General features: G+C 36.1%; 9 protein-coding genes and 3 long non-coding RNA genes across 37 annotated transcripts; 6 read left to right on the top strand and 6 right to left on the bottom strand.

Moving 5' to 3' along the window:
- Nucleotides 1–6643: 6643 nt before the first annotated feature.
- LOC127844059 (uncharacterized) lies at nt 6644–7108 on the bottom strand. The gene has a single exon (XM_052374056.1). The coding sequence runs from the start codon at nt 7106–7108 to the stop codon at nt 6644–6646; it is 465 nt and encodes a 154-aa protein (XP_052230016.1).
- A 9410-nt stretch (nt 7109–16518) lies between these two features.
- Nucleotides 16519–38707, bottom strand: LOC127843872 (uncharacterized). Of its 2 annotated transcripts, none has more exons than XM_052373760.1 (9): nt 38664–38707; nt 37666–37893; nt 37175–37373; nt 36472–36666; nt 34182–34313; nt 24593–24796; nt 22736–22877; nt 20737–20894; nt 16519–18787 (listed from the first exon to the last, which is right to left on the bottom strand). In XM_052373760.1, the coding sequence occupies exons 2-9, from the start codon at nt 37888–37890 to the stop codon at nt 18678–18680; spliced, it is 1365 nt and encodes a 454-aa protein (XP_052229720.1). In that variant the 5' UTR covers nt 37891–37893; nt 38664–38707; the 3' UTR covers nt 16519–18677. The 2 variants fall into 2 exon arrangements, with proteins under 2 accessions (XP_052229720.1, XP_052229724.1); XM_052373764.1 differs by having other exon boundaries at nt 34182–34289.
- Nucleotides 38686–59703, top strand: LOC127843908 (transcriptional adapter 3-B-like). 21 transcript variants are annotated; one of them, XR_008032480.1, is made up of 12 exons: nt 38686–38821; nt 39214–39364; nt 43693–43880; nt 44500–44622; nt 46974–47229; nt 50787–50877; nt 51826–51941; nt 53707–53817; nt 57375–57568; nt 57944–58850; nt 59229–59270; nt 59565–59703. XR_008032480.1 is itself a non-coding variant. In XM_052373802.1 (10 exons), the coding sequence occupies exons 2-10, from the start codon at nt 39262–39264 to the stop codon at nt 58070–58072; spliced, it is 1311 nt and encodes a 436-aa protein (XP_052229762.1). In that variant the 5' UTR covers nt 38686–38821; nt 39214–39261; the 3' UTR covers nt 58073–59703. The 21 variants fall into 21 exon arrangements, 1 of the variants encoding a protein (XP_052229762.1); XR_008032474.1 differs by having other exon boundaries at nt 59355–59703; XR_008032450.1 differs by adding an exon at nt 58893–58934 and having other exon boundaries at nt 59019–59703.
- LOC127844180 (uncharacterized) lies at nt 47937–50616 on the top strand. Its single transcript, XR_008032596.1, has 2 exons — nt 47937–50220; nt 50383–50616. It is a non-coding gene; the product is annotated as an uncharacterized LOC127844180 (long non-coding RNA).
- A 7811-nt stretch (nt 59704–67514) lies between the features above and the next one.
- Nucleotides 67515–87246, bottom strand: LOC127843984 (choline/ethanolamine kinase-like). The gene is made up of 9 exons (XM_052373934.1): nt 86833–87246; nt 83923–84145; nt 79649–79782; nt 75726–75836; nt 73726–73784; nt 72891–72963; nt 72164–72272; nt 70286–70453; nt 67515–69939 (listed from the first exon to the last, which is right to left on the bottom strand). Exons 1-9 carry the CDS (start codon nt 87114–87116, stop codon nt 69829–69831), a joined length of 1272 nt encoding a protein of 423 aa, XP_052229894.1. The 5' UTR covers nt 87117–87246; the 3' UTR covers nt 67515–69828.
- On the bottom strand, nt 85228–86818 carry LOC127844206 (uncharacterized). The gene is made up of 2 exons (XR_008032608.1): nt 85541–86818; nt 85228–85401 (listed from the first exon to the last, which is right to left on the bottom strand). It is a non-coding gene; the product is annotated as an uncharacterized LOC127844206 (long non-coding RNA).
- Nucleotides 87247–116070: 28824 nt separating the features above from the next.
- LOC127843980 (uncharacterized) lies at nt 116071–119042 on the top strand. Its single transcript, XM_052373963.1, has 3 exons — nt 116071–116233; nt 116766–118373; nt 118653–119042. Exons 1-3 carry the CDS (start codon nt 116072–116074, stop codon nt 119040–119042), a joined length of 2160 nt encoding a protein of 719 aa, XP_052229923.1. The 5' UTR covers nt 116071.
- A 1352-nt stretch (nt 119043–120394) lies between these two features.
- On the bottom strand, nt 120395–177738 carry LOC127843731 (X-ray repair cross-complementing protein 5-like). Of its 3 annotated transcripts, none has more exons than XM_052373481.1 (20): nt 177606–177738; nt 163324–163403; nt 161454–161567; nt 158137–158211; nt 157706–157753; nt 157154–157208; nt 155271–155364; nt 154907–154985; nt 154219–154326; nt 150878–150954; nt 149185–149268; nt 142755–142851; nt 141999–142113; nt 138067–138155; nt 136147–136275; nt 135638–135749; nt 134975–135136; nt 127161–127261; nt 125767–125862; nt 120395–122635 (listed from the first exon to the last, which is right to left on the bottom strand). In XM_052373481.1, the coding sequence occupies exons 2-20, from the start codon at nt 163387–163389 to the stop codon at nt 122513–122515; spliced, it is 1824 nt and encodes a 607-aa protein (XP_052229441.1). In that variant the 5' UTR covers nt 163390–163403; nt 177606–177738; the 3' UTR covers nt 120395–122512. The 3 variants fall into 3 exon arrangements, with proteins under 3 accessions (XP_052229441.1, XP_052229447.1, XP_052229437.1); XM_052373487.1 differs by lacking the exon at nt 177606–177738 and adding an exon at nt 177441–177569; XM_052373477.1 differs by lacking the exon at nt 177606–177738 and adding an exon at nt 168291–168333.
- Nucleotides 171377–173611, top strand: LOC127844168 (uncharacterized). 2 transcript variants are annotated; one of them, XR_008032593.1, is made up of 4 exons: nt 171377–171810; nt 172083–172285; nt 172584–172746; nt 173255–173611. It is a non-coding gene; the product is annotated as an uncharacterized LOC127844168 (long non-coding RNA). The 2 variants fall into 2 exon arrangements; XR_008032592.1 differs by having other exon boundaries at nt 172584–172750.
- Nucleotides 177739–183556: 5818 nt separating the features above from the next.
- LOC127844149 (succinate dehydrogenase assembly factor 2, mitochondrial-like) lies at nt 183557–201676 on the top strand. Its single transcript, XM_052374165.1, has 4 exons — nt 183557–183662; nt 195816–196000; nt 196832–196941; nt 198205–201676. Exons 1-4 carry the CDS (start codon nt 183594–183596, stop codon nt 198312–198314), a joined length of 474 nt encoding a protein of 157 aa, XP_052230125.1. The 5' UTR covers nt 183557–183593; the 3' UTR covers nt 198315–201676.
- Nucleotides 201677–234151, bottom strand: LOC127843991 (lysosomal aspartic protease-like). 2 transcript variants are annotated; one of them, XM_052373954.1, is made up of 9 exons: nt 233906–234145; nt 230884–231022; nt 229189–229312; nt 226364–226482; nt 225512–225711; nt 221043–221165; nt 216107–216248; nt 211855–211953; nt 201677–201908 (listed from the first exon to the last, which is right to left on the bottom strand). In XM_052373954.1, exons 1-9 carry the CDS (start codon nt 233965–233967, stop codon nt 201726–201728), a joined length of 1191 nt encoding a protein of 396 aa, XP_052229914.1. In that variant the 5' UTR covers nt 233968–234145; the 3' UTR covers nt 201677–201725. The 2 variants fall into 2 exon arrangements, with proteins under 2 accessions (XP_052229914.1, XP_052229906.1); XM_052373946.1 differs by lacking the exon at nt 201677–201908 and adding an exon at nt 203311–207575 and having other exon boundaries at nt 233906–234151.
- Nucleotides 234152–241890: 7739 nt separating this feature from the next.
- LOC127843706 (sec1 family domain-containing protein 1-like) lies at nt 241891–244271 on the top strand. Its single transcript, XM_052373446.1, is given in 2 exon segments — nt 241891–242827; nt 242829–244271. Coding segments are annotated over 2 exon segments (1896 nt in total). The 5' UTR covers nt 241891–241930; the 3' UTR covers nt 243828–244271.
- Nucleotides 244272–256182: the final 11911 nt, after the last annotated feature.

Here is a 256182-nt window from a genome sequence, read left to right as displayed (position 1 = left end):
GCGTTAACGTCAATACGAGGTATTGTACGTTAAACAAAACGTCTTAATCGGGCAAACGTGAGTTAGGCTCGGTGAATGTGTTTATAAATCACGACATCGGGCGACCAATTTATTATATATACCTACGGATTGTTGTAAAATATTGGAAAATCACGGTTTGTAAATAAAACATTTTGGTTCGAACGCGGTTTTTAAATTTTCATATTAAAATTAATAAACGAATTCGACAAAGTTAACATTCACGTTTGTTTAATGTTAAATTCGTTAGTGTACATGAAATTTAACAATATTTGCTTCGTCAATGTGTTTAATATCAGAAACATACGATGCAGTTTGACAAAATTAGGCTGTTAACTTCTTTATTTTTTCATGTTATAGCTTAGTTACTTTAAACTCGATCCGCTTTTAGCATAAAGATTACCTTTTAATAATAATTATAGATAAACATATCAAACTAACAACCGCTTATACAATTAAATGTGCACATAAAGCAGGAATTGTCTCATTACGAAGTCTTCATACGTCAACTGTGCTTGTCAAAAAACAGACGCAAATTTCCTGGGGCCATCTACGGGGTTTTGGTTTGTAGCTCACGGCCACGTTTTACATTGCGTTAATATTAGAAGATGCTACCGTTGTCTTCCTTCTGACGTTAAACTGACAGCGCGACGCTCCGTCAAGCGTGGAAAACGTTCAGTAACGTATCGTAGCGGTGCGCTGATAGCGTATACTTTATCGTCTGGGAAGACGTTACAGATGTATTATGTTTGAACATTCATTCTTTTCTTTATAACAAAATAACCCATCAGAGAGTTTTGCTGAAGACTTAATGTTTACAGATTGAAAGTAAATACTTTCTTTGTAATTGCTTTGTACGAAATGTTCTATTTTAATTCTGGCAAAACGTATTGGCTCAATGACAAAATTGCTGACGGCGAATTCAAAATGGCGATCGTGTGACGTGAGATGGGGCGTTGGCGTGAAAGCCATGTGCTGGCCGTGAAAACATCTGGTTACATATATGAGGACGTTTGGACGTTAGCTCGGTGCCAACATGATGCGTTAAACACCTCGAAGGAATTAAGGAAACTTCACCATCTGGTTACTCAAATTGAAGGCTTCACTTTTGGATAATATAGCGTTTTATCTCATTGAGCACCTAGTGCGATGATTAAAATATAAGGTTCGTTAAGAAAATTGGACCCGGACAGCAGTTAACTATCGCCTTTTGTCTGACCATGATCGCGGGTATTGGGGAAACACACTTTATTCTTAAACTGGTGGATTTCCCAAGATCCGTGATCTTTGTCAGTACACATCGTCGTTGAATGGAACACGTGAAATCCACGTGGCATCACACAAAATGGACTGGAACACATGGATTTGAAGAACCAGAAAGTAAATCAGCGTTACATTGTTTCTCCACGAGCAGTCATTACTGTATGGACAAATAATTAACGTGCGCACAACGATGATTACCGGCACGTCATTATTCACGTACTGACTATGGCATAAGGAGACAGTGGATTAAAGGAATCGATATTCAGATTTAAGATGGGATATGCGGAAATAGTAACATATGTGAACGTTTATAAAAATAAAAATAAATATGTTTGTTTACGAAAATAAAATTACATATCTGGTTGAGACTGCTACACAACAAAGATAAAATGAATACATGATTTATTAATCACTGTATTATTAGTATAGTGATCCCTAAACAATCCGAACTGTTTATTTCCTTGTATTTATTTCATTTTGTGTGTGGAAAAACAATCCATTTTCAATTTTAATATTGATGTACTTACGCTTTTACCAGCAAGTGCATTTCAAATTTCATAAATTGTAATACACCTTTATATGGCAAGCCGAAAAATGCTTAATCTTCTGTGGATACCAAAGGACATAAGACTACTTGTTCTCACTTGTATAAGATGAAAAATTTGTTAATTTTATAAATACTCAAGTGATGACTTTGCATTTGACTTTTATTTTTTTCCATGAAGATTAACAATCTTTTTCAAAATTTCACAGTAATTCAGTCAAAGGCACAAAATAGACATTACCACGTGGCATCTACAATATGTAAATACACACCTAAGATGGTAAAATCAATCATAAAAATGGGATGATTCCATTTAACTACGGGATCTAAAAAGCCCCAGATGTGTTGCGCTTGTTTTATAAGAACGCAGTCATGCTATGCTTTGCGATTTATTGATCGCAATCACTGGCGAATAAATCGTAAGCACAGCACGAATCCATTCATGTATGATACATTAATATCGTTTTATACCCCGAAAAGATATTTTTCAAATGTTGACACATTCTTTAACAACGAATATGACGGCACACACAAAAAATTGATACTATTATTCAATTATTTCTTATCATAAACCATTGCAATCTTTTGATCTTAATGTATCTTGCCTTTTCGCATGCATGATCATGTGCGCTGTACATGACCGTCCCTTGACGGGACGTGTTGTGGAACCACCTTTGGCGGACGGATTGGCGATTGGGTGGGCGGTACATTAATTGTGTCCGTTCTCTTATTCGAACAGTTTGCATCGATTCCGTACCTAACTTTCTATACATGTATTTTGACATAACATGACGGTTCGATAAATAGCTAATGTGCACATAATTATTCTCAAATGGTTTGAGTTTTTATGAGTACATATATATGCATAATTCAACGACCAGGATGGTCAGTAGCAATCTCCGTGCAGAGATTTGACTGGAACCAGCATAGCTGGATAAAACCACTGCCTTCGTTGTTATTTTTCCTTTCTTAATTTAGGTCATTTATTTGTTTTAACGAGCCTAAAGCTTTACATTATTTTCAAAATATAAAATATCATTATACTTCTTTCCATGATGACATACTTAAACGAGAAGTAAAATCTGGTAGGAATGTTTGTGATGGCAGATGTTGCCTGTGTGTGCAATGCACGACAACTCTGCGTGGAGATTGGGCCAGTAGCTGGGAGTTGGAACATTGGAACTAGTTCACACTTAGCCCTTCAGAGTTATCGCCCTTTATTGACTAAAGTTGCCGTTGTTTGTTCTTACAAAATTTTAAACTATGTGAACAATATAATTCCAATAATCTATGCTGTTATTAAAGCTACTGCTGCTACTATTGCTTTTAATACATATCATTAATTAAATTAGTAAAGCTGATTATATGCGACAAACCATATGCGCTTTACGTTCAATCAAATGTGTGTGGTTTGAATTTGTCATGAAAGACGTTAAGATACAATATATGCTTATGTTGCTTCTTCTGCTACTACTTATGCTTTTTATACCATTTTTTTCTAACAATACAGTTAATTGTCTGAAACAAACCATTTTCTCTTTAAGCCTAATTAAATGTGATTGATTATTGTAGTTGTCAGGAAACAATTCCGAAAACATAACCATCAATTAAAATAAATGAGAACAGACAGCTGAATTAGTTAAAGCGACAATTCCCAATAAACGTTTGTTTAAAGCGAGCAAACTTAAAAGAATGTAAATATGTTTTTGAATTTAGCAAAAGGTCCCAAACATCAACAAAATAAAAAAATGACAAGTTGTTTGCGATATATTGTTATAAATAAAACAAGGGCTATCTGACAGACAAAACTTCAGTCCTATATCGCGTTTATTGTGTCGGAGAGAAAACAGTCCCTGTATCGAATGATTCACATTTGGACGGAAGGTAGGGCATTGTTTCACGAAGACACTGAACTAGCAAGCATTTCCACACATGACCCTGTACCCACATACCAACCAGTTTAAGACCATTTTGGGTTATCTCAGGATTCAGAGTTTTTGAGAGTTTTCACTTATTTGTGCTAGCAAGATTTTGGTCTGAAGAAAAAAAAGAAATAACATGCAAAATTAACATATGACCACCTATCCATGCTTGTGAAGGAATGTGCAAATTTCCCGTATGACCCTCTATCCATATACCAAGTTTCATTATCATAGCTTAAGTACTTTTTTACTTTCGCAAGATGCAGATTTGAGCGGATAGACAAACAGATCGGCACACACACTGACGGACGGATCGTTTATACTATTAAAATAAAAATAGCGTGCGTATTAGTTGTTATGCTTCCCTTAATCCCGTATGTATGTCTGACAAGGAAATGTTTCCTTAATAGGAAAAACATAATAAGATACTATGTGACCGCAACGTAGAAAATTTGGGAAACAAAACAACAAATCAACCTATAACAAATTTTCATTAATCTTATTATATACAAACAATAATCAAATGGTTCTCTAACGTCATTGTCGTCTTGATACCAGGATTTATTGAAACCGCTTATTCATGGAAAACACATATTTCTTTTTGCACATGTAATTCTTGCGTACTGAAATACAAACTGAATTTATTAAAATTGTATGGCGTACGAAGCGGCTATTTGCACACGTTTTTTTCAGCGAATATTTTTTACCAGAAATGCGCACATTAATTGCACCAGACCTTTTGCAGGTACACATAAAATAATGAACACGAGCAAATTCAGACCACGAGTTTTTCCCCCCAAGTTGTCAAGACGACAAGTGTGCACAACATGATTTATGATCGTGCGGGAGCTCGACAGTGTTTGGACAACATTCGCGCATAAGATTGGCTGTGTTCTGCATAAATTTGGCTGTGTTCGAGCACACACTGCCTTTCATACCAAACAACGAGATGTTGATCGATTAAATTTGTCTACATATTTTGTTGTTTTTCTTACGTCCTCTTAAATTTGTGGACATTGTGTGATAGGTCCGCACATCTGCACGTGGTTTATTTGCAGGGTGTATTGATTAAAGACACTTAACAAAATTTAAAATATGAATAATTTCTGACACTTCCCAATTGATTGTAGTATGCATTGTACTATTTCTTAATCTGAAAATGTAACACAAATACATGTAGTAAACACGCCTTACATAATTATACTTATAATTTTTTTACTGCGACCAGTTCCAATTGATTTATGGCGTTTTTCTTTTTGTCCACTGTAGAATATTATAGTGTTTTGTTGAGTCATCAGTATCCGTGACACTTTTTTTTAGTTTATAATGTGTAAAATATGTGGTTGAAGTCTACATAAACCTCATTAACTTCTGTAGATATTCAACTTAAGAAAAACTTAAGAAAAAATGGGTTCATTTTATCAGTTGACTAGCAGAACATGTACATTCTATTGTTAAAAAAGGAGAATAGACAAGACTAGGTCACGGGGTCATTTAGTGTGTTTTAAACCGAAAGTTTGTCCGGACCATAACTATGTCATCTATCGTTAGATTTTAAAATACATGTAACTTGGTACATTTGTTCACCATCATGGGACCGTGTGTCATGTGAAAAAAAAGTACGTCGATATCTGCAAGGTCAAGGTCACACTTCGAGTTCAAAGGTCAAATGCTTGTCCGGGCCATAACTTTATCATTTATTGTGATATTTAAAAATCATTTGGCAAATCTGTTCACCACCATTGGACGGTATGTCGCGCGAAAGAATTACGTCGCTATCTCCAAGGTCAAGGTCACACTTTGAGTTCAACGATCAAAATGGCCATACATGAGCTTGTCCGTGCAATAACTATGTCGTTCATTGTGAGATTTTAAAATCATTTGACACATTTGTTTACCATCTTTGGCCGGTGTGTTGCGCGAAAGAATTACGTCGATATCTCATAGGTCAAGGTCACACTTTAAGTTCAAAGGTCAAAAATGGCCATAAATGAGCCTGGCCATGCCATAACTATGTTGTTCATTGTGAGATTTTAAAATCATTTGGCACATGTGTTCACCATCTTTGGCCGGAGTGTCGCGCTAACGAATTACGTCGATATCTCCAAGGTCAAGGTCACACTTCGAGTTCGAAGGTCAAAAAAGGCCATAAATGAGCTTTTCTGGGCAATAACAATGTCATTAATTGTGAGATTTTAAAATCATTTGGCACATTTGTTCACCATCTTTGGCCGGTGTGTCGCGCGAAAGAATTACGTCGATATCTCCAAGGTCAAGGTCACACTGTGAGTTCAAAGGTCAAAAATGGCCATAAATAATCTTGTCCGGGCCATAACTCTATCATTCATTGTGAGGTTTTAAAATAACTTGGTACATTTGTTCACAATCATTGGACAATGTGTCATTGCGAAAGAATAACGTCGATATCTCCAAGGTCTAGGTCACACTTAGAGTTTAAAAATGAAAAATGGCCATAAATGAGCTTGTCCGGGCCATAACTATGTCATTCATTGTGAGATTTTAAAATGACTTTGTACATTAATTTTGTTCACAGTCATTGGACGGCGTGTCATGCGAAAGAATTCAAGAGTTCAAAGGTCAAAATGGCCATTAATAATAATGGCATAAGAATTCTTAAAAATCGCCATTAATTAGATTCTCTTCTTTTGTGACGACAGCATGCAAAATAGTCTGTGCCAATGCGGCACGTGGGGGTATACGTCATGTCTGTGACAAAGCTCTAGTTTTACGGTCTCGAAAGAAACTCATCAGGAATGTTGTTGGAAATTATTTAACAGTTTCTATGTACATTCCAAGAAATTTTTCACATACCGTGACAGTTTCGATCCACCATTGGTGAATCTTCATCAGACTGTGACTTTGCGGGAAATGCACGTCACAGGGCAGGTTTACTGCCGGAATGGTTCCCAGCAGTAAACAAAGGCCTGTAGATGGGACTCAGTTGGTAGCCCCCATCGTCCCTGTTCATTACTCGTCTTTCCTTAGCTATCGCAACCGATTCCCTAAGTTTTCTGAGTGCGGTGTTGTTTTCCCTATCAATCACTTTCACCCCCTTCCAGTCAATGACATGGTTGTGCCTAGCTATATGGTTGGTAACTGCACTAGAGTGTTCTGTTGCTTCTGATTCTCTCCTTCCTGACCGCGTGAAAACTTGTGGGCTGTTTTTGGCATCTTTTTTGTGCTCATTCATCCGAGTACCAAGTTTGCGACCTGTTTCTCCTATGTACACAGTTTCACAATTCTTGCACGGGATCTTGTATACACAGCCACACATCTCTTCTTTCAGCGTCTTGTCCTTAGGATGTACGAGAAAGCGTCTGAGAGTACTGTGTGGTCGCATTGCTACATATATGTTGTGCTTTCTGTCGACTCGCGCAGCGCCTCAGAGACATTTTTCACATAGGGAATGACTACCATACCCTTCGACTTATTCTTGGTTTTATCACTTTCTTTCCTCCTTTTACCTTTTAGGGACATTTTCAGCAGTGGGAGTATAACTCATCGTATTGATCTTTATTCAACTTGTTTTCACTTTTCAATCTTTGTATTATTGAAACTAATTTGCGTTTGTACATTGCTGTCGGGTCCTTTGGTAATTTTTCATAAGTCCGGTCATCACTGAGCATTTCCAACACTTTCTTTTCATAGTCATTGTTATCAAGAACGACTGTGGCCCGGCCCTTGTCTGCAGGTAGAATCAAAATGTCTTTATCCTTACTTAAGTCTTTAAGGGCTCTAGTTTTACATAAAATAGTATGCTTATCGAAGAAAAAATATGTCGAGTCACTACGGTTGGTACAAGATTTAAGTTAAACAAGGTGTGTTTGTGAAACACTATGTCCCCCATTATATTTGACCTTTGGCCTTGAAGGATGACCTTGACCTTTCACCAATCAAAATGTGCAGCTCCATGAGATACACATGCATGCCAAATATGAAGTTGCTATCTTCAATATTGCAAAAGTTATGGCAAATGTTAAAGTTTTACGCAAACAAACCAACAAACAGACAGGGCAAAAACAATATGTCCCCCATTATAGACTGTGGGACATAAAAATGTCAAAAGCCGTTCTCACCGTACATTTATTATATGGCCAAAACAAGGGACTTGACCTCATGCAAAAGACATTCTCTGCAATCCGAATGACTTAATAGATGTTATGCACTGGACTAGTATATGATTATGTACATGTATGTATTTAAAATTGATCTGTACATGTTGTGTACGTTTATATCTTATATCGTAATGCTTGCATAATCCAAGCGCCTTATTACATACTTTTGTACAAATTGGAAAGCGAAATTACATTGAATATGAGTTGCTATTTAATGTTTAACTGTTCACCTAATATTCTGTTCCAATGAAAGGCAATATTATTGCGGATTTTTTATATTTCAAACATGCTGACGATTTGCTAATTGTCCTTTTCCCGTTCACTTGTGAAGTATTCTGTCTGCATTGGTTAAGAATTGTTAATGATCTAGTTAACATATACCTTGCCCGAGGCGCAGTCATAAACCATCAGTGGTCTCATTGTTCTATACGAGGCTCCATATGGGGGGAAATACCAGGTAAAACGGGACTTAAAAAGAGAGCATATATCTTATGAAAAAATACATTTGCTCACATAGTATGTAAAAAGAGTGTTAGCTTTTTCGGTAGCATAAATATTTATATCCTTGACAAATTATTCGCAATTATGCTCATAAAATAAAATTAACATTTTAAATCATTTTTTAAGCATTGACAGGACGGTGATAAAAGTCGGAACTAAAAAAGAATTGTGTAGCAGGTGATTTGTAGTAAATCAGCATCTTTAAGAGTGTGCATATGTGGCGTATAGTGTTCACAAGCTGATTCTTAAATTTTACCTGGTGACCTTGTTTCCGAACAATATGATTGGAACAAATGTTCCTACTTAGTTTCACAAATATTTGGAGAGTTCATGTGATTACAATTGTTTTCTTTAATGCGACATAGTGGCCTTGTTTTTGTCCCCATGTTGCCCAGTTTTGAACGAAGCCGATATGTCATTGAGAGGCATTTTAATTAAGTTTCATTGGGCATCAAATTTGACCTCTACTGTTCCAAATATTTTCTCTTTTATTTGACTTAGTGACCTAGATTTTGAACCCACGTAACCCAAATTGAAACTCGGCTGAGATATGATTGGGATATGCATATATGTTCTTACCATTGTCCTATAAATGTGGCCTCTGGAGGTCAACATTTTTTTTCAAATGATATACTTTATGACTCCAACTGACCCTTTTTTAAACTAAGACTAAACCTGATTGGGGCAAATGTTCTCACCAAGCTTGATAAAGATTGGGCAACAAATGCTGCTTCTTACATGCTGCTTCTTAAATTTGACCTAATGATCTTTATTTTGACACCATTCTACATAGTAAATAAATAAGGCATGACGAGCGTTCGCAATTTTTTTCATCAAATCTTAACATCAATAATTGCCCTAGTCTTTGTTACCTCACGTGAGCCCGTTTGGCACTCGACCGATACATTATTGGACAAATGATTTCACTAAATTTCATAAAGATTGGGAAATAAACGTGGCCTTAAGAGCTTTTCAAATTTTGTCTTAAATTTGACAAGTGATATTGTGCTTGATGAAAAATGATCCAGTTTAAACTCGACAGAGACAACATTGGGGAAACATTTTTTACCTCGTTTCATGTTGACTGCGCAAAAATGTGGCCCCTGAACTGTTTGAAAGGCAAACGTTGACGACGTACAACACACAACGGACAACAGGCAATTACAAATGCTCACAATGGGCCCGTTGTGCTCTGGTGAGCGAATAATTAACGCCATTTTGTACTTGACAAGGTGATAAAGCACACAAGACATAATTGTATATGTTCGTGTTCACGTTCATATAGGCGATGTATCATGGAAGTGATCGCAAATGTCACTCATATCATACATCATTCACTAACAGAAAAAAATGTCAAAGTAATTTTCCCATTCATTATATACTTGTTATTTCGTTCCCATTAAAACTTCAGATGTGTATTCCTGTATCGCTATGATACCATATTTGGCATTATGTTTAATACATACATATCAGATTCGTAGTCTTTTGAGTTGCTTATGTTCAGAACAGATATGTGATATGCATGTCGAGATTGCAGTGTCATAAGTCAGTCCGGTGAGCACAGCGTTTGGTATAAGCGCTTCTCACCTAGGCAACCCGGGTTCAATCCCCGTTCCCGGCAGCACATGAGTTTGGTTGGTGGTCAACATACGGATCAGGTTTGTTTCCTCCGACTTCCTGCACAACACAAGACCACATTAAACTTTAAAAAGATATATTCAAATGTCATCCAAACATGAGTGAATGTTGCTCTAGGTCCTTAAATAATGCAGCCTCAGGCGCAAAAAGTTCTGAGCGGGATCACAACATTACAGCCTCAGCTTAAAACAAGAGTACCTGAAAGGCCCAAAGTCGCTCACCTGATATACACAAGGGCTGACCAGTTCTGTGCAGCGCAAGATAGCATTAGAACAAATGTTCTGAACAAGTTTCATGAAGAGTTAACTATACATGTAACTTTTAGAGTGCAAACAAGTGTTTTACCATAGCCATATAAGGATAAATTCCCCGCCCATGGTGGCATTTTTTTTTAACAGACGGGAACTATTTTCAAACTCGTCCAAGATATCATTAAAAAATGTTTTGACCAAGTTTAATGAAGATTGGCCAATAAATGTGACTTTCAGATGCCCCATCCCTTGGCAGCCATTTTTTCACACAAACGGAACCATTTTCGTACTCGTCCAAGATATAATTAGGACAAATCCTCTGACCACGTTTCATGATTATCGGACAATAAATATAGCCTCCAAAGTGTTCACAACGTTTCACTATAGCCATATGTGGAAAGAAGCCCCCCCCCCCCCCCTGTCAGCCATGTTTTTAACCAACCTTAACCATTTTCGAACTCGTCCAAGATTTAATTGGCCCCCCCCCCCCCCCCCCCTGCTAATGAATGTCAAAGTTCTTGTCTGGATAGCTGCATCATGACCATATTTGACCTGTAATTGTGTGACATTGCTATGTGAGCCAAGTAATTGACTTGTCGGACATAAGAGGCACTTTATTTTAAAATTGCAGGAGAGGATGAGCTGTTTTAATCAAATTGTGTCTTTTTATCGAGCTAATTAAAATCAGGCATGAAAAAGATGGTCATCATTTATTTTTTATTCTAAATACCACAAAAATTTATGTCTGTACAGCCAGAGATCAAACTTACACTTCGTTATTATATTCAGAGACGTAGCTAACATGTTATATACGTCTTTGTTATATACGTCTTTGTTATCTACGTCTCTGTTATATTGATTACAGCGGTCTTGTCATTCATATTCTATGGTGGAGAAAAATCTTCAATGAAAAACCAACACATATAAAGACTGGACAATTTATTTTTTAAATAAGTTGGCAAAGCAGAATTTCCTTAAAGAACCATTCATATTTATGTCAATGGCAGATAATCAAATCAATAAGTAAAACAATAACACATGTCTATGAATACTGATTCTAACACATACACATGTTGTATATATCAGATGCATGCTTGACAAAATTATTAATAAGGATAATCGTTTTCATAAATGAAAATGAGTTGTTTATTGTTGCAGTTTTATGCACATACATTTGATCATTATAGATACAACAACTTAACAGCATTTGATAAGGTTTGCAGTTAAATATAAAAAAATGTAACATTTTAATGAACAAGACAACAGTCTTTTGAACTTATTAAATGAAGACTAAAAGATTTTCCTTTTTAAAATATAAGCATAAAAAAATTATTTAAATTCTGCCCGAGTACTTTTACTTCAAAAGTTTCTTGAAAACATGTATCTATTACATTTGAATTTTTGAACTTTCATAAACAGTTTAGTTATTTCAAGATACTAGATCCATCATGAATTATACAACCATTAACCAAGCAACTTAAACGTTTTAACTATATATCAACAGATTAATTACTTCTGTTAAACATTAATTAATGCAAAATGTGTCAGATTACATACATGTGACTTAAAATACAAGAGCAATTAAGACTAAGGTCATACATAAATCAAACCATAATGAATCGACCAAATAATAAAGATAAATTATTCAATTTGGAAACATTAATACTGGTTCCTTGTATCCCAGCAAACAAAAGATGTCTTTAGACGCCTTTTTATGGTTGTTAAGACGTCTTTTGTTTGCTGGGATGTTGTTTGTGACAAATGAAGTCCATGGTTTCCAAATGGTAACATGAATGAGACCACATTAGAATGAATGTAACACAAACAGGCAAATTCGTTAAATTGATATCTCCAGCCAAATAAAGTTTGTATATGGATGGGTGCAAATCCCTTGCTAAATGGTATAATCATAAAACAAGAGGGTCAAGATGGCCCTAGTTCACTCACCTGAGAGGAGTCGGTTCATTCAATCTTTACCAAATGTCAAACTTTACCTAGATATTGCCCAGACAAACATCCGGGTCAAGTTTTGTCATTATTGAACCAAAACTCTGGCGCATGGAGTGTTTTTGTAAGATTTGACCTGGTTACCTTTATTTGACCCCCCTACCAAACATCAAACTTTGCTTACAAAAATAAATATTATGACCAAGATTCATAAAATCTGAAACAAAATTGTGACCTCTAGAGTGTTTACAAGGATTTTGTATAATATAATTAAAATTTGGACAATCTAAGGGCAATAATTTTGGCATTAATTATGTGATTTTGCTCATTATCAAAATTGACTGAGATCTTTCAGCAACTTTCATAAAGAATGCTTGAGAAATGTGAATGCTAGAGTGTTTACAAACCAAATGTGGACGGATGGACGGACGGCAGACAAAGACCAATCCTTAAACCTCACCTGAGCAATCAGGTGAGCTAAAAAGTGTGTTTCACCGATCTGAGCCATTTTCCAACTTGTCCGAGAAATCAATAAAACCAATGTATTGACTAAGTTTCACGATGATAAGGCAAAAAATGTGACTTCTATAGTGTTTGATCACAAGGTTTCTGTCTAGTCACATAAGGTAAACTGCCCCACCCCCCTGGCGGCCATGTTTTTTTACCGATCGGGACCAATTGCAAACTCATCTGAGATATATATAAAACCAATCTTTTCACCAAGTTTCATGATGATTGGGCAAATAATATGACTTCTAGAGTGTTCACAAGCTTTTTTTATTATATAAATATAAGAAAACTGCCCCCCCGCAACTGACCGGAACCATTTTCATGCTCAACTCTCGTATCAAGGAAACAAATGTTCTGTCTAAATTTCATGAAAATTGGGCCAAAAATGTGCCTTCTAGAGTGTTTACATGTTTTCACTATATACATATAGAGATAAATGACCCGCACACTGGCGGCAATGTTTTTTCACCGATCTGGACGATTTTCGAACTCATCCGAGATATCAATAAAACCAATATTTTGACCAACTATCATGATGATTGGGCAAAAATTGTGACTTCTAGAGTGTTTACAAGGTTTCTCTATAGTCAAATAAGGAAAACTGCCCCGCCCACTGGTGGTCCATGTTATTCAATCGACCGGAACCACTTTTGAACTCAACCAACATATCATTAAGGCTAACATTTTGACCAAATTTTATGCAAAATTGGGCCAAAAATGTGACTTCTAGAGTGTTCACATGTTTTCACTTTATACATATAGAGAAAAATGCATGCCCACTGGCGGCCATGTTTTTTCACCGATCTGGACCATTTTCGAACTCATCCGAGATATCAATAAAACCGATGTTTTAACCAACTTTCATGATGATTGGCCAAACATCGTGACTTCTAGAGTTTTTACAAGGTTTCTCTAAAGGCAAATAAGGAAAACTGCCCCGCCCACTGGCGGCCATGTTTTTCAACAGACCAGAACCACTTTTAAACTAAATCAACATCTCATAAAGGCAAACATTTTGACAAAGTTACATTAAGATTGGGCATGAAATGTGACTTCTACAGTGTTTACAAGTTTTTTTGTTATTTTTTGACCTAGTGACCCAGTTTTTGACACAGCATGACCCAGTTTGGAACTCGATCGAGATATCATTGGGACAAATCTTCTGACCAAGTTTCATAAAGATCAGACAATAAATGTGGCCTCTAGAGTGTTTACGAACAAATGTGGACGGACGGACGACGGACAAAGACCGGTCACAAAAGCTCACCTAAGCAATCAGGTGAGCTAACAAGTGCTGTCAGAGGACAGCACGCTCGATTATACAAGTGCTTGACAGTATAATATAAGCCATCATGGGGAAATTGTTCATATTCAATAATTTATTAGACGATCTTTCAAAAAAAAAGAAACAAAAAATATTTTTTTTGGAGGGGGGGGGGGGGGGGGGTTGAGAGGGGGTATAATGTGGGGTGGGGTCATTTATTAGACAATCTTTCAAAAATAAAAAAAGGAAAAAAAAAAATTTGGGGGTGGGTGGGTAGGGGGAGGGGTGAGAGGGGGGGTATAATGTGGGGTGTGGTTATTTATTAGATGTTTAAAAAAAAAATTGGGGGGGTAGGGGGTGAGGGTAGGGGCATGGGGTATTGTTTGGGTGCAATCCATTGTGGTATTCTGGTAAGTGTTGTTTTGTCAAAGTAATAATAAAATGTGATCATAAATAAAGAAGTTATGGCAATTTAAGCAAAATGTTCAATTATCTTAGTGTAAAAGGGGCCATAATTATGTCAAAATGCTTGATACAGTGGTCTGCTCTTGTTTATAGGTTGGGGTCATGTTGGTAAACAAGTATGCAACATATAAAAGCAATATGTCAAAGGATATAGGAAATATATGGGGTAGTACGCAATTTTAACATAGATTTATCAATGATATGCATATTCTAAGTATAAAAGGGGCAATAATTATGGCAAAATGCTTGATAGAGTTGTCTGCTCTTGTTTATAGGTTGGGGTGATGTTGGTAAACAAGTATGCAAAATATGAAAGCAATATGTCAAGGGAAAATGAAAATGCATGGAGTAGTACGCAAACTTTAACATTTGCTGCATATTCTAAGTGGAAAAGGGGCCATAATTATGACAAAATGCTTGATAAAGTTGTCTGCTCTTGTTTATAGGTTGGGGTCATGATGGTTAATAAGTATGCAAAATATGAAAGCAATATGTCAAGGGACATTGAAAATAGTTGGGGTAGTACGCAAACTTTAACATTTGCTGCATATTCTAAGTGGTAAAGGGGCCATAATTATGACAAAATGCTTGATAGAGTTGTCTGCTCTTGTTTATAGGTTGGAGTCATGTTGGTAAACAAGTATGCAAAATATGAAAGCAATATGTCAAGGGACAAAGAAAATATTTGGGGTAGTGCGAAAACATTTGCACGCTAACGCAGACGCTAACGGCAATGCCGACGCCGGGGTGAGTAGGATAGCTCCACTATGTATATTTCATATATAATAGTCCAGCTAAAAATAATTAAGGTCGGGGTAATTGTTTTTATGCATTTCAATTCTCCTCATTGATATCTATACACCCTTTAAGTTTCATGTTGAAATCTTGTAGCGTATCTGGGATATAGCCTTGAAAAGTTACATCATACAAAAACAACAAAGGGCAATAACTCTTAGTTTCATGTTGAAATGTTGCATAGTATCTGAGATAACGCATCTGATGGAAAAATAAAGGGCAATAACTCTAAGTTGAACAAATTTAGGGTTCTCATGGTTCTTCTGCATGGCACTTCTTCCCATTGATTTCTACACATCCATGGAGTTTTATGTTGAAATCTTCCATCATACAAAAACAATAAAGGGTAATAACTTTTATTTAAGAAAGTGAAGGGTTATGGTTCTTCAGCATGGCACTTCTCATTAATATCAATACGCCTTTGATGCTTCATGCGGAGATTGACGGACAGACACCTTATCTATATCCCTCCACCTTTGGCGGGTGATTAAAAGATTGCAAATGTGATCTACACAAATCATACAGATAATGAAAAATATCATGATATCATTCATCCAAATAATTATCATTATCATCAGCATGCTGCTTATGTTCAGCAATTCAGAATCAATTTATTTGCAGATGTTTCTGTTAGTTGTGCAAGAAATGGAAACAATGATGACATTTTAACATTTCACATCGCTACTGAGACTGTTCAGACAGGTGTATAATTAGCTTCATTAAACAGCTTGTTGTTAATAATTTACATAACTTGCATAATTCTAAATGTCAGATAAAACTGAGGTTCAATTTCCCTAAAATAAAATGAAAATTGCATCAAGATTTATTTAAAACATTTGAGTTGTTAACAGAAAAGATCCCAAAATGATAAATAAATACTTTTTTCCAATATAAAATGTATATAAAGTTTAAGTTAAAGAAATAAATTATATGAAAGAGTTAATTAAATGATAGCCATTAAAATAAACAAGAGCACCGCATAACGGTTGCCACAGTTGGCTGCGAAAGCTTTTCAGATTTTTTTATTTTTTTTAGAGGTCACAGTGACCTTGACCTTTGACCCAAAAATGGGTGTGGTGTGTAGAACTCATCAAGGTGCATCTACATATGAAGTTTCAAAGTTGTAGGTGGAAGCCCTTTGATTGTAGAGCAAAATGTCAAGGTTTTAGCACGACGCCGGCTGACGACACGACACGACAACGACGAGCTGGCTATAACAATACCTCTGGTTTTCTCCGAAAACAGCCGAGCTAAAAATTAAATATTTCATTCAAAAAATATATATAATTACATAAATACACTTTTAACAAGATAACAATTATAACAATAATTGCAACATAAGTAAATATATGCAATTGAAATAAGATAATAACAATACTAATAAAACAATAATAACTCATTTCCCCTAACATAAGATATAAGCAATAATAATAACAAAATAGTAACATATATCCTGTTCATAAAACACAACGCGAGAGATCAGCTGTGTTCCACTCATTGATTACGGAACACAGCCTCATTAATGCATGTGTTTACAATTATGTTGCCAATGACAAGAGAGATACTGTTTTAGTAGTCATGTTTCTGTGTTTCTTTTTGCACGGCATTTGATATGATGCTGAAAAACACAAACTTCGTATTAAAATTTAATACAAATTATTAAAAATATGCTTAAAAAAAATATTGAATAAAAATATACCACATTATTTCAATAATAGTAAGAATGTATTTCCCTCAAAAGGAAGCCAAATAAAAACAGACAAAACACTTTAAAGACATTCCTTTTAAATTGGTATTTACTCTAAAATTGCAAATCAATAACTGTGGAGTTGATTGTTCCAATATAGAAATGAATGGTCTCCCTTTTGTTTCTTTTCACATGTTTTTGAATTGGCAACCAACACAAATATTATCAACATATGTTTATTAAATGGTCAGTTAAATCAATTGATATGTATGAAGAAAAACAAAACTAAAACAAACAAGAAACCGTCGGAGATGGGTGATGCTCCCCAAAAGTTTTTTTTGTCACAATATTGCACTATATATTCAGATAAAAGGAAACGTCTTGAGGGCACAGTAGTTGGGGGGACAAGTATTTTTTTATAGAAAATTTCAAAGGGCCATAACTCTGTGAAAAATCATCCGACGAGAACCCGCTGATAATATGCATGTCTCCTCTTAGTAGTGAAGCTTCCCATAAAGTTTCATTGAATTCCGGTAATTAGTTGCTGAGAAATAGCCCGGACAAGAATTGCACTTTATGTACAGTTAATGGAAAATTTCAAAAATTTCAAAGGTCCATAACTCTGTGAAAAATCATCCGACCAGAACCCGCTGATAATATGCAAATCTCCTCTTGGTAGTGAAGCTTCCCATAAAGTTTCATTGAATTCTGGTCATTAGTTGCTGAGAAATAGCCCGGACAAGAATTGCACTATATGTTCAGTTAATGGAAAATTTCAAAAGGCCATAACTCTGTGAAAAATTATCCGAAAATTACCACTTCTTGGTAGTGAAGCTTCCCATAAAGTTTCATTGAATTCCGGTCATTAGTTGCTGAGAAATAGCCCGGACAAAAATTGTGCACGGACGGACAAACAGGCGGACAGACAGACGAAGCAGCGACTATATGCTCCCCCCAAAATAAATTTTGGGGGAGCATAAAAATCCTTATTGACATGGCAACCCTAAAAAGAAAAAAATATGATAAATAATAGACAAGAGATGTGTTTGTCAGAAACACAATGCCCCTACTGCGCCGCTTTGAAGCCATTTATTTGACCTTTGACCTTGAAGGATGACTTTGACCTTTACCTTTCACCCTCAAAATGTGCAGCTCCATGAGATACACATTCATGCCAATTATCAAGTTGCTATCTTTAACATTAAAAAAGTTATGGCTAATGTTAAAGCTTTCAGACGGACAGACATTCGCCATATATTTGACATTTGACCTTGAAGGATGACCTTGACCTTCACCTTTCACCACTCAAAATGTTCAGCTCCATGAGATACACATGCATGCCAAATATCAAGTTGCTATCTTCAATATTGAAAAAGGTATGACCAATGTTAAAGTTTTCAGACGGACAGACAGACGCCATATATTTGACATTTGACCTTGACCTTTCACCACTCAAAATGTGCAGCTCTATGCGATGCACGTGCATGCCAAATATCAAGTTGCTATGTTCAAAATTGAAAAAGTTATGGCCATTGAAGTTTTCGGATGGACAGACGGACAGACTGACTTACTGACTGACTGATGGACAGTTCAACTGCTATATGCCACCCTACTAGGGGCACAGAAAAGAAATCTGGATTGCATTAAGCTGCCTTCTTTGTAAGGGCATTAACACAATCAGACTAAATCTTTTTGTCTCGAGTGAAACGGAGATCACTCTAGACAACAACCCCCTGTCAGCTGGATCCCATGCCAGCAGTGCAGCCGTAGCAATGGTTGTCGACGGTGATATTGTTACCATGGAGATCATCACATGACCTGATGTCAAACACCGTCCTCTCCTTTCCTAGATGCAATAACCAAAGCGGACATTCACAGAACAGTTGCTACACTACACACTTTTATACTGATATGATTTATTATGAAAAAGCATGGGATCTTGCTAGCATATTACTAACTTGTGAACAATTTATACTTTTAGAAATGAATGCTATAAAACTATTTAGTTGTTGTTTGATAAGGAGGAAGATAAAATGTTACATTATTTTTATACATATATTGATAAAGCCATTTGTTCATCCTAATGTAAGAAAAAATATTTATTTAATTTTATGATTTAATATAGAATATTGTAAATGTTTGTAATGGTATTAGGTATCTTAGAATATGAGGCAATTTCTTACCATGTTTGATTAATCATTTTAAAGCCTTACAGTGATGGAAAAATGTGATAGGACATTGACACATTTTGCCATCACTTATATAATCCTAATAAATAAGGCATAAGAAAATATTTGAATTTAAAAGAACTTGTCACAACTTGTCACAAAATATGCCTGTTCCAAAGCATGCGTTAAATTAATCTTGTTGTACAAATGATGGAATAATAATTTATGGAGACCATAAGGCATAAGTTACATGTCGCATACCAAAACAAAAACATCATCTTATAATGTCCATCCTGACACAAGTTTTGGGGAAACAGTATTTGTATTTACAGTATGAGTGACCTTGACCTTCATCCCAAAAGACCCAAAAGGATGTCTCAACTTAGGTCTCCATATAAGCACATAATTCCAGTACAATTCTCCCAATAAAACTACGGTTATAATGTATTAACGAATTTAACGTTATTTTACTTATAGTTACAGTGACCTTGATCCCAATTTCCTGAAAAATGGACACCTAAGCTAGGTATACATATAAGCTAGCTACATACAACCCTTCAGCATAACATCTCAAGTTATTAAAAGGAAATGACTTTCCTTTTAGAGACCTTTTTCTGCCTGGCCCAAGCTTGGTTTAATGCAAGCTACCTATAAACAACCTTCCCGATCAATACCTAGTTCCAAACTCAAGTGATTGAGTGGAAACTGTTTCTTTGAAAGTGTTCCCGTGCTTTATCTAACTAGCCCAAAATGAAATAACAGCTAGGTCTTCAGGTTCTGTACTTCATACACATACAATTCTCCTTTTATACCTTCTTCCAAATTAAAAATATTGAGCAAAAACTTTTTTGTTTATTATAAAGTAACAGTGACCTTGATCTTCACCTGACTAGGTGCAAACACAATCGAAAGCTAACTTCATATTCAAGTTATGTATATCCAGTATAAGCAAACGTGATGCAATCTAAAGTATGGAAATTCACTGGAAACCACTTTTTAGAGAGCAGACATAATTGTAGAAATTGTGGATAATTCAAGGGCAAAAGTTCAAAAGTGCTCCAAGCCATCTGGTTGGTTATCCAACTTGCTCAAGATATTATCAATATTGTCAAGTTTGATGATGATACAATCAATCTAAAATATAAATTGGCCAGTATGCGTTAGGGTTTTGATCAAATGAAACACTGTACCGGTATAACATATTGTATTTCAATGACATGCGTATCAAACTTATGTATTTTCGTACGTTTATCTGATAATATTGATGAGTAATTGGCTTGTGGAGTGGGATGCCCTTTACCCAAACACACCTATTCACGAGAATGATACAATATATTGAACGTGGAAAATACGTAAATAATATTATGCCCACACAAATTATTTAGTTAAAAGACAATCCAATTAAATTATTTTGAAATATTAAGCAACAATTCTTCTCCTTTCTTGGACTTCTTGCTGCCCTCCTCAGAAATTCTAGTAATACAATCAAACAGTAGCAAAATGATGAACGTTCAGAAAACTGTCTTGGAAATAAGTGCTTTTTGTTTTTACTGAAAATCCTATTTTTCAGACCCTTTCCTATGTACTCAAGTCATGTTCACAAACACCATAGTGTTTTGTCAATTACCTGCAGAGGTTACAGGCATAACCAGTTGTTGATTGAAGTCACAGTCATACAGTCTGCCACTCCAGTCAATGCTGAGCATACTGCGACACATAACTTTCTCCATGGTGTCCACATTGTAGTTGCGGACAAGAAGGTTCATGTAGTCTTCTAGCTCACCCCTGGAATGAGGGGTCCAAGGGTCATGTTCATAATGATTCTTATAAAACTTTAAACGTCTAATATGGTGTACTGATAATTGTACGGAATACCATTAGGGCCATCGTTGTTACACATTAAAATCCAGAGGGCAACAATGCCATAGTGCCATAATACGATAGCCACAATGCGATAGTACGATGACGACAGTGCCACAATAAAATGGCAACAGTGCGATAGAACGATGGCGACAATGCGATAATATGGTGACGACAGTACGACAACGCGATAGCACAATGCTGACAATGTGATGATGACAGTGCAACAATACCATGGCGACAGTTCGATAGTACGATGGCAACAATAATACCATGATGACACTGGACAATACGAACTCGACAGTGCAATAGTACGATGGCAACAATGTGACAATGCGATAGTATGATGGCGACAATGCGATAATACAATGACGGCAGTGCAACGATACGATGGTGACAGTGTGACAGTACGATGGTGACAATGTGATAATACGATAATCACAGATTGATAACACGATAGTGCGATGGCGACAATGTGATGGTACGATGGCGACAGTACGAATATGACTATCGCAATGTCGCCATCGTACTATCGCACTGTCGCCATTGTATTGTCGCACTGTCGCATTGTCATCATTGTACTATCGCATTGTTGCATTGTCACCTTCGTATTATTGCATTGTCGCCATCCTACTATCTTACTATCGCATTGTTGCCCTCTTGATTTTAATGTGTACCCAACAATGGCCCTAACCGTATTCCATATAATTGGTAGCAATGGTAATATTATAAATAAAACTTGAAATAAAATTTTAAAAATCTTAAAAGTTGTCAAGGGGTTTTGTCAAGGGGTTAAGTTCATTATACCACAATGGAAATTATTATAGTATAATGGGTTTTTGATCATGAGAAAGTGTGTCAGAAAGCTGTATTATTCCCAAATATGATCTTTGACCACTAAGGGTAACCTTGACATTTGAGCCAGGTAGACGCTTATTACTAGTGATACACGGTGACCGCTAATTTGTGGTAAACCATTTTCATATTGCATTATTAAGATGCAATCCAGAACAAGAGATGTGTTTGTCAGAAACACACTGCCCTCTACTGCACTGCTTTGAAGCCATATATTTGACCTTTGACCTTGAAGGATGACCTTGACCTTTCACCACTCAAAATGTGCAGCTCCATGAGATACACACACATGCCAAATATTAAGTTGCTATCTTCAATATTGCAAAGGTTAATGGCAATGTTAACGTTTTCGGACGAATGAACAGACTGACTGACAGACGGACGGACTGACGGACAGTTCAACTGCTATATGCCACTTTACCAGGGGCATAAAAACTGTATTATAATTTTGTTTAGACCATACACCTCTGATGGTGACTTTGACAAAAAGCACTTATGCATGCACACACAAACACTTAACCGTTGTGATTTTAGCAAGCATCTGGAACACGAGAAAATCACTTATTGTTTTTTTCATTAATATTTTCTTGAGAACAAATGTCTAAATCAGTTAAATCATTATAACTGACATCCCAAGCTAAAATTCTAATAAATAAATTAATGCTTAAAAAGTTCATTTGTTTTCCTTTTGGAACAAACAATATTGTTATTTTAGGTCTTTGATAGCAAGCGGATGTGCTAAGGTACATGTATGCAGTGTAAACGCCATCTGCCATTTTGAAGTGCCAGGTTCAGGCAACATCCACGAGATCTTTCAAACGACACCATACACAGGTACTTCTCAGGAATCTGACTCAAAGACTTCAAAACAAACAAGCTATAATAAATAAGTTCAAACTAAAGTAGTGTACCTTCTATAAAGGAAATCTGCAAAGCGTTTTATTGGCATGTTTGTTACTGTGAAGAGCTCATTGAACACGATGCCAAAGACATCCCACAATTCCTCTCTGTACTTTGCCTCAAGATCTGATTGCTTGGGAGGCAAAAATGCTCCTAAAATGTTTTGAAAGTAGAGCTTTGTCCCAAACATGACTAATAACACAAATATCACTTTGTAAGCAATGTTCAAAGGCAAATAACTCGGCAATGTGTGGGTCACTGGGGTTGAAAAGTGTGTTGAACATTTACACTTCACCTTGCCAATACTTGAAAAGTTTCAATTTAATTGTTACATCGACACTTTATGTGAATCAACACTTGATGGTAGTAACATATTTGAAGTTTCAATTATATTTTTTTAAGAAATGTGTAGTTGTTTGCTACGAAAACTTTAAGCATATTATGCTGACTGACCCTCCGTTAAACTGACAAAAAAACTCCAATATACCCCTCCCAAGTTCATTTGCTCACCATATAAAATTCTGAGCCAATGCAAAAGTGGTGTAACATTTGAACTTATTTAAAATATGATTACAAGTTTATACAATATTAATTCTTTCTAAAAAAACTGATGAAAATTGTTTTCAGCAAGTCTTCAGAATACAATGGGACCTTCAACGCAACTGTAGTTTGAAAATTGTGAAGTTGGCATAGTTAAACATTAATATGCTCATGCTTGCAACACATTATTGTGAAAAAGAAGACACTTGTAACAAATTATTATTTAAATAAATATTACAAATAACATATTTTACATCAGTACCAAAAATGTATTTTATTAGTTATTGGTACACAAAAACCAAACAAGACATGTGGCTACTGTCCATTTGATTTAGCAAAAATGCCCACACATTCCACGTTTGTCTCAAAACTCTACTATTTTAAATAACAAGCTCTTACCAGGCATGTTTAATGGTTCTATTTGAGTTTTTATTTACCTTGTTTACCTCTTATTTGCCTCAAGTATCATCTTGACATTTGAGGTAACAGAAACATGTGATGTTGGGACATTCCACCTCATCAAAGTGGTCATTAGAGAAAAGTTATGTTAAAATTGCTAAATGAACGACAAACAAAAAGTCTGGACAAGGTGATATTTGCCTTAATTCGATCTTCAACAGCAAAGAATGACCTTGACTTTTGAGATACAGAGACAAGGGTTACTTGTGATACATAATTTTATAATAGTTTAAATTGTGTTAAGTTATCTTAAAATTCCATCACAAATAAAGAAGATATGGCAGACAGGAATATTAAACTATTTTATGGCCATATTAAACATAAAGCAAGGAAAACAATTTTCAAGCTGCATTGTGGCAAAAATTAGTTTTTGTTATCTTTAAGTGGGACTGTTACTTTAAGGTAGAGGACAGGTATTACACATGACACATAATCTTATAATGGTTTGCATTTGTGCACACTTATTTTAAAATCCATACATGATTTTAATTTAGGGCCGAGACAGGAATTTCTAAGCTGTTATTGTTTATGCCAAAATTTGACCTATGACCATTAAGCTTGACTTTGACCTTTATGTAGATAGACAGGTGCTATACACAATAAGTCGTTCCACACTCTTTACAAAAATCATCAATACATGGCAAAGTTACAGCTGAGACATGAATTTCGGCAAAGATTTTTTGACATTCGCAAAAAAGGACAGATTGACAGTGCGACTACTTTATGCAGGGTGACAAAAAAATATTTGATGTGGAGTAGGTGCCTTTTAACTGTATACTAGTATACAAAGAATAGAGTGATTGCACCTGGTAAAAGGCATGCTGAGGCTTAGTCTTAAGACATAATTAGTTACAAAACACAAACATTACCAAGTGGATTGTACACGAGATCCAGCTTGAGTCCAGACTCTGGCTTGCCGTAGCCGAGCTCATTGAGCGTGAGTAGAGCCTGGATGCTCTTGTCAAACACTCCCTTGCCGCGCTGGAGATTCACGTTCTTAGCACTATAGCACGGTAGCGATGCTACTACATTCAGACCGAGAGAAGCGAAGAATTGTGCCATGTCTTCTTGGCCTGTGATGAAGATTTGAATGTTAACAGAGTTTACTGGAACAATCACATTTTGTTGTATTCTAAAGTAACAACTTCTTTTGATTAATTTGGGAAACAAGAGCTGTCAGAGGACAGCGCGCTCGACTATTCGAGTGCTTGACAGTACAACGTAAGTCATCATGGGGAAATTGTTTATATTCAATAATTTATTAGACGATCTTTCAAAAATAAAAAAAGGAAAAACAAAATATTATTTAATTTATTTTTTTTTTGGGGGGGGGGGGGGGGTAGGGGGGGAGTTGAGAGGGGGGTATAATGTGGGGTGTGGTCATTTATTTCATGATGTTTCAAAAATAAAAAAAGGAAAAATAAAAAATTGGTTGGGGTAGGAGGGGTTGAGAGGGGGGTATAATGTGGGGGGTGGTCATTTATTAGATGATCTTTCAAAAATAAAAAAGGAAAAAAAAATTGGGGGGGGGGGGTGGGAGGGTGGGGGGGGCAGGGAATCTTGGGTGGGGCGTGGGGTATTGTTTGGGTGGAATCCATTGTGGTATTCAGGTAAGTGTTGTTTTGTCAAAGTATTAATAAAATCTGATCATAAATAAAGAAGTTATGGCAATTTACGCAAAATGTTCAATTATCTAAGTATAAAAGGGGCCATAATTCTGTCAAAATACTTGATATAGTTGTCTGCTCTTGTTGATAGATTGGGGTGATGTTGGTAAAGAAGTATGCAAAATATAAAAGAAATATGTCAAAGGACATTTAAAATATTTGGGGTGGTACGCAAACTTTAACATTTGCACGCCAACGCTAACACCGACGCCGGAGTGAGTAGGATAGCTCCACTATATATATTTCATATATAATAGTCGAGCTAAAAATGTTCCAAAATCTCATAAATTTGTCCTAGAATATCAGACCAACTAAGGAGTTTATCAAATATACAAACTAATTTTGTGTGGCATTAAAGTATGATATGCAATGCAGATCTTTCAGATGAAACAGAATTTACATGTTTAAGGCAGAGATTTAAATTGTTGCAGATATATCAAATATTTTTTTAATTTAAAACTTTTTATTAGCTTCAAAGAAAAGCTTGTAGTTAATCAACAATCAGTGCTAAGTGAGTCTTGAGGAAAATCTAATTGAGTTGTTTTCCTGTGTAGAACCAGTGTTTGTTGCATGTTTAGGAAGATCATTTAAATGCTCCATGAGTGAGAAAGAATTAACTCATGGCCACCTGATCTGGAAGGGGACATCATACACATTATTGCATAAAAAACTTTCAAACACCGAATACAATAACACACAAGCACTGAACTATCAAGAAAAAACTTGTAGTCACAGGGGAGTAAGTGTGAAAATCCTATATTAAATATTAATAGCAGTTGCCTCACATTTAACATAAGCCTACTGTTATTTATTAATACAGTGGTTTACTTATTCTAAGATTTTACTTAGTGACCTACTTTTTTTACCCATGTGACCAAGATTTTAACTAGACAAACTTATTATAAAAAACAACATTCTGACCAAGTTTCTTTTGTTCATAAATGTGGCTTTAGAGGGGTAACAAGATTCCACTAGACCTAGTTATTGGAAGCATGTGACCCATACTTCAAGTCAGCCTAGATATAGTACCGGTAAAGATAAACATTCAATTTATGGCCAAGTAATAGCAAGATTGAGTCATAAATGAGGCCTCAAGATTGGTAACAACGTTTTACCTGGTTACTAAGGTTTTGGATGTTCTTGACTCAGATTTGAACTCAGGCAAATTATTGTCTCTAAAAAAATATGTCAAAGATTCAGCAACTGTTACATTGAACAAGAGGGCCTGACAGGCCTAAAGTCGCTCTCATGAGATACATAGGAACTAACCTATTCTGTGCAGCCCAAGATATCATTAGAACAAATTTTCTAACCAAGTTTCATAAAGACTGAACTATAAATGTAACTTTTAAAGTGCCAACAAGGTTTTATTAAAGCCATATTAGGATAATTTCCGTGCCCCCTGTCAGCAATACATTTCAACAGACATGAACTATTTTCAAAGTCATCCAAGATATCATTACCGTAAAACAAATGTTCTGACCAAGTTTCATGATGATTAGACAATAAATGTGACTTTTAGAGTGTTAACAAGTTTTTACTATAGCCATATAATGAAAAATGACCTGCCCTCTGGCAGCCATGTTTTTCGACTAGCCTGAACCATTTTTAAATTTTTCAAAAATATCATTGAGAGAAATCTTCTGAATAAGTTTCATGAAAATCGAACATTAAATGTGGACTCTAGAGTTTTAACAAGGTTTTACTATCAAGGTGCCTGTACCACGTGACTTTTTCGGCTATGTGTGGGACAATCGGATGTCAACAAAACGTCGCTTCAGGTAACGTTTTTGATAATTTCTTCATTAATTCAAAACCAATTACAAAAAAACAAAGACGAGTGCCAGGTCATTGTAACAAGAGGGCCATGATGGCCCTGAATCGCTCACCTGACTCATTAAGATCAGATGAAAACTATGACCTCTATTGTCTACACAATGTTTTTCTATGATTTGATCTAGTGACCTAGTTCCTGACTCTAGATGACCCAAATACAATCCCAATCCAGATTTCATCAAGATATACATTCTGACCACAGTTCATAAATATTGGATGAAAACTGTGACCTCTATTGTCAACACAAGGTTTTTCTATTTATTTGACCTAGATTTTTACCCCAGATGACCCAAATACAATCCCACCAAGATTTCATCACGAATTCTGACCAAATTTCATAAAGGTTGGATGAAAACTGTGATCTCTAATGTCTACACAAGGTTTTTCTATTATTTGACCTAGTGACCTAGTTTTTGACCCCAGATGACCCAAATAAAATCCCAACCCAGATTTCATCAAGATAAACATTCTGACCAAATTTCATAAAGATTGGATGAAAACTGTGACCTCTATTGTCTACAGAAGGTTGTTCTATTATTTGACCTAGTGACCTTGTTTTTGACCCCAGATGACCCAAATACAATCCCAAACCGGATTTCATCAAGATAAACATTTTGACCAAATTTCATCAAGATTGGATGCAAACTGTGACCTCTTCTGTCTACACAAACAAATTGTTGACGGACGGACGCACGGACAAACGCAGGCACGCACAACGGACGCCGGACATCACACGATCACATAAGCTCACCGTGTCACTTCATGACAGGTGACCTAAAAATATGTGTCGGAGATAAACATGAACAGTTGTGGTTAAAATCCCATAGAAACAAGGGCTGTTTGTAAAACATGCATGCCCCCCTATATGGGCTATAAGTTGTAGTAGCAGCCATTGTGTGAATACGTTTTTGTCACTGTGAATGGTGGTGGTGGTGGTGGTGGTGTAGTAGTAGTAGTAGTAGTAGTAGTAGTAGTAGTAGTAGTAGTTGTAGTAGTAGTAGTAGTAGTAGTAGTAGTAGTAGTAGTAGTAGTAGTAGTAGTAGTAGTAGTAGTAGAGTAGTAGTAGTAGTAGTAGTAGTAGTAGTAGTAGTAGTAGTAGTAGTAGTAGTAGTAGTAGTAGCAGTAGCAGTAGCAGAAGCAGTAGCAGCATTACAAGACCAATACTTAAGAATGATCAAATGGGAAAAGGTAACCTAGCACTGGCAGTAAATATGGGGCTCATTTACAGGTCAGATTTGGAATCTCTGCTGTAAAATGAGATTTTGAATGAATTAAAGGGAGGCAAATCTGTAATAAAAAGAACATGCATAAACCGTAGTTGTTTCCCTTGTTTGAACCATGCTAAATCCTTACAAGTTTGGAAAGAATTGGATGAAAAATTTGGACTTTATTGCATAAACACCATTTTCTCAATTCAAGGGGAGGTAATTCTGTACTTCATGGACCAAAAATGCTCATTTTTGTAGGGTTCGTGTCCTCATTGATATAAAGACACTGTGCAAATTTGGAAAGGATCGGACAAAAAATGTGGAAGATTTTCGAAAGTTTTCACAAAATAGGCAAAAACGAATAAACATGCAAAGTTCAACGAGCTCCTGCGGCCATGTTTTTTGACGAATCAAATTTCTTTGAACAACTTTTTCAGGGGAGCCTTCAAAGGTCATCCCTGTGAAATTTTTTGAAAATCTGATGAGCGGTTTCTGACAAGAAGATTTTTTAAGGTTTTTACCATATATGGTCATGGTGGCCATCTTGGTTATGTGATCAAATTTTTTTTAACAATTCTTTTGTCCCATGACCTAGGGATGCTCCACATGAAATTTAGTTGAAATTGGCTCAATGGTTTAGTAGAAGAAGATGTTTACAAATTGTTTACAGACAGACGGACGGACGGACGGACCGATGCCGGACGCTGAGTGATCACAATAGCTCACCTCGAGCTATCGCTCAGGTGAGCTAAAAATACACAACTTTGTTAAGTTTGCACACAAATAATTAAGTATTTTTTTCAAAAAGTGCAACCGCGTGTTTGAAAACACACGAAGTGAAATGCTATGTGTGGTATATTTTTTATTCGATCAACAAAAACGTTAAAAATAATGTTGTCAAAGGTTTAAAAAATATGGCGGACATTGTAATTCTTCATAGAGAAGCTTAATTCATACATTGTATGTTTGCTAAAATACATCTGATTCGGAGTGTGTGTATGAAAATGTAATAATGCTATGTGTGGGACACATTTTTTTAAATGCTATGTGTGGTATACAAACTAAACTAGAGAATCGAAAGATTGACATTAACATCAATAATATTTTAAGTCTGTCTAAGTAACAAAAGTTGGTCAATAAAACATTGTTGGCAGTGTTTTGCGCGCTTAAATATGATAATCACGGCGTTCATGTTACTCAAAATTATCATGATTGTCGATAATTTATATTCATAATTTGTTTACTTGTAGAATGCCAGTTGTTTGCGAACAGTGTGGTAGAGATGTCAAAACACAGTCGAGATCTCCAAACACAAAGCCACCCACGCACGGACAGGAAAATATTTCTGTTGCGGAAAACCTTTTTTGTTTGTTTCTATAAAATTGATTGTTACAAAATGTTGAATTTTCAGTGAATTGTTACTGCCAACTAATGCACTTGTTTGATACACACAATCGTAAGGATTGTTTGTGCAAGATGTCATGTGAATATTATTGTAACAAAACTACAAAAAGTGTTATTGAAAGTGATATTATGGGCATCTAACAGTGTATAGGTGTCTATCGCAACCCTTGTTTATTTTTGGTGTTTTCACTTCATATACACTTATATTTGTTAATAAAGCATCAACATACTAAGCAATATCCCGTAAAGAGAAAAATAATGCAATCAAATATCATCAGAACTTTCGTTTTGACAACTGACGACAGAAATTATTTGATTTACGATGTGAATCTTAATAAAAGCGATATTATGGGCATTTTTCACTGTTGTATTGAGCTGAAATGAAATAAGAGTTAGTTAACATGTGGTTGCTGATCTATTATTTGCAACTAATCTTGCTATCAGTTGTGCATAAAAATATATTTTATATTCGATATTTTACATGACCCACCCAGTCCTCTAAGCCTAAATGATCCGTAAAACAAAATAGTGTCTTTGTGTCGTATGAACGAATCTGCAATAAAACTAAATTTAGGTTCACATCGTACATGCATGATCAGTTGTCAAACGAAAGTACGGTTGATATTCAAATGCATTGTTTTTCTCTTTAAGGGATATTGTTTTAGTATGTTGATGCTGCACTAACAAATATAAGTGTATATAAAGTGTTTTTATAAACAACTGGTAGCAAGATGAGTTGCATAATTGGTCAGTTACCACATGTTAACTAACTCTTTTGACCTGTTAATTATTTTCAGCTCGATTCAACAGTGAAAAATGCCCATAATATCGCTTCAACTTCTGGTTGTGTTTTTCAGCAGGAATGTACACGTCAGCATTTTTTACCGTAACGCGTAACGATAGTTATTAAATAAGCATTTTTTAAACCAAAAAGACAATAGGATCAAAAACTTTTTTTTCTCTAGAAAATCATGTTTTCGTATCAAAATCCTATCTTATATATCACGCATGACAATATTATTTTTTAAGTTTTACAGTTTATTTCATTTGTATTTTGTTCTTTTCAGGGAGATTAAAGTATTTTTGGAAGCACCTTCAAGAGACGTACTGATATCTTGATCAATGAAAAGTTGTCATATATATAATAAATGTTCAGAAGTTTAAAAGACTGTTTGTTTTATTAACAGATGGTGCAAGTATTGCAGTGAAAGAAAACAATCAAAGTAAGCATTATATACAAAGTTGACATTTCAACAAATTGAACAACAATTAATGTTTATTACTTGGTGCAGTGGTAACAAGATCTTGCAGCCCCATTTCATGACCGGGGCGAATGAGTATTTTCATTAACTGTGTTCAGTTATTCAGATTAAATTTCAATTTGAGTTAATGAAAAATTAATGCAATTCAATATGTTTGTTGGTATAAAAAAGCCCGCATGTCAAGACGTTTCGGCGATGATCATTTGTTACGACTTAATTGGAGCATTTGTATAGCAAGATTTGCAAATTCATAACTTGACTGATTACAATTACTGTGTGAATACTGATGTACTTCTTTATGTATCTGGTGCTTTAATTTCTATTGTAACATGTGCATGCTAGTTATAAAGTAATGTTATTATTAATGAAGTGTTTATTTTGATATACTTAAGATATTCATATGGAGATGATATTGGAATAGACCACAAACAAGCATCATTGGATTTATATTGTTATTTGTTATGAAACACCTGTTTTATTAACATACATAATCAGATTTTATATTCATCTAATCAATTTCAGTAACAACATGGATACAAAACCTATAAATATACACACATATCAATACATACACTTTGTTTTGATTATGCAAAAATACATGTTAATGGCATGTTTGCATATAGTTAGTTGAAATAGCTTTCCATAAACATCACAGAATGAAGCTGGGTCCCTGTCTCTGTCACTGAGGTTTTGGTAATTAACTTGCCGCATAACAACTTCTGTGTGGTTTTATGGTGTTCATGTAATTCTTACACAGCTTCGCACCTTAAAAGCGTTACAAATCCTTCGACTAATCCTTGTGAAGTCTGAAAAACAACAGAAGTAAAACCCATTTTAAAGCAAGTGCTTTTACTTTCTTAGTCATTTATTAAAAAAAAGGACCGAATTCAATAATCAGGCAGAAATATCAATCATGATATTTATTTAAAGACAATAAGTAAAAAAAATAAATATTATATTTCAACATAACATGTTTGTTAAAAAAGACAATTGATTGGATAAAAATTATACAGTGTGTTTTATTTAAGAATTATGTTCACTTAAAGTTAAACATAAATTGTTTAAACATTACACAATTACTGCAGTATTCCATTATGTAACATTTGGTTAATTTGATATATTTTCAATACATACTGAAGTATATGTTCTAGATTCTTACAAAACTGTGTTCAGATTAAATTCAGAGCTGACGGGCAAATTCTTGTATACCACACATAGCATTTAAAAAATGTGTCCCACACATAGCATTATTACATTTTTATACACACACACTCCGAATTAGATGTATTTGCGCAAATAAACAATGTAAGTAGCTTCTCTATGAAGAATTACAATGTCCGTTCTATTTTTTAAACCTTCGACAATATTATAATAAACGTTTTTGTTGATTGAATAAAAAATATAGCACACATAGCATTTCACTTCATGTGTTTTCAAATACGCGGTCGCACTTTTTGAAAAAATACTTAATTATTTTTGCGCAAACTTAACAAAGTTGTGTATTTTGACAATGACCAGGCACTCGTCTTTGTTTTTTTGTAAATGGTTTTGAATTAATGAAGAAATTATCAAAAACGTTACCTGAAGCGACGTTTTGTTGACATCCTGATTGTCCCACGCGTAGCCGAAAGTCACGTGGTACAGGCACCTTGACTATAGCCATATAAGAAATGCCCCATCCCCTGGCGGCCATGTTGTTCAAGCAACTGAATCCATTTTTCCAACTTGTCAAAGATATCATTGGGACAAATCTTCTGACCAAGTTTCATAATGATCGACTATAAATGTGGCCTCTAGAGTGTTAACAAGGTTTTACTATCACCATATATAGCCATATAAGAAACATGCCCCGTCCCCCTGGTGCCATGTTTTTTAAGCAACTGAAACCATTTTCAAACCCTTCCAAGATATCATTGGGAAAAATCTTCTGACCAAGTTTCATGATGATTGGAGAATAAATGTGACTTCTAGAGTGTAAACAAGGTTTTACTAAAGACAAACAAGGAAAAATGACCCGCCCCGTGGCGGCCATGTTTTTCAAAAGACCAGAACCATGTTTGAACTAATCCATGTGTAAGTAAATTCACTTCAAGTGGAACACATCATGGAGACATGTGTCTTTCTACCGATTTATTTCTCACACATACGATGACGAATACAATGCTTAGACGTAGACATAGACGATTCTCTAAATATAAATAAATTCAAATTATAGCAATATAATATTAAGCAATGTAAAATAATGATAATTATTATTCTAACAACTCATTTAAGATACATTTACTTAAAACATGCACACGTAAATAAATACATAGCAATTAATTTATGAATAAATTATAATAAATAAATAAATAAAATAATAATACCGATTGTGATGTTGTCCACAAATGTTGTTCAAATATTGTTTTTATCAATGACTGTTATGACGTCTATAATATGACGTAAAACGTGTAAATGCATGTGACGTCGTGGCGCTTAACATAAGAGCGTAGGTTCTTATACCATGATATCATAGGAACAAAATTAGTGTTCTGACCAAGTTTCATGAAGATTGGACTTAAAATGTTACATTAAAGAGTGTTTACAAGTTTTTACTAAAGCCATATAAGGAAAAATGCCCCCCCCCCCTCCCGGCGGCCATGTTTTTCAACCAACCAAACCCATTTTCAAACTCATCCAAGATATTATTGCGATAAATATTTTGACCAAGTTTCATGAAGATCAGACAATAAATGTGGCCTCTAGAGTGTAAACAAGACAAATGTTGACGCCGCACAACGCACAACAGACAAAAGGCGATCACAAAAGCTCACCATGAGTGCATTGTGCTCAGGTGAGCTAAAAATGTAGCCTCTTCAGTGAAAAACAAGTTAAACACTATTAAGGAACATCGCACAATGCCAGACATTGAGTGCCCACAAAAGCTCACCTTAACACTTTGTTCTCAGGTGAGTTCAAAATTAAAGTGCTTTCTGAAAATTTCATTTGAGAAAGAAATAGTGGCTTTGTACAGAAGTTGCTATGCAGAAAAGGTTATAATATCTAGAACTTAAAACAAAACGTCATGAAACTACAAACTACCAGGCTCCAGAAGTGAAGTGAGGTTTGTGCGAACAATGACGTCTCTTGCTAGGGCCCTCCCTTCTGTTGCCAGGTAACGGAATTCACTGCACAATTCTGGGGCACCACCTAGAATTATAACAAGAGCACCGCCTTGCCGGTGCAGACCGCTCATCTATTTTCTTTTTAAAGGTGAAGGGACTCTCATTTTCAATCACAAAGGAGGGAGGGGTGGAGTGAAGAGCAGTGCATTGTGTGGGTGTGTGGACATTAATTACATTATCTTCCAAAAAAGCGAAAGAAAGGAAAAAAAAATCGGGGGGGGGGGGGGGGGGGGTGGGGTGGGGTGGGGGGGATTCTTGGGTGCGATGGTTGGACGGTATTTCAAACATAAAATAATAAAAATAATTTTCAAAAAAAAAATTGGGGGGGGGGGGTGAGGTGGAGGGGCGAGTATAGTGTGAGGGTGTGGTGGTAATTTGTGAGTTGATCTTAAAAAAAAAAAAAAAAAAAAAAAATTAGGGGGGGGGGGGGATTCGGGTGGGGGGAGGGGGGATGGGCGGGATTCTTGGGTGCGATGGTTGGACGGTATTTAAAACATAAAATAATCAAAATAAATAGTTTTGTTTTTTAACCGTTTAAAAAAAAAAATTGGGGAGGGGGTGGGGTGGGGGGGGGGTATAGTGTGAGATGATCTTAAAAAAAAAAAAAAAAAATAGGGGGGGGGGGGTTCGGGGGGGGGGGGCACGGGCGATGGTTTGGGTGGAGTCTATTGTGGTATGTCAGGTAAGAGTAGTTTTGTCAAAGTATCAATCAAATCTAATCATAAATAAAGAAGTTATGGCAATTTTAGCAAAATTTAATAATTTGACCTTGAGAGTCAAGGTCATTCAAAGGTCAAGGTAAAATTCAATTTGCCAGGTACAGTAACCTCATGATAGCATGAAAGTATTTGAAGTTTGAAAGCAATAGCCTTGATACTTAAGAAGTAAAGTGGATCGAAACACAAAATTTAACCATATATTCAAAGTTACTAAGTCAAAAAAGGGCCATAATTCCGTAAAAATGACATCCAGAGTTATGCAACTTGTCCTTTTACTGTACCCTTATGATAGTTTGCGAGTGTTCCAAGTATGAAAGCAATATCTATGATACTTTAGGGGCAAAGTGGACCAAAACACAAAACTTAACCAAACTTTCAATTTTCTAAGTATAAAGGGCCCATAATTCCGTCCAAATGCCAGTCAGAGTTACATAACTTTGCCTGCACAGTCCCCTTACGATAGTTAATAAGTGTTGCAAGTATGAAAGCAATAGCTTTGATACTGTAGGAATAAAGTGGACCTAAACACAAAACATAACCAAATTTTCAATTTTCTAAGTATAAAAAGGGCACATAATTCTGTCAAAATGCCAGTCAGAGTTACATTACTTTGACTGCACAGTCCCTTATGATAGTTAGTAAGTGTTGCAAGTATGAAAGCAATAGCTTTGATACTGTAGGAATAAAGTGGACCTAAACACAAAACATAACCAAATTTTCAATTTTGTAAGTATAAAAAGGGCACATAATACTGTCAAAATGCACCCCAGAGTTATTTAACTTTGCCTGCCCAGTCCCCTAATGATAGTAAGTAAGTGTACCAAGTTTGAATGCAATAGCATTGATACTTTATGAGAAAAGTGGACCTAAACGCAAAACTTAACCGGACGCCGACGCCGACGCCGACGCCAAGGTGATGACAATAGCTCTTTTTTTTTTCAAAAAATAGATGAGCTAAAAATGTCAGATTGAAAACAACACTTATAAAGTGAGTTTAAACGAATAAGACAAAAGTCCTCAAAACAGAGTTCTTGATAAGTAGTCAATAGCCATATAATGCAAAATGCCAAGCCTTGCACTGGTGGCAATATATTTTACAAGAAATTTGCTTAAGAAACATTTATGCATTATGATTTTCAAATCCAGCCTACTGTTTTGTCTAAGAATACATTTTACATTTTAATTATATTATTAAATGAAGCTAAATGAACAAAGAACTGCTCTTAACCCTGGCAAGCATGTATAATCCAACAAAAATAGTTAAAAGAAATCTAGAAATGAAATATCCTTAAAACAGCTGTATGATATTGTTTAAATTTTGTTTCTGTCAATAAGATTATATAATATGAATTATATATTCTTAATATTTATCTTATTCGGATTGCTTACTGAAAACTTCACTGTAAGTGACTGAGCGGAGTATTGAAAATAAAATAATGATACAGTACATTTAAAGATATTTCTAAATAAAACAAAGGCCTGACATACCTGTCAAATCCAGAAGAGTAACATGTGGACTGTTGGCTAGAAGACGAATGCATTGCTTGGCAACCTTTTGACTCATCATCTCCTGTCGTTTTGGCGATGATTCCACATGGCAGTGGTTACATGCCTGATTGCAGTATAGCCCAACATTCACTTGCAGTGTGGTGATTTCAGTCTTACAAAAAGTGTCTGTTGGGCCTAAAACAATTATAGCTAACATGAAAACACTCTCAATAGTTTGGAACATAGACCTTAAATCAAGAGAACTTCAAATACCATCTCAAGCCCTAAAGATTAAAGTGCTCAATACTTGTGTGTTAGATTTTGCTTCCAAAGGACCTGAGTTTGAACTCATTGAGTAATGATTAACTTACTTTTTCTTTGTGTCATCATTATTTTTAGACTATTCCTTGTATTCTAATTTTGTAAGTTAATTGATTTAATTACATTTTTTGAAAAAAATATAGAAAAATATGTTAAGAAGACCCTTTAAAATTAAAGAAAAAGTTCTTTTCTAATGTATTGTTATGCATAAAAAGAGAAAATTGTGGTTGAAATTATGTGAGCATTCAAAGCTTGGCATAAATGGTGTCTTAAACTTATTCAGCCAAGAAAAAGACTTTAGAGTAAAAACCATGAATTTTTCTATCAATGCATGCAATTTATATGAAATCAATTTTGTTTCTTTAAAGCACAAAAAAGTTACTTTTTAATTGTTTCTCAGCTACTTTAATTCTCCAATATTCTAGAAAATCAGGAACTCCTATGTTGTCAAGCGCTCTCTGACGTTTTTTTCTATCATCTCGAGTCAGCTTTGCATGACCCATCTCTTGTAACTCTTTTGCAGTGATTTGGAATCCCTCTGACTCCTCCATTTCCTTTAATGTCACTGGGATCAAGGAATCCTGATGACACAATAGCAATGTATATATATTTATACAAATCATTTGAGAAAGTAATTTATGAAAAAAACTAAAATATTTAAGCAGGAAGCAAAAAGGGATATTATATAAATAATTCAACAATGCTGTAAAAATATAATGATATTAATTACAACTAATTTATTTTGATAATTAAACATGAAACTATTACCTAGTAGCATACTGACAATACTGTTGCATACCAACAACATCCAGTATAGTTGTAATATTTATTCCAGAAGACAGGTTGTAGTATCGCAAAGGGTTGCAATTATACCTTTGTCCTTTCTTTGAGTCCATGCAGCCCATCCCACCGTTTGGTCGCCTTTTGCTGACTAGACTTAGCCACTGGCCTGCTCAGCTTGTGTTCATGGACATCAACACTAGTTTTGTAATCTGGCAGGTCTGGTGAGGGTCCGGGCACTTTGGAAGACCATTTCCGACAGGACCTCAGTATCTGTAAATGCCATTTTTGTGCTAAAAAGGGACTCAGCCGAAGCATTTTCTGAAACAAAATAAAATATAGTGGCATGTCTATCCGTAGTAACGGAACTCTTAATGAATACATACAGATTTTTGAAGTAAACAAATACAAAAACACACATGTGTTATAAGGCATGTATAGTTTAATGTGTATTCTTGAAAAGTGTATTCTTGGACATAAAAACGAAATCTGCATTTAAATTGGCATGGTTTTCACAAAATACTTGCTTAATTTAACTCCCTGTAGTATATTGTATCATGTACAATGATTCTCATATCGGCCCTTCTGATTGGTTGCGGATATTTGTTTCTATGCCTATGTGCTTCTTCTAAAAATAGTATCTGCTAGAAACATTAACTTTCCAGCACTTATTGTTGTTTTTTTGTGTGTTTCAGTCACGATACTATGAGACGGGTCGATACTACACTGAGAATAAGATGTAAAATGTGTTTCTAATACTTTCAGAAATTGTTTATTTATATAGATCATAGCTATTAAACACAAAGAATCATATTGCTAGGAGTTGCAATGTTGCAGATCACACTGACTGCTGTCATGTTCTACATAATTTCATTTTTTAAGACGAAAGTTACCTTTTTTTGCAAAAGAAATTGTATGTGGTGTGTAACCTGTAAACAGCTAAACGTAACCTATTTCAAATCTATCTGAAACTAATAAAAAGCTGAATAACAAAGAAAAAATAAGTAAACATAAAAATAAAGTCACAATGAACATTATCATTTAACAAACATTGTTTAAATTACATAATAATTTTATGTATCTAGATTTACATTATTTGAAATGATTCCGTTTCGGGTGTTTGCGAGTCGTTCCCCTTGTCACAACTTCCGGTTAAAATCAAAACAAGTTACAAAGTATTTTAGTTAATTAAGTTTTTCTTATTATCACTCTGTCACAATTCGTGATTATAATGTTTTTTTATTTCAATGTAAGTTTATTATTTTAGTTACTTATCATGTAATATTCATTCGTGTTTTTTATACACATATAATGTATTGATACATATGATCTATATATTCGGATGTGATTGTTCGGATACTACTTAGAACACAGTATTCTGATGATTATTGCTGATGCATTTACGTTTAAACAAAGGTCTTAGTAATATACGTATATAACAAATTAAAGGTTATAAACCATTTAAAATATGAATTTAAGTTTAATTTTGAAGGTGGCTGATATTGTATGATGATTTCAAAATGAAATTATGCATAGCATATTATTGTTTCCAAAAAGAACATTGAAATTTGATTTATAAAAACAGGCTCTGTATCTCGTTAAATTCCTTCAGATGTAAGACCATTTTATTTTATTTTTCAGAATGTTATATTTTGCTGTATGTGAATAGAGCAGATTGAATAAGTCATTATGAAGGGGAGGGGAAAAAGTCTACAAGACAAAGAATGTCCACTCATGTACCCGGAGCTGGAATCAGTAGACCATGTAAAGCAGTGTCCTAGATTTACATCAGGTAAATTACATGTGTCAGCAGTGATCAAGCTAGACTCCAATTTTTGGGAGAAGTCACTTCTCCCTCAGCTCTGGAGAGGGAGAAGTGAGGCAGTTTTAGGGAGAAGTGGATCTTTTGCAATCAACAATGGACAATTGTGAACCATGACCCAGGGGTTTCACTGGCCCAAAAATAGTTGCTGCCACTTTTTTGCAGTGTGAAAACTGTCTGTTATTCCAACCTTATTAATATGAACAATCATTTAGGACAATTATTAAAAGAAACCTTACTACATTACATTAATGTCATTGACTGTATTATCACTTGAAAAAGTATGGTAATACATAAAAAACTATAAGTACCTTCATAAGTCATACCTTCATAAGTCTAAATAAGCTTTATTTGTATATAAATAACTTTTTTTATCTTGATAAACAACACAGATAACCAAAATAATATAATAATGTTAACATCAATGTAACAGTATGCTACATAAATGTTTCAAAATTAACTATTTAACTTTAAACATTGAATCACACCAATTTACATCATTTGAAAGGGAAAAAGAAAACATCAGAAAATAAAGCATCTCACTTCATATTGTTAAACAGTTATATTTGGTCATTTGGACATGATATACATCAGCTTTGACAGCTTCTGTTGTTAAAACGTTTTTTGTAAGTGGTGGATGATTTCTAGGCTGAAATAAATGAATGTTTTTCACGCATATTTCTTGACAGAAAGGCCCAGATAATTGCCACCATCCATTCTAGTTGCCTGAAATATCATAAACATTGTTTTACAACAACAAACCAACACATAAATGTCCGTATCTTTAAATGTCCGATTTTTTTACATATCCAAAATATAGTACAACGAATGAATGGTATACTTTTTATTTCCGAAATTTTTGGTTTCTTTATCAAACTTTACCTTTCCCAAAATATTATAATAATGAAACTATTAAACAGAAATGCTCATAAATTCCTGTTGAAACAAGATTTCATGTGTTTTTGTGGAGACATTGTTTTTGTTAAATGCTTTTGCCAGGCCCGTGGTATTGACAGTCACTATTGATTAAATGGTAAAGAAATAGCGGCCCTTATAATCGTTATAAATTTTTATTGTGGTGAGAGTTTGTCAGTGTTACTTTATTTATTGCTCACTATCATAAAGGCGCTGTTCATCCGATAATAACCCCCATAAAGCTTGACAATAGCAGTACAAACACCGTTTGTAACACTTACACGCTTCAGTGATTTCTCTCTGCTTGGTCAAGAGATTCCTGCCAAATACCCGAATGACAAGGGCAGTGAATGGTTGCTTATCAATTTTCAATAGGTAATTTACTACGCAAGGGGGCAGAGTTTTGTCGATTCGGTCAGTTGATTGACTTTGGCATGTATTCGGCAATAAACAGAAGCCACTTAGATAGCGCTGCGGATATGATAATTGCCAGATTTTAGGGGGAAGTGATATCGCCGGTGCTTTTAATCCGGGCGATTAAAGGGAAGCCACGGCGATATAATCGCCCAAATCGCCCAGTTGCTTGATCCCTGAGTGTGACTGAATCATTCTCATTATACAAAGCACTGATTACCGGCGCTTTCATTTATATTGGACATACAGACATAATTAAACAAATACTGCTGTATGCTGATAAACTAATCATCTGACCTTTTCACTTGTCTAATTTTATTCTCAGGCTTTGCAGACGTCTTGATTTTGAGAAAAAAAATCTATTAACCTGTAAATTCACAAATGCAATAGTAATTAAATTAAAATGTGCACAACAAAAAACCCCACATCTTTTTAAATTGGAATAATTACACACATGTTTGCCTAGTTTGTATTTCAATGTTGTTTATTTTATTTTTAAAATGAAGCTGAACACTAAGTACTGCTGGTGTGGTAAAGTCAGGTCAGGGTCATTTATTTCTGAAAATTATCACACTTTTTATCCTGGATTATGACAAATTTTAACATTAATAATGACACGTTCAGATTTCATGATGTTATGAGAAATTTTAACATGAATTCTTTGCAGACTGTATTTATAAAAATAAGTTCAGATCATCAGTGGATAGGGTATTTAGCAATGTGCAGGTTAGTAAAATGTTGTTTTGATATTGTCATTTATTTTTGTGACCTTACAAAACTGTTAACAGTTTGGTGTGAATTAAAGGTGTCTTAATAGTTTTTTAACATCATGTGTATTTCCTTCAAAAAAACAATTTTAATGCTGAGTTTTAATGATAAAAATGCAGTTAATGCCATATTATCAAAGACAACTATGTATTGTTGATATCTCTCTAGATTTTGTCATAAATGCATGTATGATTGATAAAAATGACTGAACTTAAGCATTTTTATGCTCCCGGTAGGGTCGCATATAGCAGTTGAACTGTCCGTCAGTCCGTCCGTCCGTCCGAAAAGTTTAAAATCGATCATAACTTTTGCAATATTGAAGATAGCAACTTGATATTTGGCATGCATGTGTATCTCATGAAGCTGCACATTTTGAGTGGTGAAAGGGCAAGGTCAAAGTAATCCTTCAAGGTCAAAAGTAAAAACACAATCCAAGGGAAGAAATAAGCTTTAAAAGGGAGATAATTTCTAAACCTGCCAAATTATATATTGAAATTTTATTTCAAAGCGGCGCAATAGGGGGCATTGTGTTTCTGACAAACACAACACTTGTTGAAGAAGTACATTTATATGTGACAACCTTGTTTAGACAGAAGAGCACATGTAGGTGCTTGTCTTTTAGTATAACTAATTCAGTAATTGATTTAATCAAGAAATAATAACTTAATAACAGGACCTACAAGTTATGAGCAGATAATTTGTTGTTGAAATATGTATACTAATTATAACTAACATGAAAAATAGCATTTTTGTCATAAAAGAGCTCATGATGGATAGAAACCATGCATGAATAAAACTTGACTAAAAATATATCATCGATTCATTGAAAACACGAACATTAAACATATGAAAAAGAAATATTCTAAATTAAGTCGTGCAATATTGTAAAAACTTCAAAATGTTGAAGCAAAACTTCCAAAACCAATACTCAAGAAGTTTAGACTTTCAGCTTTACAAAGGGACCTTTTCACATTTTGATAAATTGACAAAAAAAGTAAAATGTTTCAGATTTGCATTATTTTTATGTCCCCCACTATAGTAGTGGGGGACATATTGTTTTTGCCCTGTCTGTCTGTCTGTCTGTTGGTCTGTCTGTTGGTCTGTTGGTCTGTTTGCGCCAACTTTAACATTTTGCAATAACTTTTGCTATATTGAAGATAGCAACTTCATATTTGGCATGCATGTGTATCTCATGAAGCTGCACATTTTGATTGGTGAAAGGTCAAGGTCATCCTTAAAGGTCAGAGGTCAAATATATATGGCCAAAATCGCTCTTTTTATGAATACTTTTGTAATATTGAAGATGGCAACTTGATATTTGGCATGCATGTGTATCTCATGGAGCTGCACATTTTGAGTGGTGAAAGGTCAAGGTCATCCTTCAAGGTCAGAGGTCAAATATATGTGGCCCAAATCGCTTATTTTATAAATACTTCTGCAATATTGAAGATAACAACTTGATATTTGGCATGCATGTGCATCTCATGGAGCTGCACATTTTGAGTGGTGAAAGGTCAAGGTCAAGGTCATCCTTCAAGGTCAGAGGTCAAATATATGTGTCCCAAATCGCTTATTTTATGAATACTTTTGCAATATTGAATATAGCAACTTGATATTTGGCATGCATGTGTATGTCATGGAGCTGCACATTTTGAGTGGTGAAAGGTCAAGGTCATCCTTCACAAGGTCAAGGTCATCCTTCAAAGTCAAACGTCATATAGGGGGACATTGTGTTTCACAAACGCATCTTGTTTTTGTTATGATATTTGCTAGGATACAGTAACACTGAACATCTACCATGCTCTAAAATATCAAAGACCTGAAAATTATCAAGCGTTACACACATGAGAAGTCTGTTGTTTAAATTCGTTATATTTTGTGATATTAATACGAGGATTGTTTATATACATTATTAAATATACCCCATTCTCTGTATGAGCACGGATGGCCCAGACTTTTACTTACATTGGTCAGTGGTTGGAGCCCAGTTGAGAATTACTTTTTCTTTTTTTTCATTAATTTTATTCTTTTTTTACTGGAGCTACATGTATTTAGTTCCAATGTTTAAATGTATTACTTTTAAGCATTAAATGACAAACTTCTGTAGATGCCAAAATCTGTGAAAATGTCAGTTATTTAAATGTTGAGTTATCTTTAAAGTAAATAAAATGGTCAAATGTAATCGAACATTTTTTTTTCAGTTCTTTCTCGAAGTGAGGCTGAAACAGTAGTGTTAGAAGAACTTGATGGAATACAGGTTGACTTAGAGACTCTTCTTAACTCAGCTGGTAAACGATTAAAAGTGCTGGAAAATGAAATACAAATCCTGCAGAACTGGCAAGAAAGGACTGGTGAAGTCAAACCTGTATCCAAAGGGAAAGGAGGAAAGGTGGACATTCTTTGTTTCAAATTAAAAAAATTAATCTTTTGTATAATATGCATGTTTTGTGTCAACTCTGCATAAACAAATACTCACATGGTGTGCCTTAAACATTTGACCAATTATTTTAGTAAAATTCTATAGACAATGAAGATTTAATTAATGGACAAGGTATTTAACAAGACAGCTTCCATTGCAAAAGATCATCTCAACTTATGTACATTTTACCCTTTTCACTTAAATACGTATTTTCACACATTTGTAGTCCATAAGAAAATTATATTAAAGACCTTTCTTACTAGATTCAAGTTTTTAAGGCTTCATCTCCAAGCCTTAGATACTGATGAGCAGCAAACAGCATAAAACCTAAACAGACTGCGAGTTACTCGCAGACTCTTCTAGTTTCATGCTGTTTGCATATTTTCACTTTGATTGTAAGACAGTGGGAAAGGGTTATACATGTATTCCAAAAAGTATAATTTTTACAAATTATTTATTGCACAATTTTCAGGAATCCAAGGACTTTCCTTTTGGCATGTAAAAAACAAAGTTATCATTGCTCTTAGTTTCCTTGTGTTATTGTACCTAATAGGCATACCTATAAACATTCTAATAAATATTTGTGTAGCAACCTGAGACTCCCAGTAAGCGTGGCAAGGCAACTGAGGATAAGCCCAGCAAGAAGTTCAAGGATGCTGTAGGGAGACCAGTTATTCCTGTTGCTTCCAAGCTGAAGAGCAAAATGGGACAGGTATATGCTGTACAGTTATCAAGCTGAGCAATGGGACAGGTATATGCTGTACAGTTATCAAGCTGAGCACTTTGACCAAGCAAGCCAATTCTTATATTTTTACTTGAGACTAAGAAAATGTTTAATGTTCACTCCGATGAAAACAATTATCTTTGCAAGCAAATTAGTAAGAATACCAGTGCAGGCCTTACAGGCTGACAACTGGGTAAATATATTGTACACATATATAAACTGTTGTTACATTAAATCATAATTTGATTTTATTATTATTCCCTTCATAAAAATTGGTACATGTTTAAATTTTCAATTAAATCAATAGATTCAATTTTAGACAATAATCTATAATCCTCTTACAAAAAGATTTTCCAGAGCAAAATATCTTTGCCTTCAGCTTATTTTCGGGTAGGCTTTGTTGTTGTTGCATTAGCACTTCCTTCCATCTAGCATAGCAATATTGTAATCAGTAATATAACTGACACATCTGATATTAAGACATCTTTTTATGCCCCCGAAGGTATTGGAGGCATATAGTGATCGTACTGTCCGTCTGTCTTTCACACTTTTTTGAAAAATGCTCATTACTGTCGCTTCAGATGTAGCCTTTATATTTGGTATGCATGTGTATATGGACAAGGCCTTTCCATACGCTCACAAATTTGGACCCCTTTGACCTTGACCTTGAACTTAGGGTCTGCATTAAGGTTTCGAAATCTGCGTTTAGATTTTTGAAAATTGCTCATAACTTCTATGTCGCGCTGCATATAACCTTCATATTTGGTATGCATGTGTATATGGACAAGGCCTTTCCATACGCTCACAAATTTGGTCCCCTTTGACCTTGAACTTAGCGCCTGCGTTTAGGTTTCGAAATCTGCGTTTAGGTTTCGAAAAATGCTCATAACTTCTATGACGCTTCACATGTAACCTTCATATTTGGTATGCATGTGTATATGGACAAGGCCTTTCCATATGCCCACAAATTTTGACCCCTTTGACCTTGACCTTGAACTTAGTGTCCGCGTTTAGGTTTCAAAATCTGCGTTTAGGTTTCAAAAAATGCTCTTAACTTCTATGTCACTTCACATTTAACCTTCATATTTGGTATGCATGTGTATATGGACAAGGCCTTTCTATACGCACACAAATTTTTATCCCTTTGACCTTGAAATTAGGGTCCGCATTTAGGTTTTGAAATCTGCGTTTAGGTTTCGAAAAATGCTCATAACTTGAACTTCTATGTCACTTCACATGTAATCTTCATATTTGCTATGCATGTGTATATGGACAAGGCCTTTCCATACACACACAAATCTTTACCCCTGTGACCTTGACCTTGAACTTAGGTTTCGCGTTTAGGTTTGGAAATGTGCGTTTAGGTTTGGAAAAATGCTCATAACTTCTACGTGGCTTCAGATGTAGCCTTCATATTTGGTATGCATGTGTATATGGACAAGGCCTTTCCATACGCATACAAATTTGTATCCCTTTAACCTTGACCTTTAACTTACAAATTTGTATCCCTTTAACCTTGACCTTTAACTTAGGGTTCGCGTTTAGGTTTCGAAATCTGCTTTTAGGTTTCGAAAAATGCTCATAACTTCTATGTCGCTTCAAATGTATCTATCATATTTGGTATGCATGTGTATATGGACAAGGCCTTTCCATTTGCACACAAATTTTGACCCCCTTGACCTTGAACTTAGGGCCCGTGTTTAGGTTTGGAAATGTGCGTTAAGGTTTCAAAAAATGCTCATAACTTCTATGTCCCTTCTGATGGAACCTTCATATTTGGTATGCACGTGTATATGGACAAGGCCATTCCATACACACACAAATTAACCTTCAAGTTAGGGTCGGCATTGAGGTATCAAAAAAAAATTCTGTTATTTAGCTGTCTTACATAACTATCAAAGCGTTTTTCGGGGTCATATGTCATCCTATGGAGACACCTGTTGTTTCCATTTCATATGCTCATTTTAAAATCCTTACAGGAACTTGTGCAAACAAAACCTTAATGTCATTTTTCTTTTGTTAGAATGATACCTCAGCTTCTGTTAAACGTCCACATGCATTTTTTGTGTGAACAAATTATAAACATGAATTTCAAGTGTAAATTTCCCCTTGAACATCACACATTGTCCCTTTAAAATCAAGAAGATTTCAGCAGCGGATGTCCAAAGAAGCAAGATTTGCACAAACGTTTGAAAACTGGAAGTCTGAAGATCCTGGCCTCCAGTCTCACAAAGATTTGGTAGTTTTTACTCAATTTCTCCTTATGAAACCCCTGTTAAGAGTGCTGATAGCTTTTTCTTGCACACACGGGTAGATTACCTCAATAATTTCCACCACAGATCAAGGCACCAGAGTTTGACAGAGTGGACTCGCCACCTCTCGAATTGGCCAAGCTTCCGAAGAACAATGCTGTGAACAAATTCTGGGCATCAGTAGAGCCGTACTGCGCGGACATCACACCAGACAACATGCAGTTCCTGGAAGATCTGATGCGCTCACATGAGGACGACGTGGAATACCTCAAAGTGCCGCCTCTAGGTATGCACTACACTGAGAAGTGGGCGGAGGAGGATCTGCTGGAGGAACAAAGACAAGGTAGCGGTGTAAAAGCCTAGTGTGTATAGTGTCCTATGTTAGATACACATTCTGCAACTGTTTTCAAGACCTTTTTATAGAGTAACAAAGCAAGGTAATGCTACATAGGCATAGTGGTTATGGTGTTTGCTAAGCAATATATTTTTAGGAGGTGTTCGAGCGCCACTTTGGCAGTATTTTCAATATCTTTTCCAAAAACACCTTGTACCAGTTCTACCCAGAAAAGGAAAATTGGAGAATGGCTCAGTGATTATTAGACTCAAGAAGCAATGTTTATCAAAACAAATTGCCTTAAACTAAATATTAAACAAGGTACATACATAGTTCACTTAAAATATTAATATTCTTAGATAATATTATGCCCCCCCAAAGAAGGAGGCATATAGAATGGGCTTTGTCCGTCTGTCAGTCTGTATGTCTGTCACAAAATGTTTCATGTCTATATCTCAGAAACTATATAAGATATCAAAATGAAACTTAATGGTTGTGTATATATATATATATATATATATATATATATATATATATATATATATATATATACAAAGGGGAATAACTCTTAGTTAATAAAGTGTAGGGTTATATATTATATATCTCTCAATGAGGGCACGTGCCATGGGCACGAACCATAACCCTACACTTTCTTAAATAAGAGTTATTCCCCTTTGTTTTTTTGTGGGATGTAACTTTTCAGGTATCTCAGATACCATACAGGACTTCAACATGAAACTTCATTGGTGTATTGATGTCAATAAGAGAAGTGTCATGCACAAAAACAATAACCCTTCATTTTCTTAAATAAGAGTTATTGCCCTTTGTTGTGTTTGTGTTGTGTAACTTTTCAAGACTATAATCAGATTCGCTAAAAGATTTCAATATAAAACTGCATGTGTATAGATAACAATGAGAAGAATCGCATTGCATAAAAACAATTAGCCTACACTTATTTTTTTAGGATTATATCAAATATAAAGTATTTGCACACATCCATTAACAAACTTTATTTGGCGGGGGATATCATTTCAACAAATGTGCTTGTTTTTATGGTTTTCAGTTGTTGTTTTAATTATTAACATTTATAAATGTTATCATTATTTATTATCTTTACCTTCATCATTTAGTTATTTGCAAATTTTTAACTAGAGATGTGCCGTTCTTCATTTAGCTATTTGCAAATATAGACCCATAGATTTGAAACAAGGCAAATGCTTGGTACTTACAAATATCTCTATAAGTACTTATGCAGATTCTTTTTAGCTACTTTGAGCACAACATGCTTGTTGTTAGTGTTTTTGATAGCTTTTTGGATTTTGTTTGTTGACTGTCTTGCATCATCAACATTTGCCTTGTTAGTACTATAGTCTATAGTCAAAATATATTTCCAAATTTTATATCGGCCAAGTTCATAACTGGGTCACATGTGGTCAAAAACTAGGTCAGTAGGTTAAATTAAAGAAATGATTAAAGAACACTCGAAATGCTACATTTATTTCCCAAATGCAATAAAACTTACTACATTTGTATGTCACAATGTCAAATTAAAAGAAAAGCTTAGAAACACTCTAGAAGTCACATTGTGATATAGTCATGCTCCTAATTTTTTGTTTGAAAAAGTCTGTGAATAAGAAGAACAACAACTACATGAGATAGATTACGGCCAATATTTTCAGTGAAACCTTGCTATTGAGACCACCTGTGGGATGTTTGAAAAGTGGTCCTAATAGCGAGATGGTCTTAATGCTGAGTTTTCATGACTTTCATGACTTTTGATAGAAAGATAACACAACTAGTCAATAGTCAAACTGTAAAAATGTTGCATGCTATATAACAGTAATTTATAAAAATCATTGTACAAAGAAAGTATTTCAAGCTTTTCAAACAAAAAGTGAAACATAATTTCATCATGATACTTTCCTTTACTTAACGTTTTGGAAGGATGGAAAAGTTTAAACATTAACACACCTTCTTCTTTCATGTGCAGAATAAACTGGCCAACTGCCTTAAGATTTCCCATTGGTCGCATTGTTTTAATCAATCTTTTATTTTGAATACAGATAAGACATACAGGTAGTTTTTTTTAATCTGCCATAAACAAGACCATCTCACTCATTTATCTTAATAGCCAAAAACAGTTGCGTTAAACGTTCATTGAGTGGCAATGGCTTTGTACACAAACCCGATTGAACCACAACACCTAATCAAGTAAGGTGTGAAAATTACTGGTTATTTGGTGGGTGTCAATTTAGAGCAATTTAGTTGATTGGTACTGATTAAAGTGGTTGTAATAGCGGATTAACGGGTTGGTCGTATTTATGAGTGTAACAACCATTGAAATATGCAAGGAAAATTGCAGGACTGAAACATGCTGATCTTCTTAGCAAGTTTGTCATTATTACGAGGTTGTCATTAAGCGAGGTTTTACTGTATCTAATTAATTAACTTGGATGTTTCCTATATGCACCCCCTTATTTTATTTAATGGTCAATCACCGGTGCATTAATTGGTATTTTCATGGCTAGCAGATATAATTGCTTCTTGTTTATTTTCCTGTTGACGATGTGTTAACTGACATAAAGTTATTAAAATAGTCCAAATTTAGATGTCTCTTCCTGTTTAATTAGCCATATACATACATTGTCTGTATAAACGTGAGAGAATGCAATTTCATAATGGATCTGGCTCCATTAGGTATCTTGCTGCTAGCGGGTATGATTGAATGACCTGTCTTGAATTACATGTGGGGCGCTTTTTAACCAGGTTTTCCGAAGGAAAAAACTGGTTATTAGATTGGCGAATGCGGGCGGGCTGGCTGGCTGGCTGGCTGGCTGGGCTGGCGGGCTGGCGGAATAAGCTTGTCCGGGCCATAACTATGTCGTTCATTGTCAGATTTTAAAATCATTTGGCACATTTGTTCACCATCATTGGACGGTGTGTCGCGCGAAATAATTACGTCGATATCTCCAAGGTCAAGGTCACACTTTGAGTTCAAAGGTCAAAAATGGCCATAAATGAGCTTGTCCGAGCCATAACTATGTCGTTCATCGTCAGATTTTAAAATCATTTGGCACATTTGTTCACCATCATTGGACGGTGTGTCGCGCGAAATAATTACGTCGATATCTCCAAGGTCAAGGTCACACTTTGAGTTCAAAGGTCAAAAATGGCCATAAATGAGCTTGTCCTGGCCATAACTATGTCATTCATTGTGAGATTTTAAAATCATTTGGCACATTTGTTCACCATCATGGGACGGTGTGTCCCACGAAAGAATCACGTCAATATCTCCAATGTCAAGGTCGCCACGACTAAAAATAGATTAAAAAAAAAAAAAAACTTACAAAGGGGGTTAATTTTTTTTGGTCATTTCAAAAGTTCAGTTTGAGTTTTCTCCCTTTATCAGATTTTTTTTTCACAATGAAAACCTGGTTTTGTGACAATTTTGTCCCTTGTTTAGCCATATAAAGTGGACAGGTGTAAACACATACATACATAAGTAAGTTTCTCCTAGATTTTATTATTTGTTCTTACTCCAATTAAGATGTTTTTATGCCTTGAAGGATCTAAAATCTCTGACAAGCGTCATGGAAGCAATGGTCTGACCTTAGAAACAAACGGTGCCTCTGGACTCCTGAAATCAACTGAATCCAGGTTTGTGGTACATGTCCACAATAAGTTAGTAACACGGCTGGGTTTGTCATTCTAAAATGAAAGGAGCTTTTCTACTAGCCTTAGCATCAGCATGTTAGCTAGTTTAAAGTTTTCAGTAAATTCAATTTGTCAGAAAGTTAATATTATTTATATATCTACTGTTAGTGGTTTGGACATCTGGTTTTTTGGGACTCCTGTCTATAGTAGCTAAGCCTATTGCAATTTAACAGGAAAATCCAACGATTTTTAAAGATTGTTTTATGATGAATTTAATTGGCTATTACAGGGATCTCGCTGTTGATTGCCAATGGCGACAAAAAACAAATTCTGGCAAAATATTCTGAAGATTGAAAATGGGACAGCTTACTTTTAAACAGTGATATTTTATAATAAAATCTCATTTTTAGCTCGGCTGTTTTTGGAGAAAACCCAAACTATTGTCATAGCCAGGTCGTCGTCCGCGTCGTGCTAAAACCTTAATATTTTGTTAAGGTTTTAAACATTGGCTCTAAAATCAAAGTGCTTCAACCTTCAACTTATGAAACTTCATATGTGGCTACTCCTTGATGACTTATACATGCCACAACCAGTTTTGAGTCACTAGGTCAAAGGTCAAGGTCACTGTGACCTCTAAAAAATTAAAAATAATCTGACAAGCTTTCATTTATTCAAAACTGCAACCGCAGCCGAGCGTGGCACCCGTTATGCGGTGCTCTTGTTATAATTTTATAACAACCTTTTTTGTGTATGTTGGTGCAGCTTTCATGAACCACTGTTGCCTGAACAAGATTTTCTTTTCTTTTTCATTTTCCAAATCCATGATATAGCACTTTTAATGAGCCCCTGAATCTGATGACATATTGCCAATAATTACTTGTCTTGTTTGATATTTGCCTAATCCATGACGAGCACCTGAATCAAAAGTTTCATAGCCAAGTGTGGTTGCAGTCTCAATGAGGAATCTCCTTTTGGTCCGCTGACCCAGAGGCTGGTTTCTGCCCTGATAGAGGACAACATCATGGCCCCCATGGATGATGAGATGGAGGGGGACTACAATGATAGCGGTAACACACTGCAGGCTTATAATAGTGTGTAGATAGTACTGGGTTAATATTGAACAGAGAGCAGTCTATCAACATAGCCTAGAATTAGAAGCTGTTTTGTGCTGTTTTTATGTGGAGATTATATTTAGTTTTGCCACAAGCAGAAATTTTGGGAGAAATGCAAATATTATTAAATCAAATCTGCTGAACCTATTCTGTTTTTTAGCGTACCTTATCACAACATGCTCATGGTGAGCTTTTGTAATTGCCTTTTTAACCAGGTTTTTAACCAGGTTTTCCGAAGGAAAAAACTGGTTATTAGATTGGCGAATGCGGGCGGGCTGGCTGGCTGGCTGGCTGGCTGGCTGGCTGGCTGGCTGGCTGGCTGGCTGGCTGGCTGGCGGGCTGGCGGGCGGGCGGAAGAAGCTTGTCCGGGCCATAACTATGTTGTTCATTGTCAGATTTTAAAATCATTTGGCACATTTGTTCACCATCATTGGACGGTGTGTCGCGGGAAATAATTATGTCGATATCTCCAAGGTCAAGGTCACACTTTGAGTTCAAAGGTCAAAAATGGCCATAAATGAGCTTGTCCTGGCCATAACTATGTCATTCATTGTGAGATTTTAAAATCATTTGGCACATTTGTTCACCATCATGGGACGGTGTGTCGCACGAAAGAATCACGTCAATATCTCCAATGTCAAGGTCGCCATGACTAAAAATAGATTTTTAAAAAAAAAAAAATTACAAAGAGGGTTAATTTTGTTTGTTCATTTCAAAAGTTCAGTTTGAGTTTTCTCCCTTTATTAGATTTTTTTTTCACAATGAAAACCTGGTTTTGTGACAATTTTGTCCCTTGTTTTGTCTTTCTTTGTCCTTAGGCAATTATGTTTCTTCAACAATTTCATTTTCAACACTCTAGGGCTAATTGTTTTCCCAATTATCAAGACGCTATCTTTAGGTAGCAAAAAGTTGTTTTCTGGGCGCAATTTGTGAACACACAAGAGACTAGATTAATTGCACAATATTACTAAAACTTGTCCTAACATTTCCGATGATACCTCAGCAGATTTTCAAAACTGGGTAATGTTGGGTCAAAAATTAAGTCACATTGTCAAATTCTATGTAAAAGCTTGTGATTAATCTAGGAGCCACAGTTATTTCACATCTTCCTGGAACTTTGTCAAAACAGCACAAGTCGGAATAAGATATTGGCTGAGTTCCCAAATGGGTCACATTGAGTCATGAACTTCGTCATTGAGTCGTTTTAAAGAAAAAGCTTGTGAGCTCTTTATAGACCACATATATTTGCCCAATCTTAATGAAAAATGGTTTTAACATTTATTCCAAATAAATCTGGCTAAATTTGAAACAAGATTACATGCTGTCAAAAACTTTCTCAGGAGGTCAAATCAAAGAAAAAGCTTGTGAAAACTCAAAAGGCATCATTGCCCAATCATTATCAAATTTGGTGGGAACATTTGTCCCCAATGATTTCGTGACTGTGTTTGAAACTGGTTCATATGCGGTAAAAAACAAAACGCTATGTCAAAGTAGAGAAAAGGCTTTTGAACTCTCAGGGGTCCACATGTATTGCACAATCCTCATGACTTTTGTTCAGAATATTTGTTGTTATTATTTCTTTGAAATACAATCAAAACTAAGGTAACATTTCCAAAAGTAGTAAACAAAGACATGTACATAAAGTTGTGTATACTTGTTCATTAAGTTATTATTTTGTTTGACGATCAATATATAGTTATCAAATACATGTGTTCTTCAGAAACTCTGAACGAGTCTGCAGCTATCTCTCCTAAGGAACTTGCCAAACAACTGAACCTTGGAAACCCTGCACACTTGGAGAAGCGCATCAAGAGAGAACTAGAAGAACAAGGTATATTTAGTATTAACATTTGGACATCCTGACACTGTATCATTTTCAATTGTCCTTCCTTTCCCCTTGACTGCAGCGCCAAGTATACAAGTTTATTTGGTTTTTGGACTCCACTGAAGATATAGATTCTAATATTATAATCAACAGTTGCTATTTTGTAAAATTCTGGGAAAGATTATTATATGGTGGTCTACTTTGTATTCAAAATCAATATTTTCACGGACTGTATGTATTATAAGTAACATTTTTATATTTAAAACTATGATCATGGGCTGCTTATGTCTAATGTGACGTTGGTTACAGACCTCTTATCTTGCTTTACCAAAATTGGCTATACTTCTCTAAAGTCATACATTTTATAAATAACACTCAATCAAAACTGATCGTTATGACCCAACCATACTTCATACTTCATATAATACCAGTATGCTGGTGTTAGTGTACTGCCTTGTTTGAGGTTTGTCCAGTATGCTGCTGTCAGGATACTACCATGTTTGAGGTTTGCCCAGTATGCTGGTGTTAGTGTACTGCTTTGTTTGAGGTTTGCCCAGTTTGCTGGTGTCAGTGTACTGCCTTGTTTGAGGTTTGTCAAGTATGCTGGTGTCAGTGTACTGCCTTGTTTGAGGTTTGTCCAGTATGCTGGTGTCAGTGTACTGCCTTGTTTGAGGTTTGTCCAGTATGCTGGTGTCACTGTACTGCCTTGTTTGAGGTTTGTCCAGTATGCTGGTGTTAGTGTACTGCTTTGTTTGAGGTTTGTCCAGTATGCTGGTGTCAGTGTACTGCCTTGTTTGAGGTTTGTCCAGTATGCTGCTGTCACGATACTACCATGTTTGAGGTTTGCCCAGTTTGCTGGTGTTAGTGTACTGCTTTGTTTGAGGTTTGCCCAGTTTGCTGGTGTCAGTGTACTGCCTTGTTTGAGGTTTGTCTTGTATGCTGGTGTCAGTGTTATGCCTTTTGAGGTTTGTCCAGTATGCTGGTGTCAGTGTACTGCCTTGTTTGAGGTTGTTCCAGTATGCTGGTGTTAGTGTACTTCTTTGTTTGAGGTTTGTCCAGTATGCTGGTGTCAGTGTAATGCCTTGTTTGAGGTTTGTCTTGTATGCTTGTGTCAGTGTTATGCCTTATTTGAGGTTTGTCCAGTATGCTGGTGTCAGTGTTATGCCTTATTTGAGGTTTGTCCAGTATGCTGGTGTCAGTGTACTGCCTTGTTTGAGGTTGTTCCAGTATGCTGGTGTCAGGGTACTAACTTGTTTGAGGTGTGTCCAGTATGCTGGTGTCAGTGTACTGCCTTGTTTGAGGTTTTTCAAGTATGCTGATGTCAGTTAAGGCTTTGTTTGAGGATTGTCCAGTATGCTGATGTCAGTGTACTGCCTTGTTCGAGGTTTGCCCAGTATGCTTATATCAGTGTACTGCCTTGTTGGAGGTTTGCCCAGTATGCTGATATCAGAGTATTGCCTTGTTTGAGGTTTGTCCTGTATGCTGATATCAGTGTTATGCCTTGTTTGAGGTTTGCCCAGTATGCTGGTGTCATTGTATTGCCTTGTTTGAGGTTTTTCCAGTATGCTGGTGTCAGGGTACTAACTTGTTTGAGGTGTGTCCAGTATGCTGGTGTAAGTGTACTGCTTTGTTTGAGGTTTGTCCAGTATGCTGATGTAAGTGTACTGCCTTGTTTGAGGTTTGCCCAGTATGCTGATGTAAGTGTACTGCCTTGTTTGAGGTTTGTCCTGTATGCTGGTGTCAGTGTTATGCCTTGTTTGAGGATTTTCATGTATGCTGATGTCAGTGTATTGCCTTGTTTGAGGTTTGACCTGTATGCTGGTGTCAGTGTACTGCCTTGTTTGAGGATTGTCATGTATGCTGATGTCAGTGTATTGCCTTGTTCGAGGTTTGACCTGTATGCTGGTGTCAGTGTACTGCCTTGTTTGTCCAGTATGCTGGTGTCAGTGTTCTGCCTTGTTTGTCCCATATGCTGGTGTCAAGTGTTCTGCCTTGTTTGAGTTTGGTCTACAACAAGTCCCCCATATGTTCAGGGTCATCCTGGGAGGTCACTTAACAAGGCTTATAACTCATACCTTCAATTTTCAAGGAATTATCCCCCATTTGTAATTAGAAAAGCAAGTTAAATTTTGCATGCAAACAACTTCATATCTCTATATCTACTTAAGATATTCAAATAACACTTAATACATGTATTTAGGATTATTATATGGACACTGCTCATGGACCATAATGCCTACATGTACCTGCATTGTTGTACTTAAATGTGTAACTGATTGTAATGACAGTAATTTTGACTGCAATTATTTGTTTACAGAATGAAAGCTGTTCTTGTTTTCACAGTTTAAGCTTGATGTTTTTTCAAATCCTCTTTTACTACTAAATGGATCTTGCTGTAACTTTCACTGTTGCACGACTTTAATGTGTGAATGATCTAAATGATAGGAAATATGGTTTGGACAAGGTTTGGCATAAAAATAGTCCTTTTCTCTTTTTCTTAAACTTCTCTTTAACTACCAGGTAGATCTTGCTCAAACTTTCACAGTGGAATTACCATTACATGCAGTTAATTATTTTCTTTTTTTTTACTGTGACCAGTTTCAGTTGATTAATGGCGTTTTCTGTTTTTCCTCTGTAGAATATATAGTGGATTTGTCTATGTCACACTTTTTATGCCCCCGGATGGAAAGATCGGGGGTATATTGTTTTTGGCCTGTCTGTCTGTCTAGCTGTCTGTCTGTCATTCATTCATTCATTGTGTGCGTCCCAAAACTTTAACCTTGGTAAAAGTTTTATAACTTTTGCATTATTGAAGATAGCAACTTCATATTAGGCATGCATGTGTATCTCATGGAGCTGCACATTTTGAGTGGTGAAAAGTCAAGGTCAAGGTCATCCTTGAAGGTCAAAGGTCACATATCATTGTATTTTTCTTTCCTAAAACTTTAACCTTTGTTAAAGTTTGGTCATAACTTTTTGAATATTGAAGATAGCAACTTGATATTTGGCATGCGTGTGTATCTCAACGAGCTGCACATTTTGAGTGGTGAAAGGTCAAGGTCATCCTTCAAGGTCAAAGGTCAAATTTATTGCTTCAAAGTTGCGCAATAGGGGGCATTGTGTTTCTGACAAACACATCTCTTGTTTAATATTGAAGATAGCAACTTGATATTTGGCTCGCATGTGTATCTCATGGAGCTTCATGTTTCGAGTGGTGAAAGGTCAAGGTCATTCTTCAAGGTCAAATTTATGGCTTCAAGGCGATGCAATAGGGGGCATTGTGTTTCTGACAAACACATCTCTTGTTCAGTTTATAATGTGTTAAATATCTGGTTGAAGTCTACATAAACCTCCTTTATTTCTGTTGATATTCAACTTAAGGAAAAAAATTGGTTCATTCTATCAGGTGACTAGCAGAACATGTACAGAACAGAACTTATTGTTAAATAAGATGAATAGCCAAGAATAGTCCTGGGACATGTCTTTTTATTCTAACAAAATTAGTACTTTGCCTGAACACACACAGAAATGTAATTTGTTTTAGCATGTCCCTAATTTCACAGGCATTCTTGAATTTGATGATGAAGACGAAGACGATGAAAATGATGAGATTCTGAGAGAGCTGCGCGCCAAGCAGGCTGAGCTGAAAGAGATCTGTGCCCTCAACACCATGGCAACCAAGCAGCTGTACAAACTGGCCAAGGACAGGATGGAGCAGCAGGAGCTGAAGAGAAAACTGGCCACATCAGACTCAGAGGTACCCTGGAGGCAATAGCAGAAATGACATATATGTCCATCATTTTGTATTTAAAAAAATGCAAGTTTATGATTAAACTAAGTGAAGAATGATTAATAATGTAGAGCTAAATTTAAGTAAGTGAACCATCAGACAAAGTCACACAGACGAGATCACTAGTGTTAGGTCTTTACATTTTGTAAGAATAATATTATTTTAGTATTCATTTAGACAAACTTCTTATAATATGTAATTAAGTATTCAATGGCTTATCTTTGATAAGCTTTGCATAAGACAATGCTAAGAGAAATGAGTAAATTCCAAAAAATTTGTCTTCAAATGATAACATATTTATTGATATCCTATTATTTGAGATTACTGTACTTTTTGTGTCAGGTCATGGAAGCCTACAGAAAAATCCAGCTGTCAAAGCAGAAAAAGAAGACGCCAACAAAGAAAGAGAGAGAGACAGTTCTGAAAGTGTTGAAAGACCGCGAACAGATTGTGAAGGCCCTTGATATTTGACATGCTTTTACAGATGACTTTTAGCAATATAAGCTTGCATTTATCAAGCATTGCTCTATAAACATGTGTATTAATTTTAATTATTGGCAGCTTAGGAAAGGAAAGAGTTTGTGTGCTTGTAAATGCAGCTTACAGGTGCCAATTTTTATAGACCCCAGTGTTTTTCTATGTACAATTGTGTAGTTTTGGTGCAATTGTAGGATTCATGTTTAGGTGCATTGGATAGGGATATGTGCAGTACTTCCATCATTAAGTGGGCATGATATGGAAGTGTTTATGTTCTAACAAAGACTTTGAAGACCTCAGGTTGCCCATCTATTGATATTGAGATACAAAGCACAAAGACAAGACACTTATGGATTAAGAAACATTTGTGTCAGTCCATATGTTATTGGTCAAAAAATGGGTTAAGTACAGCATAATCAGAAACATGTGTATGCAGATTGTGATGGTGTACATTATCATCAGGAATGTGTGCATGTAGATTGTGATGGTGTACATTATCATCAGGAACATGTGTATGCAGATTGTTATGGTGTACATTATCATCAGGAATATGTGCATGTAGATTGTGATGGCGTACATTATCATCAGGAACATGTGCATGTAGATTGTGATGGCATACATTATCACCAGGAACATGTGCATGTAGATTGTGATGGCGTACATTATCATCAGGAATATGTGCATGTAGATTGTGATGGCGTACATTATCATCAGGAATATGTGCATGTAGATTGTGATGGCGTACATTATCATCAGGAATATGTGCATGTAGGTTGTGATGGCGTACATTATCATCAGGAATATGTGCATGTAGATTGTGATGGCATACATTATCACCAGGAACATGTGCATGTAGGTTGTGATGGCGTACAATATCATCTTGAACATGTGCATGCAGATTGTGATGGTGTTCATTATCATCAGGAACATGTGCATGCAGATTGTGATGGCGTACATTATCATCAGGAATATGTGCATGTAGATTGTGATGGCGTACATTATCACCAGGAACATGTGCATGTAAGTTGTGATGGCGTACAATATCATCTTGAACATGTGCATGCAGATTGTGATGGTGTTCATTATCATCAGGAATATGTGCATGTAGATTGTTATGGTGTACATTATCATCAGGAATATGTGCATGTAGATTGTGATGGCGTACATTATCACCAGGAACATGTGCATGTAGGTTGTGATGGCGTACAATATCATATTGAACATGTGCATGCAAATTGTGATGGTGTTCATTATCATCAGGAATATGTGCATGTAGATTGTGATGGTGTACATTATCATCAGGAATATGTGCATGTAGATTGTTATGGTGTACATTATCATCAGGAATATGTGCATGTAGATTGTTATGGTGTACATTATCATCAGGAATATGTGCATGTAGATTGTTATGGTTTACATCATCATCAGGAACATGTGCATGTAGATTGTTATGGTGTACATTATCATCAAGAACGTGTGCATGCAGGTTGTGATGGTTTATGTTGTGTAGTGATTGTCTTGATGAGAACTGTGTGAAAAGAAGATTTTTTTTTGCTGTATTGAAATAATACTAAAGACCATGCAAGTGGATAAACTTCCTTCAAAAATAAACACAAAAAAAGTAAGCAGACACTGTTTGCGTTTCTTGTAAATTTGATCACATTTTATGTTGTTGTAGACATGTTTTTACTTGATCAACATGTTAATGTGTATAATCTTTTATAATAACATGATCTTAACTCAATATGTCTGTATAATAGTCATCAAAAACAATAAATAACCAATATTCTATATCATGGACAGGTACATAGATTGTACCAGACCTATTTAGCACCATGGTGTGGTATCCCCTAAACCAACTAGCAAATTAGCATACAGCCTATACATATGCAGGAGATTTACAGTGTATCATATTACGCTTATTTAAGTTTACCATAAATTTAAAAACCGCCATGTACCAATAAGTAGTCTTGATACTTAAATCACATCCAAGTACACATGGGAATGTTTTAATTATGATGTCCATGCAATATACAGCATAACATTTCTTGCAAATAATCTGTTCATCTTGGCCTTTTTTATCTTCTGGTTACCATATCTTGGAAATCTTCAGTGAATTATATCCTGGGAATCTTAAGTAAACCATGTACTGGAATTTCTCAGTAAACCATATCTTTCAAAATCTTTAGTATACCAGTAACCATACAGTATATTGGAAATCTTCAGTCAGCCATATCTTTTGAAATCTTCAGTAAACCATACATTGGAAATCTTCAGTAAACCATATATTAGAAATATTCAGTAAACCATATATTGGAAATCTTCAGTAAACCATATATTGAAAATCTTCAGTTAACCATATACTGGAAATCTTCAGTTAACCATATCTTTCAAAATCTTCAGTATACCATATATTGGAATTTTTCAGTAAATCACGTCTTTCAAAATCATCAGAAAACCATATATTGAAATTGTTCAGTAAACCATATCTTTCAAAATCTTAAGTTAACCACATATTGGAAATCTTCAGTAAACCACATATTGGAAATCTTCAGTGTACCATATCTTGGAAGTCTACAGTATTCATGTAAAGCTTTCCCTGCGTGCACTTCTGTATTTTCACCATAAACAGTCGCAAGAATGTTTTTGAGACAGGTTTCTACCACGTGGGATCATATGGCCCCAAGCAAGTTCATACTTGTTCGAAAAAGAACAACAACGTCAGAACAATTTGTTTCAGCCAACTACTTTGTCAAATTGTGGCGCATCAAGTACCACTTCAACAGCCTTTCAATTCAATGGTTGGTAAAACGTTACAATGGTGGGAAGGTTGTTTTCAAACAGTCTAATGTTGACAGAATGTACACTTTTCCCTAGAGTATACATTATCATGTGCAACAACTTGACTCACAACTATGCAGGGTCCTAGCCTACCTGATGAAATATATTGATGCACATTATACACCGATTCGTTGTTGCCTGCTTGAAGCAGAAAGAGTACTCCCGCAAAACATATGGATCCGATTGTCATAATCCATGTTATAAAGGAACTTTTACCCTACCAGCAGCAATAAAAACACCTTTTGAAGCAATTGTTTTGGTGGTTGATAGTGTATTTTTCATATATTGACATGAACATTTTGATTTAACATTTAACCGCATAATGGAATCTTCATTTTGCCATATCATGGATTATATCCTAGAAATGTTGTTTACCACATAGGGAAATCTTTATCATAGAAACATATTCTGGAAAAATGATATATATGATAACGTTTTTTATATATTTTCTGAAAATCTGCATTTTGCAGTATTCTAGAAATCTTGTGTTAAAATAATCTGGAAAGGTTCATTTTAAAACATATTGTCGTGCCCGGGATTCAAACTCGGATCATCTGGTTGCAAAAGCCACGGCGCCACGCAGCCAGCATTTCAGGTTGAATTGTGAAACATAACCGCTATATTAATAGTAAGAGTATTTCCAAAATTATCGAGGAAAAGCGTTACAAAGGCTTTATTATTATGGTTCTGATTTCAAATAATGATTATCCCTTAATGAACCAATATTTTACACATGCTTCTTAGTCAATATCCTTAATTTACTTGTTTAATCATAACATACTACTCAAAATTTGCTAAGGATCACTTGTTATAGTATGTGTAATTTGAAGTTCAACCATAGATAGATTTAGCCATCGTCACGCATCAATGATAAATCAATACATAAATATAAAATCAACAAGGGACAAAATTGTCACAAAACCAGGTTTTCATTGTGAAAAAAAAAATCTGATAAAGGGAAAAAACTCAAACTGAACTTTTGAAATGAACAAACAAAATTAACCCCCTTTGTAAGTTTGTTTTTAAAAAAATCTATTTTTAGTCGTGGCGACCTTGACATTGGAGATATTGACGTGATTCTTTCGTGCGACACACCGTCCCATGATGGTGAACAAATGTGCCAAATGATTTTAAAATCTCACAATGAATGACATAGTTATGGCCAGGACAAGCTCATTTATGGCCATTTTTGACCTTTGAACTCAAAGTGTGACCTTGACCTTGGAGATATCGACGTAATTATTTCGCGCGACACACCGTCCAATGATGGTGAACAAATGTGCCAAATGATTTTAAAATCTGACAATGAACGACATAGTTATGGCCCGGACTAGCTTGTTCCGCCCGCCAGCCAGCCCGCCCGCATTCGCCAATCTAATAACCATTTTTTTCCTTCGGAAAACCTGGTTAAAAACACACATTCTAATATCAAAACCTGCAAAATAACAATTTAAATTAAATTGAAGATAATGTGAAAATAAAAAGTGATCCTTAGTAAATTTTGAGTAGTATACATACATTATTTTGAATCTATGACAATTATTTTGAAAATCGTCATTGGACCAAACTGCGAACATAAAACATCACTGCAAACTTGTTTATTAAAATAGATCAATTTCAAAGCTTAAACGGCAGCCACAGCAGACAGTAATACTTAGTTTGCCTTCCTCTCCAATTCTTTTTGAGTTGTCGCAGGATCCAGATTTTAGTTTTCACTTATTTATGTTACCATAGCCACCATCCTTTTATAGAATGAAAACAGTTGTTTTTCTTATACATTATTAAAATTAAATACTGTACGAAAATGTCTCGTTTGTTTAGTTATCAAAGAGAAGACCGCTTAATTTGATATGTATCCATTAGATAGTATTAAGGATTTTTGGGGGGGTACGGTTCTAATGTTTCGGTTTCCTTAATTAAATTGATTGACATTGAACTTTGTGTATCAACTTAACTCTTCCCCACTTAGAAGCAAAGTGAAAATGTCTATGTGCAATCATCATGAAACCAGAACAGCCTGCGAGTGACTCACCGTTTGTTCTGGTTTGATGCTGTTTGCTGCTCTTCAGTATCTAATCGGAAATGAAGCCTTTAAAACTTTAATCAGGTAAAAAAATATTTAATTAAATTTAACTTTCTAAGGAACTGCAAATGCGTCAAAATACGTATCTAGGTGGTAAAGGGTTTAGTTAAGGGTTAATAGTGTCAGGTACGCAAGATTTATGTCACGTAGGCACCTATAATTAAAAACATATTCTGTTACTTGAGCGCCTGTCTTTGTACACATAATCTGTAACGAGGACACATTGTGAAAGAAAACAGATTATGGCACATGGGCTCGTGTGATTGTACGTAGAGTCTGACACCATAGCGCGAACAATTGAACGCATATTTATTCACGTGGTCTCGAATGACTGAACACAAAGGTAACTTGGGCGCGAGTGATCGAAAACAGATTCTTACGCTTGTGATTGTACACATAGTCTGTCACGATAGCGCGAGTAATTGAACACAATCTATGCCAAGCTGTCGTGAAACATTGAACACAGATTCTGTAACACGGGGGCGAGTGATTTAAAACAGATGCCGTCACGTTGGTGCTTGAAATTAGAAACATATTATGCCATGGGCGCGAGTGGTTGTTAAATAGATTCTTTCACTTAAGGCGGGAATGGTTGGGTTGTTTTTTGCTTTTACGCCGTTTTAAAAGTAGTAGAATTTCAGTCATACCCCGACGGTCAGTGAGCCAACTCTAATTTTTCTGGTTAGATTCTTGCACTTGGACCAGTGTGATTTAACACAGATTCTGTCACAAGAGCGAAAGTGATTTGATTGGAAATAGAATATTCGCATAGGCGCGAATGCTTTAGAACATATTGTGTAACGTAGGTGCAAGTGATGAACACACATTATGTCGCGTGTGAGTCAGTGACTTAAAACGTTGTCAAGTGGGTGCGAATGTTTGCAACGGAGCGATTTATTATCCCACGCTTTTCAAAAAGCGTGGGGATATAGACCGTTCCATAATCGATAAATTGACCGCCGCCATATTGTCAGTCACGTGACTGTCCGCCATTACACTGCTGCTAACGTGTGCGAGTCTGCGATTCCAAAAGCCAAAGACATAGAGAATACCCGCTTCACCTTTGTCGGATAAATAAATTACTTAATGAATTAATGTGAGGCGATTATCACATTTGTGTTGTTTAAATGATTGTTTGAAGTTGAGATTGATTGTTACAAATAAAATGTTTAAAATGCTTTCGTGTATTTGTTTTTTATCTGTAATCAAGTGGTAATCATCGGCGAAAATTTGCCGGTTCAGTCGCTCATACTATGTCTTTGATTAGACTTGTTACTTTTAACGTTTCACAAACAATTCACGCATGTATTGTTGTGTTGATTTTAATAGCCGCAACATCAAGCAGATTATATTTTAATTAATACTTATAAAAGATTCTCGCGCAATTAATTACCGCTAATTGTTTGTAATTGATCTCATTTGGTAAAAATCTACATTCCAAAATCATTACATATTATATTAAGTATGACATTTTTGATACGCCTTCCATTATTTTTCTTGTTCTAACTGATATCAGAGATAAAAAATTGTGGTTTGGATATATATTTATTTTTTTAGATGGAATTTTGTCACGTAAAAAAAGACGCGTTTTTTATCATGAGAGAGTGATATTGATCTTGACGACCTTTTATGTGATTATTCGAAAGATGAAGAGAATGCGATCTATGTGATATATCTATATTTTCATCTTTGAATCATTTAACAGCTATAAAGCTAAAAATACTAAACATTGTATTTTATAGGTCTTTGAAGTAACGCAAAACATATGGATAACGACTCCAAATGTTTAGTCCATTAATCCACACAAAAAACTCAGATAAAAAACACCTAAATAATATTTCAAAAATATATTATTAAGCGCCAAACGAATTTATTAATACATTTATTTGCAACTTTTAAAACGCGACATAAGCATCAAATTAAAGATTATCTGAAGACTGAAAGGCCGACAATTTGACACAATAAAGAGCTCCATGCATAAGCCGTAATATTTTTTTTGCAGAAAAGCTTCAATACATCTAATTATAAAAATATAATTATCAATGGCATGAGGACGCTAGTGTGATAAATAAATGAGTGTTAGAAAGTGTAAGGAGTGCTTTGAAAATAAACATACTACAAAGCCATATTAAAAGCAAAGGACATGACAGTATTTACATGTAATTTTAATTTGATGGGTTTTGTACAAAGAATGACGCTATTGAGGAATATTAACATACAACTGAAAAAACACAACTTCATATGATGCAAATTGAACTGTGTACTCATGTATATTGAAAACTCGTTACTAGTGAGTATGAGTGACACATATCTAACATTTTAACACACATATATTTATATACATATATATTTTTTAAAATAGTTTTTACCTTTGTTTGGTGTCAAATGTAATTTATTGTTTTATGATATCGTTCGTGCATTGCCGTAACATCAAATGTTCATACGGAATGACGTAGTTTTATTTAACCGATACCCGCTAAATACGTTAAATGTTTTTTTTGTTTTTTTTTAAATACTTTATTTTTTTCATAAATTAAACGGGCTAGTATCTTTACGGTGTACAATTTCTGATATTCTATATTGGACATAACTTTTAATTTGTAAAATATGTAACATATCTTATTTACGCAACTGTCAAGTATGTCGGAGGTAAATTATCTTACCAAATGACTGCTTAAGACTACCAGGAAGATGAGACATGGTGGCATCATCAATTGTGTTTAATGACCAGATTGTCATCTGCCACCCAGTGTGGTTTATGACACCATGTGGTTAGTTAAGTCTGGACAATATCTGATCAAAACGAGATAATCGGATTATGCAGAACAAAGGGGCAATTAAACACTGGAATGCAAAGGCATACACGATTTAAAGATTGATGCAAATAATCAAATGAAAAATATTGCATTTAATTTAATTAAATGCTTTTTTTAATGTGTCAATGTGTTAGTTTTCCAAGACAACCAAGACCAGTGTAATGAAGGCCTTAGAATTTAGAAAAAAATTCATCCGTTGAATAATCGGTGCTCTCTTATATATGTTACCGATTGTTAAGCAGCAGTGTAATGGCGGACGCGGAGAGAATTCAGGGGAGATAATTATGTAATGACTAAATTATGGAACGGTCTATTGTGGTTATCTCCGCCGTCTGTCCGTCCGTCAGTCCGTCCTGGCCACTATCTCCTCCTACACTATAAGCACTAGAACATTGAATCTTACACACATGGTAGCTATGAGCATATGTGCGACCCTGCACTATTTGGAATTTTGATCTGACACCTGGATCAAAAGTTATGGGGGTAGGGGTGGGGCCGGGTCAGAGATTTTCACTCATGTTTATGCCCCCAGTATGGTGCATTGGCCATAACTTTTGCAATATTGAAGATAGCAACTTGATATTTGGCGTGCATGTGTATCCCATGGCGCTGCACATTTTCAGTCGTAAAAGGTCAAGGTCATCCTTCAAGGTAAAAAAAAAACAAATCCAAGGGAAGTAATAAGCTTTAAAGGGAGGTAAGTAATATACTGCCAAATGATATATTTTCTAATTAAATCAAAGCGGCGCATGAGGTGGCATTGTGTTTCTGACGAACACATCTCTTGATTTATGTTATTTTACATTAACTTCTCTTCATTTCTACACCGATTCACTTCCAATTGATACTGAACATCTCTTATGACAATACAGTCAATCTCAACTATGCATGACCCCATTACAAACCCTGGGGTGCCCCCCTGGGTCAAACATGCAAGCGTGGGGATACGCGTCGGCCTCTGCCGCGCCATTTCTAGTTTAAACGTGTATTATGTCATGTTGGTACGAGGTTTTTTTTTCAACAGATTATGTCACGTGTGGGTTCACGTGGATTGAAAACAGCGTCATGCTGCGGAGTTATTTAAAGCAGTTTCTGTCAGCACGACGAGAGTGACTGAAAGATTCTGTAACGTGAGGGCGAGTGATTTAATACATACACGTGAAAAGGAGTGGTTGAAAACAGATTCTTTCATGTTGTGCGACTATCTTTTTACAGACTTTTTTCCTTGGGCGGGAATGATAGTATAAATATTTTGTCTCGTAGGTAATTTTACCATAGCAACGAATCTCTGCTCGGATAATTTTTGCGTTGCTTACTTTCGGTTAAAGTACAACTCTTTGTATCTTTACATAATTGTGCGCTTCTCGTGTTTTGCATTTGCATACGTAAACTAGTTCGAAAATTATTAATGAAATTCTCTTTTTTGCCTCCCTCCCCCTACCCCTGATTTAAGTAGGTCAGTTGTCAGTTACTGACGTATGGTTACTAAGGACTGGTCAAGCAGATAACAAGGAGAGTGTGATTACGATATCTAAACATGAATGACACGAAATACTGTTGAAAAACGGCAATAACTGAAAAACAACATCAAAAGCAGGTTCTCGACAATCAAGGCATACCATATTTCTTTCAGTAAATGCTTACTGCAAACAGTAATTATACGTGTCAATATTTAAAATCAATGCTGAACATATCATACTGTACGTAATTTTATTGAATAAAATAGCATCGTTAAAACAAACATTTCATGCAGAATCGCAATTAATACGCATCAACAATGAGACAATAATATTGCTAGCAAAGAAACACAATACAAATAAAATTTGCTTTGGAATGACACATGTACCCATTTTGTGTATGTTCAAATCCATCTCAAGTGTCGTACCATAATATGAAAAATGAGTACCTAGTACAAAACAAATTCATTATTCAATACTCCGATTTAACATGTAACAGTTAACGTTTCCCTTACTGACTTCAAAATGAACAAACAATCTATACATAAAAAACGCAAAATAAGTCAATTGGAAGACTTGAAGTCAAAACATGTCTTGACAAAACTAGTTCATACACGACATCTAAAGCATGTTTTACCACTGCTCTGCTTACTGTTATTTACAACGAAAGATTAATGTGTTGATACGGACAGCTATGTCTTCCTGTGTCAAGTAAAAACATTATCTAACAGTGTTAGCTTAGACTGTCCATATACCAATGAAATTAATATCTAAGACGTTTGCTTATGTAGGTAAAACATGCACATACAAAACAGTATTGTAGTATGAAATAACGGATTTCATTTGTAACTAACTACATGTAAAAAAAAAAAGCGCGTTTATACACGGTCCATTGACATGCGAAACTCTATGATCGACATGGAATGCCAAAATGCGTTTGCAAAGAACTGCACTTAGAAAAGTATGTAAAATTGAAATTATTATGCCTTCTGCACGAATGTTTTCTTCTCACTTTAGACCAATATTAAAATACTATTTATTAAATCTATTAAGCGTGTAAAAAATGTTTTAATGGAAAGAGCAATATTGGAACCCCGTATATTTTAAAATGCTGATGCATTTCCAATTAAGTCAATTCTTCATTATTATGTAAAAAAGTACAGACCATGGTTGAAATTGTTACAAGAAGAAAACAGACTCCAAGAAACTATTGATTAAGCAAACGTAGGCACTAGATTGTAACAACAAATGGTTCCGATTTTCCATTATTACGACAATGCTTTTTTTATAGAAGCACTTTGCAGGATTTTATTCTGGATCTTACCATGTTGATAAGGATCACAAAATACGGGTACATATTTCGTATGAACACATATTTGATTGCAAAGTAATACTGACTATGCAAAATACATAAAATGAACGGATAAGTCATGGTGATATGCGTACTGAATAAGTCTTGGAAAACTGCATTGCACAAACATGTTAGTATCATATAGTATGTACAGTACATGTATTTTCAAGTAAATATTAACCTCTATATGATTAAAATCCTCATGAATAATGCTAAAGTTTTCATTTGTTTAAAGTCACAAGGCCAGCCAGATGATAAAATTAAAATGTAAAATCTAAATAAAAAACGCCTGCATTTTAATTTTAAAGAAAATATCTATTGATTAAAACATAAATACTTGTAGAAAAAGTCCAAATGTAAAAACAATCATGCCAGCATACACTTTGAATTAAAAAGTTTATTGGTTTGCACACGAGGAATATGTGTATAATAGCTTATAAATAATGATTATTCGCTATAAATAAACATTATTTCATCATCATAACAATTTAAACATATTACTGGTATGTCAGTTAAATGCGTTCGAATACAGCAGGACTAAATAAAATTAAGACTACCATGAAATGTACTGTCAATTTTAAAGACAAAATGTGAATGAAAGAGCTTGGTATTCAAATAATATACTTATACTTAGCGACCAGATGCAATTAAAGACAAGCTACATATCACATTTGTTTGAAATCTAAGCAGTTCACAAACAGCAATAGATTTTTATATACAACTCTTATATACAAACACTTTTGAAAATAAAAAAATACCCTAAGTTTCACTGGCACCTAGTGCACGTTCAGTCCATGTAATGGATGACGCTGTCAATTCACTCACGAATATTTAAGCTTAAAATTTCTGATTACAACAACATTATAACAAGATCCGCGTACCAATACTTGAAAACTACAAACATACAGCCATTGACTAGTGATTTCAAAAGAACCATGCCCGCTGTGAAAATAGATTCATAATTGGTTTCGTGTTTCTTTTACTGGTAACTCTTCTAGAATGTGATCAGGCTGAAATTTAATGTTGTTTTTTTTAAACTCTAAAGGTTTAAACATGTTAGTACGCAATTAGAAAAAATACTCTATCACATTGACACCAGTATTAGCGAGCGAGGTCAGGGCTTCTCCAGTTGTCATGACAGCAACCTTCGATGCGCATTTGTGTTGCTTATGCTGGCATTGTTACAGTGGTTGCTCATCACACTATACTGTGGAATGCTTCAACTGGCGATGTTGGTTCAAGCGTTCAACTATCTCAGACGGCAATCGGTCTTTAAACAAGAAATAGGCGTCCAAACGGCTCTCTGCGTATTCCTGCAGAAAATCATAAGAATCACATTAATTTGGCATCTGTATAACATAGTTTGATTGAAGTATGTTAAACTAGGAGTATGGTGCGAAGAAGTAACGCTTATGTCTACTTTGCAGAGAGCAACTAAAGCATCATTATAACAAACAAAGAAGTACCACTGTCCAAGCAGAGTTTTATCTCGCCGAGAAGTTATTCTCGGTTAAGCATGCTCATGGTCCATGAATTTGTGCGATTATTATTTGCATTTACTTTACCGGTGCAAGCAGTAGTGCTCCGTTTATATTCATTTTTGCTAGTGTTTGTTCCATGTTCGTGCACTTTTTTTGTATTAACGCGGAGTTTACATACGAGAAATCCAAACTCTATCGTGGACATGTTGTTTTGCAGGATGGACCACAGCCCCCAAAAGAAGTGCGAGGCCAGCACGAACGTATTTGCCTCCACGTACATTAGCTGTAGAAGATCATCAGTGATGTCACGGTCCAGCGTGCGCAGATACGCACGGAAGAATTCCTCCTAAAACAAGTCACTAGATGGCTTATATAAAACACCAGACCAGTTTGTGACTTGCCAATCACTGTCTGACGGTCTGTCTGTTATTACGTTATAATTGACAGCTTACCGCCTACCTTTTCAATGTAAGCTAAACCCTTTTAATATCAAACTGCAATAGGCATGCAGAACAAGAGCTGTCAGAGGACAGCGCGCTCGACTATTCGAGTGCCTGACAGTATAACGTAAGCCATCATGGAGAGGGGGGGGGGGTATAATGTGGGTGATCATTTAATAGATGATCTTTCAAAAATAAGAAAATAATAATAATATTTTTTTTTGAGGGGTTGGGGGGGGGAGAGGGGGGTATAATGTGGGTGTGTGATCATTTAATAGATGATCTTTCAAAAATAAGAAAAAAAAATCGGGGGGGAGGGAGGGTTGGTGGGGGGGGGGGGGTTCTGGGGGAAGGGGGGCGTGGGGGATGGTTTGAGTGGAATGCATTGTGGTATGTCAGGTAAGTGTTGTTTTGTCAAACTTTAACATAGATTTATCAATAATATGCATATTCTAAGTATAAAAGGGGCCATAATTCTGTCAAAATGCTTAATACAGTTGTCTGCTCTTGTTTATAGGTTGGGGTCATGTTGGTAAACAAGTATGCAAAATATGAAAGCAATATGTCAAGGGACACAGGAAATATTTGGGGTAGTACGCAAACTTTAACATAGATTTATCAATAATATGCATATTCTAAGTATAAAAGGGGCCATAATTCTGTCAAAATGCTTGATACAGCTGTCTGCTCTTGTTTATAGGTTGGGGTCATGATGGTTAACAAGTATTCAAAATATGAAAGCAATATGTCAAGGGACGTTGAAAATATTTGGGGTAGTACCAAACTTTAACATTTGCACGCAAACGGACAGGCAACGCCGACGCCGGGATGAGTAGGATAGCTCCACTACATATATTTCATATATAATAGTCGAGCTAAAAAGGCATATATTATGTTTTACAACTTTTCATTACACTTCTATATACTTCTATATACCAAAGGTAGTTTCCTTTAATTGAGTTCATTCTAAATGGTATGAGAGTTTAAAAATCTTCATAAATTTTTAAACATTATATAAGCAAATTTGCGGGGTTTTCCAAAATTTAACGCCTTCCGGTATGTGTCTTTTAATGGTTTATTATTCAGTGCTTAACAAACTTGCGTATATGCCCGTGTGTGTTTAAGCAAATAATCAAATGCATAACAGACGTGCAAATAAAAGCCAAAGCATTCCCGTTTTTTGCCTAAATGTAACAGCTTTGCACATAAAATTATACCGACGATAAAGCGAGAAACATATGTTTCAGTTACAATAATATTGAGCGGATACAATCGCGCGTGAAAACCTCAACACTTATTTTGGATGAATAAGCTCATTCAGTTTATTCTTCCGTATGTCGTAAGTTTATAAATTATTATGTAATTTTATGTTTATCTGGTGTAATTGTTTATCCTATGTTTGTTTTATGTACATTTATCTAGATATTATCTTTATATTACATTTAGGTTTAGCTGTTGCGGATTTAATTTCGTGAGTATTCTATTTATATAAATGATTTCAAATTAAGACTATTAAACACTTGAAATATTGAAAATTTTGACAAGGTATAGACGGACCGAAGTTGGTACCATGTAAAGATGGAACAAAGTTCGGACAAGATATAGATAGACCGTACCTGTTGCTGCCTGCTCGGATAATTGTCCAAGTTGACCTTGAACTTTGGATCTTCCTCCACTTGGTAATTATAGCACCACTCGATAAAATGGTTTCCAAAATCGTAGCCCCTGGAAGAAACAATGCGTTTGATATTTTGATCAGTTGTTATTTAATGACTTAAACTTAATCTGCGAGGCGTCCTCTGTGGATGTCTACAATAAAAGTGCACGTATACTTGCAAAACAAGAAATTATAATTGTTTATAGTTTTCACAAACAAAAATGTCATTCAATGAAGATATTGCTTATTAAAATGTCAAGCTCACCCACTGGCTGTATCTCTTACTTTTCAAGACACATGCGGCATCAGAAGCTTATTTCTATTAAAATACTTTTGGCATATGTAGGTACCTGTGCACATAATATCATTTTATAACCGAAAAATTAATAATACATAGTGAATGAACCTTTATAAGCAAAATGCTCTTAAATGTCATACTAGCAAATATAATTCACATGGAATTGTCCACTTTGCATGCAGCAATGATTCAAATTTAAATACAAAAGTACATTCGGTAGAGTGAATTCTATTTTTACAGAAAATCCATTCCGGATCTCTATAAAAATGTTGATGCAAAAGCGGACCAGAGATTATAAATGTATTTGATTGGAATTATATTTGCAGTTTAAAGGAAATACAATATATCAAATATCCTGAGTCATTTAATGTCTTTAATATATACTCACCTATAGTTATAACTGCAATATTCCCAGTCAATTACTGTCATGGCATTCTCTTCTTTAGTGTAGAGAATATTGCCTGAAAAACACATGATGACAATGTTTCAGGACAAAGCATGACCATTTTTCAGTATGAAGTTCTCAGTACTGATAGTGAAAAATATTTAAAGGAAACGTAATATAATACTGAAGTTAACTTTATTGAATTTATATAAGCAGAAAGTTTTTTTTACACCTGCAAGAAAGTATTTCATAGCTTCAAAGTATAACAAGACTATTGTCAAGCAATACAAGTCCCCTACCGGCTCCACCATTGTCAGAAATTCCACCATTTTCAGATTTTTTTTTAAATATATTTGTTGCCATAGCAACTTGAATTTTTGACGTAGGAACAAAATGAAATGACGTGCATAATGTCCATATTGCCATCTATCCATGTTTCAAGTTTCATGAACAAATATTAAGAACTTAAAAAGTTGTCGCAGGATCCAGAAAACCACCATTTCAGCAGTATTTCTAGTCTATTTTTGACGTAGGAACGAAATGAAATGACGTGCATAATGTCCATATTGACATCTATCCATGTTCCAAGTTTCATGAAAAAATATTAAGAACTTTAAAAGTTATCGAAGGATCCAGAAAAGTGTGACAGACAGACAGAGTGACTGACAGACTGACAGACAGACGGAGCGCAAACCATAAGTTCCCTCCGGTGAAACCGGTAGGGGACTAATAATGCACGCCCCAAAAGCCTCATATTCGCCCTCTGGGCATTATATCTTTCGAGAAAGGTCGCACATGCATTGTTTTTTTCGTGCATTCTGTAAGAGTGTTGGCATACCTTCTTGGAGATCGTTATGCGAGAAAACAACGGGTGAATCCACTAATGACAGTATTAATCTGAAACAAAAAAGAATGGCTTAAAATAACGCAACATTTTTGCCGCACAGTGAAGATTCATGGCTTCCAGCATGGACAAAATTCTTATCTTAATCTTAACTTAACCATTGCTTGAGCTTCGGCGCGGTACGAGTACCAGCAATGATTGAATTGTGTATGTGATACTTGTATGCGCGGTACGAGTACCAGCAATGATTGAATTGTGTATGTGATACTTGTATGCGCGGTACGAGTACCAGCAATGATTGAATTGTGTATGTGATACTTGTATGCGCGGTACGAGTACCAGCAATGATTGGATTGTGTATGTGATACTTGTATGCGCGGTACGAGTACCAGCAATGATTGAATTGTGTATGTGATACTTGTATGCTGGGAATTCTTCTCAAGCTCAAGTTACTTCACAAAAGCACAGATAATTTCTTTCTTTGTGTATCTAAAATCCTTAAGTATAGTATTCAAGAGAATGAAAAACATTAACCTATTTACTAACATATGTACACACATTTAATGGAAAAAAACTTTGAACATGTGCACGATCAAAAGTCTCATCAAAAATATGTTAGAACGTTTTAAATTCGCCTTGAATTATGATTCATAATGGTAGACCTTATTGACTAAGTCGATATGTGTAATGCGTAAAATGAAATTGACGCGGACATAAATATACAATTGACTAAGACCTAGGCATTCCGGATGTTGACACTCAAATAATTGTTAACGAATCATGGTCACTGAAGTTAGAAAATTGAAACAGAACGCACATCAAGTTTAAGACTTGATGGCAACGTACTGGTATGCTGATGTGCGATTCACCAAATTAAGGTTTACGAATATCAATATTTTTGTTACTGGCAAAGAAAAATTATACAGCCAAACCTGTTATTACTATTGTTGATTAATCCCGGAGCATAAACATGACATGCTGTGCTTTGAAAAATCAGGAACAAAATACACGTGCTCTTCAGTGTACAATTAGTTTAAAAGATTAACACATGATACCTGGCCGCGCTTTATTAATCTAGTATAATGAATACTATGTAATTCTCTTGATATCGGTAAACAAATGACTTTCTAAACGATACCGTTATCATATGAAATACTTATAATACAAAATATCATGTTGCTAGAATCTTAAGTATTTAAACACGCTTAAAATTAATTTAATAGTTAAAGCGAGTATATGATAAAAAAATAAACATCAGCATCTATATATCTGTCTCTATAATGTTTTAAATTATACATGTATTTACTTACAAACTTTATTGACATTTTAATAAAAAAATGTCCACAATATTTTTCTTTGCAAACCATAAGCATACATTTTACGCAATAATTGTTTGTCATATTTACATTCGGCTTTGTTCGTGCAAGATTTTGAAAACATTACTTCGACCAGTCAAATATAGTCAGTGCTGTATGCTACTGATTAAAATCACTTCCAGTATGGACTGTATTTTTCGTAACGCTACTTTAATATGTAATATGATCAGTGTTGGGTTTATATTGGTACTATAGTGTTTTCTGTTACCGCCTTTTTCCGTCCTTTTGCTTAACTTTGATGTTGTATTACCAACGTGAATAAGAAGTATTTTGAATCGACTCAGAACAACATGCTCCACTTAATGATCACATGTTATTTAGAGTTCAGAATATGTGAGTCTGACTATAACGGAGATTGTTTTTTGGCTGACTGACATTCTCAATACTGAGATGAGCGATAACTGAAACCTAATTTGCAGTGTTTAGCTGAAGCATTGAGCAAGTTCTCGAGCATGTAGACCCTTGCACTATTAAGATGTATCCAATGTAAACACCGCCAAGCCGTCCAACTTCCAGTCCGCTGAACACGTATCACCAGTCCAACGAACAAAGTCCGAAGTCCAATAAAAGGTCCAAACGATGAAAAATACACACCATATATAGAACGCGCACACTTACTTCAATGTTTCTAATTCCTCTTCTAAATGATAGTTTCTAAACTTCTGCATGTACGTCTCTTCGTCCCTGCTGCAAGTTCGTCGTAACGTGTCCCGCACCTTTACGCTCCAGCTAAAATGTAAAAACAAACACATTATGACAAAATGCACAAATATTTGACATTTAGGAGTTAAGACGCAATACAATAATTCGCAAAATACTAACGGCAGTTTTTAAATACTATTATGAGAATATAAACAAAATGCTCGAGCAACGAAAACAAATTTATGTAACGCAACACGACATGCAAAAAGAGCACCCATTTTGCTATTCAAATTCTTACGCATTTCTTAAGACGTACGTTCATATTTAAATTTTTGAAAAAAATAAATAAATGTTTATTCATTTAGGCAGGTTTATAGTGTCTTTGAATATATTTAATGCACTAATAAACAGATTATTGCTTTTAACATGTTTTTTCATTAAGAGAAGATCCTTTGGAGAATTTCAATTAGTTAGTCTATGAATTGCGCATGTAGCTTAGTAAAACGGAGCCTCAGATCCAGTTAAAGATAATTTTGTATTTTTCGTTTAATTCCGACAAAAAGGATAAAACAAGAGCTGTCTCCATAGGATGATATATGCCCCGAAAAACGCTTTGATATAAGTCATGAGCATTTTTCGAAACCTAAACGCAGATTTCGAAACCTAAACGCGGACCCTAAGTTCAAGGTCAAATGGGTCAAAATGTGTGTGCGTATGGTGTGCGTTGTCTTGTACACATGCATGCCAAATATGAAGGTTACATCTGAAGCGACATAGAAGTTATGAGCATTTTTCGAAACCTAAACGCAAAGTGTGACGGACAGACGGACGGACGGACGGACAGTGCGATCACTATATGCCCTCCTTCGTGGGCATAAAAACTGTTACTTATTTACTTGCATTGCACATGTATACGAACAGGTAAACTATCAAATAATGATCGCACGATGCATGCCTGGGGTCAGGCCTCAATCATCAGACTCAATTGTTTTACACAATAAATGTTGCAGAGTTTCTCGTCCTCTTTTTATTTTGAAACCTGTTTACATTTTTAACATAAACGCCGGGCGGGCTTCGTGCAGCAACACTCGTGTAAGTATTATTCTTCGGCACGACAAATGATTGTAACATTTAAACACTCAACGAGATTATTATGTTTATTTAATGCTAATACACCTTTAATTTTCTATCAGTGTACAAATTGATAATAAATACCCACTTGTTTCAGATAAAATGCACGATTCAGATTACATTGGCAATGTCAATGATAAAAGCACACGAGCTTTGGGAAGTAACGCGGGATTGGTCTTACCGATAGCCATAACTGCGAATGATGACTGGAGAATGGGTCACCAAAATACTGAAGTGTCTAAGTAACAGAGTATCGTATGATCAAAATCAGTCGCGTTAAGGTCGCGTTTATCAAACTAAAAACTATCACGCTTGACCCGGTTGATTTTTAAAACAAGAGGGCCAAGATGGCCCTAGTTAGGGCCAAGATGGCCCTAGTTCGCTCACCTGAGAGGAGTCGGTTAATTCAATCATTACCAAACGTCAAACTTTACCTAGATATTGTCCAGACAAACATCCTGGTCAAGTTTCATCATTATTGAGCCAAAACTCTGGCGTATGGAGTGTTTACGAGGTTTTTGTAAGATTTGACCTGGTAACCTATGTTTTGACCCCTCATGACCAAACATTAAACTTTGCTTACAAAAATAAATATGATGACCAAGATTCATAAAATCTGAAACAAAATTGTGACCTCTAGAGTGTTTTCGGGGATTTTGTATAATAAAATAAAAAAATTGACAATCTAAGGGCAATAATTTTGTCATTTATTATGCGATTTTGCTCATTTAATATCAAACTTGACTGAGATCTAGTGGCCATATAGCTTCTCAGCAACTTTGATAAAGAATGCTTGAGAAATGTGAATGCTAGAGTGTTTACAAACCAAATGTGGACGGACAGACGGACAGCGGACAAAAACCAACCCTAAAACCTCACCTGAGCAATCAGGTGCGCTAAAAAGTGTGTTTGTTTCACCGATCTGAGCCATTTTCCAACTTATCCGAGATATTAATGAAACCAATGTATTGACTAAGGTTCACGATGATTAAGCAAAAATATGACTTCTAGAGTGTTCACAAGGTTTCTCTATAGTCATATAAGGAAAACTGCCCCCCCCCAGGCGGCCATGTTTTTGACCGATCGGGACAATTTTCAAACTCATATAAGATTTAAATAAAACAAATATTTTCACTAAGTTTCATGATGATTGGGCAAAAAATGTGATTTCTAGAGTGTTCACAAGCTTTTTTACTATAAAAATAAAAGAAAATGCGCCCCCCCCCCCTGGCAGCCATGTTTTTCAAGGTACCGAAACCATTTTCGAACTCAACTCTCGTATCTAGAAAACAAATGTTCTGACCAAATTTCATGAAAATTGGGCCAAAAATGTGCCTTCTAAAGTGTTCACATGTTTTCACTCTATACATATAGAGAAAACTGCCCCACCCACTGGCGTCCATGTTTTTTTACCGATCTGGACCATTTTCGAACTTGTCCGAGATATCAATAACCAATGTTTTGACCAAGTTTCATGACGATTGGGCAAAAAATGTGATTTCTTGACAGTTCACAAGCCTTTTTACTGTATAACTATAAATATAAGGAAAACTGCCCCGTCCCCCTGGCAGCCATGTTTTTCAACGGACCAGAACCATTTTCGAACTTAACTCACGAATCTAGGAAACAAATGTTCTGACCAAATTTTATGAAGATTGGACCAAAAATGTGACTTCTATAGAGTGTTGACATGTTTTCACTATATACATATAGCGAAAACTGCCTCGCCCTTAGGTGGCCATGTTTTTTCACCAATCTGGACCATTTTCGAACTCGTCTAAGATATCAATAAAACCAATGTTTTGACCAAGTTTCATGATGAATGGGTAAAAATTTTGACTTCTAGAGTGTAAACAAGGTTTCTCTATAGCCAAATAAGGAAAACTGCCCGCCCACTGGCGGCCATGTTTATCAATTGACCGGAACCACTTTTTAACTCAACCAACATATCATCAAGACAAACATTTTGACAAAGTTACATGAAGATTGGACATCAAATGTATCTTCTACAGTGTTTACAACGTTTTTCTTTTTTTTGACCTAGTGACCTAGTTTTTGACCCAGCATGACCCAGTTTCGAACTTGATCGAGATATCATTGGGACAAATCTTCTGACCAAGTTTCATGAAATCGCACAATAAATGTGGCCTCTAGAGTGTTTACAACCAAATGTGGACGGACGACGGACGGACGGACAAAGACAGATCCCTAAAGCTCACCTGAGCAATCAGGTAAGCTAAAAAGTCAGTTAGTGTACAAAAAGAAGATTAGCTTTTTGACATATAAAATTATACATGCTAAAAAAGGTATGATAGCATTTTATTTCAGTCATCATTTTGTCTCCCGCTATATTAATACTGGGACCTATACACACAAAGCGTTCGTCCTCGTCTACGCCGTCGACGACTTCGACTTGTTCCAGTGCAACCGCTTGGAATAGGTCCTTGGTTAATATCAATTATAAAATGCTCTTTCGTATAAGTAAGGTGTATGCCCAATATCTGTCAACTACATTTAATATTTAGATCGAATACGCAGATTTAAAAGTATTAACGGTTTCAATTTCCACGTATTCTGTTTTTATTGAAATATATCGATTTCGGCCTGGTGATGTGTTGTGTTTTGTTTTAATAAACACGAAGATTGATCGAAACCCCTCATTTTACGTGGAATTTTATCAACAAGTGTTTAAAAAACACACGTGATAACCTAAAGTTGCAGTACAAACAACAAGCAGTAACATAACATGCAGTATTTACAACCCTTACTCGTCCATTGTCTTGTTTAAGAACCTCGGTTCTTTGCACAGCGGCATGTCCAAGGAGTGGAACAGTGCCAACTTCTCCGCTATCTGTCGCGATATGGTCGAGTTGTGGAGGTCAACAGTTTGTAGACAATTTGCCTGTAAGGTATATCGACGTAATTTAATAAATATATCAGTTGGAAAATTGTATGGCTGATTTCAACTGCGATGACAGAAATATAGGGAAAGATCGCTAATCACAAGATGTAAAGGGTGCTGCCCAAATCGGGACAGGGTTGAAAGTCTGGCTAGTGTGGTAACATATTCTAATAATTTGCTATACCAAGGGGTTTCACCTTACATCGCACAGGCTGATTAAATCACTTTTACCAATGAAAAATTGTTGAAAAAATAATGCAGTTTTGGAATAAATACAACCTAAGACACAAGCTTTTTTATTTTAATTAGCTATTCAATCAATTATTCTTCCCAAAGTCAATAGGCTGGGGTCTCTACACAATAGAAGGTAAAACCCCGTCTACATCGATTGGATTCCTTATTCTAACAATTTGAATACATGTGTTAAGGATAATACTTTGATTAGACATGTAATATTTGCTAAAAAATCATCATTTTGAAAATATGCTTTTGCGATGACTAGTCCAAAGAGGCAGGAAGGGGTGTGGGAGCCGGCTATTTCGCCTTAAATGTCTTCAGTATATTGGAAAGATGTTTTCAACAATCTAAACTAACATTTTATAAAATTTCAATTCCTCAATTTCTTAAGCCATAAAAAACTAAAACTTGCGGATAAGTCTTCAACACTTGTTGTGTTGTTGTACATTTTTTCTCCTCGTTTATCGATAATTATAGTAGTTTGCGTAACTGTAATGCGGATAATCTTGCAACCCGCGCGTAATTGAGAGAAACAAACTCGTGTTACGTTAAATGAACCAATTTAAATGTCAATAAAGTGGCCCATAAAGTTTACAAAAGGCTACGATTTATTATTATAAGTGCACGTTTTTCATTTGCTATTTATTTCGCGCGTGTTTTTCATTTGCACTACAAATTTTGTGAGCAGGTTTTTCATGTGCACGGCAAGTATTTTGTTCATTTCTTTTATTTGCACTACATTGTGCAGTTGTTTCGTGCGCACGACAAGTTTTTTGTTCATTTCTTTTATTTGCACTACAAGTATTTTGTGCATATATTTCATTTAAACGACAAGTAATTCATGCATGTTTTTCCTTTGCACCACAAGTTTTTCATTTTCATAGTAAAAACACTCTTTTATTCTAATATTTCGCCCAAATGGGCTTAATCAAAGTTTACAAAAAGTTTGATAAAGCGCATTGAGGGCGAAATATTAGAATAAGAGTGTTTTTACTATGAAAATGTATATCTTTAGTTTTTCATCAGAAGTGGCTGCACTCAGTAAATCTTAATTCTAACAATACACGCGACTTGTTTTCTATAGACAAAGAAGGAAATCAGTAGTGGGTTATTCTGCAATAATTATGGGCGGAGCTTAATGTTTTGAAAATAGTTCCGAATAAATAAAGAAAATATTGCAGTAAAATGCACGTGCTAAAACCCGCTCTAAAAGAAATGTAATAAATGTAGCATGTATATAAATGTAATGAAACAACAAACTGTATATTTGGTGATAAGTTGCATAACCACGACTACAAAGAATGTTATTTGTTAGGAAACGTAATTAAAAAACATTTATAGCATGTCAGCTATTCAGTAGCATCAATACACGTGACGTCATTTAGTTTCTACGATTTATGTTCGTAATGAAAGTGACGTCATTTGCAAAATATTTATGAATGAAAACGACGTCATTTGTTTGTACAATTCAATGACGTAACTAAATAGTGAATTTTGTACTAAAAAGGGCGGAGTATTGAAAAATATAGTTCACGTCCAAAAGCTTGAACCAAATCAAACAGAAGGCTAGATTGAACTTTACCGGTACGCAGTTGTTTACCACTTTCGACAAATGGGGTTTGGGGGCGGTAGCCCCCGATACTAAGGAAATATATAGGATAAAAAGGATTATAAGGTGTTGCATTAGTTGTTATGTGTTAGGTGTTAAGGGTTAGGGGTAGGGTTAGGGTACGCTGTTTGATGTTAAGTGTTGCGTACCGGTAAAGTTCAATCATCCCAAACAGAATGCTGTTAGAATCGAAATAATATTTTTTTATGATGGTTTGTTGTCGAATAACCCACAGTTAGGAGTATAGATGTGTGTTATAAAATCACTCGTGCTTCGCACTCGTGATTTAATCCCTACGCATCTTTACTTATTACTGTGGGTTATGCGACAACAAACAACGATAAAAAATATAATTTCTTAAACATGCGATAACCAGTCGAAATTATGAGTATTTCGGTATTTTGAGCGTATTTCGGTGTATTTGGGTGTAATTAGGTAAATCGTGCTGCCGGCCGAATGTAACCTGGCAACGAGAATCGGGTACAGTGAAATAAAGATGGCTGCCAATACATCCATAACAAATGTGTTAAAGCTTTAAATAGAAAAATCTTTCGATTAAGCCACTTTTATGTGGTAAGTTGGTAACATTTACCAAAAATATGAAAAGTAGCATTATAAATTGATAGACATAGGTATTATTTTAATTGACTGACGAAGAAAGTTATGCCTTAAGAAACAAATGTCTGCCTTGCCAATAGGAAGTAAATATCAAGCAATTTTTTACAATGGAATAAACACACCAAAATGATTCTAGCCTGTATATGCAATTCTATTGACTGGCCGTTTTTAAAATTATTTAATTGGTCAGCAATAATTATTATGTGGCCAGGCTAGACTTTACGACAATTTAAGAGCAGAACAGTGAATAATGCAGCTAGAAATTAAGGAGCAGAACAGTGAATAATGCAGCTAGAAATTAAGGTAAGACACTAGACAAATTCATAAAAATAGCTTACCGGTACATCAATTAAGAAGACTGATTGACGCTTCAGTCCAATATTATTAGTAACAAATGACAATTCTTCTATGGCATTTATCGATGCTTTTTATGAAAATATTGACCCAACATAGTTTTAACTTGTTTCTCAATCTGGCAATAAGTAGCAATTGATAGAGGGAATTTTGGTAAGTTATGCATATAAAGGTGATACTGTACAATTCATACTTAAGAATGCTAGTGCTTATATGAGATTTATCAATCTTTATATAGAAAGAGTTACTTAACAAAACGTTGGGTAATTTTATAAAATAATTTCATGTTCTTTAACGGGGATTAAGGTAATCCTACACCACATTGAAGCTGCCACTCGCAATTGACAATATCATGTTTCGGCTTTAGCAATGGTATTCACTACCTCAAATGCATTCAACACCTCAAAAATAATCATTCTGGATACCGACTGTTACTGACTGTCTGAGTTTAATATACATAATTCTCATTGACCCCGTAATACCATTGTTAAATTTAAGTTTTTTTTCCGAAGAAAATTAACGAAACTCGTTAAAAAATTATGGGAACCTCAACATTAAGCTTGTCGATTATGAAAATGGCGAACAAACCGACAACAACCGGTTTCCGGATTTATCCTGCACTGATTGGTCAATATTTTTATTAGATTTTTATTGACATGCGTGCATGTCAATATGTTAATAAGGCCTAGTTAAGTGATCTTACAAAAGAGGCTAGCACAATGGTGGAAACAATCGCTTCTCACTAAGTTGACCCAGGTTCAATTCCTGTTCCCGGCAGCATTTGAATTTGGTTGTTGGTGACCACAACACAAGACAACACCAACATTTAAAAATCTTTCAGTAACAATAAAATGGCTGGATATTGCGGCTATAATTAACAAGAGCACCGCATAACGGGTGCCACGCTCGGCTACGGGTGCAGTTTTGAATAAATGAAAGCTTGTCAGAATTTTTTTTAAGGTCACAGTGACCATGAACTTTTACCTAATGACCCAAAAATGGGTGTGGCATGTAGAAGTCATCAAGGTGCATCTACATATGAAGTTTCAAAGTTGTAGGTGGAAGCAATTTGATTTTAGAAATGTTAAGGTTTAAGCACGACGCGGACGTCGGACGACACGACTAGCTGGCTATGACAATACCTCGGGTTTTCTCCGAAAACGCAAGCGAGCTAAAAATTATTCCTTACGTTCTTGAGTCTAGTGAGTTAATTAGGTATGCTGCTGAGGCACACTCAGGGTCCGCACATAATGCAGCCTCTGGCTCAGAAAAGACCTAACAAACTTTGAAAAACACACACTCTTAGAAGCAAGCCCGCTTACCGGAAGGAGTGCCTCTATTCGCGCCTTCGGGTTCATGCCATATAGCTTGGGTCCAAGCCCTTTTTCAGACATAAGGGCAAATATCACTGAGTTCTGAACGACGAAGCTGCTTGAGGTGGCGATGTCTCCGTACACTCGCAACAGCACGGAGCGGGGCTGATTGTCTGGTGCCTGCACTTCCGATGGGAGCGAGCAGACGTACAGGTAGTTGGTGAGACCGCCGCTGACAAGTAAGGACATATACGAAATACCAATAATTTTAAGACTGTGACAGCATTAATTATGAAAATCAAGCATGCAAATATAATATTCTAATTATTAATTTTAAACTTTTTGAATGTAGGTCTAAACCAGACCAGACTCAGGTGGCGCATACATCTCTTGAAAATGAAGCATATTATTATTTTCATATGGTATTCGACTTACATAAATGTGATCCTATATACGTTTTTTTCCACTTATCTAAAATATCTACAAGAATCTACAAGAAACATTCAAATAGTTCAACTTTATGATATGAATAAAAGCATCTATTCTTATTGTATTTTGCAGGCAGAGATTTGACCAGAGTTGCTTTGGTTAGAGTTCACTGAACCAGACAGTGTGTGTTGCTTAGAAGGTTCATATTCCAGAACACAGACAGTGGATGACCAGTAGATACTGTAACTTGTAAATCGTGTGTTGTTGAGTCAATTAGCATATTTTAAGCATTCAGTGCCCTATAAGCATGAATCGAGCATAAATGTGCACCATCAGCATACATAAGAGTACTGAGGTGACCGATCAGCATGCGCTCATCAATAATTTAAGAATAATAATAGAACGTTATCTCATGAAACCATGGCTTAGACAAACGGATTAATGCTAACTTAAAGAATTTAAAAAGAGACAAGTTAAAGATAATTTAATGCTTTCCAAATAAAGTAGATAAACAAGGGCTGTTTGTAAAACATGCATGCCCCCCATACGGGCTTTCCGTTGTAGTGGCAGCCATTGTGTGAATACGATTTTTGTCACTGTGACCTTGACCTTTGACCTAGTGACCTGAAAATCAATAGGGGTCATCTGCGGGTCACGATTAATGTACCTATGAAGTGTCATGATCCTAGGCAAAAGCGTTCTTGAGTTATCATCCGAAAATCATTTTACTATTTCGGGTGACCGTGACCTTGACCTTTGACCTTATGACCTCAAAATCAATAGGGGTCATCTGCAAGTCATGATCAATCTACCTATGAAGTTTCATGATCCTAGGCGTAAACGTTCTTGAGTTATCATCCAAAAACCATTTTACTATTTCGGGTCACCGTGACCTTGACCTTTGACCTAGTGACCTAAAAATCAATAGGGGTCATCTGCGAGTCATGATCAATCTACCCATGAAGTTTCATGATCCTAGGCGTATGCGTTCTTGAGTTATCATCCGGAAACCATTTTACTATTTCGGGTCACCGTGACCTTGACCTTTGACCTAGTGACCTCAAAATCAATAGGGGTCATCTGCAAGTCATGATCAATCTACCCATGAAGTTTCATGATCCTAGGCGTATGCGTTCTTGAGTTATCATTCAAAAACCATTTTACTATTTCTGGTCACCTTGACCTTTGACCTAGTGACCTCAAAATCAATAGGGGTCATCTGCGAGTCATGATCAATGTACCTATGAAGTTTCATGATCCTAGGCCCAAGGGTTCTCGAGTTATCGTCTGACAACCACCTGGTGGACGGACAGACCGACCGACAGACCGACCGACATGAGCAAAGCAATATACCCCCTCTTCTTCGAAGGGGGGCATAATACAATCTTTTAAAGTAAACTTGTATACGTTATATCAGTCTTCACTCTCGCCAAATTGTCCGATGTTTGGGGCAGTAAAAGTGTAATGTTGTTTATTTATGTTGAATGTATATAGTGGGGCTCGATTGGTCATTGTCGGCTCGGGTACTACTTTCATGTACCCCGGGTACCGGTAAGTATACTTTCATGTACCCCGGGTCAGTAAATATACTTAAACGTACCCGGTCGATATTAGACTGTACCCGAGTTGTATTCCCGCCAAAATCCGATGTTGTAAGATGCGCAACCAATTACCGTAAAACGAAATTGAATATCTTAAACAAACATCTCTTTGAAAAAAAACTGCATCAACATGAAATTTTAGTAAGAATTCCGATAATAAAGAGTCCATTTAACAGAACATTGCAATAATTGTGAACATAATTATTTAAAAAAAAATAGCCGACAGCAACCGATTTAGTGTTAAAATTCCCGGGTACGTTTGAGTATTTTTACCGTACCCGGGGTACATGTAAGTATACTTAAGAGTACCCGGGGTACATGTAAGTAGTACCCGAGCCGACAATGACCAATTGAGCTATAGTGGGGTATGTGGCATATGTTATAAGCTGATAATTTTGGTAATCTCTCAAATGTTAAAGTAAAGACTTAAAGATGACAATGTAAGTCAGCAATTTTTTTGCTTAATGGGGAAAAGTACCGTTACCAGCCCAATTGGGAAAATTTGAGTCGTGAAGTCTTCATATTGGGAAATTGGTGTATTTGATTTTTTGTTCCCAAATACATAAAAATTGATAACTAAATGGTGTTAAGTTGTCAATAATATATTAACTAAGGTTCAAGCCATAGAGCTGCATAGGGTAACTAACTAATGTTGTATTTTTTTATTGAAAAAAATGTAATTTTTTTTAGAAACCTTCAATTGGGATTTTTTTACAGCAATTGGGAAATTTGTAGTTTTTTCCTTATTGGGAAAGTGCCGTTGTCCGATACTGTATAAAGATGGGGGAAAAATCGCTGTAAGTACGAGTTATTTCAGCATTTTTTTATTTTGAGACGCACGCATATTTTACTTGGCCTCATAGTATATAGGCAAAACAACACTTCCTACCTCAGTGGAGTAATTTCAAATTGGTTTTCATCGATCTCCGCCCAAACTCCACCCAATGAATCCCTACACATGGTATATCCGAGTTGTCTCGCGTCCATAGGAACGGCTTTCTCCATTTTCCTGGTCTGAAACTTGTTTATATCAACGTGGAGTAGCCTTTGAAACATGTGCACTAAAATTGATAACAAATAAGGCGGCCACTGATAATGGGCATCCATCGCCATCGTTGTCTTGACCTTTGTTGATAAAATAGATATTATTCTCGACGCCTTTACTCTTATCATGGTAGCTTTAATATGTCACAAACACGTCGTTAACATTTGACACGTACTTTTCACGTCCAATATGACAGGATTTGTACAGTGGTATGGTGTGTTTCATCATGTAGGTCAGCTGATTTTGTTTATGAACATGACTGCTTCCCGGCTTTACGCTCATACCGTCATTAATGATCCGCATACTGCATTAGTTAGCCGAGTTACAAACCTGATCGATTCATTGTTTACAAAGTGATGCTGTGTGGTATGTTTAGAACACCAGCTATGTGTGTGTGTACACATTTGACGTGTTTGGGAAGAATGATCAGATTAAGATATACAGTAAGGGTTTACTGACAAGTACTTAACTTATTAAGTAGATCTAATTATTTGGAATTCATTTGGTTTGCCCTTGTTATCACATGATCGAATTAGGTTGATAAGAGCGTTGAGTGTTTAATCCAGCTTTTCACCTTAAATGACATTTTACATACCATCAGAAGACCCAAATGAACAGTTTGTACAGTTTATTTGATAATACATTAGACAATAATTAAGCCCATGCGTATACATGAAATGTCTATACAATATACATAAACAAAGTCACAGGTCATTCAAATTATAAAGATAAAAAATAAATCGGTATTGATCTACATATTGTCAAAAAATATTGGGTGTTTTAGAGAAGACAATATACAGCGAGAGGCGGTGCATAAATATATACCAAAAATCCTACCTTAAGTATTTCTTATTTCCCATGCTTTATAAATAAACATAGCTAAATATTTAACAATATTACTATTTTGAGAGGTCAATAAATATATGATCATATTTGGTCTTACGTAGTGACTTGGTTTTAAATAAGCTTTTCTTATATACATAAGGATATGTACAATCCATAACAAAGTGGTATTCATCTTCTTATACATTGCATAAAGGACATTTTCTTTCTTCATATTAAGGAATAGCTATTGGTTTGTGCCATCCATCTGTTTCAACTATAAGCCTATGTGCAGAGACTCTTAAAGGGGCCCTTTTCACAGATTTTGGCATTTTTTAAACTTATTCATTAAATGCTTTATATTGATAAATGTAAACATTGGATCGTAAAAGCTCCAGTAAAAAATCAAGAAAAAAATTTAAAAAAGGAAAAGAACATTGCCCGGAGCCGGTTTCGAACCAGTGACCCCTGGTGTCCTGACAGAGTCCTGAAGTAAAAACGCTTTAGCCTACTGAGCTATTCCGCCGAGTACACATTCTTGACATATTTTATACAATATATAAGCAATCTTCGTAGTTTCACAAAATTTAACGACAAAAACAGAACTCTCCAAATTATTCAATCGTTTCGCGTTGCAACGCTTTATATTTTTTAGGTTTTAAAATCGTCAAAAGATGCATATAATGGCTATATTAGAGCATGGTTAATGTTCAGTATTACTGTTTCCTCACAAATATCATAACTAAAACGAAAACTTACGAATCTGAAACAAATTTTTTCAATTTTGTCAATTTACCAAAGCGTGAAAAGATCCCTTTAATCTAGAGAGGGCCATTCTGTACATTGGAATGTTGACATCACTTAAATAGGATAGAAATTCAAAATCAGATATTAATATGTATCTAGTTGATTTACTCAATTTTGTATAAACATATCTGTAACTCTTACTCTAAACATTTTCAAAAATATGTGTACATCCCCTGCCCCTTGATTCAGCCACACATCGTTAAGACCACAATTACCTAACTTTTTATCATGTAGACCACAGATCTGTTAATGGAGACAATGATTCGCCCTGACGTACCGCTAAGAAGCATGTAAAACTATTGCTAACCTCACTATCATATTTTACCCTTGACTAAACAATACTATACATTGAACGGATTATGTTTAATATTTTCCCTCTTATACCTAATTTCATCAGTTTATACCACAGAATATCTCTAACTATGTAATCAAATGCTTTTGTAAAATCTATAAATGCTACGCACAGTTGCTTTTTTTATGTAATAAATTATTTATTACATTATGCAGTACAAACATATTATATATTGTGCCCATGTTTTGTCTAAATCCTGCCTGAGCCTCAATGTAAACAATATACTTTTCCGCCCAAATCGTTAGCCGGTCATTTAAAACTTTCGTAAATAATTTGCCCAATGTACTCAGAAATACCCCTGTAGTTATTCGCATTATCAATATCATCTTTCTTATGCTATGGGACCACATAACCCTCTGGCCATGTTTCTGGGAAGTAACTCAAATCAATTAAAAAAAAAACTTGCAAAGTGCTTTCTCACATCCATACTTTAACAATTCATTGAGGAAATTATCTGGCCCACCCGATTTACCATTGTTAAGTTGTTGACAACATTTTATTTCATGTGTGGTTATTATATATAATTCAATTCTTCAAACATGATGTTTAATTCTCCCCCCTAGATATCTCTCATTAAAATATAAAATGTCTTCATCTGGTTGAAAAAACAACAAAACAGAATCGGGATCATTTATCGATTCAAAATAATTTAATCATCTGATGCCAGAGAACTAGAATTGCACACAACAGATCCTTTTATTATTTTTCAGTATAACTTGGCATTATTGTTTCTAGCTAATTACAGTTTATATGTTTGCAGTTTATCGTTATCCTAGTTTTTCTTTCTAACGATTTTTATGCTCCCCAAAAATTTATTTTGGGGGGAGCATATAGTCGCCACTTCGTCTGTCCGTCCGTCCGTGTGTCCGTCCGTCCGCGCAAAATTTTTGTCAGGGCTATTTCTCAGCAACTAATGACCGGAATTCAAAGAAACTTTATGGGAAGCTTCACTACCAATAGGAGATGTGCATATTATCAGCGGGTTCTGATCTGATGATTTTTCACAGAGTTATGGCCCTTTGAAATTTTCCATTAACTGTACATATAGTGCAATTCTTGTCCGGGCTATTTCTCAGCAACTAATGACCGGAATTCAATGAAACTTTATGGGAAGCTTCACGAGGAGGTGTGCATATTATCAGCGGGTTCTGGTCGGATGATTTTTCACAGAGTTATGGCCCTTTGAAATTTTCTATAAAAAATTATTGTCCCCCCAACTACTGTGCCCTCAAGACGTTTCCTTTTATCTGAATATATAGTGCAATATTGTGACAAAAAACCTTTGGGGAGCATCACCCATCTCCGACGGTTTCTTGTTTTTTAATTTTATAATGAATATACTTCATTTATTCCATTGGCTGATTTGAGCACAACCACCCAGAACATTGTCAACATCACCGTGTCTTTGAAGTATAGGATGCAACACCGTGAAGTGACTGTGTATGGAGATGCGAACACATTTAGGCCCAGTTACAATTATTCATTACTGGTAAATTCCATTTCCAAGACTTTCAGGGTCAAAGCTGGGTCAGTTATAATCGTCAATAAACGCCTTATGTTGATAAAAAATAATTGAGTTCAGTATATCAAATAACAAGAATTTAAGTGACAGAAATGAATTAAAACCTATTGGTAAATGTCATGTGTCTTGTATTGTGAGCCAAAACTACCGAAATAGTATAATGTTGATGGAAGGGAAATCGTTTAATCATCTAGCCATTCATGTGAGGCGTATGAACGCCAGAATAGGTGACCATCATTTGCCAATTTGCTATGAATAACACATTGTGACTTCAATTTTCTATCGCAAAAATCGTGGTTTGATGTTCCATTTACATGACGCAATGAGATTTTTAAAGACCCGCGTCATGCGCAAATGGGTCTAATGCAATATGCTGCCAGCATAGCTCGAGTCTAGCCTGCGCATCCGCACATTCATGTCAAATCAGCATACTGAATAGGCAACTGTGGAGATACCACGAAACCGTGCGTGTTTTTTTATAGCGGAAACCGTAGACCCCGACCAGACTGCCCAACTGCATATGCCATAAGACTATTTTTCGTATTAAGCGGATGCAACAGTGTTATTTGAATGTGTGGAAAGAAAACTGCGTCTTAATCAAATAACAACGTATCATATTTTTCGATGACGAAGAAATAAATTAATAATTAACCATGTGAGAAAGCATATGATAAGATCTCACGTAGTAACATTTGTATCTACGAAGACTATTACCGGTATGTGGTTTAATATATACGCGCACTTCATAGCAAACATTTCGTGCGATGTATATGCGACTATTAAGTGAAAAAAGAACACAACAATATTTAAACCTTTGTTTTAACATTAACAACTAAGAGACGACACTTTTCCTATCTTTATTTCAAAGTAGGAAAAAATATCATTATTAACGATATATCTTGTTACTCTCTATTTACAAAAAATATACTTAGGCCCGTACCCAGGCGTAGGGCCCTGAGCCCCCCCCCCCCCCCCCCCCCGCTGGCTTTCGAGTTCGGTTTTTTAGTAATGGGCCTACTGCAAATTTTTCTTTTACTTTCAAAAGGCTCAAAGTACACGTTTCCTCAATACAAAAGACAAGATGTGTTTAATTGTCCCTGGTAAACAAGGGGATTGGCGCTAATTCACTCTGCAGTGGGGATAAGCCACTTGGCAATGTTTTCTTATCGCCTTGTACATGCATCCCCGACCTGAATGCTTCCTCTATCGATGGTTGAAGTAACACGACATTTAATTCAACAAGGAAAGAGCAGCAGCGAATGGAAGCAACTGATACAGGAGCTCGTAGGTCTAAAAATTGCTGAAGTTAATAATCTTTAAAAAAAACAAATAATATTGGAAGCAATAGATCCTTTTCACACTAAGCCAAACTCGATAAGTGCTCAAAGTCACGTGACTCGCAGAATTCCAGAACGAAGCTGAACGTGTTACCATTTCAGCACACACACGCATCCAAAGTTCATGTCATGCTTGACCGAAACCAATCATACTGTGCGTCCGAAACAAGCTCCAAGTGCTGTGCACTCCTCTTCAATGGAACAGCACAACGGCACAGGAGCGCGCCACTCACGCGCAATACTTTTCGACATATTAGCTCAGAGCAAGTGCTTGTAACTAGCAACCCAGTTCGCAGCTAGAGCGCAATCGAGCAGCCCGACCCACACAACCAACAAGACACCTCACAACATGATCTCGACGCTGCACAAACAGCATAACAAGTCCGACATGATAAAAGGCATCGGCCTAGACGGCGATCTAGAAGGCCTTGAAGACTTTCTCATGAATGGCACGAGAATAACGTATACCCGTTAGATCATTTAAATTCATTTTAACATCTCAAAAAGACTTCAAAGTTGCTTAAATTGTAGTGGACAAAAGCAGGCTGAGAAAATCGAAGATACCATTCAGTTGGCCAGAAGGAATATCATGTCGCCAATGGATTCAGTGCGTCGCGTCTGACACGAAACACATCGAAGCAGGCCTAATACTTAATACTATGGACTTACGCCTACTGTCATAAAACGCTACTGGAATAATGACAGCCACCCTGTATTTACTGATAGAATTGAACACAAAAAGTATATCTATATGTGGCCTCTCAAAACGTTTGTCATTGACATCAACGCTAACATTTTAAACGGCATTTACAACGAGAGCGCCGATGGCGTTGAAAGCCTATTATTTGCAAGATACAGGGAAGTTGCTGTTGAAGTAAATGTTAAGGGATCGGACAGTTGACTGAATGAACGAGGGCGCCGATGGCGTTGAAAGTCTGAAGCTGATATGGGTGGTCTATTTCAAAAGGATGCATTTCATTTATTATAAGACATACATTTATAAAACCTATATTTTTCTTACTTGTCATTGATTGTAAATTATGATGGTAGTTTTAACATTTTGTGTTGGATTTTTACCTGATAATGTGTATTAAGTAATAACGCTTGTAAGAGAACAAGTAATGTTCAGTAACCTTTAGTTTCATTAAATTTTTAAAGCATTTTAATATTTATCAATTTATATTTTGTTACAATTTGTAGTTTCAAACATAAATATGTTTAAACTAAACACAAGATAACCATTTAAAATCTAACTATTAGCAAAGATTCCAATATCTGACCTGTATAACAGCCCTATATGTATTGCCATTGTCAGCATTCCAATTTCCAGCAAATGTTACTTTATATTTTATATCCATTTTGTTAGTGTAAAGAACCAAATCTAAAAATGTAGAAAATATACATTACTGGGGCTAATAAATTACACTAAGACACTCACTGACACTAAGACAATCTGGCAATTTTTTTTTATCTGTGGCAATATATAAGTCTAAATTCATAAATAATATCACACAAAATACATTTAATGAATAACATACATTCATATTAAACCATATCTCTATATATTATATATATGGTACATACAGTGTCAGATAGTGGTACATTAAGTGCCGGTACATGAACGGACTGGTACGTAAGGTGTGACATTCTACCTCTTCCCATTTTCTCATTCTTCAGTGTTGTTTTAATGGGCCATTTAACTTTGCAGAAGCATAGTTAAATAGCACAAGGTAATTAATCAATGCATCATCAATTAACAATTTCAAGAAGTTAATGGCTCTTGCCTATCCATTTCAACGTTCAACTTTGTACGACCTGTTAATGGGGGACTCCATTTTGTCCACCCATTCTCTACATCACATTGATTTAAATCGGTCAATTTCTGGCTCAAAGTTAATCATTTTAATTTCAATTAACACATCTCTATTACTTGCAAACTCTCCTTCATCAAACCCATAGGAAGGCAGGTCAGAATCCATGTCAGAATAATCAAACAAGAGGGCCTGAAAGTCCCAAAGTCGCTCACCTGAGATAACAAGATATGATTGGGACAAATCTTCTGAGCAAGTTTCATGAAGATCGGAAAATAAATGTGGCCTCTAGAGTGTTAACAAGGTTTTACTATAGCCATATAAGGAAAAATGCCCCGCCCCTTGCAGCCATGTTTTTCAACCAACCGGCATCATTTTTGAATTCATACAAGATATTATCGGGATGAATCTTCTGACCAAGTTTCATGAAGATATGACAGTAAATGTGGCCTCTAGAGTGTTAACACAATTTTACCATAGCCATATAAGGAAAAATGCCCCGCCCCTTGGAAGCCATGTTTTTCAAGCAAACATAATTATTTTCGAATTCATCCAAGATATCATTGAGACCAATCTTCTGACCAAATTTCATAAAGATTGGGCAATAAATGTGGCCTCTAGAGTGTTAACAAGGTTTTACTATAGCCATATATAGCCATATAAGGAAAAATGCCCCGCCCCTGGTGGCCATGTTTTTAAAGCAACCAAAACCATTTTCGAACTCATCAAAGATATCATTGGGACAAATCTTCTGACCAAGTTTCATGATGATCGGAAAATAAATGTGACCTCTAGAGTGTTAACAAGGTTTTACTATAGCCATATTAGGAAAAATGCCCCGCCCCCTGGCGGCCATGTTTTTCAAACAACCGGAATCATTTTCGAACTCGTCCAAGATATTAGGATGAATCTTCTGACCAAGTTTCATGAAGATCAGACAATAAATGTGGCCTTTAGAGAGTTAACAAGATTTTACTATAGCCATATAAGGAAAAATGCCCCGCCCCTTGGCAGCCATGTTTTTCAAGCACACGTAACCATTTTCGAACTCAACCAAGATATCATTGAGCGTTGTGCTAAGGTGAGCTAAAAACATTAATCGTACTCCGCAATTTTTCTGACACATTTTCAAGGAATGAAAGTGCTTTATGCCCCACTTCCTGATGAGCATATGTAAATTTCTATTTATAATTAACCAATGAAATTTTACATATCCATAAACCAGGGCCTAATGAATTCAGTTTTGTAAAGATTTGACCTGTCCCAGAAGTAAACAAAGGAAATTGAAAGTAGTTGTGAGGTCACTATCAACAAGAACAGAATTGTTTTACGAACAAAATTTGTTTTAGTTGCTATTTAAGAACCTTTTTTTTAACGTAAAACGGTCTTATAAAAATTCACTTAAAACGGTGTAAGCAATATTCTTGGAGGAAAAGGTTTAAAAAAAGTTTCTAAATGAAAAATTGTAAGAATTGCCAATTACTATATTAAATATATATTTCATCTGCCCAAAATCAGGTAAGACTTCAAAAGAGACAACCAATCCCCATGTGATTTCGAAATGTGGTATAACAAAAGCCTATTTGCGTTGCAAATAGGCTAAAAACTACCTTGAGTGAGAAGTTAGAGTATGGTAAGACAGGGAAAGAAGATACAAGGCAGAAAACGGAGCAAGAAAGTGAGGATGTTTGTTGGAAAGAAAGTAGTGTGAGATGAGAGAGTTGTAAGATCTGCAAAGCGGACTGAACTGCGTTTAGAGCACAGTTCATGGTTTCGGTGGGTTTGGTAAACTTTTTCTAAAGCATTTGGCTATATTTTTCAAATAAGTTTTGGTTTCTCAACAGAAATGTATAATTTTAATAAGGCAGCACGGCGAATTTACCAATTTATCACAATACTAATTTTCTGGATTATAATGTATGTTACATATACTGTACATGTGTATTCACGTGACATTTGTATTAAACTTGTTTGGCTGATTTTATCTGCTGCTTTTTACTCTTTTTTTATCTCGCAGAACGTTATGTTTCAGTTACTATAAATAATGATCATTCAGCGTTTAGATTGCTTTCGAAAGAACCAATTGATAGCAAAGATAAGGTGTGAAATGCACGGGTTAACAATATAATCGATCGACGATTGTCCTGGTCGACAAATTTACGAGGTGCCGATTTTCCGGGAATGCAAAAAGGCAGGGTGCCGATTGTCCGGCTGCCGTTTGTCCTACAATCGTTCTGTTCACGGTAACAAACTGATATACGCATGTGACTGTTTTTAATTGTTCGCAAAAAAACTAAGGTTAATAGTGGTGTTTTAAAAATCGGTATGCAGACCACTACCGTTCACCAAATCACTCAAAACTCGAGAGTTGAAGGCGGTCCGCGACGAGAAATAGTTCGCGGAGGTATACTTTACGTAATAAAAAGAAGTGCATTATACTGGTCACCTGGAGAAAGAATTCGCGGCGCGGAAGAGTATACTTTACAGAACATTTTTGCCTTAAAAATTTATGAGAAAAGCCCACTGCGTGTAACGTTATAATCGCGTTTGCACAGCTCTCCTTAAACCCTGTTCATTTGGAAAATTCGTGGCAATCGGAAATGATTTATTCATATTCTCTAAAAATAAACATAAAACAAAACTGTTTATTATTGTGTAAGACATATGTTAAAATACTACTTCGCATTTTGACCCGGTATTCGGACACTAAATCGTCATGGGAAGATCGATAATGGACAATCGATAAATGTTGATAACACAGTAATGCTTTCATGATGAGGACACACAAGCTGCCTTAATAAATATAGTGTCATGATAAGACGGAAATCATTTTATTATTTAACCACAAATGTTTGTCGTACTCGTTCAGTCGGTACGGAAACCATTCTTGAAAGACTGAATAGGCTACCACAATTTGCCAGTTTGCTATAAATAGCACAGTTTGACTTAACTTTTTATCGAAAAGTATTGTGCTTAGATGTTCTATTTATAAGAAACAAAGATATTTGTATAGACCCGCGTCATGCGAAACTGGGTAGTGTGCCATATGTGGCAAGCATATCTATGGTCCAGCCTGCGAATCTCGCAGTGGTTCAGAAGATACCTAATGAGACCACGAAACACTGCGTGATTTATAGCGGACAGCACAGCTCCTGACCAGACTGCGCAACTGATACGCTAGCCAACGCGCCATCAGACGCATGTTCGCATGACGCGGCTCTTAAAGTATGATTTGAATGTGCCGAAAGAAAACTGCGTGTTTACCAAATATACGAATACTATGTAGTTCGATGGTGAAAAAATAAACTCATAATAAGAAATGTGCGGACACAAATGATGTGATCTCCCGTAGTACATAACTTTTATTTACGAACATTTACGTGTGGTTTGAATATGCGTGCTATTGATAACACACATTTCATGCGGTGAATATAAGACTGACAAGTGATAAAAACAACAAAAACAATAGAAATCTTTTTTGTTTTACTTATTTACAATTTGTTTTCCTAACTTTATTTCAAAGTATCGATATAATATTTTAGCGTTTCCGATCGAAAAAGTCGCCAATGGCGATTAAATCTTTCATGGCGATAAAAGTTGCAAAATGTAAAAGAGAAGGGCTATTAAAAAAATCAAGGTTACTCTATAAATGTTATAGTATTCTTTAGTTGAGAATAGCTCGATTAGCAGCTGGAACGAGAACGACGCGACCGGGACGAGAGTCGACCGCAGAAGATTTACTTCAAGACTCCGAATAATCGCCAAGCGGAATGGTAATTCTCCGTAGGTGGATAGTGGTTTCACAAAATCACCTTAGCAGGGTCGGATAGGGGAACTTCTGCGGACGGCTCTGTTAATCAAGCGAGTACCGTCATCCATCGACACGGACGTCCTCTCCCGCTGACTTGGCTGACTCCCAGAACTTAGAAGGATCGCCAAGCGGAATGGTAATTGTCCGTAGGTGAATAGTTGTTTCACTACATCGCCGGAAGAGGGACGGGAGCAGCGGAGGTGACAGCGTAGAGGACGGACGGAGCGGACATTGGGAGGCAAAGATACAGACCAAGATTTCGAGGTTTTGGCAATAAATAGTAGTAGTGGTGGTGGTGGTGGTGTTGGTGCTTGTGGTGGTGGTGGCGGTGGTGGTGGCGGTGGTGGGGTGATGGCGGTAGTGGCAGTAGTAGCAGTGGTAGCAGTAGCAGCAGCAGTAGTAGTAGTAGTAGTAGTAGTAGTAGTAGTAGTAGTAGTAGTAGTAGTAGTAGTAGTAGTAGTAGTAGTAGTAGTAGTAGTAGTAGTAGTAGTAGTAGTAGTAGTAGTAGTAGTAGTAGTAGTAGTAGTAGTAGTAGAAGTAGTAGTAGTAGTAGTAGTAGTAGTAGTAGCAGTAGTAGTAGTAGTAGTAGCAGCAGCAGCAGCAGCAGCAGCAGAAGAAGAAGAAGAAGCAGTAGCAGTTGTAGTAGTAGTAGTAGTAGAAGTAGTAGTAGTAGTAGTAGTAGTACATGTAGTAATAGTAGTAGTAGTAGTAGTAGTAGTAGTAGTAGTAGTAGTAGTAGTAGTAGTAGTAGTAGTAGTAGTAGAGTAGAAGTAGTAGTAGTAGTAGTAGTAGTAGTAGTAGTAGTAGTAGTAGTAGTAGTAGTAGTAGTAGTAGTAGTAGTAGTAATAGTAGTAATAGTAGTAGTAGTAGTAGTAGTAGTAGTAAGTAGTAGTAGTAATAGTAGTAGTAGTAGTAGTTAGTAGTCTTTCTTGTACATAATGGTCTCTATGTGTATCGGTTTTAATACAGTTAAAAGTACCTAAGGCGGCGTAGTACAAATTTCGTGCAATGTCGCACTCGTTGTCAAACCATTCTGCATGTTTTATACAACTATCTACATAAAAACTATGGTTTGTTTAAAAAAAAAGATGTTTTAGAAAATAACGGGTCTGCAGCATTGCGAATGGTTATTAAAACTATTCAACACATCATTAATTGACGATCTACATGAGAAATCTATATTTTGCACAATATTATTAAATTCAGGTAACATGGCAATACTCCCTGAACGAAATTGCCCTCGTAACGCATCGTTCCATTTAAACTTGACATCGGTGTAAGACAAATACTATAACGAGACATTATAACACAACATTGACAACAACGAAAAAAATATCGGAGCGCGATCACTGAACTCGTTAAAATCAAGCACGGTAAAATCCGACATATTTACAAAGCTATAAGGCTTCTTTGGAGCGTGTGTTGTTCAGAGTTTATTTTCAGGTCCCACGCCCCTTCACGGAGTCATTTTAGCTGGACCTGGCTTCTTTGGAGCTTTGACGTACCGTAACTATAAAAGGAATCTGCCTGCCATTGATTTTCTAATATATTTGCAATCTAAGTATGATAATCTTTATTAAACAACCCTGGTAGTCACCATAGTAAATGTTGATATTCTTTTCTTTCTAAACATTTTCATAATAAACAACATACCTGTGAACACCTTTGAATACCATGGTTTTAAAATAAGCTTTAATAATAATTGCCCAAGGTTTAAGGCACAAGCCGAACTAGCTTGGAGCCGAATCAGCCTGCTAACGTTATAACAAAAATGTTATTTTAATGTTCACGCAATAAGAAATATAACGAGTTAAGATCATAACGATCTTGCCCGGGTTGATTGAATGGGTTTTGAGCATCTTAATCATTTGTCATTGCATTCTTTTATTTCTCGCGGTCTTGCGAATTTCACGCTTCATCGGTAATATGTGTCCGCGATTGCTGAAAGTAGTAAAGAAGAAGTTAACAATGCAATAATAATAAAGTAATAAATCATCTGGAAGTGATTGTATTTTGAACGAATATTGAGCGCACTGCTGATATTTTATCTGCCCATTTGTGTGATGCGATTAACGGTATTTTTTGCATCGAGCTTCTTTCCCATTAAATGGACAGAAGTGATTATAATCCATTTGCATAAAAAGGCGCTGTTCACGATATTAATAACTTTATATTGATTACTTTAGTTAGTTGCTTTTCAAAAATATTTACAACGATTTTAAACAAGCGAATTGAAACTACTTAATGCAATGAAACACTATTATTTCGGATGCGCATTTCGGATATAGGAAAGATTATTCAACTGTTATATATCTATTGATGTCTCTTGTGCAAAATTATTTTAATGAAAATCAACATTTGTATGTTACAAACGTCAACGTTTATATGTTACAAACGTCGATATGTTAAAATGTTTTAATAGTATATACCGCAATGCATTATGATTAAAAATTATGGTATACACGGCAAATTGCTCAGAATAGTGAGATATATGCATGCAAAAGTCACGCGTTAAATCACGTTCATCTTATTCGGATTATTTTAGTTATGCGTTTGGACATGACGCAAGGGGAGTTAATGTCGCCGTTTTTGTTTTCTCTATTTGTTGAAGACATTGAACTTTACCTACAAGATAAAATTAGCTCTGGTTTCAATATAGATGATATTTATGGAAGGGAATATCAGTCAGTACATGCATGCTGTTAGATGACATTCTTATTTTTATATAGAACATGCATGCTGTTAAATGACATTCCTATTTTAACTACTGGCCAATGCTTTCTGATACGTGGCAGTTACATTTTGCATAGTTACATTTGCTGTGCAAGCATTTCATCTTCTTTGCCCCATATTGATAAGTATCAGGGTGCAGGATCACGCGACTTTTTGGGGTTCCGCTTTTTAACTTTATTAGATTTAACACGACGGTAAGCGATGCTTTATTTCAAATGACTTGTTTAAACAAGTTTTCTTAAGAATTTTAACTAGTGCATAAAAGACAAATTTTTTATGCTGCTTATGGCTATGTGAAATAAATCAGAATTACTTTATTTAATAAGCATGTGTTCTTGTAAAAAACAAACATTTTACTGCATACGTTGTAATGGCCGGTCATGTTACACGCAACGTAAAAGTTGTCACCGATTCCAGACGTATTCAAGGATTTATTCTTATACCTTAAGCTATCGGCATAAATTGCAAGAAAAACTGTCTTTTATGCACTAAAGATTTTTGCAAATGTATTTCAATAACTTGAGATATTTGCAAAAATAAAGTTCTTAACGGTCGGTCCACCCCGTGTGTAAACCCCGTAATTTTTCGCGACAAACCTCGTTTCTGCGAGTCAGTAAAACGCCGGTAGCAGGCTAGTTGCGTGTGCCCAAGCAAATCTCTGCATGGTTAAAACGGTTGATTGTCAGTACTTTAGTACATCCGTCTGTGCGTTTCAGTCACACAGAACGTTAATTATTAACACAGTCGCCAGAGGCGTATCCAGAATTTTTTCCGAGGGGGGGCTCTACTGGGGAGGGTGCGGGAGGGGTGTCCCCTTCCGTCGTTGATTTTTTTTAAATGGTACCTTCAAATGATGCAATTTCATGCTATCTAATCAGCATTTTGCATGATAAATGTGCATGTAAAACAAGGACTTGAGTTCAGACATCAAGTGTGACAGACACACAGACAGACAGACACACAGGGGTAAATCTAATGTCTCTCAAACCAGTATTATGTTTTAATAACATTACTACGCTTGAAAATAATTATAGACACACTAAAATAAAAAAAAACAACAGTTTTATTGAATTAAAAATCTTACTTCAACTGAAATAGTCTAAATGTATGCCTTTTCCGTGCATTCTTTCGGTACTCTATTAAACTTGCGCATAAATTGCAGACCACTGCGCTAGTGTAAACACATAATTTCAAGTATTTGATTTATTTTAAAGAAAATTCGTTTACTTTTTCACGATTCCCAGAAATTGTTGCATGGAACAATCTGTGCGCGCACATCGCGAAAATATGAGACATGCCGATATCCACATGTTAAGTGGGTATACCCTGTCCCGATTTGATGATAATTTTATCAAATCTTTTAATAGTAATATATATATGCCGAAATTGTATTGGAACAAATTGCGAACGTTGTTTTTTTTCAGTTCTTGAGCACTTTTTCATGTCAATGTTGCTCAAAAGAAGATCGACCGTTAAAACAGAAACTTGTTAAATCGTAAATAAAAGTTATAAAAAGTAAAATTAATCTTTCGGTTTCTCTAAATTTGTTCAGTGAATCGAATTTTCGGACAGACAGACAGACACACAGGGGTAAATCAAATGTCTCTCAAACCAGTATTTTGTTTTAATAACATTACTACGATTTAAAATAATTATAGAAACGACTAAAATAAGAAAAAAAAACAGTTTAATTGCATTAAAAATCTTACTTCAACTGAAATAGTCTAAATGTATGCCTTTTCCGTGCATTTTTTCGATACTCTTCATTAAACTTGCGCATAAATTGCAGACCACTGCGCTAGTGTAATAACATAATTTCAAGTATTTTATAAATTTTAAAGAAAATTCGTTTACTTTTTCACGATTCCCAGAAATTGTTGCATGGAACAATCTGTGCGCGCACATCGCGAAAATATGAGACATGCCGATATCCACATGTTCAGTGGGTATACCCTGTCCCGATTTGATGATAATTTTATCAAATCTTTTAATATTAATATATATGCCGAAATTGTATTGGAACAAATAGCGAACGTTGTTTTTTTCAGTTCTTGAGCACTTTTTCATGTCAATGTTGCTCAAAATAAGATCGACCGTTAAAACAGAAACTTGTTAAATTGTAGATAAAAGTTATAATAAAAGTAAAATTAATCTTTCGGTTTCTCTAAATTTGTTCAGTGAATCGAATTTTCGAAGTTTTGTTGACCTGATGTCTATTGCAATCGAGTACTCTCGCTTTTCGGATGTTACCTCTCGACTCAAGGTAAACAACGCGCGAAGTGTATGTCATTTGCGGATGTGTATGGAACTATCGGCTTTGTGTGGTTAAACACGCTCTAAATAAGCAATTTTGACATGGATTTAACAGGAATGAAATAAATCTTTTTAGGTACATCGTTTATTGCGGCAATGTTTGAATTCATTCAGAAATTATTTTAGTTGTTTCCTTAACCGCTCGACTGAAGGTAATTGGAGGATATTATTTTTCACAAGTCCCATCCGGCAGCCATTTGAAAACATTTACCTATAGCTAAATGTATCGATGAATTTCATGAGTTGAATGTATCTCCTTCAGCCAATCAAATAGCGCAGTTTATCACTTACAGTCAATGAAGCGTGCAGTTTAGCTGGCGAAGGTTAGATCGTCTGTACACATGCCTGGGGGCTAATCATACAAATTGACAGCTGTTAATGGCCTAATTAGGGGCATATGACAGGAAATACACAAGTGGATTGGAACTGTAAGGGGCTCATTTTTTTTAAATCATATCTAGCCAGCCAGCTGGGGGGGCTTTAGCCCCCTAGCCCCCCACCTAAATACGCCACTGGTCGCGCACTTTTGAATCGCCAATGGATTTTTTGTTGACTTTACGCGTAACAATTTCTAAGATTTGCACGTCATTTTCATTTTCATAAATAATTTCAAATACAAAAAAGTTACTGTTAGCTATATTTGCAGTTTCAAAAATATGTGAACATCCGTATTCGTTTAACAATTGTTTAACATTTGCAATCCAATGCCTGCATCCTTTATTGCAATCGTTCAATGCTTGGATATACACAGTTTGTATAATATTATTTTTACTGGTAACAATTTTAACCAATATTTAACAATGAATACATATCTATTTACATATAACGGGTATCTGCCTAACTCACCATATACTGTAGCATTACACGTGTTTATATTAACATTTCACAATATTTTGCAAAATTGTAATTGAATGCATTCAATCTCTTTTGATTTATTGAACCCCCCTATTTCAGAGGCATAGCAACAAATAGACCCAACAAAAGAATCAATCAACTGACAAAATAGTTTTGGCCTAAGATCATACTGTTTTACATTTATGAAGTAAAATATTCAAAGTTTTAAGGGCTTTTTCAACCAAATGTTCTTGATTTAAAGTGGAACGTCCAATGTAATTGATAACAGTGCCAAGATAATTGAAATTATCGACGATTTCTATATTTTGCCAATTATTTTTCATCTTGTCTAATTTTACTCCTTTTTCGAAAACCATTATTTTTGTTTTTGAAGTATTTAAATTTAGCCCCCAAGAATTACAATACCGGTAAAGGTTATCTAAATGGTTCTGTAATTCTTCTGTTGATTTGCCAAATATAGCCATGTCAACCGCAAATAATAATCAAATAAATGTTATGTCGTCTATATTTGACCCAGACAATGTGCTATCTTGTAAAAAGTTCCAAATCTTCTACAAACAGTTAAAATAGAATCGGGGACATAACTTCCCATTGTCTTAGACCGACGGCATAACTAAAGTATTCAGAATATGATGTACACGACCTAACACAAGATTTAATATTATCATTCATATTCTTTATTATTCTTAATAATTTTACATTGTATACCAGATTTGTACATTTTTTTACTATAATGTACTACGATATATACTATTAAACATTTAAGCAAGTCAACGTATACATACAACATATAAACGTTTGTTTTCATTTAAGAAATGCTGCACAACAGACATCAAGATATAAACAGCATCAACAGTTGAACAGCGTTTTCTAAAGCCAAATTGTGCATCGGAAATTTTAGCATTATCATCACAAAACAATTCGATACGTTTATTTAAAATGGTTCTGAACAACTAAGAAAAACAACTCATAAGCGTTATCCCTCTATAATTACTAGCATCATCAACAGATCCTTTTATGCATAGGGATGATAATGCCTTCCGTCCACTGTTTAGGAAAATAGCCGGAAACTAAATACTATTTAACATATCACACATTGATTGGATAAAATATCAATACTTTCAATAAAATGTTCATTTAAAATAAAATAATTACCAGTCGCTTTATTAAGTTTTAAGCATTTAACTGCATTCTTAACTTCATCTAAAGTTATCGGTTGGTCTAGTTCTGGAAAAGTACAATTTTCATCGTTAAAATCATTATTTGAACAAAATTCTTTAGCTTCTGTATTCTAATTATTAGAACTAGTGTTACTCAAATTTTCAAAATAATCCTTGAATGCATGTACCGAAATGTTATTGCTTTTTGTTTTGTTTGTAGATTGAAAATATTTCCAAAATTCTTTAGGCTTTTTACTTTTTAAACTTTCAATTTCTATCATTTTTGTTTAAATGCATTCCTTTTCTTTTTGTTAATTGATTGCTTATAATGTCGTTTCTTTTCACACAACGTTAATCTATTGAAATCAGATTTAATCAAGTTAAAACATATTAAAGCGTCATGGTATTGATTACGTGCAATTACGCAGTCGTTATCGAACCAATCGGCGTGTTTCGTACAACTGTCAACATAAAACGTTTGTTATTACTGTCAGAAAAAGATTTTGAAATTGTATTAGTGAATTTTTCTACAGGTGCGTTAATTGACAGTTTACTTGAACAATCGAGATTTTCAACAATATCATTAAAAACGGGCAGACGGGAAATAATTCCTGCACGAAATTCATGAAGTTTCCCAATGAAATTTAATGCAAAAACATTTGATTTAGCTAAATGTTAATTCATAAATGTCATTTAAAGTATTGTTACTAGTGGAATAATTATAACAATACAATGAGAACTGCAATGGAGCGTGATCGCTCCATTCGTTAAAATCACATACAGTTAAGTTTGGTAATAATGGAAACTTGCTTTCTTTGGTCAAGAGAAAATAAATTACAGAAGAACCTCTATTCGAGAAAAAACGGGTATTAACAACTATCGTCCATTCTACCATTGATAATACGTAGTGTAGTGGACTTACACAGATCAAGTAATTTAATGCCATGACTATTGTGTATTTTATCTATTGAGGCCCTAACAAAGGCTTGGTCTGGTGAATAATCTACATCATCAGTTACTGAATTAATTGTGTCATGTTAAATATAATCATATTTGTTACTGGTTCTACTATTCAAATCCCAGATGACAAAAATACTTCCAAATTCAGAAAAAATATGCGATATCATTTTTTTCGACCAATCATAAAAAGGTGAATATTAACTTCGCTCAGAAATCTATTGTTAGACAGGTAAAGTAACAACTTTGAACCAGAATAAACTTGCGTCATAAATTAAACATTATAATTGAAGATTAAAATTAGCCAATATCTTTCCTTAAGTTTTCCTCAGTGAGAAATTATATAAAGTTATAACTACAATACATAACAAATTCAATAATAGTTAAATTGTATTGTCCTTGTTACACATCCAAATTAATTCAAATAATATCATTATTGAATTTCCAATTCGAACAAGAAGTATTGTAAATCAAATAGATAATTTGAGCATACACACAAATTGTATAGTTTTTGTCCATTTCATTTGAACATATAATTTATGCTGTTCAAAAGAAACATCACCCTCGATGTAACGTTGTTGGAACTAAATTAGATTTTCTAGCTAATAGAAAAAAGGCGAAAACAAATAAACACCAGAAATCGGATGAGTTTATGTCAGAATTATCTAATACTGCATACATTTTAAGCAAAAGTTCTGGAGATATGGGTAGATCTACAGCTGGTTTAACTTGATGAAATAGCATTCTATAAACTCCTTTAAAGGTTAGATGCCTCAGTCACAAATAAGAAACTGTACATATAATTGTAAAGTAAGGGTTGACGCAGGAAGAAAAACCAACCCAAAATGACATCAAAACAAAAGAAATGATTCCCACTGGATCTTCATTTTTTCCTGGACGCCTCAGTAAACGCTCGTCTATTTGATGCTCTCAAGTCCTCACCAAGTTGAGACATCTGTCTGTCTGAAACAACATGATACACTAGTAAGGATTAATAAATGTAAAATCTTGTTCTTGTACAAAACGATTATACAAAGTAACAACTTTTGTTTAATTCAAATGCCACCTAGACAAATGATCTGCTGTCCTGTTATCGACATTAGATATTTGCACCGCCTTTATTTCAAATTCACTTAAAGCTGCAAAATATATTTTCTCTCAAATATTTTTGCATAAACGCACACTTTGCTTTTCCTTATATTTAAAGCAACACACACAGTCGTGCTATCACATTGTACTACAATATTTTTACTTGTAAATGTCATATGCCATAGATGTACACACACTACAATGGTCAACATTTCTAATGCACTTACATGTTATTATAATTCTTGTATGAATGTGGGGATAATTGCATGAAAATAATGTCCTTGTAAGAATCTCATACAACCACTTAAACAAGAATCACAAGAGAATGTTTCATCTGGAGAAGACTACTGTTCTACCGAAATTACTGAAATACCATTGTATAATGGCTAAAAAGTTTTCCACCATTTTAAATCCAACTTCACTTCATAGGGTATTGCATGACAATCATGTTCACAGTTCAATGCATATACCTCCCCAATCTCCACGCAGAGTTGTCGTTCCTTGCTCTCACATACAACTCTGCGAAAGGCTCAGGGTGCCACTTTGTCTACCAAATAGCTAAAACCGAACAAACGCATTCAACGTATATTTGATTGGATATTTAAGATCGCATGCATTAAATTAAGAAATATGACTTTTAAATGTACGATAAATCGTGCAAAAACATGCGAGTTTTAATGCAACTCTTTGTAACTATTTTATTGTCCATTTACGCAGATGGAATCATTCCACGCACTTTACAAATGTAAACAATTGAACATAATGTTTATTGAGTGACGTTAGGAATTGCTTCGACGTGTGTATGTATGTTGGTTTTTTAACATCAAAAAACCATATCAATTTTATAATAATGAATTAAGACTGATATAAGATATCATGGTATGAGATGGTTTTCTTTAATGCAGTGAATGCAATGTAACCGTCGTGCAAGAGATTGTTTAGTATACTGTAACCTCAATGATGAACGCTTGGTATGATCATGACATGAATGAGACGCTTTCATAACAATAGTCCGTTCTGAGCCCAACACAGAGGTGAATGTAATGTAACCGTCGTGCAAGAGATTGATACCTCCCTAAGCTAGTTCAATAGTCTGTTGATAAATATACGGCTCGCTGTAACACACACTCCAACAAAGTTCAACGTGCCTAGTGATTGTTGAATCTCTTTCAAAGAAGAAACTTTCTTTCTTATCCAATTTTAGATTTTGTCCGATCTTTTTTCGATCTCGACTCGATTCCTTTCCGGGCCCGACGGCGGGTGAAATTGTAAGTGAGACTTAAAATTAATCCGGACGCCGCACGATGCTATAATGTGACCCGGCGACAGTGTGATCATCGGCCGAGCGCCAGCCCGATGAGCTTGATAATACGTCGTCGTTGATCGGTCTCTATTTGCGACTGAGGTATTAAATTGTATCACTCATCGGACGATGGACGGCTCCGGCGAACGGATTATTTGTGACTGAAGCATAAACCAAATGCAGAGATGCATTGTGAGAGCAAACGTAAAGGAACCTTATCTTGTACGTAAAAGGATACTGCACAATTACTTACGTTATGCCTATTAAGGCCATTGTTATGAAGTGATAGTAAGCGGATGATCGGGACTGAATGACGATAAACAATAAAATGTTTCATGTGATTTTATTTCTGATATTTGCTGAATACAAAACTATTTTGATCTGCATATATGGTGTGCACGGATACTAAAGGTCCCCAAAATAAAGCCGATATGAGCTATGTAACAACCCGTTGTGCAATAAACCCGTTTTGCAAAAATTTATTGCAAAACGGGTTGGAGTGTCTTATTGCAATTTGATTTTTTACAATAACCCGTTTTGCAATAAACCCGTTTTGCAATAAATCATCGCACATTTATTTGCAATAATTTTATTGCAAAACGGGTTGAAGTGTCTTATTGCAATGTGAACATTTTATAACAACCCGTTTTGCAGTAAACCCGTTTTGCAATAAAATTATCACTCTTGTATTAATTAATTCAAATGGATTGAAAGAGTTGAAAGGGAGTTTCAAGTGTTGTATTTAAATAACATTGTTTTAAAAAATAGACAAAACTGTGAGTTCAGACTAAAAATTAAAACGCATGAAAGGTGGTGAATTTCGAGATTTGAATCGATAAAACAACACAGAATGTGCATCGAAAGTGATTTCAAACAATTTAGTACTAAGTTAAGATAACGCAAAAATGCAATAATTTATGGAACAACGTGTTGAAATGTCTTATTGCAATGTGAATTTTGTTTAACAAACCGTTTCACAATAAAATCATCACATATATACTAATTGTTTCATATTGATTTGCTACGGTATAAAAGAAGTTTCAAATGTCGTCTCTAAGGTAAATATGATAAAACAAGGCTTAAAATATATATTAAGTGATATTCACCGATTTGGGAATTTATGTGAAGAATATCCAGAAGTGCATAATTTTATTGCAAAACGGGTTGCAGTGTTTTCTTGCAATGTGCATTTTATTTATAACAACCCGTTTTGCACTAAACTCGTTTTGCAATAAACACATTACACATGAACTTATTGATTCAAATACACAAATGTATATTTGAAACGCTAAAAAGAAATATTCAAATGTCGTATTTAGGGAGTTTGTACATAATAAGACAGAGGTGTAAGATTCGACCAAAAAAAGAACATACATCGAAAGTGACCAATTTCACGAGTAAATGTGATACACAAACACAGAATGTTTAACAGTGATCTTAACATTTTCCTGATTTAGCGAATTTAAAGAGGTCTTTTCACGTTTGGGTAAATTGACAAAATTGAAAAAAGTTGTTTCAGATTCGCAAATTTTCGTTTTAGTTACGATATTTGTGAGGAAACAGTAATACTGAACATTTACCATGCTCTTAAATAGCCATTATAAGCATCTTTTGACGATTTAAAAACCCGAAAATTATAAAGCGTTGCAACGCGAAACGAATTAATAATTTGGAGAGTTCTGTTGTTGTCGTTATATTTTGCGAAACTACGAGGATTGCTTATATAAAGAATAACATACATCTGGCATTGTTTTCGGAAGATTGACCGAGTGGTCTAAGTGGTAGACTTTTTACTCCAGAACTCCAGGGGTCAGTGGTTCGAGCCCTGCTGTGTGTTACCTTTTTTCTTTTCTTTTTTTAAATTTTATTCTTGATTGTTTACTGGAGCTTTTTGTATCCAATGTTTACATTTATCAATATAATGCATTTAATGACAAACTTAAACAAAATGCCAAAATCTGTGAAAAGGCCCCTTTAACCCAAAAAATCCTATAATGTTATTGCAAAACGGGTTGCAGTGTCTTATTGCCATGTAAAAAACAGAAATGACAGCCCGTTTCGCAATAAACTCGTATTGCACTAATTAATCACACATGTACTAATTGATTCCAATTGATTGGAAACTTTTCGAAGAAAGTCTCAAATGTTGTTTATAAGGATTTGTTTTCAAAATAAGACAGAGGTGTAAGATTCGACCAACAAATAAAAGGCAGTAAAAAAGTGATCAATTTCATGAGTAAATGTGATACAACAATCGTTACATTGTTATATCCCCTAGAGGGTCACACAATCAAAAAAGTACGTTATTATAGTATTCTATTGATATTTATTGATTAACAACAATGAACTATTCCAAATGTCATGCTCATCCACATTTTATATACACATGTCCATTAAAAACTGTCATTAATATTACATAAACTGTGACTTAGCAATGAAATGAAATAAGCATCCAATGTGGACTTAAGTCGGTTGATATCGCCCTTCTGTTAACGTATGTCCATGTCTTGTTAACTTTCATCTGGCATAAATGCAAAAAGTGCAATGCAATAAATAAAATATATACAGTTATAAATTTACTGTATTTAAAAAAGTATGTACATCATTTGATTATACAACCCTACATAAAAATCATCATCTGACTGCATATTTTGCTTATGGAACAATGACGTTAATGTCCCAAACTGTATGCAACTGAATGATTTCTCTTTGATAATTCGCCAAAGTCAATGTCATTTGGAAAACCACGTAACATCGGCAATAGACTGAAATATAAATTTGAGTTTTACACTCTTCATTGCTTGAACTCGTAATTTCTCGGCGAGCTGGTCGAGCATTGCTGTTTCAACTCGTCGGCAGCATCTATGATTGTTCACCCGTATAGTGTCTCCTATGACCAGATGGAAGGATCCAGTGGTCATGACACGAAGGTAAATGTATAGCTGCTGCATTTGTTTACATTTTCGAACTGGGAGTAAGCATAGCGCATCGCACGTGAAGCCATCTTGGAATCTTAAAGAATTATTCTTAACACACCCCGACGCATTTTTTAAATTCTAAAGAAAATTCTTTATTCTTAAGAGTTAGTGAATAAGTTGAGAACTTTTCTCAGTCTATAGAATTTTCTTTATTCTTAAATTTTGAGCAATTTCGCTCAGGGATTATTTCATTGTTACCTACATTTAATAATATTGTGCAACATATAGATTTTTCAAGTCGTTCATCAATTAACGACGTTTTGAATAGTTTTACTGATACCATTCGCAGTGTTGCGGACCCGTTATTTTCCAAAAGCCGTGTTTATAGTACAAACCCTAGTTTCAATGTAAATACCTGTATAAAGCATGCGGAATGGTTTGATCATGAGTGCGTTAATGCACGAAATTTGTACCACGCCGCTTTACGTGTTTTTAACTCTTGTAAATCAGATACAAATAGAGATTGTTTATGTTCAAGTAAGAGATACTATAAAGATTTAATTCGTAAGAAGAAAGCCTCTTGTTATAGACAAAAAATGTTGAATATTGAAAATTTAAGGAAACACAAACCAAGAGACTTTTGGCGATTTTTTAAATCAAAACATAGCGTCACAAATAACAAAATATCTTTAGAAGAATTTACAAGGTTTTTTAACAATCTTAGTAACAATATGTCTGATTTTTGTAATACTGAAGCAGAAGATTTCTGTCTAAGTAATGATTTTAACCTAGAAAATTCAACATTTCCTGAACTTGATGTACCTATATCTGTTGAAGAAGTTAAGTATGCAATTAAAGGGATCTTTTCACGCTTTGGTAAATTGACAAAATTGAAAAAAGTTGTTTCAGATTCGCAAATTTTCGTTTTAGTTATGATATTTGTGAGGAAACAGTAATACTGAACATTTACCATGGTCTAATAGAGCCATTATATGCATCTTTTGACGATTTTAAAACCTAAAAATTATAAAGCGTTGCAACGCGAAACGATTGAATAATTTGGAGAGTTCTGTTTTTGTCGTTAAATTTTGTGAAACTACGAAGATTGCTTATATAAGGTATAAAATACGTTCAGAATGTGTACTCGGCGGAATAGCTCAGTAGGTAAAAGCGTTTTTACTTCAGGACTCTGGCAGGACTCCAGGGGTCACGGGTTCGAAACCTGGTCCGGGCAATGTTCTTTTCCTATTTTTAATTTTATTCTTGATTTTTTACTGGAGCTTTTACGATCCAATGTTTACATTTATCGATATAAAGCATTTAATGAATAAGTTAAAAAATGCCAAAATCTGTGAAAAGGCCCCTTTAAACATTTAAAACGTAATAAATCATCTGGCAGTGATTGTATTTTGAATGAATATTTTATTGAATGTGCTGATATTTTATCTGCCCATTTGTGTGACTTATTTAACGGTATCTTTGTATCGGGTTTCTTTCCCGATAAGTGGACAGAAGGCGTTATAATCCCTTTGCATAAAAAAGGTTCTGTAAACGATGTCAATAACTATAGAGGGATTACTCTAGTAAGTTGTTTTTCAAAATTATTTTCCACGATTTTAAATAAGCGGATTTCGGAAAGGATATTCGACTGTTGATGCTATTTTTATACTGATGTCAATTGTTCAAAATTATTTAAATGAAAATAAACGTTTGTATGTAATTTACGTCGACATGTTAAAATGTTTCGATAGTATATACCGTAATGCATTATGGCTGAAAATGTTTAAGTCTGGTATTCAAGGCAAATTGCTTAGAATAGTTAAGGATATGTATTCAAATGTCAAGTCTCGTGTTAAATCATGTTCATCTTACTCAGATTATTTTAGTTATGCTGTTGGCCTGAGACAAGGGGAGGTAATGTCACCGATTTTGTTTTCTTTATTTGTTGAAGACCTTGAACTCTACCTACAAGATAGCATTAACTCTGGCTTGAATATAGAAGATATTGTGTTAATTTTATTATTATTTGCGGATGACATGGCTATTTTAGGCAAATCACCAGCTGAAGTGCAAACTCATTTAGATAACTTATACTTATATTGCAATTCTTGGGGGTTAAATGTAAACACTGATAAAACAAAAATAATGGTTTTTCGGAAGAGGGGCGGACTAAAAGATAACGAAAACTGGACATACAATGGTAATATTATTGAAGTGGTTGACAACTTTAATTATTTAGGCACAGTGTTAAATTATACCGGAAGTTTTAATCTTACTCAGGAGCATTTGGTTGGTAAAGCCCTTAAAGTCATGAATACATTATTGTTTAAATGCAAAGAATTTGACATAAAACCAAAAATATTTTGTCAGTTGTTTGACTCATTTGTGGGTTCTATATTAAATTATGCTTCAGAAGTATGGGGCTTCACCAAGTCAGATGATATTGAACGTATACATTTGAAATTCTGTAAACGATTGCTGCAGGTGAAAATAAATACATGTAATGTTGCTGTTTATGGAGAATTAGGTAGATTCCCATTGTATGTAAACAGATTTGTTAAAATTGTTAAATATTGGTTTAAGGTTCTCAACAATGAGAATATCATAATGCAAACTGTATATAAACAAGCCTTGAATGATTGTAATAAAGGTTGTACAAACTGGGTCTCAAATGTAAAGAATTTGTTAAATAATTATGGATTTAGTTATGTTTTTGAAAATCCAAACGTTGTACAAGTTAATAGTTTTATCAGCGAATTCAAATGTAGACTTGTTGATAATTTTAAACAAGAGTGGTACGGTAAATTGAATAATAGTTCTGTTTTAGTGATGTACAAAGTTATTAAAAGCTGTTTGGATTATGAAGCATATTTAGACTTAGTTCCCAGACGTTTGCGATTATTTTTTGTAAGATTAAGAGTCTCTGCGCATCCGTTGAGAATCCAAACGGGCAGATACGCCCAAAATAACATACCACGAAATGAGCGTTATTGTTTATGTTGTAATGACTTGGATTTAGAGGATGAATACCATTTTATATGTATATGCCGTTGTTACACGGATTTAAGAAAAAAATATTTAAACCGTATATTTTATATTAACCCATCAGTATATAAATTCCAAAAGTTATTAATTTCCTGTGATAAATCAGTTATTTTCAATGTATGTAAATATATCAAAGAAGCTCTTGTTATTAGAAATACGATTTTAAATAATACTGTTTAATACAATTTATTACCGCCTTGATAGTTTATAAGTATTTGTACTCGTTAATGTGTATTTTATGTTATTTAATATTGTGTTGTTATACCTAGTTACGTGATAGAAAAAATGTATATACTTTAGTATGAAGACGATGTACTTGTGTATAAGTCGGAATAAACTGTCTGTCTGTCTGTCTGTCTGTCTTAAGTCTAAGAATCGATAACAAAGTTGTTGGTGAATACTTGCCCAGGAAGCCCGGTACAGTTGCGCATGTGAGAGTGTGTAAGTGCGTGTGCGTTTGGATGCTAGTGGCCTCATTTATGGTGATATAATTATCAAATATCAATATTTAATGTTCTTTGCACACCACATCATTATGTATGTATATCGCTGATTGTTAAATGTAAATGAAATTAATAAAATATGGTTGTTCAGATATAAAATGGTCAACAAACTTACCGTTTGCTTTTGTATGTTTTTGTATGTTTTCGATTGTTGGCGCTTCTGAAATGTTCGTATTTTCCATTAATTTCGCGTAACTTTTCAGCGGTATATATATATGTAATTGTGACACACACACACATATATTATATATAGAAGAAGCAATAAGCAATAGCATTCTGAAAAAGATCGACATCGAAAATGAGTTTGCGGAAATGTATATAGGGCAAATATTGCTTCCGACTGGTAATGGATAATGTGTCGGAAAACTAACTTTATTTTACGGACGAAAATCACAAACACGAATCATATGCACATGATATCATATATTAAGCGTATTGCCCAATGTTGAAGTGAGTTTAACAATATATGAGTCGTGTTCTGATAAAACTGGGCATAATGCATGTGCGTAAAGTGTCGTCCCAGATTAGCCTTTGCAGTCTGCACAGGCTAATCAGGGACGACACTTTCCGCTTTTATGGTATTTTTAGTTTCAAGGTAGTCCCTCCTTACCGAAAATCAAGTTAAGGCGGAAAGTGTCGTCCCTGATTAGCCTGTGCGGACTGCACAGGCTAATCTGGGACGACACTTTACGAACATGCATTATGCCCAGTTTTGTCAGAACACGACTCATATTATTACTACAACACGGGCACAACAAAAAAGGCTATAAACATATCAGGCGTTCATGGAAAGCGGCCTAGAGTTAGTGATCTGTGTCCGTAATCGGTGAAACTTTACAATGAGTTTTAATGCTTACAAGTGCATTGAAACCATACAGACATTAAACCATCCCTGTAAGAACAATACACTTACTATTTTAGTGGGTTGCCTTTGAGAAAACTACGGAACAGAGAAAACTGTTTCACAGTTATTAAAAGGGTGAATCAATCTATTGTCAACCCGAGATTTGTAATATAAACCGAGGGTACAGAATCGTCCAGTTGTGACCCGCTATAAACAATAGTCATAATAGAAAGTGATTGTTTTAAAGTGTTACGAGTAATAATTTATGAAAGATCAATATGCATATAACAGTGGTGGTATAGTTGGTAACGTTTTTAAAATTTAATGATGTTATGGTTTATATCATAATATCTATGTAATTCTGAACTTGCGTTTACAATAAGTCTATTATTTTTTGGACTTAACATCGATAATAAGGTAAAACACTGGTATAATATAAGTGATTTTCTTCACTAACCTACCAAACGTTTGTAAAAAACAACTTATAAGTACGATTATCCAAGATGTTTATTCAATTAGCTTATATACTTGTTTAAAAGCAAGGACAATATATGATAACTATTCGATTGTTCAAGGTGTAATATATACTTGCGCACAAGGTTACACTGAACGCATACATGTATCCATTGTTTCAATACATAAAATACATTGAATCATACTATGCATATTTTTATTTCTAATAATTATTAACAAAAGCTTCAAGGCTTTCTTTCATATCATTTTTATGTCAATGTCGACGTTCGAAATGTGTAAATAAGATTGATAAATACATACAAAAACACAACATAAAATTAATACAAATGAAAGGAAAACCACACTGTTGAATACAACGTGTTGTAAATATGATACACTTAAATCCCAGTATAATTATAGTAATTTATTTTATTGGGAATCGGCCGTCATGTCGAGGAAACGCCAGCCGCCAGCGGGTTCTTGGGAGATCCAGAGGCTCGGATCGGAAGAGGCGCTGAGGTGCCCGCTGTGTCTGGAGACATTCGAGACGCCACGGGCTCTCGCTTGCCTGCACACGTTCTGTGAGCCCTGTCTGGAATACTACATACAGGTTACAATGTACCAATATAAACTCTTAAGAAATTCTGATATGAATAAAAACCTATACAGTTAAAATGATTTAAAAACGCCCTATATACGAGCATGTTCGTTATAAGCCACGATGCGCTTTTTATGAGAAGTTTTTTTATAAGATTTTGACAAGCAACAACTTTTGTACGTAGGGACCTTAACTAACATCATTTGCACAAAGAGCGTGGAATAAAAATTGAAATAATTTAATAAAACATATTTTTCCTAGAATAAGTAAGAACAATTGCCTTCAATCTTAAAACTTTACATACAAGCGATCTCGAATTAAGTGCCCACCGATTCCGAACGCAACTACAAAACCAACATCATGTCAAGTATTCTAAATATTAAAAGGGAAACAGGCCTTCAAGCGTAACTTGTTTGTTTAACTAGAGTTTAGATACTACGTATGCCTCTGTGACTTATTTCAAATGTGTATTATAACCTAAAGCTATTTAACTACTAGTATATGGGTTGTTTCGTGAGGACTATCACTGAACTGTAATCTACAGGACCTTAAGTCGTCGGTGAAGGACGGGAAGTTGGACAAGATACAGTGTCCGATCTGCAAACACCAGACGGTGCCGCCGGATGTGCTTAAACACCCACATGCCATGGTGAAAGATTTCCCGCTCAATCATTATATTCTTCCGCTCCTGGATGGGTTAACACCTCGGGGCCGCTCGCGAGACGCCGCACGCGGGAAACGCGGCGTGAATTTCGTGCAGTGTTGCGGCTCCTGTACCGAGAGAGGGCGCGCGGTGGAGGCGGTAGCGTATTGTCAAGACTGCGAGGATTTTCAGTGCGCGGAATGTATCGAAAACCATACGAAAATTAAAATGCTCTCGAGTCACCGCATAATTGGTACAGACCGCATGGCGAACGGATCAGAGACGGCGAAATCGCTGGAGAAGCATAATATTTGCATCTTCCACCAGAATCAAGATGCGAGGTTTTATTGCGCCAATCATGACGTGCTGCTGTGTAGCGATTGCACCATAGCGCGCCACAAAGCTTGCGAAATCCTTACTGAGTTCGAAGATCTTGGTCTAAAGATTAAACAAGGCGATCAGCAGAAGAAACTAAAAGAAAACATGAAAGGCCTTCAGAAGGGTCTTAACGACATGATCGAAGCGATGCGGACAAATAATTATGGACTCAAGCGAGAATCGGAAGAAATTCCAAAAAGGATTCAAAACATGAAGGCAAAGGTTATACGTTTGTTCCAGTACCTGGAGGAAACGGCGGACGAGAAGATACTCAATTTCAAAGAAGAATACTTCAAAAGAAACGCGGAAATGGCTTACAGGTTCAAGCAGCTTCTCGTTTCCATCGAGGCTTCAAATGCCGCCATGGAGACGGTTCTCGAACACGGGACCTACCAGCAGATGTTCCGGACGTTCCACAAACTCAAGGCGCAGCTCCAGGAGTACGACGACATGGTAAAGGTCGAGAAGGAGAAGCTGACGTGCGTCACGATACAACTGAAGATGGAGGATGCGCTCGATACCGTAGTCAGCGCTCTCGACCAACTAGGCGACGTCTTTATACAGAGTATCAAGCCAGATCTCGCCGAGCTTCCGCCTTTGTTGTTCGCGAGACGAGAAGATAGCTTCGATGATCTCAAGCCGGAACTCGTGAAAACTGCGCTGCTGAAGACGCCCGATGTGAACATAACGAGGGACTGCATCGCAGCAACGTACATGGACAAGAAACTTGCGCTGGTGTTTGAAGTAAAGAACAGGACATGGTTTTCATACACACTTTCGCTGGTTAGCACCGACAAAATGGAAGAAATCCACACACAGGATCTGAAAAGGGACCCAAAGAACATCATATGCATCGATTCCAACAACCTGGCAATAACGTTCCCTAAGGGCGGTTTCATAGAATTCTACCTGTTTACAGCCAGACGGAAAAAGAAACCCATGAAATTAGAGCTGAATCACACGGTGAAATGCGACATTCGTGACACAATTGTGACCAGATACAACAAAAAAGAGTTCGCACTGAGTACATGCAACCATTTCGGGACGATGACGCACGAGGGCGTGGTGCAGCAGATGTTCTACTACAGCATCAGCCTGCGTGTGCGCGAGACGGACTTCTGGTCCACCCAGGTATGACATCTTAGATCAATAATGTTCACGATATCACTTTGTTCTGCACATTAATAATTTCTAGTACGTTCGCAAGTCAACCATTTGAGCGTAAGTCCGATAAGTGTTAGCGAAAAAAAATCTGCCTAAACAAGTTGCTTTGCTTCTCGCAGTGTTCATTTATTGACAATACAAATGTTGTTCGAACTCAGGATTGTTTACATTATCCTATTAAAAAGAAAGTACCGATTCTTTCAATTTTGAAATTTTTGCAGACATAAAAAACTTATTTACTTTCAGTTGATTGTCGAACACATTGTTGTGGATTTCAAAAAGAAACGAGTATATGTAGCTGCAAGTAAGCCAGACAAGTTATTTTCATTTACCACGCGCGGTGAAGTCATGTTTGACCTCGCTTTTGATTGGCCAATCAAGTGTCTCGATCTTGACCCGGAAGGAAACGTCATAGTCTGCAGCGGCACAGAAAGCGCAGGAAAAGTGAGCGAAATATCACCGAACACGGGGAAACTGTTGAAAGTAGTTGCAACAAACGAGACGCATACTCCGCAGCTCACGTGTTATAATAAAAAAGGAAGCGACTTCTATCTTATTCAGAATGGAAAGAAAACACGGCTAGACAAATACCGATATAACATAAATGAGGACGAAGATTTGTTTCACGACGACTAGAGAATATTATGACGTCATATTCAATAAAATATGGCACGATTTAACAATGCAATCAATGGCAATTTGGACGGTCCTCTAACTGAACCACGAAGGCCAATTTGGCCACAGATCGCTTACTTTATTGTGTAATCATGAAATAGTGTTTGAATGATTTTGCCTATAAAGACAACATTTATCATGTGGACCAAGGGTCGTAAATAATAAATAAATAATAACAATCCCACAGAGACATGGTGTTAAGTAACATGATTAAAACCTCATTTTGAAGTTACATACCAATTAGTAAATCTCTATGCCATATATAATAAGAAACAAGCAAATTCGTTGAATTGATATCCCCCCGCCAATATGCTTCTGGACACAAAAGTGTTATATTTGACACTCAAAAAAGCATTTTTTTTAAGATACAAAGAGCCATAACTCCGTTATTAACAGATGGTGTACAATGCCATTTGGCGTGCATCATTCTCTTATCCATATATATACTCATACCAAGTTTCAATGAAATCCGCCAAAGCACTTCCAAGATATGGCTCCGGACACACAAAAAGCATTTTTTCAAGATACAAAGGGCCATAACTCAGTTATTAAAAGATGGTGTACAATGCCATTTGGCGTGCATCATTCTCTTATTCATATATATACTCATACCAAGTTTCAATGAAATCCGCCAAAGCACTTCCAAGATATGGCTCCGGACGGACAACGCCAAAACAATATCCCTCCGCCTATGGCGGAGGTTAACAAGAGGGCCATGGTGGTCCGGATGTCGCTAACCTCTGTAAAAGTAATGTTAAGCAAGAGTTGTTTTGTGAAAAGGAAGGGTTGGTTGTTTTAGCAGATACATGTATATACATGTATGCGTTTTAAGAAGTTTATGTTTTTATGTTTTTAAAAATAAACATTGTTTCCCATTGTGACGGTTTATTTTGGATATAAGTGATACGAAAACAGCAATTTAATCATGAGCATAATCAGAAAAAAAATAATGGAAGGACATTTTACCACAAATTGTTGTCCAGCTTAGAGATCATAAGATACGCATGTCAGCATCTTTGGATGTTATACGGGATGACAAGTCACGACTTAGTTTTGCAAGAACAGTTTAAGATAACGAAAGTAACGGTATTTTTTTAATATATTGAGTGTTCATTTAATAGTTTTTGCATAATTAAACACAATTTGATATCTGTTATCATATACAAATGTCGGTTATAAGGAAGTAAATGAGTATGAGAATATATACTAGAAATTCAACATTAATATTCTTTTAAGGTACCAAACATCTGACACTCGATCTTATTCATAGTAACTAATGTGTGCACATGTGCAAATAAAGAAGCAAACACAAGAAATTTGAAAATGTATCATATTAAAACAACTGTCAAATAATTTGTAATTTAAATGCACAAAATCTGTCATCATTATCACCATTATCATCATCATTCTGATTGTGCACCCACATCCTCATCCTTATCATTATGCACCAACATCCTCATTACAACTAGAGAAAACATATGATAACTTTTATGTTTCATGAAGATTTCATGTTTCTGAGTTTCATGAAGATTGGAATATAAATGTGACTCCCAAAGTGTAAACAACATTTTATAATAGCCATTTAATGAAAACAGCCCCACACCCTGGCGGCCATGTTTTTCAACATACCGAAACCATTTCCATCTCAGCCGGGCTATCATAAGAACAAATGTTATGACCAAGTAACATGGAGATTGGACCATAAATGTGACTTCTAGTTGTTAACAAAGTTTTACTATAGGCATGCAAGTCAAATTGGTGGCCATGTTTTTGCAATGAACCAGAACCATTTTGGAACTCAGCTGAGACATCATTAAAACAAATCTTATGACCAAGTTTTATGAATATTGGACAACAAATCTAGAGTGTTCACAAGCTTTTTCTGTAATTTGATCTAGTTCTTTTACCTCACTTGACCCAGTTTGCAACTCGACCATGGTATCATTGGGACAAATCTTTGGACCAAGTTTTATGAAGATCAGATAACAAATGTGGCCTCTAGAGTTTCAATAAGGCAAAATGTTGACGACAAAGCATGAAAGACAAAAGAGGATCCCAAACGCTCACCATGAGCATGTTGTGCTCAAGTGAGCCAAAAGAAATGCTTCTTTGCCAGAATGTTATTTACCATGCAATTTTTGTGGAGTGGCCAGTCTTGCATCCATATTCATGATTTGACCATCATTAGATGTTACAAACAAATGGGTCTTGTGGTGTTTTTTTTTAAAGTTATTTTCTGCTTAATGTGCAGGCTGGTCTGGAGCTTTTAAGGCTACATATGGCATAAGACCGATTCTTGCATCCTGCATGTCATTTAGTTGCTAAATCCACACAAAGTTAAATCACTTACACATAAATAGACCGAGATTTTGCATTAGATTTCTTGTGATGACCTTGAACCATGGCCTAAAGAGTATGATTTGCAGTGGCACATTCAAAACACATCAATATTATTCAAGTACTCAATAAAAATATTTCCACTGATTGTCGGCCATCTATCATTATTGTATAAAAAAACAACCTGTTGAATTTGCTTTCTAAATTTATTTCTACTTGTATGATTGTTAACCAGTTTTCATGAAAACTATGTCTAAACCAAGAGATGTGTTTGTCAGAAACACAATACCCCCTATTGCACCGCTTTGAATTAATTATTTTTTTAAATTATATCCCTTACACAAAATTACTTTCATTGTGAAAATGGTCTGTACCTGCCAAATGATATAAAATATAAATAATCTCCCTCTAAAGCTTGTTACTTCCCTTGGGATTTTGTTTTTTGACCTTTGACCTTGAAGGATGACCATGACCTTTCAACACTCAAAATGTGCAGCTCCATGAGAACCACATGCATACCAAATATCAAGTTGCTATCTTCAATATTGCATAAGTTATGGCCAATGTAAAAGTTTTCGGACGGACTCACAGACTGACTGACAGACGGACTGACAGTTCAACTGCTATATGCTACCCTACCGGGGGCATAAAAACAATATGGACATTTTTGTGTTTGTATTCAAGACAATTAAAAGTTATATTTCCTAATGGAAGAAATATGTCATTTGTAGAACAGAACATCACAGTGCACAAACAGCCCTTTATTTCTTGATTATTTTCTATTTCAAATATACAATGCTGTTTACACAAAAATGCTGATGTCACTTTTGTATCTTAATACAAATTTTAGCATTGCCTTTATCTATCAAATGAACACTCTTCTTTTATCAGAAAAGTATATGATATCAATAACATTCAGTAAATAACATCAATCAAGGCTGGTGGCCTCCATAATCACATTAACAGTACAAACTGCTGCCAAACAATCGACACATTCACTTAACATTTGAGGGTTGACCATGACACAAAATAATTTATATGAATATGACACAGTTTTACTTCCAACAGTTAACACAGTATATCCCACTCAGCCACTACATGCCGATGTTGTAATGGGCACTGATGGCGTCAATAAGATCGGCCTTCTTTGTACCGGTGCACGGGATGTTTTCCTGCTTAATCTTCTCCTTTAGGATGGCCACAGTCAACTTACCCAGCTGAAACACACAGTAGATAAAAGATATCATACAGTGCCAACAACGCAGAAACTCAAATGCTGTTTTCCCACTACAGCATTTAGCAACAAATTGGTACAATTACAACCTCATATATTATAAAGTAAAGTACAAACAATCAAGTGAATCTCCCAAACATACAAAAAACAAATTGTGTACATTATTGTCTTTAACCCTTATTTGTGTAGGGCTTTGGCGTAAGAATGTCTATCCTTTGAGATCTGATAAAACTGAGTGTGGCTCAATCACTTGTGAAAATAGGTTTCATGTAACCACTTATAAAAGGAAGTAACATAATAGAAGCCCTCTACACCTGATCCTCTCTAAACCAGACAAATTGTTCGCCACTGTTTTTTCCATCGAAAAACATAACTAAAAAAAATCGCTCAAATCCAAATACCAGTCATACTTATGGAGCATAATTGGGTTACGAATAGCTTAATTGTACCCTGCATAACAATTCATTTAAAAAAAAAAATGTTGATTAAGCAAAGCATGTTAAGTATGCATTTTCTATTGAAACTGTTAAATGAGCGCCATACTCAGGGTGCAGGATTAACAGGGTTTTCAGGGGTTTACACACTGGCTGGACAGAATGTAAACCAAATTGTGTTTTTTTCCAGTATATACTATGTTATTTATCTTCTGAATATCAGATAGTGTATATCCATTCTAAAATGGAATCCCTGTACACCCACATTTTTTTATGGTTCCAATGCATTTAAAACAAGGGACAAAATTGTCACAAAACCAGGTTTTCATTGTGAAAAAAAATCTGATAAAGGGAGACAACTCAAACTGAACTTTTGAAATGAACAAACAAAATTAACCCCCTTTGTAAGTTTGTTTTAAAATAAATCTATTTTTAGTCGTGGCGACCTCGACATTGGAGATATTGACGTGATTCTTTCGTGCGACACACCGTCCCATGATGGTGAACAAATGTGCCAAATGATTTTAAAATCTCATAATGAATGACATAGTTATAGCCCAGACAAGCTCATTTATGGCTATTTTTTACCTTTGAACTCAAAGTGTGACCTTGACCTTGGAGATATTGACGTAATTTTTTCGCGCGACACACCGTCTAATGATGGTTAACAAATGTGCCATATGGTTTTAAAATCTCACAATGAACGACAAAGTTATGGCCCGGACAAGCTTGTTCCGCCCGCCCGCCAGCCAGCCCGCCAGCCAGCCAGCCAGCCAGCCAGCCAGCCCGCCCGCATTCGCCAATCTAATAACCAGTTTTTTCCTTCGGAAAACCTGGTTAATTAACAAATATTCACTTTATTGTGATTATTTTGATTTTTACTCACTGGTCAACTGAATGATCAAATTAACATGGTATGGCCATGCAAAATGTCAATTAGCCATTTAATACTTCAATATATTTCAAGTTTAAACTAAAACAGTCCATGAGTTCAGCCTTCCCAGATCAAAGAATCAATAATAAATTAATTTATTTTATGAACAAACTGAACATAGACAGCATGCAAGTACACAAACTGTACCCACATTTATATACTGAACATAGCATACCAGTGCACAAACTGGACCCATATTGATATACTGAACATAGCATGCAAGTACACAAACTGGGTCCATATTCATAAACTTAACATAGACAGCATGCAAGTACACAAACTGGACCCACATTCATATACTGAACATAGCATGCAAGTACACAAACTGGAACCACATTCACAAACTGAACATAAGACAGCATGCAAGTACACAAACTGGACCCACATTCACAAACTGAACATTGACAGCATACAAGTACACAAACTGGACCCATATTCATAAACTGAACATAGACAGCATGAAAGTACACAAACTGGACCCATATTCATATACTGAACATAGCATGCAAGTACACAAACTGGGTCATATTCATAAACTGAACATTGACAGCATACAAGTACACAAACTGGACCCATATTCATAAACTGAACATAGCATGCAAGTACACAAACACGACCCATATTCATATACTGAACATAGCATGCAAGTACACAAACTGGGTCATATTCATAAACTGAACATTGACAGCATACAAGTACACAAACTGGACCCATATTCATAAACTGAACATTGACAGCATACAAGTACACAAACTGGACCCATATTCATAAACTGAACATAGCATGCAAGTACACAAACTGGACCCATATTCATAAACTGAACATAGCATGCAAGTACACAAACTGGGTCCATATTCATAAACTGAACATAGCATGCAAGTAAAAACTGGGTCCATATTCATAAACTGAACATAGCATGCAAGTACACAAACTGGGTCCATATTCATAAACCGAACATAGCATGCAAGTACACAAACTGGGTCCATATTCACAAACCATAACATTGACAGCATACAAGTACACAAACTGGACCAAAATTAATAAACTGAACATAGCATGCAAGTACACAAACTGGGTCCATATTCATAAACTGAACATAGCATGCAAGCACAAACTGGGTCCATATTCATAAAATGAACATAGCATGCAAGTACACAAACTGGACCCACATTTATAAACTGAACATAGACAGCATGCAAGTACACAAACTGGACCCATATTCATATACTGAACATAGCATGCCAGTACACAAACTATGTCCAGATTCATAAACTGAACATAGACAGCATGCAAGTACACAAACTGGGTCCATATTCACAAGTCTTTAAAGAAACCATAAAAACATTCATAACGTCTTCGGCTTTTTTGTGTTCAGGTCTGTTTACAATGAAATTCCAACAAGTAAATCTTCATAAATTTGTTAAAATTGGATTAAGGATAGAAAAGTTGTTGGTTCGATACATGTCCTGTCCATATACTTGTTGCTTAATAGGCGATTGGTCATGAGATTTTTTTTATCACCATTTTCTCCATTCTAAGGATTTAAGGACAGTTTTAAGTTACTGAAATATGTATAACCACTCAGTACTGGGAAACCAGTCATCCCAAAAAGTTTTTTTTGTAAACTGACTGCAATAATATTACTGTAATAACTTGAACTTGAACAACAAAACACACAAAACTTATGAAATTAAGTTAAGATTTCTCCCCGGCATTAAGTATATTCATGCCCAGGGACAAACTCACCCTGCCTGCCTCTGCCTCAGTCTTGAGATCGAGTCCTGCTGCGGTCTGCTCTGCCTTTGCCTTCTTTGCTGCAGGGTCTCCCGCTGGTCCCCCAGCCTGCAGTGGAGGAAGGAGACATTGCACAAATTGACATAATAGTTGACAGTATTTGCCTTCCCATTGCAAGTATTGGAATAATAGTTGAGCTTTTGCCTGTTTATGAATAGCATGTATGGCCTTTAAACTATTTGGTTCGAGACAAGAGCTTTCCAAGGCTATACTTGTTTGACATTTGTAAACAATGTATTAAAAACATAGCATGTGGCAGAGGGCACATATGTCACCATAGCTACTTTTATCTTTATACCACATTAATGTCAAAAACAAGCAGCTCTTTGGCCAAATCTGACTTATAACCATTAAGAGTGACCTTGATCTTTGAGGTAGGTAGCCCAGTGATACAAAGATAACGCTGTCTCCTGATGGTGGTCATCTGCAGTAAGTTGAATGATAACACAGTTACAATAGGGACAAGCTGTTTTATGGATATTTTGTATTCATTGGACCAAAGTATGACCTTTACCTTTAGATAACTGTCAATATTGTAAAGAGGGAATAAGACCAATGAAGGGTTTATATTTGTAGTGGTAAACAAGCATATGGCTGCATAACCCAGTCGTTTTACTGCCAACCATTTGAAAATTTCAACAAGGCAAAACTTTATTTACATTTCTATTGGCTAATTACTAATACACATTATATTCACCTTGATCATAACAACATAAGTTAAGTTACTTATAAATTTAATTTATTAAAGCGGGACTGCACGATTTTGTCAAATATTTATGAATTTATATAAAATGTGTAAAAAACGTAATATACAAATATTTCAATATAAATTAAAATAAAAGTTTAAAAGAACATGTGTCAAAAAATGAGAAATAAGCCAGATATTAAATTCTGAAATTGAAAATGTCTGTACAGTCAAATTCGCCAGCATGTATATCATGCATGTACGATGTGAATATAAATTTAGTTTTACAGATCATTTTAATTTCCTGCAACGATATCTATTCATACAACACACAAACATTTACTCCGATCCTAATAAAACGAATGCTTCGGTTATTGTAAGAAAATATGTACGCAATATCTTCATCACAATCGGCTCGGGGCGCTAATTTGTCTGCTGCATTTTATGACATTCTTCTTCAATGTATAATTTTTCTTGCCTTTATTGTGTTATTGTAACATATTTTTTATCAACATATTACAAATTCAATATAACACATATAAAAAACTTGCAGTCCCGATTAAACTTCTTACAAAGTCATGACACAAATTTCCTAACTTGATTGGTACCAGAAAAATTACCAAAATAGCCACATAATCACTGCCCAACCAAAAGGACTCACTTTCCGCTTTGCTCCCGGGTTGTAGTCGCTAGGGAATACAAGGTCTCTAAAACACGTAATAGCTTCACCAGCCCTCTTGCGGATTTTGTCCTCATCTGGTACTATAAAAACAACTTGCATTTTAAATAAAAAAACAAACAAACAATAAATGCAGGTGCCTCCGGTGGAAGCCTTGCCAGTGTTAATTCATCAGCTCCAAAAACAAGTCAATGTCAAGGTCAAATTGAGGTCATGTGATGAGAGTGTGCTGAATGGAAGTATCAAAGCTCTTTACTAAGTACATGTACATCAACGCAAGTATCAACAAGCAAATTCGTTGAATTGATATCCCCCACCAAATAAAATTGTGTTTATGGATGGACGCAAATCTCTTGTTATATTGGTATAATCCTAAAATTGCAATTCTCCTCATTGATATCTATACACCAATGAAGTTTCATGTGGAAATCTAGTAGCGTATCTGACATATAGCCCTGAAAAGTTACATTACACAAAAACACAAATGGCAAATACCTTGTATTTAAGAAAGCGTATGGTTATGGTTCGTGTGCGCCATACACTCTCCACATTGATATGAATACACCCATGAAGATTCATGTTGATATCTTATCTAGTTTCTGAGATATATCCCTTAAAATTGTTTGTTACAGACGGGAGGACAGACAACAGCAATTCTATATCCCTCTGCCTATGGTGTGGTATTCACATTTTAGGTTAATGTCACTGATGTTAGATGAAACATGTCATCTTTGAGAATTAGGACCATCTGTATTACTGGTGTTATACAAAACATGCCCTTTTCATTACCCTTGTAAGGACGGACCTAAAGACAGGATAGTCGTAGGGACACATGCACAGCTGTAAGGACGGACCTAAAGACAGGACAGTCATAGGGACACATGTACAGCTGTAAGGACGGACCTAAAGACAGGACAGTCATAGGGACACATGCACAGCTGTAAGGACGGACCTAAAGACAGGACAGTCGTAGGGACACATGCACAGCTGTAAGGACGGACCTAAAGACAGGACAGTCATAGGGACACATGCACAGATGTAAGGACGGACCTAAAGACAGGACAGTCATAGGGACACATGCACACATGTAAGGACGGACCTAAAGACAGGACAGTCGTAGGGACACATGCACAGATGTAAGGACGGACCTAAAGACAGGACAGTCGTAGGGACACATGCACAGATGTAAGGACGGACCTAAAGACAGGACAGTCGTAGGAACACATGCACAGCTGTAAGGACGGACCTAAAGACAGGACAGTCATAGGGACACATTCACAGCTGTAAGGACGGACCTAAAGACAGGACAGTCATAGGGACACATTCACAGCTGTAAGGACGGACCTAAAGACAGGACAGTCATAGGGACACATTCACAGCTGTAAGGACGGACCTAAAGACAGGACAGTCATAGGGACACATGTACAGCTGTAGTGACGGACCTAAAGACAGGACAGTCGTAGGGACACATGCACAGCTGTAAGGACGGACCTAAAGACAGGACAGTCGTAGGGACACATGTACAGCTGTAAGGACGGACCTAAAGACAGGACAGTCATAGGGACACATGTACAGCTGTAAGGACGGACCTAAAGACAGGACAGTCGTAGGGACACATGTACAGCTGTAAGGACGGACCTAAAGACAGGACAGTCATAGGGACACATGTACAGCTGTAAGGACGGACCTAAAGACAGGACAGTCGTAGGGACACATGCACAGCTGTAAGGACGGACCTAAAGACAGGACAGTCATAGGGACACATGCACAGCTGTAAGGACGGATCTAAAGACAGGACAGTCGTAGGGACACATGCACAGCTGTAAGGACGGACCTAAACACAGGACAGTCGTAGGCACACATGCACAGCTATAAGGACGGACCTAAAGACAGGACAGTCGTAGGGACACATGCACAGCTGTAAGGACGGACCTAAAGACAGGACAGTCATAGGGACACATGCACAGCTGTAAGGACGGATCTAAAGACAGGACAGTCGTAGGGACACATGCACAGCTGTAAGGACGGACCTAAAGACAGGACAGTCATAGGGACACATGCACAGATGTAAGAACGGACCTAAAGACAGGACAGTCATAGGGACACATGTAAGGACGGACCTAAAGACAGGACAGTCGTAGGGACACATGTAAGGACGGACCTAAAGACAGGACAGTCGTAGGGACACATGCACAGCTGTAAGGACGGACCTAAAGACAGGACAGTCATAGGGACACATGTAAGGACGGACCTAAAGACAGGACAGTCATAGGGACACATGCACAGCTGTAAGGACGGACCTAAAGACAGGACAGTCATAGGGACACATGTACAGCTGTAAGGACGGACCTAAAGACAGGACAGTCATAGGGACACATGCACAGCTGTAAGGACGGACCTAAAGACAGGACAGTCGTAGGGACACATGCACAGCTGTAAGGACGGACCTAAAGACAGGACAGTCGTAGGGACACATGTAAGGACGGACCTAAAGACAGGACAGTCGTAGGGACACATGCACAGCTGTAAGGACGGACCTAAAGACAGGACAGTCGTAGGCACACATGCACAGCTATAAGGACGGACCTAAAGACAGGACAGTCGTAGGGACACATGTACAGCTGTAAGGATGGACCTAAAGACAGGACAGTCGTAGGGACACATGCACAGCTGTAAGGACGGACCTAAAGACAGGACAGTCGTAGGCACACATGCACAGCTATAAGGACGGACCTAAAGACAGGACAGTCGTAGGGACACATGCACAGCTGTAAGGACGGACCTAAAGACAGGACAGTCATAGGGACACATGCACAGCTGTAAGGACGGACCTAAAGACAGGACAGTCGTAGGGACACATGTACAGCTGTAAGGACGGACCTAAAGACAGGACAGTCATAGGGACACATGCACAGCTGTAAGGACGGACCTAAAGACAGGACAGTCGTAGGGACACATGTACAGCTGTAAGGACGGACCTAAAGACAGGACAGTCGTAGGGACACATGCACAGCTGTAAGGACGGACCTAAAGACAGGACAGTCGTAGGGACACAAGCACAGATGTAAGGACGGACCTAAAGACAGGACAGTCGTAGGGACACATGCACAGCTGTAAGGACGGACCTAAAGACAGGACAGTCATAGGGACACATGCACAGCTGTAAGGACGGACCTAAAGACAGGACAGTCGTAGGGACACATGTACAGCTGTAAGGACGGACCTAAAGACAGGACAGTCGTAGGGACACATGCACAGCTGTAAGGACGGACCTAAAGACAGGACAGTCATAGGGACACATGTAAGGACGGACCTAAAGACAGGACAGTCATAGGGACACATGCACAGCTGTAAGGACGGACCTAAAGACAGGACAGTCATAGGGACACATGCACAGCTGTAAGGACGGACCTAAAGACAGGACAGTCATAGGGACACATTCACAGCTGTAAGGACGGACCTAAAGACAGGACAGTCGTAGGGACACATGCACAGCTGTAAGGACAGACCTAAAGACAGGACAGTCATAGGGACACATGCACAGATGTAAGGACGGACCTAAAGACAGGACAGTCATAGGGACACATGCACAGCTGTAAGGGCGGACCTAAAGACAGGACAGTCATAGGGACACATGTACAGCTGTAAGGACGGACCTAAAGACAGGACAGTCATAGGGACACATGTACAGCTGTAAGGACGGACCTAAAGACAGGACAGTCGTAGGGACACATGCACACATGTAAGGACGGACCTAAAGACAGGACAGTCATAGGGACACATGTAAGGACGGACCTAAAGACAGGACAGTCATAGGGACACATGCACAGCTGTAAGGACGGACCTAAAGACAGGACAGTCATAGGGACACATGTACAGCTGTAAGGACGGACCTAAAGACAGGACAGTCATAGGGACACATGCACAGCTGTAAGGACGGACCTAAAGACAGGACAGTCGTAGGACACATGCACAGCTGTAAGGACGGACCTAAAGACAGGACAGTCATAGGGACACATGCACAGCTGTAAGGACGGACCTAAAGACAGGACAGTCGTAGGGACACATGCACAGCTGTAAGGACGGACCTAAAGACAGGACAGTCGTAGGGACACATGCACAGCTGTAAGGACGGACCTAAAGACAGGACAGTCGTAGGGACACATGTACAGCTGTAAGGACGGACCTAAAGACAGGACAGTCGTAGGGACACATGTACAGCTGTAAGGACGGATCTAAAGACAGGACAGTCATAGGGACACATGCACAGCTGTAAGGACGGATCTAAAGACAGGACAGTCATAGGGACACATGCACAGCTGTAAGGACGGACCTAAAGACAGGACAGTCGTAGGCACACATGCACAGCTATAAGGACGGACCTAAAGACAGGACAGTCGTAGGGACACATGCACAGCTGTAAGGACGGACCTAAAGACAGGACAGTCATAGGGACACATGCACAGCTGTAAGGACGGACCTAAAGACAGGACAGTCGTAGGGACACATGTACAGCTGTAAGGACGGACCTAAAGACAGGACAGTCATAGGGACACATGCACAGCTGTAAGGACGGACCTAAAGACAGGACAGTCGTAGGGACACATGCACAGCTGTAAGGACGGACCTAAAGACAGGACAGTCGTAGGCACACATGCACAGCTATAAGGACGGACCTAAAGACAGGACAGTCGTAGGGACACATGCACAGCTGTAAGGACGGACCTAAAGACAGGACAGTCATAGGGACACATGCACAGATGTAAGGACGGACCTAAAGACAGGACAGTCGTAGGGACACATGCACAGCTGTAAGGACGGACCTAAAGACAGGACAGTCATAGGGACACATGCACAGCTGTAAGGATGGACCTAAAGACAGGACAGTCGTAGGGACACATGTACAGCTGTAAGGACGGACCTAAAGACAGGACAGTCGTAGGGACACATGTACAGCTGTAAGGATGGACCTAAAGACAGGACAGTCATAGGGACACATGTACAGCTGTAAGGACGGACCTAAAGACAGGACAGTCGTAGGGACACATGTACAGCTGTAAGGATGGACCTAAAGACAGGACAGTCATAGGGACACATGTACAGCTGTAAGGACGGACCTAAAGACAGGACAGTCATAGGGACACATGCACAGCTATCTGGTGAACAGGCCAAGCACTATGTGTATCTTGGCATCAGTAGATGCCGGGGGATGAAAACTAAGCATCAAGCTGAACATTACTTTCATTCAAATAGGTGCAATGTTCATGTTTTTCTCTCACAATTACATTTGTAAGTATGTGTGAGTTTTTCAGAGAACTATAAGGCCACGAAAAAAGATTTAACTCAAAGAAATCTTAATATGACCTACCATGAAGGAAGTATACAGCATAAACTGTTAGTATCATTTCAATCAAAGAAAGTATGGCTTCAGTTGTTTAGTGTAATGTTGCTTAACAACAACACAAAACACAATCTGTTTCCTTAGTATTAGTTAGACTGACAACAATATGGTATGTTGAGACTTTAAGAAGCATATATTTGGATCTCCTTCATTCTCATAATTTATATGTGAAGGTTTTGATTTTGCCAGAAAAAACAAGATGTGTTTGTGAAACACAATGACCCCCTATATGACGTTTGACCTTGTAGGATGACCTTGACACTTACCACTCAAAATGTGCAGCTCCATGAGATACACATGCATTTCATACATAAAATTGCTAGCTTCAATATTGCAGAAGTGACATTACATGAGCAATTTTGACCCATATATTTGACCTTGAAGGATGACCTTGACCTTTCACCACTCAAAATGTGCAGCTCCATGAGATACACATGCATGCCGAATATCAAGTTGCAATCTTCAATATTGCAAAAGTATTCATAAAATTAGCGATTTGGGCCACATATATTTGACCTCTGACCTTGAAGGATGACCTTGACCTTTCACCACTCAAAATGTGCATCTCCATGAGATACACATGCATGCCAAATATCAAGTTGCTATCTTCAATATTGCAAAAGTACTCATAAAATGAGCGATGTTGGCCACATATATTTGACATCTGACCTTGAAGGATGACCTTGACCTTTCACCACTAAAATTGTGCAGCTCCATGAGATACACATGCATGCCAAATATCAAGTTGCTATCTTGAATATTGAAATACTGCAAAAGTGTACATTAAATGAGCGATTTTGACCCATATATTTGACCTTTGACCTTGAAGGAAGACCTTGACCTTTCACCACTCAAAATGTGCAGCTCCATGAGATACATATGCATGCCAAATATCAAGTTCCTATCTTCAATATTGCAAAAGTTATTGCAAATGTTAAAGTTGGCGCAAACCAACCAACCAACCAACCAACAGACCAACCAACCAACAGACCAACAAACAGGGCAAAAACAATATGTCCCCCACTACTATAGTGGGGGACATAAAAAACAGCAAATATAAGCAAACTAAATGAAAAAGGTATCTCAATAGGTAAATAATCATTACAAATTCCAGAACAGGCGCAATATTAAACCTTAAGCAACTATTGCAGGTATTTTGTTGCTTGTGTAATAAATGTTGCTCCTTACCAACTTACCCTAACATACCAAAATTTGATCAAGACCAAGACATAATTGGAAAAAAATTTCAGACCAAGTTTAATGAATTTTTAGGATAACAAGATGACTTCTAGTTGGACAATACAAGTCTCAATGTTTTTTGTTTCATGCAGCAGAACTGTTGAAAGTATGATGAGTGTGTAAAGGTTGAAGGAAATTTGCCGCTGACTGCCGAATTCATGTTAAACAAGCCATAATAAGAAATCTGCCCAACTGCAGGCAGCCATGTTTTGCACCTACATGTACAAGAACCATTTTTGAACACATTCAAGACTTCATAAGAACCAATTTTTCATGTTGCTTCGTCACACCACTGAGCCCTACGTGTGTAGTAAGTCAAGACATGGTTAGAACAACTGTTTCATGTCACACCACTGAGCCCTACATGTGTAGTCAGTCAAGACATGGTAAGAACAACTGTTTCATGTCACACCACTGAGCCCTACATGTATAGTCAGTCAAGACATGGTTAGAACAACTGTTTCATGTCACACCACTGAGCCCTACATGTGTAGTCAGTCAAGACATGGTTAGAACAACTGTTTCATGTTACACCACTAAGCCCTACGTGTGTAGTCAGTCAAGACATGGTTAGAACAACTGTTTCATGTCACACCACTGAGCCCTACATGTATAGTCAGTCAAGACATGGTTAGAACAACTGTTTCATGTTACACCACTAAGCCTTCGTGTGAAGTCAGTCAAGACATAGTAAGAACAACTGTTTCATGTTACACAACTAAGCCCTACCTGTGAAGTTAGTCAAGACATGGTTAGAACAACTGTTTCATGTTACACCACTAAGCCCTACGTGTGTAGTCAGTCAAGACATGGTTAGAACAACTGTTTCATGTTACACAACTAAGCCCTACATGTGTAGTCAGTCAAGACATGGTTAGAACAACTGTTTCATGTTACACCACTAAGCCCTACGTGTGTAGTCAGTCAAGACATGGTTAGAACAACTGTTTCATGTTACACCACTAAGCCCTACGTGTGTAGTCAGTCAAGACATGGTAAGAACAACTGTTTCATGTTACACCACTAAGCCCTACGTGTGTAGTCGGTCAAGACATGGTTAGAACAACTGTTTCATGTTACACCACTGAGCCCTACGTGTGTAGTCGGTCAAGACATGGTTAGAACAACTGTTTCATGTTACACCACTAAGCCCTACGTGTGTAGTCAGTCATCTCCTCAGGGGCGTCTCTATCCAGAGCCAGGGCCTCGATGTTACGCCAGTGTTTCTGCAGCACTGGGTTCTCAAAGCTCTCAGACGTGTACGTGAACTGAAGCTTCTTTAGGAGCTCTTTGGCAGCGTCTATCTGCTCCCCATTGGCTGCAAGGGGTGTTGAAATCATGATATAGAACATTTTAAATGTGCAACAGTCACATAAAAATATAAGTTTCTTGTGTCATGGAAAAAGTTTCAAGGACAGTACACAATAATAAATTTATAATTTAAACATGCAATTTTCAATGTCTTAAAAATGCCATATAATTGTTTCTTGATACTGTTCCAGAACATACATGTACAATATCAACACTCCATAATAAACAATTAAACTCTATTGATAACTAGACATCATGGTTTGTTATGCAGAAAGTATTTTGTTCTTATCAATGTTAAGAAATATCTGTATAAGCATCATTCAGTTTTATCAAGATCAAGTAATAAATGTGTGATTACCAATCTTCATAAAACAAGTGTGTGTTTTTTAAGATCACATTTCATTACTGAAAGACATTCATTTAATAAACGCATTCATGAAATTATGAGTCGTTTCAATAAGTAAACAGTTTACACATGTTCCGATAATATCTGAATTAAGACTGGTACCTTTTGGCATTTGTTCTGGTTTCACTTTCCTGAAATCATCTGCATAGGGCAGGAATATCACGTGGAAACCAGGAGGTCTGATCTGGACTTTGTGCTCATCTAGTTCTTCATCCTTGGAATTTGACAACACCGAAAAGCATTCAATGCCAACATAGACAAAACTTACTATTATATCAGAGTACATGATAATATAGATCTGCAATATAGATATTACCATAATGTTTCAAAATGTTTTTTGGCAAAAATGGAGATACTTACAGTTGCTGAAGAAAGATCACTCCACTTGTCTGTATATCAAAAAATATGTAGTAAATCATGTGGATTAAACAACCTGGTGCTTAAACTTACAAATTACATAAGCCCATATTTTGTCAAAATTCTTTACTGTTCCTGAACACACTGATAATGCTTCCAGCAACTACCTTTACCTAACAACATTGGCTGAAGTGTGATGGCTCCCTTGGTAAAGAAGGAAACACATATCTAGAATGTGCATAAAAGGATCATACCTGTGGCAGGAGGGCTACAAATCTAGGAGGACTGCTTTTGCCCGGGATGTACTTGCAAATGGGCAACATGTCACGGTCAAAGCACTTCTTGAGGAGAGCCGTGAACAGGGTTGTACTGCCCTTAATGGACTGAAAAGTACACATCCATATTTTTTTTGGACCTCTTAAGTAATATTAATGGAAATTGTGTTGAAACAGCATGATCTGATACAATAAAGACATGTGAATTGATCATATTTCGTTGGAAGCTATTCATTAAAACACAACTGGAAGCCACAGTGGCAGACTGGTAGTGATTTTATTATGCTAATGTTTGGAATTACAAGTATCCCAGTAACTGAAAGATAAATACACATATATTGTGTCTGTTTTGCAATCAGGATATAGCATGTAGCATGTCCAATACCTGCACAGAAAATGATCATTCTAAGAATTTAATATTTATTACACATGGGAATGTCTGTGAATTTTATCAAGCTTATAGAAACAGCATAAAACTTGCTTATATTAAACATACAAAACAAGAAACCGTCGGAGACGGGTGGTGCTCCCCAAAGTTTTTTTTTGTCACAATATTGCACTATATATTAAGATAAAAGGAAACGTCTTGAGGGGCATAACTTTGGACAAAATAATACAATGGATGGTTTAGCAACTTAAAAATTTCAAAGGGCCATAACTCTCTAAATAAATCATCTAACCAGAACCCACAAATAACATGCGCATCTCCTCAAGGTAGTTAAGCTTCCCATAAAGCTTCATTGAATTCCAGTCAGTAGTTGGGGAGAAATAGCCTGGACAAAACTTGCACTTTATATACAGTTTATACAAAATTTCATAACTATGTGAAAAATCATCAGACCATAACCGGCTGATAATATGCACATCTCCTGTCGGTAGTGAAGCTTCCCATAAAGTTTCACTGAATTCCCATAATAAGTTGCTAAGAAATAGCTCGGACAAGAATTGCACTATATGTACAATGGAAAATTTCAAAGGGCCATAACTCTGTGAAAAATCATCCGACCAGAACCGGCTGATAATATGCACATCTTCTCTTGGTAGTGAAGCTTCCCATGAAGTTTCATTGAATTCCGGTCATTAGTTGCTGAGAAATAGCCAGGACAAGAATTGCACTATATGTAAAGCTAATGGAAAATTTCAAAGGGCCATAACTCTGTGAAAAATCATCCGACCAGAACCGGCTGATAATATGCACATCTCCTCTTGGTAGTGAAGCTTCCCATAAAGTTTAATTGAATTCCGGTCATTAATTGCTGAGAAATAGCCGGGACAAAAATTGTGCACGGACGGACGCACGGACAGACGAAGCGGCGACTATATGCTCCCCCCAAAAGTTTTGGGGGAGCATAACAAAGACAAATGTCAATAGGAAACAAAAGATATTACATTCCTGTTTTGTCTATAAAGTCTGCTTTTGTTACAAATAGGCAGTTTATGGCAAAGTTAGACTCCTCTGAGTGCAACCTTGACTTTTTACACTTAGCACTCCTCACAGTATTATTTTGAAAGTGCATGATGAGTCACAAAGTTACAGTATGACAAACTGTTTTATGACAAAATTTGACCTTGGAATTAATAAGTAGGACAAGACATTTGAGGCAGAGAAATGGTTGCTACATGGGGCGTGTTGCCATATGATTGTTGACATTTGTGACACTTAGAATATTCCTTCTCAACCATATGTTCGAAGTACATCGGTGAATTTTAAATGGATGGACAGAAGGACAGTGCAACTGCCATATGCTGCCCTATTTGAAGGGAAGCATAAAAACTCATTTTTCTTTACTCATCTCAATCTATTGTATATTTGATAAAGACATAAAGTTGTGTGTACTCTCATTATAAAAGTTATTTATATTATATTTTTACTAAGAAAACAGGCTACAAAAATCTCACTTGTTCATCAGGGTATATAAAGGATGCTGGTTTCACTTTGTATGAGATCTTCAGGGATTTCTGTGGCTTGAAACCCATGAGATACAAACCTTAAGAGAAATAAAGAACATTCTTTCAAGGCAAATTAAAAGAACTAAGGTAAAGCAATCAAAATGCGACAAAACTATCCCCCTAGACCAGGGGTGGCGAAATCAAATGTCCGAGTTGCCAGAGTCGTACATTTGCTTGTCTGGGCAACTGATTTTTTTCAATTAAGTTGTCCGTGGACAACTAGTTTTTTACAAGTCGCGTCCAGGTATACAAAAATACATTGTATTAAAGCCGTAATTAAGTTTTACAAAACCGGATGTTGACACGCGATTACATTTTCAGTGCTATTTGAGGAGCAATCAAGCTAAAATACGTGCACTTCCCTGCGCAGTGATCTCCCTTTTTCTATAAGAGACCAGGAGCATGCCGCATTTTCAACATTCGGCCCGACTGTTAGACAGTGTACAGACTGGTTTCTTTATTTTTACAATCAGACGGAAATAAAAAGTATCAATCTAAGATTATCAAAACACGGTCCACCTTGTTATTTAAGACGACTTTAATGGTAAAGATGAAACTTTTTTTTAAATCTTCAACAACGGAGCAGAAACCCGAAGCTTTGAGCAGCCCACCTCCCAAAAAACTAAGATAGATTATGATAAAAAATATGATCTAAGTAAACGCACCAGAACTTTTTAAGAAACTTGGCTATCAGATTTTCAATGGTTACCAGTTTATATAATCAGTAGCGGAGCCTCGTTCTGATGAGGTCCACATATTGGACTAGTTTAATTTAAGATTACAATGTACTCATTTATGTTCAGCACATGTTTTATTAACACTAGCTTCGCAAGATTTTTAGTTTGAGAAAGTCTTTATATTGTTTATAATATTCTGCTATAATGAATGTACCATTGAAATACAATTATAAACAAAACAAGCAAATCATACTCATTTTAATATATTCCACATTATTAAACATTAATCAATAAATGCGTTTATAATTTATATAAACATTAACGGACAAGTGTAGTTCAGCAACGGACAAGTTAAATTTCCTAAATGATTGTCCGTGGACAAGTATAGTTTTTTGAGATTTCGCCACCCCTGTAGACTGGATTTCAATTTTAAAGAGACTTCCTGTAAATTAAAAATTCCACACAGGTGGAAGCCTGTATGGATGTAAAGCTGCCTTTTTTAAGTACAATAAACAGCTGCGCCATGAGCGCATGATACGCCCGTCGTTCGCCAATGAAGTAGTAAGGTAATAAATAACCCTTTGAATCATTTTTTTACTTCAGTTTATTTGTATTTGAATACATGGTTTATTTTATAAGTACATGAGCATGGAGCGCCGTCTCCTTGACATTCATACCATATCTTTTTTTGAGTATATGTATGCATTTCTTTAGAGGATATGGAGTTGAAGTAAACCTGTTATAGATATTTTGACCAATAATAAAAGAGAAATGTAGATGGGTAAGTGGTAGTGTACAATCGGAATAGAAAAAAGCTCACCTTGTTCAATTTTTCAGGGATACTAAAAAAAAAAAAAAAAAATCCATCGAAGGATATTTGAGGTACAGTAGGACATTCAATGAAATCACGAAATTTTGACGAACAAAGTCCCATAACTCTGGAACGACAATTCAGAATTCCGTCAAAAACGAAAGGGGATCAGGGTTTATCAATATTAAGATTGTGTTGAAATTTGAAAAAAATCCATCGAAGGATATTTGAGCTACAGTAGGACATTCAATGAAATCACGAAATTTTGACGAACAAAGTCCCATAACTCTGGAACGACAATTCAGAATTCCGTCAAAAACGAAAGGGGATCAGGGTTTATCAATATTAAGATTGTGTTGAAATTTGAAAAAAATCCATCGAAGGATATTTGAGCTACAGTAGGACATTCAATGAAATCACGAAATTTTGACGAACAAAGTCCCATAACTCTGGAACGACAATTCAGAATTCCGTCAAAAACGAAAGGGGATCAGGGTTTATCAATATTAAGATTGTGTTAAAATTTGAAGAAAATCTGTCAAAGGATATTTGACGTAGCGTACGACATTAACAGACGGACGGACGGACAGACGGACGCGGGGTATACCATAATACGTCCCGTCATAGACGGGCGTATAAAAACGGCATTATTAAATATCTTGCAGGTAAGAGCTATGAGCCTTGGTCAATGACCTCACACAGTGACCTCAAATACATGTGTGAAGTTTCAAATGAATAACTACAGTAGATCTGACAGTTATTAAGAGATAGAGCACATTTATATCAAACAGCATTACACAGACGCTGAGGCCGATATTTGAGTGAGAAGTATAGCTCTGACTATTTGAAGAATAGTTGACCTTAAAATGGAAAATGAACTTCTAAGGTCATATCAGTCCAGGTTTTCACATCTGTTTACAAACAATTTGTGCATTGGTTTTCTTATTTTATATCCATCTCAGCTCAATATTGACTAGAGCTTGTCACAGTTGTAAGGCATACACACCAGTGCCACATGAATGCAATATGTAGCACACATCATGAAGAAATGTTTAAGTTAACAAGAGATGTGTTTGTCAGAAACGCAATGCCCTCTACTGCCTCGCTTTGAAGCCATATATTTGACCTTTGAACTTGAAGCATGACCTTGACCTTTCACCACTCAAAATGTGCAGCTCCATGAGATACACATGCATGCCAAATATCAAGTTGCTATCTTCAATATTGCAAAAGTTATGGGCCATGTAAAAGTTTTCGGATGGACAGACAGACTGACGGACAGTTCAATTGCTCTATGCCACCCTACCGGGGGCATAAAAAGGTGCATAACTACATGTATTGCATGATTAACAACAAGATGCGTTTGTGAAACACAATGTCCCCCTATATGATGGTTGACCTTTAAGGATGACCTTGACCTTGACCCTTCACCACTCAAAATGTGCAGCTCCATGAGATACACATGCATTTCAAATATAAAATTGCTAGCTTCAATATTGCAGAAGTGACATTACATGAGCAATTTTTACCCATATATTTGACCTTGAAGGATGACCTCGACCTTGACCTTTCACCACTCAAAATGTGCAGCTCCATGAGATACACATGCTTGCCAAATATCAAGTTGCTATCTTCAATATTGCAAAAGTATTCATAAAATAAGGGATTTGGGCCACATATACTTGACCTCTGACCTTGAAGGATGACCTTGACCTTGACCTTTCACCATTCAAAATGTGCAGCTCCATGAGATACACATGCATGCTCAATATCAAGTTGCTATCTTCAAGATTGCAAAAGTATTCATAAAATAAGCGATTCGGGCCACATATATTTGACCTCTGACCTTGAAGGATGACCTTGACCTTTCACCACTTAAAATGTGCAGCTTTATGAGATACACATGCATGCCAAATATCAAGTTGCTATCTTCAATATTGCAAAAGTATTCATAAAATGAGCGATTTTGGCCACCTATATTTGACCTCTGACCTTGAAGGATGACCTTGACCTTGATCTTTCACCACTCAAAATGTGCAGCTCCATGAGATACACATGCATGCCAAATATCAAGTTGCTATATTCAATATAGCAAAAGTTATTGCAAAATGTTAAAGTTGGGGCAAACCAACCAACCAACCAACAGACCAACCAACAGACCAACCAACAGACAGGGCAAAAACAATATGTCCCCCACTTCTATAGTGGGGGACATAAAAAATAAACATGCAAAGCTTCATATTATTAGGAATAGTGAACAGTTCAAATAATTAACATTGACAAGAGAAGAATAACTAACCTCAATGTTGAATAAAGAATACCCCCTCAACTTTCATGTAGTCCAGTGTAACACCCACTCTGTATACCAAAGACAACAACATAACAGCACTTGCCTGAAGCATCAAAGCGTTTCATCAGGTCCACCTCTTCCTTTTCAAAAAATATTTTCTTGTCCCCATACGATTGACATTTCTTCAAGTCCTGACTCAGTAAAACCTCACCAGTCTCCTGTGATGACAAGAGTTATTCCTCAACTAATATGAAGTAAGAACATTTTGTTAAAAGTTCCGGACATAACATGTATTGTCCATGGTGTGAAAAACAATGTTTAAGTTAAGAGCTCTCCACCAAACCATTTAATCTGAACATTTTACGTTTAAGAAGGTCTTACACTTTAAAAATGAAATGTTCAGATTTATTTGAACCTCTTTAAGTTACTTTTAAGAACATGTAACACACTGACAATCGAATATCACCCTGTACATTTAATTATCACATTTTTTCTTTAAGTAACACACTGCAACTTTAAACTATAACACTAAACCATGAAGTACCACACTATTATTTTAAACAAGAGATTGCCAAGCAATATGGTCCCCTACTGGTGAAACTCCACCATTGTCAGTATTTTTTTTATATTTTTTGCCATAGCAACCAGAATTCTTGGCGTAGGAACAAAATGAAATGACGTGCATAATCTCCATATTGCCATATATCAAGTTTCATGAAAAAATATGAAGAACTTTTTAAGTTATTGCAGGATCCAGAAAAGTATGACGGACAGACTGACAGACAGACAGACTGACAGAGAGAGCACAAACCATAAGTCTCCTCCGGTTTCACCGGTAAGGGACAAAAAAACACTTAACCTTTAAGTATGACTTGGTGTGACTTGTCAATTCCTCGTTGGTTTTCTTATCCAGTTTGACAGGGTATGGCTTGGTGCATGGTCTTACAAGGTTGTATCTGCCACAATATCAAAAAGACATTAATATTTCCAAGTGTTCACTAAAACTGTGTCACATAATGCATGTTTGGACGCAGACAAATCCACTATATGAGCCTTGTTCTGGAAAAACTGGGCTTAATGCATTTGTGTAAAGTGTCATCCCAGATTAGCCTGTGAAGCCTGCACAGGCTAATCAGGGACGACACTTTCCACCTAAACTTGATTTTTTGTAAGGAGGGACTTCCTTGAAACTAAAAATACCACAAGAGGGCCATGATGGCCCTGAATCGCTCACCTGACTCATTAAGATCAGATGAAAACTATGACCTCTATTGTCTACACAATGTTTTTCTATGATTTGACCTAGTGACCTAGTTCCTGACTCTAGATGACCCAAATACAATCCCAATCCAGATTTCATCAAGATAAACATTCTGACCACAGTTCATAAATATTGGATGAAAACTGTGACCTCTATTGTCAACACAAGGTTTTTCTATTTATTTGACCTAGATTTTTACCCCAGATGACCCAAATACAATCCCACCCAGATTTCATCAAGAATTCTGACCAAATTTCATAAAGGTTGGATGAAAACTGTGATCTCTAATGTCTACACAAGGTTTTTCTATTATTTGACCTAGTGACCTAGTTTTTGACCCCAGATAACCCAAATAAAATCCCAACCCAGATTTCATCAAGATAAACATTCTGACCAAATTTCATAAAGATTGGATGAAAACTTAGATCTCTATTGTCTACAGAAGGTTGTTCTATTATTTGACCTAGTGACCTTGTTTTTGACCCCAGATGACCCAAATACAATCCCAAACCGGATTTCATCAAGAAAAACATTTTGACCAAATTTCATCAAGATTGGATGCAAACTGTGACCTCTACTGTCTACACAAACAAATTGTTGACGGACGGACGCACGGACACACGCAGGCACGCACAACGGACGCCGGACATCACACGATCACATAAGCTCACCGTGTCACTTCATGACAGGTGACCTAAAAATATGTGTCGGAGATAAACATGAACAGTTGTGGTTAAAATCCCATAGAAATAAGGGCTGTTTGTAAAACATGCATGCCCCCCTATATGGGCTATAAGTTGTAGTAGCAGCCATTGTGTGAATACGTTTTTTGTCACTGTGAATGGTGGTGATGGTGGTGGTGGTGTAGTTGTAGTAGTAGTAGTAGTAGTAGTAGTAGTAGTAATAGTAGTTGTAGTAGTAGTAGTAGTAGCACTAGTAGTAGTAGTAGTAGTAGTAGTAGTAGTAGTAGAAGTAGTAGTAGTAGTAGTAGTAGTAAAAGTAGTAGTAGTAGTAGTAGTAGTAGTAGTAGAAGTAGTAGTAGTAGTAGTAGTAGTAGTAGTAGTAGTAGTAGTAGTAGTGGTAGTAGTAGTAGTAGTAGTAGTAGTAGTGGTAAAAGTAGTAGTAGTAGTGGCAGTAGTAGTAGAAGTAGTAATAGTAGACGTGGTGGTGGTGGTGGTGGTGGTGGTGGTGGTGGTGGTGGTGGTGGTGGGTGGTAGTAGTAGTAGTAGTACTAGTAGTAGTAGTACTAGTAGTAGTAGCACTAGTAGTAGTAGTAGTAGTAGTAGTAGTAGTAGTAGTAGTAGTAGTAGTAGTAGTAGTAGTAGCAGTAGCAGTAGTGGTAGTAGTAGTAGAAGTAGTAGTAGTAGTAGTAGTAGAAGTAGTAGTAGTAGTAGTAGTAGTAGTAGTAGTAGTAGTAGTAGTAGTAGTAGTAGTAGTAGTAGAAGTAGTAGTGGTAGTAGTAGTAGTAGTAGTAGTAGTAGTAGTGGTAAAAGTAGTAGTAGTAGTGGCAGTAGTAGTAGAAGTAGTAATAGTAGATGTGGTGGTGGTGGTGGTGGTGGTGGTGGTAGTGGTGGTAGTAGTAGTAGTACTAGTAGTAGTAGTACTAGTAGTAGTAGTAGTAGTAGTAGTAGTAGTAGTAGTAGTAGTAGTGGTAGTAGTAGTCGTAGTAGTAGTAGTAGTAGAGTAGTAGTAGTAGTAGTAGTAGTAGTAGTAGTAGTAGTAGTAGTAGTAGTAGTAGTAGTAGTAGTAGTAGTAGTAGTAGTAGCAGTAGCAGTAGCAGAAGCAGTAGCAGCATTACAAGACCAATACTTAAGAATGATCAAATGGGAAAAGGTAACCTAGCACTGGCAGTAAATATGGGGCTCATTTACAGGTCAGATTTGGAATCTCTGCTGTAAAATGAGATTTTGAATGAATTAAAGGGAGGCAAATCTGTAATAAAAAGAACATGCATAAACCGTAGTGGTTTCCCTTGTTTGAACCATGCTAAATCCTTACAAGTTTGGAAAGAATTGGATGAAAAATTTGGACTTTATTGCATAAACACCATTTTCTCAATTCAAGGGGAGGTAATTCTGTACTTCATGGACCAATAATGCTCATTTTTTGTAGGGTTCGTGTCATCATTGATATAAAGACACTGTGCAAATTTGGAAAGGATTGGACAAAAAATGTGGAAGATTTTTGAAAGTTTTCACAAAATAGGCAAAAACGAATAAACATGCAAAGTTCAACGAGCTCCTGCGGCCATGTGTTTTGACAAATCAAATTTCTTTGAACAACTTTTTCAGGGGAGCCTTCAAAGCTCATCCCTGTGAAATTTTTTGAAAATCTGATGAGCGGTTTCTGACAAGAAGATTTTTTAAGGTTTTTACTATATATGGTCATGGCGGCCATCTTGGTTATGTGATCAAATTTTTTTTAACAATTCTTTTGTCCCATGACCTAGGGATGCTCCACATGAAATTTAGTTGAAATTGGCTCAATGGTTTAGTAGAAGAAGATGTTAACAAATTGTTTACAGACAGACAGACGGCCGGACGCCGGACGGTGAGTGATCACAATAGCTCAACCCGAGCTATCGCTCAGGTGAGCTAATAAAACCAGAAAGTGTCGTCCCTGATTAGCCTGCGGGGACTGCACAGGCTAATCTGGGATGTAACTTAACCCACATGCATTAAGCCCAGTTTTCTCAGAACGCTGCTCATATTTCCTACAGCGGACAAAGAGCAAATACAGGTCACAGTGAAAGTTCCTTTGATCATCTAAACATTCAGAAGCTCATGTTTAAGCAGTTATAGGAGTTGAACATACACAATTTTGGGACTTATAGAATATTTCATTGTGAAAACAAGAGATGTATTTGTCAGAAACACATTGCCCCCTTAAGCGCCGCTTTCTTTTTTGTTGACCTTTGACCTTAGAGGATGACCTTGACCTTTCATCACTCAAAATGAGCCGCTCCATGAGATACACAAGCATGCCAAATATCAAGTTGCTATGTTCAATATTTCAAAGGTTATTGCAAAACTTTACTGTAAGGTTAAAGTTTTGGGACAGAATGAGGGAATGACAGACATACAGGCCAAAAACAATATGCCTCCGCTCATTCGATGCTGGGGCATAAAAAGTTATGAAAATTTATGTTTTTTATTTTTTGACCTTTGACCTTGACACTTCACCACTTACAATGTGCAGCTCCACAACATACACATGCATGCCAAATATTAAGTTGCTGTGTTCAATATTAAAAAAGTTATGAAAAATTAAGTTTTTTTATATTTTGACCTTTGACCTTGAAGGTTGACCTTGACCTTTTACCACTCAAAATGAGAAGCTCCACCGGAAGTAAGTAAGAGATTGAATGGATAAATGAAAAATATTTATTTTTATTTTCGACCTTTAACCTTGAAGGATGACCTTGACCATTCACCACTCAAAATGTGCAGCTCCACGAGATACACATGAATGCCAAATATGAAGTTGCTGTGTTCAAAATTAAAATGGTTAAAGTTTTAGGAAAGCAAAAAACACAATTATATTTGACCTTTGACCTTGAAGGATGACCTTGACTTTTCACCACTCAAAATGAGCAGCTCCATGAGATACACATGCATGGTAAATATCAAGTTGGTATGTTCAATATTGCAAAAGTTATCAAACTTTAATCAAGGTTAAAGTTTTTGACAGACAGACAGACAGACAGAGACAGACAGACAGACAGACAGACAGACAAGACAAAAACAATATACCCCCGATCTATTGATCCAGGGGCATAAAAAGACAATTGCTTCAATTGTGCCGAAAATCATTGCAGCAAAATTCTTTTTTTAAGATCAACTTCAAATTAATGTTATTCACTGTGAAAGTTTGTGAGATCAATCCTGTAACTGAAAAGGAGCTGAATGCACGAACTTCATGCGCCTGAATATCCATACAAATTGCCATAATTTTGCCAAATACTGGTACAGACCGAAATCCTTTCTAAATGATCATCTTCACGTAAAGATCCTTCAACTGTTTTTCAAATGTTAAGCAAGATTCACCCAGTAATTAAAGAGGAATTCAAAACACAAGCTTATGAACTTAATGTATGTACTGACTAACAAGTGTATGTGTAATGCCGCCATTAAGAGCGTGCAAAAAAACAAATATTTACAAATTATCATGATTAGTTAACAAACTTGGCATACGAGCACATATCAATATGGGTAATAAACGTTTTAAGTTACCATGGGAATCTAACAAGGTAATCCTCTCAATATAGCCAAATGACAAACTTTAACCTGTGTATATGGTGTACATGTAATTTTATTTTAATAAAAAGGACCATAATTTTGATGCAATTATCAATAGTCTTATGAAACTAAAATGCAGTTTAATAAGAGGAATCCATAATTTTACTCAGAATAAAATTATAACAAGAGGGCCAAGATGGCCCTAGTTCACTCACATGAGAGGAGTCGGTTCATTCAATCTTTACCAAATGTCAAACTTGACCTAGATATTTTTCAGACAAACATCCTGATCAAGTTTCATCATTATTGAACCAAAACTCTTGCAAATGGAGTGATTTTGTTTTTGTAAGATTTGACCTGGTGACCTATATTTTGAGTAGATCCCCCTTAACAAACATCAAACTTTGCTTACAAAAATAAATATCATGACCAAGATTCATAAAATCTGAAACAAAAGTGTGACCTCTAGAGTGTTTACAAGGATTTCGTATAATATAATGAAAATTTAGACAATCTAAGAGCAATAATTATGCCATTAATTATGTATAAAACCAATCTTTTCACCATGTTTTATGATGATAGGGCAAAAAATGTGACTTCTAGAGTGTTGTCTACAAGCTTTTTTTACTGTATACATATAAGAACCATTTACAAACTCAACTCTCATATCAAGGAAACAAATGTTCTGACCAAATTTCATGAAAATTGGGCCAAAAATGTGACTTCTAGAGTGATCACATGTTTTGACTATATACATATAGAGAAAAATGCTCCGCCCACTGGCGGCCATGTTTTTTCACCGATCTGGATCATTTTCGAACTCGTCCGAGATATCAATAAAACCATTGTTTTGACCAATTTTAATGATGATTGGGCAAAAATTGTGACTTCTAGAGTGTTTACAAGGTTTCTCTAAAGCCAAATAGGGAAAACTGCCCCCCCCCCCCGGCAGCCATGTTATTCAACTTTCAATGGAGCGGAACCACCTTGAACTCAACCAACATATCATTAAGACAAACATTTTGACAAAGTTACATGAAGATTGGGCATGAAATGTGACTTCTACAGTGTTTACAAGTTTTTTTTTGTTTTTTTTACCTAGTGACCTAGTTTTTGACCCCGCACGACCCAATTTCGAACTGGACCGAGATTTCATTGGGACAAAGCTTCTGACCAAGTTTCATGAAGTGTTTACAAACAAATGTGGACGGACGGACAGACGACGGACAAAGACCGGTCACAAAAGCTCACCTGAGCAATCAGGTGAGCTAAGAAATCCCTGAGGAACAAGTTTATCAAAAATATTAAACCTGCCCCAATACCTGGTGAATACAATACACTGCTTCTTCAAAAAGTCTTGCTAAACTTTTCTTACTCTAGATTGGAAGACAACACTACAATATTTGGGACAATATTGCAGAGTACCTTTGATACTGTTAAGTAAATGTGCAACAGCCATACCAGAACAGCTTAACTTCGCATTACACTGTTATGTGGCAGGTATGTAGCTGTGGTCAAAGTCCTTGGGCTGACCTTGTAAAACACTCAATCTCTGAAACACTCACTGTCAGTATTCAGGCATACTTTATTTCTGTTCAAGGCATTAACTGCATCTTAACCCAGGATAATTTTTACCCTCCTATGAAAATGTTACTCCAAAATGCCAAAATAGCACTATTTACCCCCACCCAACAACAACAAATAAAAACAAAGGGAAGAACAATAAAGAGGTCGAAATTTCCTGAGCATTTCAGTATTGTGTTGTAAATAATGGTGTCTATGTGTCTTACACTCCAATTCCTATGTCGAGTCCCTCTCCAAGGCTCAGGGAGATGTGCCGTAGGGCACGCTTCTTATGGTCCTTTGAACGCACTCTGAAATACACCACCACTTAGAACCATTCCACAAAAATATTTTATGGAAGAGGCTAGCTGAGAACATTTCTAATCTTATTTCTGGGTAGTAACTGGCCCCATGTTGATGATACTTGAAAATCAAAAGAGAAATCGTAAATGTCGGAGTTTGATTTTCTTTTGGGTTATGTTTTAAATTACCGGTAGACTAAATTAAAACTTAAGAATGTTCATGTCTTTTTGGAGCCAGTACATATAAAAACAATATTGCCATGATGATACAATATTGTTCACCTGATTCAAGTGATTCTACTGATGAGACCTATGGCAATATTTTGCTAGATGCCTGTTGGCAGCATGTTAAGCCTAATTTCAAATATTGCATGCAATTATTAAACAAGATGCACAATGCCCATATTTGACCCTTGACCTTTAATTTGACCTTGACCCTTAACCAAGGAGTGCAGGAATTGCGCATAACACACCTTTAGTACATATTGAACATTTTCAATTTATTATTTTAAGGTCGCAGAAGTGTAGTTCATATGGTGTCTGCCAAGCAACTGGGAGGTCACCAATTTGATCCCCACTGTGGGTGCATTCTTTAGATCTCCCCTAAATGCACATAGTACTGGTTCTATCCACGAATCAAATTCAAGAGCATTTCAATAACCTCTCAGCTTTTGATGCAATCCGGCTGAAATAATAAGGTTTAAACTAACTCTTTTTTTTTAATTGTATGGGTAATAAAGTAACAGTTCAGACAAACTGTTATTTGCTGACATTGGATATTTGACCTGTTAGTCACAATTTGGACCTGAACTTTGACCTCTTATTTTGATGTTTACCTTGGCATGGGAGACGATTGTTAAACATAACTCTCCACTCTGCACATGGTAAATATTTGTGGTCAATTATTTTAAAATTATATGATGAGTGATGGAGTTACAGTACGGTCAAGCTGTTTTAAGGCAAAAATTAACCTTGACCTTTTAAGTGTGACCTTGACCTTTGAAGTTGGAAGATGGTTTTGAATATGACATGATGTCTCCAAATGGTGGACATTTGCAATAAAATATTTTGAATGCTCCATGGAGGTTTCCACAGGTTTGAAAACAAGAGATGTGTTTGTCAGAAACACAATACCCCCTATTGCGCCGCTTTGAAGCCATATATTTAACATTTAACCTTTGACCTTGAAGGATGACCTTGACCTTTCACCACGCAAAATGTGCAGCTTCGTGAGAAACACATGCATTCAAAATACCAAATTGCTATCTTCAATATTGCAAAAGTTATGACCAAGGTTAAAGTTTTGGTTAAAGTTTTGGGACACACACACACAAACACATACAATGTTCAACCAGTAAGACCTCTTACTGCGGTTATACATTTGGAGCCTACAAGCACTTAGCCCCCTACATTTGTCTTGGACCCCTAGTTGACCTTAAAACAAGATGGAGCAGCAAAATTTATCTGGGCAAAAAGGTAATGTATAATACTGCCTCTAATCCTTACACTCAAATATGTCTCGATACATGGTCGATAAAAATACAGTTTTCATCAGTTGCTAAAGAAGTGCTCATATTAGCCACTCTCCCCCTGTTTACCATACATAAACTCTCCATACCTGCTGAGAAGTTCCTCTATCTTTTCTGCTGGGTCAGCCAGGTCTGTGGCCTCATCATCGTCCATGTACAGCAGGTCCTGCGATCATTATTTACAACAAAGGAAAGAAATATGAGACTTTCTCTAAGGTGTATTGACCAGAATACATTTGTTAAACTATCTATTGTTTGCAAAGCATCAGACCTCCAAAAGCTTTTATTTCGTGTTGTTGGGAAACTCAACACATGGCTCCTGCATAAAAATGATAGAGGCATACAAACTAGACAAAAACAAGAAACCGTCAGAGACGGGTGATGCTCCCCAAAGTTTTTTTTTGTCACAATATTGCACTATATATTCAGATGAAAGGAAACGTCTTAAGGGGCAAACTTTGGACAAAATAAAACGATGGATGGTTTAGCAACTTAAAAATTTAAAAGGGCCATAACTCTCTTAATAAATCATCTAACCACAACCCACAAATAACATGTGCATATCTATAAGGTAGTTAAGCTTCCCATAAAGTTTCAATGAATTCCAGTCAGTAGTTGGGGAGAAATAGCCCGGACAAGAATTGCACTATATGTACAGTTAATAGAAAATTTCAAAGGGCCATAACTCTGTGAAAAATCATCCCACCATAAAAGGCTGATAATATGCACATCTCCTGTTGGTAGTGAAGCTTCCAATAAAGTTTCATTGAATTCCCATAATAAGTTGCTGAGAAATAGCTCGGACAAGAATTGCACTATATGTACAATGGAAAATTTCAAAGGGCCATAACTCTGTGAAAAATCATCCAACGAGAACCGGCTGATAATATGCACATCTCCTCTTGGTAGTGAAGCTTCCCATATAGTTTCATTGAATTCCAGTCATTAGTTGCTGAGTAATAGCCCGGACAAGAATTGCACTATATGTAATATGGAAAATTTCAAAGTGCCATAACTCTGTGAAAAATCATCCGACGAGAACTGGCTGATAAATGCACATCTCCTCTTTGTAGTGAAGCTTCCCATAAAGTTTAATTGAATTCCAGTCATTAGTTGCTGAGTAATAGCCCGAAAAGAATTGCACTATATGTCAAATGGAAAATTTCAAAGGGCCATAACTCTGTGAAAAATCATCCGACAAGAACTGGCTGAAAAAAATGCACATCTCCTCTTGGTAGTGAAGCTTCCCATAAAGTTTCATTGAATTCCCATACTAAGTTGCTGAGAAATAGCTCGGACAAGAATTGCACTGTATGTACAATGGAAAATTTCAAAGGGTCATTACTCTGTGAAAAACAAGAGCACCGCCTTGCGGGTGCAGACCGGTCATCTTTTTTCTTTTTATAGGTGAAGGGACTCTCAATTTTAATCACAAAGGAGGGAGGGGTAGAGTGAAGAGGGGTGTATAGTGTGGGGGTGTTGCTGAGTAATAGCCCGGACAAGAATTGCACTATATGTAAAATGGAAAATTTCAAAGTGCCATAACTCTGTGAAAAATCATCTGACGAGAACTGGCTGAAAAAATGCACATCTCCTCTTGGTAGTGAAGCTTCCCATAAAGTTTCATTGAATTCCAGTCATTAGTTGCTGAGTAATAGCCCGGACAAGAATTGCACTATATGTAAAATGGAAAATTTCAAAGGGCCATAACTCTGTGAAAAATCATCCTACGAGAACTGGCTGATAATATGCACATCTCCTCTTGGTAGTGAAGCTTCCCATAAAGTTTCCTTGAATTCCCATACTAAGTTGCTGAGAAATAGCTCGGACAAGAATTGCACTATATGTACAATGGAAAATTTCAAAGGGTCATAACTCTGTGAAAAACAAGAGCACCGCCTTGCAGGTGCAGACCGCTCATCTATTTTCTTTTTATAGGTGAAAAGACTCTCAATTTCAATCACAAAGGAGGGAGGGGTGGAGTGAAGAGGGGTGTATAGTGTGGGGGTGTGGACATTTATTACATTATCTTTTGAATAATAAAAATAAAATATTTGTGTTTTTTAACCGTTTCCAAAAAAAAATAATTTGGGTGGGGTGGGGTGGGGGGGTGGGGGTATTGTGTGAGGGTGTGGTGGTCATTTGTGAGATAATCTTAAAAAAAAAACATTTTAAGGGGGGGGGGGGAGGGGGGTTAGGGCACGGGGGATTGTTTGGGTGGAGTCTATTGTGGTATGTCAGGTAAGAGTAGTTTTGTCAAAGTATCAATCAAATCTAATCATAAATAAAGAAGTTATGGCAATTTTAGCAAAATTTAATAATTTGACCTTGAGAGTCAAGGTCATTCAAAGGTCAAGGTAAAATTCAACTTGCCAGGTACAGTAACCTCATGATAGCATGAAAGTTTTTGAAGTTTGAAAGCTATAGCCTTGATACTTTAGAAGTAAAGTGGATCGAAACACAAAATTTAACCATATATTCAAAGTTACTAAGTCAAAAAAGGGCCATAATTCCGTAAAAATGACAACCAGAGTTATGCAACTTGTCCTTTAACTGTACCAATATGATAGTTTGCGAGTGTTCCAAGTATGAAAGCAATATCTATGATACTTTAGGGGTAAAGTGAACCAAAACACAAAACTTAACAAAATTTTCAATTTTCTAAGTATAAAGGGCCCATAATTCCGTCCAAATGCCACTTAACTTTGCCTGCCTAGTCCCCTCATGATAGTAAGTAAGTGTACCAAGTTTGAATGCAATAGCATTGATACTTTCTGAGAAAAGTGGACCTAAACGCAAAACTTAACCGGAAGCCAACGCCGACGCCAAGGTGATGACAATAGCTCATAATTTTTTTTCAAAAAATAGATGAGCTAATAATCCGACTAGAACCAGCTGATAATATGCACATCTCCTCTTGGTAGTGAAGCTTCCCATAAAGTTTCATTGAATTCCGGTCATTAGTTGCTGAGAAACAGCCCGGACAAGAATTGCACTATATGTAAAATTTCAAAGGGCCATTACTCTGTGAAAAATCATCCGACAAGAACCGGCTGATAATATGCACATCTCCTCTTGGTAGTGAAGCTTCCCATAAAGTTTCATTGAATTCTAGTCATTAGTTTCTGAGAAATAGCCCGGACAAAAATTATGCACAGACGGACACAGGGACGGACAGATGAAGCGGCGACTATATGCTCCCCCCAAAATAAGTTTTGGGGGAGCATGATAAAAAATTGTTACAAGCAAACAATTAGTATTTTCTATGTCATTTAGGTTTCAATCTCTACATAAAGTATGTTTGTATATTACATTCAATGAATAGCTTTTAATTCAGAAAAAAATTGATGTACGCTGGGAATACTAATCAACAGAGATTTCAAGGCTAAAATAAAGAGGGATTTAGGTCTATAACATCAATATATATCACCTTGTAGAACTTAGAAACGTCAAATTTGTCTCCTGGCAACTGCAGATGCATTAACTCCAGCTCGATACCTGTCTCTTTCAGATCACTGGCTTTTGTCTTGGCTTGTCGCTTTGAGAACAGAAAACTAAACTTTATTATATAATTGCTTTTCTTAATTAAAGCAAGGAAACTTTAACCATAGCTGGAAATATGTGGACCTATAGCATCAGTTTACATTTTAAATAATATTAAATGAAGGATATTTGTTGGATTCTTTTTTATTCCCAAGTGATGAGAAAAGCAAAAGCTTTATAATTATTAAGATAGGATGGTACAAACTGCACATGAACAGATAGGATGGTACAAACTGCACATGAACAGATAGGATGGTACAAACTGCACATGAACAGATAGGATGGTACAAACTGCACATGAACAGATTGATATAGAGACAAATGTCGATGGTGAACTTCATGAGGGTATAATATCTTATCATTTTCATTGTTATTTGTACTGTTTAAAGCAGTGAATTTCACGTTCTTAAATCACTGATATTTCCCAATAAACAACAGAGAAGCATTAAGTAAACCAATATTACATGTATTGACTTTCAAGCCTAGAATTGCTGTTGTCCAAGCAGTGTTTTTCTGCCGTTTAAGAACCTTCATTAAATACTCTTTGTATGAGAGTCATACACGAGTCAGCTGACCTGTAGCTGCTGATTCCCAGCATGAGGATCATCATTACACGTGAAGAGAAGGATTCTCTTGGAGTTCACTTTCTGGGGGCTGCAAACAACAGAGTTGGTAGTGCAATCTATGCTAAACAAATTAATTTTAGCTCCATGCATTGAAAGCCTCTGGACTTATTGAGACACTCGAGTTTATACAATTTGTGTTCTTTTTAATTATTTTGTATGGTTAGATGTCCATAAGATATAATTTTATAAAAGACTTTTCATGTACATATCATGTATGTAACATTTGAACAATTCAGAACAACAAGAATGGAGCATCTCTCAAAATACTGTCATCAACTCATATAGTGAAAAAATGGTGTTTATATCTGACCACCTGTTAGCAAACATGTTCTGACAGGTCCACAGGACTTCGTTGAGAGAGAAGGTAAGGCTGTGACCATAATCAACTGTGAATGTCTTAAATTTTTCTGAAATGAAAAAAATATCTAATAAACAAATGTTTGTCTTTCATTTTCAATCAGCAAAATATTGTTTCATTTTGAAATACCAAAATTTAAACAATAAATCTAGATGAATATAGTCATCCTCAGAAGTCAATAAACACTTAAATATTGTAAGTGATTATTTAAACAGCATTATTTTTCAAGCAAAAACATTTTTTAAGACTATTTTATTAAACATTTATATAAATCATAACATTAACAAATGATTTACTCAATACTGGAAAGCAGTTCCCAATTTATAAGAATAATGTAACAATCAATATTCATTTAGTTTAAACTTATTTATTTTAGCTTGATTGCATCTAGCGCCTAAGGCTTGTTTAAATGCTCTCGTGTCTTTTTCCTGGGACTAAAAACCAGTACTTAGTGTCTTTTGGAGAGGATCGTAAGAAAGCTTTCACAGTGGAGATCGAAACTGTGACCTCCCAGATGCTAGGCGGACAACATGTACACTACACCAGGCTGACCATATTCATTTAACAACACACCAGAATTCCCTATGAAAAACCTTAAATATATTGACTCAATAGCAGCCAGTTTCCTACAAAAAACATTATGACAGTGATTCTGATTGAATCGGCCCTTCTGGGGAGTGCGGATTAAGTTTGAAAATTGGGCCAACAAATATACAGTATGTCAGACAATGAAAAATTTCTGTATATATTAGTAGTTTTTTTGACGATCAAACCTTAACGTATTTAGTTTTTCTGTCTATAATGCTGAGGGACGGATTGATACAGACTCCTAGGGACAGGATTACAATCATATAGATGCTAGGGAAGTAATGTTCGGAATACTTTGCCTTTTTATCGATTACAGTCATGAGTGTCACTTGATCACTCTCAACAGAAATAGTTTTCATTCATTTGGCTTTTAAGGTTTGTATTTTCAATGGTTTTCCTTGAAATCCATCTTTTCTAGCGAAAATTGAATTCTTAGGATTTTTTGAACTTCAGTGAAGTTTGGAAATTAAATATCAATTACAGAAACAGATGGATAAAGTGTTTTTTTTTCTGGTGCATGTTAGATAAAATCTAAATTTGAATTTACTTTGTTGATTTGTTGTTATTACTTATTATGAACAGTGCTTCATGCTTGAACTTTTCGTAACATTCACACATGTATAATCGGAATTCCCCCATCCCACAATTCACTTTTTTTATGCACTTGCATAAAATAGAAGACATTTGTGTTTATGACATTCTTAACAAATGTGTCATCAATATTGGACATATTTTGGTTTAAAAAAAAGAAATCAAAAATTATACTGAATTACCAGGTAAGGAATAGAGTTAAAACATGGAGGTATCCAGCGATTCACTGGTATGGAAAGGTTTACTATGTATTTTGCCTTGTATTAAATAATTTTTTATGGAGTTTTGAAAAGGAAAACTCTTTTTCACAACTAATTGTATCCTTGAGATATCCTTCTATACTTGTATCCTTCTTTCTTTACATTGTGGCACTTATTGATTGAACAGCCAGCAGTTCCCATCAGACTTCCTTCCCTCACACATACTGCCAGAATGCTGATGTTAAGGGTATAACTCTTTGAATCAACAGCTGCCAGTTCTAATCAGACATTTTACCATCACACAAACTGCCAGAATGCTGTTGCTAAGGGTACAAATGATTTATTGAACAGCCAGCCGTTCCAATCAGACTTCCTTCTCTCACACAAACTGCAAGAATGCTGATGATACGGGTATAACGGATTGACTCGAAGGCCGGCTGTTCCAATCAGTTTCCTTACCCTCACACATGTCCTCCAGCTCCAGGATTCTGGGGGCCCCAGGCTGGTCTAGCTCCTGAAACATGGATCCCAGGTGCCATAGAGATCAACAATATAGAAATTGTTTGGCTGCACTATTTTGGTAAAAATCTTAGATTTCAACCAATTTAGAAATTTATCACATTAAGCAAAACAGTTGATAGGAAGTAAGGAACTTTCTTCACTTCTCTTAAACATGAAGTGATTCAGAGGTAAATATAGTTACAACATATTGCAAATCTTTTTTTATCTTTTTGTATTATTTTCATTATTGTTTGGATAGTAAATTTATGATTTTTTGTAGAAAATTTGGATTTGGAAGGAACTTTTTTAGGGTAAAATACATACCATATTTATGGAAAACAGTCCTGAATAAAGAGCATACTGGATTTAATACATGTGCCAAAGATATTAAAGGTTTGTGAGGGCATGCAGTAAGCAAAGTTGGTAAAACATAAATGGTATACCTTAACAAATTGCAATAATTCAACAACTCAACTAATAGATCTTTTGCAAAAATATGTAAAATATTACCTGATAAACATAAATGTGTTTGAACTCATTTGCGTTCTTTGACTTCTCCTGAAATTAACCAATATTATTCTATAAGTACTTTAATACTAATGTAAGTATTCAAACTTTAAAAAACTTATTGAATCCCATATAATACAGTGCATACATTTCTGAGAGTAAGATTGCTTATAACATTTGAATATGGTGGGATAACAGTCTCACAGTTGGTAATTCATGCACTGTCGAGTTTAGTGGATTAACAAAGAATTTGTAGGCTTGCATCCCTTAACTTCATGCAATAAATTCTCTCCCTTGAATTTAAAATAAGCAAACCAAAAAAGCAAATAATGTACATATTTCAAATTTTGTGGATATTTGTCCAAAAAGAAGCATTTTACAGAAAGTCAGAAATCATCCAACAAGGAAATTACAATTACAGAAAGGCTACTGACTGTTCCAAATAAAACAATTCCCACAAGATCCTTCTCACTGCTGATGATTTTATTCTGTAGAGTTGTTTTGCAGCACTGTAAAGAACAAACAATACCAGCATCATAAAATTATTCTTAATTATAAAGGGCATTTAACCTAAAGCTGTTGTATATTGTTCATGAAACATTAATTATGTAACCAGATTTGGCAATATCATGAACCTTATGTGACATGCAGTAATAAAACGTTTATTGACAATGCACAACTGACAATTTCAGAATCCCTTTTCTAAAACTCAACCAAAGATTGAAATCTAGAAAACAGGCACTGTCAGGATTGTTTCTCTCTGTTAAGTGAAGAAAACATACACATGTACAATTTTTAACTTCCGCTTGAAACAAGCAAATTTGTTTCATTGATATCACTGCCAGATGTATTTTGTTTCTTGATGGTTGGAGATGGATGACCAGGCCAATAACTATGGGGAAATTAATATACCAATGAAACCTTGTTGGAAAAAAGCAATGCTGCTTGTTTATCTGGTCCGTTGGGTTACAACAACACAAAGGCAAATTATGGATAATCAAGGAAAAAGTTCCAGAAATGATTTGGTTCAGTTTTTTACCTGACTGAGTTTATATGCCAGTCTGATGTGCAGCTTGTAAGGTGAAAAAAATGCCTTTAAACACCTTTAGAGTGTTGACAGAAACAGCTAAAGGGGTGCATTTTCTAGTATAACGAATTATTCAAGATCCAAATTAGCATGATTATAAGTGAATATCATCTCTTATCTAGGAAATATAAATCAGATGAATAGTTATACTGTAACACTCAGACTGATATGAAAAAGTGGAGGGTCATTGCAATGCTCCTCATTGGTAACTATACACCTATGATAATGTTTTATATTGAAATATTGTACTGTATCTGAGATAAAGACCTAAAAAGTTACATCATACTAAAACAAAAGAAAATATCTCTAATGTAAGAAATTGCATGGCTATGGATTTGTACATGGTAATTCTGCCCATATATCTATACACCCTGACCCATGAAGTTTTATGTTGAAATCTTATTTCTGAGATATAGCCCTAAAATTGTTTGACAGAAGGAAATCTTACACAAAAAAAGCAATATAAACTCTTATTAAAACAAGAGCACCGCCTTGCGGGTGCAGACCGCTCATCTATTTTCTTTTTAAAGGTGAAGGGACTCTCAATTTCAATCACAAAGGAGGGAGGGGTGGAGTGAAGAGGTGTGTATAGTGTGGGGGTGTGGACATTTATTACATTATCTTCAAAAAATGCGAAAAAAAAAATGCAAAAAAAAAAAAAAATCGGGGGTGGGGGTGGTGGGTGGGGGGGAGGGGACTCTTGGGTGCGATGGTTGGACGGTATTTCAAAAATAAAATAATAAAAATAAATATTTGTGTTTTTTAACCGTTTCAAAAAAAAATGGGGGTGGCTGGGGTGGGTGGGGGGGGGGGGGGGGGGGGGGGGTAAAGTGTGATGGTCATTTGTGAGACTATCTTAAAAAAAATTAAAAAATTTAGGGGGGGGGGGGGGAGGGCACGGGGGATGGTTTAGGTAGAGTCTATTGTGGTATGTCAGGTAAGAGTAGTTTTGTCAAAGTATCAATCAAATCTAATCATAAATAAAGAAGTTCTGGCAATTTTAGCAAAATTTAATAATTTGACCTTGAGAGTCAAGGTCATTCAAAGGTCAAGGTAAAATTCAACTTGCCAGGTATAGTAACCTCATGATAGCATGAAAGTATTTGAAGTTTGAAAGCAATAGCCTTGATACTTTAGAAGTAAAGTGGATCGAAACACAAAATTTAACCATATATTCAAAGTTACTAAGTCAAAAAAGGGCCATAATTCTGTAAAAATGACAACCAGAGTTATGCAACTTGTCCTTTTACTGTACACTTATGATACTTTGAGAGTGTTCCAAGTATGAAAGCAATATCTATGATACTTTATGGGTAAAGTGGACCAAAACACAAAACTTAACCAAATTTTCAATTTTCTAAGTATAAAGGGCCCATAATTCCGTCCAAATGCCAGTCAGAGTTACATAACTTTGCCTGCACAGTCCCCTTATGATAGTTAATAAGTGTTGCAAGTATGAAAGCAATAGCTTTGATACTGTAGGAATAAAGTGGACCTAAACACAAAACTTATCCAAATTTTCAATTTTCTAAGTATAAAAAGGGCACATAATTCTGTCAAAATGCCAGTCAGAGTTACATAAGTTTGCCTGCACAGTCCCCTTATGATAGTTAGTAAGTGTTGCATGTATGAAAGCAATAGCTTTGATACTTAAGGAATAAAATGGACCCAAACACAAAATTTAACCACAATTTTCAATTTTTTAAGTATAAAAAGGGCACATAATTCTGTCAAAATGCACGCCAGAGTTATCTAACTTTGCCTGCCCAGTCCGCTCATGATAGCAAGTAAGTGTACCAAGTTTGAATGCAATAGCATTGATACTTTCTGAGAAAAGTGGACCTAAACGCAAAACTTAACTGGACGCCAACGCCGACGCCAAGGTGATGACAATAGCTCATAATTTTTTTTCAAAAAATAGATGAGCTAAAAAGTGTAGGGATATGGTTCTTGTACATGGCACTACTCCTCATTTATACCTATATACCAATGAAGTTTCATGTTAAAATCTTACATAGTTTCTGAGATATAGCCCAGAAAAGCTTGTGACCGGACAATGCCAAAACTATATCCCATTGCCTTCGGTTAGGGATGGTTCTGCAAACTGAGTGTACATATTAATTTCAGAGCTAGGTCGCAGTTGTGTAGTGGTTATGGTGTCCGCCTAGCGATCGGGAGATTACTGGTTAGATCCCCAATGTGCGAGCGTTCTTTAGTTTCCTTAATAAACACAAAGTACTGGTTTTAGTCCCAGGAAAGGAAACGAACTCGCGAGGTTTCAAATAAGCCTAAAGACTTCTATGCAATCAAGCTAAAATAAATAATTTTAATTTCAGAGCTCAACATATTTTTTCAGTCAATGGGTATTTAATCCCGAAATTTCAAATGCATGTAGAAAATAGAAAACCCAATATTTTTTCAGAGGAATTGTATTTATTATGCTGAATTACATTGGTCACTTCCTAATACATCATCCTTCACTATTTTTCATTTGTGCAAAAAGAAGTTTACCTTAAAATACATAAGTTTACATAATCAAGTAAATCACATTGGATCCCACTGGATTTGGGACAAAGATACTTTCAGCCACAAAAGACATGACACAAACATGATTTTAAAATTTGCGACAAGAAAAAAGACCTTTTAAGGCCCTGTGACTGGTACCTTGATGCAAAGCTGGAAGAGACTTTCGTCTTCCTCCTCATTCTCCACCTCAAACATCCTCTCTGAGCAGTCCACCAGCAGAATGAGGCCGTCTCTAAGGTTCTGGCCTTGCCACTACCAATGAATCAATACAAATAATTGTTTTTTGTTTTTTTTATAATATGAAATAATATGGCAGTCGTTTATTCACGAGGCAATCACACACCAAGGCCTTGTGATTGCAAACGTAACACTTACATTTCTTCATTTGCATGAATTGTTTGAATTATATAACTGTTTTTTAGTCACATAATATGGTATGAATCAGCCCTTGTAAGATTTTAAGGCCAGCCATATTAAATCAAACAACATTTCGCTTGTTTGCATGATTTCGTTTATCTTTAACACTGACACATAACAATTTTCTTGATTACTAATGATGTGACACTTACAGTATCTCAAGACATATAATTGGGGCTTTAATGATGCCATTATATTATACCAAGGCATTTCCACTAAAAATGGACAATGAAAAAAACAACGGGGTGTTTTACAGATACATTGGAATATGAACAAGAGCCCATTGACTCTATATATAATCATGCAATCCCAAACTAATTATACATGTAATCACACACAAAATGTTAGGGCATAACCTCCATCCAAAACCTAATTAATAAAATAAGAAAAACAATTCTTTTCTAACTCAATAAACAGTGACCTTGACCTTAATCAGACCAAATACTATCATCCATGCAAGCTTGCTATATCCAAAGTTTTATCAAGATTGGTAAATGTAAACTTTAGTTATTAAATGGAAAACACCAGCGAGTAGCCAACTAGACCAAAATCTTATACTGGTAACTAGGTTTGTCAACTTAAAGGGATCTTTTCACGGTTTGGTAAATTGACAAAATTGAAATAAGTTGTTTCTGATTCCAGATTTTCGGTATAGTTATGATATTTGTGAGGAAAAAGTTTTACTGAACATTTTCCATGGTCTAATATAGCCATTATATGCATCTTTTGACGATTTAAAAACCTAAAAATTATCAAGCGTTGCAACGCGAAACGATTGAATAATTTGGAGAGTTCTGTTGTTGTCGTTTAAATTTGTGAAACTACGAAGATTGCTTATATAAGGTATAAAATACGCATCTTATGTATGCTTGGCAGGATAGCTCAGTTGGCTTATGCGTTTTTACTTCAGGATTCCGGGGGTCACTGGTTCGAGCCCTGCTGCGGGCTACTTTTTTTTCCTTTTTTTATATTTTATTTTTGGTTTTTAACTGGAGCTTTTAAAATTTAATGTTTACCTTTATCAATATAAAGCATTTAATGACAAACTTCAAAACACGCTAAAATCAATGAAAAGGCCCCTTTAAAGACTAGGTAAAAAAAACAAAAACAGGCAAATGAAAACAGTGCTGAATTCCTGGACATTTTGGTAACTAGACCTCAACAATTGGGACTTTAAACAGCAATATGTTGTTATATTTAAAATAAGAACAATGCCAAACATTCCACATTAAGCATGCTCAATTAGAATACTCCTTACCAAATTGGATGTCATTAACATAAAAAAATTCTATATATAAAAAGAAAGAAAAGATCTCACAATTAAAATCAAACTTTCTCAATATAGCTTACATGTGTGCTTATAAAATTCTTAAACATATTTAAACTAAAGTCATAAATGGCCTAAATATCCTTTATAAAAATGGAAGTCTTGTGTTTAGCATGCATGACCTTGTGAAATTAAAGATGTGGTCATGTGTCCCAACAACTTAAACAAAATGTCCTGATTTTTCTTGCCTAAAAATATGGAATGTATTAATAATTAAGCAAAATTATAATGGCATGCAACAGTTAGTTTTTTAATACAACTTACCTCTGCCTCTAATTCTTCCTCCTCTTCATCCTGACCAAAGTTTTGGAAACCAAAGTCAAATGCCATTGTATTTGATATGCCTGCAAGTAAATAAGTATAATGGTGTTACATGTAAAATATCTGAGATGCCTTCAAGTATATAGGTACAATTGTGTGAAATGTAAATATCTGAGATGCCTTCTAGTATATAGGTACAATTGTGTGAAATGTAAATATCTGAGATGCCTTCAAGTATATAGGTACAATTGTGTGAAATGTAAATATCTGAGATGCCTTTAAGTATATGCATGTAGTTACATTTGTGTTAAATGTAAATATCTGAGATGCCTTTAAGTATATAGGTACACTTGTGTGAAATGTAAATATCTGAGATGCCTTCAAGTATATAGTTACAATTGTGTGAAATGTAAATATCTGAGATGCCTTTAAGTATATAGGTACACTTGTGTTAAATGTAAATATCTGAGATGCCTTCAAGTATATAGGTACACTTGTGTTAAATGTAAATATCTGAGATGCCTTTAAGTATATAGGTACACGTGTGTTAAATGTAAATATCTGAGATGCCTTTAAGTATATAGGTACACTTGTGTTAAATGTAAATATCTGAGATGCCTTTAAGTATATAGGTACACTTGTGTTAAATGTAAATATCTGAGATGCCTTCAAGTTGTCACATAGTATAACAGATAGATTACTAAAGATATTATTAATTAATGTTTGTTTTACAACCATTTCAAAATTGTGTTTACCTAAATGGATGCAAAACATGGGCATCATATGTAAACGTCAAACTAGACTAGGAGAATTCAGCAAGTTATTGCCATTTGCTGGTTTCACTAATTAGTTTTGTCTAGCCCATCACTCTAGGGAAGGCGCAGGCTTTTTATAAGTTGTATATTTAACACCAAAACTTATTGACATGGGAGTTACAGACAGAAGAAAGAATCTGAGGTATGTCGCCATAGCAAAAATCATCAAAGGCTCTGGGAGTACAGTAGACTCTCTGTAAACCGGATGGTCTCAGGACTGGCCTGATCGTCCGGTTTTTAGAGAGTTCCGGTTTACCAAGAGTAGGCATGTTGCCTAAATATACATTGTATGCATTGTGTACAAAATCATATAAAAATAAAACAAACCATATACATTTACATGTACCATGTGATAACTGTACTCATGTTTATGTTTAAAGTTTTCTTCAAAAAATGTGTTTTTATCCGATTAAAAGCAAAAAACATTCTGACTTGTTTTGATTAATCCCAAAGTGAGCGTGGTGCTTTATACATGTACGTACACGTACATGCGTACGTGACAGTTATCATATAGGCGAGTGAGTCGTGTTCGAGTTCGCTATAAATAGCTCTGAATTAATTAAGTTTTATTTATTACAAATAGGAAGCCCCAAATCTCAAAGACAATTTTGAAGAACTACAACACAAATACGATTGTTGTTGACACACTATTTATTATTCAAGACACATTTCACAAAACATACACACACAAAAACAGCGTCATATTTTCAAGACATTCATAATCTCAGAGTGTCTTGTCAAAACCTACACATGCATGAAGTTCACGATTTCTTGAAAAAGTCTGAGAACACTCGCTGCTTCGGTGCACATTTCTGCTTCACGATCTTATTCTCTGAACTGTTGATGAGGGTGTCTGCAGTTGCCAGGAAGTCGCCATCCGTCTCATGTCCGTACCGCTGCAGACTGAGAGCAAAGTCGCGGATCTCTTTGAGCTAAACCACTCCCACGTGAGCTCGTTCAGTCGGTCGAACTTGCACTCGTTGTCGAAACGGAACTTGGAACCGGACGCATTCCTCTCCAACTGCTCCTGGTAGACATTTTTTTCTTCAAGATGTCGCTGACCGTTGACTTCCCGATCTTGAAGCCCTCGCCGAGTGTCTTCAGAGATGGTTTTGGTTGAGAAGTTGATACCTTGATCAGCTTAATCTTCTCCTCTAACGTAAGCTCTACAGGTCTGTATTTAGCTGGAGGCTGTGACATTTTAGATTTGAGAAGACTTGTAGATTTTAGATTATTATTACTGAAGATGCGTTTGAAATTAAGAAAAGGCAATGAATGAATTTGTAGACAGATGGCTAGATATTTAACGGTCATATTTCTCAGTTTTATCTGACAAACAAACAAACAACCATTTAAGCTTTAACAACATGGCTATAAGATCTTTTAAACTACCCTAGAAGATCACAAGAAAGTGATCGTCGCAAAGGCATGCATTAATTTTGTAATTAAATTGTTTATCATAAGCATTATAAAACGATCGCATCAATCACTTTTTTGTGTTACCGCACGTCTATAATAAATATTCACAGTTTGTTTTACATTATTTAATCGGACTTCAATAGCGCAGTAACAATTTGACACCTTCATGGTATGTTTAATCCGATTATTGATAATTGCGCTAGCGGAATGTGGGAATGTTTGACACTGTACGCGCAGTGCTGACTAGGTATTGTAATTTTCGTGCCTCAGGCAACTTGATAATGCCGACAGTCCGGTTTACTCAATGTATTTTACGTTGAAAATTACGAAATTCAAGGAGATATCCGTTCAGTTTTCTGGTTTTGAGAGAGTTCGGTTTATTCAACATTTTTTAATAAAGAAATAGGGGAAACAAGGGACAAAATTGTCACAAAACCATTGTCATTGTGAAAAAAAATCTGATAAAGGGAGACAACTCAAACTGAACTTTTGAAATGAACAAACAAAATTAACCCCCTTTGTAAGTTTGTTTTAAAATAAATCTATTTTTAGTCGTGGCGACCTTGACATTGGAGATATTGACGTGATTCTTTCGTGCGACACACCGTCCCATGATGGTGAACAAATGTGCCAAATGATTTTAAAATCTCATAATGAATGACATAGTTATAGCCCAGACAAGCTCATTTATGGCTATTTTTTACCTTTGCACTCAAAGTGTGACCTTGACCTTGGAGATATTGACGTAATTTTTTCGCGCGACACACCGTCTAATGATGGTTAACAAATGTGCCAAATGATTTTAAAATCTCACAATGAACGACAAAGTTATGGCCCGGACAAGCTTGTTCCGCCCGCCAGCCAGCCAGCCAGCCAGCCAGCCAGCCAGCCAGCCAGCCAGCCCGCCCGCATTCGCCAATCTAATAACCAGTTTTTTCCTTCGGAAAACCTGGTTAAATATGGGACTAGCCCGACCGTACGGAATCAGGAGAAGTCCGGTATTCAGAGAGTCTGGTATTGGCAGAGTCTACTGTATGTTTATATGGACAAATAATACGGATAGACATGATAAGAGTAAAAATGGCCTACTTTTCACTGAAAACCAGATCAAGTCCATGATCATAGTTACTAATATCAATTAAAACAAGAGCTGACAGAGGACAGCGCTCGACTATTCAAGTGCTTGGCAGTTTAACGTAAGCCATCATGGAGGGGGGGGGGGGGTATAATGTGGGTGTGTAATTCATTTAATAGATGATCTTTCAAAATTATTTTTTTTATTTTTTTTGGGGGAGGGGGTTGGGGGAGGAGTCTGGGGGGGGGTTTGGGGGATGGTTTTGGTGGAGTGCATTGTGGTACTGTAAAACCATTAAATTTCGTGTGGTACGAATTTCGTTGGTCCACTGAACCACGAATTCAAGTACCAATGATTATTTATACATTTTTAATCCGAAATCGGTCATTTTCGAATGTCATTTCAAACATTTTCTTTTGTTGTCGGTTATCCGAAATATTTGTTTTTTGTAATAGTTAGTAGGAGAACGTGTCTGAACTGTTCCCGATTACAACCCTTTTAAGAGTCATTATTTGATAGAGATTGTTAATACAATATGTTGTTTTCTTGAATGAAAGTGTCTGGGAAATAATACTTTTTAAATCAAGAACGGTATTTAAACTGTTCATCAACGATTGTTCTCTTTTATGTGACCTCGTCAAATTAACAGTTTGCAGATTTATCACATATGTCAATTAGTGCCAACTAAAGTTCAAAGAGACATAACCGTTTTCACGTGTGTATTTTGGGGACCTTATTACTCAATTGTTACTACTAGGGGAACGATTGCGCTGAGAATTGCAAATATTTTCAAAACAACATTGATGGCAATTAGTGAGCGGGGACCCACAAGTGCGCCGCTTTAACGCTCTTATGGACAATTATAGACAAACTTTCATGCTTCAGTGCACATCTTGCTGTCAACACAGATTAGCAGAATATGCTTCGTTATTACTCTGGTTGTTTTAATAAAGTTTAATTTTTATGACGGTCAGTCTTCCCCGAAAAATTTGAAATCCACGAAATTACGTGTCAACGAATTAGTTGTTTTTCATTAAACCACGAAATTTCATACCAACGAATTTCTTTACATTTACAGTATGTCAGGTAAGTGTTGTTTTGTCAAACTTAAACATAGATTTATCAATAATATGCATATTCTAAGTATAAAAGGGGCCATAATTCTGTCAAAATGCTTGATACAGTTGTCTGCTCTTGTTTATAGGTTGGGGTCATGTTAGTAAACAAGTATGCAAAATATGTAAGCAATATGTCAAGCAGCATTTTCATTAGGATTTTTTGTAGCAGGCTTTTGAGTTATTTGAGGAGGCCAACCAGTGCGAGCACAGAAAGTGTGAGTTGCTAGGGGGGTCCGGGGGCATGCTCCCCTGTAAATTTGTTGAAATAAAGGTGCCAAATCTTGGCTTCTGAGCGATTTTGGGCACATAATTTACATTATTTTGCTCAGTTAAATAGAGGATATTTATGTGAATTGTAAAAAAAAAATAAAGTCCTCAGTTTACATCAACTCTGCAATTATCAAGATTTCGATAAAAACAGATAAACATGTATAAAAATAACATTAAAACATGTAACACCAATTCAACTTCTAATAATTAGTTTTCCAAAATAAAACAGAGTTTTATGTGATTCTAATCAAGTTGCCACAAAAATCATCATACGATGATTCACTATCTGAATCTGGGTCATATTCCTTTAATGCCAGGTTAAGTTTTTGTATGGCTATATCGACAGCTGTCTCAATCAGGCTCAGCTCATCATTCCCCTCAGTAACATTGGTTTGCACCCCAGCATCCACAAGTGTAAGAACTGGTGCTGATGCCGAGGCCCTTTGCTGCTTTGGGGGAATCTTCCGTCTCTCCTTCTTGTCTAACCACAGCTTGACTGCTGACTTGATAGGCTGCTTGGATTCAGGACTTAAATAGTAAAATAATCAATATTGAAATTATGCATTTTTTTTCAGATTGAATTTTACTTTTGAACTTCAATTCAGATAAAATTTTACTTTTGAAGTTTATCTTTTTTAAAGAAGAGTATAAATGACCCATTACATATAGAAGACACTGTGCAAGATCATGGATGACATTAAAATTTTGTCAGAGGCTCCCTGGAAAAGATGCATACAATTTGGACATAGGTTCTCCTAGCATAGCAATTTTAAGAAAATTTTGGCAATGCAGATTTTCCAAAACAATCGCGCATAGGTTGCCCCGGCTGAGGCAATCTTAGGATTAGAATTTGTTGCAGAGGAAGCTTCTTTTGGCCATTTTTTTCAATACAAATTTGGAAATAGCTAAACATTGCAGTGCCAATTCAATATATTTAGCATTTTAGGCATTGTGCCTAGGCCAACTTTGACCTTAATCATGAAAATATCAGGAGAGTTTGGGGCTCGAGAGTTTCATTTATCCTTATGAAAGACTCACCCTCCTGTAAAATGTGGTTATAAATAAATCCACTTACTGTTCGGAGGTTCAAAACTCCACGGAGTAACCAAACATCGGCATGATCGGAACCAAACATCAACGAAATTTGTCGAATATAAAACCGAAATGTAACAGGAAAGTGCATTCATCTGGAGGTGCCGGTAAATGATAAACGTTAACAAAACTGGAACAAAATAACTTCAAAAGCAAACTATCGTTCTTACTCAAAACACAAAAGAAAAAGATGTTTATTTTTCTTTTTTTAAACATGTTGACATTGTCAGTAAGTGACCTTTAATAAAAGTCGTACACTCATGCTACCCGCTTCACGATTGGACAATTATATCGAAACGACCAATGAGAAAGCAGTTAACATATATCAGTTACGGTTGTTTACTTCTGTTTCAGACAGTAAGTTTATAAATGCATACCAATTATCTCGTCATCGTCATGAACATTTGCCGATTTAAAAAAAAATAAAAAAATCCGAATTTGAGCCGGCCCAAATAACATTGGCGGCGGTCAAATCGGCCGCTGGCCGCCTCCTAATGAAAACGCTGGTCAAGGGACACAGGAAATATTTGGGGTAGTACGCAAACTTTAACATAGCTTTATCAATAATATGCATATTCTAAGTATAAAAGGGGCCATAATTCTGTCAAAATGCTTGATACAGTTGTCTGCTCTTGTTTATAGGTTGGGGTCATGATGGTAAACAAGTACGCAAAATATGAAAGCAATATGTCAAGGGACAATGAAAATAATTGGGGTAGTACGCAAACTTTAACATTTGCACGCTTATGGAAACGCCAACGCCGGGGTGAGTAGGATAGCTCCACTATCAGTGTTTTTTTTTCACCTATAGGGGAATGGTGGCGTGGCCCGTCCAAAGGGGAAAAAACGCGTCGTTTTTTAGGAAAAGGGGAAAATTAAGAAGTCATTCTTTTATATGTAATGATATTTATTACATGAATACACATGTATGTATGAATGTAATATTCACAGCTGAATGTCTCTGTACTTTTTCTTAAATATATATCAATGATTTGTTCATTTGTTGAACATTAGGTTTAGTCACCCTTGCAAAAAGTTAACCCACTTTCATACCAAAACACACTTAAACCAACATAAAACTGTGTTTTTTCTAAGTTTTTCTGAGCGGAAGTTGGTTTTTGCTAATAAAAGCGAGTTTTATGTGAGCTAAACTGTGCTTAACTGAGTTTAAAGTTGGTTTTTTAAAGTAGATGTGTGTTAAAGCGAGTTTTTTTGCTGTAAGAAGTTGGTTTTTTATGTGTCAAAAGTGAGTCTTTTTATTTATGAGTTGGTTTATGTGTGTTTAAGTGTGTCTTTTTGTTTCATAAGCGAGTCTTTTACAACAGAAGTGGGTCTTTTTATAAACAGAAGTGGGTTAAAGCGAGTTTAAGTTGGTCTTTTTATAAATAATTTGAAAGCCGCAACAAGGCTAAAAGACTCACTTTAACACACTTATCAATAAGTTGGTCTTTTGTTTATTAACATAACTCAACAATAAAACAATAATTCTTCAACTAGGTCTTTGTTTCATGTTTATAGCCATATATTATCAAGGTGAATTGTAAAGGGGCTTTTTTACAGCTTGTTTGCCATTGCACCTTTTGTACATTTATGGGCTCCCCATAATTTTAAGGAAACATTGGATAAAAATTGCTCTTTCAGAACATCACAGGTTCACAGATACTATAAAAATGTTAAAATGTTCAAACTTAGTTTTATACCTGAATATGAAATTGTTTGTCTTTCACTTTGAATCAATACATAAATATTAAATATATTATAAGAACAATCACACATCTATAAAAATGTGTATACTTCCATTTAATTCATGTTCTTTGGAGAATTCAATAGACTTACAGTGTGTTTTTTTATTCATTTTTTGAGGGGGAGAGTGACACTGTTTCTATAATAAATAAAACTAGTTTCAGTGTGAAAGTGTTGATTAATATATGGAAACGTATGTGGGCTTGCCAGCATCGATTATATCTCCTCAACATAAAAACAATAACTATTTTAACTTTCTTATACTGATATTTAACCCCAATACAATTAATGCCTACCACATTGACCTTTAACATACAATTTAAAAGGCAATAAAAATAAATAATATTTATACTATTAATATTATTTGCTAACACCATTCAGCATGTTTTTTTTTTAAATATTCACAATTAAATATAATTTGCTAAGGGTGCTGTGTATTATTCAATAAATACATATATGTTGGTGTTGAAATCAGTAGATATTTCTCAGATTTAGTAATTGGCTGACACACATAAGAGATTAGCCCTCCCCCCCCCCCCCCCCCAATTAAATCATAAACATTAATTCTTATCACAGTATCAGTGCTCCATCTATAGGCCTAACAAAGGGGTGTTGATAGACTTTTGATTGGCTGAGCCACCATCTATTTGAAAACAAGCGACTTTGATTGGCTGGAGACAGGAAGTTATGTTTTGAAAACAAAGGGGGTTTTCATCAACTGACTTTGAGCTTTAAGGTATAATTGAGTAACATTAAGACTTATAATTCTAGTTTAAAATGTCTTGAATAACTTTCAGCATGAAGTATTGTGTGGTGAAAACAATGTGTATGTACTACAATGTGTAAATCAACAATAAGTTTGTTGCAAAGGAGATTCAAAGTGGATGGTTAAAGTGATATGGTCTCATAATTCATCAACTGCCTGTTATCTTGGAATACTGAAGAACAGTTGTTTTAGGTTTGTATTTTCATTTTTACATCACTTTTTTATTTAGTTTTATATTGAATTAATTATGATCATTATCATATTTATGTATTGTCACTGGGAAATGTAAATGGATAAGTATAAATGTAATGCAATTATAAGGAAAAACAACACCATTTGAATAATTATGGCTGTATTTTATGATTATTGTCATCTTAAATGTTATTTATACCTATTTCTGGTCATTAATGAACAGATTTGTTTCCCACATATTCAATGAAAACTTTTATATTTTAAATTTGAAGGTTAAACTCCCAAGGTGAAATTTACATTGATTGGAAGATTCTTTGGATAGAATATTCCTGCCAAAAGACAGCAGAAGGGGGACTAACTGATGTATGAATTTTGACACCAGATTTTACCCTGCACGAGCAGCCCAACTTGAGTAGATCAGGAGTGGGAAAACCGAGCCCTGTCCTTGACCAAGGAAAGTTGGATTTGTTGAGAGGTAAAACTACACAGGTTTTAGCATTTGAAAGGCGTCACACTTCCGACCAGTCCACACAGCCAAATGAGACCACATATCTTGGTACATTTTCAAACAGTATTTTCTACCACACGTAATTTCTTTTAATTATTTATGACAAGCGTTAAGTCACATGTGATCACAGGATTTAAATTGCAAAAATAAACAAACAAAAACAACAAGCAAACAAACTTGTTTTGATTTAAATTAATAATATTTATAGTAACAAGATATACCATAACAGCAATATTTATCACTTACATTATAAAATATCTTTCAGGACCTGATCTCAAATGAGATCATTCACAAGACGCACCTCGCAAAGGCCATGACAGTATAGTTTTCAGACCTGATCAGCTGGTGACTGCTCTATGAAGTGCTGTTCAACCTCCCCTAAGGGGGAGATTCGAGAGGGTCTCCTGATTGCTGAACACTACGCCATGGTTGGTATGATTCTTTTTTATAGGGAAAAAGGGGATTTAAATATATAGGTGTTCTACTGCCTCCATATTCATTTTGAAACAAACATAATGCAATTGATTCAAATTTGACTCCAGCACATAATCTGTCTTGCGTTAATTTAATACAACTGCTAAAATTTAAGAGTTACTAAAAATTGTGTTTGTGTATAAAAGTTTTGAGAATTTAACACATAGGCAGACAAAAATAACCCCAGTATAAAGTTAACGATCAAGCTCTAATTTTGAACGATATAAAAAATTCAAGCAACAGTAATTTGCCTCCTTGTTTCAAAAACCTCTTTTGAAATCCTTCTAATGTAGATGATGTTAAAATCGGATATCTGAACTGATGATATTGATGTAAAAGTTTATTCCACCAAAATCAAGTCATTCAGATCAGACTTGATTTGGGTGGAATAAACTTCTACATGTTTTTTTAATACTGTAATGTACAGTAAAATCCTGCATTGATTGTTCATATACATTTCAGTTGTCATCTCCAAAAAGTTTGCCCTGCCCATATCAACAGTGGAAGAGAACATGAGATGGGCCTTGAGGAGGCTTCGTGTCATGTACTGCGGGGAGAATATATAAACTGTTTAGTGCTGAGCAATATGTTCCTTTGTTCATAGGTGTAAATATGTGTAAAGGGCTATTCCAGGAAAAGATAGGATGAAGGATTCCTTAATGTTGTCATTTTATAAATCCGGTACCACCAACACAGTTAAAAACAATTATTATTAAATTTATCCTCTGTATCACCCCTCACTAACTGAAACTGTATATAATCATGGTTCATACCCTTCCTCCCATTTTTACCTGTGGTAGCACAAAGAGGAGAATGTTATTTATTTTAATTTATTATGTTAAATGTGCTCGCATATTGTGATAATGTATCTTGGGTAGATGTTTTCCTGGTTTTGTTAAAAATGCACTGTAAAAATGTTCACATTATTTGTTTTTTTTAATATAAACATTGTTTTTTGCAAATTGTGTGTGTCTTTTATTTATAATCACATGGGGCTTGTAATGATCTGTTGTGATTTTATCTCAAATAACCTTTTTACCATTAAGGTTTAAATATTTTTTTTTACAAAGGTTACAGGTCAAACAAGCAAAATTGTATGATCCCTTAAGCGAACAAAAGACTCACAAAAACCAACTTAAACACACTATTGTAGACAGAAGTGTGTTTAAGTTGGTTTTTTGTGAGTTTTGGTATGTTGGTTTTTTGTGAGTTTTGGTATGTTGTTTTTTTTTGGGTTTTGGTATGTTGGTTTTTTGTGAGTTTTGGTATGTTGGTTTTTGTGAGTTTTTTCTGTGTTTAACTCAGTTTTAACCAAGTTGGTAAAAAAACCACTTTAAACACAGAAAAAACCAACATACCAAAACTCACAAAAAACCAACATACCGAAACTCACAAAAAACCAACATACCAAAACTCACAAAAAACCAACTTACCAAAGCCCACATTTATGTAACAAGTGAGTTTTTTCTGTGTTTAACTCAGTTTTAACCAAGTTGGTAAAAATACCCACTTTAAACACAGAAAAAACCAACTTACCAAAACTCGCAAAAAACCAACATACCGAAACTCACAAAAAACCAACATACCAAAACTCACAAAAAACCAACTTACCAAAGCCCACATTTATGTAACAAGTGAGTTTTTTCTGTGTTTAACTCAGTTTTAACCAAGTTGGTAAAAATACCCACTTTAAACACAGAAAAAACCAACTTACCAAAACTCGCAAAAAACCAACATATCGAAACTCACAAAAAACCAACTTACCAAAACTCACAAAAAACCAACTTACCAAAGCCCACATTTATGTAACAAGTGAGTTTTTTCTGTGTTTAACTCAGTTTTAACCAAGTTGGTAAAAATACCCACTTTAAACACAGAAAAAACCAACTTACCAAAACTCACAAAAACCAACATACCAAAACCCACTAAAAACCAACTGCCAATACCGCTTGGTTTAACACGGATAAAACTCGTGTTTAACTCGAGTTTTACACACTTATTTGGGAAGGGCAGTTCAGCCGTCATGCACAGTATCAGTTTTCCAAGCCAATTAGAGTCTAATTAGGATTGTTTTAATCAATAAAATGGCAAATTTGAGCATTTTTTATCAAAAAATGGGCCAATCAACAAATATTGACACAATATAGATATATCAGGCCTTTTCTTTGCCATTTTGGAAAAAAAAAATCATGAAGTCCACTGATTTGGGAAAACCTAATTTAATATACGAACGTTGATTGTTATTGTTTACATTTCGATATTTCCGCGCATGCGCATTGACTGGAGGGCAAAAACACTGGTTACAGTAACGTAAAGCATGTATAAAGGGCTTTTGCTTCGTCAATATTTTGATAACAAATGCGAAATAAAAATGAATATCTTTAAAAAAAATAGTGCTAATATATTATATTTAGTACCAATAAATGTATATTCACATATATATATCGATCCCTCTTCATAAAAACAATGTAGTTATAAGCATCAGAGTAAACGTGGTGGGAATACTAAATACTGACAATCCCACAAAACAAAACAATGAAATTGCCTTATTGTTTCTGATAGTAAGAGTTTAATAAATGATATTGCAAAAATAATAAAACACTTATTAATTTGATAATAATTATAAGTGGTATGGATAGGGTTTTTTTCATCAGCTTGTAAGAGGTGCATTTAATCAATTATCAAACAAAGCCAAAAACGGAATACATAAAAAAATTAAATGTTATGGTTATATACTTTTCCAATCAATAAATTTTCGTTTCGTTAACATTGAATGCCAATGTTAATAAATTTTATCATACAAACGCGGAAAAAAACCTGCATATTATGCAAATTGAATTGTCTTCGCATGTATATTGAAATCTCTTTACTAGTGACACGGAGCGTATATTGTCATCTAGAGTCCGTGCTAGTGATAATTAGTGATAATTTAAAGTCTAGCATTCTATTATAAACACATTATAAATTTCATTTCTTTAACGCAAGTATTTTTTACCATATTGTGATAGCTTCTTTTCATGATGGTATTGTGTACACTGAAGTAACGTAAAATCTTTACACGTACTAGCGAAGTTTACATTTGCCGGATCCCTTAATTACGTAGCAGTAATACTGCACAATATGTTAAAATTATATTTATTGAACACTGTATTATAATGATTCAATTAACTGGCTAATATAATGCACTAATGTTAGTTCCTGTTAATCCATTTCTGACAGATTTCGTCATTTTGTAATGTTGAAATATTTTATTGAAGCCTCTTTTCTTTTTTGCTTTAAAATTTGGCTTTACTGATTTCTCAAAATGCCAAGAGATGTCATGGAGGTATCGTGAATTGTGTTTAATGAACAGACAATCGTCTGCAACATGTGGTTTATGGCATGGACCCAATGTGCCTTGGTTTATGACACCCTGTTGTCTTTGTCTGGACGGTCTCCGATCATAACGAGATAATCGATTTGTGATGAACAAAGGTGCAATTTAACACCTATGCTGCAACACAGAGTGTCAGAACTGGTGTAACAATTAAATAAATCAATAACATTAATCGATAAAATTTATTTAATGTGTAACAAGGTTAGTTTTTTTAGACATATAGAGGTTACTACATGCATACAGGTATGTTGCTAAGATAAAATCTATCTATTTGTTGTTTGTCTTCATCCTCAATTGTTTTCGTTCATTAAATCTATTTTATTCTGAAAGAATCACAATTTCTGAGACTTGTTTTAACTTCAAATGGTCGCAAAGAAGTGCAAGTAGAGAAATTTTGTGGTATCCATATACCGTATGTGCTCTTAAATGGTTTTCCACTCCCGAGTTCGTTTGAAGTAAAAACAAATAATAACAATATTATTCAAAAATAAAGTTCCTTGCATGCTTATGTCTTTTAAGACATCATAATTAAAATTATATTTGATATTATGCATGATTATCAACAAAAACGTTGATTTTGCCAAGGCAGTACTATGAGATAGATATTGAGATAGAGCTTCTGTATATGCGCTTTTTGCCCTCCAGTAGAAACTCGGGTCATTTAGCAGGTGCGCGTGACGTCACTCGTCAACGTTCGTATAACTCTTTATAATAATAAAAAATCATATTAATTATAGTTATATACCTTGTTAGATGTTTATAAAATAAATTTGAGATATATCTATCCTGAGGCAGTTGTTTCTAAAAAAAAATAAAAATAAAATAATTCTTTTTTCTTTTGGAGGGGATTTTTTCAAAATAATTGGGGGAAAATATATACTATTTTTGGAGGGGAATGGTGCCGAAATGGGGCCCCGAAATTGCCATAAAAAACAACTTTGACTATATATTTATTTCATATATAATCGTCGAGCTAAAAACTAATAAATTAAAACTTCTTTAAATTGTTTAACATCAACTGGGCAGCTTTTCTACAGGGTTATTGGACTCATTCAACTCGTGCACCAATGGGAAGGACCAATGAACACAGTGGATACACTCGCATCAAACGATTAGACAGGAAAAAAAATAAGTAGATTGTGAGACAAATTTTGTTATGTCTTATATGATATATATAACGATTGACTTAACTAATATAAAATAGTATATGGATATACATAAATCGAGTCTAAAAAGCTTTTTCAGTATTAAAGCTATTTAGTAGTGTGTAACCTTTCGGGGTCTCAGAATGTTTACATTTTACATCATCTCGTATGCGATTGCATCCAGGTCATTTGAACTCAGAGGCAAAATTGTGCAAAATAAATCATTTAAACAAAAACTTTAAACATGATAATCAACAAAACCTTTTTAAAGGTGTTTTATTATTTTGTTTGCCCAAATTGTGCCGGGCAAAATGCACGTCTGTGTCTCGAAGACGCAATGTCAGTCAAAATCGGTCTGAAATGGACAAAATGGTCAAAGGTTGCGTAAAAATAAAACTGCTACCAACTCATCGCAGTTTACAGTTGCATCATCGTCAGAAACAACACTTCTTCTTCTTCCAGTAATTTACAGGTCCCCTCTGGGACAGTTTCGTACATGGGGATTTATGTACAGGGACGTGTGCACGGCGCGCAACTATATACAGTGCTGATTAAAAGGTTAAAAACATCTGTTTCTCGGGCCTACCGCCGCGCCGACAGGCCCCTCGTACACGTTCAGTAACAACTTTGAAAATATTTCGAAGTATTTCTCCTTCTTTATTGGTAAATGTTGCGAATTTTATCAAATTCGTGGTCTTTACTGTATATACCCTGCTTGTAATGCTAATTGTTGGCGACTAGCAGTATAGATAGATAGATAGATAGATAGATAGATAGATAGATAGATAGATAGATAGATAGATAGATAGATAGATAGATAGATAGATAGATAGATAGATAGATAGATAGATAGATAGATAGATAGATAGATAGATAGATAGATAGATAGATAGATAGATAGATTGATAAACTATTCTACTTAAACTTGTTATAAATTATTCCTCATTGTCACAGTATTGGCCCTCCTCATTGTATCGTGACTTAAACGAAAAACCACCAAAAAGTGCTGGAAAGTTGTTTTTTCAATTTTACGGAGTGTTAATTTATTTGATTGTTATCATTGACGTTTACGAAGATCATTCTCATGATTTCCGATGTTCATTGGACATTAAGTAGGTATAATGTTCATTCCATGGTGATGCTATGATTTATAAATTATTTAACCCATAATTATGTTAGTTCGTTAATGGTTTATCAACGAGAAGCTTTATTAGAAGCTTTATCAAATATTTTATATGCCGCTTATTTTTGAAAAAAAGTAAAAATATTTAAAGCACAACATCTGAACATGAGCAAGTTTCGTTTTTCAATTGAGGTTACTAAATACTTTTGGTGTGCAATGCTATACCCTCTAAAACATGAACATCATTTATTTGAATACACGATTCTCTGATGGGTCACTTGTCATTACTTTATTTTAGAATATTTCTTTGTGCATGTGTGAAGGAAACGTTGTTGTTTACTAGAAATTTACTCTTTTGCTTAAAGGTTGGAGACTTCATCAGACTTTGACAATAGATGTAAAAAGATGGTAATTAGATTGCCGTTAAACAATGACCTTTTATTCACGTCGAGTTCTTTATTACATATTGCATGACCTTTATATATTATACTGATATACGTGATGTTATAAATTGTCATATAATAATATGTGTATATTATGATTTACTATGTACAAATCAAATAAATTATCTGTTCTGTGTTCTGTTCCTATCTTTTTATTGTTTAAATCAATTCGGCTTGGAATGCTCTACGAGACAAGGTATTGTTAGGAGGGTCTATATGGCAAGAGTTTGACTTATTTTTTTGTTTATGTAATTGCTTTAACATTAATTTGTTAAGGAATTCTTTTAGTATATTGGGACATTGAGATACCATTAAAAGAACAAGCACATGCGCATTGTAACAAACCTCAGCAACCAACAGAAGGGCCGCTATTATTCGAAACGTGGTACATGATACTGATTACAACATCCATGGAGCTAAGTCTAGCCAGTATTTTGTCAAAACAATGCCGATTTAAATGCAGTCATTGTGGTTATGTCCAAGTATACACATTAATTAAAGATTAACATACCACACATGCGTGATGTTTTTTGGTATTTTTCACTTCCAAAATTCGTATGTATTCATTAAGAGGGCCGATACTACGGATAGTATATAGTCAAATAGTTTTATACAAATATTTTAAATAAATACAACGATTAAATGTATGACAAGGTCATATAACCGCGAGGTGGTTGACAAAGAAGATGATATATTGTTTTCTAAAATCAGTTATGTTGTTCATATTTGTATTTTCTACGATGTTTATATACGTTTAAACTTAAAAAAAAAATGTTACCGGTAATTTCGACACTCATAGAACAGAGAAGATAGTACACAGGTTCGATGGTTTTCTGTTGAATGTAAACAGTCTGCATATGTGTATATTTTAAAGTTTTCAATAAGTCTGTCGATGCAAGCAAGCATTATGTGAAAACCGGGAGTGTGTCTCAGCACTCATGACTAAATTACACACGAACGTTGGAACTTTACTGTCTTATTTTGCAATGACAGCTGCAATATCCAACTTAGTATGTTTATCTGAAAGACTATTAATTTTGGTTTGTTATTGGGCTGTTGGGGATAAACTCCATATTTCCGATATGGTTTCCACCAACAAAACTCACATGCACCACAATTGGGAAGTTGACGATTGTTGCTATCGTTTTTCAATCCATCTGTCTCAATAGGCATTTCCGGACGCCAATCATGGAGCATAATTATTATAATCGAAATGAATGCTTCAATGACATGGGCCGGTAAAGCGATTTGAACTGTTCGCATACTTTAAATCGTTTACTCCTTAAGGCACAATCTCCACGCAGAGTTGTCGTTCCTTGCTCTCACATTCAATCTCTGCCATCACAAGAAAAAGGTTTTATTTTATTGGTTTAAGTTTTATATTATGCAAAGTAGAATCAGTTTCTTTTACGTTTTGAAAAAAGTTTATAATTTTATATTCACAATAAAAATAATGACCAAAATTACAAAAAAAGTCAAAATAACATCGGTAAAATTATTGAAACACATAGCTAGGCTATCATCACGTGGTTGGTTATGAAGCTATGCTGGTTCCAATAAAATCTCTGCGCGGAGGTTCCCGTACGCAAAGCGATCAACCGAAATGGATTCAGATTCAATAAGTATAGTTCTTCAATAATTGGCGTAAACATAAGCCACTGGAAATATAAATTATTATGTTATGCTTTCCGATGGTTTATAGAAAAATATCGAATTAAAACTGATAATTCACTGTTTTGGACAGTGAATACTAATAGTGAAAATTATCGATATTATTATTTGTTACTAAATGTTATTTTTGTTATGTCTAGTTACGTGACAGAGAATAATGTGTGTATTTAAGCATGACGATCTTCCTGCCTGCTCGTCCACCCGCCCGTCCCTCCGTCCGTCCGCCCGCCCATACGTCTGTCTGTCTGTCCTTCTGTCCCTGTCATACTGTGAAATAAAGTCGTTTTCATGACGTTACGACGTTTTATTTTATGCTTTCCGGTGGTTTATAGAGAAATATCAGTGAATTAAAACTGATAATTTCACTGTTACAAACAGTGGAAATTATCAGTGAAAATTATCGATAATGTTCACTGTTTACTGTGAAATGACGTCATTTTTGGGACGAAATGACGTCATTATCCCAGCGAAATTCTTTAACTAAACTCTTTAACAATGTATATAAACTGTGAAAAAAATCATAAAATAAAAAGAAAATTTGTTGGATTCGGTAGAATATCGATTTTAATTCACTCGTGATCATAGAAAATATATTTTTTCACTCGTGGCTGCGCCACTCGTGAAAATATCATTTTCTATGATCACTCGTGAATTAAAATCGATAATCCACCGAATCCAACAAATATCCTCTATATTATTTCAGCAAAAAAATCAATTTTAAGCAACAATGAAAAATAAAATTCGTTATGCTTCGTAATAAATCGAGTTTTAACTTACTAGTGATCGTATAAAAAATATATCGATTTTATTTCACTCGTGATCATAGAAAACATTAAATTAAAATCGGCATGCCAACAAATCCAACAAATAGCCTCTATGTTTTGGCAGTTTACAGTTTAAAGAATTTATTTATATTACAGTATACATTGTTTGTTCGTTGTAACCAGTAATATTATCTGTATCTGTATGGTACTCGAAACTAGCTCACTTATGAGCAAAACTTATCGAGGGTGTGGTGTGTGCCCTTTGATGTTAAACTGTTAATAGCACGATTTAATAAGAACACTTTTAAATTGATCACTTTTTGTACAAGTCACTACACTGTCTGGTAACGAGTTCCAGTCCCGAATAGTACGCGGAATAAAAGAGTATTTATAAATGTCAGTGTTACTTGTTGCCAGTTTGGTGGATTTAGAATTATGGTTACGTTGTGAGCGTTTGTTGACTTCTAGAAGATTGTCAGCGGGGACGGCCACCAGCTCGTAGATGATCTTGTGGAAGAAGACCAATCGTTGGTCTATACGTCGGTCCTTCAATGGTTGCCATTTCAGTTTTTTGAGCATTTCTGTTACGCTGCTCTTGCTTTTGAAGTTGTTACAGACAAAACGGTACTCCTTCCAGTTTATCAATGTCTTTTTGAAGATATGAATCCAACACAATGCTTGCATAGTCCAAAATTGAACGTACTAGTGATATGTATGCCTGCTCTTTGAAGTTTTTGTTGCTGTGTCTTAAATTTCTCCTGATGAATCCAAGAATACTACTTGCTCTGTTACAGACTTTATTAACATGTGTTGACCACTTTAAGTTTTCACTGATCTGGACTCCTAGATATGGATTATCTTCAACTTTTTTAAGAAATGGTTGTTCAGAGAATAGTTAAATGTTGATGGTACACGTTGTCTATGCATTGACATGAGATAACACTTTGTTTCATTAAACCTCATTCCCCAGTTTTTTGACCATTTTTCAAGTGAATGTAAGTCCTTTTGTAGGTTGATATGATCTTCAAAGGAGTTTATTGGTCGATACAAAAGACAATCGTCGGCGAAGAGACGTACTTGTGATGTTACACTTTTTGGGAGGTCATTGATGTGGCAAAAAAAAAGTAGAGGACCGAGCACTGTACCCTGGGGCACTCCTGAGTCTACTGTACATGTAGAAGAGGATTCACCTTCAACAATAACTTTTTGGCTTCTTTCCATTAAGAACGATTGGATCCATTGTAAGATGTTACCCTTTATTCAGTAATTTTCAAGTTTGTATAGTAGTTTCCGATGTGGTACTGTATCAAACGCCTTACTAAAATCTAATATAACCATGTCTATTTGTATCTTTTTGTCATACATTTTCATAATATCATCCATAGTAAGTATTAACTGGCTTTTACAGGAATGACCACCACGAAATCCGTGTTGAAAAGACGTTAGTATGTCATATCGCTCTAGATGATTTAAGACGTGTCGACACAAAATGTGTTCTAAAGCTTTACAGCAGACGCTTGTTAATGATACTGGGCGGTAATTACTAGCTTCATGACGATTGCCCTTTTTAAATATAGGTGTGACGTTTGCGTTTCTCCAGTCTGTTGGTAAGATGCCTGTAGATAGGCTTAACTGGAAGATATGGGTTACTGCAGGTGCAAGTTCCTCTGAGCAATGGCGGAGTACTTTATTCGGAATACTGTCCGGTCCACTAGCTTTATTTACATTCAGTGCTTTTAGAAGTTTTTCTACTCCATGAATTGTTATATTTAATTCTGTTATTTCAGGGTAACAAGGTTCACTTAACTCAGGGTTTCTTTCTTTTGGGTCTTCCTTGGTAAATACTGATTTGAATTGGTTGTTTAGAATTTCAGCCTTCGATTGACTGTCCTGATATAATTTTCCATTACTTTTTAGTGCTGACACCCACATTGTCTGAGCGTTTTGATTTTATATATTTCCAAAAAGACTTATTGTTCCCATCTTCCATGGACTTTGATAGGGATTCATTCACGTAAGACCAGTGTGCATTCCTTAGTTCTTTCTGTAGTTTACTTTTATAAAGTTTAAATTAGTCCCAGTCTTCCGATGCCTGTGTTTGTTTAGCTTTTTATATTAATTTATTATCAAATATTTTTTGGAAATATATCATCTCTGTATAAACACGTTAAAAATATGACAACAAACCGACTTTATCTAAGGCCATTTAAAGCTAACCACAAGTAGTTGTTGTTTTATCGACCTTGACAATCAAGAACAAACAGACGCATGCTGCTAAAATGTCAATGAGACAAGTGTCTAAACTTCTTCTTAAGCACTCCTCATGGAGTATCAATTCTTACCAAAAGGTTGTTGTTATTTAAATCAACTTATTATGTTTGCATTAATTGTTTGCAAGTTTTACACAAACATGTTTGAGCAGTTATTTAGAATTATCATATTATACCGATTGTAAAGTCCGAACTTAGATCGTCTTGTAAGTTGTATTATGCAACGATTGCGCCTAGACTAATAAATGAGAAGTTTTACGCAAAGGCACATATATTTGCTTTGACTGTCTCATTGAAGCAGTAAAAACCAACGATATTTCTACTTATTTAACTATTACAAAACTGTCAGTGTCTGATATGTGCCAAAATTTACATGGAAACTGCATGTTAATAACATGTAACATTGTTATCCGGGGGCGCCTGTTATCCGAATTTAAACAGCTGAATCATCCGTTTACTTGCAAGCCATGGATAGTCTTTTTCAAATCACAGCCTTCATAAGTCTTTTTGTCAATAGACCACTCTTTTTTTTCACCCAAATTTTGGTCCCTTTGGCTTCACCCATGAGCTCCAATCCTTAGTATAATTCAATGTTTTAAAAGAATGTGTACTAACCATATTTTTTATAAAAACAAATGCAATTTTATGTTTTAACTATGTGTACACTACACAGAACATGTTTTATCTGCTATAAATCCTTATCGCAAATGTACATTATCACAATTGGAAAATTGGAGTAGAATAATAAATATCGCTGTGAGCTAAAACTTATTTCTAAATAATTAGTAACAAACAAATATAATATACCATGTGGTAACTAATTATAATATACTGGTCGTGTACGTAATTCTGGCCTGTACGTAAAAAATCGGCCACCTGTGTTTAATCATTTTCATGATCTAAACACACATGTTTTGATTAATTTTAGAACAATCAACTTGAAAACCAACACTAATCTCAATATTTTTCAAATTAAAGAAGCATATCACTGTAAACGTTTGCATTAAAATGTCTCAAAGATAACACAAGATATTTCTCTCATGGGAAAAGTGACATCATTATCCATTTCAAAAATTATATTCATATAAGAAACAAATATATATGATAAAATTATTATTATTTCTATCTGATAAACTTTAATTAAGGTATTTTTAATTAATTGTATAAAACATACATTTTAAACAAAAAAATCAGGACCTAAATATAAACTTTTAATATATGAATTACCTCCCTTGATTTGAATATTAATAGTTTACATGTTGTAAAATTAAATATAAGCGTTTACTAAAAATCGACACTAAAGTCAACTTATTAAACAAAATGTTTTTACTTTCTTAGCTATGTTAGTAAAAATTTATAAAAGCTATTAAAAATAAATATTTTTATAAATTTGCAGTTCCCCATTAACCGTGCAGGCCTGTTAATATTTATTAAAATAGGTAGGGGGAGTAACTAGTATAATAATGTCGCATATTTTTTAAGTTTCAAGTCAAAAATTGTGTTTGTGTAAACTTTTATTAATACTCTTAAAATGAGGACAATTGTCTAAAGATATTTCTTTGTAATTGTACCTGCAGATTAAACTGAAAAGTGGCCGATTTTTTAGGTACAATTGCCCTACGAAAATTGATAGTTTATATGTCATTAATTTCTGTTCATAAAAGTAACATACACTGATCTAATTCTATTGAAATTTTCATGCTAGGTGAGTTTTGAACCCAGGATTATATATGTGAAGTTTAGTTTAAACCAGTTGCCTAAAACAAAAGATTTTGTTAAAATAGTCCCAAAAGTGGCTGGAATTACGTACGCGACCAGTATGTCCTCTCTATCATTATACATTTTATAAACACTCCCATTGAAGTGGATACACACCTTAACCCTTACAGTGCGGGAACCGAGTTGTGAAGGCCTTTGCAAACAGTTTGGATCCAGATGAGACGCCACAGAACGTGGCGTCTCATCTGGATCCAAACTGTTTGCTATTCTGATAGTATTCTTTGAAAAAAAAAATCGAAGAAAATGCTAATTTTAGAAATTCAGCAGACGACATTTAAGCAGACGACAAATTTCCCAGCATGCAAAGGGTTAAACTATAATTCAACACAAGTGTGAAAGAAAGCACTCCACATTTTCTCTCCACCAAGATCTATGTTAACAAAATGATGTTTTCATTGACATACATATTTACTTATCAAATATGCAGTTAACTAAGCATTGAAGTAACTACATATTAAACAGTCAATGATTTTAATAAAAAACATGTAGATTCAGTTTTCAATGTACAATTCATGCTATGATATTATTTCAACACGGGACATTTAAAATGCAGATCATTGTGCAGCTCTTTCATTATTTCCTTTAAATATAGAAGTATATTCATGCATTGCTAATTCTGTCTTTTCACACATATTATTATCTAGATATTATAATATATTGGTGAGAGCATTACAGAGGCGTATTTAGGTGGGGGGCTAGGGGGCTAAAGCCCCCCCAGCTGGCTGGCTAGATACGATTTAAAAAAATGTGCCCCTTACAGTTTCAATCCACTTTTGTATTTCCTGTCATATGCCCCTAATTAAGCCATAAACAGCTGTCGATTTGTGTGATTAGCCCCCAGGCATGTGTACAGACGATCTAACGCTCGCCAGCTAAACTTCACGCTTCATTGACTGTTAGTGATAAACTGCGCTATTTTATTGGCTGACGGAGATACATTCAACTAATGAAATTCATCGATACATTTAGCTATAGTTAAATGTTTACAAATGGCTGCCCCATGGGACTTTGAAAAACAATATTTCAATTTGTAGCAATTAAAGAGTTTAAACAAACGCAACGGACATTCATAATTAATTTTTCGGTAAGTTTCTTTGATGAATTTAAATAGGTAAATGTTTATAAATGGCTTCCGCATGGGACTTGTGAAAAACAATATTTCAATTTGTAGAAATTAAAGAGTAAAGACGAATGCAATTGACAATCATCATTAATTTTTCGGTTAGTTTCTTTGATGAATTTAATTGGTATTTGCTCCTGAGAGTTATGATCCTTTTGAGTAACAAGTTATTGCCATTGAAATTCAACAGCACACTTAATGAATGGCAATTAATTTGTTTTGTTTTTTACACATTGGGCTAACTGCTTTGATGTTCATCCAGTTTTTATGCCCCCGGTAGGGTGGCATATAGCAGTTGAACTGTCAGTCCGTCTGTCGGTCAGTCTGTGCTTCCGTCCGAAAACATTAACATTAGCCATAACTTTTGTAATATTGAAGATTTCAACTTGATATTTGGCATGCATGTGCATCTCATGGAGCTGCACATTTTGAGTGGTGGAAGGTCAATGTCATCCTTCAAGGTCATAGGTCAAAAAACAAAATCCAAGGGAAGTAACAAACCTTAAAGGGAGATAATTTCTATTTAATATCATTTGGCAGGTACAGATCATTTACACAAGGAAAGTAATATTTTTTAAAGGGATATAAACAAAATTATTCAAAGCGGTGCAGTAGGGGGCATTGTGTGTTTCTAACAAACACATCTCTTGTTGAAATTAAAAAGGACTCAAAAATAAAGAATTACTTGGCTAGTATGAAACTAAATCATTTTCAAAATGAAACGCCAACAGGCAACAACTGAATCCATTAGGAACAAGAAACAAAAAACTAATGAACCAACTGAAAATGAGTCTGTTGCTGCTATCAGGTACTTTCTAAAAAATGTGATTGTGTTCAAATTGTACTTTTTAATTTAATGAAAAGAAAATTTATTGAAAACTTTGAATTGAATTACTTATCTTCGATTACTTTATTTTCAGCTCTCCGGCACCCTCTTTAGTGGTTTGGGAGACATTTTGTTTACCACTGTCTGTCTGTCTGTGTGTGTGTCACACTTGATGTCTGAACTCAAGTTCTTTTTTGTTTTACATTCACTTTTATCATGCAAAATGCTGATTAGATAGCAGGAAATTGCATCATTTCAAGGTGCCATTTCCAAAAAAAAAATGTTGACTGGAGGGGACACCCCTCCCGCACCCTCCCCATGCAGTTGATCCCCCCCTCTGAAAAAATTCTGGATACGCCTCTGCATTAAGAAAGGAAAAAAATGTAAATTTCATTGGTAATGACTTTACTAATACTATATATTTTCCTGTGCTCACTTAATAAGAGTCCCAGAGATTTTTTTATATAAAATAGTTGTATAAACAAATATGCTGAGAATTAAGTTTTCACTTATATTTTTTTTAACACAAAGTACAGAGTTAGTTATTGCCCTTGCCTTAAAAATTATTAATTCAGCTTTTTTTATTCAGATAGAAAATTATAAATTCTGAACAAAAATGCACTTCGGTTTTATGAACCAAAATTGATTATTTAAGAGTTAAGTATCATCCCTTAACCTGTTACCACAAGTGATTATTTTAGAGTAAGTTATCTCCCCTTCACATTAAGTTTTTATTAAGCATTTAAAGTTAACTCCCACACTTTTCCCTTTAGAAAGAATGACATGATGTTCTACATAGTATTATTGTTGCATGCTTTTAATCAGTTCAAATTGTTTACAACAAATACATAAGAACTATTTATTTGTTGCTAGAAAAATACAAATTGTAAAAAAAATATATAGTGCTTATGATGCAATTGATGCTTCTTATCATAATAACCAGTCTTCGAAATTAGCACACGCCCGATCGCCCGTGGCGAGTAAAATTACTGCCGGGCACATACAAAAATTCACGTTTGTGGCCCGCCGGGAATGTAAATTATTGAAGCCAATTGACAGTTTATAAAAAAAAAATCGTAAGCGGTTCTTGATATTTGCAGATCTATTTTTCAATTTTGCAAACAAACACCTTGCCGTAAGTTGTAAAACAATGAAATTCGATTGGTTTAACAACACGCACCTGCTTGCACACGTCATCGTTATTGTTTTTAACCGAATCGGAATAATTAAAAAAATCGTTAAGACAGACAGACACACAATTTGATTGTCGAATACAATCAGTACATAGCCATATAAACATTATACATATTTCAATTAAAAAGCATGTCAAGGAAATGTGATTCATAGAATTTAGTTTACTTACGGCAAAGACCTATATATGTTATCTAGGTCTTTGCTTACGGAGAATGTTCTTAACATATTCGATGCGAGTTTAATATATGAGATCTAACTTTTAATAAACAATTATATATTAAGTTAATTATTATTACTACTGATAAATAACATTTAAGCTTTCCTATAAAAAGAACATTTAACATTTAAGGATTCTTATTTAAAGATACTGTGTACGTGCTTGAATTAAATCTTTTTCTGTATTAAAATGTTCTAATAAAGTATAAATTTCAGATTTGGCACGAATCTTTGTATATTGATAGATCTTCTTTTAACCCCGGTAGTGTTTATTACCAATTATTGTCAATAAGTGTAAATTATAACATCAATCAATATGTGTCATAAAAATAGGGCGTACCCGAGATACAAACATGAGCCGATGTTGTCTACAACAATAACGATTGCCACACTTTACCTTTAATTTAGAATTACAGACGTGTTAATCAATAAGTGATTTCTATCAATTACTGTAATAGATAACATCAAACAGTAGGTGTCATACATATGGTGTACCCGAGATGTAAACATACAAGTCAGAAACGCGAGTCTTACACCCATATTGGCATTTTAAAATATACTTTTGACTGCTTAACTCTAATAACATGTATAACATATAAATAAAAATGTGTCATTTAAAAATACGGCGAAAGATGACATCTTATATTCGCCACAGACCAGCAACTTCAACTGTTGAAGAAAGCAAAGACATGGTACATTGACGGGACGTTTAAGGTGGTCCGACAACCCTTTTACCAGTTGCTTTCCATTCATTCTTTCGTAAGGTCCGGTGACGACATGAAGCAGCTTCCGTTACTGTTTGCGGTGATGGCCGGAAAAACCAGTGAAGACTACACACAGGTAATTGTTTTACCCTTACAGTTCGTACCCTTACGGATATTTACATATGCTTAAATATACAGTATTAACAAACATTCGCTCACAGCCTGTGAATGTTTTCACACTCATGCAAACTTGAAAGTATGGCGGCACGTGCAAAGCCTCGGTCTCCAGGTAATAAATATAATTATGGATGTGTATAAATAATTTTATGATTGTACTTACGAAAATTTAAATTTTCGCCGTTATATAAATCTAGGAAAAAAATAACACATACAAATGCCGATGTTTCATATCACTTATTATATAGTATTTCATTGATTTTACAGAGCGCCTACAGTCAACGCGACACTGTATTCACCTTTGTCCGCAAGGTCATGTCTATACCGTTCCTGCCAGCGGAACATGTGGAACCAGCGATTATGAGGTAGATTATATATTTGACAATACACAAAGAAATACAAAAAATAACTGGATGGCCACGTTTCACTTATTTAGAAATAATTCGAAAAACCGTTCAGACTATTACTTTACAAATTACTGGTCTCTTGTAATAGTACTGATTCATTTTTATTTGTTTCAGACAGAAAGAAAAAACAACAGACGAACGCCTGGCCGACTTGCTAGAGTATGTGGACAGGACATGGCTTAAATCTTCGGTGTGGGGACCTGAAAATTGGAGCGTGTTTGGTCGGAGTGTCCGAACAAATAATGACTGTGAAGGGTGGCACTTGAAACTAAATCAGCACGCCAAGAAAGCCAATTTGCCTTTCTACCTACTACTGACCCTTCTTTGTGAAGAGGCTTCCCTTCTCCCAACACAGGTGAAGATGGTATCAGAAGGAAAGCTATCCAGGCGACAACGAAGGAAGAACACGTCTCTCCAGGGAAAAATCTCCAAGCTGTGGGAAGCGTACGAGAGCGGAGAATTGTCAGTCAACGGCCTACTGAGGAAATGCAGTGGCATTTATGGACCAAATGCATGAACGTTGCTCATTTGATGTCTTTCTGATTGTTGGAAATGTTTCAACCCTTGTTTTTGAAAAGCTTGTTTGTGTGTGAAAGTTACTGTGTGTTTGTAATGTTTTACCATTATTATATTTTTTAAATGTTTGATAATATTCATCATTTACGGACCAAATGCCTGCTAGATTGAATTGAAATAAATTATTGCTCATTTGTTGTTTTTAGCTCATCTATTTTTTGAAAAAAAATTATGAGCTATTGTCATCACCTTGGCGTCGGCGTCGGCGTCGGCGTCTGCGTCGGCGTCGGCGTCTGCGTCGGCGTCGGCGTCCGGTTAAGTTTTGCGTTTAGGTCCACTTTTCTCAGAAAGTATCAATGCTATTGCATTCAAACTTGGTACACTTACTTACTATCATGAGGGGACTGGACAGGCAAAGTTAGATAACTCTGGCGTGCATTTTGACTGAATTATGTGCCCTTTTTATACTTAGAAAATTGACAATTTTGGTTAAGTTTTGCGTTTAGGTCCACTTTTTTCAGAAAGTATCAATGCTATTGCATTCAAACTTGGTACACTTACTTACTATCATGAGGGGACTGGGCAGGCAAAGTTAGATAACTCTGGCATGCATTTTGACAGAATTATGTGCCCTTTTTATACTTAAAAAATTGAAAATTTTGGTTAAGTTTTGTGTTTAGGTCCATTTTATTCCTTAAGTATCAAAGCTATTGCTTTCATACTTAAAACACTTACTAACTATCATAATGGGCCTGTGCAGGCAAAGTAATGTAACTCTGACTGGCATTTTGACAGAATTATGTGCCCTTTTTATACTTAGAAAATTGAAAATTTGGTTATGTTTTGTGTTTAGGTCCACTTTATTCCTACAGTATCAAAGCTATTGCTTTCATACTTGCAACCATTATTAACTATCGTAAGGGGACTGTGCAGGCAAAGTTATGTAACTCTGACTGGCATTTGGACGGAATTATGGGCCCTTTATACTTAGAAAATTGAAAGTTTGGTTAAGTTTTGTGTTTTGGTCCACTTTACCCCTAAAGTATTATAGATATTGCTTTCATACTTGGAACACTCGCAAACTATCATAAGGGTACAGTAAAAGGACAAGTTGCATAACTCTGGATGTCATTTTTACGGAATTATGGCCCTTTTTTGACTTAGTAACTTTGAATATATGGTTAAATTTTGTGTTTCGATCCACTTTACTTCTTAAGTATCAAGGCTATTGCTTTCAAACTTCAAATACTTTCATGCTATCATGAGGTTACTGTACCTGGCAAGTTGAATTTTACCTTGACCTTTGAATGACCTTGACTCTCAAGGTCAAATTATTAAATTTTGCTAAAATTGCCATAACTTCTTTGTTTATGATTAGATTTGATTGATACTTTGACAAAACTACTCTTACCTGACATACCATAATAGACTCCACCCAAACCATCGCCCGTGCCCCCCCCTCCCCCCCCCCATTTTTTTTTACGGTTAAAAACTAAACTATTTATTTTGATTATTTATGTTTGAAATACCGTCCAACCATCGCACCCAAGAACAACCCCCCCACCCCCCCCCCTCCCCCCACCCCCCACCCCCCCTCCCCCCACCCCCCACCCGAATCCCCCCCCCCCCCTAAATTTTTTTTTTTTTTTTTTTTTTAAGATCACAAATTACCACCACACCCTCACACTATAACCCCCCCCCCCACCTCACCCCCCCCCCCCCAATTTATGTTTTTTGAAACGGTTACAAAACACAAATATTTATTTTTATTATTTTATGTTTGAAATACCGTCCAACCATCGCACCCAGAATCCCCCACCCCCCCCCCCCCCCCACCAACCCCCCACCCCCCCCCCTCCCCCGATTTTTTTTTCCTTTTTTTCGCATTTTTGGAAGATAATGTAATAAATGTCCACACCCCCACACAATGCACCCCTCTTCTATCCACCCCTCCCTCCTTTGTGATTGAAAATGATAGTCCCTTCACCTTTAAAAAGAAAATAGATGAGCGGTCTGCACCCGCAAGGCGGTGCTCTTGTTTTTCCTTCTGATTGTTAGAAATGTTTCAACCATTGTGTTTAAAAGCTTGTTTCTGTGTGAAAGTTTGTGTTTAATTATTACGGATGTTTGAAATGTTTGATAATTTTCATCATGGCTCATTACAACCTGTGTTTGTAATGTTTTAAAAGTATTAAAGATGTTGGAAATGTTTGATAATATTTTGTGAAAGTTTGTGTTAATTATTACGGATGTTTGAAATGTTTGATATTATTCATCAAGGCTCATTACAAACTGTGTTTTAAAATTATTTTTAAAATGAGTTAATAAATGGAAATGTTTGATAATATTTTGAATTGTCTTTTCATTCATAAATCTGTGTTATTTATTTCATTTAATATGCTAAAATTGATGCTTTGTATGTTTTCAATAAAAACAAATGTTAATATCGTGAGTCTGTAATTGTTATAAATTATGAATAAAATTATGAATATAACACATTTCTATTTTTATTTTTTTCCCCATGTATTATTCGTTTTGTGTATTCAGCATTCCTTTTAAAGTCAAAAATGTTATTTAATACATTTTTTTCACAAAGAGTATTATATATATGACAAAATATTTCGTTGCACGCTGTCATTTAGTTTGGGGCGAGTTGTCTTTTATTTGGGGCGAGTTGTCTTTCGATTGGGGCGAGTTGTCCAATATATTTGGGGCGACTTGTCCAGATTTTCGGGGCGACTTGTCCTGGGGCGAGTTGGCTTTGGGGCGAGTTGTCTGGTAACCATCGAGAAGATGCTTTTTGAATCGATCATTTCAATCTAGTAATACGCTTCCGTTTTTGTCAATGTAAACAAATGTTATTGTCGACATAGAGGCTATGCAGTATCTTAGGTATGTTGATGGGGCTAAGCCCGATAAAACACTTCCAAAATAGAAAATTGACAATGATTGAGAGAAAAAGGAAGCCAAGAAATGGTACGAGGACACCAGAGAACGCTCTTTTCAAGAGCACTGGTGTAACGATCGACCGTCTTAATTCTAGTGACTGATTAGATGTAATTGTATTCACTACTATTGAAACAAATGTTCTGCTTTACTATGTGTAGCATGAAAGAGTTCAAATGTTGTGATTTGTTATAATTTTGGTTAAAAAAGTTTGGGCATGTAAAAAATATGTTGGGCATGTAAAAATTCTTAAGTAACTGGCCCGACTGGCATGTAACTTTTCAAAGCTTATTTCGAAGACTGTAATAACACTTCCTTTTTATGCCCCCGGTAGGGTGGCATATAGCAGTTGAACTGTCCGTCAGTCCGTCCGTCTGTCCGAAAACATTAACATTGGCCATAACTTTAACAATATTGAATATAGCAACTTTATATTTGGCATGCATGTGTATCTCATGGAGCTGCACATTTTGAGTGGTCAAAGGTCAAGGTCATCCTACAAGGTCAAAAGTCAAAAATATGATCCAAGAGAAGTAATAAGCTTTAAAATGGAGATAATTTCTAAACCTGCCAAATGATATGTTGAAACTTTATTTAAAAACGGCGCAATATGGGACATTGTGTTTCTGACAAACACAACTTTTGTTTGAAACCAAAATAAAGCTTTGCAGTAACCTAGATTATTTGATTGTGCAATTGTAAAATGGAGGTCATTTCGGTTTGGATTTACTAGTTTCCTTGGCTTGAAATGGTTTTTTCTCCATTTTGGCATTTAAAAATGGGTTGTGTGCTATATTGGTTGCGTGCTTTACTTGTTTTCTATGGTACTTGGTTAGCTAACATTTAACAAATACTTAGTAAACGATTATGTTATCTTTGAAAATATGTACATTGTTATTGGCAAACATCAAATGTATAACGGTATGTGAATTGTGCTTACATGTATGTTCTATATGTTATAAAGCAGTTAATATAAATGTTGTTCAAGAGTTTTCTAAGAAATGTTTATATCAAGTATCAATTGAGATTCTTATAAAATTTCAAACATGTTTTGTTTGAAGTTGTTGGTGCAGCAAAAAATGAAAGTGTTATCATTAAAATAGTTATGGAACATTAAAAAGAGATGGAGTGTCTGTACAGGTATGTCATATTTATCAAGAACTTTAAATGCAAAACATTGAAAGAAGAGATAAACTTAAATCTTAAGGGCTGCAATATGTGTAATGAAGGTAAGCAGTTCACCATTGCTATTATTTGTAGGCCATGGGGCTCATGAGACAACATTATTATTGCACAAAGCCCTACTATTAGTGCTACCTAAGCTTCTGCGCATTTCTAATTTAACACATTGCAATACTAATTATCCCCCGCCAGAGGCGGAGGGATATTGTTTTGGCGTTGTCCGTTCGTCCGTCCGGCTGTCCGTCCTTCCGGCACTTTTGTGTCCGGAGCCATATCTTGGAAGTGCTTTGGCGGATTTCATTGAAACTTCGTATGAGTATATATATGCATAAGAGGATGATGCACTCCAAATGGCATTGTACACCATCTGTTAAAAACAGAGTTATGGCCCTTTGTATCTTGAAAAAATGCTTTTTACTATAGGCACTTTTGTGTCCGGAGCCATATCTTGGAAGTGCTTTGGCGGATTTCATTGAAACTTGGTATGAGTATATATATGCATAAAAGGATGATGCATACCAAATGGCATTGTACACCATCTGTTATAAACAGAGTTATGGCCCTTTGTATCTTGAAAAAATGCTTTTTACTATAGGCACTTTTGTGTCCGAAGCCATATCTTGGAAGTGCTTTGGCGGATTTCATTGAAACTTGGTATGAGTATATATATGCATAAGAGGATGATGCACGCCAAATGGCATTGTATACTGTCTGTTAAAAACAGAGTTATGGCCCTTTGTATCTTGAAAAAATGCTTTTTACTATAGGCACTTTTGTGTCCGGAGCCATATCTTGGAAGTGCTTTGGCAGATTTCATTGAAACTTGATACGAGTATATATCCCCGGCCAGAGGCGGAGGGATATTGTTTTGGCGTTGTCCGGCTGTCCGTCCGCCTGTCCGTCACTTTTGTGTCTGGAGCCATATCTTGGAAGTGCTTTTGCGGATTTCATTGAAACTTGGTATGAGTATATATATTGATAATAGGATGATGTACGCCAAATGGCATTGTACACCATCTGATAATAACAGAGTTATGGCCCTTTGTATCTTCAAAAAAATGCTTTTTTAGTGTCAAATATAACACTTTTGTGTCCAGAAGTATATAGGCGGGGGATATCAATTCAACGAATTTGCTTGTTAAATTTGTATTTTTCTCATTCCAGTTGGCCAGAATAGCACTTTTTTCACAACAGAGATGTTTATCAGGGATTGTTGATCCTCCGGATGTTTCACCGCCTATTCCAGAATATATCGACCGTGGAAACAAAGAACCTCTGGAACAGAAAAAGGCTCGACTGCTGTATCAGAGTAGGAAACGGGGAATGACTGAAAATGGATTGCTTCTTAGGTATTAATTCAAGATATACAGATCTGGGTATGGTAAAATGTTATCAAAGAATGCAAATAAACTCTTGCCTTTTTAGGTTTGTTGCATTGTTCTTTCAAAGAAGCTTTTTTTTATTGTTTAAAACTTTAAATTAGTATGTAAATGGATTTTCGACATCACATGCAATTATTGTCTTTAGAAGTAAAGTTAAGTCCACAACACGTGCTAATGTTGTCTGGCAGTAATTTTTGAACCTGATGTGATGCAGGATAACTTTTTGTATTGTCATTTTTGTTAATAGCGAACTCAAGATATCAAGCTTCATTGCTATGTTTTTAAGTTCTTACTTACATATCTCTGTTTTTACTTACTAATTTGATCATGTGTGTCAATAATATAAGCTGAACCTAGTTATTTGTAATCAAGCAGTTTTTTGTTTATATCACTGTTAAAAAAAATTCATAGAAAATACTGTCCATTTGAAAAATACTTCCTATGTGCCCCATTTTTAGCCTATTTGAGTCCCTGCACACAAGTTACATGCATTTCGTGTACATGCACAAATGTTTAACCCAATGATTAATCAGGATTCTTTATTTGTGGTCTCAATGTTTAATGAACTCAAAAGCTTAATTTATTTTCAAAGTAAATGCATATTTGTCTCAGAAATATGTGCAAACTAGTCTTGTTCACTACTCAGTTTTGGAGCAATACATTCACAATTATTTGTAATAGTTTTGAAAGACAATGGAGTTTTATTTATCAGCATTTGATTAATTGTTTAACGTTATTAAATCTTCATTAATTTGCTTGTAATGCTACTGTCCAATGGATGTGTATGTTCTGTTACAGTACTTTTGCAGCTCTTCATTTAGAGAAACTGACAGAGAGTCAGCTGAAGATGTACGATAGTTTGATCAACAAACCTACAAATGATTGGGACATTTACTACTGGATCACAGGCAAGTATTCCAAATCATATTACATGTACAAGTGCATTTTTTGTGGATGACACTTCCATGTTCACAAATTAGTAAAGCATGATTTCACACAAGAATATTTTGTAAATACAGTACAGTGGAAATGGGGAACAGCAAATGGTCAAGTAAAATACAGAATTTCTTGTTATATCACATTTATTGCATCTTTTATTTTGTAACAACATACTCATGTATGTACAAATTTACAGAACAGGCCTGGATCTAATATACTGGTCAACTGTTGGTTAACAGCTTATAACTATAATATATATGTATATATATATATATATATTGAGAGAGTGTGTAAGGTATGGTTGCAAACCTATTTGTAATATCGCAACACCTTTGAACATACATTGATAAAATAGCATTTTTGGTTTGCTCTCATTTTCATTTATAAGCATCTTTATTAAATTTATTATGTAGGAAAATCAGACATGACCAGCAACCTTTTTCGTAGTATCCACTTAATATATTTGTGTCATGATTTGTTGCATCACATGTTTACACCTTTTACCATGTTCCTTTAAAGGTGTTGCTGTTTTATAATGTATTGTCATTATGCATCCCCCCTTCAACGAAAAGGGGGTATATTGTTTTGATTGATGTTGGTCGGTCTGTCTGTCTGTAGGCCAGTTTGTTGGCGATCAATAACTTGTGAAGGAATTGACCAATGGGCTTGATACTCCCCATGTGCATTTGCCATTAGATGATCCCTATTGAAAATGGGGTCACTAGGTCTAAGGTCAAGGTCACTGTCACACAAAGAGTGAAAAAAATTCTGATCAAAAACTTGTGAACTGATTTACCGATTGGCTATAAACTTCTCATGTGCATTGGCCTTTGACAGTAGATGGTCCCTATAGAAATTGGGGTCACTAGGGCAAGGTCACTGTCACAATTAGTGTGAATTTGTTTCCGATCGATAACTTGTCAACTGATTCACAGATTGGCTTAATACTTCCCATGTGAAAAGGCCTTGGACAGTAGATGACCCCTATTGAAATTGAGGTCACTAGGTCAAAGGTCACCCTTACACTACTATGATAAGATTTACTCTTATGGTCAGTTTTGTTGCAAAAAATCCTGTGTCAAGACCGCGGAGCTCTTGTTCATTAATTGAACTAGTAACATTGATGATTGTTTTATCTTATTAAGCTCTTATATTATTCATACTATTTGTGAGAATGTTGAGAGACAGATTACACCTTCATATTTGTTTATGGGCTATAATTTCCCATTTAGAAACTAAGCCGACTCCTGCCCAGTATGACAATGAAATCATGGACATGCTGAAACAACACACAAAGAATGAGGACAGACAAGTCAGGCTACAGCAACCAACTCTTTACTAAAATTGCTCCAAAATTATTAAAGAGTAAATGGTGATCATGATATTGTTATTTGGGCAGTGATTGAAACATTTAGTACTTAATAAAATGTATTCGAACACCTTGCCCAACTTCAAATTTACAACACTGGAAAATATGGATTAAATATTTTATTAAGCTTGAAATCATGACCTTTATAAACTAACCAAAATTAATGTCAAAATGGTTCTTATATATGAAACTTTAAGCCAGATTCAAAATTAAATACACTTTTTATTTTTAACCTATATCTTTGTATATATTTCAAAGATTGCAATAATAAAACAGGATTGTGTGATGCTTTTTAGCTCACCTGATTGATCAGGTGAGCTTCTGTGACCGGTCTTTGTCCGTCGTATGTCTGTCCGTCCGTTAACATTTGCTCGTAAACACTCTAGAGGCCACATTTCTTGTCCCATCTTCATGAAACTTGGTCAGAAGCTTTGTCCCAATGAAATCTCGGCCGAGTTCGAAACTGGATTGTGCCGGGTCAAAAACTAGGTCACTAGGTGAAAAAAAAGAAAAACCTTGTAAACTCTGTAGAAGTCACATTTCATGCCCAATCTTCATGTAACTTTGTCAAAATGTTTGTCTTAATGATATCTTGGTTGAGTTCAAAAGTGGTTATGATCCGTTGAAAAACATAGCCACCAGTGGGCGGGGCAGTTGTCCTAATTTGGCTATAGAGAAACCTTGTAAACACTCTAGAAGTCACAATTTTTGCCCAATCATCATGAAAGTTGGTCAAAATATTGGTTCAATTGATGTCTCAGACGACTTAGAAAATGGTCGAGATCGGTGGAAAAAAATGGCCGCCAGTTGGCGGGGCATTTTTCTCTATATGTATATAGTGAAAACATGTCAACACTCTAGAAGTCACATTTTTGGCCCAATTTTCATGAAATTTTGTCAGAACTTTTGTTTCCTAGAAATGTTAGTTAAGTTTGAAAATGGTTCCGGTCTGTTGAAAAACATGGTAGCCAGGGGGACGTGGCAGTTTTCCTTATACTTATATAGTAAAAAGGCTTGCAAACAATCATCAATTAAGGTCATGTTTCATGTGAAACAACTCTTCTAAATTTTGCATTTAAGAATACAGTAGTTACTCCCTTTGATTATTAATGATTTCATAATAATACTTGTGTTTCATTTATGTGTTAATTGTTAATTAAGGTTGGATGTTCGAAAGGGGGCATATAGTGATCAGACTGTCCGTCCGTCTGTCTGTCTGTCCGTCTTTCCGTCACACTTTGCATTTAGGTTTCCAAAAATGCTCATAACTTCTATGTCCCTTGAGATATAACCTTCATATTTGGTATGAATGTGTATATGGACAAGGCCTTTCCATAGGCACAATTTTTTTTTACCTGTGAACTTGACCTTGAACTAAGGGTCCGCGTTTAGGTTTCGAAATCTGCGTTTAGTTTTCAAACAATGCTCATAACTTCTATGTCCTTTGAGATATAACCTTCATATTTGGTATGCATGTGTAAATGGACAAGGCCTTTCCATATGCACACAATTTTTAACCCCTGTGACCTTGACCTTGAACTTAGGGTCCGCGTTTAGGTTTCGAAAAATGCTCATAACTTCTATGTCCCTTGAGATATAACCTTCATATTTGGTATGCATGTGTATATAGACAAGGCATTTCCATCTAAATCTGCGTTTAGGTTTTGAAAAATGCTCATAACTTATATGTCCCTTGAGATATAAACTTCATATTTAGTATGCATGTGTATATGGACAAGGCCTTTCCATACGCACAATTTTTTTTACCCCTGTGACCTGCAATGTCCGTCCATCCACATTTGGTTTGTAAACACTCTAGCATTCACATTTCTCAAGCATTCTTTATCAAAGTTGCTGAAAGATTTCAGTCAAGTTTGTTGATGAGCAAAATCACATAATTAATGCCATAATTATTGCCCTTAGATTGTCCAAATTTTCATTATATTATACAAAATCCTTGTAAGCAAAGTTTGATGTTTGGGGGGTCAACTCAAAATATAGGTCACCATTTCAAATCTTACATAAACAAAAACACTCCCTACGCCAGAGCTTTGGTTCAATAATGATGAAACTTGACAAGGATGTTTGTCTGGTCAATATCTAGGTCATGTTTTACATAAGGTAAAGATTGAATGAACTGACTCCTCTCAGGTGAGCGAACTAGGGCCATCTTGGCCCTCTTGTTGTAAAAACCCTAACCCTGAGGAGCACTGATTGGCAGTTATCTTAGAAAACTGCAGTGTAGTAAACCCCAAGGCAGACATGGTAATACACTTTTTTCCATGTATAGTTGTAGTTTATATTGTTTTGTGTTTATTGTCCCCTACCGGTGAAACCTGAGGGGACTTATGGTTTGCACTCCGTCCGTCTGTCAGTCTGTCTGTCAGTCAGTCCGTCACACTTTTCAGGATCCTGCGATAACTTTAAGAGTTCTTAATATTTTTTTAATGAAGCTTGAAACATGGATAGATGGCAATATGGAGATTATGCACGTCATTTCATTTTGTTCCTACGTCAAAAATTCTGGTTGCTATGGCAACAAATATATTTAAAAAAAAATATATTTATTATTTTTTTACTGACAATGGTGGAGTTTCACCGTTAGGGGACCATATTGCTTGGCAATCTCTTGTTATATTGAAATTGTTATGTGTAAATATAAAATTGTACTTAGAATATTTATGTTTTTTCGAATATTAAATCCATTGAAAGACAACAAATTTAATTTTGTGCAGCTTTTTGAGAAATTTTGATTGTTTAATGCTACTTCCAAAAAGATTATAACTGCCATTGTGATAAAATGTTACATAATTAGATAATAAGATGAAAATATGTTGGCATATTATTATCTTATATGTATCAAATTTAAGAGCTGGGAAATATCGTTTTTGTTTTCATTTTACGTTCGTGTAATATATAAATGTATTTGTGAATTATTTTCTTGTCCAAATAGCTCGCATGATTCTTGTAACTTTATTTTGTGAATTCCACTCTTGAGTGGTGCCCTATATTTATGCAAGCTTCTGTTTTTTCATGAGTTGAAGGAGATAAATGACTACTTTAGTAGCTAAGTGGGGAATTCTTTTATCTGTTTAATTCAATGGGAGTATGAACACTAATCTACAGGTATTATTATGACTGTCTTTTAATATGTTAATGCGTAAAAATTATTGTAATGAAAATTTTGGCAAGATATATATTACAATTATATATCAAGACAGTTTATATAAACATTATCCATCGGTGCCTAGATTCAACTAAATATGTTGTAATTGACATTACTGTTTAACTCGATGTTGTGTACATGGTTAAATGAGAAACAAAGAGAAACAGAATCACGTTCTTCAGTTTTTATTTTTCACATCTAATTCCCCCTCCCTAGAGTCATTTAACTAATTTGCTCGGCTGTGTGGCTGTTGCAAACCCGACTCGGTTGTTTGTCTGGTCAAACTCTGTGTAGAACTGACCAATGAAAACGTCTCCAAGAATCCACAGAGGCCCGGCTGGGGGTGGAACATCAAGACCAAGAAACCCGCTGATGCACTGAGTCTGACCGGCTTGTGTTATCTGTGACAGGTAGTAGGAAAAAGCGCTTAGAAATCATAAGGACATTTATGATTGATCATTAATAATTTTGAATTTTGATTTATTTATAAGTATATGAGAACATGCCATTAATTGAAGTACAGTAAATATATTTTAAACAAGAAACCGTTGGAGACGGGTGATGCTCCTCCCTAAGGTTTTTTTTGTCATAATATTGCACTATATATTCAGATAAAAGGAAACGTCTTGAGGGGCATAACTTTGGACAAAATAATACAATGGATGGTTTAGCAACTTAAAAATTTTAAAGGGCCATAACTCTCTAAATAAATCATCTAACAAGAACCCACTAATAACATACGCATCTCCTTAAGGTAGTTAAGCTTCCCATAAAGCTTCATTGAATTCCAGTCAGTAGTTGGGGAGAAATTAACCGGCTGATAATATGCAAATCTCCTGTTGGTAGTGAAGCTTCCCATAAAGTTTCATTGAATTCCCGTAATAAGTTGCTGGAAAATAGCCCAGACAAGAATTGCACTAAATGCACAATGGAAAATTTCAACGAGCCATTACTCTGTGAAAAATTATCCCACGAAAACCGGCTTATAATATGCACATCTTCTCTTGGTAGTGAAACTTCCCATAAAGTTTCATTGAATTCCATTCATTAGTTGCTGAGAAATCGCCCAAACAAGAATATCACTATATGTACAGTTAATGGAAAATTTCAAAGGGCCATAAGTCTGTGAAAAATCATCCGACGAGAACCGGCTGATAATATGCACATGTCCTCTTGGTAGTGAAGCTTCCCATAAAGTTTCATTGAATTCCGGTCATTAGTTGCTGAGAAATAGCCCGGACAAGAATTGCACTATATGTACAGTTAATGCAAAATTTCAAAGAGCCATAACTCTGTGCAAAATCATCCGACCAAAACCGGCTGATAATATGCACATCTCCTCTTGGTTGTGAAGCTTCCCATAAAGTTTAATTGAATTCTGGTCATTAATTGCTGAGAAATAGCCCGGACAAAATTGTGCACGGACGGACACACAGACAGACAGACGAAGCGGCGACTATATGCTCCCCCCAAAAAAAATTTGGGGGAGCATAAAAAGAAGACTTTAACAAAGGAGAATGAATAGCAACCACTAAGAACGAAATTTACAGAAATCAAAATAATTGGCACGGATAATGAAAGACTTTAAGACATTGAAGTCATTTACAATCAAACGGAATGTGTAGAGGATAGTAATTTTTTGTAACCGAGACATCTGGCAAATCTCCTTCCTTTATATTTCTGTATTTGTCACGCCACAGATAAAATACACTTTGTGGATAACACTGCAAAGGGATGACGTTATTGTAGGAATATAGGGATCATGCACATTTTGGAGGAGCATTGCTAAAAACAAACATGGTGCAATAGATAACATTTTATTTGTGCTTTTTAGCAGGAATGAAATGCAAGTGCATGTATATACATTAATATACAATTTTGCAACTGCAAAATACCACAGCTTACATCATTTTCAAAGGTCTTTCACATTTTTCACATTTTCTACACAATACAAATTATTAAAACAATTGTACTCACACAAAAAAGGCTTTACATAATAATAATCTTAACTGAAATGGTTTACTTTAATGACTCAAGGGCATAAACATTATCTAACACATCACAAAAAAATCAACGCTGTTAAAAATCTATCTCATAATATCAAAGGAAAAGAATTCAGATATACACAATAAGCGTTGGGAAAACAACAACAAACAGTAATAATTGATTCAACCCTGTAGAATGACAGAGCACGAATATTCTACTTGTCCACTATTCGTGGCGCGTGACGTGATTTATGAGCTCCATATTATGGCTGGTCTTTGTAAAGGACAACTGCCATTTCAACCATGGATGCTAATTTGAACAAGAAACCGTCGGAGCCGGTGATGCTCCCCAAAGGTTTTTTTTGTCACAATATTGAACTATATATTCAGATATAAGGAAACGTCTTGAGCGGCATAACTTTGGACAAAATAATCGATGGATGGTTTAGCAACTTAAAAATTTCAAAGAGATATATCTCACTAAATAAATCATCGAACCAGAACCAACAAATAACATGCGCATCTCCTCAAGGTAGTTAAGCTTCCCATAAAGCTTCATTGAATTCCAGTCTGTAGTTGGGGAGAAATAGCCCGGACAAGAATTGCACTATATGTACAGTTTATAGAAAATTTCAAAGGGCCATAACTCTGTGAAAAATCATCCAACCATTACCGGCTGATAATATGCACATCTCCTGTTGGTAGTGAAGCTTCCCATAAAGTTTCATTTAATTCCCGTAATAAGTTGCTGAGAAAAAGCTCGAACAAGAATTGCACTATATGTACAATGAAAAATTTCAAAGGGCCATAACTCTGTGAAAAATCATCCTACGAGAACCGGCTGATAATATGCACATCTCCTCTTGGTAGTGAAGCTTCCCATAAAGTTTCATTGAATTCTGGTCATTTGTTGCTGAGAAATAGCCCAGACAAGAATTGCACTATATGTACAGTTAATGGAAAATTTCAAAGGGCCATAACTCTGTGAAAAATCATCTGACCAGAACCGGCTGATAATATGCACATGTCCTGTTGGTAGTGAAGCTTCCCATAAAGTTTCCTTGAATTCCGTTCATAAGTTACTGAGAAATAGCCCAGACAAGAATTGCACTATATGTACTGTTTATGGAAAATTTCAAAGGGCCATTAGTCTGTGAAAAATCGTCCAACCAGAACTGGCTGATAATATGCACATCTCCTTATGGTAGTGAAGCTTCCCATAAAGTTTCATTGAATTCCGGTCATTAGTTGCTGAGACAGCCCGGACAAGAATTGCACTATATGTACAGTTAATGGAAAATTTCAAAGGGCCATAAGTCTGTGAAAAATCATCCGACGAGAACCGGCTGATAATATGCACATCTCCTCTTGGTACTGAAGCTTCCCATAAAGTTTCATTGAATTGCGGTTATTAGTTGCTGAGAAATAGCCCGGACAAAAATTGTGCACGGACGGACAGACAGACGCACACACACACGGACAGACAAAGTGGCGACTATATGCTCCCCCCAAAATAAATTTTGGGGGAGCATAACAATGAACGCAATGGTTAACAAGAGTGCCAAACTGTCACAAGATACGCCCGTTCGAAGGTTTTGGACACCATGCTCAATGCTTAAAATGCACTAAGTGACCTCGAGACCTAGTTATTGATCCGGCATGACCCATATTTGAACTTGACCTAGATATCATTTAGATGTAACATCTGACTAAATTTGGTGAAGATCAGATGAAAACTACTTCAAATAGAGAGCGGACACCATGCTAAATGCTTGAAATGCACTATGTGACCTCGTGACCTCGTTTTTGACCCGTCATGACTCATATTCGAACTTAACTTACATATCATCTAGACACAATTTCTGACCAAATTAGGTGAAGATCAGATGAAAACTACTTCAATTAGAGAGCGGACACCATGCTAACTGCTTGAAATGCACTAAGTAACCTCGTGACCTAATTTTTGACCCGGCATGACCCATATTTGAACCTGACCTACATATCATCTAGACACAACTTCTGACCAAATTTGGTGAAGATCACGTGAAAACTACTTCAATTAGAGAGCAAACACCATGCTAAATGCTTGAAATGCACAAAGTGACCCCGTGACCTAGTTCTTGACCCGACATGACCCATATTCGAACTTGACCTAGATATCAACTAGATGCAACTACTGACCAAGTTTGGTAAAGATCGGATGAATACAATTTGAATAAGAGTCCGGACAAAGTGGCGCTGTTGAAAATGGACTAATTGACCCTATGACCTAGTTTTTTACCTGGCATGACCCATATTCGAACTTGGCCTAGATATCAACTAGATGCAACTACTGACCAAGTTTGGTGAAGATAAGATTTATACAATTTGAATTAGAGTCCGGACAAAGTAAAATGCACTAATTGACCCTTTGACCTAGTTTTTGACACAGCATGACCCATATTCGGACTTGACCTAGATATCAACTAGATGCAACTACTGACCAAGTTTGGTGAAGATCGGATGAATACAATTTGAATTAGAGTCCGGACAAAGTGGCGCCGTTGAAAATGCACTAATTGACCCTATGACCTAGTTTTTGACCCGGCATGACCCATATTCGAACTTGGCCTATATATCAACTAGATGCAACTGCTGACCAAGTTTGGTGAAGATCGGATGAATACAATTTGAAATAGAGTCCGGACAAAGTGGCCCCTTTGAAAATGCACTTATTGACCCTATGACCTAGTTTTTGACCCGGCATGACCCATATTCGAACTTGGCCTAGATATCAACTAGATGCAACTGCTGACCAAGTTTGGTGAAGATCGGATGAATACAATTTGAATTAGAGTCCGGACAAAGTGATGCCTTCCGCCCGCCGCCCCGCCCGCCCGCCAAGGGGTTTCACATAATACGTCCCGTATTTTATACGGGCGTATAAAAACTGGTTTATTTAATATTTATTAAAATCAGTAACTGTCAACTGTCATATTATATGAAACAAAACATCATAATTACAAATTATTTACAAAACAAACTTTGACTTAAGAAAAGTACAAATTATACTATAAGAATTTGTGGGATTTCACTGAGACTTACCCTGCATGATGAGTGCTTTAAAATAGGATCTGGAGCTCTGGACTAGTTAGGTATATGCTTTTTTGCATCACATTTAGACTCGCATGATATTTCATGTGACAAATGTCACATTGATTTTAACATGATAAAAAATTACAAATCACATCAGTATACAAGAGATAAGCATGTCACAAATCATATTGAGATGCACATGATATACTAGCATGTTATAAATAACACCATGGTTCACATGATATAACATGTGACAAATCACAGTGAGATTCATGTAATATAACATTCCATAAACCATATGTAATAAGCAGAATAGAAAAAGTACACCAAGCTCAAAGCTGTTAAAGTTTATGACAAGAGGCAGATCATACATTTACACTTCAATGTATACACTTAAGAAGTACATCAGTTACTAATTTATTTAATATTAATTGCCAGTTTATTCCCACATTGCTTCGTACAATGACTTACACTTTATCTGAACTATTCATATAAATGTCACACATCTATTTTTAGTGTTTTTTTTCATATTATTAAACTTACCTATTACATATTGAAAAAAATATTGTGGCATTTTATTTAAAGTTGACTACAATATTAAGAATTTTGATCTGGTAAAACAAATAAAACGTAATTTCACAAGAGTTTAAGCACAAAATAAATCAGAATTAAGTTCTATTGATCCAAAGTATTAGTTTTCCTTCTAAATGAGCTTTGAAACTACAGCATCAGATCTACAACAGCAAAGACAACCGTGTATCACTTATTGCCTGTTGGTCGTAGCCTGGCAGGTTGAAGACGGTAAATCTCAAAGGGATCCACAGAAGTGTTCACAGCTGTGACATTCTGTACTGACTGAGCAAAGCCCACTCTGTTGTTCTGCATGTCAAACTCTGTGTAGTATTTGCCGATAAAGATGTCTCCAAGAATCCACAGCGGTCCCAGGGGAGCAGGCACATCCAGTCCTATGAAGCCCACAATGCAGGTGGTCGTTCCGGCTTGACTGACCTGCAGGAGGGAAAGGGGGAGGGTTACTGAGGGGTGAGAGGATAGACAGATTGTGCAAGGTTGGGAGTGACTATTTGGACAATAACAGAATCAAGAAGTTACAACAAATACAGATCTCGGATTTGCCACAATTGTTTTTTTTTTACAATCAACACAACAACATGTTATATCATAACAAACAAAACTCAGTCATAATCTTTGGTATAAAATGGTTCAACCACTTAACATGTGATACCCACAAGCAATGATTGTATTTAATTGCAAATTAATTTAAATTTGATTGACATATTGAGTTCTATTCCAAATGTGTAAAAAATATTTTGTACTTCCTCAGATATACAGACAAGTTAAATCAATACACTGAAACTTACTAGCTTAGCTTTTTCGTGACAAATTTGTGCTAAGGAATGCAGGTAACTAGTTCTTTGTTTTTCTTATACCATATTTATTCAAAATGTTCAGACTCTTTAGCTTACTAGTAACCTACGATCATGGTTTCATTTTTTCAAGTACTGAATTTTCTTCACGTTTTCTGTATACTGAAGCCATCATGTCACTTCATTACAGAGAGTAACAAGAAACTGTCGGAGACGGGTGATGCACCCCAAAGTTTTTTTTGTCACAATATTGCACTATATATTCATATAAAAGGAAACGTCTTGAGGGCACAGTAGTTGGAGGGACAAGAATTTTTTTATAGAAAATTTCAAAGGGCCATAACTCTGTGAAAAATCATCCGACCAGAACCCACTGATAATATGCACATCTCCTCTTGGTAGTGAAGCTTCCCATAAAGTTTCATTGAATTCCGGTCATGATTTGCAGAGAAATAGCCCGGACCAAAATTGTGCACGGACGGACAGACACACACACACGGACAGACGAAGCGGCGACTATATGCTCCCCCCAAAATAAATTTTGGGAGAGCATAATAAATAGAAAATTAAAAGCCTATGAAAATCAACGTTACCCATGAAAAAATTAAAGTCAAAAGTGTTCAATAACAAATTATAATCTGTTTAAAAAAAGATTGCAATCTTATAATTATCTAAGCATCCAATCATATTGTGATTTACACAAAAATAATCATTTTGGCCCATGTTTAGAGTGTACAAAAACATAGAATTAATATGGCACATGACTTTGCGAGTTGCTATCAGAAAGCTAGATTCCTTACAGATTTCAAACACTTACCTTAAAAACAAACTCTTTGTCAGTGTTAATACTTACCTTGGGAACATACTCTGGGCCTGTCAGTGTTAACACTAACCTTGAGCACATATTCAATGCCTGTCAGTGTTAACACCTTGAACACTTAGTCGGCACCTGTCGGTGTGAACAATTAAATTGAGCACATACTCTGGGCCTCTCAGTGAATACACTTACCTTGAGCACATACTCTGGGCCTGTCAGTGTGAACACTTAGATTGAAATACTCTGGGTCTGTCAGTGTAAAAACGGACCTTGAGCACATACTATATGCCCGTCAGTGTGAACACTTACATAGAGCACTTACTCAGGGCCTGTCAGTGTGAACATTTACCTCGAGCACATACTCTTGGCCTGTCAGTGTGAACACCTACCTTGACCACATATTATGCACCTGTCAAAGTAAACACTTACCTTGAGCACCTACTCTTGGCCTGTCAGTGTGAACACTTACCTGGAGCACACACTCTTGACCTGTCAGTGTGAACACTTACCTTGAGCACATACTCTGCACCTGTCAAAGTGAACACTTACTTGAGCACATACTCTGCGTCTGTCAGTGTGAACACTTACCTTGAGCACATAATTGGCGCTTGTCAGTGTGAACACTTACTGGAGCACATTCTAGGTGCCTGTCAGTGTGAACACTTACCTTGAGCACATTATTGGCGCTCGTCAGTGTGAACACTTACTTGTGCACATACTCTGCGCCTGTCAGTGTGAACACTTACTTGAGCACATACTAGATGCCTGTCAGTGTGAACACTTATTTGAGCACATACTAGGCGCCTGTCAGAGTGAACACTTTCCTTGAGTACATACTAGGCGCCTGTCAGAGTGAACACTTACCTTGAGCACATACTCGACGCCTGTCAGTGTTAACACTTACCTTGAGCACATACTAGGTGCCTGTCAGTGTGAACACTTACCTTGAGCACATACTCTGCACCTGTCAGTGTGAACACTTACCTGGAGCACATACTAGGCGTCTGTCAGTGTGAACACTTACCTTAAGCACATACTAGATGCCTGTCAGTGTGAACACTTATTTGAGCACATACTAGATGCCTGTCAGTGTGAACACTTACTGGAGCACATACTAGGGGCCTGTCAGAGTGAACACTTACCTTGAGCACATACTAGGCGCCTGTCAGTATGAACACTCACCTTGAGCACATACTAGGCACCTGTCAGTTTGAACACTTACCTGGAGCACATACTAGGCGCCTATCAGAGTGAACACTTATCATGAGCACATACTCCGCGCCTGTCAGTGTGAACACTTAGCTTGAGCACATACTAGGCGCCTGTCAGAGTGAACACTAACTTGAGCACATACTTGGTGCCTGTCAGTGTGAACACTTACCTTGAGCACATACTAGACGCCTGTCAGTGTGAACACTTACCTTGAGCACATACTAGGCGCCTGTCAGTGTGAACACTTACTTGAGCAAATACTTGGTGCCTGTCAGTGTGAACATTTACTTTGAGCACATACTAGGCACCTGTCAGTATGAACACTTACCTTAAGCACATACTGGGCGCCTGTCTGAGTGAACACTTACTTGAGCACATACTTGGTGCCTGTGAGTGTGAACACTTACCTTGAGCACATATTAGGTGCCTGTCAGTGTGAACACTTACTTGAGCACATACTAGGCACCTGTCAGTATGAACACTTACCTTAAGCACATACTGGGCGCCTGTCTGAGTGAACACTTACTTGAGCACATACTTGGTGCCTGTGAGTGTGAACACTTACCTTGAGCACATACTAGGTGCCTGTCAGTGTGAACACTTACTTGAGCACATACTTGGTGCCTGTCAGTGTGAACATTTACCTTGAGCACATACTAGGCGCCTGTCAGTGTGAACACTTACCTTGAGCACATACTAGGCGCCTGTCAGTGTGAATACTTACTTGAGCACATACTTGGTGCCTGTCAGTGTGAACACTTACCTTGAGCACATACTAGGCGCCTGTCAGTGTGAACACTTACCTTGAGCACATATTCGGCGCCTGTCAGTGTGAACACTTACCTTAAGCACATACTAGATGCCTGTCAGTGTGAACACTTATTTGAGCACATACTAGATGCCTGTCAGTGTGAACACTTACTGGAGCACATACTAGGCGCCTGTCAGAGTGAACACTTACCTTGAGCACATACTAGGCGCCTGTCAGTATGAACACTCACCTTGAGCACATACTAGGCACCTGTCAGTTTGAACACTTACCTGGAGCACATACTAGGCGCCTATCAGAGTGAACACTTATCATGAGCACATACTCCGCGCCTGTCAGAGTGAACACTTACTTGAGCACATACTTGGTGCCTGTCAGTGTGAACACTTAGCTTGAGCACATACTAGGCGCCTGTCAGAGTGAACACTAACTTGAGCACATACTTGGTGCCTGTCAGTGTGAACACTTACCTTGAGCACATACTAGACGCCTGTCAGTGTGAACACTTACCTTGAGCACATACTAGGCACCTGTCAGTGTGAACACTTACTTGAGCAAATACTTGGTGCCTGTCAGTGTGAACATTTACTTTGAGCACATACTAGGCACCTGTCAGTATGAACACTTACCTTAAGCACATACTGGGCGCCTGTCTGAGTGAACACTTACTTGAGCACATACTTGGTGCCTGTGAGTGTGAACACTTACCTTGAGCACATACTAGGTGCCTGTCAGTGTGAACACTTACTTGAGCACATACTAGGCACCTGTCAGTATGAACACTTACCTTAAGCACATACTGGGCGCCTGTCTGAGTGAACACTTACTTGAGCACATACTTGGTGCCTGTGAGTGTGAACACTTACCTTGAGCACATACTAGGTGCCTGTCAGTGTGAACACTTACTTGAGCACATACTTGGTGCCTGTCAGTGTGAACATTTACCTTGAGCACATACTAGGCGCCTGTCAGTGTGAACACTTACCTTGAGCACATACTAGGCGCCTGTCAGTGTGAATACTTACTTGAGCACATACTTGGTGCCTGTCAGTGTGAACACTTACCTTGAGCACATACTAGGCGCCTGTCAGTGTGAACACTTACCTTGAGCACATATTCGGCGCCTGTCAGTGTGAATTGCTTTCCTCCCAGTGTGAACGTCACTGGTGGAAGCTGGTCGATGGTTCCACAATCAATGATGTACTGGAATATTGAACATTAAAATGGGAACTGGGTTTTCTTTATATTCTGAACATGAAAGCACAAGCTGTAACATTTTTGGGTCTAAACTTGATTGAACTGATTATTTCAATGACTGTTGTAAGGCAAATTTATTTGCAAAATCTTTCTTACATTATTCACTGTGATTTTTGTATCCTAAATATTTAAATAAAATGCATTTACAACTTCATAAACAGTGACATAAGCCATACACCTACAGTGCTTTACATTTTCTTTCATCATGGGTGTACAATGAAGATTTTAAATACAGACTTCAAAACTTGGTAGGGCACGGAATTCAATAAATATTAAATTTAATGTATAGCAGTTAATTCCCTAATACAATATGTTCACTGCCCATACCTCTTCACCTACTATAGGAGCCCCCCCCCCAATCTGCCCATACCTTTCCCCTACTATGGGAGTCTCCCCAATCTGCCCATACTTTTCCCCTACTATGGGAGTCCCCCCAATCTGCCCATACCTTTCCCCTACTATGGGAGTCCCCCCAATCTGCCCATACTTTTCCCCTACTATGGGAGTCCCCCCAATCTGCCCATACCTTTCCCCTACTATGGGAGTCTCCCCAAATCTGCCCATAACTCTTCCCTTACAATGAAAGTCCCCCCAATCTGCCCATAACTCTTCCCCTACTATGAGTCTCCCAAATCTGCCCATAACTATTTCCCTACTGTGTCCCCAAATCTGCCCATAACTCTTCCTCTTCTATAGAAGTCCCCACAATCTGCTCATACCTCTTCCCCTACTATGGGAGTCCCCCTAATCTGCTCATACCTCTTCTCCTACAATGGGAGTCCCCCCAATCTGCTCATACCTCTTCCCCTACTATGGGAGTCCCCCCAAATCTGCCCATACCTCTTCCCCTACTATGGGAGTACCCCACATCTGCCCTTACCTCTTCCCCTACTATGGGAGTCTCCCGAATCTGCTCATACCTCTCCCCCTACTATGGGACTACTCTAAATATGGCCTTACCTCTCCCCCTACTATAGGAGTCCCCCCCAATCTGCTCATACCTCTTTTCCTACTATAGGAGCCCCCTTATCTGCCCATACCTCTCCCCCTTCTATGGGAGTTACCCCAAATCTGCCAATATCTCTCCCCCTTCTATGGAAGTTACCCCAAATCTGCCCATACCACTCCCCCTTCTATGGGAGTCACCCCAAATCTGCCAATACCTCTCCCCCTACTTTTGGAGTCCCCTCAATCTCCCCTTAACTCTCACATTATTTTGGGAGTCCCCCTAAGCTGCCCACACCTCTTCCACTTCTAAGAGTGTCCCCTACTGTGGGAGTTCCCCAAATCTGCCCGTTACTCTCCCACTACTATGCGGGTCCAACCCCCCCCCCCCCCCCAAATCTGGCCATACCTCTCCCCCTACTATGGAAATTCCCCCAAATGTGCCCACACCTTTTCTTCTACTGTGGGAGTTCCCCCAAATCTGCCCATACCTCTTCCCCTACTATAGAAGTCCCCCAATCTGCTCATACCTCTTCCCCTACTATGGGAATCCCCCAAATCTGCCCATACATCTCGGCCTACTATAGGAGTTTCCCCCAATCTGCTCATACCTCTTCCACTACTATGGGAGTTTCCCAAAATCTGCCCATACCTATTCCCCTACTATAGGAGTCCCCCCCCCCACTGAACATACCTCTCCCCCTACTATGATAGTCCCCCAAATCTGCCCATACCTCTTCCTCTACTATAGGAGTCCCCCCTAATCTGCACATACCTCTCCCACTACTATGGGAGTCCCCCCAAATCTGCCCATACCTCTCCCCCTACAATGGGAGTCCCCCCTACTCTGCACATACCTCTCCCTCTACTATGGGATTTCCCCCAAATCTGCCAGTACCTCTCCCCTTACTCTTGGAGTCCCCTCAATCTGCCCTTACCTCTCTCCTTATTACAGGAGTCCTCCTAACCTTCCCATACCTCTTCCACTTCTTAGTGTCCTCTACTATGGGAGTTCCCCAAATCTGCCCATATCTTTCCCAATACTATGCGAGTCCCTCCCAATCTGGCCATACCTCTACCCCTACTATGGGAGTCCCCCAATCTGCCCATACCTCTCCCCCTACTATGGGAGTCCCCCTCAATCTGGCCATACCTCTACCCCTACTATGGGAGTCCCCCAATATGCCCATACCTCTCCCCCTACTATGGGAGTTCCCCTAATCTGCCGTGACCTCTCCCCCTACTATGGGAGTCCCCCTCAATCTGGCCATACCTCTACCCCTACTATGGGAGTCCCCCAATATGCCCATACTTCTCCCCCTACTATGGGAGTTCCCCTAATCTGCCGATACCTCTTCCCCTACTATGGGAGTCCCCCAATCTGCCCATACCTCTACCCCTACTATGGGAGTTCCTATAATCTGCCAATACCTCTCCCCCTACTATGGGAAATTCCAAAAATCCGCCAATACCTCTCCCCCTACTATGGGAGTTCCTATAATCTGCCAATACCTCCCCCCCCCTACTATGGGAGTACCCCAATTGTCCATACCTATCCCCCTACTATGGGAGTTTCCACAAATCTGCCAATACCTATCCCCTACTATGGGAGATTCCACAAATCTGCCCATACCTCTCCCCCTACTATGGTAGTACTCCACATCTGCCCTTACCTCTCCCCCTACTATGGGAGTCCCCAAGTTTGCCCAAACCTCTCCATCTACTATGGGAGTCCCCAATCAGTCCATACCTCTTCCCCTACTACGGGAGTCACCCCAATCTGCCCATACCTTTTCCCTTACTATGGGAGAATCCCAAATCTACCCATACCTCTCACCCTTCTATGGGAGTCACCCCGTAATCTGGCCGTACTTCTCCCCCTACTATGGGAGTTGCCCTAATCTGCCAAAACCTCTCCCGCTATGAGAGTCACCCCTAAATCTTCCCATACCTCTCCCCCTACTATGGGAGTCCCCCCCAATCTGGCCGTACCTCTCCACCTACTATGGGAGTCCCCCCCAATCTGCCCATACCTCTCCCCCTACTATGGGAGTCCCCCCCAATCTTGCCATACCTCTACCCCTACTATGGGAGTCGCCCCAATCTGCCCATACCTCTCCCCCTACAATGGGAGTCCCCCAATCTGCCCATACCTCTCCCCCTACAATGGGAGTCGCCCCAATCTGCCCATACCTCTCCCCCTACAATGGGAGTCGCCCCAATCTGCCCATACCTCTCCCCCTACAATGGGAGTCCCCCCAATCTGCCCATACCTCTCCCCCTACAATGGGAGTCGCCCCAATCTGCCCATACCTCTCCCCTACAATGGGAGTCGCCCCAATCTGCCCATACCTCTCCCCCTACAATGGGAGTCGCCCCAATCTGCCCATACCTCTCCCCCTACAATGGGAGTCGCCCCAATCTGCCCATACCTCTCCCCCTACAATGGGAGTCGCCCCAATCTGCCCATACCTCTCCCCCTACAATGGGAGTCGCCCCAATCTGCCCATACCTCTCCCCCTACAATGGGAGTCGCCCCAATCTGCCCATACCTCTCCCCCTACAATGGGAGTCGCCCCAATCTGCCCATACCTCTCCCACTACAATGGGAGTCGCCCCAATCTGCCCATACCTCTCCCCCTACAATGGGAGTCCCCCCAATCTGCCCATACCTCTCCCCCTACAATGGGAGTCCCCCCAATCTGCCCATACCTCTCCCCCTACAATGGGAGTCCCCCCAATCTGCCCATACCTCTCCCCCTACAATGGGAGTCGCCCCAATCTGCCCATACCTCTCCCCCTACAATGGGAGTCGCCCCAATCTGCCCATACCTCTCCCCCTACAATGGGAGTCGCCCCAATCTGCCCATACCTCTCCCCCTACAATGGGAGTCCCCCCCAATCTGGCCATACCTCTACCCCTACTATGGGAGTCGCCCCAATCTGCCCATACCTCTCCCCCTACTATGCGAGTCACCCCAATCTGCCCATACCTCTCCCCCTACAATGGGAGTCGCCCCAATCTGCCCATACCTCTCCCCCTACAATGGGAGTCGCCCCAATCTGCCCATACCTCTCCCCCTACTATGGGAGTTGCCCCAATCTGCCCATACCTCTCCCCCTACAATGGGAGTCCCCCCCAATCTGCCCATACCTCTCCCCCTACAATGGGAGTCCCCCCGATCTGCTTGTTCAGCTTCTCAATCTCACTGGAGGGGCCGGCCAGAAGAGAGGTCCCTGTGTCTGCGATCGCCTGACAGCCGCCATTGCAGTATGTGCTATCTGCCACACTGACACTGGGGAGAAACATAGCATGTTGGTCAATGGGGTCATTGTTATAGATCTGTTGGGAGCATAACAAGGCCTTACCATTGCAGACAAAACAAGAGTCCCTTAACAGTGGAATTATAGGGCTAAGTAGAATTTGTCCCCACAGAGATGTGGGATACCCCTGACGCCACATGTATTAATAATTATGTAGAATGATGTTATACAATGTTTCAGTTGGGCAATATTTTTGGCATGTTTAACCTAGGACAATTAAAATGGCATATACACAACTTGATGTCATAGGGAACAATAAGTTCAATTTTAAATATTGTACACAATAAATTTACAAATGGCCTGACCTGGGGCTGGAACCTTTGAAAGTAAATGCTTACCCTGTTGGTTATCCACAATTTTTAAATAAAATATTGGTGAAGAGAATCACATTTGATTTTACAGAGTTCTCCAGAAGCACCCGTGGCCGGCAATTTCACCTGTTACTAACAGTTTAGGTACTGGCTGCTTTTCCGCAGGATATTAATTCAAAACGAAAAAAAAGCCCTTTTAAGTGCTAAGTCGCTGGCTACTTTTAAATCTGTTTAGTAAAATTTTTATGTAGATCACTGGGCTTTATTATTTTTTCAATTTAAATTTAATGATTGTCCATTTACAACCCTTTATTTTATTTTTTTTACATTTTTCAGAATCAGAAGAATTATTCTGCTTGTTTAAATATATTGCATACATTCATGTTTAAATCCTTGACATTTTTTATGTCATTTTGCCAAACTGTGAACAAGTCCCTTTAATATGTATACCAAGTTTCCTCTACTTGTTGAGTTACTGCACTAGGTTTTTTTTATTTCTATTCATAGCAAGAGCAAACTGACCCTTATGAAAATGCACCAATTATATTAGTGGCAGGTAATTAAGTTATTACTCAATGAACTTGTAGAGTGACTGTTTGTTTACAAGAGCACCACATAACAGGTGCCACGCTCGGCTGCGAAAGCTTGTCACATTTTTTTAAGGTCACAATGACCTTGACCTTTGAACTAATGACCCAAAGTGGGTGTGGTGTGTAGAACTCATCAAGGTGCATCTACATATAAAGTTTCAAAGTTGTAGGTGGAAGCACTTAGATTTTAGAGCCAATGTAAAGGTTTTAGCAAGACACCGGCAGACGGCGAGCAGGCTATGACAATACCTTGGGTTTTCTCTGAAAACAGCCTCGCTAATAATACACTAAATGCAATCCATCCTGAGAACAGAGGTCAATCAAGGGAAATGGCCAAGTGACTGTTGTAGACTGAGAACAGAGGTCAATCAAGGGAAATGGCCAAGTGACTGTTGTAGACTGAGAACAGAGGTCAATCAAGGGAAATGGCCAAGTGACTGTTGTAGACTGAGAACAGAGGTCAAGCAAGGGAAATGGCCAAGTGACTGTTGTAGACTGAGAATAGAGGTCAATCAAGGGAAATGGCCAAGTGACTGTTGTAGACTGTTGATCTCAGGTGACCCATTTTTTAAATGGTTGGTCACTTGGTAGTATTACAAGTTTTGTACTGCACCAAATTGTTTGCACACAGACAAACAGACAACAACAACTTCATTGATTTGTACGCAAACATCACACAAACAGCATTTTTATTCGAACAACCACAAAAGCATCACAGATTTCAGGACTTGCAGTTAACATTAGGTGTTAGCTTTTTTCCTTATAGTTGAACTGGAGTTAAACATGAAAAAATCCACTTGCATAAATGCCCAAAGTTTGTAACAAAAGTGGAAATTCAAAGTCTGTTTTGCCACATTTGAAGATCTCTAGATAATCCTGTCATTGCCTGCATATAATTACACTCATTAGCTGATTGTTATTATTGTCACCTTATTAGCTATACAGATCTTTTGATGTTGTCACAAGCACATTAGTTGGCGTTATGACTATTAGAGATAAGAGAAAAAAATACAGATTGATTTGAGTAATTAACTTTTTGCACCTTGAAACAACTGACTTATACATAGGTGAAAAATTGCTTTGAGAGTGAAATATACTGGCAGCTTGTCGTTAAAGACAGCTGACCTTTACTCTCAGGTGTAATATATAAGGATTTTCATTGGGGGGGAATCCAGATTGGCCACTGTAGTCAGGTGACCATTGTTCTCATGTGGCCACTAAGTTAGACTGTATACATATGAATACTTAAAATTGTCAACTTGTTCAACAACATGAAAATCAAATAAAGCCATGAAATAATGTCAAAATTGAATGACCCTTAAACAAAATCATAATCAAAATCATCATAATCATCAAAATGAATGTTGTATCTCTATTAAGAGACGGCTGAATGGTGGCCATATGACTCTTATAGGACAGGACATGCTTTTTGTAACCATATGACTACACTGTCTTCCCAAAAAGCACAAGTGAGGAAATTATTATAATCCAAATGTACTTGTGAGTGTTGCCAAAGTATAAGAAGTCTTACAAGTGGGTCATAAGAAACACTTACACAAACAATAGGATTATTATGACAATTATTATGACAAGTGTCCTTGTATATGGATATAAGATAGAATAAATAGTTAATAGAGAAATAGTTGACTTCATAGATTTGCTTAAAAATATACAAAACAGATGTTAAGGATTTTATAATGTCTTGAACAAATATTGCTTACTGTAATTGTAACAAAATTATTGGTAGTAGGTAAAGAATAATAATAACAACCCATGTATCAGACCATGTACTACATTTCTTTATGTTTTCTGACATTAAGGGAAACAAGTCTTCAAATTGTTCAGCTTGAGTTCTATTCTAGTGCACTTCCTTCCACCTATCCCTGGTCACTGGATATACATGTATTAACAGATTTGAAATGCATGCTTGGGATATAACCAAACACCCTAATACGTCTAATAAGAAGACAGTTGATTTTAATATATCTTCATTTTAGACCGGTCCTGTACGTGTTATATTGTAAACAATAATTATTCCACAAACTTTTAATATTCAGGGTTATGTGGGTAAACTCAACCACAAAGTCTGAAGTTCTACCTAACTGCCAAATTTTATCGTATCCATGATAAAAACCAACTGATTTAAAATCCAAATTATATATCTGATTTGTAGATCTACACCTGATTAAATAACATTTCAGAGAATGATTCTTGAACATAATTGTCAAAGATGAAAAACTGATAAATGATTCATGGGCATTTACAGAATTATACATATATAATAACATTTCCTACCATAATTCATGATCATGATAACAAAGTTCAATAAAACTTTACATTTCAGGACACAATTCTTTGACATAATATAGCATGGTAATTTAAACACACAACACTTCTCAGTCTTTAACTGTTGTATGAATCATACAAACTGACGTTTATTGAAACACATTTTTTTAATCTATTTAAATCAATGAACATTAAAAAAGGAGTTAAATCGAACTGTAAAGGAAGATTTGAAATTTTGAATGACAAGAGACAAAGAAGAGAAGTTAATATTGTTTTCATGTGACATACTTGTCATACTAGTATCAAGTGGACGTGACATTTACTGATTATGTATCTTTACTAGATATAATGACACACACATAACATGCAACAATCTGTCTGCATTTTGTCCTCTGCTCTCAGATCACTGATTTCAAATATCAAGTGTGCCCAGAGTGTGATAGGGATGTCTGTCCTAAAGATAATGCTTACAAGAGCTGATTATAGACCAGATAACACTCACTAGTTTGTCATATAAATGGGCTTATTGTGTATTATGCCCATCATCAAATTATCAGTTTTGTCAAGCAAGCCCAAAATACAAATTGTATAACAAGAAAATGTTTAAGACCAGATAATTTGAGCAAGTCCATTATGTTGAACTTCTGTTATTATTTACAGAGAAGTTGGAGCCTATTTATTTCAATGGTATGAACATTAATATTTATATTTTGATATATCTGTATAGCCTGATAAGCCTATTTCACATAAGCATGCTTAACCCTTTAAAGAAACAGGCAACTAAGTTGCATATCATTTTAAAGGAACAATTACATGCACATACATAATTGTCTAGCACATACAAAACTGTTGTGTCAATTATAATATACCAAAACAAGAGGGCCTTGACGGCGCTGAAGCCTTCACCCAAGGTCAAGGTGCACCAAATTTCATAACTAAACCTGATGACATTGTTTGCAGCTCCACATGACTTAAATTCAAACTTGTATATTGATAGATAACAATGTTTCATCAAGGTAAAGTCGTAAGCATAGCCTAAAGAGAAAAATCCTATTTTTTCTAAGATTTTACCTGGTGACCTAGTTTTTGGGCGCACATGACCTAGTTTCAAACTTGACCTAATTATTATTATAATCTGACTATTATCTGACTAAGATAAAAGCTCAGCCTAGATGAACATTCTGACCTAGTTTCATCAAGATTTGATGAAAATGTGGTCTCTAGAACTTTAATATGCTAAAAGGTGACGAAAATGACGCTCAACAAATGACAACAAATGCTGGACAAAATAGCTCACCATGAGCACTTTGCGGTCAGGTGCACTAACAAGCAATATTGTATGTCAATTAAATTCTAGCGACCATGAGAAACCATTTTACAAGACAAATAGATACACCATACAACAAATAAACAAAATAACACAAATATGTATAGGACAGGCAAATCCATTGAAAAAGCACAAAAGAAACCATTTAGCATGCATCAAAACGTTCCAGCTAATACTTAAAAACACTTAAAAGCACAAATACAGACTAAAATATAAAATGAAGTTTAAAAGAACAGATATAAGATATCTTACCCATCCATTTTGAACTGCCAGTACCCTTTCCGGGTCACTGCACTGTAGGAAAAGTTGCCTGTATATTTGGAGGGGTCACTGCCACCAAAAATAAGCTCACCACCATTTGGGCTGTCCGGATTCCTAAACAACAAAGTCATTGCTACAGTATTTTATGAGTTAACCTTTAATCCTCAAACAATTTGAAAAAAATGTGGACCTAAAAGGCCCAAAGTCACTGAACTAAAGTACAAATGAACTGACCTGTTCTGTGCAGCCCAAGATATCATTAAAACAAATTTTCTGACAAAGTGTCATGAAGATTGAACTATAAATAAGACTTTTAGAGTTTAAACAAGGTTTTTCTATAGCCATATCAGGAAAAATGCCCCTACCGCTGGTAGCCATGTTTTTTAATCTACATCAACCTTTTTTAAAACTCATCCAGGATCTCATTGGGACAAATCTTCTGACCAATTTTTATGAAAATACAATAAAATGTGGCCTCTAAAGTATTAACAAGGTGTTACTGTAGCCATATAAGGAAAACTTTACCGCACCTTGGCGATCATGTTTTTCAACCAACCAGAACCATTTTGCACCTGTCCAAGATATAATTAGGACAAATCTTCTGACCAAGTGTCATGAAAATCGGAAATAAATATAGCCTCTAGAGTGTTAACAAGGTTTTACCATAGTACTAAAAAGCCATATAAGGAAAAATGCCCCACCCCATTGTGGTCATGTTTTTCAAGCAACTGGAACCATTTTCAAACTCTTTCAAGATATCATTAGAGCAAATGTTCTGACCAAGTTTCATTAAGATTGGAATATAAATGTGACTTTTAAAGTGTTAACTAGTATTTACTATAACAAAATAAGGATAAATGCCCCGCCCCTGGCAGTAATGTTTTTCAACCAACCAAAACCATTTTTGAACTCTTCTAATATTAGGATAAATTTTCTGATCAAGTTTTATGAAGATCGGACAATAAATGTTGCCTTTATAGTGTTAACAAGGCAAATTTTGATGAAGCACGACACACACCATATAATAGGTGATCACACAAGCTCACCATAGAGCACGTTGTGCTAAGGTGAGCTTAAAAGAAGGTCATTGAAAAGCATAGCCAATTAAGTTGCATGTATATTTTAAGATAAATGACAAGAAAAACTTCAATGTCTAGCACATGCACAATCTAGGTATTGATTTAAAAGTGCACAAACACGAGGGCCATGATGGCCCTAAATTGCTCAGTTGAGTTTAAGAAACACCAATTGACACACCAGGGGACCTAGTTTTTGACCTGACCTGACCCACATTTGAACATGGCCTAGATATTGTAAAGATAAAGATTTTGACCAAGTTTCTTCAAGAGTGAGTTATAAATGTGGCTCTGCAAGTGGTAAGAAGGTTTGTCTAAGCTTTAATCTGCCAAGTATTAGATGCCCATGACAAAGATACAAAGTTGGCTTAAATATTGTCAAGATAAACATTCTGGCTTTTTTGTTCTTCAAGATTGAGTCATAATTAATTTATCTAGAAGATAACAGGTTTTTCTTAACCTTGACCAGTCCTGTTGATCTTTTTGACGCACATGCCTTACATTAAAACTTGGGCTAGATATTGTCAGATAGACAATCTGATAATGTTTCATCAAGATTAAGTCATACATTTGCCTCTAGAGCGGTAACAAAGTTTTTCAAAGATTGTGACCAAGTTTTTGGAAGCGTGTGACCCAGGTTTGCACTTAATCTAGATAATGTCAAGATAACATTCAGGCTCATGTCTGCTAAAAAAAGTCTCACTACCAAATTTCGCCTCTTTTAGCACATTGTTGCCATTTTTATGGTAAATGATATTGCACAAAAATTAAGTCTATTTAAACATAATTGTTGCAAAAAAATAGCATAAAATACATTAACATGATTTACACTTAAAATTTCGGTTCTCAAATGTTGGAACTACATGAACACATTTGATAACACTTTAATTTTAATACATCTAATAACTTGATTTTTGGTCAACATTGTTTTGTCAGGTTACGAAAAGCTTAAAGTATAACCCTTTATCTGCAAATTGTTAAATCCTTCTTTTAATCGAGTTCTGAATTTGCTGATATAACATCTGCCAGTCCTTTATTCTTGATAAAATGCATCATGACTAAGAACAATCGGTGTAATAATGTTCCAAAATATTTCCAGACAAAATTTGCCTCTGCTTACACTCCAAAACTCAGCCTTGTTTTGGAATAAAGGTTAATCACAAGTCCTAAATACTTGTGTACCGGGTATGCTATTATTGCGTTATCTTAAATAAAAAATTTACTTGTTGAAAACAAATCAGTTCAAGATAATAACAAGTCAAAAGATGAAAAATAAATATTGTTATGTAAGACACTAATTTTTTTGCGTGTTTGTGTCTATTCAAGCGGAAAACAAAACTCTAGACATCAGATGCAAGCTTTCATTTTGACAACGGCTCTCGTCTGCAAAATTAGGCTAATTAATGATCTGATATCAAACAATGCCATTAAGGCATGTTTGCACTGGCTTAAGTTGCATCAGTAATTGCAGCTGAAATCAGACAGCTCAATACATCGTGTTTGTCACTTTAGTAAAAAGTATCAAGAAAACAGTCTTTTGAAAAATCTTTACTTTAACAAGGGCTGTTTGTAAAACATGCATGCCCCCCATATGGGCTGTCAGTTTTAGTGGCAGCAATTGTGTGAATACGTTTTTTGGCACTGTGACCTTGACCTTTGACCTAGTGACCTGAAAACCAATAGGGGTCATCTGCGAGTCATGATCAATGTACCTATGAAGTTTCATGATCCTAGGCGTTAGCTTTCTTGAGTTATCATCTGGAAACATTTTTACTGTGTCAAGTCACCCTGACCTTGACCTTTGACCTGGTAGCCTGAAAGTCAATAGGGGTCATCTGCGAGTCATGATCAATGTACCTATGAAGTTTCATGATCCTAGGCATAAGCGTTCTTGAGTTATCATCCGGAAACCATTTTTCTAAGTTGAGTCACCTTGACCTTGACATTTGACCTAGTGACCTGAAAATCAATAGGGGTCATCTGCGAATCATGATCAATGTACCTATGAAGTTTCATGATCCTAGGCATAAGCGTTCTTGAGTTATCATCCGGAAACCATTTTACTATTTCGGGTCACCGTGACCTTGACCTTTGACCTAGTGACTTGAAAGTCAATAGGGGTCATCTGCGAGTCATGATCAATGTACCTATGAAGTTTCATGATCCTAGGCATGAGTGTTCTTGAGTTATCATCCTGAAACCATTTTTCTAAGTTGAGTCATCGTGCCCTTGACCTTTGACCTAGTGACCTGAAAATCAATAGGGTCATCTGCGAGTCATGATCAATGTACCTATGAAGTTTCATGAACCTAGGCATAAGTGTTCTTGAGTTATCATCCGGAAACCATTTTACTATTTCGGGTCACCGTGACCTTGACCTTTGACCTAGTGACCTGAAAATCAAGAGGAATCATCTGCGAGTCATGATCAATGTACCTAAGAAGTTTCATGATCCTAGGCATAAGCGTTCTTGAGTTATCATCCGGAAACCATTTTACTATTTCGGATCGACGTGACCTTGACCTTTGACCTAGTGACCTGAAAATCAATAGGGGTCATCTGCGAGTCATGATCAATGAACCTATGAAGTTTCATGATCCTAGGCATAAGAGTTCTTGAGTTATCATCCGGAAACCATTTTACTATTTCCGGTCACCGTGACGGTGACCTTTGACCTTGTGACCACGAAATCAAAGGGGGTCATCTGCGAGTCATGATCAATGTATCTATGAAGTTTCATGATCCTAGGCCTAAGCATTCTTGAGTTATTATCCGGAAACCATCTGGTGGACGGACGGACATACGGACAGACGGACATACGAATGGACCGACATGTTTAAAACAATATACCCCCTCTTCTTCGAAGGGGGGCATAATAATTATCGCCATTTATGCAATAAAGTCAAAATCGGCAATAATATGTCGAAGCCTGGTTGACCCAGATTAGATTGAATAATGTGTTTCCTGACAAGATACATGTAAACGACAAACAAAAGATGCGTGCTCAGGTGAGCAAAAACATTTTATCGAATGATTTAAACAAAAAAGCAGTTTGCACGATTTTTTTGTCTTAAAAATAATCTTACAATTTCAGAAAGCTCAATTGTTAAAAATATTATATCAATTTATTATAACTTAATTCGAATAATTGAAAAACCATCAATGGTGACTAAATAATGCTCAAAATTTAGTAATCAAAATTTGTTTCTTCTGTTTCACCGTAAACTTTGAACTTTTACCTGACATTGGACTTATTGTATATCACTGCCTAGTTATTTGGAACTACATATTTGCCGACAACCATGATCAGGACAAATATTGTCCATTTGGCCTTCCCATAAAGGTGAGAAACAAATACATCCACAATTGATCAACACCACCCACCTGTCCAGCCAGAAGGAGAACATGGCGGGGCTGACCAGCCCCTGAGCGACAGCGTTGTCAAAGACAGGCGTCACACCGTCCACAGATATCGTGCTGTAGCCCATACCCAAGATTCCGTCAAACTTAGCCGCCACAAATGTGATGCCTGGCTGCTCAGTGGCTTCCGCAAATGTCTGGTCCTTGATTTTTAATGTCCCTATCTGAAGCAACAAATAGCATATCATAGAATACAGGTCTGAGCTTTGATATAGCTACATAAAAGTGGAAATATCATCATCATAAAAACGTCCAAGTTAATCAACTTAAGCACAATTTCCAAATGACACTGAATATTAATGTTTCATATTAAGAGTATATTCACATTGAAAAGTCGAAACTATAGGATCAAATTCAATTTCAATAAAAATTTAAACACAATATTGTTTGTACATGTATACATCATTTTACATTCATATTTCTTCCCAAACATCACTGTATCCCTAATATTGGTGACGACGGTGTATCAATGTTTTATGAGACAGATGCTATATTAACACTGTAACAATATCAATGGCTTAAGTTGCATTAAGTTCAAACATTCAATAAGTAAGTAACTGAAGATTTTTACTCAAATCCGTCCAAACAAAGGTCTTGTCCCTCCTGGGTGGACATTCTAAGTTTTCTAGAGTTGTCTAATCCATATTATTTTATAACTGATTTCATACAGTGGGTCTGACAAACCTTGTCACAGGTCAGCAACATGTCCTGGTAATCTAGTAAAGCAATTCTGACAGTGACAAGAAAGGGGCATTTTTATTATTGGTGTTCACAACATTAAGATTGGTTACTGTAAAAAAATGCATCATTACATACGGTGACGGTGTCAGTGCTAAGGAATCCTTTAAGGGATCCAGATCCGTACTGGATAGCAAACTCTGTACCATTGGCCTTGTACGTGGAGGATTTGGTACTGTCATACTTGTTGTGCAACACTGGAAATTACATACAGAACAGCTATCAGTATGCAACAAATATGTCCAAGTATTTCACTTCTTTTATAAAATCCCCATTAGTGTCACTCAATTGGTAATTATTGGCTCGGTACTACTTAAATGTATCCCGGGTACTCTTAAGTATACTAAAATGTAACCCAGGTACAGAAAATATACTGAAACATACACAGGAATTATATTGCTAAATTGGTCGTTGTCGGCTTTATTTTTTAAGTTTATTATGTGCATATTTATGTCGATATTCTGTAAAATTTCCTATATATTATCAAAACTCCTGCTCAAAAAAGCATTTTGAGGAAGATTTTTTTAAAAGATTTTTTTCAAATTTCATAGCGCTTTTTACAACATCGTATTTTATGTGGGAAAAAGACTGTGGTACAGTCTAGATTGGCCGGGTATATGTTAGTATATTTTCCGTACCCGGGGTACATTTAAGTATACATGTACTTAAGAGTACCCGCGGTACATGTAAATGTAAGTAGTACCAGAGCTGACAATGACCAATCAAGCATTAGTGTCTGACAAATTGACCATTCTTGACTATACTAAAGTAGAAAAGTTTAAAACATGTTAATAACATACATAGTAAATAGAAACAAGAGCTGTCACCATAGGATGACATATGCCCCCTATAAACGCTTTGATAGAAGTAATGAGCATTTTTCGAAACCTAAACGCAGATTTTGAAACCTAAACGTGGACCCTAAGTTCAAGGTCAAGGTCACAGGGGTCAAATTTTTTGTGTGTATTGAGAGGCCTTGTCCATATACACATGCATACCAAATATGAAGGTTATATCTCAAGGGACATAGAAGTTATGAGCATTTTTCGTAACCTAAACGCAGATTTTGAAACCTAAACGCGGACCCCAAGTTCAAGGTCACAGGGGTTAAAAGATTTGTGCGTATGGAAAGGCCTTGTCCATATACACATGCATACCAAATATGACGGTTATATCTCAATGGACATAGAAGTTATGAGCATTTTTGGAAACCTAAACACAGATTTCCAAACCTAAACGCGGACCTTAAGTTCCAGGTGAAGGTCACAGGGGTCAAAATTTGTGTGCGTATGGAAAAATTAAAATTATTTAAAATTTACTTATACAACAAACATTATCATAAGTACCATTACATTAGTAATGAAGACAGTAGTAACCATCATAGAACAATATGAACTACAAACTGCGAGTCTCGTTTCAGAATAATCAATTAATAAAATTAATAATTCTGTCCTGGTAATCGCTTACATTGGGATTGGAGAACTGATTTAAAAATAAGATTTAAACATTATTTCACAAAATGTCAAATTTTATTTTAATAAGAATGAACTTTCCATGAGCTTTGGGTAAACTTATGATGAGATGCTGCTATATGCATATACACATATTGCAATGACCTTTCATTGAAATATTAGCTTCCTTGTTTCTCCATAAATCCATAAAAAGAAATCATTAAACAAAAGTTGATAAAAGAAAACATTTCAGATACACTTACATGTAAATGCCACACTTTTCCATATATAGTATACAGTCATCAAAATTACAACGATGATGTAGTATCAGACAATTTTTGCATACTGTAGTATAGATTTTATATTAAATAATTATAATTAAATAAGCAAAAATGAAACAAATAAAATCTAAGCAGTTCTGGGCTTGTGGGCATACATGCCAGACGTCCCGATCTTGGCGGGACAGTCCTGCTTTTGGGCTCTTTGACTTTGTCCCGGGATCCCAATACGAGACGATTTGTCCCGACATTCGTTAAAAACGATGTAAGGTCTATAAGTTCCCAATAAAGTTCGCTTTTCAAGCTCTTTCTGGCTAAAACTTACCATTGCTAATCCCTTTATTGCCCCCAATTAACAACCCACTTCTACTACTCTAGTGCACAAGTGTTGTTTTTGACACCTTATCAGCGATTTATCGGCAACTTATTGATTTAATCAGCATTCACACCATATTGTTTTTATGAGAGGGGTCGCTTATTGCTATCGAAACATGTATTGTACAGAATTAAACCCCACCTGCGTTTGTATTTCATGGCCCAATCAAATCCAATGATACTATTATCCTGTGTATTATATAACCTCCGGTTATAAAACCTGTCAAAACACCGATTGTGTACATCAAACAAATTGAATGCTGACCAATACACATTGATGTTTCTTACAAATTACCTTTCGCTTTTGACTGATTTTCAGAAAATAGTTTGTACATATTGCATCAATCTAAATTTATAGTTTATTTACGATTGGTTGAATACGAAAAGTGCTCGATGCCCTCACATCGTAACTCACAATTTACATATGTTCAAGGGGATATCTTTGTACCAATTGAATGTCAAATCGAGGCATACCGGGATACCCCACATTTCAGTTTATGGAGTGTGTTTACTTCCGGAAAATGGAGAAGGTCTGTGTTCATGAAATTCTAAACACACATTTATTGTTAATATTGGGCACTAATTTTGAGATTTAGTAAGTAATATATGCTACTGACTACTGACTAAAGAAAAGGTGAAATGATTGATGGTTTTAGGTGTACCGCTTTTTGGTCAAATTTCCCGACAATTTTTTATGGAAAATCCCAATTTGGAACTGAAAAATGCTTGTGGGCCTGTTTCAATTTTGATCACTAAGTAATTTCACTCATACGACATTGACTGACAACATCCAACTTACAGCAAGCTATATCTGTGATTTTGCACTTCTTAGAAGGCACCCAGAGGTTGGAGGATCCAGTGTCAAACACTACATTGAAAGGCTGTGGAGGGGAACCAATACCAATGGCTCCATAGTACTGGGCCTGTAATATCATTCAATTATCAATTATAACCAGAGATGGAAACTAACTTTTTACAATTAGTTGCCTGCAAGGTTAACCATCTAGTATTTTGGTCGCCCAGTTAACCCTTTTCCACTCAGAAGCAAATTAAAAATGGCTATGTGCACACAGCAAAAAAACAGAACAGCCTGCGAGTAACTTGCAGTCTGTTCAGGTTTTATGCTGTTTGCTGCTCATCAGTACCTAAGGGATGGAAAAGAAGCCTTTAAAACTTAAACCTAGTAAGAAAGGTAAGTAATTAAATTTAGCTTTTAAAGGTACCACAATTGTGTCAAAATACGTATCTAAGTGGTAAAAGGTTAAAGAGTAATGAGCCCAAAACCATGTACATGTCTTGTCATGTGTATAAAGTAATTTCTAAAATAATAGATAATTTAACAACAGCATTGCCAGGTTTTTTTTCCTTCTTTGGGACCTGCCGAAAATCGGCCTTTTCCCTCAGATTTTTTCTTCCCCTCAGCTGGTAAATTTTCACCCTAGATTTCATTTTCCCCTTCAAAAAAAAAAAATTTTTTTTTTTTTACCCATATATAAATTAACCGGATCCACTACAGAACATAGAAAAAATATTGCATAATTAAATTATCCATTGCCTTCAATTTGTTTTAAAAACAGTAAAATATGTTAAATTGATTATTTTAGACATTCCTTGTTATCCCAAAAATCCGGCTTTTCGCACGATTTTTTCCCCAAAATTCAACGTTTGGCGCGATTTTTTTCCCCTAAAAAAAGGCCAGGCCCTTTCCCCAAAATCAGATAAAAATCCCTGATTGCTTACATGACACAATACATTTATGATTATGTCTTATAATTAACCTAAATTGAATCATTACTAAGGCCTAAAGCAGGGGTGTGATTTAAGAACCACCAAGGGGGAGGAATATCCCCTACCATCCCCCCTTACAATATTCAGTTAAACTCCTCATTTTTATACAGATCCAGCAAAGTAACTAACTGCATTTGTAAAATAAGTTTGACAGTGAAAGGGAGGAAATCAGCTGAAAGCAGGAAAAATCACACACCTGCTAAATAAATTAATATTATAAAACTTATTACATTGTATTGATTACTGATTCACTAAATTGTTTCAAGCTTTATAAATGCTAGTTGCCCAGGCGGACTACAAATTTGAAATTGAGCTGCCCGGGCCAAAATCTACTCGCTTGGGCTAGGACAACGACCTATTTCCATCCCTGATTAACAATTGCTTACTGTATATTTTTTGTTTTCCAATTTTAAGAATTATCTGTATTTTACAGTAATATTACTTGCTTATATTGAATTAAGAAGAATTTTTATATGCAAGAATATATATTTTCTTTCGAACATTATTACCAGCACATGTGACAATAGTTCCTAAGTTTAATATTTAAATAAGAGAAATTTTGATTTGGTTTAGCAAGAACTGCCTATTTTGGCTACAGGTAAGGATGAAACAAATCACAATTTTTAATATTTTGTAGTTTGATATTTTCACTTAAATTATAAATTAAATCAACTAAACCATTAAGTCCATTAGTAAGTCATCTTACATCCAAGTAATTAGTCAATGGTTCAGGTACCGGTCCACCGATGCGGTAGTTCTCATTATACTTCAGTCTAAGAGATTGAATGGATGATCCAACTTCTTCTAAAGTCCTTCGAGCTGATTTCGCTTTGAGCAGCTTAATTCTAAAACATACCAATAGATTAACAAAATTACAATGATGCAAACAATGTATAACTATTTAACAGGTTTAATAAGCTGGATTTGAAAGTAATGTATTTCTGTATTAATATAAATTTTGTAAAAATATTTTCTTGAGCAGAGCAAAAATATTTCTTACTGCATGTATGTCAAAGATAGTCGACTTAAAGAGCTCTGAAACTGATATCCCACAAGGGAAAACATTGTAACGGAGTGAAATTAATTGACTTACATTAAATGCTCCTGTTTCTGTTATAAACAGTTATCATACATTTAAAGTGTAAAAATGACAAATGTATACCGGTAAAACAAATATGTTCTCCGCACATAACACAATAGTTCAAACAGATACATCAATTGAAAGTTTAGGCAAATTGTCAGTTCAGCGTTTTTTTTCCTTCTTTAACTAGTACCAGGGAACGGTACCTTTCCCAAAGCCTACCGGAGGCTTCCCAATTTTAGCACCGGACCTTTCCCAATCTCGATATCTACCGTTCTGAACGATTTTAGGTGCCGTTCCCAATAGCCAGTGCCTTTTATTTTCGCTGGAAATATCTTTTGATATTGTCGAGCCTTTCATTTTCGGCCATTTATTTTCGCCGGACATTGTTGCGTAGAAAGTAAACAAAACTTTTCAAATGGGGCGCAACTCTAACGGCTGTGTAAAATGTGAATGGATTACATAACCGCGACGAGTGATCGATATTTCCCGTGAAAGAATTCCATCGCTAAGACCAGTCTTCCTTACATCAATAAACTTTCTCAACACTAATTTTTCGTTGACATTAAAAAAAAACGTAACCGTATTGAGTTAAATGCGCATATTACTTCTATGTATAGTTTTTTAAGTGTCAAATCCGGACAGTAACTATTCGGATACGGATATAAACAAATAAAAGTTTAACATAAAATTAAAAATAATGAGACATGGGTGTAAAATCCTATAGTTATTTACAACATATACATAAGCATTTAATGGCAGATGATCTTAATATCTTATTTGATGATTTGAAAAAAAATCAAAACAAAATATAAGACTTACCTTTGAAAATTATTGTTAAAGCATTCCAATCTACAAACTCATTTTGGTTACGTGTGACTATTCTCACTGTCTATTGTTAAAAGATGTCAAACCAGTACAAGATCCATTGTTGTTGTTTTTGTTTAGTTTTTAAGTTTTTAATTTAACTCACATGAAACATTGCAGGGCTTGTAAGACTTTTAAGGGCTAAAACAAAATTATTAATATTATTTTTTATGCAACCTCAGTGCTTATGCCTTTCACTGGAAGATATTTTTTTCCAATTGACGGGCACATTCTAACTGAAGTGGCAATAACACAATTTTCACATGACATGATACGATAGTCAAAATATCATCACCGTACTGTAGTTTTTCTGTCACAACCTAGAGTTTAAAATGCTTTGTGATGCAGAATATAGCCCCTAATGATAGATTACATGCATTTTAAAGGTTCCCAATTCATCAATTTTGCGACTCGAATTTTTCCCAATTCATTGATTTCGAGACTCGTTTTTTTCCCAATTTGAAGATTTCACGACTCGAAAAATTCCCAATTGTAGGTGTACAGGTATCTTTCCCCTTTGGCGAAAAAAAACGCTGCAGTTGCATCAAAATTGTTGTTGTTTATTTAGGAAATAAATGGTAACAGACTTGCATACATTTACCCATTTCGGATATTATTAACTTTCAATTAAGTGAAGCTGAATCATTTTGAGGGATGAATGCATATATCATCTTTCCAATTTCACCAAAAGTTATTGCCATATATTATTGGTCCTTCATTTACCAATAGGGCATAAATAAAAATTTAAATGGCCTAATGTACGGCATCATTTAAAGCTCGACTCTTTGTAATTACATCCCGGAATTTAATGAAATCGAAAGCACACACATTTGCCTAGAATCTGTTGCACTTTCTTTTATTAAACTGCTTAAAAAACATCATCAGACAGATTAATGAGGGAATTACCTTCTGCTATAGGTCCCCATGCAACCAGTATTATATCAAAATAATACTCAATTTAGAAATGTATTATGAAGATTTGGAATTAAGAGATCAAATTTTGAATGGCAATCAACATCATTTTGTTGATTTTCTCACGTAAAAGTGTGAGTTCCATGTTCTGAACGTATGACTCTATGTTATGTCAGAATAAGTACTAAATGTGTCTCATTTACTAAATAAATTGATAGTTTACAATAAAACATCACATATAATTATAATTTACCTGAACTATCAATCATTAATTGAATAGGATAAACTAAATTATAAAAGATTATAAGTAAATAGTGATATGTATTAGATATTCAGTGTTTAATAAACACATTATAAATAAGATAAATTACAGTTAGTACTGTTATTTTTACATTCATTTATTTTGTTGACAGACTTATATGTTACCCAGCAAAAAAATCCCCAACCACCATGGGGATTAAATCCGGGACCTACCCGTTACAAATCAGACAGACACTCAGGAGAACTTATACTATCTTGCTATATGAGCGAGCTTTTATAGCAAGACAGTATAAGTTACCGGATCCTGATACACACAGTTCATTCCAAGATAAATGCCTGAACAGCCTTAATTCTGACATAACATGGTTACATGTAGTTCTGGCTACCATAACTTTTTTTTTATGATTTTTGACTGGCGCGACTTTATACAGGTCTGTCAATACTATATAAACTGTACGCTGAAGTTTCTTTAGCTAGGTTACATGTAGCTAAAGAAACTTCAGCGTACAATTTATGTAGTAAAAAATCATAAAAAGCGACATTTAAAGATATGGTAGCCAGAACTAGGTTACATGTAAAGATGAGAATAAACACATAAAAAATCTACCTGTGCAAGCCATGGCAGCATACAACTCCAACAGCTAGAATTAGTGTCACAACTATCCTCATTGTTGCGTTAGTTGAAAAAGCAAACTAATAAATCGAACAGAAATTGAGAAAGCGAACGATTTGTATCTGTTTTCGCCGCTTTATGATATCATGTGATTTCAGCCGCTTTCCGATTTCACGTGACACCATGTGATCATGAGCCGGTGTGACTAGATGCTGAAACAGTACTGATCGTGATCGTAAGCAGCACTCTTCTTACACTGCGGTTCATTGCATTCATGTATGGTGAGGAACGAACGACAGCTCTGCCAGGAGAATGCATAAGCAGCAGTTGATCATGTGGTTAGAGAACACTACGATGACCAATCTTAATATGGACAATAATCAACCGCGTTGAACGTACAAAATGTATCAGTACAGTACGGAATCCGAATAGTGCCATCTATAATCTTGCACTTCTTTCATCGGCGACGCACGATATATTTAACACGATTTATTATAACATGTTTAATGCTTTTAACAAAATACAGGTTGTATCAATCGTTGAAATAAAAAATCCCGTATTACGCTACTCGCAGTTTCCGATTCCGTATTAGTACCTCTTCTCGAACCTCACCTCTTTTCGAACCCTTCATTAGTTTACATTTTATGCGCATGCGCGCACGCGCACTACATCACCGTTTTTTAGTATTAGTAATTTGTTTACGTCGACTCGCGCGTAGCTGCAAATCGACGAAAATGCGTCAAAACAGTTAGAATAAGTTGATTAATCATAAAACACGTAAAAATCATTAATGTTTTTTACATATGTAAAAATTTCCTTAAAAAACTATAAAAGCATGGTCTAATTTGTGTTCTAAACTTTGCTTGACAATTTACACATTTCAGCTGCTGCAGTAAGTCACGTGACCATGGTCAAAACATGAGACTAATTTATTTTAAAAGTTGTACACTGAATGGTTCGAAAGCAGGTACTCATTGTTTGGGCGGTATTGATAGTTTTACATGATATGGATGTGCTGGAAACTGGCAAAAATCTGTTATCAAAAGAGGATCTACATAGCAATTACAATTGCCAGCCACGAAGAAACAAGTTATTTATCAAATATAGTACTTGTAAATATGTTTCACAATTTCACCATTATATTTGAGTATTATTGACGTCACATTACACGCACCGAAAATAGAAAGCAGTAAACTATGTGTTAAAAACGTATTTTGGAGTGTGTGTTTATCATGCATAAATGTATATTTCGATAGGAATACAATAAAATAGTGTGGTTTAAACTAAGTTTCGATAAAGACATGGAAGAAAGAAGTGGAAGTGCATATCGTTTAAACGTTTTTGTTATAAACATCGGATTAAAGTTGTCAACTTAATTGTTATACAAATTGGATTAACGATGGCATTAAAGTAAGCGTGTCGGAAACCTGTGTTTTCCCAGTTCGAATGTTTTCACGTTAATTTACATAAACTGTATTCATACGCGTCTTAAATTAACTATGGCTTACCGTTTTAGTCATTGTTTTGTTAAAGTAAAAAATACATTTGTTAACTGTTTTCGTTAGTTGTTGTATATAATAAAAGGAATATTACGCTAGTCAACTGTTCCAAGAGTTTGTATCACTCTCGTGGCTTGTGCTATTTCGCATCACACTTGAGGCTCCGCCTCTCGTGTGATACGTCATCACACAAGACACTCGAGTGATACAAACTCTTGGAACACTTGATTAGCGTATTATTCCGTATATATATCGCCCTTGTGTATGTAGCCCAAAAGGCGATATATCGTGTAAAATATATCGTGCGTCGCCGCGACTGTCGCTCAAAATATCACGCGTCGCCGCGACTGTCGCGCAAAATATAGTGCGTCGCCGCGACTGTCGAGCAAAATAGTGTGCGTCGCCGCGACTATCGCAAAAACAAATATCGTGCGTCGCCGCGACTGTCGAGCAAAATATGGTGCGTCGCCGTGACTGTCGCGCAAAAAATCGTGCGTCGCCGCAACTGTCGCGCAAAATATCGTGTATTGCTTCGTGTGTCGTGTGTCGCCCTTGATGAAAGAAGGGCGAGATTATATATGGCACTATCCACATTCCGTAGATTATCTACGTCTCTGATCAGTAGTAGTCTAGTTGGAACGTAGGCCAACGGTACATGATTTGGCGGATAATTTTCACGTTAAATAATATATAATAATATGCCGTAGTCCACAGACCTGTATGTTAATTAGGTCCCTAATTAGTCCATAAATGCTGTGTGTTTTTTGTATGATAATAACATCTTAACTGCTTTTCCGGTAAAAACTGAAACATGCAATACGCAAAGACCACTAGTTTTTGTACCAATTTTTCGTGTTTTGTGTTTCATTAGACGTATTTTATTTCATCAAGAAACTGGTGTTTAAACAATAGTATGTCATTAATTGCTTAAAATAAAAAGCTTACCAAAATTGCGGATAGTATGTTTAGAATGTCATTTTTATTAGCACTGTATTTTCTATTTTATGTTATTACAGTCTTATCCATTTACATTAACAACATAGTACGTTGTATTTATAAGATATAAAAAACACATAGATCTCTATTTAACAACATTTGTAAATGGCCATTCAAATTTAAATTATGAGAGACTATAAAAAATGTATTATAATACAATTAACACATTTATGGTAAAACATAGTACATGTATTCCGTGAGTGAATAAGTGAGTTTAATTGTGCAAATAAGACTGGTATGAGTGGGGCTTAGGTAGGTAATATGAATACGAGTGAGTGAGTGAGTGTAGATGTGTGACTGTTGAGTATACGTTAGTGATGGCAGTAGAGGGTTTATTGAGTTTTATTTTATGCTTTCCGGTGGTTTATAAATAAATATCAGTGAATTAACACTGATAATTTCACTGTTTCAAACAGTTTAAATTAACAGTGAAAAATATCGATAAGTTTCACTGTTTATTGTGAAATGACGTCATTTTTTACGAAATGACGTCATTATCCCAGCGAAATTCTTTAGTTGAACTCGTGATCATAGCAAATATTTATTTTCACTCGTGACTGCGCCACTCGTGAAAATATTATTTTCTGTGATCACTCGTGAATTAAAATCCATAATCCACCGAATCCAACAAATATCCTCTATATAATGAATTAAACTCTAGGAAGAAAGCCTGTGGTTGACACGTAAGTTAAATGAGGATGAGTATTTTCTAAGTTTAAAGGGATCCATCTCGGCGGTCATGTTGGATTAAGACCACATATGGTATTAAACATTATCTTGCACGCTAGACAATGGAGACAATCAATAGAATATTTAAATAAAGCCTTCCAATCATGAATCATACGCCCCCGTTTCTACTAGTCCTCAATGTGAGAAATGTAAATGCGCGTTGTTCAGGTAATCTGTTTTTCTTTACTTATACTATTACCATTTAGAGAAATGTATTTTATAATATATAAATGTGCATGCAATGATAGTATTTAAAACAAGACTATTGCCAAGAAATAGAAGTCCCCTAACTACGCAGGATCAACCATTTTCAGCAATATTTGTAGTTTATTTGTAGCCATAGCAACCGGAATTCTTGACGTAGAAACAAAATGAAATGACGTGCATAATCTCGATATTGCCATCTAATAATGTTTCAAGTTTCATGAAGAACTTAAAAAGTTATCACAGGATCCAACATTTTCAGCAATATTTAAAGTCTATTTGTTGCCATAGCAACCAGATTTCTTGACGTTGAAACACAATGAAATGACGTGCCTAATCTCCATATTACCATCTGTCTATGTTTCAAGTTTCATGAACAAAAAATGAAAAACTTTTAAATTATCGCAGGATCCAGAAAAGTGTGACAGGCAGACACACAGAGCACAAGCCATAAGTCCCTCATCGGTTTCACCGGTAAGGGACTAACAAAACGATCCACATACATAAACATAACAAGTTAAAAGAGGCTTGTATATCTCATAATATATGAACACGCGCATTACGCATTTTTCTTTGTATTTGTAATTTACCCCACCCACTTTTCTTGTTATTTCACATGAAATTTTATCGGTATTTTAATATATTCCTTAGTCCCATAGTAGTGTTTCAATTTCGTTAGGATGATAATTTTATCTTATCTTAACTGCTTTTCAGGTACACATTGAAACATGTCATAAAGAAACAAACATGTGTGTACCCATTTTTTTTTTATATTTTATTTTCAGAAACATAGGATTTATATAGTCTTCTGTTCATTACATGTATAATTGTTTGGTATGCCTTCTTGGCAGCCATCTTGAGTTTAGACCCTGTGGGCGTAATTATTTATTGTGATTTTTTTTCTTTACCCCAGACAATGAAAAACATCATCAGCACTTTATAAAAACACTCCCAATCATGCACCGTGGGCTCCTGTTCCTATAAGACTATAGGGTATATGAAAGACTTTTAGGCCTATGTATTCAATATTTGTCTAACAAGTATTACATTAAAATTTTCATGCAGAATATATTTATTTTGATCGTGACTATTCGATTACAATATCATTCCGCTTCATTTTTACAGACACAGTTGGTTGACCGAAAAAAACACCGTTAAAATTAAAAAGTTATTGAACGGAAGGATAAAGCATAGGGTTGATACTAGTTTCTACATATTCAATATCACGAACAGGGTAGATATGAAGGTGAAATTATGTAATTAGAAATAATTGTCTTAGTGATACTAGCAATACTGGTACTTATTTGTAGTTATTTCAGATTTGTTATCTTTTCGTTGTGTTTGTCTCACGATGCTGTTTTCCTATCTTTTCGATGGGCATTTAATTAAAGTTATATCTACCTCTTAACAATTCAATGCAAAATAATATATCGTGTTCGGCATTCGCCGTTTTTGTTTGTTTGTTTTAATGACATCGAAACGTAGTTGTGTGAGGTCTATTTATTTTATAATAATCATAAAGGCGTACTATTACAATTGACTAAATGTATCGTGTTCAGCAAAACAACATAGCACTCGAACGATGAAACAAAATACCCAGACCAGTGTTTATCATATGCCACAAACTAGGTAGGTAAACATTTAGAGTTTACATTAAAGCTAGTTATAATATAAAATGGATTCTGGAGTAATGAAATAGTCAATGCCTTTTTGCATGAAAAACGGATTAAGCTATAAAACAGACGTAAATATTGCGTATATCAATCAAAGCTTTAACGTTTGTGAACATAGTAATATCTCAAAGATTTTGTAAAAATAAAGCTTAGATTACACGAGTTTTATGTAATTGAATTATGTGGCAATATAAAAGTCATGGTCAAAGTTAATTTTTTGCACAAAATTACACATTCCAGAACAAAGTTGTGTACTTTGTCTAATCAATATATATGAAAATCCTCCATCTGAACTATTTAGACATCAAAATTTGTATTTAACCATACTGTAGCATCGTTCATGTTCACCACCTTAATTGTGATTAGTGAGCACGAATTCGGAAAATACTTGATGAAAATAAATAATTAAGATATACATTAGATATTATCTTTATTTATTAAAATCTCTGTGTTAAACCAGACTGTTTATGTTCACTGCCTTGTGATTAGTGAGCACGGATTCGAAAAATACTTGCTGAAAATAAATAATATAGATGTACAACATGTATAACTTTATTTAGTAACATGTATGTATTCGAAAAAGATATTCTTTGAAGCCAGATATACTCGGTAATAAGATATGCAGTCAACAAAGGCTTATCAGGGACGTCAGTTTCCGCTTTTATGATATTTTTCGTTTCAAGAAAGTATAATCTTAGCAAAAGTATAGTTTCTGATAAGCCTGTGCGGACTGCGTTACCCATGCACATACATCAGGACAACATCAAATTAATTTTTTTAAAGTATAACTCGTATGCTTATTCAGAAGCGCAACCGCGCATTTGGGCAAATTGAAGGCTTCGTGTCCCACGTGCTGAAGCGTCCGGCGGTCACGGATGGACGATTTTATCGTTAGCTTGCACCAAATGTAGTCAACTGATCATATCTATAATTTTTAAGGAAAACCTTACTTTATAAGTGAGATATTCAAGTTGGAAATGTGTTGAGTTTGAAAAGTCTCAAATACACTTGCAGGTAACCTGCATTTGCCAAATTGCTCGGTTGCGCTCCTGGATATTCATATGAGCCATGCATTTTTGAAAACTTGTTTAGGTTATCCTGATGTAAGAACCCAGCTTAAATGATAAAATTGAAAGCAATTTAGAATAATAATGCGTTTCACCATTTCCACGTGCAAAAGATGAAACCATACGTAACCCACGTGCTAAAGCGTCCGCTCGTCACGGATGAATGATTTTATCGTGAGCTTGCTCAGAATGTAGTGATATGATCACATGTAAAATTTTAAATCAACATATTAACTAATAACTGAGATATTAAAGTTTGAAAAGCGTTCCGTTAGAAAAGTCTCCAATATGTTTGAATTTGCATTTTACCAGAAACTCTAACTAAATTTTGATAAAATTTCGGCGTATTAAAATTTATATTTCAAAGGCCTAAAATTAATTTGATTTCGATAAATATTACATGTATTACATAATACCAGCGTTTCTGACAGGAGGGTACGTGTTGACCAAACTTCGGGTACGAGTTAACCAAATCGGGTACGAGTTGATCGAATGTACGTGTTGACTAGCTTCGCAATTGAATACATTATAAGCACAACTTTTTATTTAAAACAAGAAATATCTTTAAAAAAGATATACGGCGTTGATTGTGGTTGGAGTTTATGGAAGGTAAAGATTTAAATGAATGAGATCAAGGATAGCTAATATCTTTTTCTGTGCAGTTTTTAGCTGCATCAAACGCAGTACGGGATGTTACGCGGAGTTTTCGCGGCTTATTTTACATTATTACATATTGCTGGTCATAAACCTATAGATATAAAACAGAAAACCAAAGTCAACCGGCCACACGCGAAGTCTCCGTACATATTTTAAATATGTATACGCGCGTTCTTCGAACAAACCTGTTTGAGTGGTTTATCGGGCATTGCTACGTGTATTTGATTCGATTATTAACAGTATCGAGAATCATCGCGCTCATACTTTATACATTAGTCAATATGCTGCAATAATACATTAGTAAATATGATGGAATAATTCTTGTTAATTAATTAAAAATAATATGTATCATGGTATTGTTAAAAACACATTAAGAATCTATTATTGACATGCCATAAAAAATATCGCTGGATATCTTCATTTCACATCTTTCTAGTGGTAAAGAAAATTCCAGTTCACCTAGTTCACGCTATAGCGTCTTTATTATATAACTATTATGTTACTGACCGCGAACTCCGAACAGCACATAAGGTCTGACCTGTATATAAACTCTGACATTCAAACACACTAACCGCGAACTGACCCCTTATACCTCGCGGGTTGAAATGCAATACATTAAAGTGAGGCATCGCTTCCACTGCTATTTATACTTTTTCATATAACATGTTGACAGGAATATGGAAGTCTGTACTAAATATGAGAACATGTCCTTTAAGTATACAACGTTCTCGCGCTGAAAATCCTCTGAAAATAAAAGGTGCACGCACAAACTGTATTGATGTCGAGATTGAGTGTAAAACTGTTCTATCTATTAACCCTTTTTATTAGAGTTAAAACTGTTTCATGCTGAACACGCAGTAAAACAGTGTTACAAAGACGCGGACATGTTTCCAATGTTCTAGTGGTATTATCAAATCAGCCAATGCAGTCAATGAAGTGTATTCATCTGTACTTGGCCGCGGGAAGTTTTATTTGAATTCTATTGGACGCTAACAAAGGTCAGGATAAGGTGAAAAGCTGGCGTATACAGCTAACGCCGAAAAAAACACAACCGAACGGATAAGTATGAAAGATGTGGCCGTATGATACAATTTACATCGCTCTTTCTGAGAACACAGATACGGTGAAGTACGCTGTTTAGGCAAGAGGCGAGTTACTCCCCTTTAACACGTGCACGCCACGTCATTTGTCAAAATGGCGACGTCGTTGAGAGAAAAACAAATTGTCGCACTAAAGCGAATGTTAAATTTCAATGTCAACGTCAGCAAATCGGGAAACTTGGAGCCACAGTGGAAGGTTCTTGTTTACGACCGTTTTGGTTCGGACATTATTTCACCTTTAATTGGCGTGAAAGAACTGAGAGATTTGGGAGTGACACTTCATTTGAATTTGCACTCTGACAGGGACGCCATTCCTGATGTGCCGGCGGTGTATTTTGTGATGCCTACGGAAGAAAACATCCAAAGAATCTGCCGAGATCTTCAGAATCAGCAGTACGAGAGCTTTTATCTAAATTTCATATCCGCCATTCCGCGACAACGGCTCGAAGAAATAGCTAATGCTGCCATACATGCAAACAGCGTTGCTCAAGTGTCAAAAGTATTCGATCAATACCTTAATTTCATTTCGCTTGAAGATGATATGTTCACTTTAAGGCACCAGGATCGAGATTCTATATCTTACTATGCAATAAATCGGGGAGATGTTAAAGATACTGAAATGGACCAAATAATGGACACAATCGTTGACAGTTTATTTTCTGTGTTTGTCACTCTCGGAACTGTTCCAATCATAAGAAGCCCACGTGGAAATGCAGCCGAAATGGTTGCTGAAAAGCTTGACAAAAAGCTAAGGGAAAACCTCCGAGATGCTCGAAATAGTTTTTTCACAACTGACAATATTCAAGCAGGACAGTTCAGTTTCCAGAGACCATTGCTTGTGGTATTGGATAGAAATTTGGACATAGCAAGCATGCTGCATCATACATGGACATACCAGGCATTGAGTCATGATGTCCTTGATTTAAAATTGAATAGAGTTGAAATAGAAGAAGTAAACGAAGCAAGGTCCCCAACTGGACCCAATGCCATCTAAGAAGAAAAAATCTTATGACCTGAATCATACAGATCGTTTTTGGCTTTCCCAGAAGGGTAACCCATTTCCCGAAGTAGCTGAGGCAGTTCAGGAAGAGTTGGATGCTTACAGACTGAAAGAAGATGAAGTAAAAAACCTCAAGGCTGCTATGGGTGTGGAAGGAGAAGATGAGACAGCCATAAGTATGTTGTCAGACAACACTGCAAGACTGACATCGGCAGTTAGTTCACTGCCAGAGTTACTTGAGAAGAAAAGGCTTATAGACATGCATACAAACATTGCAACAGCTTTGCTTGAACATATTAAAAGCCGTAAGTTGGATGTGTACTTTGAGACAGAAGAGAAACTAATGAGCAAGGCAGTGCATGATAATCTGATGGAAATAATAAATGATCCTGATGCTGGAACACCTGAAGATAAACTGAGGCTGTTTCTTATAGCTTTAATATGTGGACCAACTATGAATGACTCGCAGATTGACCAGTACTGCATTGCTCTTCAGGCAGCAAATTGTGATGTAGCAGCTGTGCAGTATATAAGTAGATGGAAGTCATACACCAAAATGACAGCAGCTCCAAGTCAATATGGAGGAGGCGGAACAAAAACTGTGAACATGTTTTCAAAGTTAATGTCACACGGGTCTCAGTTTCTTATGGAAGGAGTAAAAAATCTGGTCATCAAGAAGCACAACCTTCCGGCCACCAGGATTGTTGATGCCCTGATGGAAATGAAAACAATGCAAGAAGTGGAAGATTTTAGATACTTTGATCCTAAACTTCTACGAGGTGACTCAGCTATACCACGTAACAAGACAGCTTTCCAAGAGGCGTACGTGTTTGTTGTTGGTGGTGGAAATTACATTGAATACCAGAACCTTGTAGACTATGCCAAAGGGAAATCCACCACTGCTCCAAGGCGGGTGGTATATGGGTGCAGTGACCTGTCCAGTGCCTCTCAGTTCCTGAAGCAATTGTCCAGACTTGGATCAGAGATGTAATCTAAAGCATGATAGGATACATCACCATTCACTGCACAAATGAAAGTCAAAAGAGATCTATTTAGCTGCTTAATATAAAGTTTTAAACTAATTAAATGGTACTATAAGTATTACATGATAACTGATTAATGACGAATTAATCATTTGTACAAAAGATAAACAAAGTTGGAAGTTGTGCTGATGTTTATTCTGCATACCTGGTACTATAACTCAATAACACTTACTATTTAACTGATGATTGCCAGAACAATTCGAAGATCTTTTGGCTAATTTATTCAGATTTCACAAATATAATGTTGGCTTGTAATGTAATGTATTGAAAGCATTAAGATACTTCTCAACCTAATGGTACTACTATGGTATTAAGCATAATTTTGTTTCAAAATTTGCTTGTGTTTGTGATGTTATTTATGAATGTAAATAATAAATAAATGTGACCATCTATTGTACTACTATTTTATGCCCCCCTTGGAAGAAGAGGGGGTATATTGTTTTGCATGTCGGTCCGTCCGTCCACCAAATGGTTTCCGGATGATAACTCAAGAACGCTTACGCCTAGGATCATGAAACTTTATAGATACATTGATCATGACTGGCAGATGACCCCTATTGATTTTCAGGTCACTAGGTCAAAAGTAAAGGTCACAGTGACTCGAAACAGTAAAATGGTTTCCGGATGATAACTCAAGAACGCTTAGGCCTAGGATCATGAAACTTCATAGGTACATTGATCATCACTGGCAGCTGACCCCTAATGATTTTCAGGTCACTAGGTCAATGGTCAAGGCAAGGTGACTCAACTTAAAAAAATGGTTTCCGGATGATAACTCAAGAACGCTTAGGCCTAGGATCATGAAACTTCATAGGTATGTTGATCATCACTGGCAGATGACCCCTATTGATTTTCAGGTGACTAGGTCAAGGTCACAGTTACTCGAAACAGTAAAATGGTTTCCGGATGATAACTCAAGAATGCTTAGGCCAAGGATCATGAAACTTCATAGGTACATTGATCATGACTGGCAGATGACCCTTATTGATTTTCAGGTCAAAGGTCAAGGCCACAGTGACTCGAAACAGTAAAATGGTTTCCGGATGATAACTCAAGAATGCTTTGGCCTAGGATCATGAAACTTCATAGGTACATTGATCATGACTGGCAGATATTGATTTTCAGGTCACTAGGTCAAAGGTCAAGGTCACAGTGACTCAAAATAGTAAAATGGTTTCCAGATGATATAACGAGAATGCTTACGCCTAGGATCATGAAACTTCATAGGTACATTGATCATGACTGGCAAATGACCCCTATTGATTTTCAGGTCACTAGGTCAAAGGTCAACTTCACAGTGACTCGAAACAGTAAAATGGTTTCCGGATGATAACTCGAGAATGCTTAGGCCTAGGATCATGAAACTTCATACATTGTAGGTACATTGATCATGACTGGCAGATGACCTCTATAGATTTTCAGGTCACTAAGTCAAAGGTCAAGGTCACAGTGACTCAAAACAGTAAAATGGTTTCCAGATGATAACTCAAGAATGCTTAGGCCTAGGATCATGAAACTTCATAGGTACATTAATCATGACTGCCAGATGAGCCCTATTGATTTTCAGATCACTAAGTCAAGGTCACAGTGACTCGAAACAGTAAAATGGTTTCGGGATGATAACTCAAGAATGCTTAGGCCTAGGATCATGAAACTTCATAGGTACATTGATCATGCTGGCCGATGACCCCTTTTGATTTTCAGGTGACTAGGTCAAAGGTCAAGGTCAATGACCTGAAGCAGTAAAATGGTTTCTAACGTATTCACACAATGGCTTCCACTACAACTGACAGCCCATTTGGGGGGCATGCGTGTTTTACAAACAGCCCTTGTGTTAGTTTTCTTACTAATGATATAATTGACTTGATGATGACCTGTGGAAGGTGTGACAGTATTATTAACTTATTAAGGTCACTGGTGCGCCTTTGTTCCATCAGTAATTTGGTTGGAATTTTTTTGGTCGATTTCAAATAGTACATGATTACACACTGCAAGGTGATGCACAAAATACAATGATGTGCTGGGTAGAAAGCTCATCCTGTGTCAGTACTTTCATATATAAAAATAATTGCAGCTTGTTTGGAAAAATTCATTGTCTTTGTTCAATTCTAAATAATTTACCTTAAGCCCCAGTCCCCTATAAGGACGAAAGGACTCCACAGTTCTGTATCAAGATTCCGGACGATTTGTCTTTGAACCTAATGGATTTTTGAGCGTCGATGGAATTTCATAGACAAATGCACTGGTCATAACACAGAATCCACACTGCATCCACACAGATTGTCAGAACAGATCTACGTAATATAACGGACCATTGTCATGGACACAGCACCCATACTGATCAAACACGACATGCCACGTACGGACACTAACTTGTATAAAATCAGGTTGATTTTCGGTCATTCCATAATTTTGCTATCGGATTTCGAGGGTGTGAGGTTGAATGCGTTCCATTTTTATTTTGATAAGACAAATTTATTATTGTTTATAATTTTCAGTTTAATTAAATATTATTTAAATTTATGATCAAATAATACTCGCTTATTGAAATGTATAAATTATAAGTCCACATAACATTGTGAATATTTATAACTCGCTAAGATGAAAAAAACATGTCCATAGAATATTTCATTAAATTACATGAATGTTTTCCTAGTCAGCCACTTTCATTTTCCTTTGAGAAGTCTCAGAATATTATGCAGGCAGGGGGACTGCACAATTGATGTCACTGTCTCTGGAGGCTTCAAAATTGTAGTGTGTTGCAATCAAAAGCGATGTGCCCCCCCCCTTTCTGGAATTCTTAGCATTTTAGAAAGGCATTGTTTTTAGCTCACCTGAGCACAACGTGCTCATGGTGAGCTTTTGTGATCCCCTTTTGTCCGTCGTGCATTGTGAGGCGTCAACATTTGCCTTTTTAACACTCTAGAGGCCACATTTATGCCGGTTGGTTGAAAAACATGGCCACCAGAGGGCGGGGCATTTTTCCTTATATGGCTTTAGTAAAACCTTGTTAACTCTCAAGAGGCAACATTTATTTTCCGATCTTCATGAAACTTGCTCAGAAGATTTGTCCCCATGATATCTTGGATGTGTTCAGAAATGGTAACCTTGGCTTGAAAAACATGGCTGCCAAGGGGCGGGGCATTTTTCCTTATATGGCTATAGTAAAATCTTGTAACTCTAGAGGCCACATTTATTGTCCTATCTTCATGAAACTTGGTCAGAAGATTCATCCCAATAATATCTAGGACAAGTTCGAAAATGATGCCGGTTGGTTGAAAAACATGGCCGACAGGGGCGGGGCATTTTTCCTTATATGGCTTTAGTATAACCTTGTTAACACTCTAGTGGCCACATTTATTTTCCGATCTTCATCGGATATCTTGGATAAGTTCAAAATTTGGTAACCTTTGCTTGAAAAACATGGCTGCCAAAGGAGGGGGGGGGGAATTTTTCCTGATATGGCTATAGTAAAATCTTGTTAACACTCTAGAGGCCACATTTAAAGTCCGATCTTCATGAAACTCGGTCAGAAGATTCATCCCAATAATATCTTGGACGTGTTAAAAAATGATGCCCTTTGGTTGAAAAACATGGCCACCATGGGGGCGGGGCATTTTTCCTTATATGGCTATAGTAAAACCTTGTTAACACTCTAGAGGTCACATTTATTTTCAGATCATCATGAAACTTGGTCAGAAGATTTGTCCCAACGATATCTTAGATGAGTTCGAAAATGCTTTTGGTTACTTTAAAAACATGGCCACCAGGGGCGGGGCATTTTTCCTTATATGGCTATAGTAAAACCTTCTTAACACTCTAGAGGCCACATTTATTGTCCAATCTTCATGAAATTTGGTCAGAAGATTGATCTTAATTATATCTTGAATGAATTTGAACATAATTATGTTTGCTTGAAAAACATGGTTTCCAAGGGGCGGGGCATTTTTCCTTATATGGCTATTGTAAAATCGTGTTAACACTCTAGAGGCCACATTACCTGTCCTATCTTCATGAAACTTTTATCCCGATAATATCTTGGACGAGTTCGAAAATGATGCCGGTTGGTTGAAAAACATGGCCATCAGGGGGCGGGGCATTTTTTTTTATATGGCTTTAGTAAAACCTTGTTAACACTCTAGAGGCCACATTTATTTATTGATCTTCATGAAACTTGGTCAAAAGCTTTGTCCCAATAATATCTTGTTATCTCAGGTGAGTGACTTTGGTCCTTTCAGGCCCTTTTGTTTCATTTAACTCCCTTGATTGGTTCATTTGGTGAACACTTGAGTAATAACGGCTGATCAATTGCTGCCTTCTTCCGCTGGATGGTCCTTGATTATGTGGGGCCTGAAATTTGTTCCCCAACTGGCAAGGACACTCACTGGCAAGCAAGGCATAAATATCATGATCAGGCTGTCACTGAACCCTATATGGCTGGCCCTGGACCCTGTAAGGCAGCTACACGGACCATCCTGGATTCAACCATCATCCTGATGGTATGGATCAAAATGGCAGTTTTGAACATCCCAAATCTCCTGGACTGGACTTCCCCAGCCCCAAGGACATTCCTGGATGTTCAAGGATCGATACGGCCACTAAACACTTCACATGTCGGATATGATCTGTGTTGATCTGGCATCTATGTGGGACTGGGGCTTTGGCTTAAATGCTCACAGGGTGGAAATGGCATGTCATATTCAAGACAGATCTCTTATTTAAAAGTCAAGGTCACTTGGATATTAATTGTCATATTTGGGCATATTTCATCTTGTATGGATTGTAACTTCATCATTCATCAGGATAATTAACAAGAGGGCCATTGGCCCTCAGGCTCTCATCTGAGACACAAAGGAACTACACTATTCTGATAACAAGAGGGCCATGATGGCCCTGAATCGCTCACCTGACTAACCAAATACAATCCCAACCCAGATTTCATCAAGATAAACATTCTGACCAAATTTCATAAAGATTGGATGAAAACTGTGACCTCTATTGTCTACACAAGGTTTTTCTATTATTTGACCTAGTGACCTAGTTTTTGACCCAAAGTGACCCAAATACAATCCCAACCCAGATTTCATCAAGATAAACATTCTGATCAAATTTTATAAAGATTGGATGAAAACTGTGACCTCTATTGTCTACACAAGGTTTTTCTATTATGTGACCTAGTGACCTAGTTTTTCACCCCAGATGACCCAAATACAATACCAACCCAAATTTCATCAAGATAAACATTCTGACCAAATTTCATAAAGATTGGATGAAAACTGTGACCTCTACTGTCTACACTAACAAATTGTTGACGGACCCAGGCACGCACACACGCACGCACACACAACGGACGCCGGACATCACACGGTCACATAAGCTCACCATGTCGCTTTGTGACAGTTGAGCTAAAAAGTGAAAGATGATTTATTAAGATAGGATAAAAAAAAAGTGACTTCTAGAGTATTAACATGTTTTTTTAATGTTCTGACCAAGTTTCAAGAAGATTGGACAATCAATGCGAGTTTTATAACATCAACAAGTCTTCACTATAGCCATATAAGGAAATTTCAACAAACCAGAAGAATTTTCAAACTCAACCAGAAAGTCATTACAACAGTGTGTTCTGACTAAGTTTCTTTTAGATTGCACTAAAAATGTGACTTCTAGACTTAACAGGGTTTCAATATAACTATGTAAGGAAATAATTTCCCGCCACCTGGCAGCCATGTTATTCCACAAACCATAACCACTTTTGAACTAAGCCAAGATTTCATTAGAAACAATGGTCTGACTAAGTGTCATAAAGATTGGACCATAAATGTGACTTCCAACATGTTTTACTATAGCCATATAAGGAAAATATACCACGCCCCCAGGCAACCATTTTTGTTTTCCAACGGACAAGATCATATTCGAACTCAGCCCAGAAATCAATCAAACAAAAGTTCTGACAAAGTATTCTGAAGATTGGACTAAAAAATATGATTTCTTGAGATCATATTCAAACTCTGCCCAAATATCAAGAAAAAAAGTTGTTACAAAGTGTCGTGAAGATTTCTAGAGTGTTAACAAGGTTTTCTTAAAGCCATATAAGGAAAAAATGCCTCGCCCACTGGTGGCCATGTTTTTCAAAAGACCGGAACCATTTTCAAACTTGTCCAAGATATCATTAGAACAAATGTTCTAAGTTTCATAAAGATTGGACAATAAATGTAACTTTTTAAGTGTTAACTAGGTTTTACTATAGACATACTAGGAAAACTGCCCTGACCCTTGGCGAACATGTTTTTCAACAGACTGGAACTATTTTGTAAATTATTCATAAGAACTTATGATGTCCTAACTTAAGATTGTACAATAAATGTGACTTCTATAATGTTGATAAGGTTTTACTATTGCCATACAAGAGAAACTGCCACGACCACTGGCGTCCCAAGATATCATCAGGACACGTGTTCTGGCCAAGTTTCATGAATATTGGACATTAAATGTGGCCTCTAGAGTGCTAACAAGGTAAATTTTGTTGATGGACGATGGGAAAAAGGTGATCACAAAACCTCACCATGAGCACCTTGTGCTCATTTGAGCTTAAAATATATTCATGCAAATGACAGCATGTGACAAGTGCATATTTAATTAATAACTAAATGAATGGTATTTTGACAACACGATTGGCTATTGCCACCAAGCATCTTGTTCTAGAATGACATATGAACAAAGCTGATAGCATGCACAAAACTGCATATAATTAAAAACTGACCAATGCTCCTGTGACACAACAATTCTTGTTTAACACATTTTAATGTCAAGGACTGTGTATAATAAATTGCATTTTAAAAATCAACAATTACCTAAAGCAGCAGCAAGCTTTTAATATTTCTGGTCTAATAGTAAATACTTCATTATTTCATCATATTGACACATATTTTTAGCAAGAAACTTTAGCCTATAAAAGAGTTGACATAAGTTTGACATAAGTGTACAGTCAAATGTAATTGGCTTGATGGTTTTCAAAAAACTGGTACAACTTTTTAAATGTTAGGAATATATTAGCAGATGTTTAAACAATCATTTTGGCTCAGATGATTATACTGTAAATCCTCTTGTTACCTAAATTTTAAACAAGAAATATGACAAAAAAACACATCCAATTTCTGTCAGAAATTATATGAATAAACAACCATTATAGAATGATGCTTTATTTGCAAACACAATTTAACTTTATATACAGAAATCAAACATTCACAAATGTCGCTATTTGAAATATAATATTTTATTTGCATTTAATAGAAACATTATACCAACATCCTGACACTAACATTTATAGCTGACTACATTAAAATACATTTCCAATGTTAATATAACCTTCATGCTGCAGTTGAGTTAAATCCATTTAAAGAGCAATGCACAGAATGTAATATTTTGGCATTATTTAACTTGTGAAACACATAAACAAACAAAAAAGATATAGAATAATAGGTTGGTGTCGTGGATGGAGAATGGTTATCTGGCAAGTCGGAGGAAGTTATCATGTGAGCCGAAGGGGAACCCGATAAGATTCTCCGACGAGCCAGATAACCATTCTCCATCCACATCACCAACCTATTATTCTATTTATCCTGTCACATTTACAACATTCGTTGAAATGTTTCTAAAATATACAGTTTTCCAGTATTTTGTGTTTAAATATTTAATATGGGGTAAAAACACGCCACAGCAAAAACATTGTGACGTCACGTCATGCAAACCGCTTAGGCTAGCTCCCGTCTCGTTAAACAACACAGAAATCGAGTCAATCGTTATTAAATCAATACACAAAGACAAATTTTGCTGTTAAAATAATAATTTTTAAACAAACAATACTTTACACGTATGTCGTAATTTTTTTAATTGAAAACAAGTATATTTTATAAATAGAAAATAGTACAGGTGTGCGCATGCACGGACAGCAACTGACGGATATTCGAGGTCACGTGGTTATCTAGCCTAATATCTGTTGGGATATTAGGTTACCTGGTTATCGGGCTGATTTAAAGGCATGTGACAGGATAAATAGAAAATGTCCTGCAAAACTTCTATCCCTATAGATGCATCACACAAGAGCCACCGTCACAAAACCAAATGCTGAAATTTGAAGGTTAATCATTTACACTGGTTTCCAACATAAGAACTTTAATGAAATCCGTTAATAACCATCATCATGCATGAAACCGGTAAAACTTCATGTTTTTAATGACACTATTTTCTGTCAAATACATTGTAAAGACCCACAAATAGAAGCACTTAATAACCAATATTTACAAAATCTCATTAGAGATTATCTGTACAGCGAGCCAGTTGTGAGAATTTCTTTTGTTAAAGACTGGCTCAGATATCTCACCTGAAAGATAAAGTAAAAATAATATTAAAGAGAAATAGGCATATTTTACGGACAATACAAATATCAGTGGCAAAAATTATGCTCACTTAAAATATGTAAACTGAATATAATAATTACCGGTATATGGACTTTTTTCATAAATAAGACAATATAAATAATTACATAAAAGGATTAGAAAAAACAGAAGTTAAACTGTATTAGTGTAATCATTTTATCAGTATACATTATATCTGAATGGAGTGTCCACATTTTACCACGTTGAGTTATTGCATAGCATTAGGAAATTACTGAATTAACAAGTTGTTTGAATTATATTTGATGTTTGACACTTCTACAACAAGAGCTGTTTTTGTGACACACAATGGCCCCTACTGCACTTTTAAACCAAACTGCCACTATTTTATAGAAAATTGTAAATTCCAATGCCCTTAATTTTGCCAAAAATCATTGGACCAGAACAAAACTCGAACTTGATCTGTAAGTCATATAGACTAACACACCAAAAATCAGGTCAATGTCTGCATTTGTTTAGGAAACAAGAGGGCCTGAAATGCCCAAAGTAGCTCACCTGAGATACAAAGCAGCCCACAATATCATTAGAACAAGAGCACCGCATAACGGGTGCCAACGCTCGGCTGCTGGTGCATTTTTGAATAAATGAAAGCTTGTCAGATTTAATTTTTTTTAGAGGTCACAGTGACCTTAACCTTTGACCTAGTGACCCGAAAATGGGTGTGACGTGTAGAACTCATCAATACCTTGGGTTTTCTCCGAAAACAGCCGAGCTATAAAATGTTCTAAGTTTCATAAAGATTATAAGGACAAATGGCCCGCCCCCTGGCATCCGAGCTTTTCAACAGACCAGAACCATTTTTGAACTATAATCAAAGATATCATTACAATAATAATCTCACCAAGTTCAATAAAGACTGGGCTATAAGTAAAGTGTGACTTTTAGAGTGTTAACAAAGTTTCACTATAGCTGTATAAGGTTAATGCCCCATCCCCTAGCGGCCATGTTTTTCCACAAACCTGAACCATTTTTTAACCTCATCCAAGATATCAATAAAACAATATGTTCCGACCAAGTTTCATGAAGATTGGACGATAAATGTGATTTACAGAGTGTAAACAAGGTTTCACTACAGCTATACAAGGAAAATGCCCCACCCCCTGGCATCTGTTTTTTAGCTAACCAGAACCATTTTAGAACTCAATCAAAATTTTGAGAAAAATATTTTAACCATGTTTCATAAAGATCGAAAAATAAATGTGGCCTCTAGAGTGTTAACAAGATTTTATTATAGCCATATAAGGAACAAGGATCTCAGTAAAACTGATGGATGCTCCCCAATGATTCTTTGTCGATATATGGGTTAAATGTGTGGGATAAAAGTGTGACCTTGAGAAAATCTATTATTAGCCTTGGTGACCTTGACCCCAGTGACCTCAAACCTCATCAAAAGGAAGAAGTCCATGCTAGGTACCTACATGCCAAATATATAAGAGATCAGTCAAATATTGAAGGCGCTATGAGAAACTGTAACCAAAAAGTGACCTTGAGAAAATCTATTATTAACCTTGATGACCTTGACCCCAAACCTCATCAAAAGGTAGAGGTCCATGCAAGGTACCTACATGCCAAATATGGAAGAGATCGGTAAAATATTGAAGGCGCTATGAGAAACCGTAACAAAAGTGTGAAGGAAAATCTATTATTAGCCTTGGTGACCTTGACCCCAGTGACGTCAAACCTCATCAAAATGTAGATGTCCATGCAAGGTACCTACATGCCAAATATGTAAGAGATCGTTAAAATATTGAAGGCGCTATGAGAAACTGTAACAAAAGTGTGACGGAAGGAAGTACAGAAGTAGGGAAGTACAAACTGGCAACTATATGCTCCCCATAAATTTATATATATATATATATATATATATATATATATATATATATATATATATATATATATATATATATATATATATATATATGGCGAGCAATAAAATTCCCACCCACCCACCCACTGTCGGCCATATTTTTCAGCCAACCGGAGCCATTTTCAATTTATTCAAGATATCATAAAGGCAAATCTTCTAATCCAAGTTTCATGAAGATTGGAAATAAATGTGGCTTCTAGAGTGTTAACAAGGTTTTACAATAGCCATATAAGGAAAATTTCCCTGCCCCCCCCCCCCCCCCCCCCCCCCCCCCTTACTGCCATGTTTTGTGACCAACCATAACCATTTTGGAAGTCATCAAAGATATCTTTGGGACAAATGTTCTAGCCAAGTTTCATGAAGAGCAGGCAATAAATGTGGGCTCCAGAGTATTTACAAGGCTTAACTATAGTCATATTAGGAAAAATTCCTGGGGCCATGTTTTTTCAACCAACAGGAACCATTTTTGAACAGTTCCAATATATTATTGGGATAAATCTTCTGGCCAAATAATATGAAAATCGGACAATTAATGTGGCCTCTAGAGTTTTAACAAGGCAAATTTTGACGCCGCAAGACGCACAACGGACGAGTGACAAAAGGCAATCACAAAAGCTCACCATGAGCACATTGTGCTCAGGTGAGTTAAAATGTCTGTCTGTGAAATCTTGTCATGTTAAAAATCTTGTTTAGTATCTTAAAAATTACATCATACAAAAACAACAAAGGGCAATAACCCATGAGTAAGAAAGTGTAGGGTCATGTTTTTTTTTGCCACATTTATATCTTTACACCGATGAAATTTAATGTTGAAATCTTGTTTAGTTTCTGAGATATAGCCCTATAAGTTTATGAAAATCATTTTAAAAAAAGGTAATAACTCTAATTAAATAAATTGTAGGGTTATGGTTATTGTGATAGGCACTTCTCCTTATTGATATACATGTACACACCCATTACGTTATACTGAAACTTGGTATTTTTTAAGGGTCCTAACTGAAATGTCAATGGCAGACATACAATGCAGGTACATGTACATTTAGCTCACTAAGCATTTTGTGCTCAGGTGAAACTCAAAAATATTATACTCCTATACAAATTAATAAATATGCACAACTGGGACCATTTGGCAATGGAATTCAGAGTAACATACAAATAAAATGTACATAAACATACATTAGAAACATAGGAAGAATAACTTGGACATTCACAACTGACAGTTTATATACATGTATAAAGATATCAAATTCATTATTTAAGCTTAAAATAAACCAACTTTTTCCCCTTGTTTAAAATTGTTGTTTCTAAATTTCCACAATTAAATGATATGCATATTTCGAACATTCATTCAGTGGTATAAATTTATTTAGCAATTATGATGTAAGCATATAAGTCACTTATTTCTTCATGGTTAAATTTGAAAAAGAGGGAAATGATTGCCCTGGATCACTCGCCTGAGTAAAAGTAATGCCAAACATGGATTGTAAACTTTGTTTTGTGAAAAGAAAGGGTTGTTGTTTTGTTTTCTGTATTTGTTTATGGTCTTTTTGTAATAGATATTTGTTTCCAATGGCAAAAAAGGTTTAATTTTGATAAAAAAAGATATTAGGACAGTAATTTAATAATGAGCATAATCAGCAAAAGAATTTTTTTTCCACAAATTGTCGGCAAGCTTTGGGATCATGAGATATGTATCTCAGCATCTTTGGATGTTATACGGGATAACTAGCTGCAACTTATTTTTGCAAGAACAGTTTAAAATACCGAAAGCATCTGTATTTGTTTGAATAAATTTAGTGTTAATGAAATAGTTTTTGCACAATAAAATACAATATGTTGAATTTTTATCATACGGGTATAACAAAGTCGGTTATAAGGAAGAAAATTAGTATGAGAATACCAACTAGAAAAGTACCATTGTTCTTCTTTTAAGGTTCCAAACATCTGACACTAGACCTTTCTACTTGTTACAAATGTGTGTAA

This window comes from Dreissena polymorpha, chromosome 1 (assembly GCF_020536995.1).
Source record: "Dreissena polymorpha isolate Duluth1 chromosome 1, UMN_Dpol_1.0, whole genome shotgun sequence".
NCBI lineage: Eukaryota > Metazoa > Mollusca > Bivalvia > Myida > Dreissenidae > Dreissena > Dreissena polymorpha.
Note: the sequence above shows the minus strand (reverse complement) of the source record. Positions and strands in the feature narration are given on the sequence as shown.

Coding starts and splice junctions, on each gene's coding strand:
- LOC127844059 (XM_052374056.1), bottom strand. CDS start 7,108: ATGCGACCACACAGTACTCTCAGACGCTTTCTCGTACATCCTAAGGAC.
- LOC127843872 (XM_052373760.1), bottom strand. CDS start 37,890: ATGCTTCGGCTGAGTCCCTTTTTAGCACAAAAATGGCATTTACAGATA. Junction 37,374..37,665: donor GACTCAAAGAAAGGACAAAG/GTATAATTGCAA, acceptor TTGTGTCATCAG/GATTCCTTGATCCCAGTGAC. Junction 20,895..22,735: donor GCAGATTTCCTTTATAGAAG/GTACACTACTTT, acceptor CCCTCATTCCAG/GGGTGAGCTAGAAGACTACA.
- LOC127843908 (XM_052373802.1), top strand. CDS start 39,262: ATGAAGGGGAGGGGAAAAAGTCTACAAGACAAAGAATGTCCACTCATG. Junction 44,623..46,973: donor TGAAGAGCAAAATGGGACAG/GTATATGCTGTA, acceptor TTTCCACCACAG/ATCAAGGCACCAGAGTTTGA. Junction 51,942..53,706: donor GGGGGACTACAATGATAGCG/GTAACACACTGC, acceptor TGTGTTCTTCAG/AAACTCTGAACGAGTCTGCA.
- LOC127843984 (XM_052373934.1), bottom strand. CDS start 87,116: ATGATAAGAGTAAAGGCGTCGAGAATAATATCTATTTTATCAACAAAG. Junction 75,837..79,648: donor TTAAACAAGACAATGGACGA/GTAAGGGTTGTA, acceptor TTTACATTTTAG/CTGGAGCGTAAAGGTGCGGG. Junction 70,454..72,163: donor ATCCGAGCAGGCAGCAACAG/GTACGGTCTATC, acceptor GACTTGTTTTAG/GAGGAATTCTTCCGTGCGTA.
- LOC127843980 (XM_052373963.1), top strand. CDS start 116,072: ATGTCGAGGAAACGCCAGCCGCCAGCGGGTTCTTGGGAGATCCAGAGG. Junction 116,234..116,765: donor GTCTGGAATACTACATACAG/GTTACAATGTAC, acceptor TGTAATCTACAG/GACCTTAAGTCGTCGGTGAA. Junction 118,374..118,652: donor CGGACTTCTGGTCCACCCAG/GTATGACATCTT, acceptor ATTTACTTTCAG/TTGATTGTCGAACACATTGT.
- LOC127843731 (XM_052373477.1), bottom strand. CDS start 168,318: ATGACCCAGATTCAGATAGTGAATCATC. Junction 161,568..163,323: donor AGGAAGAATTAGAGGCAGAG/GTAAGTTGTATT, acceptor ATTCATTGGTAG/TGGCAAGGCCAGAACCTTAG. Junction 154,986..155,270: donor CAGAACATGTTTGCTAACAG/GTGGTCAGATAT, acceptor TGTTGTTTGCAG/CCCCCAGAAAGTGAACTCCA.
- LOC127844149 (XM_052374165.1), top strand. CDS start 183,594: ATGTCAATGAGACAAGTGTCTAAACTTCTTCTTAAGCACTCCTCATGG. Junction 183,663..195,815: donor GTATCAATTCTTACCAAAAG/GTTGTTGTTATT, acceptor TTCTCATTCCAG/TTGGCCAGAATAGCACTTTT. Junction 196,001..196,831: donor GAAAATGGATTGCTTCTTAG/GTATTAATTCAA, acceptor GTTCTGTTACAG/TACTTTTGCAGCTCTTCATT.
- LOC127843991 (XM_052373946.1), bottom strand. CDS start 233,967: ATGAGGATAGTTGTGACACTAATTCTAGCTGTTGGAGTTGTATGCTGC. Junction 225,712..226,363: donor TTAGCACTGACACCGTCACC/GTATGTAATGAT, acceptor TTGTTGCTTCAG/ATAGGGACATTAAAAATCAA. Junction 221,166..225,511: donor TTCTCCTTCTGGCTGGACAG/GTGGGTGGTGTT, acceptor TTTGTTGTTTAG/GAATCCGGACAGCCCAAATG.